The sequence below is a fragment of the Scleropages formosus genome, chromosome 3, assembly GCF_900964775.1.
Source record: "Scleropages formosus chromosome 3, fSclFor1.1, whole genome shotgun sequence".
Lineage (NCBI taxonomy): Eukaryota > Metazoa > Chordata > Actinopteri > Osteoglossiformes > Osteoglossidae > Scleropages > Scleropages formosus.
The window spans coordinates 11,618,433-11,874,535 of record NC_041808.1 but is presented as its reverse complement, the minus strand read 5'-3'; the positions used below and the strand labels follow the sequence as shown (position 1 = coordinate 11,874,535).

The window sequence follows — 256,103 nt, the reverse complement described above, 5'->3', positions numbered from 1 at the left end:
TATGTATTTATGTCCAATTTTTAAAGCTACCCTCATTGCTTCAGTAACACAGGTGTTCCTGGTTTTCCCACTTTTGTGTTTGCATGTTCCTACTATGGTTGAAACATGTTAATGACTGCATATACTTGGAAAAACAAAAATTAAGTGTATTTAATATGAGCTGAGATTAGTACATTAAGATTATAGTTATGTAAACTGTTGTATAAAACAAGCATATTGACCTCAGGAGACATTTATATAGTCCATATACATGAGTACTAAAAAATGATGCACTCACATAGTTAATTCAAGCTGTTTTATTTTACAGCATTGAATTTTTAAAATTTTTTTGCAGTTAAAAATGTAAAATTTATTTTTCATACAGCTCTTCTGAGCAACAATGTGCAGTAAAGTCAAAAAAAAACCTTAGTCAAAAAAAAAAAAACTTACAATCCCAATGTTGAATTACAAAGTAACAAAATGAACAAAGACTTCAAGTATATTTAAAAGTGAGTTTTGTAGTATACAAAAAGTATATACAACTGTTATACAACTTCATTTAAAGGTAGAGTGTCAGTACCTTGTTTTGGAGCAATTAGAGTTAATACCTTCAAAATAATTTGACATAGCCAAGAGTATGAAATGTGTCGCTTACATTGAAAATGTACCTGCGAACGGTACAAGTGAACTGGCAGCACATTGGTTTGTCTCAGTGGTAAATGTACATAAAACACATCAAATCTCATTCTGAGACAGAAATCTTAAAAAGAGAAAAAAAAAAACTGTAGGGGGAAAAGAAAAATTAAAAAAAAAAACTGCCCTTTAAAGTAAAACATGAGCACACAATAGCTAAGGGCCCGGCCCGTCTTCATTTACACGAGCAGATTCTCGTCGTCCCCAACGGCAACGCACGCTTCCCCTTCGAATTCCATAACACAACAACACAGCGGAAGACTACTTAAAAGATGATAGGACTTTTAAATACTGTCTTAATTTAGCGGAGAGGGTAAAAATGCACTGTTTACCTTTTTATTTACAGAGCATATTACGACATGTAATGTATAGTAGACCCCCCCGACGCGCTTCTCTCTACATGTGGCGCTTCATGTGCAGCGCCAGGTGGTCGGAGCGGGAGAAGGCGCGTTCGCACAGGTGGCACTGGAAGGGCCGGTGGCCCGTGTGCTTGCGGTAGTGGCGGGTGAGCTCGTCGGAGCGCGCGAACTTCCAGCCGCAGCCCTCCCAGTTGCAGTGGTACGGCTTCTCACCTGCGCAGATCGGAGCAAATCAAGGGTTAATAACGTGAGTGACGGCTAGCTAAGCGTTCAGGGCCCGGGCCGGGCGACGTTACGAGGAGCGGGACCGGCTTACCTGTGTGAGTGCGCATGTGCGCCTTCAGGTGGGAGCTCTTGGTGTAGGTCTTCCCGCAGCCCGGGTACTCGCAGCTGTGCGTGGCAGTGCGCTTCCTGGCCCAGGAGCGGCGGCCCCGCTTCGGCTTGCATTCTTCGGGTGCAAAGAAATCCAGGAGCGGCGACGAAGGGGGCGTCACCATGCTGGGCATCCCGTTCACGGCAGGGTGGTGGTGGTGGTGGTGCTGCTGCTGGTGGACGCGCATGGGCTCGCGGAACATGCCGTACTGGCCGTGGTAGTGCTGCGCGCCCTGCCCCTGGTGATGCTGGTGGTACTGAGCCGGGTAGGGGGCGCTGCCCACGTAGGCTGGCTGCTGCACCAGCTGAGCGGGAGGATGGGCATGAGGATGCGGGTGCATTTCTGCCAGGGTGCACTCTTTGCGCGGCAGGTTTGGGGGCAGGCCGTGGTGGGCAAAGCCCATCCCCTGGAGCGCAGCCTGCTGCTGCTGCTGCTGAAGGTGCATAGCGCGGAGCACCTTCTGCTCGTACATCGGAGCTGCGAAGTCGGAAGCCATCATGCACGAGCGCTCGCGGTTCTCCGTTTTAATTTTGGGGCCCAACGGGTGCACGTTGCCCAGAGGCGCGTGGACCTGCAGGTTGCCCATGTCCAAGGCTTGCAGTTCAGTGTAATCCCCTTCCATTACTGCTTTCATGTTGTAATCCGGAACGGTACCCTGGTAGGTCGTTCCTGGGGTCAGCAGCTCGGCCACCAAACTGTGCGCCGGACTGCCGCTGCCCTGGATGCTGGCGCTGCTGCTGCTGCTGCCGCGGGTGCTGGAGGGCGACGAGCCATGGGAGCCATCGCTGTCATACACCGGCGTGTTGCAGCTCTCCGGGGAGTCGGGCAGCGGGTACCCGGAGAGCAGAGAGGAGCTCCTGCTGCCTTCCACGCTGTTGGACAAGATGAACTCCAAATCCAGCAACCTGGACAGCTCATCCTCATCTCTGTTCACTGACACTTGTGCGTGTTGTGGCGATTCCACGATGCTGAGCTCCAGTTCAATGAGGGGCTTCATCGCATCGCCCCCCGGTCTGGCTTCCTTCTCATCCAGACTCCAGTACTGAGAACGAGAGTTGCGCACAATTAACGCAAAGTGTCTTACAGCTGCAGAGCCCACGGATTTTCAAGAGCTTGCAAATAGACGCAGCGGTAATTCATGATGCGAAATATGAATACAAATAGGAAATACTTACGTGAACAATTTCAGACTGCGCTTTGTCCAGAACCTGGTTGTTTGTAAATGTCGTTATCGATGGTAACATCGCATCGGCCAGAGCCATTGCAGCATGAGTCTACAAGCTCAGTACTTAGAGCTCTTTCGGTAAAGTCTTTCTGCGGTCTAAAATGTTCTACGTCCTACATTTCACTGCCTCTCAGAAAGTTGCTTCGCGAACTTTGCTGACTGCCTGTTATATGGGCTCCTTTATTTTGATTGGCTGCATAGATGAAGTGGGCGGGGTCGGCGTGCCGCACCTCCTTGTTATGTTCAACATTTGCATTTTGATTGGCTACTTAGGCAAAGTGGGCTGGCTTAACTGCCAAAAAGTTGAAAAGGTAGATAGACAATGTTTTGCTTGCTGTGCCATGGTTCTTTTTTTTTTTTTTTTGGCAATTTGTTAAAAATATGTTCCGCTTTGTTAAAATTGAGAAGGTTCACCAATACACTTAAATCTACATTTACTTTCAAACAAGTTGAAGTGTGCAGAACAACGAGGGCATTTCTTAATCATAACCCATAAAGTTATGCAGCATGAATAACAGAAAATAAATTAAGAAAGGCACCATCATAACATGCGATTACTTCCCAAAACATATATTTTTATTTAAATTGAAATATCGCAATTGCGGTAATTTGTGCAATTTAGTTGTTCTGTGAATAAAAGTATGGTAGGGGGCGCCTCACAGCTTTGTTTTTGCGGATCTTTTTTCGCGTACAGTACGTCCTTTTTTTTTCATTTGTATTACACCGAGATTTTCGCTCGAAACATCGCAACATTTAATTTTCCATTCTCCTACACTGAAATAATATAAAAAAATAAGCAAGTCTTCATTTTGCAGTTATGTTTTAATTTATTGTGTTAAAAAGGCTCGTGAAAATATGTGTGTAATAGAATGTATCACAGATTCAACACGTAGTAACATCAGGCACTGAATGAACGTGTATTGGGTTCTTTTCAACCTGTGCTTCATCCGGATCTTGCGAGTATTTCGGCCAAGAAAAAAGCCTGTTTTTAAGTCGTCTTATTTAAATCACTGCGACATTGACACTGGATTGATATGAGTTAGTCTCATTCATTGAAGGTGTGAAAACAGGGATCCACAGATCGCTTTGTGCCCATGACTCCTTAAAGTAGCACAGCGGCTCTTTTGACTAACAAAGAGTTACATTCTCACGTGCGACATTTGCAGGAGTGAGCTGGAGACGACATGGGGATCACCAGGTATGATGGAAATCACTTAGCACCACCACTGTGGCATCACTTTCCACCCCCCCTTCCCCTCCTCTCACCCCCCCTTGATTAGCCCATTCAAATTAATATTTGAATTGTCATTCATTTAGATTTTTCCCTCCCAAGGCGGTTTACAATACCCCATTTGCAAATATTTAGCCATGTACGCTGCAGGGTATATTTACTGTTTACTGTCAAGGAGTGCGCTGATCAAGAGCTCCACAGCAGGACTGGGGATTCGAACACCCTCCTGGAACTGCTGGTGCCCTGGTTCTTACATTACCTGCTGCAGTCTTGAGGTGCAGGGAACTCCAATATCCTTTTTTTTAAGCAAGAGTGAATATTAACTTTACATCAAGAATAATATCAAAAATTATATTCAAAATCAATAGAAAAATGATCTTACATTTTTCTTTGGTAAATCAAATAATGTGTAATACATTATTTTAGAAAGGTATGCACCATAGAGAACGGAATAAAATGATAAAACACTGAACTGGCTAAATAACGGGCTAAATAACGGGATTGGAATATAAATTCTTTCCTTCTTCTGTAACTGCCCCGTGATATCAAGTCTTGATTATTCTAGTCCTCAGTATATTGTAGCATTACATGTTTTTAAAGAGTGAATGTTTAAGAAATCTGCAGTACGATTTTTTTTTAGTCCATTTGACCTAAACTGGAAAAAAAACATCTGTGAATACATTTACAGTTGCTTTTATATTTATTCATTCAGGAGGCATTTTTCTCCAAAGCGAAGTACATCTCAGGGAACAATACGAAGAGTGCTTTACATCACATTATTGCTGTTGCCTCATTATTGTGATATGATTATTGGTAATTGAGCGTTATTTAGAATATGGACAGTGAGTGCTGTGAAAACGTTTTCCCCTATTCAGCTATGTTTCAGTTTTCAGAACCTCTTGCTGTAATTACTGGCCTTTTGTCATTTTCTCCACTACGTCATATTTCAAGTCCCAGCATTAATTCTCTTTTTAAAATTTAAGTAGAATGACATTAAACAGATTTTTTGCCTTTTAATTTTGCATTCACCTTTTTTTGCAGAGAATGCCAGTGTTAGAAATATCATTAAATTCAAACAGACAATTCTCTGGGTTATAATATGTATAAATTACAACTAAGAATGACACTTTTTCTACCTTTGATGTAAAAACGATCTGCTTGTTAATTAATTATTTAATTGATTTTATTTTCGTTTTATTTTTTTCTTCAGTCGTTTTTCATGCGCTCGAACACGTCCACGCAGCAGTGTGTGTTCCTGGAATGGGATGGATCCCACATCTCTGCCCCTGCATTTATACCCGGTTATTTTTAAACCTCCTACGCAAATCCAGATCCGGAGTGGCCGTGGGGTTTGGAGCCAAGTGGAAATGGACCTGACGCGGGTTTCCTGAGCAAAGCCCACGTACCTTTCTGAACTTTCACTGTCCCGTGTGTGTGCGCGCGTGTGTGTGTGTGTGTGTGTGTGTGTGTGTGTGTGTGTGTGTGTGTGTGTGTGTGTGTGTGTGTGAGAGAGAGAGAGAGCTGCAGATAACACAGAAAAAGTCACCAACAAATGATGCTAAATTTACAACAAACCATAATCCTTTTCTGCGTTTACTCAGTTTTAATACGGTAACAATTACCAGATCAGCACGCCTAGAAAACCTAATGCTGCTGACACCTGCGCATGGAATACGTGCAACTGATTTAACATTTATTGTAGGATCTTTTTTTCAGATAAATGTCATGGTGTGTTTAAGAATCTTAACAAATGCTGCAAAATTTTCACAATTTTAATTAATGAGAAGTGCCAGTGGTAAAGTGGGTATTGCTAAAGTAACTCCAGGTGATTGATGATATATCACTGTTAACTTAAAGCAAAGTAAGAATAATATACTGAACAGACAGAGTATATTTTAGGAAAATATGTTTATTGCTATGTTGAATATCTTTTTAAATCTCATTTTAGCCCCACTTCTAATATGGTAATAATTTAATTACAATTAATCTTAAGAAAACCTGCTTTTCTTGATTTAATTTATTTCTTAATTGCATATGTTAATGTTTTTGCAGTACATAGCTTCTGGACAACTGTTTGGTATCCAACTAGTAATGTCTTTCTTAAAAATAAATGTACAGCCACTGAAAACCTTAGAACAGAAAACCAATGCATATTAGTTTAATGGAACGGGTTACATTGACGTTCGTTCAGTCGCAGACGCGTTTCTCCAAAACTCGGGGAAACAACAAATGGGAGATGATGAGGAGCAACTTAATGTCTATGTGCCAGATTCATACGGATAGATTATGAAAAGGTAAAACACGGTCAGTGTGTATGATGTCGTCACTATGCCTATTCCATCTACAGACTAGAGGAAGTGTTTTCCCAGTCGCTTGCTGAGTTATTTAGCGGTACTCACTTGTATATAAAGCATAAAGTGCGATTTCCAGCTCAGCACTCGAGGTTTGCGGCGCACGCCCTGCCGCGATAGCGCTAGAGCCGCGCGGCGCGCGCAGCCCTCGCGCTCCGGCCGTGGCCGCTTTGCGCTCACGCGACGTGCCGCGTGTTCGGTCTGTCGCGTGCGTGCCTGCGAGCTTGGGGGCTGTTGCGAACGCGGGGAGAAGACAGGAACGGAGTTAGTCACAATAGGGGGGGAAAAAAAGAAAAAACTCAAACTACGGATCTCGTGAAGACACGGAGCAGCTCGGCAGGGACCTGCAGGTTCTCGCGCGTCCTCTGCACGTGTGCGGCCTGTAAGCCTGCGTGCAGCTCACGTTGTTGTCTCAGTCTGAGTCACACGCGGTCCCCTCCACCTTCACCGCATGACTATCTCCTGACTCACCTGGCCTTTTAATAGCAGCACTCGGACCATCCCTGCCAGCTTTTCATTTCAGCAACCAAGGGATTTTTTTGAGGTTTATAAGAGCACCTTAGAAGCGTTGCGATTAAAGAAGTGGAATAAAGGGCGAAGGATGGCGATACGCTCCAACCGCGGACCCACCCGTGGGGCCCAGTCCCGTAACAGTAACTGTAGTTACTATAGCTGCAAGATGACGCCTTAGTCCAGGCAAATTGCAATGGTGCTTTACCTGTTGACCAGTTCAGTTACCGTGCAATGATTGCGACGATATATTTTGTACAACAGAACTTCGAACCGGAGACCTTCCGCCTGCATAGTGTTGTCCCTAACCGCTGTGCGATGTGCTGCAGAAAATATTATTTCTTTCTGAAGAACATCCCTTCTTTCTGCAGCGCCTTGCAGTCTGAAAGTTCCTAGATTTCCACTTCCTGCTGTAGCACCCTTGATTTGAAAATATGTGACTTTGGAGAAAAGTGTCTAACAATAATAATAATAATAATAATAATAATAGTAGTAGGGTAGTTTAATGCAAAATTGTCCTGCTGATATATTAGTCTGATTTATTCAATGTCTTAACTCTGGATGTGGACAGAAGCCTGATGACTTCCACATTTCCTGATGGGAAACATGAGCCGCACAAACACGAATTCTCTGTGCGTCCCGTTTGCGCTCACAGCCTGAGCTGCTTCTTTTGGGTGCCGGCGAAGAGCCCCAGACCCAGGCTGGATTTCTGGAAGCTGTGTATCTCTGTATCTTAACTCACAAACATGGTGTGCTCTCCTTGCCCACCGCTGACTTCGTCTCTAATCTCCGTCGTTTATTGTTCAGACAAGCAGTCACTGTCCTCGCTGAATTATTATTTATTAGCTGACATTGTTGAAAAGTGATTTACAATGTTAGGCGCATACACTATACTATTTACAGCGATTTGCACATCTACACAGCTGGGTGATTCTACTGTACCTGTTTATGGTAAGTACCTTGATGAAGAACACTACAAGAGTGGGGGGTAAACCAGGAACTTTCAAAGTGCAAGGCACTTGTTCATTTAGCTGACACAATTCTCCAAGGTGATTTATAGTGTCAGGTGTGTACATTCAGGTACTTTCAATATTTACCGATTCATACTGAAAGGTAATTTTTACTGTATCGGTGCTGGGTAAGTACCTTGCAGAAGGGTGCTGCTGAAAGGAATGAGATCTGAACGTAGATCTTCTTGCAAGGTGGTGGCAAAAGCCGCTGCCTCGCTAAACTGAATTATGAAATGTTAATGGCATATATATGGAAAACGGATAAAAATGCCGCTGTTTTGCAAAAATGTCATGTGCAAGATGTCATGCACAATGAATCACACATCCCTGCGAGCAGCCAGTCTCTGGTCCTGTGTGAATCTTCAGTCTGTCTGTGGTCTGTGGGAAGACTGATAAATTCTTCTGGCTGGTTAATGGGGTATCGCGCTTTATTTGTGGCGGCAAACTGGAAATAAACCCGCGTATCGATGTGCCTGCCGAGTTATCTCTGCGCTCCTGTTTTGAAATTTCAGGATGTACTCTTTGAATTTGAGCGTGCTGCAGAAATCCACCTTTTCTTCTTCGGTACGGCGGTCGATAATGCCATGTAAACTGCAGGAGGGTTGGATTTCAGGCTGCCAGGCTGCCATCTTCTTTGTGATTCATTACTTTGAATTTCAACCCCGAAACTGAATGAGGCAGGAATACAGGATAAGGGCACTTTGCCAAAAGGGAACGCCCTCAGAATATTCTAGTACCTCAGCTTTAAGACGAATGTATGTCATTCCTTTGCATTTATATGCCATTTTATATTTAAATAGGTACACTATGTATTTAAATTAAGTGCCCTCGTTTAGTTTCTTTTGCTTTTCTTTCCTTCTTTCCCTTGAAAACAAATTTATTCTTTAGAAAAGCAATGCATTTGCAGAGCGTCAGATTTTAAATCGAGAAGGATGGGGATGCTGTTCTCGGTCTCAGTGGAGCCGCAGATGAAGAACTTGTTCTTTAAGTTTAAGACTTTCAAAAACAAAATGGATTATAATGTAATATCCTTTAAATCAAATTAATTCCAGAAGGATAGACTCCACATGCCTTGTAAAAAGATAGCATATGTTTTAATTAATATAATGTGTTTTATTTAGTTGTTTTTAAAAGAATGGCCACCAAAGAATAAGAAAATTGTTTTGCCAAAGGAAAAACTGATGAATTACATTGTAAAGCACTTGACCTCATACAGCTTCACATGTTCCTGTAACTTCCAACCTTCTGAAACTTTTTTGCACTCCTAGTTTCGTCCGAAGCCGCAAGTCTATTGTAAATCTTACAGTTGAGGAGCCTCTTGAGGTGCAAGACGGAGCATGATCCTGCAGCAGGGGGAAAATTAGCCTGAAACTGAAAATCTGCGACACGTGCTTGTCAGAACCAGGCTCACGGTTATGGAAGTGCTCCAGGCGGAGAAGAGCTCACCTCTAGTGGTTCCCAAAGCTGCAGTGAAAATAATATCCTCAATTACTCCTTACACAAATGCAAACAATTGTAGACCTCAGTATTTGAAAAATCCTCTGGTCGTAGAAATAGAAATAAATGTTTCCGGTACGATTTATACTGTATATTTTTAACTTACATTTTCTACTGAGAAGAAGTTGACATGAAACCCCGCATGTGCACCTTCTGTGATGTGGACGTGTTGGGTTTGAAACAATTGCACAGGTCTTTGGCTCAGGGAGAGGAACAAAAATTGTATAAGACTGAAAATGAAAAGTGTGGAAGTCAGACCTCGTATCAGCAGGGTTTCCTGTCCCCGAAGTATCCGGCTCTCGGTGTTCAGTGGATACAGTAGTAGTCCCCCCCCCCGCAGCCCCATGAGTAAGCTCTCGGGAAATTCTAGAGAAATATGCGAAAAACTGACTATGACTATAAATGGGCTATATCTGTCCAGCTATAACTGACTATAAACTGACTATATCCTAGTCTAAAGGTTGTTTCCCTATCAGAATCTGTGGCCCATTCGGCACTGATGACAATTTTGTGCACTCAACAGATCATATAGCTGTTTAAGGAACTGGAATTGCGGCTCAAACACTGAAGGTTCAGTTAATGGTCAAGTATCAAAGTGCGGTGTTTCCTCACAATTTATCCGAATTCATTCAGTAATCATTCACCTGCAGCACTGGAATCACTAGAAGCAGTAAAAGAAACCACAAAACTATAAGGTAATGTAAGAAATGAAAACAAACCACCGAATGCATGAATGAGTCGTTTAATAAGCACGCATCAACAAATTGTGCGGCTTGTTACCATCATGACATTTTATGAGGTTGTGTGTATTATTTATGTAGTTGTTAATTCATTTATATTTACATTTACGTTTATTCATTTAGCTGATGCTTTTCTCCAAAGTGACTTACAATGTTAAGCTGCTTACAATTATTTACCCATTTATACAGCTGGGCACTTTTACTGGAGCTATTTAAGGAAAGTACCTTGCTCAAAAGTACTGCAACTGGAGGTGTGATTCAAACCTACGTCCTTTAACAGGCTTTAGCAGCTACTTAGCTGACTCGTTTCTCCGAGATGACTTACCCACTGAATTACCCAAAATTATTCAGGAAGTATGGCCATTTTTAATTTACCCATTAAATTAGATATGTATGTGATTACTAAGGGGGAGTACTGGACCTCTTGACTGGGTCTCTGTGTGTTGTCTATCAACCCAAGCCTTGTGCCCCCGATTCATCCATCACATCCCCTTTTCCCAGCTCAGCCAAAGAATTGTGAGGTCAGTTTGACTTTCCTGCATGACAGGGGAAAGGGTGGCAAAGGCCCAGATCTCAAACCAGATATCTGTGGCCTGGTAAATATTTGCAGGAGCCTTGCTGCAGGGTCGTCCGGTCCCAACCTGCGCACTCTGCCCTTTCAGCGCCATTGGACCACAGCACAGGGCTCTGGGAAATACCTTGCAGAGACAGGCTCTCAAATGCACTCGGAGACACAGCGGAACCAGGGGTCTGGGGGTAAGGAGAAGGGGGAAGGGCTGAGGGTGGAAAGAGAATGGGGGAGAAGTTGGGGAGGGGGGGGTTACAGGACTTGAAACTGCTGATGAGAGAGTTTCTTTTGGTGAAAGATTTACATCATGATATGGCTTTCTCTTGTTTGTCATACAGCAAAGTCAAAGCCATCAAAGCAAGAAACGTTGATTTGTGCTGCTTCTATAAAAATGTCCATTAACAAATCTGGTCTTTAGTTTATTATTTATACTTAGATGTACTACTGTATTTCTACCTGTTGGGTTCATTCTGAAAAACATCACACAGGTAATGTACATTTACATTACATTTGTTTACTTAGCAGATGCTTTTCTCCAAAGCAACTTACAATGGATACTATGTAGCAATACTAGCCCACACACCTTATTCACCAGAGTAACTTACACTGCTAGATACACTACTTACAATGGGTCACTCACACACACACACACACACACACACACACACACACACACACACACACACACACACACACACACACACACACATTTTCAGAACCACTTGTCCCATACAGGGTTGCAGGGAACCGGAGCCTACGCAGTAACACAGGGTGTAAGGCCAGAGGGGGAGGGGACACACCGAGGACGGGACACCAGCCCATCACAAGGCACCCCAAGCAGGACTTGAACCCCAGACATACCAGAGAGCAGGACCGTGGTCCAACCCACTGCGCTACCGCATCCCCCATGGGTCACTCATCCATACATTATTGGAATACACTCTATCACTCACACACTATGGGTGAACCTGAACAGAATCTCTTTGGACTGTGGGAGGAAACCAGAGCACACACAGGGAGAACATGCAAACTCCACACAGACTGAACAGGGATCAACCCTACACTCTCTCACACCACCCAGGCACTATGAGACAGCAGCACTACTCGCTGTGCTACCATGCCATCCTACTATGTCCTATACAACTTCAGTGCAAAGACACTTTTTCGGTGTTCCACTGTAGCCATGTCAGGATTTCCCGATTTGACAAATTCAGTTTAAATATGTGTGAGTAAACTGAGGCTTTATGATCAAATTTACAAGTAGAATAAAATATTCTTGCTGCCGCTGATGTCCGTTAATAGCCAGATACAATCTTTTGTTCCCCTCGGATAAGTGAATCAGCCAAATATGTGAAATCCGTTGTAAAGCCTGTATTTGTAAATGATTCTAAATTTGTCCACAGTAATCACAACCCCTGACCATCTTCCTTACTTCACAGACGTCCAGCAATTCAACGATGGACTGAGATTGCCCCAGTCTGGATTTACCCCAGCCAAAGACTTCTTCCCCCACTTCTTTCACTGTTTGTCTTCCTGTTCCAGTGTTTTTATTTATTTATTTTTTTGCTCTGGCGTTCTGCAAATCAATTACAGCCCTAATCTAGTGACTCCAGAATAGTAATTATCCTCCATCACACAAGTGGAGGGGAAACCCAGCTCTATCTTGTATAAATAAGCCTGCAGAGCGTGACATTAAACGGCAACGCCGAAGCCATACCTTTCCGATCTATCAAAGGCGAACAAGCGAGCGGCTCAATGCGGAGGAAGTCGGAACAAATGTGACAAATCTAGGGTAATTTGGAAGAGAAACCAAAACACGGCCGTGCTATTGTAATTAGCGAGTCGGTCCTTCCTGGGAACAAACGCCTACGCTGAGGATAGGGCCCGCCGGATAAACGCAGTCAGCACAATTTCAAATTCTTCTCCCGGGTCTTGAAATTGCCGCCGCCGGGCTGCGAGTTTTCTTGACGCGCGGTGTACTGTATTACACCCAAGGTACGCTCAGCAGGAACACGTCACAGGTTAAAAGGCTCCAAAGAAAGTTCAGAAGCGCCTTGTTTTTCGCGTGTTTGGCGTTGAACGCTGAAGGAAAGTCCGAGGGACGCTAACAGATTCTGCTGAAAAAGGTATTAATTGTGGTCCCATTGATAGGCTAATACTAATAGCTACTAATACTAATACCGATGGCTACTGTGGGCCTCCCAGGTTTAGGGCAGTGGAAGATGTATTGGGGGACTAAAGCCTTGGAAAACACTTAACTTCATAGTGATATGGCTTTTTGCGAGCAGAAACAGCAAGGACCCAGAAAGAACAAGCCCTTTCTCAAAGCAAAAGAGGACGTTTCAGAGCTGCTCTAGACCAACATTGCCCATCCACTTCTGCCTAAAAGAACTGTTCCTTCTGTAGATGTTTCTGTGTCGTAAGCCGTCGGTGTCTTAACCTTTTGACACACGGCGTTGTAATTCGTCAGCGTTTAAACGGGCAGCGTATCTAAGCTGCCTTGTCTTCCATACGAGCGACTCTGTTACCTTAGTGCCATTCAGAGCTAATGGAGCCTTAACCGGCACTTAATTACCCGGGACACAGTCAGGCATCACGCAGCAAGTGACGGCAGGAATGGGCTGTCTGCATTACGGCCATGTGTTGGAGGGATACGTAAACATGGGGGGACAGGCGCTGCAGGGCGGCGCTCGCCGGTTGAATTAATGGACGCGCGTATCTGGCCACACACCCGTGCAAACACACATACAAGTGCGGGCATAACTCTCTTCTCCTGCATTGCTCTTTCTCTTCTGCACTTGCTTTTCTACACCCAGCTGCCTAGGGAATGTTCTCTGTTGGCTGCACACCCACACACACACCCACCCACACACACACACACACACACTCCTCTACATGCAGTCAGTTCTCGTGTACCCAGAACCCAAAAATAATTACTTCACACACAACACAATCACATCCATAAACTTGATCGCATGCATATTTTTAACTTTGCTTAGCTGACGCTATCCCAGGTGACGTGAAAATTCTCGCCGGTTCTTCAGTTAGATGGTACAGCCGTGAAGCACATGGACTCCGTGTTAAGCTGAAGGTTACTCGTTCAAGTCATGAAACAAGATAATAATAACAATACAGCTTTTTCCTGGAGCGATACAGGTCAAGTACCATTGTCAAGGGTACAAAAGCAGGGCTTCTCCCATGTGTTGAAATAGACACCTTTAAGCCACAAGTCTCTGTTTTTTTCTCACCGTGTTATGTGTTGTACTGCATTGAGGTACTCAGATTTAAAGGCCTGGGACAAACTTTAGAGGTGCCCCGGTTTTCGACACAAACTCATCACTTGCATGTTGACCTTGCCATTACTGTCAGATGAATTACATTTTGGGACAAAGTGATACATGGCCTGTCGCTGGCTTGGGGTGACCCCTGACCTGGTCCGAGCACACCCACCTGTCACTCTCCCCCCCCCAACTTACGTTTCGCGCTGGATGTGAAAGCTCCGGCTCAGTGTGGAGAAGTCCTTGTCCACTGTACCAGACCACCATTCAGTGTCTCTGTTTGCGGGAAAGAGGAGTCAAAAGGACACCTAGCAGATGCTTTCCAGGGCTCCATGTCCGTACTCTCACTTACAAAAGAGGTACCTGAGAAAGAGCAGTAATTGCCCTTCCTTTTCATGTCCAGGTTCTTCAAGCTGCATTAATCAGGTTCCAACTCTGTGTGCAGTTGAAAATGATGTTTGCGCTCAGCTTTTGTGCAAGGCTACCGAGCCAAGTTTGTCTTTTCACCTATACCGGTGCCTTATTTTTTATGGCTTTTACATGAACACATCTATCCAGAGGTGGTGGGGTGGGTTTCTGTATTCTCCCTGTATTTGTTAGGGTCTTTCTCAAAGTGTTGCATTTCACATGTACCGGGGAATCTAACATGCCTTTAGTCTGAGTGTGGGTGTGTGTTAAATTTTTCTTGCTTGTGTGGATTGGTTGATCGTTGTAAATATCTTGGTACAGTATATCAAGCATCGAAAGTCACCTTGGTCAAAGGCATAAGTTAAATATAGGTTAATAAGAAATATATACTTCTTTGAGGGGACAAGGTGGCACAGCAGGTTTAGCCTCTACTTGCTCTCTCGTGGGTCTGGGATTCAAGTCCTGCTAGGGGTGCTATGAGATGGACTGGCGTCCATCCTGGGTGTGTTGGCTGATAACACTACATAGAGTTCATTGGCAGTCCCTTTGGAAGAAAGTGTCTGCTGAATAAATATTAATGCTTGGCTTCTGTTCTTCAACAATCAGTACATTTAAAAATATCGTATCATCATTTACCACTTTTAAAAGAACCTTTCCATGGAAAGCATTTGTGAGGTTATGTTTGTTTAAGTCCAAGGTTCAGTAGCACCAACACACAAGCTATGAAGAAAATAATTGTCCCATAAAGATTTTCAAGCACTGAAAAGAACAGACGAAAAGCGACGAAGACACTCGGATCTGTTCATGTTTTTCTCTCTTTAGCTGTGAAATTCCAATCTAATGAGGTGCACGGGTTTCATTTGCATGGTCCATAAACATCAAAAACAAAATCAAGCAATTACAGCCAGAAACACGTAAGCTGTTGCCTAATGGTCCTTTGTGAACGAGACCAACTCCTTTGGGCTCCTTCAAGCACCGTGCACCATGACATGGTTGCTGCTCGCTAAGTTGTCCATTTGATAAAAAACACCTGGATCTAAACAAGCTCGGGCTTTCTCGTGCGGCTGAGCGCAGGGTGCTGAAGTTCCTTTTCGAGATTCACTTTTGCATGGAGGAATGTGTAAAAGTGGGGGTGGGTGCTCCTGGGCCATTGTCTCCCTCTAGTTTTGTTGTGTCTTTTCACCTCCGTCGAACCTGCGGTTCATTCATGGACATTGTCATTACTCAGCCCATTCACCTTTCGACAAGGCATAAGATAAAATAGTCACACTGGCAGTAAATCACATTTTCCCTTTCAGCTCCTGAAGGGTCAGGCCAGGTTACTTCAGCTTTTTTAGCAGTGCATGACCAAATGTAAATAAATTATGTATTTCAAAAAAAATGCAGGCTGGAGTTTGAATACTTTAGAAACATTTCCCGGTCACAGCCCTTTGGTTGTCTGAGAAGTTCTTCTGCCACATACGTGATTTTCTAGCTGTGATGGTACACAGTGAGCCCTGCAGGTGCCCTAGCAGCAACTGACTGCGTATGGCGAGCGCGTTAGGAAACACAAGCCAAGCCGAGAGAGCATTTTTGCATAATTTGACAAAAACTGCGGATTTATATTTCAGTTAAAATTGTTCCTTATATTTATAACTCAGACTGCACAATGACTGCACAAAGTCTCAAAAATAGGTGGATCTTTGCTGATTGTACATTTATGGAACCATTTATTTGTGCAAAGTTACAACTGAAAGTACAGAATAGAAATCATCACAATGTTGAGTAAAACAGTGTTACGGATACACTTTTTCACATGGCTGCACTGTCTGATAGTCCATACTGCATTAGTACAGGAGACTGAAGTTGTACTTCTCAGTGCCTGGATAATGGGAAACAACATAGGGACGGGTGACATGGTGGCACAGTGAGTAGAGCTGCTGTCTCACAGCACCTGGGTGATGCAAAAGGACGTGGTTTCGATCCCTGCTCAGTCTGGGTGGAGTTTCTATGTTCTCCTTGTGTCTGTGTGGATTTCTTCTGGGTGCTCTGGTTTCCTCCCACAGTCCAAAGGTATGCTGTTCAGGTTCTCCCATAGTGTGTGAGTGACAGAGAGTGTGTGTTCCAATGATGAACGGATGAGTGACCCACTGTAAGTAGTGTATCTAGCAGTGTAAGTCACCTTGGTGAATAAGGTGTGTGGCCTGATAACACTACATAGAGTTCATTGGAGCTCACTTTGGAGAAAAGTGTTAACTAAATGTAGAAATGTATTTACATTTTTTTATTTAGCTGAAGCATGCGTTATGGGAGATTTTTTAAGATGATGATTTGGATAGATGCTCATGTAATGGTTAGAGATGCTGCCTTTGGACCCAAAGGCTGCGGGTTTGAATCCCACCTGCAACTGTTGTACCCTTGCGAAAGGTATTAACCCTAAAATCGCCCCAGTAAAACCACCCAGTTGTATAAATGGGTAAATAATTGTCAGTATCTTACCATTGTAAGTCAGTTTGGAGAAAAGCATCAGCTCAATGAATAAGTGTAAATGTTCAGTCTGCATGGAGTTTGCATATTCTCCCCCTGCCTGTGTGGGTTTCTTCTGGGTGTTCCATTTTCCCTTCACAATTCGAAGATGTGCTGCTCAGGTGAACTACAAATTGACTGTATTCTAGAATCACGCATCTGCAGCCAAATCCATCTTTCTGTTGACAATAAGCACTCAGTGTATTGTTCTCAGATGTACGTCACTTTAGAGAAGCACGTCTGCTAATCAATTAAGTGTAAGTGTAAACTAGTGATGCTAAACTGCCCTTAGTGTGCGAATGGTTGAGTGACTGTGAATGTGAGTAGCTACTCTGTGATAGACTGGCATCCTGTCCTGGGTGTAGCCCCCCCTGGCCCCAAGTTGTGTGCCCAATGCTTTTGGGATACTTCCCATCCAAACACATTAAATCCTCTTTTAAGGAATCTCTATGACAATGGGGACTTGATGTCCTTTGGTTATACGTGTACCTCCAGAATGTCGGAGAAACACTTGATTTTTAACAGACGGTTGTGGAAGGCATTAAAGTTTCTGCATCAGCTCAAGTTTCTGGTCTGGGGCCCTCAGCGGGTATCAGTGTCTTCTCTTCCGCTGTTAGGATACCTACATGTGATCATCACGGCAATAACCCACTGCTGTCCGTCCCCTGTAAAGTACCTGAAAATGTAGCTAAAATACTCATTATTAACCATCATGTCATTTTGAAGTGGGATTTTTGAGAGTCTGGGTCTGGGCTTCCTGTCCTGCTTAAGGTGCCTTGCGGCGGACTGGGGTCCCGTCCAGGGTGTGTCCCCTCCCCCTCCAGCCCTGCGCCCTGTGTTGCCGGGTTAGGCTCCGACTCGCCGTAGCCCCGCTTGGAGACAAGCGGTTGTAGATATTGTGTGTGTGTGTGTGTGTGTGTGTGTGTGTGTGTGTGTGTGTGTGTGTGTGTGTGTGTGTGGTTTTTAAGAGTGTTTTTTTTTTTTTTAAATTATGATGTAAAAAGTTGGGGGGTGTGGTGGTGCAGTAGGTTTGAGCGGGTCCTGCTCTCTGGTGGGTCTGGGGTTCGAGTCCCACTTAGGGTGCCTTGCGACGGATTGGTGTCCCCGTCCTGGGTGTGTCTCCTCCCCCTCCAGTCCTACGCCCTGTGTTGCCAGGTTAGGCACCGGCTCCCCGCGACCCCGCGTGGGGAAAAGCAATTGTAGACATTGTTTGTGTGTGTATGTGTGAAAAAAGTTGCAGTAAGTATAATTTATCCCTATCTGTCTCCACTCCCCCCCTTTATCTTTACACATGGCCAACATCTGATGTTAGCAGCCATTGCTTTGCAGGTAAAGGACCCAGTTCAAGTCCTACTTGCTGTTGTACCCTTCATCAAGGTATTTACCCAGAACAACTATGTTAAGTAACTTTGTATACAAACCAAACTTTTCTAGCTGTTTGGAGAAACACACACAAATACACTGTCTGAAACCACTTGTCCCCGCTTGGCAAACCGGAGCCTAACCCAGCAACACAGGGCTAAAGGGGTGGGGACATACCCAGGATGGGACGCCAGTCCACCGCAAGGCACCCTGAGCAGGGCTCAAACCCCAGACCCGCCAGAGAGTGGGACCCGGCCAAGCTGACTGCACTGCCACACCCCCAGCTTGGAGAAACACACACACTTTCTAAACCATTCGGAGTCTCCGGGAGACAAAGCCTAAGCTGGCAACACAGGGCATAAGGCCGGAGGGGGAGGGGACACACCCAGGACAGGACGCCAGTCTGTCGCAAGGCACCCCAAGCAGGACTTGAACCCCAGACCCACCAAAGAGCAGGACCCAGCCCAACCCACTGCACCACCGTGCCCCCTTCTTGGAGAAACACGTCAGTGAAAATATTAACAAGATTTCACCAATAAATACTAAAAAGATTTCAGCTCTTCTTTTGCTTCCTAAAGCAACCCGTGTGAAAATGTGAGAGCTCTTCAACAACAGCAGAAAATCTCTGAACGAACAGGCATACAGCCCACTGTTTGCAAACAGGTAAAACTGGTCAATGCCGGATAGCAACGGACATCTTCAAACGCCCTGAGGGATTAGACCAACGATATGCTCAGATCCAAGTCGAGGAGGGAGGAGCCTGAGAACAGAGGGTGGAGTTACGGCTGAGTAGGTCTCTTTTTCAGGTTTTAAAAGAAGAACTCACACCTATGGGATACTATATGACTCATCACTATCTCTTTATCAGCGCAGAATAAATTTAAAAAAGTGCAGTGACTCGAACATTGTTGTTAAAATGAGCAATTTTTTTACGTTTTAACCGGTTTGGGAAAGAACAGCACACACACACACACACACATTTTCAGAACCGCTTGTCCCATACGGGGTCACGGGGAACCGGAGCCTACCCGGGAACACAGGGGCGTAAGGCCAGAGGGGGAGGGAACACACCCAGGACGGGACGCCAGTCCGTCACAAGGCACCCCAAGCGGGACTTGAACCCCAGACCCACCAGACAGCAGGACTGTGGTCCAACCCACTGCGCCACCGCACCCCCACGGAAAGAACAGTACGCTAGATAAAATTATTAGTTAGCAATGTGTTTTCAAAGTATGAATGTTTTTTTGTGCAAACAAATAAAATGATAATGATATGTAGCAGATCATTTAAATCCTGTTATAATAATTACTCTTCCATACAAATAATTTAGCCTTTAGATATAAAAGGAGAGGTATGGCATGGAGCTGGCAGAAGTGGTGCTGGGGGGGGGGGGCTCTTCACTCTAATGAGTTCAGGTGTGAAAGCGTTCACAGGATAGCCCTCGAGAACGCCACATGGTCGCAGTGGACACATCTATATTGAGGTGAGAGGAGTTGGACAATACAGCCCGGTCGCCCACAAGTGCAGTCGCCTGCAGCTCTGATACAGTTTCATCTTTCAGGCCTCATTTGAAATGGCCTTCAATGGCACTCGAGCCAGGTCCTATCCAAAGGGGTCTGGACCCATTCTGTGCAAGGATTAAGGATACAGATGTAAAATAAGAACCAATTTCAATATGTGTACAGGTTAACACCAAGTGGAGAATTGAACCCAAATGTGAAAAGACAGATTGCGAAATCCGAAACAGAGACAACAGTTAAGGCAGAGAATTTAAATGTTTAGTGACATAGATGCAAAAGCAAGAAAAATCTAAATGGGAAAGTTTATTTCAGACTATGGGTTATGCAGAGTTCTCTGAGTTTGTGTGTGTGTGTGTGTGTGATCGTAGGTTTAGCAGGGTGGGGGGTAGTCTTTTCACATATTATACATAGAAGAGAGAGTGGATAAGGAGCTAAAAATGTTTTCTGAGGACCCGCTGCTTTCCTGCTGCAGGTCTTGTAGATATTGGTAGGCAGATCTATTGATTGCTTTGCTGGCCACAACCAAAGTCTTGAATTTGATTCGGGCACCTGTAGGAAGCGGCGTGGTGGCGTGGTGCCATGGTGGGTTTGCCCGGTGCCTGTTGTGTGGCAGGTCTGGGGTTTGAGCCCTGCTTGGGGTGCCTTGCAACGGACTGGCATCCCATCCTGGATGTGTCCCCTCCCCCTTTGGCCTTGTGCCCTGTGTTGCTGGATAGGCTCCGGCTCACTGTGACCCCGCTCGGGATGAGCTGTTGTTGACATTGGTTGATTAGCTATAGGAAGCCAGTGCAAAGAGATGTGGAGGGGAGATATGTGGGAACTCTTTGGCAAGTTAAACCCAGCTCGTACAGCAGCGTTCTCCTGTAGAGGTTTGATTGCAGAGACTGGAATGTCAAACAGGAAAGAGTTGTGGTAGTCCAGGCAGGATATCACCATGGCCTGGAGAAGCAGTTGCTTAGAGTCTGTTGTTAGATAGGGGCGGATCGTGCAGATATTATATAGGATGTATCTGCAGGTCCAGGTTGTGGCTTTGATGTGTTGAGAGAAAGACAGACTTGAGTCAATCATCACTCTTAGACGAGGAGGCAGTCAAAATGAGTGAGCTGTCAAGTTTGATGAAGAGTTCTGAACAATACAACAGGCCAGCTGGGAGGTGAAGGATCTCTGTTTTGGAGAGGTTGAGTTGTATACGAAATAAATGCAAAGTGCTTTATTAGCCTGACGATATCATCCATCAGTCATATAGAATTATTGCTTTATTTTATAAACACTGAGAAAAGCTAATTCAAAAGAGGGAATAACAGAACACTGGCCATCCGTGATGAGAAACCACTTTTTCCTACCATAGATTCATAGAGCATGACACAGAATACACCTTGGATGGACTGCTAGTCCATTGTATGGCAATCACACACACAGCCACTCACACTGGGGGTAAATTAAAGTAACTAATTAACACAGAAACACTGGGGGAGGAAAAAGGGGTACCCGGAAACCTGTGCACAGGAAGAACATTGGAACTTTGTACAGACTGAGTCATATCTGAAGCCACATCCAAAGCTACAGCACAAGAGCCGAGACACACCATCACTATTTGCTGCGATGCTGCGCTGCCTTTACAACAATACCTAACAAGGCAATTATTGTTACATAATAACTGTAATGAGTTGTATCACTCGTAACCTTTACATTACATTTATGCATTTGGCAGACCCTTTTCTCCGGAGCAGCATAATAAGGCAAATAAAAAAGAATTTGACAACAAAGATCTGAAATACAAGCACCTGATGGATGAAGTGCAGTTTTTTAATATCATTTGCAATGAATGAATATTCTCACACACACACACACACACACACACACACACACACACACACACACATTTTCTGAACCGCTTGTCCCATACGGGGTCGCGGGGAACCCTAGCCTACCCGGCAACACAGGGCGTTAGGCTGGAGGGGGAGGGTACACACCCAGGACGGGACGCCAGTCCGTCGCAAAGCACCCCAAGTGGGACTCGAACCCCAGACCCACTGGAGAGCACCACCGCGCCCCCTTATGAATGAATATTCAATTCAATTAAATTCAATTCGATTCAATTGTATAGAGCGCTCTTCTCACGCAGTGACACCTTTGGGGGTCCAAGTACCAGTGGCTGTCCACCCCTCCTCGGCATTCTGGATTAAACAAGACTTCTTAGTCAGTTTACACCTTATAATAGCATTGTTGCTGTAACTTGAGTTCCAAAATCTAATCAAAGTGAAATATAATATTGCAATGCAAAAGACTTGCATGCATTTTATTGCTTCAGGTTTTTGACTTTTCACAAGATTTATGAAAGATGCTTGTTACTAGTAGAATGTGACCATGAGGAAACGGAGAGGGGAGGGAAGGGCTGCTGAGGCTGTGTGATGTTTGATGTCATCAAAGCTTGTATTCTGAAATGAAATTGCTGTTCCTGTAAGGATTGTATTTCCCACAAGTGTGACTTCATAAATCGTTATGTGAGTGGTAAGGTCCAAAGTACAAATTTTGGTAATTTGAGCCTTTGTTATGCTAGAGAAATCTCTATGTCAGTAAACAAGCAGAATCACAGTAATAAAATATTGTGGAAAAGAAAGAGAGGAAGACAATAATTCTCCCTATGTCTGTCTGACTCTTTCGTGATCAGATATGGCAGTGGAGCTTGCTTCAGACCGAACGCTTTTTAGATAGAAATACGGCGCAAGGCGTTTTTGATATGCTTTCTCAGGATGACTGCCAAGATGCTTGACGTCCTTCTCAGCCCACAGGAAGCAACCTGGAAAAATTAATCTTCAAAGGGTCTTTGTCTGGCAGGTCGGCCTGGGAGACCTCTCTAGGGGCCAAGGACATCGTCATGTTTCCAGCTAACCTCTTGGGCGGAGTGCTAGCGCCCCTCTACTTCAAGGCTAAAATGTGAGCCTTGCCGTGTATTGACTTTGGTGGGGACTCTTGGCTTGAGGCACCTCCTGGCTTGTATGAGTCGGCGCAGGATGGATAGCATCAGCTCCTGTCCGCCCACGTTGATCCTTCAGTCGGCGAAAATCAAGAGGGCACGTGAGTGCCCTGCTGCACCCGTCCCATGCATGCGTACAGACATGTAGCCATGTGCGGTAAACCAGTTATTCTTCTGGAATGCAAATGATGATCCTGTCAGAAGGATGAAAATGTGAGCTCTTTTGTATTTTGCTGTCAACAATCCATGTGATTATGAACGTAAAATCTTGAATTGCTATTATTAGGTTATTTTTAGACTTCAGAGAAGAACTCTGCATTGCTTTTGGACAGGCAGTACCTGTTCCTGTTGAATTACAAGGATTCGGAACATCCCTTTTATGGCATGCACTATTAAAGTCCTATTTACTATGCAGGTAAATTCAGTGTATCACTGGTAGTGGTAGGGTGGAAATGAGAAGCATGATCTTGGACTCTTCTTCTACCAACACCTGCCGGCAGTTGGAACCTTGGATGAATGGTTCCAATGTTACAAAACCTTTAACATGTTGCAGGCATGTCTCACTGCTCCCATCCAGCACCATCTAGCCCTTGAAGTTGCACAGGGAGCACTTAGAGATCCCAGCAGTGCTCATCTTTATCTTAACGTTGCCTTACGAAGCGGTAAGCTTGGAGCTAACAAAAGAGAAGTCATTACAGTTGTCCAAACCCAACAGCCAAATACAATTAGAGCAGTACTTCAGCTTAGTGTAACCCATTAGCCTTGCAACTACTTTGCATCCCTGGAGTGTAAAGCAAACATTGCAAAATGGTGTTAGAACAAGAGGGTGATTATAACAAAATCAGCTTGAGTAACAAGAGATGGTGGCCAAATTTGCTTCTTCCAATCTGGGGAGGAACGGCCCGAGCTGTGAGTAATGAGGCCTAGGGGGAGGGCAGGCTGAACAAGTTGGTCCGCACAGACATGGCTGGTACCTGACTGGCGCTGGCAGCGTCAACGAGACGCCAGCGATTCAACATGTTGGTCTACGCCTGAGGCTCTCTGGGTTTCACCACTCACTTCCCTGCTGCTGCGCAACATATAGCTGGACAGCCAGAATCATTTGCTGTTGCTACCAGGCTTCACCCACTTTATTTAAATCTCTTTGGGATTTTCATCAACTGTGGTCTGACATTACCACAGCATGTCAAGAATGTCCATTCCTGGATGTGAAACATCAGCCCTTAAGGCCCATGTACCACAAACTCATCATCTGAGTCCTGGAATCATCTGCCATCACACTGCCACTGCCTCTTTATTCTGTATGAATGCAGCAGACACCTTTAATCCAGCAATAAGGGTAATGGGTCCACCTTAGATAACCATGTTTGTCCTGCTAATAACTGTTCTCGCTTTAGTGGCCTGCAAATAGGATTCCACTTGCTCTAAAAACTTGTCCATGCCAGTTTAGCCAGGAGCCCTTAAGACTTGCTGCCATGGACTGAAAATTGTTAATCATTGACTTCCTGCCGCTACACAGACAGTCGTTTGCTCATCACTGGGGTGATTTCCCGAGAGCAAACATGCAGATTAAATTGTGTTTTAATTTTCTGTCCCGCTACTAGCCTTGTAGTGTGGCCCCAGTGAAAATGCATGTCAGTAGCAAAGTAGAGGAGGAAAATGGTTTCACTGGCCGCTGGTGACATACTAACTCTTCAGATATAACACTGGTTTAATTAAGAACTTTAGCCTATAGACATTAATGAGCTTGAATAAAGGGAAATAAAGGTATGTTACTTTTTGTTGATTTAAATCATATTTCACAGATGTTTTTACGCAAACTGACAAATATGTTCATCACGCATAAACTTGAATGGGTACAGATGTTACAATACTTGCTGAAATCTGAAGTCAGAATTGTGAAGAGTATAGATCACCCAAGCCGATGAGCGCTATATTTTGCTGATAATGTGGAAATTATTCTTGTCTGCCTTGCTGGGGTCAGTTAAAGTTTTTGCCTGTTCACACAGCTGGTCATATTAGTAGAGAAATAACGGTTATATATTCTGCTCACTAGCACTTCAGAAAGGCCCATACTGGGATTTTAAGTAGCAACCTTCAGGCTTGAAGTTCATTCCTTGGGCCTTCTATTAGCACCTGCTATGCTGCAGAACTCCCGAAACCCACTTGTGAAGATTCTGAGAAAAGCCTATATCTATCAACAGAGAGGGTCCAGGACCTTATCACCTGTGGTCCCTTTGCGGTCCGTTGGTGCTGACCCCCTATCTCCCTCAGACTGCTCCCTGCTTAGCTGGGCGGCAGCGATTAGCACTGACACCCAGAGCACCCCAGCGGGTCTAACAACAGATGTTCCTTCAGGGATAGCCTTCCACCACTTGGGCCTGCTAGTGCGTTCGCTGAAGGAGGGGGCTGAGATCTGAGGACAATGGCACATGGTCGTGTGGATAACAGAACTGGACAAAAAATTGGTCGAGCAAAAGCCCACGTCTTTCACAAGGAGCTCTTGTGCTACTTTAAGTGAAAGTTTCATAGCTAGGTTAGGTGATAAAGACAGTCCTGATGGATAGTCAATGAGCCATCAGTTTGGACATGATATAATTTCGACATTACCATTACCTGTTTAATTTCACTGGTCTCTGAATACTCAGCCTTATCATTATATGTATATATTTACTTTTACTGTGAACAGATAGTTATTAACATAGTTTAATGCTTACATGCTACATCCATTGATACTCTTTTCTATAACTGTACCAAACAAGAACTTCGCTATTATTAATTCAGTGTATGCTTTTCTCTGAAGAACTTACAATGTTAAGTTTGTGTACTAAGCTTCTATACTAAATAACTACTCTGTGCTCCATGGTATTATAATGAAAGGGTCCAGTGCTAGGCTGTGTGGTGGTTTGGTGGATTTGGCCTGTGCCTGCTCTCTGGTAGGTCTCGGGTTTGAGTCCTGCTTGGGGTGCCTTGCGATGGACTGGCGTCCCTTCCTGGGTGTGTCCCCTCCCCCTTCGGCCTTACGTCCTGGAGTTGCTGGGTTAGGCTCCGGCTCGCTGCAACCCTGCGTGGGACAAGCGGTTTCAGACTGTGTGCTTTGAGCGCTACACACTGGCGAACTATTTAACACCTTCATGTGCTTAAATGTTGATGTTGTTCCTTTAACATTTAAGCACATGAAGGTGAAATAAAAATGTGAGACTGAGATGTGCATTTGCATGTGACAGGACGGTGTAAAACTCTGCGGGAAGAGCCAGCATCCATTCCAGAGCAGATAGGTGGCGGATATCTGGAATTCCTGTAATCTTTGGATGAAAAACTATGGGTTGATAGCGCTTACAAAGCGTTTATTGGAAGTCACTTTGCAGAAAAGCATCTGTTAAATGAATAAATGCAATGGAAATGTAAGTCAGGCACTGGTGACCTTCACAAAATTAGGTGCATTTGGTTCAATTCCTCAGAGACCACCTGAGGGGTTACATTCATGTCTACATTCAACATGGTTGATCAGCTCAGGAAAGCACTATGACAGAGGCTTCAACAAAGAGCCTCCAGCATTTAGCTTTTCACTCTTGACAAGAGGAAAAGTCATACTCCTCTCTGGTACTGTTATAGAATATGTGCCAAAGGATAATATCACAATAAACAAAGTTAATTTTTGTAGAGAAGCCTGAAGCATTTACTCCCTACACCTAATAGGTTTCACCTTTTTTCATGAAATTACTTTGGGTTCACCTCAGTGAATAGGATACAGAATGTGCTTAATATGGAAGGAAGAAAAAATGTAACTAGCATGGAATTTTCAGTGAAAATGGTATTCTGTTTAATCATTGATATTGTGGGGAGTGTAATCTTGAAATCTCAGAAATCAAGATGTTTGGAGTATTGTTCGATGCTCTTCTGTTTTCCCATGGCAAGTATCTTTGTTCATCAGTGAGGTCCTTTCAAGCAGTCATGTGACCAAGACCATGGTGTTTCATGTGGTCCTGGCAGTGGAAATGGTAATGGTTGGGTGGGCAGCCCTCAGCTTTGATCTGTTCTCCACGGGAGCCCAAAGGACCACAGCTCCTGGGAGGTGGCTACGCAGGATGCGAATTGAGGGGCCGAAAAGACGGCAGAGACCCGCCACCGCCGTTCTCCAGCCAGCCACCCAGTTTGCCAGAGCCAGCGTACCCCTCTCAGTGCACGGACAGATCAGAGACACCATCATTCCCCACCCCCTGCCAGGGTGGAAATGAGATGTGGCCGAATTGCGCGGTCCAGGCCAGATCCGGGCTGGAGCAATGACCCGCTAAGCAAACAGAGACACGGCGACGTTGTGGCACTTCCCATAGCAGACCACACAGTTTGGCCAGTGCTATCGATTCACGTCAGAAAGCACGCTGTCAATTGCCGCAAGTCCTTCAGAAATGGCGCCTGAGATAGCATCTCCTGCAACCACACGAGGAGAACAAACTGCAGACATTTATACAATTAGGTCCGATGGGGGAGTGGATAATAGCCTCAAAAAATCAACACTCACAGTCACTGGCAAAACATGTTTTTGACAGTTTGGCAAAATAAGGGTGGTTCACGAGTGAGACATCCAAGCAGGGCTTATATTGAGGTGCAAAGATGTCAAAGTTATTATTTTGATTTACTCATTTTTCACTTTCCTTCAAAGCAACTTAGGAATACTAAGCTATTGACAGTCATTTATCCATTTATAGAGCTGGACAATTTTTACCGTGTCAGTGCATAGTAAGTACCTCGCTCAGAAGCAAGGGTAGGATTCAAACCCAGGTGCTTTGCTCGCAAAGTGACGGCTCTGAACTAAAACCTAGGCTTAAAAATCATAATGCAGAGATATTGCTGTTTGGACGGACACTGAAAGAAATTACAGTACATTATTTACACTTATTTATTTATCAGACGCTTTTCTCCAAAGCGAATTCCAATGAATTCTATGGAGTGTTATCAGCCCACACACCTTATTCACCAAGGTGACTATTACACAGACATAATAATGAGAAACACAGAAGAATTTTTCTGTCGGTGCTAATGTCTCTAGGTAAGTTTCACATTTCATACACTTTTCTCACAAAGGCAGAGAGCTTTTATCTCATTCACTCACAGGTAAGACAACAATTATCTCTGGCACTGCTGTTGTGGAAGAGGTTGTTGGACTATCTGCAGTTAATGATGCTCTTTGTCATCAAACGTACACATCTCAATAATTAAGCAACACCGAAAACACTCACTTCATCTCATACAAAAAACATATGCATGTTATTGTTCTGAAACCAGTTTGCCCCTATGATGCACTGGGTTCCCTTCCAGTAGCTTAAGGACATGCAGGAGTGTTTCAGCAGAATAATATGTAAAAGGTATCTAATACAGTAGAAAAATGTTGAAATAGCATTTACCAAAAATGAAAATGGATCACTGCCAACCAGTTTTTTCTAGGAATTTATGTCAACAGTACATTCAGGACTACAAAGGAAACTTCCAGAAATTCTCCACGAGATGTCCCAGAATAAATGCCAAGTTGTTCAAGTCTGAACACGTTACCTTAGTCATTTACACACATGAATAATTAAGAACAGGATCAATTAAAGATAAATCAGGCAGTTCTCTTGACCCTGTGCTGCTGATCTAGTGGGCACCACCATTTATACAGTACAGGACTGAGCACTGAAGGATGACTATAAATTTTGTTCTTTTAATTGGCAGGTGTGGTCAGGTGTGAAAAGATTTGACAATGAGAAAAAGGGTGGGGTCCATTGGTTATGAAAACATTATGATGTATTAAATAGAGAGTGATGCCAAATGTCGAGTCTGCTCTTGTGCTAGAGAAAGGGCGTCTGTCATATCGGCAAGAACCCCCCCCAACAAGTAATGTGGTAAATGTTCTCGTTGCTTATTACCATCAGTTGTACTAGGTGTTCAGTACAATAATGTTTTCTTGAATTATATTTTTACATTTCTGCATTTAACTGATGCCTTTATTCAAAGCAGCGAAGTATGAGGTTTCCACACTGAGCTTTTTACAGTGAGTCATACAGCCGGGTAATTTTTACTGGTGCAAAGCACAGTAAGTACCGTGACCACAGGTAGCACAGCAACAATGAGGGATTTCAACCTGGGTCCTTCAATTATAAGGCTGGAACTCTCACCACTGCACTTGTTGATGCTCTACTTCAAGTTAGTTACTGAATTCATTTTGTTTCATTTAGATTTTCAGATTTTCAAATGTTCTTCTAGCATTTTTCATTTGAGGATTACCTTATGTTCCAAAGTTGAGACCTAATCTCAACCGGCATTTCAGATACATGATATGCCTTAGATGGCGTAAATGCAGCGGTTTGGCCTTGAACCCTCCAGGCATCACCAATAGCCATGATCTCTGACCCCTTGACAAAAGAAAAATCCCTGGAGAAGGAGAAGCAATTTGTCTCTGCTCAGCTGATCCGAGCTGCTTTTCCATAACCTCGATTCTCTTTTCCCCTTTCTCCTCCTGACAGTCAGGGTGACATGACTCAGGAGTTGTGGGACATCCTCCCCCTGAAGTCCCACCTCCATTTGATTTTTGGACATATTGAATTCGCTGTAATTGTAGATCCTTCGGAAACTCTTCCTCCTTGTTGCAGTGTCATCGCCTTTGAAGCAATGCTCTCTGGGGGGATCCACACATCAAACACACCGTTCCCGGCGGACATTTCGGTAGGAAGTAGTGGGATTTACAAAGCTTAGCTGTTGCAGAGGAATGATATTGAGGTCACCGGGTCTTCCTTTGGGACTCTGGGTATTCTCAAACTTTGACTCATTGCATACTCATAGCAGCTACCATGTATATCAGATCAGATCAGACACAATAGCAGTCTTCAGTAGAAAAATGTAAACTGCTCATTTACCCCCAAAACGAAAGCGACTATAAAGGGTCATTGAAAACTGGTCTTGTCCTTTTTTTTCCCTCAGTAAAGGTTATTTCATTATTCCCATTCATTCAATTCAACATTTCAGTTATTCCTTCCTAAAGCAAAGTATATCAGTCGAGAAAACTCGTAACTGATCGGTACTGTGAAGCTTTCTTTTATATTTCTTTTATATTTATTTTATGTTCAATTCAACCTATTTTATACAGCACTCTTCTCACAGGAGTGATGCAGAATGCTAAATAAGGTTAGTTACAGCACATGCAAATAAATAATGCTGTAGCGTCTCCGCTGGCAACAGTGTAGAGGAAAACAAAAAACTCCCAATCACAACAAGAGGGAGAAAAATAAACCTGGTGGTCCAAGTAACAGTGGCTGCCCACCCACCCTGAGCATTCTGTTGTGGAGACAGAGGCCATGTATGGATATGTCTAATACTGAAAAAATAGTACAAATAAAAATAAATAAATAAAAAAATAATAAATGTTGTGATTTGTTGTCCAAGCCCAGGGTTGCTGGTCCCATTGGTCATCTTACAATGTTGATGTTCATTCCACTTTGGGTAGGATCTGAAAAACCAGCACCTGAGACATCAACATATTTGGCTAAAAAAAACCATTTCAGGCCTTTTTATTGCCCCTCCCCCCCTTTGAGGAAATGTAACATGAAGCGATATTTGTGGAAACTGGTGAAATAGATGATGGATTAAATACCTTATTTTACAGGGTCATGTCACTGAAGTCATCCTGGGTTTTGTTCAGTCGGTCTTTATCCGAGCCGGTGGTCACAAAGACAGGGACAAGGTTCTGTCACGGAGCCCCACTGTCTCCGCCAAGGACAGACATGGGGTTTGGGGGGCGTGCTTTGATCTGGCGAGGAGTGTCAACCCGTCTGTCGTCTAAATGGAGCACTTTGTGCTCCCCCAACCTTTGAGGTCAAAGAGAAAGGTGCCTAGTGACAGCTTTGAAGCAAACCTGAGTCAAACCCTTTCCTTTCTACCCTGCTCTCGTACTGCGCTGACACTTACAGCGGGAACAGAAAACCCTCATTAACATGTTAACGTTTTCTTTTCCAGTGCTGTCTAGAACACCCAACCCAACTATCCATACAATTACCAAATTAACATATTCAAGGTGTTCAGTACACATTTTTTAAGTGTGTCATCTCACAGTTCCTGCAAGAAGATTCGTAGAACTAATGAAAATTAGAGATTTGGTTGAAGTGCGGAATGAAAAAAACAACACACAGTCAGAATGTTGAATATAATTCCATTAATCCTTTAAACCTTAAGGGCCAAATAATAAGCGCTGCCTCTTCAACAAAAATTGCTCTCTTTGAGGAGTAATAGGATCATTATAATATACGTGAGGATCCACAGAAAGTGTTGGGGAGACAAAGGTCTTTTTGTGTTCAGTGTTGCCGAACGAGACCGGAACAACCGATCATAAACAAGTCTGTCCGCAGCCTGGACCAGAGGTGCAGACACAGCCTCCCCTCCATCTATTTTTGTGCCCCCCCCCCCCCCCCCCCCCCCCCCACTTGTAGACACAAACAGGCACACGAGAGCGGTATTCTCCTACTTCAGCTACAGATGAGCTGTTTTCTTTTTCATACGAGGATCAATGGTGTCATGCCAGGCTGTGAACAAAGCAGTTTGTGGTTGAAGATCGCATGGATTATTCACGCTCTCAATGATACAAGACCCTCTCAGATCCAAAGCAGGACCCTATTAGTCAGTCCTTTCTCTGTACTCCTGTAAGTGTCCTTTGACAATGTTAGTCTTGATACAATTCACACTCATATTGTGGACCATGCTGAATTACAAAGCTACATATTGCTTTTATGTGCAGTAACATAAGCCTGATATCCTTTCTTTTATGGTTATGCTGAATTGCACCACACAGCTCCTGTACTCCAGGTTTGAATCCAGCTCACTTTGTGCAGCGTCAGCTCTGGTTTCCTCCTGCAAACCAAAGATGTGTTTCAGGTGGATTGGGTACTCTTGCCATGAGTACCCTCTTGTATGAGTGTGTGAATGACTGTGTGCGAGTGCCATGCAATGGCTTGCTGCCCCATCCACCTTGCGCTTTCCAGGTTTTGCTCCAGACCACAGGGACTCGGTACTGGGTGAGGAGCTCCTAAAAGTAGATTAAGGGATTTAAGAAATAACTCTAAACTTCCAAAAAAAAAAACAGATTTCATGTAAAAACATGACTTACATATTTTGGAAAACACTTACTGAAATATAGAAGACACACGATGATATTATAATAAGAACTTATAGCAGATATATAAATCTGTATTGCAAAGTACCATTAAGAACTATGACACATTCAGGTTCACTCCGTTTTATGTTTTATTCCTCTTTTGCAAAAAGTGTGCAGGATTTCAGCCTGTTTGCAGTGTGGAGGCCCTTTATGCACCTCTCTGTGTCAGGGGTGATGAGGGAGCTACCCTGGGGGGGCTCAGCCTATCGTTGTGCAGGACAACCTCTCATCTGAGGTTGCCCGAGGAAGCCCCTCCCTTGTTCATTCGTCGAGGGGGTCAGTGCTCTTTCCATCTGGTGGAAGGCCTGCTCCTGCCCTCTCATTACAGCACCTGGCGGAGATCGGCAGCACACACGCAACCACTCCCAGAATAGCCGCTTAAATATAAATTCCTGGTCTGAAAATGATGATGACCCCACCCAACTTCACCACGCAGGCAATAAACAGTATCTAATAGAGACTAATTTTTCCGTGATCAGGATGTACTCAGGTGGCTGTGTGTCAAAAGTCCCCTTTGAAAAACATGCAACGTGATCTGTGAAAAGTTGTTGTGCTGTTTAAAAAATACAGCACTTTGTTTATGTATTTTGTGGTCTCATGAGAATGAGATGGATGTTACATTTTGACCGTGCCCTGGAAAACGACCGGTGAAGACGTACGAAGGAGTCAGCATTGAAAGGCAGTCCCGAGAACGACAGCCATGAATCAGTGGTAAATCAGTGGTAAATCTTCTTCACAATGGCGAGGCTACTGAATGCATGTTTCTGAAGCCCAGAACAGAGCAGTTTATGGCACCCAAATGAACTGCCCTTCCCTTCTTCAATAACCATGCTGGGGTCTGCTTTGGCACCGCTATCCTGGGGCAGGTGTAGTGGCTGACTAAGAGGAGGCAGGTGTGGTGGGAGGTGCTCCCTTTCCTTCACCTCGTTTTTCGGTCAATAAAAAAAAAAAAAAACATGCTGTCGTCCATGCAATAAAGCGGTGCTAAAGAACTACCTGAGTTGGAGCTTACATATGAAGGGTCTTGAACCCCCCAAGAACGCTACAGCAGGTTTTTACAGGGTATGCCAGGGCACTTTGGGCTTAGCCCTTGGCCATTTCGAAGCTACTAGTGATCAAGTGAACCTTTTCGATGCACAGTCAGCTGCTGAGTCCTGGTTGCTGCCTTTCTGCATCGGCAGGCTGTGGGACCGCATAGCCGCAGCACCAAAATCCTAGTCACACCTGAGGTCACAGTGTCCCGTGGGAATGTTATTCACAAATGCAGAATTATATTGTGTAAGATTTAGTCCCAGTAAAAATGCAGTGCCCATACAGCTTCCTAAAAATTAGACGAAACACTGATTGCAAGGAGGTGTCTCTAACAACTGCGTCACCCGCTGTCCCGGATTTACAGTTTTACGGTGCCTTAATTTGTTATACTTAAGAAGCTTTAGCTTCATGAAATTTCCTTTTGGATTAATGAAGGTTTTATCTGTTTATTAGTCATCTACTCATGTTGCTCAGTATATTATGACTTCATGGTGAAGGGAGATCTACAGGAGGTTCAAAAGAGTTGAGCTAAACTTAAAACTGAACTCATTCTGAAGCTGAACTTAATATGATACAGTCAAAACAGTGGTCGTTTATTTCTAATGGTCTTTGTAATAAAGAAGAAATCAGGTAGAAACTCACTTTTATGCAATGGCTGTATGCATTCAGCCCGTAGATGCGTAAATTCAGGAAAATTATTTGTCAGTAATATGGACACTTGTTTCATCAAGTCTGAACACCTGGGAAGAGAGTTGGACCGAGTGATTTGCAGTGACTAAGGCAGCGCAGATATTCTGACAAACTGGTTTTGCATGCCAACAGCATACAGTGCAAAGGAGGTAAGAGATTCACATGATCAGCACAAAAATCATCAAAGCGCATGGTAATTAACTGTCTTCAGCAGGGTGGAGATCTTATACAAAATACCACAGAGGTGACTGTTCCTGCCAGGGTTTCCTGAACAGTTCTCCATGCAACAAGCAGCAAGATTATGAAAAATGTTTAGTTAAAATTAGACAAAGTCCACACTGCAAAGTCATAACTGACTTAGTGGTAATGCCAGGAGGGGCCCTACTGTTAAATATGTCTTAATTTCTCATGAAAACTTCCTGAAAAACGCTGGCTATTCACCATTTTCACCACGCCCATTTACCACAAGTTAATCTGACAGCAAGCAACTGAAAGAATTCGAGAATGACACAATCAAGATGTTACCAAACATAAATTTAAAAAAAAAAAATCTAGACTTGAAAATATATACTTTTATTAAATAAGGGATTGATGCTTCACACGTTTTCAAAAGCATCTCGTTAGTTTAACAGAGACATTATGAAGCGTAATGTTTATCCTCAGCATGTTATATACTGCAAAATGAAAACGCTCTGCATAGCGTGGGTTTCCTCCGGGTGCTCTGGTTGCCTCCCACACTCCAAAGACATGCTGTTCAGGTTCACCCATAGTGCGTGAGTGACACAGAGAGAGTGTGTTCCACTGCTGTATGGATGAGTGACCCAGTGTAAGTAGTGTATCTAGCAGTGTAAGTCACCACAGTGAATAAGGTGTGTGGGCTCATAGCACTACATCGAGTTCATTGGAAGCTGCTTTGGAGAAAAGTGTCTGCTAAGTGAATAAATGTAAATGCAATGTAAATGCATAGTAATTGTTTAGGTAAATACCGCTGTCACATACTTTGCCCCAAATCGTTAAGTGGGCCCAAAACACATTAGCAGCGGAAAGACCAAATCATGGGAAGACAAGCCGACCACCGTGTGAAAAATTAGGAACACAAAAGCAGACGGGCTAAATTACAGGTCGCATCGGTGGCGCGGCTTAGAAAGTACCTGCCCGCAGGTTGACAGGAGGTGAGGCAGGGGTGGTGGGCAAGACCCCCACTGTGCAAACCTAAGGCGGATCTGGGAATGGAGTGGCCTGCTGGGATTCCTCCTCCCCTCTCCACAGGGTCTCTCTCTCTCCCTGCAGCGGCCCCCTGCTGCCTTCATACCTGCCTGGACATCTCCGCAAAGCCACGCAGGTGAGTGGCTATTCCAAAGAGCTCATACACAATTTATGGCTTTGTTTGACGGGCTTATTTCACAGTGTCATTTTGGATCCGATTTCCTTTCGCAAGAAGAAGATCGGTTTAGCGAATGTCATTGCCTTGAGACGTTGTCTATAATCATTTCATTCAGCTACAGTGTCGATAATGTTGGGAGTTTTTTAACGAATACAAATGAAATGAATTTCTGTCATGGTTAGTGTTAAATCTTTAATGTATTAAATGATCAGCATGGAATTATTTTCCCAATTTATTTGTGTCTTAGGGAATTTTTGCTCGTTTGGACTGCCGGTACCCTCTTGAGGGTGCCAGACCTGGGTCTTCTAGTGATGTGATAGGAGAAAGATTTTTGGCTCTCTAAGGAACCCAATACAGTTATTACAAATATCCATTATGTATTGTCAAACTTCACCACATTTTGAATTTTTATGAAATGTTATTATTTTTTTAAAGGTTCCGTTTTATTAGATGTTCTTATTATTTATTATTAAATGTAAAGAAGCCGATTAAGCTTTCTTTACAAAAGCGAAAAACCATTCGAAAAATAGACAGCAGTTCAAGAATGATGTTTGTAGCATTTTACACCAGTAGGAGTTTAAAGACCGTATATTAGTTCCTCGGGATCTAACAACCGCGAGATAGTAAACATTTTTGTTTTAAGCATGCACTCAGTAACATTTATTTTTTAACAGTTGCTAAAACACTGATCCTCAATAAAAAGCAATATTTTGAACACCAAATAATTAAGGTAAATATTTAGTTAGCAGTAGTACATGGAGTTGCTTTGAGATAAGGAGCCAATGCTGTTCCAGTCTTTTAACTCAGCACTAACTGTTGAAATAGTTTGTTTACTTTATCGTCGCAATTACCGAATACTCATTTAAAAACTAAACTATTCCCCCTGGGGATTTCACCGTGTATTCTACTACAAAATTATTTAATAAACTGATGAACAAAAAAGGAAAACAAAGTGTCTTATCTGATACAGTTATGCAGATAACTTTGCACAGGAAACGTTACAAATTGCAGTATAGATTCCAGCCTGTGACAAAATTTTTCCATAATCGACAAAAGTGATGAATAAGAGCGAGGCATTTTGGTTTTTAACTGCACAAAAATAACAAAGAATGTTCCAGAAGCTCAAACATAAAAACTGTTGCCAAAGTCAACAGGGGAAGTACGGCCAAAACACGGCTGAACTCTCATTTGAGTACCACACTGAAGTGGCTTATGGGCAAATATGACAGATGACCTTTTGCGCTCAAGCTCAGCACATAATGTGTACCTTTATAAACAATTGAAATCATCTGTTGTGCCAAATGAAATCTAAAAATTGTTGAGCGTATTATGGGAACGAGACTGCAAAGCGCAGACAATAGGGAAGGAATGAGGTAACATTTATGATCTTAATTTGAGACTAACGCGCTCTCCCTCCCTTAGTCTTCAGGATGGCCTGAGAGACCCAGTCAGAGCTCACAAGGAGTCCTTCAATAGCCCATTAGGGACTGTGCTCAAGGACGAACATTTAATCTAATTAAATAACTAACTGATTAAAAAAAAACACCATTTGCAGGGTATTGGGTCCTAATTTGTTCCTGAAAATGGGCGATGTATGAAAAAACTGGATCATTAAATAATTTCTTAGAGGAAAAATTCCAGATATTTCTAACCCTACCCCAAGTTCATCCCAAAGTTGCCCAAGTTCACCCTAAATGATGCCCGGACCAGACGTCACAGACCGGAGCAACCCAGACCAAATAATAATAAGTGGTCTTAATAATCGCAGTCTGGATGCATGGAAAACCAGGTATCTGGAGAAAGAATAATGGAGCATGAGGGCACTGTGCGGGCACAGTGGTGCAGCAGGCTTGGCCAGGGCCCCACGGGTGGTGGGCCTGGGGCTTGAGCCTTGCCTGGGGTGCCCTGCGGAGGGGCTGGCGTTCCGTCTGGGGCGTGTCCCCTTTCCCTCCAGCCCTGCACCCTGCGCCGTCGGGTCAGGCTCCGGTTTGCCACGGTTGTAGGTCTTGTGTGTGAGACTGCACTGGCATATTCTTAAATTCAACAATGTCAGATACAAAACATACCAATGATGCTGTAGTCGCTCACTTTTGTTAACCATTTGTCCTGGTTAAATTTACCACATTACAGAGCCTATCCAGGTATCCAGGAATCACTGAGCACAAGGTTTGGGAGGTAACCCTGGACTAGATACCAGTCCATCAGAGGGTCAGCCACAAGCAGACATCGTCACAATTTAGAGTTTCAAGTTCACTTCAACCACATGTCTTTGAACTGTGGTAGGAAACCAGAACACCTGGAGAAAACCTACACAGAGACTGACAGAACATGCAAACTCATACAAAATGAGCTGTATTGAAACACAAACCTGAACAGCCCAAGTGCTATGAATTGGCAATGCTATCAGCTGCTCCACCATGCTGCCTACTGCAATTACGCTATGATTAATTACGTGTAAAATACTTCTTTAGTAGGGGTGCGATGGTGCAGTGGGTTGGACTGGGTCCTCCTCTCTGGTGGGTCTGGAGTTCGAGTCCCGCTTGGGGTTCCTTGCGATGGACTGGTGTCCCGTCCTGGGTGTGTCCCCTCCCCCTACAGCCTTATGCCCTGAGTTGCTGGGTTAGGCTCTGTGACCCTGTACGAGACAAGCGGTTCAGAAAGTGTGTGTGTGTATACTTCCTTACTACATTTTTCGAAAATGTAAAAAATGTAATTTGTTAAAAAAGATTTATTATTTTTTGTGATAGACTGATGTCCCATCCTGGTTGTACCCCCAAGCGATGCAAACAGTGATTCCAAGATAACCTCTGGACCTGTGACGCTGACCAGAACAAGTGGTTAGTGAAAACGAATGAATGAATGAATGTGTATCTATCAAATGATTACAGTCCTCATAATGAACGACATATTTTTACGCGGTGCAGTTACCCATTAAAATTATTTAAAAATATTTTCATGCAACTTGATATTACCAGCTTAATTGTTTTTCTGTCATGATGAGCTCTTCCTCAGATTTGTTGCAAAAGTATAAAAATGATCACATAGAATTGTTAATTTTATTCCAGATTTATAGAAAACAGCTTCTTATCAGTCTGTGTGAGCCTTTCTGTTATTTTAAACAAAAATTTCTGCGTGGAGCGTGTAGGAAACAGCTGAATGAAGCATAAGTGGTTTTACCCGTAGAAAGACCACAAACATCTTTTTGTCCTCTCTCACACTGTACTGTCTTTGTAACACTCCTATTTTTAAAATTTTGTTTTATTTCGCTTTGTTTTATTCTGTTATTATGTCTTTTATTCTCTCCATTAGGACCCTTTGACTATACAGCTGTTGGGCGAAGTTTGGGTTTCTGTCAGATCAACTGCGATGTAAACATCCTAAGTGATTGTGCCTCCACATGCTGAGTCTCTCTCCAGAAGTTTCCTGTCAAACTTTTGGCTCCTCGGGCTGCGTGTCATGCCTGTACTGATGTCTGTACCACTTACCACACTCTACATCTCTACGACACCAGCATCATCTTTGTGTGTGGCTTTAGTGACCAGTGGTGTCACTCATCAATCCACAGAATTACTTGTATTACTTTATGTAATTCATTGAACACAGCCTGACATATGCTTAATAAAGTTATATAGTTGCCTAACTTGATTTCTATTGTAGGGTCTTATAGTTACTTTGGGGGACTTATCATATTTAGACCCTTCCGTTCAAAGATTCCTCATGCTACAACTCAGGGACAAATAATTTGGCAGCAAAGGACACTTTTCCGCAATTAAATAATTCATTCTTTGTGTCCAATTTCCTTTCCATTTAAATTTTTCTTCCCAAAATCTGTTCAGTACTATGTAAAATTATAAAGGTCTTCAATGAGCTCATTTTTAGATACAGGAAAGCACCTAAAGAGACCCAGTAAATATTACTCTAGTATAATTTTGAAAGGCATAAACAATTTAGTGCAGCACACTGTTTCATCTCGAGAGTGAAAGGAGAAGGGGATGAAGAAAGACATTCGCATCAGCAAACAGTTAGGTGTGACGATGCCTGCGGATGCCTACCCTGTGTCTCCATTTGCATAAAATAGCCAGGCTATTATTTACTAGAAACTAACATCAGTTTAGTGTTACCTTACATGTAAGCAAGGCATCCTCTTTATCGACAGTAGTCAGACAAAGATGGATTGCCATAATTTTTCATAATTCAGTTGTTCCTATTGATGCATCTGCTCCCCTTCCACAGTGTTGCGGAGATAAAGCAAGAGGGAAGCATGAATCGCACACACCATGCCTCAGAGGCACCAGCACAGCAGCGCTGTGGACAATCAAGTCTGGGAGAGCACTGGTATCGACTAAACTGCATGGACAGTTTCAGTGGAAAAGGTGATGATGGGTGATATCCTAACAATTGCAACAGGTGAATGCATATGTGGGTAAAGCAAGCTTAGTACAGGCGGCACGGTGGCACAGCAAGTAGCATTGGTGTTTCGAGGTGCCTGGGTGACGCGACAGGACGTGGGTTCAGTCTCCGCTCACTCTGTGTGATGGTTGCATGTTGTCTGAGTGGATTTCCCCCAGTTTGAAAACAAGCAATTTAGGTGGACCGGTGACTCTAAAATCCCCCACGGTGTGTATATGTGACAAACTGAAAGTGTGTTTCACTGGCGTATGGATGAGTGACCTAGTGTAAGTCACCGCGGTGAATAAGGTGTGTGGGCTGATAGTAACACTACATAGTGTTTGTTGGAAGTCGCTTTGGAGAAAAGTGTTAACTAAATATGTTGATGTTTTTTATTTAGCTGAAGCATGCGTTATGGGAGATTTTTGAAGACAACGATCACACGCATCATCTGAAACCGCTTGTCCCATACAGGGGCTCAGGGAGCCGGAGCCTAACCCAGCAACACAGGGTGAGAGGCTGGAGGAGGAGGGGACACGCTCAAGATGGGACACCAGGCCGTCACAAGGTACCCCAAGCGGGAATTGAACCCCAGATCCACAGGAGCACAGGACCGGGTCCAACCAACTGCACCATGTGGGTGAAGTTGAGGTGCACTTTGTGACAGCACTGACCCTGTAGCACTTGTGAAAACACTACTACCCTCTACATCAGTCAGTAGTAGTAGTTAGCACTACTGCCTTTGGCCCTGAAGGTCATGGGTTTAATTCCCACCTCTAGCTGTAGTACCCCTGAGTAAGGTACTTACCCTAAAATTGCTTCCGTGAAATTACCCAGCTGTGTACCTGGGTAAATAACTGTAAGTAACGTAACACTATAGGTCACTTTGGAAAAAAAGTGCTACCTGAATATAATGTTGCATAAAAGACATCCGTACACGTGACTGGAGCTGTAAGGGGTTGTGTTCCAAGCTGCTCCATTCCTCTCATGTCAAGGAATGTTGATGTGAAACAACCCTTAAGAGCAAAAGAATGCCAGAGGAATATCAAATTATCACAAAGATGAAAGGCTTTCGAGGAACAGCTGGCAAAATCCGGCACCTACCGAGTTAGCGACCAGATTGGGCCGGATGCCTGAGAGCACTATCACAACAGTGGGCAGATCAACGCGGCGTGTACGTACAGGCCTCAGATTCCCAGCCACTGGCTCTTTATTGCTCTTACTCCTCTCAAGTCGTCCGTCCGTCTTTCCGCGACGAGCCGTCCGAATGAGGTGTGGCTGTAGTATTTATTTGCAAGCTGGGTTCTCATAATTAGTTACTGGGTGAAGAAAATAAAAATAATAAGATCACGAAGCCCAAACAAAAATTCTCTGACATTACATTGGGAAATTGTTCTCATGTCTATTTCCTTTTCTTTCATTGACTGAAATATTGTATTTTATGCTCAACTTTGGAAGTTCCAAGTTTCTCCAGAAATAAAATCCTATCATCTTTTTCTTGAACCCTCCGTCCATCGTTGCTTCAACACACACCAAACACATTACTGTAACAGTAGATGGGTAATGTGTGTTGTAAATATATTATAGGAGCAGCTTTAGGTAAAATCGCCTCTTATGAGCCATTAGTCACTAATGGCGGAAGGATGGGTAGGTGGAGGTAGGTGGAGCGAGCTCCCAACAGGAGCCGTGAGAACCGTCCACATAAACTCCCAGGGAGCAGAATGCCACCACCATTTAAGAGGTCGTTACTACCTGCTGGAACTTTTTCTCCTTGTCCTCTATTGCCTGGAGATTTGATTGGATTGGCGGTGTAAATCCTTGCGCAGCATCGGCCAGGGTATGTAATTGAAGGAGGTTAGGTCCTCTTTGGGCCTTGCAGGAGGTTACAATCACAGGCCTGCCCTAGCCCTTGGGCTGCTCTCAGGGGCTCAGCAGGGGGTTTCCTATCACACACCCTGGTGCCACGGACACCCTGCCAACTCATCCTGTGACGCGGCTGGTTCTCCTGTGATCCCGAGTGTGCAGAGACACTCCGCGAGCTGGTCTGAAGAATCATTCCTGCTGCTCATTCTGGTGAAGCGGGTTTGGTGCCAGATTGTCACTAAAACAATTGACTTATAGCAGTCAATGGACCGTTGCATCCTTTGGAAACAAAACCACACGTTCATGTTGTATAATTCCATTAAACACGTCGAAGTCCGCGAGGAATTACATAAGGAATAACGGGACATTTTTATTTCATAAGGGATATTTTAATCGTTATATCTTCAAAATATATTGAAAAAATATATACAAAAGTAGTATTATGTCATTAATATCATACATGTATAACAAGAGTTTCGCATATATATAAAAAACATATATAAATGTAGAGTCATTTGCATATTTTGCCTTACACAACTAGCTAATGCAAAAATAGTATGTAGGATATATGTAGTTTTACAAAGAGAAACTGGTGTAAGAATCTCATGTTGCATTATAAAAGATTTAAATTATGTGATAGATTAGATTATAGATTCTGTAAACTAGTCAGTCGGAAACAATGTAATTTATCTTTGATGAGGACAACTGAAGTTATGAATTATAACATTATTATTTCTTGGGTTCCTATTTAAACATACTGTACACACAAGGATCATTACTGCGAAGGAGAAGAAACTAATGAGTTACAGGGCACAAACCTCAGCGGACTGCCTCGTGAAATTCTAAGAATTTTTCAAAAAAAATTTAAAGATCAATTTCTGCAGACTCAGTCTAGGTGATACGTACATTGACACACGTGAAGGTTTGCGGGAACTTACAGCGCATCACGTGATTCGCCTATTAGTCCCTGACGGCCTAGAAGCGCTTGCAGATTTATGTGGAAAGCTTATTTCTAAGCCTTTCTGTTTGATAAAGGGCTAAGTCACGGTTTACTCCACCCTTTGGCTGCTAAATACAGTATACCTGAAATAACACAAAGCGTTACGAGAAAAAGCCCAGCGCGGCGGGCCTTGTGCGCCGGAAAGTCGGAAGTGTTGTATTTGCAAATGCGCATTTGTCTCTGACATTCTGTTTGCCCTCTGTTTCACCGCGATCCGCAGAATGGGCCTGCCGTGCCCACCATTCATGCGAGAGTCTGCCGTCTGCGGAGGGCGTTCTCTCGCCGGGTGCCGAGAGCAGACGCGTCCCACCCCTGCAGGTGGATCCGGAGAGACAGGTGGGAGGTGCGCCCTCCTTGACAGCTCCAATCTCCCATTCACAGAAGACCTGTCTCCTGCCAACTTAAACACGACACCGAGGCGGGAGACATGCCACCTGTCCTGTTGTTGGCCGTGCCGCAGCAAAGCTACGCATACCTGCGATAATCCCAGAAAGGAAGAAGCGACAAGGCCTGCCCAAAGGGCTCAGGCGTCTGTGTGGTAACCCTGCTTTGGAGCCGGTATGAGGCAGCACCTGCCAGCTCTACTGTACTCTGCACCCTCGACACTGTACACCTCCATCACGCTGCAGTCCCTCGCGATGACGCCTGCGATGCAGGAACAAACGTTCCCCGTAACGACCGTTATTTGCGGCACAAAAAGTTCCACTTCGACAAAGTTGATTACTCAGAATGTACCGCAACCGGCGCTGGATGTTCCTGTCCAGAAAAACTCGTTTTAATGGAGCCAATTTATCGGACAAATAAAAGCGCTGATTTTCCTCGGCGTTCAGTAAATTCCAGAAGCTGGAAACTTCTGAGGAAATTGCAAGTTGCACAGGCGTCATTATGGGCAATTTCACACTTAATAATTGTTCTACCAATCAGATGATTCACGACTTGCTCATACTGGGACACTGTAATAGCTGCGGTACGTCTTTTGTGTATCCACCCAGCTATTGCCTCTGTAGGTGCACCTTGTCAGGAGGGCGCCGTGTTGGCAACCCCCCAGCGGTGCACGCTCTTCCTCTGTTTTTACAGCTGGTGCTGCGCTCGCACTTTAAAGCGGGAGGTGAGTCTAACAGACTGTTGTAGGGGGGCGGGGTGCACATGGCGATCGCGTCATCGCCAGTCCAGGTCGGGACCACAGGGACGGGAGGGACCGCCCGAGCCCCCGGCCTCGTCAGCGTTCAGCCCAAATTGGCGAGCGCCACGTCCCCACCATGGGGCAACGGTGTCAAAAACGTAAAAAAAAAATTGAAAGAAAGAGCTGATACCTGCTATTGTTCTCTGGCCGAGGCCCCCGTTTTATATCTCACTCCATCATGCAGAGATTTCTAGGAAAACTAAAAAAGATTTGCCTAATGCTTCTCTGACATTCATTAGTTACTGAATAAGCCATTGTGTTCACACGTGAATGTGTGGATGTATTTGAATTTGATAAGCATTTCATAAAATCTTGAACTCTTTCTTGCTTTGGTTGGCCTTCATTCAAGCTGTCCTTTTACACAAAAGGTTGGGGATTAATAGCAACAATAAAAAGGCACCAAGGCCTGTCTGGTCTTTCAGGTTTGCCACAACCCTGTTCATGTCAAGGTCTTTTGGATTCACCGGTTGGAACTGACACCACCAGTTAACATGCGAGAAAGACGCAAAGTGTAGCTTAAAGAAACCAGAATCTGTTATTCGAGAAGATTTCAGCGTCCGCTGAGAATGGATGGAGAACTTTCCACCCCCTGGAGGGACCTTGTGTGCCGTGGCATTCACTAAATATAATGCAACGCACGTCACTTACACATTCAGTGCATTAAAGGCAACGAACGAAAAAAAAAAAAAAACTGCTGATTTCTGTTGCTGCACAAGGGAAGCATCCCAGTGTCCACAGATGTTTGATTTTCCAGAGATATTCTCAACAGGTGACAGCACCAGCTGCACCCTGTTCCATGTTATTTTCCCCACCACCATTCCTGAAATCTTGTTTGCAGGGCCAGAGATGGAACACTAATCCAGAATGCACTGGCTGGTTATTTCCACTTGCTATATTCCACTCTTGTATTTGATTAGCCAGAGTACTATTGTTCAACCTGAAAATAAAACACTCTAAACATGCATTTCCAAAGTACATCTTTATATTCTCATCACACAGGGAATAAGACTACATAAGTAAGTGAGTGGCATAGTGGTTACAGCAATTGCTAAAATCAGATTTATACAATTAAATTAATAGAGTATTTAAAACCCATTATTATTATTATTATTATTACTAATTTAGCTGATGGTTTTCACCAGAACACTATGAAAGTGTGATACTCAGCAATTCATATTTTTTCCCATTTATTCAGCTTACAGGGTAAGCATTTCCTCTAGGGTACAACAGTGGGGAACGGGTATGAACCTGGGCCCTTCAAGTGGGTGGATGAGTGGCCAGAGCTACTGACACCTGTTTGGTAAACAGACATAACAATGGAAACTGCTTTAGAGAAAAGCGTCTGCTAAATGTTTAAAAAACAATGGAGAATGGTTATGATCACATCTATCGAGTAGAACTTTGGGGTCAGTGCTGATGAAAGAGCAACTCATGAAAGAGGCAGGTGATCTTCACTACAGAGCTTCTTGCTTTTCTTCATAGAATTCAGACCTCTTTCCACATTTCCTACAACTGTACTTCAGATTCCCCTCAGATTCCTTTCACCAGGTGAACAAGAACACAGATGCAGCAGCATTGAGCATCAGCAAAAATTCAGTGTGTTCGTTAGAAATTAATTTCCAGAATGTCCGTTAAAGTAGGGTTGAATTATTACGGGCAACTGAATTTAACCCAAAGAAATTTTGACTGTTCCATTTCAATGACTGTGGAGTTCATTTTGCATACACAGTGTTATGATCTACTTTCACCTCTTCAGTTTTGGTTGATACATTTCAAAGACATTGGTGTTCCTCTTATATAATTCATCTGAATCCTGGGTTTATTGGTAAGCTTCATATATCTGAGGAATAATATCTACTACGATAATTCTTTAATCTTGCACTGGGAGGAAGGCAAGTTTTGGGGTCTCCCCAGGGCTGTTTTGGGCCACAAAGTCCTGGAAAGACATTATCAAAAAGGCCAAGCCTCAAGGTATTTGGAGAGAGACTCGCGAGACATAGATAACAATCAGGCCAGGCATAGATGCATCTACGCTGCAGGCTAGATGGCAAGGACAAAGGGCATGCTGGGTAAAATGTGCCCCCAGACAAACTCGTCCCTCCAGTCCAGCCACATTGCGGCCCACGGCATGCAGGGTAATCACAAGAAAGGAAACCATCGTGGAATGCTGTTGTCCGAGGTCTCCGATACTTTCTCACAGCAGGCTGTTGCTTCAGGTGCTCCGCGCATTCAGGTCAAGAGGTTCCCAGCCAGCGAGGTGATAGAACTTCAAGCCACCAGAATGCTGTAGATGCTTTGGAATCCTTTCACAAACCACACGCAAACATCATTCTGTTATAAAACATTGCAACATTTTTCGGCTACATCAATCCCCTCTGGATGTAACAGCGTTTTAAAAAAATCAGCACTTAACTAATGAAACAATTCATTTCTTGTTATTCAAGTGAGAGATGAGTCTTCAATATGCTTAAATATGTTTCCCCTATTTTTTGACTCTCCGGCTAAATCGGGGATTCTCCTCCCATCACTGTACCATACCCTTCCCTTGATACTACCGGCAATGTTTTTTACGACTTTGTTTATGGAATTCAAAGTGCTGCTGCGACCTGGCCCGGCCCCTGCACCGCGTGGTGAGACTCCAGATTCTAATCTGATGCCCGCCTGGGGCCAAAACGGGTGACCCCTCAATAATTACGGCGTTGAGTGAACTGGCCAGTGACGGACCACATCACCTGAGCAGTGCTCTGCTGCGCCTCCAAGCCCCGGGCATGTAGTCCACCGTCTGATCTGGACCCTCATTACGCTCCGCGGGGGTCCGAACAGGTGCAGTGGAGGATGGGTGAGGGCTCCAAAACGTGCTTTAAACTAAATAGAGACAGAAACCAAGCTTTGTTTGCACAGGAATTTATGGCATGTTCCTTTAATTGCTGGCCTAAGCTGGTCTTAAGGAATATGCAACTTGTATTTTGACTCTTGTTTCATGTTAAAGATGGATACTTGAAACAATAATGTTATCTTTCCTGTATCCTAATGGAATAATCCTTTGTTTAAATTTACACATGAGCTTTTTTCTTACCCGTTGCTTGTTCTTCTACTCACCCTACAAGATTTTTTTTTTTTTTTTTCCACGGTATCTGCTTTGACCTGGAGCTTGCAGTAACTGGTGTGCCTTCCACAGTGACATTTAGAGGTAGTTTTTACTGCCCGGTCTGTAATTATATCTAAATAAACTTAACTTTTTTCTTTAACACAGGCTATGCCAAGTGACATTTCATGGAACAAAGTAGCAGGATCGATCAGGTGATTTGAATAAGCAACCCACTAAGTACCTTAACTGCGATGCCGGCTGCTGCCCCGGTGTTGCTGTGGCCCATCAGTGGAGTAAAGAAGGGCCATTAATCAGCTGTCTTCACTTCTGTACTGTCAGTGTGCTTTGTGATCCTATTGCTGGGAAGGGTATGAAGTCCCGTGATTCCATGCACTTCCCATCTCGTATCCTCCATTTGTCTCAAGTGATAACCACTAAGGAGCTCAGTGTTTATGCTGGAGGTCGGCCAAGGCAAACGGCAGCCTTTGAGGTCACTCACTGGGCTGGGCCGATATCGGGGGCCTGAGAGTTCTGACACTTTTCTTGGACTGGCCACACTAAACTTGTCAAGGAGGCACCGCTCGCTTGGCAGGAGCACAAGGTGGGGCAGGTGGAGGACTAGGTGAAGGGTGCAAGCAGGACTGGGAAGGGAGAGGGTTAATTTGAACTGCTACTCATTGCAGGAAGGAGACCGGCCTCCGGTTCCCACTACTCTGTGGAGCTCTGATAGAGGCTGTCACATGTTTTAGTGTACTGACCCCTGTAGTCCAGCAGGACAAGATCTCACAGTGAGCTCTCAGAGATACTATTATGCAACCCTAGTAAAAAAGATTTGTCACGACTCGACTTCACCCAGCATAAAAATGTAAAAGTTTTTATAGCCGTCACCTTTGCCCAAGGAGAATAACAGGGTCAGATTTGTATACTAACCGACTTATTCATTTAACCATTTATAAAGCTGGGTCATTTTTATAACAGCAAGTTAAGGCAAGATTTGAACCCAGGCCCTTTGATTACAAGGCAATGGCTGTAAGAACTACCCTACCCGCCAGCCCTTGCATACTGGAAAGAATACTGAAACTGTATTTGAGGGGAATTTTTGGTTAATTGTCAGTTGTGAAGGACAAGAAGGTAGCATAGTGCTTAAGGTTGCCATCAAATCCTCACTACTGTAGTAGCAGCTTTAATCAAGGCACTTACCCTGAATGGCTACAATAAAAATTTGCAAATAATTTTAAGCAGCTTTTTACACAAACATAAAATTGTAAGAAATTAATAAACAGAAGAACGCTGAAGCCATAACAGCAGATTGCATTCTAAATCTACATTGCAGACACATACTTTTTTGCAGGTATGATGGATCATTCCAAGGCACATCTGCAAGGGATCTTTTGTTTTATTTTCTTTTTAGCTTCCGTCCAGCGGTGTACGGAAAAGTACATTGTTCTTGGGAGCGATGTAACTGCTCCCAGGCAGATGGGCAAACCTCAGTATAATGGCCGCAGTCTGAGAGCTCTGAGCTTTGCCCTGGCTCTAGTCTCACATTATTGTATTACTTAATTTCATCCATCTCTTCTCTCATGTCCAACAGATAGGAAACTGTTAGACCGGATCTTCGTATTATTTGCCCTCGACCCAGAAGGTTAGCCAAGAGAGATCATTCCGGAAGCGCAGGAATAAAAGCGGGGGCAGTAGGTTTGAGTTGCCACCCCTGGACCTGAACTCAATTCCCAGCTCCTTCAGTAGTAGCCTTGAGCAAGATCTCTTCCCAAATTACTCTGGTAGAAATTAACTTGCTGTATAAATGGGCAAATCATTGTAAGTATCTTAGCCTTGTAATTTACCTTGGAGAGCTACAGTAAACCGGTAAATGTAAGTGCATTCTGCAAAACGTAAAATTCCTCAAGACTAATTTTATTGTTTCACCACTGTCTTTCCTGAGGAGAAATATTTTTTCAATTTAGTTCATAAGGAATGCGTCCAGTGATGAATCAGGCTAGGATGAATCAGGAAAAATTTGCGGCCGCTTTCTGATAAAACCATCTCATGACTCTGATGTGTTTATAGTTATATGAAATGCTCGCTGTGACCACAGTTGTGATGACACAGTTGGTCGAGTGCAGAAATCAGGCAGATAACATCCATCGCATCCTCTTCCAAGACGTGCGGAGTAAACACGGAAATGAGTTGTGCCAGCCGTGTTGCAGTTATCGAGGGGCGAGAGAGGATCCAGAGGATGTAGACCTCTTGTAGATGACTGTAGGACAGACAGGCTTCAATGGCCTTGGACTGTCTTGTGTTGTTTGTGGATGCCTGGAGCTCTCATCTCACAAGGTGTGTCTCCAAGCAAACAACAGCAATCATAACATTACCGCCCACGGGGATTTTGAGATTCAAGTCTGGCTTCACCAGAAGCTTTACCACGTTATGTTATATTAAATCCTTGGTCTGAAAGCCAAAATTTCTACGATGAGTCATTCTTACAGGTTGCTGATAAAGAGATGGTTCTCTAGAATGACTAGAGGCCAAATTACAGAGGCAGTCTTGTTTCCTTCATCAAACCCAGTTCATGCATTTCAGCAGAAATGGTGGCTTTAAAGTGCCCTTTGTGTTGTGATACTGTGTAAATTTGCTTACCCTGGGTTATGCTTGGGGCATGGTGGTGCAGCAGGCTTGGCCGGGTCCTGCTCTCTGGCGAGTCTGGAGTCTGAGTCCCACTTGGGGTGATTTGTGATGGACTGGCGTCCCGTCCTGGGTGCGTCGCCTCCCCCTTCAGCCTTACGCCCCGTGTTGCCAGTTTAGGGTCCGTCTTGCCACGACCCCGTTCGGGACAAGCGGCTTCAGCCAGTGTGTGCGTGTGTGGTTTATGCCCTCGTACATATTGCTATAGGCTTGTGGTGCATTTGGTGGGTAAGCCTGCCGTGAGTCAACCGAAACTTGGAAGCTGTGGCTCTTTTTACACGGTTCAATGCAAGCTGGCAGCAATGTGAAGTTATCACTGTAGCTGACAGCAGAGTTCTCATACTGGAAATCACATCTCCATAAAGCCTTCTTTATATGAAGGCTGCCAAAGCACAACCTCTGTCCAGCTTCCTTTGGTCCTCTCAAGTGGGATTGCACAGTATGAGAGTGCACGTGTGGGATTGCCCCCCGAACCTCTTTGGACTGGTCTCTCATCACGGGATGAGGAACCAGCAAGGGGCCTCAAGCATGAACAGGACTGACCGCAAACTGGTCCTCTGCTGCCACCGTTAAAGATCTGAGGTTAACTGATGGAGACGGCGCTAATGGGAGTGGGGGGAGGGGGGGGGGGGGATCTCCTTAGCGACCATAGAGGAAGTGTCTCTCCGAGGCCATTAAGTGTGCCACATGAGGCGAGGCCAGGAACTCCAGAAGCACGGGAACTTGTGCCTCTTCAAAAAAAAAAAATCACCCACAGTCCTGCAACTTCAGCTGGACAAATAAATAAAGGTAATGCGGCAGGCCAGCGATATCACCCATAGAAAGAAAGTCAACGTGATAAGCCCCTTTTGATCGGTCAGCAAGACAAAAGCTAAGGTTCTTGACCAAAACTGACGCTCCTTACATTACCACGTATGCATATTTGCACTCGAGTGCGGGTATCACTTGCAGACATGGCAGGCAGTTAAAGGGCTGAGCTTTGTGCCCAAGAAATAATAATAATTATATAGAGGAATGAGAGGAGTACTGAGCCAAGTCCCTTTCGCCTAGGAAAGCACGCACCCTTTGTTGTGCCGCGGTACGTGGAGTACGCATTAAAAGCTGTTCAAACATGCGAGCACATGAAGAAAGCCGAGCATGGCTGCTCTGAGATAATAATACCCGTCGCAGACAACTTTTAGCATTTAAAGGTAATAAGACTGCAACAGTCTTTAATAAAGATTAAAAATGAAACATCCTATTTGTTATGAAACTGTACTTCTAGTGATGATTTGGGGCCATTCGTGGGTGGAGGAAATCTGGTCCTTACATGGTCATCTCTCTCCCCTGACTTCCTCTCGCTGCCCGAGTCAGGTTCAACACTCTGGTTCCAGTCTGCAACACAGTGAAAGGATCTGCAACTCTACGATTACACGGTATGATTGTCCCCTACACCCCAGCAGCAGTATTGCGCTCCTCCACATTTGCCTTCTTTGTGTCCGCCTCAAAGGGATCAAAAATTTAAGGTCGACAGGTTCTCAGTTTTGGTTCTAATGTGGTGGAATGAGTACCCTCTCTCCTTCAGAACTACTGAATCCCTCCCAGCATTCAAAACATGCTTCAAAATGCATCTCTTTCAGACCCATTTCTCTCCTGATCTGCTAATCGCCACATACATGTGCATCACACCATCTGTCACAATGACCTTTAAATTTCCTATGTGACTCAGTTCCGCATTTCTCGTGCAACATGCGCCAGCAAACACGGTGGTGCCAGACAAACTGACTGCTCTTCCGCAATCATGTGCCACTACCTGTCATTCTTTGTTGTGAAATACAATATACAACAGAAGTGAGTACACCCGTGCAATATCACTTAAATGTAAATTGATTCAAAATTGCATCACCTCTCAATAATTGCATTATTTCTACATTGACAAGTAGAGTATTTCCTCTTCCGAACAATCAGAAATAAATACTTTGGAAATGCTATATTGAAAATACCGGCACCAAAGCAGAAACTCAATGCAACAAAAGTGAATACACCTGCGATCACTGACACACAAGTTAGAAAACCTGTGATCACAGAAACAACACTGAGTATACCTGTGATTTCCAATTAGCCTAATTGCATGAACATGGTTATACAATGACCTGTCAACACCAGAACTTTCTAAATTTTCGATCTATGGGCAGTGTCTATCTGCGTTATTGCTCCGCATGGAAAAGAATTGCCAGAGGAATTGAACGATCTGATTGAGACTTCACAAAGATGGAAAAGGCTACAGGAAGATTGGTGACCAACTAAAAATCAATCGGAAGACAGTTGCAGAAGTAATCAGGAGGTACGGAACGAGCCATAGTACCACTAATCAAAGCCACGGTGGCCGTCCTCCTAAAATGATGCCACGAACAGTGTGCTACTTGTATAATCTAGCTCTGAAGAACCGATAGGCAAATACTTCAGACTTGGCAAAAGGGGTTATCGATGGAAATTGGAGTTTCTGTGACAATTCAGGCAGTGCGAAGGACGTGGCATAACGTCAACCTCTATACAGCGTCCAGGACAGAAATCTTTGCTTGCTCTTCGGCTCAAAACCGCAAAAATAAACTTTGCAAAAGAGCACGAAGAAGCCTGATGAATACTGGGAGGACATCCTTTGGTCAGATGAGACCAAGAGAAATTTGTTTGGCTCAGATGGGGTTCAGCATGTTTGATGTGAACCTGGCCAGGACCACGATACTGAATGCATAGTCCTGACAGTGAAGCGCGGAGGTGGGAGTGTGATGATATGGGGCTGCATGAGTGCAAAAGGTGTTGGGGAGATGACACCTGTAGATGGCACTATGAATGCCTGTGGAGATACGAAAATACTGGCTGACAAGATGACTCTGTCTCCAGAAGCTTGGCAGAAGAGGAATATTCCAGCATGATAATGATACAAAGCGCACTGCCAAAATCACGTGGGAGTTTCTAAAGATGAAAAAAGCGCAAACTATGATCTGGCCAAGTATGTCACCTGACCTGAATCCAATAGAACACCTTTTGGCTATTTCACAGAGAAAAGTAGAGCAGCACAACCCCTCCAGCAAAGCCGCTGGAAAAAAATAGTCCGTGAGGAATGGCAGAACGTCTGTCCAGGAATCTGTACGACACTGATGTCCTCCATGCCGCAAGGGATTGAGTCTGTCTTCAAAAATTAAGGTGGACATACGAAGTATTGAAAAAATAAAATGTGAATCTCAGTAATGAAAGGTATACTGACTTTTGTTGCAATGAGTTCCTACTGTGGGGCCTGTATTTTTAACGTCTAAACTTTTAAAAATTTTATATAAGAGCAAATACCCTACTGTTCAACTGAGAAGTAATGCAATTACTGTAAGGTGATACAATTTTGAATTATTTGACATTTAAGTGATATTGCACAGGGGTGTACTCACTTCTTTTGCATACTGTACACTTTGCTGCTGTTAGGTGCCCTTGAGTCGATGGCGACTCTATGGATAGTTGTCCTAAAAAGCGTCCGGTCTTCCACCAACCTATAACTTGAAAGTGGGTCGTCCATGGCTGCGGTGATACTGTACACTTTACCCTGAGCTTGGAGATGTCTGCTAAATGAACTTATGAAATGCAGATGTCACTATGGGTGGAGGGGAAAGCAGAGTGCAATCACTTGAAGACGAAACCTCGCCCACAGTTCTGCAGAATTAATGGATAGACACAGGCGTTTGCGACGGGGACATGTCGACGCTCCCCTTTAATTACGCATGGCAGCGACATGCACAGCACAAATGAATCCAGTGTTGCTGAAGGGCGGAACACAACCCTCAGCTCGTAATTGCCTCCTTGACTGTTATTACTGTTATAGGTCTGGATGAGTGACTTTCACTCCTGCGCAGGTGGTGAAAGACAGAAGTCTGCTCACAACCGCAACCTGGTTTACAACCCTGAGGGGCTGGAGCGCACACATGTGTGGAGAAGTAATTGTTCGCAAGAAAAATGTCTCCCGATGTCCCCGGAGCGATTGCCGAGAAGTTTGCGAACGCTGGCTTTGCTCCAGGGAGACCCCGTTCACCCTCTAGCGCACGCCGACATGCAGAGGATCAAAACCATGGCCGTGAGGAGACCACACCCACCGATCATCGCTCACGTGCTCTGGAAAACCTGAGGCTCAGACACTGCTCGTTAATTGCTAACAGGAACACGCCGGGGTTTTTAAACGTGTGCTTTCTGACGGAAGCAGAGGAGGCCGCGCTCAAGAGAACATGGGTGATCTGTGGGAGCTGCACGCTGGCAGCAGGTCCACAACACTACTCTGCTTCTCCAAGAATTGATCTTATCAGGAGCCCGGTGACTCACAGAGACAATTCGATCTCCTCGCTCCACCCCCGGTTTTCGTCTAAACTTCGCTCTTTCGCGGCGCTCCAAGTCCGGGACTGTGGGGTAAGGCACGGGTGCAAACAAGGAATGAGTCAAATCTACATGTCTGTTCTTCTCGGCATAACTGGTTCTCCTTGCCGGCACAGCTATCCGCACTGTTTCCTGTAAGTCCGACTAGTCCGCATAAAACCGAACTGCGGGTGACCTCTGACCTCTCCATTGCAAGTATGGACTCATTCATACCAGCCTGTTGATGGTAAAAAGACTTGGATGCACCTACTGTATGCTGTGACTATTGCTTTGTGTCTCACTGTTCTGTTATGTCTGTTTCCTTGAGCTTTTCAGAACTTGTGACTTGCTTGGTCATCGGGGCTCTGGCTCATTCACCTCTTTCCACAGTAGTCTGTTCAAGGTGCATGATTCCGCACAGTAGAATCTGGGGGAATAAACATTTTGATGCCACAGCTCAGACACATCCAGACAGCATTCCCACGGTTTGACCCCCCCCTTCTTAAAATTGTGTCACCGTGCTCCATCCCATGCTAGACAGTCACTCCTTTTACAATAAATAGATATTAACCGTTACAAATACATTTGTTCACTTAGCCACTTTTTCTCCAAAGCAACTTCCAATGAACTCCATGTAGCGGTATCAGCCCACGCACCTTACACTGCCAGATACACTACTTACACTGGGTCACTCATCCAGACGTCATCAGAACACGCTCTCTGTCACTCGCACACTATGGGGGAACCTGAACGGCACCTCTTTGGACTGTGGGAGGAAACCAGAGTACCCAAAGGAAACCCATGCAGGAATAGGGGGAACATGCAAACTCCACATAGACTGAGCGGGGATCAAACCCATGTCCTCTCGCACCACCCAGGTGCCGTGAGACAGCAGCGCTACTTGCTGTGCCACCCTGCCGCCCTGTACAGTAGTTTCCTTATAGAGTTTTCTTGTCTGCAGCCGTTAGAATTAATGCAGCCCCTTTTGCAGGGAGGGAGTGGCTGAACATTGCGGACTGTCGCTTATTTAGAACCCAGCACCCAAGGCACCCAAGCGCTGTGTTAGCTTCGCTCAGAGTGAACGCTCGGGACTGTGCTAAGCTGCTGTCGAGCATTGCCGGGCTGCACAGAGACCTGTCCCAGAGGGATGAGGGAACTCCTCGGGCTTCAGCGCCCGAGGAGCGTCCCGCGTTTCCACGTGTGCCGTGCGCCCTATCTGCTCCGCTGCAGGGCTGCGAAAGGAGACTCCCAGGCTGACACATCGAGCCTCACAGCTGTGTAAACCCGATAAGATCTGGGCCTGAATCACTATTTCATTCCAGCTCAGCAAACTGAACTTTGACTGTAAACAGAAGATTAAGAAATTCAACACTTATTCACACATTTATACATCAATCACCCCCGGCACGATGGCCCGCGTTGACTGCTGTTTGATTGCTGAGGTATTTCTGTTCACACTCTTCTCACGAGCACATGTCAGAAAGCTATTAAGCGCTCTCGATTCGGGTGATTGAATGCGTTTACGGTCTTTATTAAATATTGAATCAAGAAGTCCGCAGGATTTGCTTTGCGATCGAGATTGAGCAGTGACACAGGAGCAGGAAAGATACCGAGTCCCCGCACCATCGGGAACAATCGAACGAAGAATTAAGTCTTGTTCTGTTTTCCACGCTGCAACTAATGCCGTTAAGGGCCGCAACATCTCTGACATCAGACACCCGCACGCGATGCGCCGTTCAATTTACGTCGAGATGACGGAGAAAGGCAAAAGCATGCTTTCAACAAGGAATTACGGCGGAGGTGTCCTCCGCTCGAGCGAACGATCTGCGTTGCTGCGTGAGCTGCTCCTGCTGATGCGGGCATTCGTTGAAAGAAGTCAAGAAAGCGTCAACCATCACTCCCCTCCCCCCGGAGGAGCCAAGAAGCCGATAGGCGGCGCGTGTTGCGCGGAATGCGCAAAGCTATCTTAGAAAACATATGGGAGATACGGAGTGGGCCGCCTGCCAAATGCGTCCATAAGCTGCACGAGAATTTCAACCTGCCGACCGAACGGCTCCCTGACTTCAACTGTCAAGAGGCACGCGGAGCACCGCAGTGGATCGATGTTTGTGCCTTGACAGCGTAATACACAACTTCGCGATAAGGCCGCTTTCCAACAAAGAGGGCACCCGACTTGTCATGTAGCGTCAGCTGGGGATGAAGTTGGAGCAACAATAGAGGAGCGTAAATCTGGAAGAGAAGAGCAAATTATTCAAACGGCACAGTTTTTTTTTTTCTCCCGCATTTTTCGCATGCCCTACGCAAGCGAATCTCAAACTACAAGCGGTCGCGTTTGAGATTGCGTTTTAGAAACCCGTGGTCAGCGTCAACTGGAGGTTATGGCTGAGAACAATTATGTATAGACTGATTTTGCAATGAAGAAGCAAAAATGCTTGTAATAGGACAACAAGATGGTTAGATTTAACTTTGCCATCATTTGACTATGAATCAACAAAAGTAATTTTGAAAACAGAAAGATAATGTAAGACTGAATGATGTCAAACTCTACAGGCCTTGTGTGCTCATTTTTGCTGAAACCAGTACTGCATCATTGCATTACTTGTGTTTTTTTGCTATAAATAGTCACTCAGCCACATCTGCATTTTCAAAAATTTTCCCGCTCTCTTGCGTCTTTATTATATAATTTACACATAATAAGCTGATCCTTCACTTAATTTCAGAGTAATGTGGATGTGTACTTCGTGGACAACTTAGCAGTTTGTACAGGTGGATTTAACTGAATGTTTTCGGATCTGAATCCCAGGTAGATGGATGATAGCTGGTATGGTAAAAAATATAAATAGCCCGGTCTAGAGTATTACCTCTTGTCTGTGCTCTGTAGTCTGTCTGTTTAAACCCTGCAAAAAATTACAGCACAGCACAAGACAGGTTATCTTGAAATATCCTTCTATGAAAAAAATACTGAAACACTAAAGCGCTTAAGAATTTGAAGAGAAAAACCCGATTTCATACACATAACAGCTCATGGGTGGCCATTTATTACGCTGTTTAAAATCCACACATTCTTATAATTCGAAAGTCATAAAGATCCTACACCTCGTTATTACTGAATCACATGAACCACTATATATACTGTTCATTATTGTCATAGTGCCATCAAACCCTTAAACCATGCTGTGAAAGTGCCACATACGCCATCAGAACATACTAATACAGCCTGATACCTTCTAAAAAAACCAAGTCATTTCATGCCACTATACCACACTGTTAAAAAAATGCAATTTATACAAAATAAAATACCATTTGTCCATAGATGCTATAAATTATTTTATATGGCCATGCAGAACTCACAATACGCTATTAAAACAGTACTTACATCCAAATAACTTATTATTACTGGGCCTAAAACACAAGAGCATGAGAAAGCCTGGAAGAGTGATTTTATTAACCGCAAACTACAGTCACTTAAAAGCGATCTCCCCCAATCTCTTAAGTGCATCACAAACATGCAAGTGTTTATGTTTAATAATTTTGCGATGAGATATTTTTCAGTAATGGAACACCCTTTATGCAGCTACTCGTGTGACGTATCCTGGTTCATATGGTGGATTATGCCAAATTGACTGTACTCTAGAATCACGTGTGTGCACCCAAAATTCTCCTTCTGTTGATGTAACGCGCTCTTTCTATTGTTCTCTGGGATGCACGTCGCTTTGGAGAAAAGCATCTGCCAAATGAATGAAGGTAAATGTAAATGTAAATGATACAACCACAGGATGATCCTGGTATTGTTCTGCCCAAAGCACCGAGCTTACTCCGGTAAGGCTAAACCCTGGGCTGCGGCCCCACTCTATGGAGCATTCGCTCTGCTACAACATTCATTTTCCCTGGATGGTGTGTTTGAAAGCACATTACCTGACTCTCTGGGGTCATTAGAACACCGCAGAGCCAGGAGGAATAGGATCATATTCCTCACACACGACTGCCGGCACGGTAGGAGCAGCCAGGTCTGGGGACCGTAGGTGCTCGGCGGCTCATTTACATTTATTCATTTCACAGATGCTTTTCTCCAAAGCGACGTACATCTCATAGAACAATTCAAAGATCGCATTACATCAGCAGAAGGAAGGAGGCTTTTCATTTAGCAAACCTCCCACTCTACCCCCTTCGTGCTGCTTCTCTCAGTCAGCGGAGGAGGTCTGCCGAGAAGGATTTCGATCTCCGCCGATGGAAGGAAACTAAGGATCGCGAGGGGGTTGGAAGATTGCCTTCACCTGCATGTGAATTTGGCTTGGCGCACCAAACTTGGCACATCAAAAACCAGAGGGGGTCCAGCATACCGCGCGCCTACAGCACTGCTCCGGCAAGGTTTCCGCTACTCATCCTGACTATCAAGCGATTACATGGACTGCAGGCAATTCATTGATAAGCTATATGCCTCTATGCTATCTGGTGATTATTGCACTAAAGACCTATTACATCAGTGTTATCATTGCATGTCTGCCTGGCAGAAACCCTTATCCATGGTGTCGTAAGGTGCTCTGTAATTTGCACAATAAGCCATTTCTAGCTCACTTTCACTGCAGAAATTGAGGCGATGTTCCCCGAAAGGCCGGCACATCAGCTGCTGATCCCGTGCAGCCTTTTCCAAATGTGTACCGACCTGTGCGAAAAACAAATAATCGCAGTGAAATAATCACTGTAACTACACGCCGCGCTGCGTGCCGTGCACCTGTGTGTTTTCCATTAGTCATTTTGTTTTGAGAGGGATAAAAAAGTTTGGTTCCTCCTTTTAACATGAAAAATTCCGAGCAGAGGAGAGGCCTTGTTTGCTAACACTGAGACAAATTCTTCACCAAGACGAGCTCATAAAGGAAGGACCTTATGATCGCTACTCATTTCTTGGCTCCAAGCCTTCAGGAGATGCCATTAGAAAGACACAAGTGTGGTGGTGTGGTGGTGTGGACGGCATGGACAGCGTGGTGAGTTCAGCTGGTGCCTGGTGTGTGGCAAGTTTGTGGTTCGAGCTCTGCTTGGGGTGGCATCCCATCCTGGGTGTGTCCCTCCCCATCGGCTGCGCACCCTGTGTTGCCGGTTAAGGCTCCGGCTCGCCTTAACCCACACTTGGGACAAGTGGCTGTTGACGATGGCTGGCTAGCGTGTTCGATCAGCTCCTGGAAATAATTTTAAGGACCTTAACGCTGTATGCCACTTTGGAGAAAAGCGTCAAATAAATTAAAAAAATCTGTTTCCTTCTATTCTCCTGCTGCCAAGCTTGCTGCGTGGCAAAGTCCAGCAAGAGCTTTCTGAGACAGGTTGACCAAGTAGGCATGTGGAGGTTCATACTTTTGACAAGCTGTGGATCAAGTCTCCTCTCCTCTCTCATCCACAGGCAGCAGGAGCCCGGCGGGTCCTCGCAGTACCTGTTCGTTCCATCTGCACTTCGACACCAAGTTCTCCGCAGTGAGGATCCATGGCTCTCTACTAGCCCTTTCGGCACATGCATTCTCTGTCGTCCCCGAGCCCCAAGTCAGCCCGACCACTTCGTTTCTCCCTGCCTTCTTTGGCAGTGCGGACGTTAAAGGATCACGGCAATAAAGCGTGAACGAGGGAGCTGGCGGCCCATGGAGGAGGACTGCAAAGAAAGGGAGAGGGAGAGAAAGGCAGAAGGGGAGTGGGATAGAAAGAGGCACAGCGGGAATGTGAGAGAGAGGGTGCGAGGGAGAGAGAGGGAGAGAGAGAGTGGCAGAAAGGAGAGGGGCTCCCAGAGTGACCCAAGAGGCACAGAGGTATGTGGCGCCGCTCCAGTGCGGTCTTGGCGTGGACCGTGGCACGTACCGGCGGCCCCGGGGGACAGAACAACAAGCATCTCCCAATTTAAAAGAGGAAACTCGGGGGTTTCGCTCCCGCTTGACTTCAAAGGGCCGAGCCGGGACAGTAATTGCCACTGGTTATTTTCCATTTAGCGCCGTTGTATCACTGGCACCAGCATATCATATATCGCAGCCTTTATCCAAAGCAGAGTCTCTCTCGCTCCCTCATTCATGTTCGAGCTGATCTCGCTTTCTCTCTCTCTCTCTCGCTGTCTCTCTCTCTCTTTTCATCCATCTCTAAAACACCAAAAATACAAATTTAATTCCAATAGCTGCCCCCCGAGTCACCGGCACAGTGCCTACAGGATATGAGCAGCAATGCGTGACGTAGTGGCAAATAGCGACAAAGCACTCAGGCTTCCCTAATGGCTTTTCAAATCAAAATAAAAACGACGCACACATCATACGGATGTGGGTTTTTAGATAAGGAGGAGGCTACGTATCCACCCCACCAGCCCTCCAGGAGCCTACATCCCCGAAGATGGAGCCTGCGCTGCTGTTAGTCGCAGACGCCGCGCTCCCATTACCGTCCACAAAGCAGCAGGTCATAAACAAGGGGGCTTATCAAGGTGGCAGACGTGACCCGGCTTCCCGGGGGGCTGGGGGGTGGAGCGGGGGGCTGCCGGGCAATGCCACTGCAGAAGAGTGGTACCACATTCGGAGAACGAACCCGAGGCAGGATGACAGGAGGCCGCGGGGTCGGCCGTTCGGCTGGGTGGCTGACCTCAAGGTCAGCGTCACGGCAGCAAAGTTGGAAAACGCGCATCGGGCACCGAGACCTAATGGGACGCTCATCCTGATAGATATCAGAGTCTCTTACTCTGTCATTGATGACGGCCCCCCAGCGTCAGATTGTTTGTTACTTATTTATTATTGATACAGTACGTCGATATTTTACTGGAGCAATTCAGGGAAGGGACTTTGATCAGGAGGACTACAACAGGAGGTGGTATTCGGCCCTGGATCCTTCAAGTACAAGGCCACACCATTGACCGCTGCGCCACTTGCCGCCCAAAGCAATACAGCACCACAAGAGCACAGCAGTACAGAGACGCAGAGGTGAGCTCTGCGACGCAGGAACACCGGCACATGGGGACGTCTGAGCCAGCTGGGGCGACTTATGCAGCTACTCGTGCGATGAACATTGGTTCATATGGCGGAAGGAAACAAACTAACTGCACTTAAGGCTCTCTTTCTGCTGACGTAATGTACGTCGCTTGTTGCATTGGATCTGAGTATTTATAAGGCTCCCACGTCGTGACGATGTAAAAGTGCATTGCTGTTCATTACAAAGTGTACTGAGATGTATGTCGCTTTGGAGAAAAGCATCTGAAATGAATAAATGTGACTGAGATATTTACATTTATTTATTTAGCAGACACTTTTCTTCAAAGCAACTTCCGATGGATACTATATTGTGACATGAGCCCACAGACCTTCTTCACCAAGGTGATTTACACTGCTAGATACACTACTTACACTGGGTCACTCATCCATACATCAGTAGAACACTCTCTCTCTGTCACTCACAGACTAGGGGTGAACCTTAACAGCATGTCTTCGGAGTGTGGGAGGAAACCAGAGCACCCAAAGGAAACCCACACAGACATGGGGAGAACATGCAAACTCCACACAGACAGAGCAGGTATCGAACCCATGTCCTCTTGCACCACCCAGGTGCTGTGAGACAGCGGTGCCGCTCGCTGTGCCACCATGTCACGCGGTGAGATATGCAGGGCTTCACCCTGGGGCAGTTCAGCCTGGGGCAGTCAGAGGGAAAAATGCTACTCGGTACCAATTTTGGAACAAGCGCTGTACTGTGACACTCGCTTAGGGTTGGGGTTAGAACTCATGCCAAAACAGAAGTATTAATTTTCAAAAAAAGATTTCCTGTGCAACTTCCAAACAAACCAATTTAAAGAGTGATGCATTTCCAGCTCCCCTTATGCGGCTGAAAAGACGACTTTCGGGCCCTCGAACCCCACGGCACCTTGTGCTTCCGCCACAAACATTTGCTAAAATCAGCAAATAAAAGCAGATAATCTGTTTACGACATTAATAGGCGCAAATAATGCGCCCGATTAACAGAGCGATAGTAACAGGGGTTTACGTGTATTTGCACTTCATTCAGGGATTGCAAAGTGCATTAGCACTAATGCCTCACTTAATCCACCGATGGTGTGTGGCACCCTCTCACACTGGGGAGATAATAATTTACACCCTGGAACAAAGTGCCTTTCAGGTGCACATATTATTAAACCACAGTAAAGTGATTTACAGCCAGCCATCTGGAAAGTTGGTCGTGTTCATTTCAACACAGGCAGATTATAAACGAATGAAGGCGCAAAAAAAAAAAATTTCAGGCTGACAAAGAAACGCATGCAACGAAGCAGTTATCCAGGTAGTCCCGTCCTAAATCTTTCGCTAACAAAATGGCACGTGAACTGACCTCTGATTTTTGATTCAAATAAACTGGGGTTTTTTCAGACCTGCTATAATGAAATGCAATGAAACGTAGCCACTTAACTATTGCCATTAAAATGGTTATTGGAAGTCCACCAGAAAATATTTGCATACCATCTCCACTTAGGGCACCTTGTGTGCTTTTTTTACATAGAGCCTGTGCGGAGTGCTGCCCCCTAGTGGTCCCTCTGGGAAAAGGCATGTTGCTGGGTGTAGGATCGCAACCCACTGCTCTGGGATTGCAGAGACAACTTGTAGTGGCTACATTGAAATGGGAAAACAGGGGTTTTAAAAAGCCCTGCATGGTTGTGTTGCCCCAGAAGAAAATTAAAACCTGCAAAATCCACAAATCCAGCCCTGTTATGACGAGTCATACAAGTGGTCGATTGTGGAAAGTTGTGCCCGGAGACTTACTTTTACATTTACATTTATTCATTTAGCAGGTGCTTTTCTCCAAAGCGACGTACATCTCATGGAAAATACAATTTGTGCATTACATTAGGAGACTTACTGAACTGGGCACAAGCGGTTGTACACATTGGTTGGTTGGTTGACTTATTGAACTGAGAGATTGATGGCCTGAACTTGTCACTAAAAGTCGGGGGCTTTAGAGGGAATGGATGCAGAAATTAAGGTACAGGGTACAATTAGTTGGATCAGTTTGTATCCTAATAGAACTGTAAAAAATTGTAGTTTGTATTTGTTGCATTGGATCTGAGTATTTATAAGGCTCCCACGTCATGACAGTGTAAGAGTGCATTGCTGTTCATTGCCAAGTTTACAGAGGCACTTTTGAAAATGCCAGTTTTAAGCAAGCAATGTTTTATGTTGCGAAGCTGCGCTTGTGCGTGTTGAACAACTTAATTAAGGCTGTACATTTGGTCTCCTGCGTTTATTTTATGCTGTGGATGTGCTGTGTACATACGTACCTCCCCGTTTCATCCGAAAGGTTATCCAAAAGTAATCAATAACTGGATTTTAAGGAAATGGCCTTTTACTCAAACGCAGTAGATTCTGGCGTAAAAATAAAGACGGATTTCTAGTTCCTTTTTTTTCTCTTTCCATGAAGATGTAGAGAACCCCCCCCCCCCCACAGAAAAACAGGCAGTTGCGCCCTTTAGCAGAGACGTGAGAACCGCACAGAGTCGGCTGATGGATTCATTCCGACTGATGGGTTTCTGCTCTTTAAAGGAGCAACAGGCAAAAATGTGATGTTTGTCAATGAGATGGATGGATCTCTCACTGACGCTGAAATGCACCGAGGAACGGGAAGACGAGCCCTCAAAATTCCTGACATATTTTCCAGAAAGTGAAAAACAGGCCTGCAAACACGACGCATCACATTTGTATGATGGGTTTACAAAGTTAAGCCACCTAAAGCTGTTCATCCATTTATTGAGCTGGGCCGTTTTTACCAGGGCAATTCGGTGTACCTCACTCAAGGGTACAACAGCAGCGGGCGAGATCCGAACCTTCGGCTCCAAAGGCAGCGGCACTGGCAGCAGCACCGCGACCAGCTGCCCCGTAGACACATTGGAACGAAGTGGCTGTAAGGGGGCAAAATTCCCCTGTCCTTTGAAGGAAGCTCCACAAAAGTCAGTTTTGGGAGAATAACTCACCGTTTCAGCAGTTTTTTTTTTAACGGCAGCGCTCCTGCTGCTTGAGAAGCCTTTCACATTTCCTTAAAAACATTTCCACCGAAATACACGGAGTCTCCAGTCACAACAAGAGCAAGGCATGTAACCTCTCTATGTGGATGGACAGGAAATCTCACCTGACAGATTGCATTCATGAGTGATGTGTGTAAACATCCTCTTAATGAATTGGCACCAGCCTCGCTGTCATTTATCCAAAAAGCTTTAAGTTGCTAAATGAGGCTGCAGCATCACTTGTCCAGCTGCTGCATCCTGCGGAATTTGCATATCACCGCGATCTTTAAGGGTGCAATAGTAGGTTTCTGGTGATCTAAATTTAATGAAAGTTCATGTCAGTGATGAAAAAAGTAAAAAATTGCAATATAAGGAAAGGGAAACGCGTGTACACACGATGATGCATTTTATCCCTAAAAGTCCGTGTGATTTTCTAACTGTGCTCTACCGCAGTAAGGCTCAAATAAAGTACCGGCATTTTTCAAATTTAAATGCGAAAAGACTCACGGGGGAAGTCTGAATCCAAATCGTAACCTTTTGCCATGTAATCCTATTAATAAAAGGCTTGCCAGTGGGTTTTGCTTTGTTTGTTCAAGATGGGTAAATTTAACACAACAGCATTTTTTAAGATCTTTTTGTCCAAACGATGGCGAGTTACATGAAGACACTTGTTCAGACATTCGTTTGCATTCCCTTTTGAAAGGTTTGTATTGTTGCCAGCTGAACCTTCGCCAGCTTCCAAGAGCCAAAAATGATTACGAAAAAGAACTATCACAATGACACTAACATAATAAACTTACATATACGAAAAAATCCAGTTTATTGTGTAACACCTGATGAAGCAAGATTAAAGATATAAAGAGATTTTTTTTCAGAGTACGAAAGTGGTAAAAGACATCATTCCACGTGCTGTACTTCTTGGAAAGTAAGTGCATTATGGCTTCGGAGATCTCTGTTTGCACGGTAACGTCTTAGAGTCCAAAAAACACATTTTCATCGTCGCACCTCTGTATCTAACAGACGCAACATCTATTGCCAAGGCAAGAGGGTTAAAACTCCTGCGTGACCCATTGTCAGTAGTCTATCCAACAGTGTAAGTCACCGCGGTGAATAAGGTGCGTGGGCTCATAACACTACATTGTATCCACTGGAAGTTGCTTTGGAGAAAAGTGTCTGCTGAACAAATGAATGTAAATATATATGTAAATGTGTCTCCAAGAAATTGAACGCGCAACCTGCCTGTGCAGCTGACAACCGCTCTCGTTTCCAAGTGTGTCCTGGCGCTCCTCACGTTTCCCAGGTGTCGTGAGGTCCGCTTACTTTTCCAGGTGTTTCCAGTTTTCGTTCAGTTCCGCTGAACTTGCCGTCAAACTGTAATGCCAGTGAATGAGGCCTAATTGTACCAGAACAGCGACGCGGCCCTGAGTCCGTCGAAGTGCGTAGGACCGAGCGTCGCAGCTGATCTCACCCCCTATTCAGAGACCGCAGACCGTTACAGTGCAAGGGAACAGAACCCCGTCTGCGGATCCTCGGCGCGAGTGACACGAGCGGCCCGCGGATCGAGAGTTTGCTCGCGTATTTCCAGAAAGCTTTAGTCGAGTGCCCGTCCGAAACCTGCGGCCTGCAGCCGCTCGATTGCAAGTCAATTCCCGAACCGCTTCGCCACCAGCTGGCCAAACTGATGTGCGCAACTCGTGTGAGCATGGTGACACCGCAGTAAAAAGTGCCCAAGCTGAAGGATTCCTTTGGATCGTGGAGCAGCGGTTCTCCAGAAGGGCGAGGTTTGGCGAGTTCGCCCGCACCTTCGAGGCGCTCGGCTCGGGTGAGGAGGGGCAGGCGGTCGGCCGGAGCGGCCGGGGAGTCTCTGAGCCGCTCAGCTCTTCCTCGGCAAAGGGCTTCGTTACCTGCCTGACGTAAAGTGCGGGTTCCATGTACCGAAGGGTGATGGAGGGGTGTCGGAAGCGAAGCCAGCTGCGTCTCCCGTGTGTCCCGAGACTCTTCATCCTTAATTACTGTCCGATAACTTTTCCATCAGTCATTGCGACAACATCCAGCCCAGCCACCCCCTCAAGAAACGCATCTCGATATATGTCCTCGCCGCACTTCAAAGTGAAGAAGTGGCCCCCCACGTGCTGTCTAAGGACCGCCAGCAAAGCGGATTTTAAAAATCCACATTTTTGCAGCTGTTGGCAGCTGCTCTCGTGGAAAATTGAGCCATTTCACACAAAATTGACATCAGAAGAAACAGCGGGAAATATGTCACAAATAAGCCACAATGATACTAGAAATAGGTTTGTGCGGTGGGTCGTGCTCCTGCTTCACAGCACCTGGGCTGTTCAGATGTCGGGTTGAATCCAACTCAGCCTGGGTAGTGTTTGCATGTTCACCCCTGTCTGTGGGGGTTTCCACAATGCAAAATTTTCCATTACACATACATACACTTTCTGACCCGCTTGTCCCATACGGGGTCGCGGGGAACCGGAGCCTACCCGGCAACACAGGGCGTAAGGCCAGAGGGGGAGGGGACACACCCAGGATGGGACGCCAGTCTGTCGCAAGGCACCCTAAGCGGGACTTGAACCCCAGACCCACCAAAGAGCAAGACCCAGTCCAACCCACTGCGCCACCGCACCATTTCCCATTACACACACACACACATTTTCAGAACCGCTTGTCCCATACAGGGTTGCGGGGAACCGGAGCCAACCGGGTAACACAGGGCGGAAGGCCGGAGGGGGAGGGGACACACCCAGGACGGGACGCCAGTCCATCATAGGGCACTCCAAGCAGGACTTGAACCCCAGACCCACCGGAGAGCAGGACTGTGGTCCAACCCACTGCGCCACCGCACCCCCCTCATTTCCCATTACATTTACATTTATTCATTTAGCAAACGCTTTTGTCCAAGCGACGTACGTCTCAACAAAAGTACAATTTATGCGTTACATTAAGAGAAGGAGACATGGCTGCAGACTTGTGACTCAAGTAAACCTACTTTGTTACCTTCCACTTGCTGCACTGATGTTAATTGTTCAATAATTTAATAATAACCAATTTTGTGCATGCGTGTGTGTGTGTGTGTGTGTGTGTGTGTGTGTGTGTGTGTGTGTGTGTGTGTATTCCTCCTAGCCGAACACCCAGTGACTCCAGGATAGGCTCTGGATGCTGAGACGAACACAAGTACTCGATAAAAGCCAATGAAATATGTACAAATAACTGATTTAGAACACAAGTCTGCCAGCTCTACACATCTTCAGTGGCTTCACACCTCAATATGACCCTTTAGCATGTTTACATTTATTTATTTAGCAGATGCTTTTCTCCAAAGCAACTTCCAGTGAACTCTATGTAGTGTTACCAGCCCACACACCTTATTCACCGTGGTGACTTACACTGCTGGATACACTACTTACACTGGGTCACTCATCCATACATCAGTGGAACACACTCTCTCTCTGTCATTCACACACTCTGGGGGAACCTGAACAGCATGTCTTTGGACTGTGGGAGGAAACCAGAGCACCCAGAGGAAACCCATGCAAACACCCCACAGACTGAAAGGGGATCAAATCCTTGTCCTCTTGCACCACCCAGGTGCTGTGAGACAGCAGCGCTACTCGCTGTGCCACTATGCTGCTCGCTGTGACATTATTGTGTTTTACTTTTTTGGCACCTGATCTCATGTCAGGCGGCCCGAAGCTACCCTGCGGAGCAGGACGTGCTACAAAAACAGTACACGTTTGCAACAAGGCATGACTGATGAAAGTTGCTCTTATCTCCTACTTTCCCTGATCGCTGTCTCTGTCTCGCAGGAAGGAGCAGGTGCGACTCCCGCGTCCCCGTCACCGGAAGTCATAGCAACAGCGCGAATGCAAGCGACACCCGAGAACGTGGACGTGGTGGACGGGACGCGGACTTAGCGGCGCACATTTTTGCCGCAGCCTTTTTGGGGTGCGTTCGTGGGCGATCTGCGTCGATCCTGCGGCTTTTGTCCGGAGGGGGCAGAGGAGGTGCAAGAAGAGGGGGAGGAGCCAAGGTCACAAGAGGAGGCAGGCCGCGGACGGGGACGAACTCGTACGACTGGTTAGGCACGCTATAGAAATTGCTCAGGAGGACATGATGAACGACTTCAATTAGCGGTTAGATCATGCAGCTCCTTCCCGTTCCTCTGGTATTTTTCAGTTACAAATGTATTTCTTTACTTATTTACTTAACAAATGCTTTTATCCGAAGGGGCCCGCATCGCTAACAATTCCACGCTTGTGCATATTTGTCTAGCTCAGTGTTTGCTGAAGCAATCCAGGCTAGGTGGCCCTCAAAGGTACAACAGCAGTTACCCTGCGAGCGTTCAGTCTTCCCGACGGTTCCTTGCGGTCGATACGAGGTGCATCGCTCGTTCCGGTTGTTTGCGATGACATTAATGGTCGCTGCTGAGTCTTTGCTCCTTTTCGCTCCTTTTTTGCTCTTCGATCATTTCATTTTTGGTCCTAGTGCTTCCGAGAGCCATCGGAGCAGATGGAGAAGAAAAAAAGCGGACCTGAAGCAGCGATCCGGAGTGCCACCGTACCATACCTGAACCTGTCAGATGAGGAACTCCCACTCCAAGGTTGTCACCACCTGCACGAGCAAAAAAAAAAAAACCACATTTTCTTTTGTCCAAAACACATAAAATGAGAGTTCCTTCAAGACCTTTGAAACCCACTTTCTAAGACAAACACTTTCATATATAAATTTTCTTTATTTATACGTTCTAGTACATCCCGGAAAGCAACATGTTCCGCTGTTATACTTATTTTGGATTTACCCCTTCAGGCAGAGCAGACAGCATGGTTCCACAATCAGCGGGGAAGTACTTTTTACTCAGTTTACCCGCCAGTAATATGTTCACAAAGGAGTTTCGACCGAAACATGCAAAGATAGAACCCTTGGGCACCAGCGCTGAGGGAGAGCGAAGAAGGCAGTGTCTCCTGACTCTTCCTCGGCTGCTCTATGCAAACAAGTGGACATGCTCTCCAAAAGCAGGACTCTGCGTGTGTGTGTGTGTGTGTGTGTGTGTGTGTGTGTGTGTGTGTGTGTGTGTGTGTGTGTGTGTGTGTGTGCGCTGTGGCTGCTCATTAACCATGTCCCAGATGGCAGAAAGGGTTAGGATGCTGTAAGCAACAGTCGGCAAACACGGCCCCTAAAGAGGACCTTTACACTGAGATAAAGCACCGCTGCTGACCATCCTGTTGAACACATGGACCGTGTGCGTTAGAGACAGAGGCGCATCCTGTCTGCGAGGACGGATCCCCGCGCGTATCTCCACAAACAAACACGCAGCTCTGATACGAGCTGCCGAACTTCACCTTCTTCCTCGCGTCGCTGCAGTTCTTTAAGTTCGTTTATTTGCGCAGCGCATGGCTTTTCCAAAATATTTTTGCAAAATATTCCACCTCGCACTCATCTAATATGAGCATCAGCGTGTGTGTGAAAAAAATTATGACGCATTAAATCCAGCTTGGATGCATCATGCCGTCGTGTATTTTTGCACCTGGGGAAATAAGGTCTTTCTGGATCTGTGGATGCTGTGTGAGTGGCTGTGTGAGCTCTGGCTCCTTGACTCATCGATAAGGGAACCACCAGGAGCCTGGGGACACTCCACTCCCACCCCCAGCAGCCAACAACACAAGTGGGGGTGGGGGGGGGGGGTCATTCTGTGGACTCCTGCCAAGCTGGAGATATCCGATCCACCCGGATTCGGGGCGTGAAAGCTTGCGGACGCCAAACAAAGCATGGCTGTAGGTGCCGACTGCGAGTTTCAGGCAGCATGGGAACCTGCCGGCTGCACGGAGGCTTGTCTCATGAGTCACTAGTGAGCCGTTTGCCTGTCGCTGCAGAACCAGCGGGCCTGCACCCCCCCCACCCCCCCGAACAGGAATGAGCGTGACTGAAGGGGCTCCGAGTTATAGCAGAAGACCAGCAGTCTCAGCGCAGCAGCTCCCAGGAACCTGTAGCCCTTCAACACTCTTTACCTATTATGCAACCTGATTATACAACTCCTTTAATGCAATAAAATTGTAGGAATAAAATAATATATAGTGCATCAGCGGGTAGCCAGGTAGCCTGTGGTCAGACTGTCACCTCGATTCTAAAAAGACCAAGGTTTAAATTCAGCTACCACTGTACAACCCTTGACTAAGGTATTTACCCTGAATTTATACCTGTCAGGTGGATCCTACCAAGTGGTTTGGCAGGACTCGCAATCACCCCTTCAGTCTCTCTCAACTGGCGTCCCACAGGGCTCGGTACTGGGCTCCCTACTCTTCTTAATCTACACGTCTTCCCTCGGCCCTGTCATCGCCTCCGATGGAATTCTCCTGCCACTGCCGCACCAATTTTACCCAGCTTTTCCTCTGCTTTCCTCCTGGACATTCAGACATTTCCTCGCACATCACTGTCTGCCTCTCAGATATCTCTACCTGGATGTGTGATCACACCTGCAGCTCAACCTCTTCACAACAGAGGTCCTTCATCTCTCAACTGGTCCATCTTCCTGTTGAGAACTCTCTGTCAAACACAACTCACTCATTTTGCCTGCCTCAGCAAAGAGTGTGGGAGTTACAACTGACTGAAAATATATCGATGCCACAACTCGGACCTGCAGATACATCCTGCGTAACATCCGGAGGACCCGCCCCTATCTCACGACAGACCCTATGCAACTCCTTGTTCAAGCCATGATGATATCCCACCTGGATTACTGTTGAACTGTGCTTGCTTGGTGGTCCCACGCACAAGAAGTCCAAAATCAAAGCACATTCTAGTGGAATGCCCCCCCGCCCCCCACTCAGAACTGCTGAATCGCTCTCTAAATTCTAGCAGGGTCTCAAAATTCATCTCGTTCAGATTCACTTCTCCCCTGATCTTGTAAGTACATGATAAACGTGTTTATGTTTAATAACTATTTGTTGAATAATGGATAAACCTTTTTGTAGCCACTCATGTGATGTACACTGCTTCATATGGTACAATGTAACAAATTGACTGTATTCTGGAATCGTGTGTCTGCATCCAACTATCTCCTGCTGATTTAATGCACTCTTTGTATTGTTCTCTGAGACGTTCGTCACCTTGGCGAAAGCCGTCTAAATTAATGAATGTAAATGTTGATGATACAATAAAAATTACCCAGCTGTATCAGCGGTAAATCACTGTAAGGAGCTCGGTGTACAAACCCAGCACTGCCAGTCACTTTGTGGCACAAAGCGGAGAGGAAAAATTTTCTCAAAAGAAGTGGTATTCCTAGTGCTCTGTTTTCCTTCACAATAATATTATTCTCTGGTTCCTTTTAGAGGGATGGGATTTTGGTGCTATTGCACTTAAGAAAGACGCAGCGCTAGACGTTGGAAGGTTTGTTGAGAAAGAGCCGCACTGGCTGCAAGAAACTTGTCAGTACTCTTCCTATTGGACGCAGCTCAGTTTATCAACATGTTTACAAACGTGAGCTGGCAGACAGGTTATCCCACTTGGAGAAAGTGGCTCAGAGCCGCGGGCACTTGCGCGTCCCTGGAGAAAGCGAAGGGCTCTTCATCGCCGTCCTCGGGGCTGGTTCCTGCCCGTGATGAGTGTCGGCCGCTCTTCCTGTCCGTTGACGCTCGCGGCCTCCGCTTCCACGGTCCCGGGATCCGACACTGCGGCTCAAGCCGAGCAGGTCACGCTCAGGCTGTAAAACCCTGCGTTGGATCACACGAGATTGCGTTCGTTCCGTTTTGGGCCACTGCCATCCAACCAATGAGAGATGGAGCCAAGGAGACTTTGGGAAGGGCAATGGACCTCCACAGAGTCACTGAAACACAACCCTCACCAGGTGGCATCTGACCTCCACACCTTGATGTAGGCTCAACTGTGCCACGGCTGTGCTGAGGGTTAGGTTGTGGAAACCAAAAAGACAAGCCCTTGTGGGTTAAATCCCACTGCACCTCGATATTAGAACAGTTTGCAAGGAATTACATGCTGTTGATTCAAGATGATGTGGGAAGTTGCCGATGGACCCTTGTATCCTTAACCTGAATTACTCCAGCTAAATACAGTAAACAAGCAACACTGTTACCTAACAGGGTGGTACAGTGGAGCAGCAGGTGGCACTGGTACCTCACAGCTCCTGGGCTATGGGTTCGACCTTCGACTTGTCTGGGCTTTGCATGTTCCTCCATATGCACCAGGTTCCCCCTACAGCCTGGGGATGCCTCAAGGAAGAGGTCCAAAGCTGCGAAAAGGGCCAGCATCGCTTTTACTTTCTGAGGAGGCTCAGGACATTTGGAGAGCGTAGTAAATGTCAATGTAATGTGGAGAGCAGGGGACACTGCTGATGTGGACGGTGTCTTCTATGCAGCTGTACGCTGGGACAATGGCGCTGCTACAGGTGAGGTCTACAAATGGATGATGGGTCGTCTCACTGCCCGGAAGTAGTGGAGGTATTGTCAGGATATACGACCTTTATTGAGCCCAAAGGGGGGATGCGGTGGTGCAGTGGGTTTGGATGGGTCCTGCTCTCTGGCAGGTCTGGGGTTCGAGTCCCGCTTGGGGTGCCTTGTGACGGACCGGCGTCCCATCCTGAGTGTGTTCCCTCCCCCTCCGGCCCTCTGCCCTGCGTTGCCGGGTTAGGCTCTGGCTGCCCGTGACCCTGTATGGGATAAGCGGTTTCAGCCTGTGTGTTCTCGGTTCTGGCTCCGTTGCGATGGAATGACCTCCCCCTCTCGCTCAGAACTGCAGAAACTCTGTCTACATTCAAGAAGGGTCTGAAAACTCACCTTTTCCAAATTCACTTCGTCCAAGATCTCTCCAGCTCACGTGTGGTGTAAATGTTCATGCACCGTACCCTCATGATCATCCCCAGAAAACCCTTTACACAGCCGCTACTCCGGCACCGTACGTGAATGTTTGTGTATCTTATTAAAAAAAAAAAAAAAAAAAAATTGTAGGAAGGTGATCAGGATTCATCTATCCTGCGTTTTATGCACCTACTCAAGCGATTAACATCGGTGCATCAAGTGGAAAGTAGAATACTAGGTTTACTTGAGTCACACGTCTGAAGCCACGTCTCCTTCTCCTAAAGTAATGCACAAATTGTATTTTCGCTGAGATGTACGTCGCTTTGGAGAAAAGCGTCTGCTAAACGAATGAATGTGAACGTCAGTGTAAGTGTAAATTTCAGCTGCTCGACAGCGGTGGTCATCGTTGCCCGATTCTCCTCTTCGCAATGCGCCATAAACGTTCAACAGGAGACAGATGTGGACTGCTGGCCGGCCAGTCAAGTACGCACACTCGGTGTCTGGGAAGCCACGCTGTTGTAGCACGTGCACAACGACGCCTGGCATTGTCCGGGGAAAAGACGTTGCCTTGATGGCAGCATATGTCTCCCTAAAATCCCAATATACACCTCTGCGTCAAGGGTACCTTCACACATATGCAAGTCACCCGTGCCGTGGGCGCTGACGCTGACGCACCCCCGCACCATCACAGATGCTGGCTTTCGCACCTTTCGCTACCAACAGTCTGGATGGTCCTTTTCGTCTTCGGCACGGAAGACTCGACGTCCGTCTTTCCCGAAAACAAGCTGACAAGCGGACTCGTCCGACCGCAGCACAGGTTTCCGCTGCTTTTCGCTCCATCTGAGATGAGATCGGGCTCAGAGAACTCGGCGGTGTTCCTGCATAGCATTGCGTGACAGTGTTTCAGGTTGCATTTCTGGATGCGGCGGCGGACCGTGTCAAGTGACAATGGTTTTCCGAAGAACTCCCGAGCCCACGTGGCTATATTTATCGCGGTCGTATGACGCTTTCTCGTGCCGTCTGAGGGCTTGAAAGTCAAGCACATTCATCAGTGGTTCCCGGCCTTGCCCTTTACGCGCTGAGAATTCTCCGGATTCCCTCAGTCTTTTCACAATATTATCTACTGTAGAAAGTGAAAGACCTAAATTCTTTGCAATCTCGCGTTGAGAAACATTCTTTTTGAACCGATTGACTATTTTCTCACCAAGTTTGGCTCAAAGCGATGAGCCACGAGCCATCCTTGCTTGCAAAGACTGTGCCTTTGGTGGACGCTCCTTTTGTACCCAACCACGATACCCTCACTTGTTACCGACTAACCTGCCTATTGCGGAATCTTCCAAAACGGTGTCACTTGAATATTCTATAAACTTTTCACTCTTATTTTGCCTCTGCCCCAACTTAGAGTGTGTTGCAGGCATCAAATTCTAAATTTGTTTACAGCCGGAACATTAAAAGTCATTGTTGTAAATCCGTTATCTATCTGTCCGGACTTCCAGGATCAGCCCCGGACCACCGGGACCCTGCACTGGACAAGAGCCTGATGAGGAATGGGTGGATGGAAGCTACCTTCCGCAGTGGCACTGATACGGGCTTATTGTTGCAATTCACACCATGCTCCGTAAGCGTATTTTAAAGGACCCCATGTCATGGGGGGGGGTTGCACTCTGCACCGAGGTAAAGGGCAGACACTGTACCCCCACACAAACATCCCAATTTTCCCGCAGCGCAGGTTCCCGAGACAATAAGGGAGGCACGCAGCGGCAGGCGCTCATGAGAAAGCGAAGAGCGGCTCTCGCTGTGCCGGCGAGGCGGGGCCAGAGAGCCGGAGCACCGGGCACCTGGAACCTGCAGAACAGGTGGGAGGCCGGGGGCGGGTTCCTCTTAGCCATTCCTTACATAATACACAGCGGCCTCCTTTCTCACACGCACTGCGTGAATGTCGTGGCCCCATAGACAAAACATCGTATTTGCGTACGAATTGCAATACAGCGAGACGCAAACTTTCTCAGACCGCCGACGTGATTTGCCTCCCCTTTCGACGGCAGGATGAGCGCATCGCGGATACTTGCTGCCCACATAGGGCACGTTTCTCACGTGGCGTAAAGGCAGCGTTTGCGCCGCGACCCTTCACCAAACAGTCCATGCGCACTGCAGCACGAGCCGTGAACCTGAAAGGGGGCTTTTCGGTTTTAATTCTGGTGGCCCAAGGATACGCGCACGTTCTACTCCTCCCAGTACACCTTCTTTGAACGAGGTGTGTCTAGCGCTGGGCTGGAAGCGAAAATTACAGTCATTTGGATCACCTGGGGGGGTGCGGTGGCACAGCGGGTTTGGCCTGTGCCTGTTGTCTGGCGGGTCTGAGGTTCGAGTCCCGCTTGCGGTGCCTTGTGACAGACTGGCGTCCCGTCCCGGGTGCGTCCCTTCCCCCCTCCGGCCTTATGCCCTGTGTTGCCGGGTTAGGCTCCGGCTTGCCGCGACCTCGCTTGGGATAAGTGATTTCAGACAGCGTGTGCGTGTTGATCTCCTGGGCTGGAACTGAAATGCACTCGTCTATTGTGACACTTTAACCGACACCTTTATCTCCACCAACACACAGTGCTAGTTTCGCATACTAAACATTTTTAAGTTGACTTTCTCATTTATCTCGCATAGTCTCCTTACCGTACAAATCCGGGGTAAGCACCTTGCTCGAGGGTAATAGAGCAGGAGGTGGGATTCGAACCCGGTTCCCCCAAGCAGAAGGGAACAGCGCTATCCGCTGAGCCACCTAACGAGGGTGTAGTTACGAATAAGAGGTGCCCACATGGGTTGCTGTCCCTACGACTGCCTTTCAGAGCAGCGTCGCAGGGAATATCGCACAGTGTAACACTGCAAGGCTGGATCAGTACTGTGTACTGGTAATCGACTGGCACGCGCACACACACACACACACACACACACACACTTTGGCTTGAACATCTCACAGAGAAAAACAAACAGACACGCACTCATACACCCAAATATAGTAATGACACAAAGGCACGCACACAAATATAAAAGCTCCCCCAAGCGTACACACACACACACACACAAGTTAATGGCATGAACATTCTCCGCATGGGAGGTTCAAGTTTGGGCACATTTGCAGGACAGTTTCCACCACTGGCGTTCCCTTCTGCTCACTGCTGGCTGTCATTTCCAGTGTTCAGCTGCGCCGTCCGAGTTGCTCAGGCAGGAGCCCCGACGTGACAGAAGGGAGCAGAAAACCCAAGAGCCGAGCCGCACGCTTCGTGCCTCCGTCCGCAAACCTGTCGCTCCGCGCAGATGTCACTTTGATTAGAAAGAGGACATTACCGCTGCCTTCTCCTTTCTTCTACGTACCCACCTTGCAGCTACGCCCGGCTTCGGAGCACAGCCGTTCGGCGAAGTCCCCGTAACGGGTCCGAAACAGAGAATCGGCCCTCAGCTGGCCCACGTTTCTTTATGAACAGCCCGCCGTTGTTGGTGTTACTGTAAAAAAAGGGGCAAATGAACGTTTGAAGTCGTGACCAGTTATGCGGCCGTACAAAAGTCATTGTTCTTCCCGGCGAACACTCTTTTCGGGGAGGAGTCCGCGTGCCGAGGCGATGCCTGTATCGGGTTTGGTGGGAGCCGTGTGCTCGTGAGCTAAGGTTTCCCAGCACGGCGCGGCACACGCACATCAGAGGACGTCGCCCTCGCGGCCCTCGCATTCAGCGGGTGACACCGAGATCCCCGAGGAGGTGTCGTTTCCGCACTCCCGAAGTTCTTCTTAACCAGCATCGCCCCGGGGATAAATCGCGTGTTTCGCTCCGAGAGGAAGCTCCGCAAACGCTCTTTGTGTCGAGTGTCAAGATCCTTTGCACGAATGGGTGGTGGGGCTCACTGAGGGACAAGGACAGGAAGCACCAGTATATTAAAAACAATGGCAACATCTGACTTTCACACACAAGCTGCTGCATTTAGGTCAGGTCATGTTTTATAACGTCCCTTCAACTGACTTACGAGGCTGCCGGGAGACTGGGAGAGAAGCGGGACCAAAACAAATGGGCTTTGAGACCCTCGTCGAACACTGAGAGGGATTCAGCAGGTCTGAGGGGCAGAGGGAGCGAAGGCTGAAACTAAGAACGTACAGATTTTCAGTGCTGGACCTCATGCGCGGAATCGCCAAGCGCCCAGAGGTGGAGGAGAAGGAGCAGCACCCCTCCCAGGGTCTACAGGAGGGTCGCGTCCTCTAAGTACCGCGGTGCAGATCCTTTGACCATCCCGTAGGCTGCAACTAGAGTTCCGAACTTGCTACAGGCAGCTGCGAGGAGCCAGCGGACAGAAGAGATGCTGATCACAGAGGGAGGCTTTGGAAGGTCAAACAACTGGCTCTGCGGCATTTTTTTCTAATCTTTGAACGATCTCTTTTCCATTCGTCGAACCACAAACTGCTGCTTTCCGCAACGCTCGCCGTATCTGCGATTTCACACCCGCCTTATTATAGCGCAACGCTCCCTCCGACGTGCGTCCATGTGTACGGTGGGGTTAACGCCAAGGGGCCCACAGGAGGGAGAACTCGAGAAGGCAGAGCTGCTCCCGCCTCCGCTCACCTTTCACGTTGAACTTACACAAATAGCAGGAAAACACCAATCGCCGACTCAGATACCGAAACGGGTTTGGAAACCACGCGCGGCAGGAACACGTCTTTGCCGACTCCTCCGACTTATTTGCACGTCCTGCTCAAACACGGAGTTATCGAGGACTTTCGGCTCGCGACCGCAGCGCCTGTCATCTGTTTGTACACAGATGGGCTTCGGAGTGTAAATACCGAGCTGCCACATTAATACCGAGGAGAGGCATTCCTCCCTTGAGAGTTTCCGAAAGGCCTCGGGGGAACGAGCGATGATGTTTCGGTGTGCGTGGGACTCCATCCCTGCGGCAGCCTGAGGCTCCAGAGTCCAGAACCTTCACAGAAGAAGCGTGATCCGCGCCGGGGGTCTCCACGTGCCCTCGTCGCACTCGAGCGCATCACTGTAAACCGGTCCAACTTTTCCACCCGGAATTTATAAGACACGGGCATCGTGATGAAAAAGAAACACGCAGTTTGAACTTTCCTCCGTTTCATTTAAATTGCTCCATTTTTTGAAAATTTACCCACCGCTCAAAAACAATTAACGTGTGGTTTGAAGCGCTGAAACTCCAGTTTTGTCACATTTGACATCATTCTCTCACGTTATAGTTAAATACCTCAGTGGCTCACTTATTCACATCCTGTTGGCACCAGAAAGTCCAGGCAATATTCTCTTCCAATATTTGTACATCCAACAAAAACATTGACTGAGCGATTAGTCTCAACCTGAGAACGTTCATGCATTTCATTTGCATTGAGGAAACCACTCCAGGTTTCAATCAGAGAAGTTTTTGCCCTTACAGGGTCGTGTAGATATTTACAATATTAACAGGTGTTCAGATGCATCTCCGCAGAAACAATTGGAATTGAGTATGTTGTAAAAATAACTGGATTTGGACATTTGATCCTCATAAAGGTGGGACGGCGGCACAGCGAGTAGTGCTGCTGTCTCACAGCACCTGGGTGGTGCGAGAGGATGTGGATTTGATCCCCGCTCAGTCTGTGTGGAGTTTGCATGTTCTCCCCGCGTCTGTGTGGGTTTCCTCCGGGTGCTCTGGTTTCCTCCCACAGTCCAAAGACATGCTATTCAGGTTCACCCATAGTGTGTGAGTGACAGAGAGAGTGTGTTCCACTGATGTATGGATGAGTGACCCATTGTAAGCAGTGTATCTAGCAGTGTAAGTCACCATGGTAAATAAGGTGTGTGGCCTGATAACACTACATAGGGTTCACTGGAAGTCACTTTCGAGAAAAGCATCCTGCTAAATTTGTAAAGTTTACATACCTGTCTAAAAGATTAAAATATTATTTGCACTAATAATAACACACATATTATGTAATAGTATACCATCTGATTCATATCCCCCACTGGTCAGGAGAAGTGCAGACGGTGCAGTGTCAGTAGCGGAAGTTCTGTGAGAAGGACCAGTGTGTGCAAACGGATGATGGGTCTGAACCTCAGTTGTGGACCTCGCTGAATATTGATAAAATCATAAGGATTCCAGGGAAACGGAGGAGCTCACTTTCCAGAAAAGCTCTGTTTCAGTGGAAAGTGCGACGGTCTGACCGCGAGCGCAGCCATGGCGGATATATAACCGGTCCCGCACCCGCTTCCGTTTGCACAGGTGAGTTCAGGCTGGATGGATGCAGGTGCTTCTCTCGCGGACATCGAGGACAAGCCCTCCACCCAACCTCCGTGTCCCAACGCTGCAGCCGGCCACGGGCTGAGAGAGCTCCAGCTGTTTGGGTGCGCAGTCTGGGGGATGTCCTGTCACCTGGGGACACATGTCCAAGCACTTAAGGACAAGTGGTAGCAAAAACTGACAGAACATGGGACCATCAGGACATCCTCCTAAAGCAACTTGCTGTATTTGACCTCTTCATACAGTCGCCCATTTATAATGAATATTTTATGATAACTGCCTTGTATATTTTTATTGTAACAGACTTCCCACCTCTGAGTAACCGAGCACCCAAACGGGACTCCCTAAAAGCATTAAAGGCATGTGGAGTGTGTTCTGATCAACTTGTTATAAGTGTTCATTTTTTTAAAAAAAAAAAAAAGAAAGAGGGACAGAGAAAAATGTGTAAAAATATAATAATGAGTTACTTCGGAAAACAATACAGATTTTGCCCAATGTATTTATTTACATGTGTATTTATAACTATAGCTAAGAGGAGCTCCTGTTTCATGTACCTCTGGCGCCCTCTGCTGGAATTTGGTCAGACGTGCAGGACGTTTAAAAGATAATGGTAAAAAAAGTATTCATAAAGTAGGGGTGCGGTGGCGCAGTGGGTTGGACCGCAGTCCTGCTCTCCCGTGGGTCTGGGGTTCGAGTCCCGCTTGGGGTGCCTGGGGTGCCTTGTGACGGACTGGCGTCCCGTCCTGGGTGTGTCCCCTCCCCCTCTGGCCTTACGCCCTGTGTTACCAGGTAGGCTCCGGTTCCCCGTGACCCCGTATGGGACAAGCGGTTCTGAAAATGTGCGTGTGTGTGTGTGTGTGTGTGTATTCATAAAGAAAATTTCATTCTGGAGACAAAACTTTTTTTTTTGTTTTTATTAAATGTTCCTACTTGAGGACTGCAGAGGCAGTCAGTGTTGTTTTGAAGCAAGGAAGCGCTAGTGTCGTGCCAGGAGTAAATAAGTGTGGGTGAGGTTACTTCCCGTGGGACACCAAGGGGACGAATACGTCCACACACCTCTCTGGCTCTAGGGGCCAAAGCAGAAGATTAAAGCAGGAGCGGAGAGAAGCCACTGGGAAGATGCATGAACTACTGAGCTGTGGCAAAGGGACCCTTAAGACTTGAATTCAACGTTGATGTTTGCGAGACGTTGGGAGCCCCCGGCCCCTGTTGTGAGACCTCCCGCCTCTCCTCCATCGCCAAGTCAAATCAAGTTGAGAGACTTGTGGGACAAATCCACATTACAGGTCTAATTTCCAGACTTGTGCTGTGTTTTAAAATCACTTCTATAAATGAGCAAAGTTTAATGTAACAGAAAAGTTACTTTGAAATTCCGGCATTTGCGTATTCTGGTGAAATAACGAAAAACTGCTCTTATTTTATGCCCTTCCTAAAATTGTATTTTATGAATTACCACCGTGAACCTTATGAATTACCATCGTGAACCTGACAGCACAATGGCTTTTGTGTGAGAATTATAACCTAAATGCTATGTCGGAGCAATGGCAGCTGAAGCTCTTTTTATTTGCCAATGTGTCCGTGTCCATGTCCATGTCCACGTCCATGTCCATGTCCATCCCAGCCACACAAGCAATTTATGAAAGAAGGCACCGGTCCCTCTGACCTGCGCTCAAGGCCCTTTTCGCTGTATTTACAAAGTCCAGGCGGGGCGGGTGGGCCGTGAGCGCCCGTTGTGGGACGGCCTGCCGGGTGGCTGATAAGTCCACTCGTTTGACTACACTGCGACGCAGACGAACGTTTACCACCCCCAGAGAGTGTAAAATCCACAGGAAGGCGGTGCGGCTTAGCCACGGCTTAGTCAGCTAGACAAAACTCATTAAGTCGCCCCGGAGCACATTTGCATTCAATCAATGTCACTCAATACGGCTCCCTTCCCTTCTCCCCGAATCACTATCTCATGGAATGATCCATTAAAGGACACCTAAGGTTGTTCTTTAAATAAATATCAATACTTACACACCCACCTTAGTGTTATCATTTAACTTATCTAAATGGGCTTCAAATTGATTTAAAGTTCCTTTTAAAAAGTCAATGTACATTTGAAAATTAAACCACGGCAATATTTTTCATGGACCATGGTAAGGATATAATAAGCAGATGAGCCGCACACAGCCCCCTGCTCAGTTTCTTTTTGTCCAGGAGTTCACATGTTTCTGCACGGGGGTCTATGCCCATCGTCTGCCATGAGCACAGAGCTGAGGGACCCTATGGATGCGGGGAGGCACGGAGAATTTCACTACATTGCCCCGCCGCATTTAGATCAAAGTGATTGATTGATTGATTGATTGATTGATTGATTGATAACAGAATCATTCTGAAAAAACAACGAAATGTAATTTCCACAAAGACAAGTGCAGGCCACCAGGTGGCGCAGTGCTTAGAGCACTCGCTTTGCAATGAAACACTGCATGTTTGAATCCCCACTCCTGCTCCAGCACCCCTCAGCAAGTCATTTACTCTGGACTGCGCCAATACATAAAGCCGTGTTGCAGAAAAGGGTAAGGCGTGGTATGCGGCTATTACAAATGTAATACTGTACTCACCTTGGACACAGGTTTCGGCTAAAAAATAACAGTACTCCTAAAAAAGACTAATAAGTGACTTGATATTCTAAAACTGTAAGAATCTGCAGGATTTTGGAAAGGTCCCAGCTGTGGGGGGTCCAGGTGGAGCTCTGCCATCAGCAGACAGTAATCACACTAAAGACAAGTCACACCCAGACCCCCAAATAAAGGCAAATGAATTGTAAAAACAACAAAAGTATAATAATAATAATAATAATAATAATAATAATAATAATAATAAAGGTATGGGGAAGTATTCGCCAGTCACTTAAATAGTTTGAACCAATAAATGAAAATAAACTCTTAAACACTTGTCCACTAGGTGGCGCTCTGACCTTTAGCAGAACAGAAAGTGTACGTGTTTCGTTTCAATATTACCGCGCACTTCGCACTTCTTTTCTAACCCCAGAGGGCGCTTACCTTACCTTACCTTACCTTACATCACATTACCTGACTTGACCATGTGTACCTGTTCTGCATCAGAGCGCAGTCCCTGCACTTACTGCGTCCTCTTTCGGCGAAATGGACAATGGGGGGGGGATGTCCGTCCAGCGCTCCGCTGCCTGGCCTGCAACACGTGTTTCTGCAGGTTGCGCGCACACACTCTCCCCCTTGAGCGAAGGACTGTATAAGAGGCAAAAATGAGTGTTTCCCGAGGGGGGTGTCCGCAGACTGGTTCGGCTCCATCTAAGCTTCTCTCGTTCATCTCCACCGCATCACGTGACTTTACATTATTTCGGATTACCCACACCTCTTACTTAAAGCACTTCTTCCCTTCTATCCTACTAGAAACGTGAGCGAAGCGCTCGAGAACATGAGAGCGGGCGCCATCAGGACTTTGTTCGCCGCTCTTCGCGGTCACGCTGAGCGCTCGGCTCTCTCAAGCACAGCTCTGCAGCGAGGGGTCCGGCCTCCTCCCGGCGATGCCGGCGTCGGTACCCGACCCCCTCTCGTACCGCGGCTCCGGAAAGCCGCCGGATCCCTGCAGCAAAGAGGAAACAAAAGAGGCGCCGCGTTGAGTGCAGATGGAGGAAAACAAGACATGGGCTCACGGTCATCAAAGCGCCGTCGACGTCCACGAGGCCTCGGTGAAAGGCTTCTCTTGAGAGGAGGTGTCAGCGGCCAGACCCTGGTGGAGAGCGGTGGTTAGAGCAGCTACTTTTAGACCCGAAGGTTGCAGGTTTGAATCCCACCTTCAGCTGTTGTATTCTTGAGCAAGGTACTTACCCTGAGTTACTCCAGTAAAATTACCCAGCTGTATAAATGATTGTAATTTTGCTTTGGAGAAAAGTGAAACGGATGAATAAATAAATGGCTGGTGGAGGGTCATTGGAGGAATTGGATTTGAAAATCTGAGTGCAACAGGAAACTGGCCATGAGGACCCTTGAAATGATAGTGATTAATATCCGTAAAGGAGTATGTTTATAGCGTGCCAATAATAGGCACCCTGTTATGCTGATGTTCACTGCCCCCCCTCCCCCACCCCCATAGGGCTTCCTCTGTTTTTTTGTTGGTCGCTGGATGATGGACACTGAGTCTCCCGTCCCTACTGTCTCTACCACACACTTACATTAAACAGTGAACAAACAAGCTGTTAAATGTTAGTCTTGGGCTGCTGTTTCAGTGCAACTGTGAAAACTGACCATGTTTCACTGTCCTCCAAGTGACGTTACCGCGGAATGTCCCGAGCACACCACTTCAGCCCCATCTGAAAACCGCAACGGTAGCTGTTAACTCGTGATAGCTTTTCTATTTCTGAGAAAAATATTGCGTTAAAATAAAAGTATAAGGCTTCCCCATATGTTGAAGCCCAAACCATCATCATGTGTTCATCTAATATACTCATGTTTGCTCATTTCATGATGGGCGCCATTCATTTGGGCGCTCAATGTAGAACAGTGTAAACTGTCCAAAGTCACCACGTTCACCACAAACTCACTGAGCACACGGGTATGACTTACATGCAGTCAAACAGAAAATTCTTAATATATACTTTCTGTTGACACTGATAATAAGAAGGCCGCAGTCTGCTGGTCTAACTTGTTTTCTGAATCTCTTTGGCCAGACAAAATGAATAATCAAAAAAATGATTAACAACCTCACCTACAATCCCAGCTGCTGTACACTAATATGATAATACATATCATACCAAACAAGGGGGGTGTGGTGGTACAGCGGGTTGGACTGGGTCCTGCTCTCTAGTGGGTCTGGGGTTCGAGTCCCGCTTGGGGTGCCTTGCGATGAATGAGCATCCTGTCCTGGTTGTGTCCCCTCCCTCTCCAGCATTATGCCCTGTGTTACCAGGTTAGGCTCTGGCTCCGTGTGACCCTGTATGGGACAAGCAGTTTCAGATGGTGTGTGTGTGTGTGTGTGTGTGTGTGTGTGTGTGTGTGTGTGTGTGTCATACCAACCTTCTCCTAATTCAGCAGCGGTTCCCAGAGAAGGACAGGTCTGGGGGGTGCAGTTTAAGGCTTGTGGGACCTTCAGTATAGCAGTTAAGATGTGATATCAGACAGTCTGAAGACACAAGATCCAAGTGCCAAATGAGGTGTGTGAGCAGCGCAGCAAGGTCAGAAAGGTTGCAGGTCAGTCATGCTTCATTAGTGACGGAAACTGCCCTTAGAAAAAAAACAAAGCAAACTCAACCCATCAGAGGTGAGATTCTAACAGCAATTGTTCAAAAATGATGTATAATGGTCTAAAATCCTTAATGAGATGTAATAAGAGGTTGCAACATGAGGTAGGTTCAGCTACATGGAGGCATGATTATCCTTACTCCTTCCAGTGATTCCACTCTATGTGAAAGTTGCCAACTTGAAGATGGTGAAGAATGTGAAAATTCCTAGAATGCTGCTTAAGACCACTCCACTTGCAGCTCCTAAGCGTTGCTCTTCACTCCCAGCCCCAGAGGAGTCGGGTCAAAGTTGCAGCCACTTGGTCTTGTGGCCAAGTGGCCAGTGTGGCGTGTGTGTGTGTGTGTGTAGCACTGGCTGCATGGACAGACTCCATCGGAAACGATGTGTCTGTTTCATGCTTCCTCTACAGCTTCTCTTTGGATTTGGCCCAGTGCTCCTGGATGGAGACTTGATCCAATGTTCAGACTTTCCTCTTCTACCACGTCTCACCTAAAGAAGCTTGGATATGTCTTTTGGATAGTCCTGTCGTTTCTCAACGTGTATTCATCTCCAAACTAAATTCAGTTATTTAATATTGTCCTGTAGCTCCAAGGAGAAACATATTACACGTATTACATTTACATCTATTCATTTAGCAGAAGCTTTTCTCCAAAGCGACACACATCTCATAGAAGATACAATGTGCGCATTACATTAGGAGAAAGAGAGAATTAGATGCAGATGCATGATTCTGAAGTAGTTAGTTTGTTTCTTTCCAACATATGAACCAATGCACATCACACGAGTGGCTGTATAAAACTTTATTCGAATATCAACGATACCTAATCACATTCCTAACATATATATTTTTAAATATAAACATTTACGTTACATTACGGGAGTAAGTGAATGAAGGTTCATCCATTGTTTAACAGGTATGATCTCAAAGTTATGGTGCATGAACATTTACACGTTACGTGTACTTAGGAGATCATGGGTGAAGCGAATCCGGAAGAGGTGAATTTTAAGACGCTTTTTAAATGCGGACAGAGATTCAGCAGTTCTGAGTGACAGGGGGAGGTCGTTCCACCACATCGGAGCCAGAACCGAGAACCTTTGTGCTTTTGCTTTTGAAGCTTTTGTGCGTGGGACCACCAGGCGGGCAGATGTGGAGGAGCGCAGCAGTCTGGTTGGGGAGTAGCGATGATCAGGTCTTGTAGATATCCAAGATCCATTGATGCTTCAGCAGACTGTAACCAGAGTGTTGAATTCGATCCGCTATAGGAAGCCAGCGCAGAGAGACGAGGAGGGGAGATAGGTTGGGCAGGTCAAACACCACTCGTGCAGCAGTTGTGCCCGTTCTGTATCAGCTGTTACGTTATTAAGCTCAGGCCTTGGCTCTCTCACACATGGACTCACAAAGCAACATTTATTATATCTATAAATATTTCAAGGATATGAAAGATTGCCGAAGCCGACTCTTGCTTGTTTAAACGTGAGCATCGTCAAAATGTCTGGCCATGCTTTGTATTAGCGCTGTGATTGACGAAAGGTTAAACATCCTGCCGGCTCATTGGATTTATTATTATCTCCCACAATTGGACGGAGACGGCTAGCAGGCCGATCACTCATACCTTTAAGAGATTAACTCAAAACTGCGGTGTCGGGTTGCTTAAACAAATCCATGGCTTCGCACCAATGTCTCAGCGCTTACAAGGAGAATGGCAGTAATCCTGTCCATGAATACACACTGAGGCTTTCATCTTGCCTTGTTTTTTTTTTTTTTTTTTTTAAGACATTGTTACAAATCCACAAATGACATTCCCTGTGCCTTATGCAGCCGCAGATATGAAAGAAATGCAGTAACATTGTAATTATGGGATTACCAAGGAGGAGTGGCTCTTGTTGCACTGCCACTTGGGAGAGATTGCAAACCAGATATCGTTTATTCCTCTTCTTTTTTTTTTTTCCTTTTTTCCTTTTTTCAAAATAACAGCTCATTCTGAATGTTAACTGTACTTTTTTTTTACTCCTGAAAAGAACAAAACCCGTGACATAGCTGTTCTGACAGTAAAGACCCACCTCTAAATTCACCTGGGATTATCGCCTTGTATAAAAATTGGGATACCGGTCCTGCATGTGTGATTCATAACCTCTTACAGTATTTAAACAATGTTCAGAAGACACACCTTGAATACCTAACTTGAACCATTCCGGCAATTTTACGAGTAAGCTCTTAGCCCCTTTGCATGAAAGCATTATGCAAGTAACAGAACAGTAACAATTGATGGGGTTTAAGATTCGGGTGGCCGTTTGCTGTGTCGTATTCCTTCCTGGAGACATAGTAATGGAGGGATCATTTTACCTGGCTGTGACCATGACATTGTGCACTTTTGGCAGGCAGTAACCTGGCTGCAGTACTGTTTTTACGTGACTGGCCCCCTTGGCCACTCTAATAACACGGGACAGCCAGGACACCCGATGAACTCACTGACCACACCCTTCGATCCCCTTTGGAAACCCTCTGACATACTCACGCACTCCTCCAGCTCTGTCATCGAAGCTCTTGCCAAGCACACACCCATTCAGAGAGCCTCAGGTTTCTCCTTGCAGCTGCACTGTCTCCAAAGGAGACCCGTGATGCCTCCCGCTTGCATATACATAGATGAGAGGGCAGCAGGACATTTGCATATTCTGCGTGCTGGTTAGGGGCAGAGATGATTAAAAGATTTACCTTGGTGCCTTGTCTCCAACAAAGAGGCCATTCGTTGACCTTCCCACCCTCCCTCATTTGGGGCCCTTAATTGGATATGGATTTGTAAATGACAACATTTCCTTTGATAAATGGGCCCCTTGACAAAGTCTATTATGTATTAGCATTTTCTCAATAACCTCAACAATGTTCTCCGTGTCTCCTGGCCCCTCCTCAGAGAGAGCACGTGTGTGCGAGTGTGTGTGTGTGTGTGTGTGTGCGCGCGCGCGTGAGTGTGCTGGGGAGGGCTAGATGCTGATGATGTGACTGAGGCGATCACTTAGTGTTGCTTTCGCAAGACTCAAAGCCCTTTTTTACTTGGATGCAGTTGGCTCCTTCGAAGAATGCGGTACAGCCCAGTTCTGTTCTGACTTCCTCGCTTCTCATCTCCCTTTTCTCCAATGACGTCAATCGCAAAGCCCTAAATCCAAGCCCTTGCTTGGTCTGGTGGAAGGGTATACATATTCTAAGGCTCAACAGGAGATGACTAAACAAGCCCCAACATCACTTGGCAAGTGCTTGACTTTCTCCATCAATTGTCACAAGACCTCCCTCCCAGTCCCATGGGCCCCAACCCTTCTCCACTAACCACCCTGGTTGGATCGATCTTGTAAAAAGCCATGGAGGGAAGCAGCTCCTAATTGAATGAGTTGTACATGGGCAATGTGCTGAGTGCCAGGGAAGGAGATGCAAGCTAGGTGAGGAGGGGGGTGGCGGGTTGAGTAGGGGGGTCCAAGTCAAACTCCCACATGATGGTGTAAATTACCATTGGAACAGACAGGCAATGCAATAGAGGAATTACTGAACACGGCAGGAAAGGCCTGTCCTATTGATCGGTCTGTGGAGATGTTTGTAAACTGGCAATAATGGCCCCCACACTCTATACTCCCCCACCAGGTGCAGCTTTGACCTCCAAAAGCAATTTTTATAGATCTGCCTTGACTGGGAACAGCACTTCCTGGTTCCAAAGCCACTCAGGCTCCAAGCCTAGGCGTAACCCGACTCCCAGCCAGAGTCCTCCTAATGTACAATTTATAGATTAGTTGGGGTCTGGCTGAAACCCCCTGTCAGGAAGCATGGGGGAGAGCCGTACCACCTCTGCAAGTTGGATGTGACCAAACAAAAACACCTGTCATCTCATCTCAGCCATGTACCAGATCTTCACCCCACACCTTCCTCCCGTGACCTTCACTCTCCCATTTGTAGAAGTACATGTCCACGTTCGACCAAATTGAGCTGACGGCCTTGTTGATTTTGTAAGCTGGAGCAATGGCGGTAGGCTCCATGTTCTCTGCATCCACCTTCCTTGGGTCCCACTCCAAATAATTCTGCCAAATGCCACATTTGTTGTAGCACTCAAAATTTTAATTGTTTGAACGGAATTTCCGTTGCGTTGGGTAAGGAACTCGGCGATTCCGGAGACCCTCAAAGTAGAGTCGCAGCTCCTCAAGATTGAGAGGAGTCAATTGAGGTGGTGTGGACATCCTGTAGAAATGCCCCCTGGTCAGCTACCCCTGCACTTATATGGGGCACATCCCACTGTCGGGAGACCTCGGGGAAGACATCAGATGGCCTGGCAGCACCTGGCGATCCCCTGAGAGGAGCTCAGACAGTTGACTGACCCAGAATGATGGGATGGGATCCTGCCACCCTTGTACTGTACATTACTGGTATGTTGTTTCTTTCTGGTTCAGTTTACTTGGACACACACACACACACACACACACACACACACACACACACACACACACACACACACACACACACACACACATTTTCAGAACCGCTTGTCCCTTACGGGGTCACGGGGAACCGGAGCCTACCCGGCAACACAGGGCATAAGGCCAGAGGGGGAAGGGGACACACCCAGGACGGGACACCAGTCCACCGCAAGGCACCCCAAGCAGGACTTGAACCCCAGACCCACCGGAGAGCAGGACTGCGGTCCAACCCACTGCGCCACCACACCCCTCTCAGTTTACTTGGACATGAACCAAAAATATGTAAGCAGCAATTCAACTTCGTTAATAACAGTTTTCATTCATCAAGCTTCTCAGCTATGAGTCAAGAAGCTCAGAACTGTTACCAAAGGCTGGTCATTGAGGTTTACTTTGTGTATCATGTCCACTCTGTACATTGCAAGCGTTTAATTTTTAAATTGGTTTCTACCATTTGAATAAAGGTGTGATTTTCAAGGGATCCCGTCCAGTTTTTAAGTCCCGATACCTGGCTCAGCTCGACTGAAACACAGGCCTCGGGCAGCAAATGTGGCCACGTGCACAGGGAAGTACAGAAGGCACGGCAGCATCGCTCTGGGTTTTACGAGAACTCACGGCGATTTTTCGAAGCGTTTATCGCCGATTTATCACCATCTGGCAGCACTCAGTGCCAGACAAGACTTGTTTGTGTGCTCCATCAGGTTTTTCTTTTTTTTTTTTTGCGACCTGTGAAAAGTCATTATTAGTCGAAAGAGGCTTGGCCCTGGATCTGAGCAACAGCAACGCGAGAAAAGCTTGCAGGGCTCATCTTGTTGTAATTCTCAGCCATTATTATTTCGGGCTTCTGCTGCGGAGACTGATCCAGGTTTATTACACCATCGCACCATAACACGTTACAAGCGCAGTTGCTGCAATCTGTTTAGCAGGCAGACACCGCAAAATCAAACCAAGTTAAGAAGAAGGAGCTACACATTGTGTCCTACTTTAGCAGATGCCGTTCGCCTCTTAATGGCTTTAAGCAGCTCACTCACCCAACAGCCGTAGACCTTTTTTATTGAACTTTAAATGTTTACGCCCTGCGGTGGCATCCCAGCGTGTCGTCCACCTTACACCTTGTGCCTCTAGGATCGACTCCAGACCACTTAACGGGATAAGCAGTCAGATGTTCAGCGAACACCAAGACGGAACATCCGTACATCTTCCTGAGAGTATTTCTCAACGTTTCAAATGCAAGATGTTCTGGAAAAGTGCTGAACCAAAGAAGCAGGACCTCTTTCTATGCCCTTAGTCGGCCCGTGAAGGTATCCTACGTCACATGCATTGTGCAAATTCTTCAAGTTCAGCTCATAGACTAATAAATTAATATGATGAGCAGAGTGCTTCCCAAAGGCCACTCAATCTAATTGTATTATACAACAAAAAAACGAAAATAAAGTCAACACAGGGCGGTGGCTTAAGATTTATGAGCCTTTAATTAATGTCAAATGTAGTTTACAAACCAGAAAAGACACGTACCATTTTTGAGAATATACATGACACACATCATCTGACACGACCATCTTGTGCAATTTGTGTTCTTTGGGCCACGTTAATTTATTCTCCGCATAGTGGTAATTACAACGCGCACAGGGATGGGACGGACCCTCGTTTCCGACAGGGGCCAGAAGTGAGGAAGTCTGTAGATTTCAGAAGCCGCCGCAGTGACAGCTGACGACGCTTTCGGCCACCTAGACTGGAAAGCCATCTCTGTTACCTAAAGCAAGGGAGCGAACGGCTGTGTTTTTCAGCTGTGTGTACATATAAGCAGTGCACAAAAAATGGAATCACCAGGGACCAAGTGAGAAATATTCAAATAATGAGGCTGCTGCAATATATGATCGGCAAGTGCAACATGCTGTCCTCCCACCGTGCAAAACCCAAACGCACGGGTTTGAGAGCGGAACCACAAAACCAGCACAGAAACAGAAGGCAACGGGATGATGCAATTTTTGCTGTAGATTTATGCACCAGCTGTGAGCAACTCACTCAGGTGCTTTTAGATCGAGGGAAAGAATAACTATGATCCAAGAGTGACCACAAGGTCAAGAGCAAAGTTCAATCCTGACACACGGGGACTGGTTCAGGGCACAACGCAAAACAGGAGGTTGAAGTCTTCAAAACTGCAGTATTTTTTTCAGTTGTGGTCATTTGAGAACATTTTGCATCAATGGAAACGGCTCTGCTGACCGAAATACCATTATGTAAGTTCTGTGGAAATGCCTTTCTGCCAAGTTCAGGGTTGCATGGCACCTGGGCAAGAGTTTTGTGATGGGTTGAAAGGACAAGTACAGCCCCAAAGAACCAAAAGGTGGATCAAAAGGCTAAGAAACTGCACAGGCCTCAGTGCCCAGTCTAATCACCAAAATTATTCTTCAGTTCATAAGGTATTCCACGACATTTTGGACTGCTAATTCAATCATAAGGCATCAATACCAAGTGCTGCAGCGACTGATCTCCTGCTTCTCGTGACACGGCACTGCCGGACCGTGTCTCCCACTACAACGGAGGTTGAACGTGACGCCAATGGCTGGTTTAAGAGAAAGCCAGAGACAAACCATCACCAGACCTTCACGGTACCCCAATCCGTGGACTTCGCTTCCTGCCTCTGTCGAACTGATGTCGACTGCTTAAATTCCGCATGAACGATGGCGCTAGAAGTTCCAGGTTCGTTGTTGATACCATGACACATCCCTTCCAGGCTGCATCGCCCCCAAACGGCATTCCACTTTTGGTACACTGCCTGTATATAGAGACGCAGGTGCATTTTGGGATACCCCGGCTCCTGTGTGTGTGTGTGTTTGATGTATGGCACAGCTCTTCTGAGGAGGCACAGCTGTCAATTCCTATTGTCTGCTTGTTAATCTGTACCTGACATGACAACAGTGGTCATGAGTTACATATTCCCAGGGAGTGTTTATTACAGTCAACATGTTAGAAATTTCACACACTGCTTTTCGGCAATCCTTGCTCTCAAGTGGCAGGAGTTAAAAACCTGTTTCGTGAGTTAATTGGAGGGAAGTGATCACAGCACTGCGACGTATCCACAGGATCCCGGCTCGTCCGCAACGGACCAGGGCCAAACTCAATGGACACTAGTTCAGTCTAGCGGGCAAGTTCTTTTTTTTGGGCAATACCTTCACATAGAAATTATTTTCTTATATGTACATTTTCTATAGAAATACAGATGGGGTGTCAAAAATCTGACCTCTCGATTTCAACATTTATGCTTAGAGCCATAGCTACTTATACTCCATATATGGATATTTTCATACTGCAGGGGTGGACGCGAGCCTTTTTTTTTTTTTTAATTTTTTTTTTCCTTTTCGTTTTCGCTTACATTGAACGAAACATCACAAGAATACATAGTTTTACAAATACAACACATGCCGTCTTGTCCAGGGAAATGCTTTTTTTTTGACAGGACGGCCTGAGTTTAGGCTGCTACAGACCGGAACCCCCCTCCACCACCATCAGAGCACATCACCTGCTGGACTGACAACAGCCTGCTATCTCCTACTTCGAACCCAGGACTTAGAGCAGTTGGTGTTTTTTTATACAACAGGTCATGGCCTTCACTTTTCGGGTTTTCATACCTGACAGAATGAACTACAGTAATAATTTTTTAAAAAATAATAATAGAAAAACAGGTTGGAAGATATATACATTCTTATAAGTTATGCTAAAATGCAGTTTATTGTTCTTTCGGAAAAAGTTTAATGTAACAACAGCGAATGAAGTTTTAAAACAATAAGCAAACCTATTGTTATTAGTACATTATTATATAACTTAATGCATGAAAACAACGTTCAGAGTAGTTCATTCTACCAGGACCGAAATTCATAGTAAGCCATTGTGTCTGATACATTGCCTTAGAAGCTTGTACAAAACAGCATTCAAAAACTTTCACTTAGAATGTGGGAAGAAAGAAAGGAAGGAAAAAAAAAACTGTTGCTTTTTGTTTTAACTACAGTTACTGTATAATCAAACAGAAATGTACACAACCTAACACATTATTTTGAGTATTTTTTTAAATTTCTCGAATATCTTCCTGTACAATAGAAAATAACAAATCATTGCGTTTTTCTCCAGCCAGTTTTAAATATCTTGCCTTACTACAGCTCCTCACTTTATCCCAAACAGACTGAATTATTGTGTGTGCATGTGTTTCCAGATTTTGTCATTTATACACAACACTGTAAACATACATAGACTATATTACATGTGCTTGCACTTGCTCTGTATGTTGATTTCTCTCTTCTGGATTCAGTTGAGTAACTGTTTCACTAAAACACCACAACAAAAAAAACTGAGAAAAATTAACACCGCCAAGGAGAGGGCTTCAAAGGTTGTTACAGGGACACTGGTTTGGTAGAGAGCTTGAAAGTGGAGATTTTTTTCCTGCAGGTATGGTCCACATGAGATGTCATGATCTCATAAGACCAGTTCAGATGTCTAGTCTCACCAGGCGAGGGCTTCACAAAGACAGCAGCAGCAACAAGTGGGGGACAAGAGGTACAAAAACATCTTACAAGCCGGCGCAGTCCATCAGCACAAAAGGTTAAGCAAGCCTGGGGAGTAGGTTTACCAACGTCTATTAGGGACCTCCGCTGCTACTGATGACAAGGTCAGTCAGGCAGAGCTGAGCGGGAGACCAAAAATACAGTAGTACCTGATACCAAAATTTACACTGCCACTAGGTGGCAGCAACAGGAATGCTGAGGGAGGAGAGCAGGACAAGGGGCACTTGGTACTCGTGAACGTGCTCAGAGGACTACGTGTTGAGTCTTTGGGTTCTGTTCCCAAGTCTGGTTTGTCTCTTTCACCCCTTTGAGAGTCCTTCTGAAAGACCACAGTCTTGTCTTTTCAAAACACAGCCCCACCCCCCCCTTGCAAAAATAAAAAACAAAAAAATTCTTGAATACAATGACAACAACAGTGAGAAAAAGAGGAGACTGGGCGGCGAGGACGGACACGTGTTGTGGACTGGCCGACAGCAGGGATCTTCACAAGTACACGCGCCTCAGGTCACCCGGTGACGTAATGGTGTTGCACTGTGGACACAGCTTCTTGTTGCCCTGCGTGAAGAAAAAGGAACAAAACTCACACACATGTTCACACTCACCTTCACATGTGCACAGAGGGAAAATCTGAACCTCCTGAATACTCAAACCTTTTATACACTAGCATCTGCTAGCGAGTGAATTGCCATGCAAATTGAAATGTTGAAAGAATCACTGTAACAGTAAGCAACGGCAGCAATGTGGTTTAACAAATCATTACCATACAAACGGTGATAATAGTTTTTAACAGCTATGGTCAGAAGTAACAAGGGAGCTTACAGGCGCCTAAGCAGAAGTTTGGAACTGATCGGACTGAATCTTAATCCTTAAAAGGAGAATGAAAATGTGAAGCTATGGCAATGGCACCTTACAGATGGAGATTTTATGATACTTGTGACATTTTCAACATTTATCTAATTGCCACTATTATTTTAACCAGTAAATTAGCTCCTCTTTGCATTAATGATCCCCCTCTATTGACTGTGGCGTTGCTGAGAAGACCAGTGAATTCTGTAAACGATGGAAAAGAGAGTTTACTCCATTTTACTGTTCACCTTTAATTACCTCATGTTTCTGTCCAAGACACATTATTATGTTGTTTAAATTTCAGGTAAAGTTTGATTCAAGTTTCATTTTGTAAAAGCGTATCCTGCATTATTCTTGCCAAGGCAGTATGGGCAGGCTGTGAGACACCTGCTGGGGCTTGGAGTTCGAACCAGCTATGCGAAGGCCTTGCTGTGAAGCTTCAAAGGCCCTGTGTTGCGAACCCCTGCCATCTGCTGGAAAACAGATCTGAGAATGGCGGCGGGGCTGCAAAGAAGGAGTGGAAGGAGTGACTTGTGTGGTCCGAGTACCTACCACACGCAGCCGGCGCAGACAGCGTCGGAGGTGTGGTGCAGCGCTGCCGAAACAGCAGGAGTGTCATGCGGTATCTACCCAATTATGGGGAGCGCAGGGCTCCGGGGGACAGAGCTCGAACCCTCAGCCTCTGGGAGGCCTCCACCTAGACAGCTGCAGTAACAGTATCCCTCCCTTTAAATGACTTGCTGAGCTTGCAGGCCGTGCTGTACTCGTGCCGTGCTCGGCAAACAGAAAATGGAGTCTCTCTGCTCTTCCTGTGTACGGCTGAACTTGAAGGTGTCCAAACAGTTGACCTCAGCACAGGCTCACTCTCACTGATACAGTGGACACTAGGAACCCTTAACATTCTCAGGGACACAAGACAACTGGAATTCCTCTCCTGAAGGCAAAAGATTCTTCCTTTTAAAGCCATGGGCTTGGAGGCTACGCAGCATGCTGGTTGGAAGACGATCATAAATCTCCACTCATCACCAGAAAAAGGGCAAACATGTGTCAGCAAACATGGGTGGCTCCAGTCTGGCCTGGTACCAGACCCACGGGCAAATGGCAACTCTCACACCTGGGCGCAAAGAGGATCTGTGGCTCTGACTGCTGTCTGAGTGGACACCGGGCAACGATATCAGCGACGTGTTGAGAGATACTGACAATCAACCAGCATAACAAACATGCGTGATTGGCACGACTCAGGCTTCTGTGCTTAGAACAAGGCAAGACATGGATATAAATACCAGTAAATTCAGTACAAAGCAGCAGCAAAAGGTAGCAGGTTGGAGTCTTGTGCCTGACTCTCAAATGGTACTTTGTCTTCAGTGCTCATATTAAACATTCACATGTATGAAAAGCAGGAAGTCGCCTTAGACGAAGGAGTCTGCTAAATAAGGACTGAAGATCAACAACATAACGAGACAGTAAGCGGCACTGGGTAAAAGCCACAGGCGATGAGGAAAAATTTTCAAAACATGTACACTGGTGTGAGGTGCAACTTCATATCTCACATCTGACATTAAAACCGTTAAGTTTATCTTGGCACAGCAGGAGGCATAGCGGTTAAAGCTCTGTCTTGCACTCGAAAGACCAGGTTGGAATCCCACCTCCTGCTGTAGTACTCTGTGAGCAAGGTACTCACCCTAAACAACATTAATAAAAATGATGCAGCTACAAAAATGGGTAAAATCTTGTAAGTCACTTTGGACAAAAGCACCAGCTAAATAAATGTACGGTAAATAAAAGCATCACTCTATTTTTAAACCAAGTGCACATCTACGGGTGAGGGATGCGCTGGGTGTCCAGCTAGTCCTCTGTCCCCAGAAAGCAACATGCACAGAAGTCCACAAGTAGAGAGCGTACTCCCAGTCTCCTCAGGGAGCCCTGGTTCTCCACCTTCCGATGCTAGAAAGCACCCCCTCCCATTGTCAGCTTCAGAAATAACGGCCTCTTATGTGTATAAAACAAAGGAATTACCTGGTTTTAATGAGAACAATGTACGGTGTGGCCTTCTCACATCGCGTGCCAGCTGCTTCGCTGTATTAAATTCATAGAAAAAGGCCGACGGTAACGAGATTACACGCATTTACTTTGATCAAGACGCAAGGAGCCCCACCGCGCGCCTTTTATTGCTGTCTTCAGGCAACATTTTAATGGCCACATTAGTAATGAGCTGCTGTAGCAGGCAGAAATTTCTTATCCCCCCACACCCACCCCTTGCCTCACAGCTTGCCTTTAAACAGTGCACTCTGCGATTAAAAAAAAAAAAAAAAAAAAAAGGAAAAGGAAAAAAGCCTGCTTCATGTATTGTACGTCGGGAAAGGGCTGGCGAACAGATGAGCGTTTGGTTATTAATTGCTTCCGTGTGTGGTAGAGCGGCGTGTTAGCGGCTAATCCGCACCGGCTCCCTCGGGCGCTCAGACTGGAAGGTAAGAAGAAACAGGGGTGGGTGGCGTATTTGTGTGGGTCTCGGGGGATAAGGCACGAGTCAGAGACATCATACTCCCTTGGAAATCTATAAAATGTTGGGTGTTTCTTTTAAGAGCTGGAAGGGCTGCGAGAGGGAGGTCTGTGGTAGCTGCTCTGTACGTCAGCAAGAGATGGCACCCGCTGTGGGCAACGGGCACAATTTCACTTCCTCATGTCACTGTCCTCCGGCTGGCGCTACCAAACCACAGTAGCTATCTGCACCCGTATTAGGAACAAGCTGGAGACCAGACCCAGTGCTGTAAAACTAATTTTGGTAAGGACAGGTCTTGCGGCCTTTGGTGCGGTATAAGCGTAGTGTGCTTCAAAGGGCCACGTTCCACATGTTTGTGAAGCTACCATCCTCTCCGGTCCCTGTTCAATTACACCCCCCCCAACCCCCACCCAGTGGCCCCAGTCCATCGCTGTAAAGGGTCCCGGTGGCAGGACTTACCAGAGTTCGAAGCCAGCATTCCTCACAGTGGACATGCCAGCACTGGATAGAGGCGAGAGGCATCGTGTAGGAATCCTACAGGGATTGGGGGGTATGCAGAGAGAAGAAGAGAGAAGGAAAGGAGTGGCGTTGAGGACTGGGGAAATGCAGACACAAACACAAGGGCACGACACTAAACAGACACCCCCTACCCCTCCCTGCCGCCACCACCACCCCAGCGACGGCACCAAAAGCACCAGTACGGCAAGCAGCACAGGCAGCAGCCACCACGAGAGAGCAGGCAACCACAGTGGGTTGGAGGGTAGGATCAGGGTTGGGATTGGGAGCAAGACTTGTTGGGGGAGGGGGGGAGGGTGGTCACAGGAAGCCTTACCCTCCGGGGGGGGAGCAGACGCTTAATCCCGCCGCAGCCCACTATGTAGCCTCTATACAAACAGTAAATGCTGAGCGGGGGGGCCTTTGCACTCTCCCGTCTCTCACATGTGAGCGCTGCGGCGGGGCCCAGATTCTTGTCTTCAGCCCCTGTTTGGAATCGCTTCCTCTGGAAGGAATTCGAGAGCGGCACTGAGCACAAGAATGTGGCGGCTAAAAGCAGACACACACAAGTACACGTACACACACTGCAGACGGCTGTTCCGAGTTTCTGTTGCAGTTTTGGCGCATTCGACTTTCCAAATCGCAATTCCGAACATCTGTCTTTAACATTTCAGAACGCGTACCAGCAAAGCTCCCCCCCTTCAATTCGTAAGTGATGACTGGTATATAGCGCTGTTTCCTTACCCATTTTGCAGCTGAGGCCGTATTTATACATTATTCCGAATTACAACCAGACAACCTTTGTGTGACGTGAGGCCAATGGCCACAATACCACAAAGGAACACCAGGTGGCGGTATAGATCTACCACTGTCGTAACTGGCTAGGAACACTTCGTCACCTTAACATTTCTACAAAAAACACCCCAGGCCACTTCTGCTGTCTTCTTTGACATACAGAAGTTTGTTCAAAAAAGAAATTGGTTGGACACCTACTTGACGGTAAGGTGAGACAGGAAATGCACCTTCACATAGCTGTGTCATTCAGGGAAAACACCATGTCACTCTCAGGTACACCCTAAGGTGCAGAAAGGTCTCGTTGCAATGGTGAGAGGCAGCAAAATTGGTGATTGGTGACAACGGCCGCAATTTACATTCATTTACTGTCGCCAGTCAGAGGGCTCCTTGGAGACAAGTGCGAGGGGCCTGGGTGATCAATATGGATTCCTTCCCTCTGCTGTCACCTCAGGGCTATGCTGACCTTCTGGGAAGTGGATGTGTCAGTAATTGCTGGTGTTTCAGAAAGTCAAAGGTCGCGGTCTGGGGGGCAAGCCAGCGAACTTCTCCGAGGCCTGCGGGGGGCACAGGGGGTGGCGGTCAGCTCGTGGGGAAAACCGGCACTTGCTTGCGGATCCTGCTGCTAAACATCCTCCCAACGGGCTGAGAGGGGTCAGCCATCTGGGGGCTCGTGAGAAACTGTGATCAGCTGCTAGAGCAAAGGCCACCATGAACAGAGCGCATTTCTACAGGTCTGAAAAGCTCCAACGCCAATGCTACCGCTGCCATTACAGATGATGATGACAACCATACGAGCAATAAAGAAGGGACACGCGTGGGGATACGTATACTGCTGGTCTCTCTCAAGCCATCTCTAAAGCACTGACAATACTGAGATACACAGGGACTCATCTTGGCTGATAAGGACAATTTCTCAATAAATGGTGAAGATTTCAATGTGGAGGAACGTGCAACAGAATCTCTTTGGCACAAACGCAGTCAGTTTGTGTGACCAAGCTCAACACATCCACCGAACCTACGACCATGTCAGGTCATGCTCAAATGGCCACTGCCAACTTCACTTCTACTGTGCTGCAAGTGCTGCTTCCCAGGCCAAAGTACTGCGGACGCACAGTAATGGACAAACGGATGGATTCTCCGATGGACCGACGCCCCGAAAGACGCGCACGGATGGGACGTCTGCTGTCCTTACCATGCAGATGAGACACTTGTAGCGGTCTCCTCGCAGGATCTGCTTTTCCAGTTCCCGGATGCGGGCCTTGAGCGCCTCGAGCGTGGTCATGGTTGAGTCCTCTGTGACCCTGTGGGAAGTGAAGGCCTCAGTTACGGAAAAAGCTCATCTGTGGTGGGAACATGGCTGCTTTCAGGACACTGGAGAACCAACTCAGAACATAGCAATGGTGGAACCATACAGCTAATTATGAGCACCACCTCAGTGCACAGCTCCTGTTTTCTTCGTACGTGACTTAATATTTATACTCGACATTAATGGGCATTCGTGGTCCAGCTCCTTTCTTCAAGGTACTACAGCAGTGCCCTGCAGGTACCTTCAAGTTACAAGTCCTTGACAGCAGTGCCACCTGATGCCCTGTTCTTTGTTTAACAGATTTAACCAGCTGCCAGGAGCCGCACACCTCCACACACCCTTACCCCCTTCTGCTGGCTTAAAAAAGTGATTCCAACTTTCCAACCAACAAAAAGCAGAATGATGGTTTGTAAACCCACAGCCTGGCTTTATAGGTTTTCAGAAATCGCCATGGCAACGAAAAAAAACACACCAGCAAACGAGGGCTGTGAAGCACTGGCTCTTCAGTAGCGTTACAACTTTCAGAAGTCATTTCCTCTGCGGTTCATCTAGTCCTCAGTTCCGCCAGGTGTGCTAATGAGTGTGTCTCCAGGCGGCGCTATGTAGCATCAGCACCTCCCTTTTCAGAGAAATGTTCTGGATTCCCCCTCATTAACACATGCCTGCGAGTGCTGTAGCCTTGAGGTGACCCTGGATAAACAGCCTCCTCTCTCTCAATGTCCCTACCCTTGCTAAATTATTACCTCATCTGGTAAATGTGTATTTAACACTGTCTGCAGCATATGAAGTCGCAATAACTAAATCAATACCTGCCGCCATTGATTGTGCGACGTGATGCAGGCCAGATGCTTATCGAGATGTGGTCATTTTCCAGCCAGATGGAGAGCTGATTGATTTCACACTGCGCTGGCGCTCTCTTTCTGATTAGCCGGCAAGCGCCTGTTCCAGAGCCCTGCCTACCCTGGTGGCCTGGCCGGCCAGGGATGCAGCCATCGCAGGTAGAAATGATGGCGCCGAGACCAGGAGTTGGACCTTAGAAGCGGCAAATCTAGACACACGACACCCTCTTTGGGTTACTTGGCCCAAACCCATAGGCTCCTCGCCTGTGGAAGGGACCCTGTTGGACACGAGGAAGGCACACGTGACACTGGCTGCACACTCCAATCTGCAGAGATAAATGTCAAGTCAGTGGCCCTCGAGGGTAAAATCTGAAGAGGTGTTTCCAGGGTGAAAAGTGAATATCAAACGGTTCTTACAGTTCACCACAAATATGACAAGGCTCTCAAATTAAGTATAAATTTTTCACTACAGCGTAAGCATTCCCATATTCTACCAGCACATTACCCATAATTCCCAGCAAGAAAACATTCATCTCCCTTTTATCCTCCTGCTGCCTCATCTATTAATTCTACATTACCATGTACTATGGCTACCTTCCTCAAATCTGTAGGAAATGGTGATGAAATTTCAATATCCTACGGAAGACCATTCATTAGGGGCATTATAATTAGAAAAAATAATTACAGCAGAGGGTGGGGGAAAAACCTAAGGAAAGCTGGGGAGTGTGTGTCTGCTGTGACTGTGGCGTCCTATCCATTAGCATGGCGAGGCACTAATTATTGTGTGCCATCTCCCTCAGCCAATCGGGGAGGGTCATTTTTCAATAGCCTGCTCAAGTCCTTGCCTACGGTGTCCTCCTGCCTCTGGGAATTAGCGATGAACCCTGTGGGTGCCAAGACACCACTGACATCAAGTGGCTCATCAAGCACCTGATGCCTGACAGCCAAAGGCAAAGAAAATTATGATCATTAGTACTATTATTATTCCCAATTTTCACAGTTGATACCTCCCGTTTTGAAGGCAACACCTCCTAAGCACCACCACGAGACCTTAATGTGGGCTCCTTCGTTATTTGCTTTCTTTAAACCCCACAGGTGTGTCACTGCACTCAGACTGCCATTAATGCAGAGTCCACTCAATGTCCACACGTGCGCTCCTGGCAGCTCGATGGTGCGTGAGGCTAAGCTAAGGACCTTGATCAATGATAAGGAGATGGGCCATTGCCCAGACTACAACCTACCCCATATCCATAAACCTTTAATATCTTCCCTTATTAGCGAGGAGCTTGTAAAAGAAACATTTAGCCTTGATTAGTGAGCCTGCTAATAAAGCTTAGTGAGTGTGCCCTGCTCCAAGTCAAGAGGCAGAAAGTTTGTTTTCTTTACAGGTCCATAAATCACAGCGAAGCGTGGACCTGCCAGAGTCAGTGGGCCCCGCCGGGTACAAGTTTCCCCCACAAAACTAAGGCCCAGCTCTGACTCATGCCTGCTGATTAACAATCATCTATCTGGGATTTATTGCAAACCTCATCTTGAAAGTAATTCAATTCCTTCCACAGTAAAAATGGGCCATGCTGCCCACTTTTGTTGAGTATTTAGCAAAGTGCTGGGGTGGAGCCTCCGGGTCCGATCCCTCGTGCATTTCAGGGGTCTGTGGAGCCTCTGTTAGGCACTGGGTCAACCTTAGCCCACAGTGAGAAAGGCCAGTAGTGTGGGAGAAGCCTAGTCATAACAGTACCTTCCCCATCATCTCTGCCAATTCTCAACCCGTTAACTGCTTTTTTTTTCAGTATAATTATTGTAGTTTCTTTCCCAAAGCATTAATAGGAAACAACTCGCAGTTTTACTCGTTTATTCAGCTGACTATTTTGCCGGAGCAATTCGGGATAAGTACCATACTCAGTGAAACTACAGCAGAGGTCCTACTGAAACGTGAACCACTGCTACAAGTCCAAATGAGGAGTCCATGGCCTCACCCACAACACTCACTTCTGCCTTGCAACGCGGGGGAAAAAAAACACACAAATCGCGCACTTGCTGAGTACAATGCAAAAATCAACCCAGACACATCGCTCACGGCGTTGCCTGGATGTTTGCCCAGCTGCTTCTGAACGGGGGCGAGTCTGTTTAATTTACATCTATTAGCTCATCTCTGTAAACACTCTGCATTAAAGCAATTGCAGATTCCCAATCTCAATGGGGAGGGATATTGCCCTGTGCCAGTAGTCCACAGCGGAGCACTTGCCTCTCTTCCCCTCCACTTGGAAAAGATACTTCCTTGTTACCGCTCTGCACTGCGCCGATACCTAGTGTTATTAGCTGTTGTGGTCTGTTGCTCTCCACTGCAAGCCTCTTCCCATCCATCTCCATCTGTTTGCTATCAATATACGGACAGCGAGCGTTCACCTCAGTAGCAGGGCTCAGTCCACCTCCTCACATGAGGCCCAAGGGTCTCCTGCAGAGGAAGCCTCAGAACTGCAGGAGACAAGGAAGCGGGTTCTCTAAAACGCGCAAACGTCTAATGAAGAGATCACCCTGAAGCCAAAATAATATTAAACATTACAGACTTAACTGACCCCTTTAAAGATATTCCAATCTAGATATTCCAAGTAATTCCATTTTCAGGTCTTTTTATTTCTTGATGGTCAGTACCATACTGTAAATTTTTATATCCAGACTGCCATGCACCATGTGATGTCAAATCAGGGATGTTAAATCCCACCAGAGGAGCAAACAGTATTAAGCGCTGGCAGCCCTGTGCTTGGGGTCGAAAGAACATTCACAGTACTACGATGCTGTCTGAATATACTGCGGGAATCTTCATGCAAAGCTGCAAATGTCAGCCATATGGAGGCATATCCACAGAGCAGCCCCTTTATTACTTTTAGGCTGTGCTGCTTAACAAACATTTCAAATGACAGCAGATAATGAATATGGACTCATAGAGAACCATATGTGTACAGCAATTTGAAATAAAAATATTTTGAGTTGGGAGGGGGGCACTATCCTTCATCTAGGTCTGAAGGAGATGGGAAGTCGGTGTGGGGGGGTGGATTGTGAGTCGTCATTTATAAATTGAGGACAGATTCAATTATTTGCCAGCTACATGGAAATCTCTACAATTGTTTCAAGCTGAGCATGAAATTTAGCGGCAATAACGTTGCCAACATTGGAAGTCTCATTTATCTTGTGTGGAAAGAGTGGAGTTAGAGACGACCCCGGGACAAGAACATCATTACCCGCGCAGCACTGGGGGTTGGGTGGGCTCACTCTGGGGATTCATCAGAGAGGTTAAACTGTACCATTGCCCCCCACTGCCATCCCCTACTTCTGAATCACCCTGCAGTGCAAACTACAGCTTTAGGGCGGTATCATTTCAGTGAAAGTTTTTTTTATGTATTTTTCTTTTTTTTTTTTTAAATTATTATCTTTTCATACTGAGAGAGAACAACAAGCAACAGACCAAGTCTGAGGAGTGAGTCGTAGCCAGTGGCTTAGTTCCTGATGTGCTTCCAGCATCTGTTGAGCTGACCAAAGGGTCATCTCAGTCATCTCTAACACTATCAAGCTGTTTTTTCACAGTATTCTACTTATGCATCGTTTGAGCAAACACTGAATTCTGGAACATTACACATACTCTGGAAACTTGCTCAGGCTGTTTACTTTGACTCCTTGCTGATAGCTATCACTTAGACACCAACGCTAATAAACGACAGGTCCGAATGTGCCACCTTTGTCAATGGTGGAGAGGGTTGGGGTCTAAACTATTAAAACATAACTTTTGTAACATTAGTCTGAATAGAAAACACCATTTCTGCTCTTTCAAAATAAATAAATAAAATTAAGCAATAGTTACCCGTTGTACCTGTGGCCAGTACAACAGTGCTTCCAGCACCCATATGAATAGGATAAAGGTACTAAGCTTGACAGTGGGGTGAGTGAGCCTACCAACAAACCCATGGTCCTGTCAGGGTCCGTATGAAATAAATAGCAGCGTACTGCGTCTGCTGCGGTGCTAAGCTAATAAAGCGGAATCGTGGCTCTTCCTTATGTTTACTCTCCCACTGACATCAAACAGCTGGAGTGATTCATGTCCCGCCAGGCTAAAACATTTAATGCTCCGCATCATGCTAGAAGTATTCTCTGCGGCCGGCGGGGGGGGGGGGGGGGCAGGGAAGCGGGGGGCAACCTCGGCAGAAACAGATGAATCAATCTAAGCTGTCAGCTTTCCGCTGTAGCACTTAGAAACATAGCTCTAACCATCTTCACCCAGCTTCTCACACCAACACACACACAGATTTATCCACACCCACATGTAGAAGCATACACACACACACACACGCATATATTAATTTCTTTTGCACTTGTTCCATGAATCTGAAACACATTCCTGCTCCAATTCCAAAACAAAAAACAAACGAGCATGCACGTGCTTGCAAAGACACCGAGGGTGTGCGCTGACCAATTTATTCCTCTCTTGACTTACTTATTCATTCTGGATGTATCCGGGGGTTGGAGGGAACGTGCTCACAATGCACTGATGGCGAATCAATAAATCCCGAGCCGTTCTGCTTGTTCACCAGTTATCCAGGCCGATATTTAATATGTGGCGCGTCAATTGTAGGGACGGTCCGATTGATCGCTTCATTAAAATGATACGTTTAAGCAGGGTGGCTCCCCTGGGTAGGAGCTGAGCATCTGGCCTCTCATAAAAGCTGCAGTATCCACTTAGAAAAATACCCAACGCTCAAGCTGTAAGCAGTAAAGGAAGGGTAATTCTTTACTACCAAAACAGCAGCCAATTCTTTACTGTGAACCATGTAAGAAAAAGCCAAGAACGTACATTCAACATGTGTGGTGACCATTGCCCTGCGGATGTTCTGAGACATGCCACGTCAGTGGTGTTTACTGATCCCTGGCCAGGTAAAAGTCGGAGGGGGAAACGGAACCGTAATAGGGGCCAGGTGTGACCAGGGAATGGTAACTACGACAGCCGTGCAGTAGCAAACCAATCAGCTGCTCCGTGCCAGAGCCCCTCCTCTCTCTGCTGCTGTGCTCTGACCCCAATTACCCATTCAGCAAGCGGTCCAGTGGACTGGGGGGGGGCAGAGACGGGGCCAGGGACTGCTTTTCTGTGTGTCCCTGAAAATTGTTTTCCGGCTGCCCTTGTCGCAGAATATGGATGAGGACAGGAGATGAGGGAATGAGACTGCTGCCCTTTAACTTCCACAGGTTATTCAAATCTATCTACTGCTGACGGGTGCATGTGGTGGGGTGGGGGTGGTGGTCTTTTTCTGCCACAGTGTGTGCGCGTGTGGTGACGGTGAAGAGGGACGGGACTTTACAAAGCAAGCTCTTTTACAACAATCTTGCAATGATGATGAGTGTAACATCAGATTTCTATCAAGAGAGCAAAAATCTGGGGGGGGGGGGGGGGGACAAGCTGGCCAAAAAGAACATGGATATGTGAAACCTCCCAGGATCAGTACAAAGAGAATAATGTGCGGCTCTTATGGATCCAAAAAAATATTTAAACATGAAGGCAAATGTGAAATTCAACAGCTTCTGAACTACTGGACGGGAGATGTGCGCAACACAGGAAGAATTATTGTTCAAGGATTCTTCCCCTTTCCTTTACTTAAGTTTCAATGCTGTCTAATTTCCGGGCTCTTGACAGCATTCAAAGGCATATTTCCCTCAAGTGAGAGATTTCAGTGCCTTGTTACTAGCTGCGTGCACATGAGACTGTGTGTTATTTGTTCCTATAGTTACGCATGTGTGTTATTAACGGCAGAACAGCACTCTTACTTCTCGATGTCGCTGTTTTTACAGGTCCGAGGGGCAGCGGCTGAAGCTCCACAAGCATCCTGCTTGTTGCCCTCGCCGTTACTCGTGGAGGGCATTTCTACAGAGAGAGCATTGTGGTCAGTGTCCCGTGTTTCATTCAAACACACTATATGCCATGGGGCCCAGATTGGACGTGTCAGATTGCCATCGACCTGGCTACAATCACAGTGCTGCTTTCAGCATAGAAGTCAGTCCCGCAATCCTTAAAGGTTTAATCATGATTCCTGCCAAAATATCAAGACGGGCAACAATATGCTCTACTCACCATCACTGGCCCATTTAGAGAATTCTGGAGTTATTCTGTTAGAGGGCGTCCCGCCACTGTGAGGGAAACAGGAGAAGAGGGTGAACTACAGAGGATCACGGGGAATCCCTGTGAGGGACTATGGAGGCGGGGGGAGAGAAACGTTAGTTGCTTACTTCAACACAGCACCCCGCAGGGCCTCTCGCTCCTTGGCCTCCCCCTGGTCCTCCCCAGAGCATGGAATGATGTCTGCCTCTGTGTACCTGGAGCGCCACTGTTAAAGAAATGCAGCGCACAGTGGAAGGCTAAAGTGTTATCCTCCAAGCTGATGCCAGTGTGAGGTGGTGTGTTGAGCTGTCAATGCATAAAAAGCCCACTGCCACTCCATTTACACTTACATTGCAGAGAACATGACAGTGACCCAATGCAGCCTTCAACACTAAAAAAGCAATCTTAAATTTAAAAAAAAAAATAATAATAAAAAAAAAAAAAATTTAACAGAACTAGGAATTTGGATGTTAAGCAAATATTTCATGGACATGGAGAGCACGAAATAGCTAAAATTTGTATACAAACCCAGGACACAGATGTACAATGACCAAGGCGCTTCAAACAGCAACACTGACCAAAGGATACTGTGCTTTCCCATACTCCAGTGTGTCATCGCCGTCCACGTCCAAGTCGGCATCACTGTCGTGGCTGTCCTTTGTGCTGCACGTGGCAAAGCCTGTTCCTGGATAAGAGAGAAGAATGTGGCTTCGGCATATGCTTAAACAAAGGGTTTTTAACCTGTGGTTTATGGATGGGGGTCAGAGAGCCCATGAAGCATAGGTTTAAACAAAAAGTAAAAAAAAAAAAAAAACACTACCACACTGTTGCTATCTACATTTATTCATTTAACTGATGCTCTTCTCCAATGCAACTTACAACATTAAAGTATTTACAACTATACACCCAGTTATACAGCTGGGTTAATTTTACTGGAGCAATTTAGGGCAAGGACGTTACTCAAGGGTACTACAGCCAGAGGTGAGATTTGAACCTGCAAATTTTGTGTCCAAAAGCACACAATAACCAGCATGCTACCAGCAGTCCCTATGCTGTTATCTATGACATAACTGTATACGAAGGTAGTCAACTGTTACTGCAATAAAATGAGTGCAATATTTTCTGTTTCTGTACGAGGGATCCTTAGCTTTCATCAGATTCTTAAAAGGGTCCATGGCCTAGAAAAGGTTAAGAACCCCTGACTTAAATGATTTTGACTAGGGGTCTGACAGATTTTAGGATACAATTATGGTCTGACTGACACATGAAACAACAGGTGAGGTGACTTACTATCCAGATAATTACTCTGACAAAGCAACTGAGAGCTAAGGCTGAGCAAACAGGAGCTCATCCTTTGGCCCTTGAAGAATAGACTGGGGCACCTCATGTCCACATTACCCAGTATGGCAATTCCCGCACGAATTGCACCGCTGACACATTTTTCACTGCAGCAACCAGCAGCGCCCACCTGGCTGCTGAACAGCAGCCAATCAACAGCAGAATGCATTTAACACATCAGGGGAGGTAGACGCCACTAATTGAGTCAGTGAATCCAGGGGATAATGAGACGGTCTGATGGGGGGTTTGTCTTGTCAGGAGCCCTGGGGAACCAGTTGGACTGAAGGCAGGAGAAGAGGTCGCAGCACCGGGGCTGCTGACAGGCCACGTCAGCCGCCCGTCAGACACCATGACAAGTCATTGTGGGCTGGCTAGCTTGAGTGGCACCTCTATAAACCTGGTGATGAGGCGGGAGACAAACTCCCCTCCGGTCTGAGTGCACCTTTCAGGTTTGCTTAGAGGCCCCGGCACTGTGAAGACGCTGTCCCCCATCTTCCCCCAAGGCTGTTTGGGTGGGGCCGGCTCATCTCAGATTGCCAAGCTAGTGAGATGTGAAGCTGCCAGGTTGAAAAGCCGAAGCTAGGATCACATGCAAACATACAATTACATACAAACACACACACACACACACAAAAAACACTAGAGACATGGAATTATTTTCTCCTGCTGCCTTATGGTGGAGGCAATGCTGTCAACTGCCAAACACAAACTCAAACACTCGCTGATGCCGTGTTGAGGTGGCCCGTGTGATGTAAAAACGGAACTAGAGAGGTGCTATGAGATTGGCAATGTGAGATATTGGCGTATGATATATTTCAGCTGTGTGCCTCTGTTGCTCCTGCAGCGAAAAGGTAGGAGTAGCAGCTAAGACAGTGGGGAACCCTCTGAGCATGAATATGTGAAAAGTCACATGCAGAGGCACTTCAGCATACTCTCCATGCTGACAGAAGCCCCGGCGTTGTGGGAGCACCAGCCGCCTGCCAGAGAGGGAATAAAACGCACCACAAACGCTAACCCTCTTTTTACAATGCGCCGATGGCTTTTAGCGACCAAATAAAAGGGACCTTTTAAGTTTTATTTGGTCCCCGTGGTTACAAGAAGCATGTGCAAACCGAACCCTGGAGGCGCTGCAGGGACTGGAGCCCCTGTGCAAGGGTTTGTGTCCCATCTGCCAGTAACAGCCCAGTCTGGGAGCAACATGGCAAGAGTAGGTGTGGCGTGCCTCATGTGGCTGGAGCCTTTCGTTTTGTTTGGTTAATTAAAACTTCTGGTACTGCAGCCCAAAGCAGCCTTAGTTAGCGCCAATGCAAGACAAACCGCACCAAAAAAGTACAATGTCCGTGCTGTTACAGTAACTAATTTTTTTATAAAATGCTCTTCTCAACAAAGACATGCTGAGCACTTAAAAACTGAGCATGGACAGTGACAAAATGATACACTGATAGCAGAGCTTCTCATTGAAAAAAGGCTTGATCCCAAAATGACTAATCTGTACAACAGTGAGTACAAGAAACATAAGGAATATTTTATGAATCAGGATTTCACTGCTGAAGGTCATCATCTTCCACCACCTAAATGGAGAAAATATACAGCCAGAGCTGAAATGCAAGAACAGGCTGCTTGCCGAAAAAAACAGGCCTATTCCTCCCAGTGCTCTGTGAGCCAAAAGGCAGCATCCAGAAGGGGCTGAGCAGGAGGGGAAATCGGCTGAGCGGCTATCAGTCACACCAGCAGGGTGGGTCACGCTGCCGATAAACTGCTAACAAGCCCTGAATCTCATTCATTTGAAGAAAAGACGTAGAAACGTGGATGAGAAGAGCAGGAATAGACAAATAAACCCGTATGGCTCCTGACCGCTAACGACTGAGAGGAAAATCGCTGTTAATTTAATCAATTGATCAGGGTATGGATCGCGGGGGCTGGTCAGCAATGCACAGCCAAGCCTGCAGAGCACAGGCATGGCAGAAACAGTGAGCGCAGCCACAACACACAGAATAGAAATCTGGTGGGCGGAATGCACGCACGTGCAGGAGTGTGTGCATATCACAGAAATGTGGCTGAAACTGCACTGGCTCCAGAGAGGCTCAGAGAGGGCACACGGCAGCAATCCCGCTCCACAGCAGTAAACTATTGATTAGACTGAGGCTGTCAGGTAAAGGGCCAGCAAGACAGCCGGCCGGTCAATCAGCCAATGGGACATCACCTGCCGCTTCACTGCACTGCCGGCGACGCAATTATCCGGTGTGGAGACAGGGAGTCAGCGTGTGTCAGGCCCAGTTAGGAGCCACCAGTGAACTTAGACCAAATGGAGACTGGTAACAGACAGCAAACAGACAGAGAGCACACCCCCGAGCACCTAGTGGGGGGGGTCTGATCCCGGAGTGCGTGCTATAGCTACAAAAACCAGGTCTGAGAATAAAACACACAACTTACTGAAATCAGGAGGAAAAAAGGCCACCCACAACAACTTTATGGCGGCAGCGACACACACCCACTGGTTGATTGCCAACAACTCAAAAAAAGAAGTTAAAAAATTCCTGATCTTAATTGAAAACCAGACTGCGATCTTTTGAGCTGTAATTAAATGATTTAATTTACAAGAGTGGCAGGGGGAATTAACTGCGTGCCCATCGGACAGAAGGCTGATGAGGAAAACGGAGACAACGGGCCGGGTGTCCGCCCGGGTGCCCTTTCACCTCCGCCTTCCTCACCCCCCAAGCGGAAAGGGGCTCTCTGTCGGCCCCCGGCGCGTGCTCGCTGGATCAGCGGCCATCGCTCCTTCTAACCAGCCCTGGCAGGCAATCTAACCTCTCCTGAAAAGGTCACTGCCACTTTAACTGCCTTTCAGTCACATTATGCATGCGGCTGCTCACACTCCTCCAGCAACTACACCCCCCAACCCCTTCCACCTGCCTTGTATACAAGCGTACATAAAACATGCTGACTGAAGGACTGCAGTATAACCTCACATTTCAGATACCTGTGCAACAAATATACATTACATATAAGCCACTCACAGTTGTGTCAATTTTTTCACCTACACTTTAACAGAAAACAATTTTACCCATTAATACAACTTGTGATTCTGAACTGCCCTTAGTGTGTACATGTGTGAGTGAATGAGTGTCCGGGTATGCGTGCTCTGCGATGGATTGACGCTCTGTCAAGAAGAGTGTACCCTGCCTCATGCCCTATGCCTGTGGGATATGTTCTGGACCACCTTGACCCTGAAATGGACAAGCAGACAGGGACACTGAAAAATGTACAATTTGGGTTAAAGACCTTTCTCAAATCACAAGAACTTGGCTTCTCATGGCACTTCAGCAGGAAAAGTTCAGGTTGCAAATCTGTATCCTTAACCACTGTGCTACACCCTGCCCTTTGTCATGACAACCAAGCAGCAAATGAGACACAATGGTGTTACCACTCACAAGTGCTCCGATACATACAAGTAAAACAAGTTACAAACAGATGTGGGAACATCAATATAGTGCACTTTAATCATCATAAAACCATGATGTCTTGGGGTACTGTTAAGGACAAAAAGGAGAAAGGGGTGCCAGACATGAAACACCCGGCATTGCGCCACACCAACACGTTAATCCAGCCACCTGCCATCTGCAGAGGTCAGAGTGGACGCTATCACGATGGCATTTACACGCCTGGAGAGGGTAAAACAGGGACGCCATCTTTAAAGTGATTTTACAAAAGAACAAGCCTTCAGCTGTGGAGCGAGCCCCTTCCTCATACCTCCCCCCACCCCACCTCCAGTGGGTGGTCTACAGCCCACGGGAGCCATTACGACATGAGAGAGCAATGCATCTGAGGCTACAGAACACCCTGTTCGATCCGCTCCTTCCTTCTCCAAGGTTTTTTCTGGGGTGATGCAAAGAATGTCTCTTTGGTCTTCTTTTCTGTCTCGCCCTCAAAGGAAAAGAAGCAGCAGAGCTGACGGAGGGCGGGGGGGGGGGGGGGGGGGGGGGGCCTTATCCTGTAAAAAGCCTCCACCTGCACCTCTCACCCGTCCCTGACGAAGTCTCCCCAGCCTGCTTGAACTTGGGCATACACTGTCACTCACCGCTTTCAAGGTAAATGTGCCTTTCCAGTAGGCCTGGACCCTTTCATGTCCTCCCCCCCATGTAGGTGTCGCGCCACACACTCTGTCCGGCTTTATCTGTATCCTATCAAAAGGCTCCCATCGGATCTGAGAAGAAGGCTTCTTTTACTCATTAGATGAATGGATGGATCGTTTCAGCCTACAGTTCAATCTAGATGAAAAATTGATCTGTGACACCTTCTGTCTGGCCCAGTTTCAGAAACACCAGAAAGGCCTACAGATTTTGGCTTTGTGATTCGGTTTCTTGCAGAATTGAACTTGGGGGACTTCAGTGAGGAAAAATCAATACTTTGTAAGCGCACCTTGGGCTGTTTCAGGAAGGGGGAAAAAGGCACTTTGAACTCCTAGGCCTATATCCAATTGGAGCTTGAAATTCACTTTCAGAGCTGTGCCATAGGTCAATGAGAGCTTCTCAGATGCTGATTAGCCCTGATCTCGGACTACATCACACATTTGGAAGGTTAACTAATCACGTTGCAGGATACAGTTCAAGGTCCGAGATAATCGGAATGTAAAAAAAATAAACATGAACCTAGTAAGATCTCAGCTAGGAAACTGTATATTCACAGTAGAGCTGATTCAACTTATTATTATTATTATTATTGATTCAGTTAACTGATGATTTCTTTAAAAACAACGCTGTGCCCTAAGCTGCTTAGAATTTTCCTCCCATTTACAAAGCTGGGTAAAATTTACAGGAGCAATTTATTAAGTACCTTGATGAAGGATACAACAGTGGAAAGTCAGGTTGAAACATTACAAGGTGACAGCTCCAACAACTATACAATTGGTTTTGACCACAGTGTTTTTGAAAGTATCCATACACCTATACATGTGTGCCTAGGTTAGTAATGAAAGGCCCGTGTAAGAAATGCAGCCCTAGAGCACTATTAGTCCAAGGTCTGTGTGCAAGCGCAGCCGTATCTCCATTAGACACCTAACTAAAAAGACCAGAGGACCTTATGGCTGGCTGTCAGCGAATAGTCTGATCCCATCTCCCAACATCATAGAACACATAGTTATTCTTTTGGTGGATGCTTTTTCCCAAAGCAACTTACAGTATTATGTTACTAACGACGCCTCATCCATTTATACAGCTGAGTAAATTTTACTGGATCAATTAAGCGCAAGAACCTTACTGGGATTCGAACCTGTGACGTGCAAGTCCAGAGACAGCGGCTTTAAGAACTATGTTACCTGCTGCCCCAAGAACAAAGCTGTAAAGTTTATACTTCATGCCACCAATAAGCACTTCCACACTTTCATGTAAACACCAGTTTCAAATAACTCTCTGTATCAGTCACTTACTGCTATATGATGACAATGGGAACCCAATGTTTGTCACAAAACGTGGGTTCTAAGAAGAAAAGACGTTGAGGTCAACCAGAAGGCACCAAATATACGTTTTAAGACAAGGACGAAGTGAAGTAGAGTGGATGAGTAAGTGCGCAGGCTCTCCTGTGGACGAGAGCGTACCTCGGAAGCCACCCTCCAGCAGCGAGGTGGCACGCACCCTCTTCTGGCCGCACCACTCATACTCCTCGAAGCGTGTGCCATTCTCGCCATCCAGGTCCGCCCCATCGTCTTCAGGACCACAGGCACCCTCTCTCTGTGAGATTAACGGAGTCATTAGCGGAGGGAGAGAGGACGGCTACACAATGTACAAACTTCACATCAGGGCTTTTCAACCCTCAATGGGGCACCCACACTGTGTTGGACTTTTTCTAGTTGAGCTACTAATTAAATACCCTTAACAATGAATTTAAACCATGCTTTGATAGAACTGTGTGTTGAAAGGCTTTCTCTGGAAGAGTACAGTAGAATAGCATTTTTTGCTTGACTGTTTTGTAAACGTTCTTAAAAACAATTAGGCACCTGTAACACTGATGGAATTAATTAAATATATTTGTAGGGTTTCTGTTGGTTAATGCCAGCACATAAACTCTTTTAAAAAGTTAAAAAATCATGTTATGATTTATTACGGCGCAAATGCATGTTCACATTTTTGAAAGACCTTGCACATCAGGAGCAGAACAGATGAGTTTTAGATCTGTCCTGTCAAACAGCTAAATCACGCTGAATTAATGAAGAGATGAGCTGCAGAAAAAGCCAGGGTATAAGGGAAACGCACAGGCTGACAACGCCAACAACCTGAAAATCTCCACATTTTCACAAACTTGATACAACTCCACTCAATTTACAACGGAACACAAACAACAAATTAACTCAAAACACTTATATGCAGCATGTTTCTTAGTTTTATCCTGCAAAATGAAATTACTGAAATTAACAGACTGCAAACTAGAAATGTTTTAGAGGGATACGAGAGAGAAATTGTGGAACTGGTCTAAGAATGGGTACAGGGAACAATGAGGGCATGGCTAAGACGCGTGTTCTTCTGGACTGAGAGACTAAAGGCACTGAATGGGTATATGCGTGCGTGAGGTAGCAAATGGAGCACTAAAGAGGCACCTTGTACCAAGTGATGACAACATAATCAATCCACTCACTGCTTAGGTCTCCATAGTAACAGCTGTTCAAACAGCACCACCCTTTCAGTTATGCGTGAAGACTGACTCCTGCACATTCTAGGTCAACAAGAAATGGCATAAGACCTACTGCTTTGGTGGAAGAATGTTGTAATACTGGAAAGAGCTGCTTTCCATTCTTTAACATGGGAACTGAACACAGCTCTATAACTACACTGCACATGGTCACTGACCAACCCCTTCTTCTGCACTTCAGAGGACACTATAAGCACTATAGGCAATGCCACAGTTGGGTGGGTCCAGAAAAGAACAAAAATGAAAACCCAGGCTTTCCAGCCAGGTGCTCCAGACGGAGGGAAAGGAGCGGACAAGGAAAGTGAATGTCAGAGTGTGTGAGAGACAGAAAAAGAAGCAGAGGGGCCCGGGCCGTCTGAGGCTACCTTGAACAGACATTGTTCCACATGCCTACTCATCTCCTCCTCCGTCCCTGCCAGCGGGGCGCTGCACAGTGGACATACCTGCCCATCCTCCGGCTTCCGACGTTTCATCTTCCCGATCCGTGCTGCGGGGCAGACAGGAGGAAATCGGTGGGTTAGCCAAGATAAACCACATCCGGACTGCGGGGTCAAGTTTGAGAACAATGTTATGGAAAGGTGACAGACACATGAATCTTAACTCTAGCTGACCCAAAACACAACCTTGGAAGTTTTCTTGATGGACACAGGAAGAAAACTAATCAAAAAGCTCTACATGACACAGGGATGACACTACTAAGATTGGCTGAACTCATTAACTATTATCAATCACAAGAAAACTCATGTTATGACACTGCTTGGATTAAGAGCAAAAACAGCATAAGAGATGCACACCAATATGACGAGATGCAGTACAAGAAAGAACAATCTGCTCTTGGGCCAGGCTCTCCTTTTTTATAACTGACACTCGGGATCAACTGGCTACAATATTGCCAGGTGAGAAAAGTCACGTGTTCCAGGCCCAGCAGAAGGACAGGGAGTGAAGCCATAGCAAGGACTCCATGCTGGAAGACCCAGTCTACCTTTTCAGCTTTGCACGACGGTGGCAGCAGCATCACAGCCTCTCCCAAACCACAGGAAAAATCCCTCCCGTCTCTTTTACAGCTCCCAGCGCGGACATAATTAGGAATTTAACGGAGCGGGACGGAACCTATCGGGCTGTAAGTCTCCGTCCCTTTTCCTTAACTGCAAATGGCGCATGGGGACATTAAGTTTTAGATGGCTGCCATGGTGATGCAGACAGTAGCAGGAGGGATGTGCTGGAACTCTGCAGGGAGGAGGACGGTGGCTCATAACCTCTCTTAAGCTATAGCGATGGCAATTGAGGAAGGCCCCATTAAATTGGAAAAGAAAAGGCAGATTAATTAGGCACAGCAAATTTTTTTTCCCCTCCCCTCCCTCCTTTTTAAATCACCATGATTTCTGATGCTGGGTAATAAACCTCAACAGTGGTGTGACTACTATCGGGTCCTAAATAGCTCTTTTCAAAACACAACTTAAAGAAATTCCACAAACCAGAGACACTAAGTTATGCCCATACATACATTTTCGAAAGAACAACTAAGGGTCTTTTGGTTGGCATTTCACTGAACAACTAATGCATGTAAAACTGAACATCACCTCTTGGCTGTGTGGAAATCCTTCGTTTAAAATTTTATGAATGAATACATTCGCTATTATACCGCTATTACCAGCATTTATAGCGCAGAACTTCACCTAATGTGAAGAAAAGGGAACTCTGAAGAGGGCCAAAGGTCAATGTTAAAGGTTTTTCAAATTTCTGCTTTTAAGAAACACTAAGAGAAATTACATTTGACTGCACAGCAGTCTGAATAGCTTCTCTGAATTAATATCTGCAGATTCACTGTAATGCGAGGACCTGAAATATGACCTGTGGATTTCCCTGGGGTACAATACCAGTGCGGGTGAGGGACGGGGAGCTTTGGGCAGCTATGCCTGTTACGCTCTTGCTGTGGTGAAGGCAGCAGTAGCAAGGGGGAGCTCTGATGTGCAGTTGGGAAGGGGGGGTAGTTTTGACACTTTCCTTGGCGTAGAGCCTGCACCAGTAGAGGTCAACTGTTAACATATCAAGAAGTCAAGGGTTAATGGATCCGGTGCTTGTGAAGGCGCTAGGCCAGCGAAAAAGCAGCAAAACACACACGCTTCCCTCTTTGCGCGCCGACTATTATCTGTGACACATCTATAAAGCACAAATCCATTTCTCCTCCAGCAACGGCACGTCCACCGGTACACAGTCTGAAAATCAGGAGAACTAGCTGAGCATGACTACCCATCTTTAGGGGTAATCAACACAATTTTTCAGGCAGTATGATATTCTTCCATCGCCCAACACACAGTGAGGGCCAAATAAACTACTGAGAGTGCTTCTGGAAATAACGGTGCGCTGGCAGAAGGTAGAACCACGGCACAAGGCAGGGAGCAGGTTGATGAACAGCTCCATAATGCTTGTCCCATGAATGTCCTCACAATTTCCTGTTATTAACTAGTATTTGGCCGACACCGCTCTCCAAGGTGACTTACAATGCTCAATACACTAAGCCTGTAAAAGCCACATAGCTTGTGTGACAGAAAGAGGGGACTGAGAGGAAAAAGTCAGGAGCCCTCAGCTCCCTGGACACATCCCTTTGATTTTATTTGGCGTTCTGCGAGAGCTGTAGAGACCATGTCCATTTTCTGATACCACTTCAGTACAATAAAAACCTATCTTTGTTCAAAGACCTGCCGTCCTGTACTCATCCTGCCCATGTTGTCACGGCCGCAGCTCCACCGTGCAACATAATCAGCTGGTCAGCAGGTGAAATGAGTGCAACTGGCTATCATGTCTATTCTTATTCATAAAACCGTTCTACCTTCTCAGGCTGTGGAAGAAAACTGGCTCTGAGCACCTTCACGGTGGCTGAGAGACAGGTGGGGGTGTATGGACAGAGTGGCCGAAGCGCAAGATGTTGCCAGGGCATGAGGAGGGTGCTGGCTATGGAAAGCTTTGTTCTGAGCAAAGAGGGCACCGCCAAAAGAGCACAACCCTCCAAGCCCAGCAGCAGGGGTTGGCATGTTCTATACTCACCCTACTGATCAGATCCTCAGTTGCACCGCACAGCAGCGGGTAAAGGTTTGGTTCTCACAATCGGAAGACCCTTAGTTGCTCTAAATAATGACTAATATGTCCTCAGAGATCTGGTCGTTATGGTCTGACCCACCACGGTGCCCTGAGCACGTTTCATTCTCAAAACTCACAGCTGCATGTGTCCAGTTTGTGGAAGCAGAAGGCTACAGGAGGGTTGGCTGTGTTTGGAGGTTGGGGGAGGGTCGAAAGAAAGTGTAATGAAAGTTGAGTGATTTTAATCCCATGTTAATTTCCAACTAAAGACTCAATACTAAATAATTTTTACCAAAAATACCTATTCATTTTGGAATGTCAATATTCCACAATTTATGGTCTGCATTGCAAAGGCTATTTCCGGAAACAGGCGATCAATGTTATTGAATGAATTAGGAGAACATGATTTTAAAGTATGATGCACTGCTAGTATCTGCAGACAAGGAGGAAGCCTTGACTAAATATATGACCGGTGCACATAATATAAATGTAATATATCATGTAATGTATAATGTAAGCACGTGATAACGCAAAATAAATAGGAGGACAAGGTGAGTGCGAAAAGCATCGCATGGGCGCATGTTACAGGTATCTGATGACGTTATGTAACTTTTTGAGAAGTAGGAGAAGTACGTACCATTCAGTCGAGTTTGCCTGTTCGCTCTCACTCGTAAAAAAGTCTGAGGGAAGAGGGGGAAAGAAAAGGCACATGAACGACACGATTAATCACCAAGTCTCGCATTCCTTCGGTCGCTCCGCGTTATTTTCCCTGCGAAGACGCGGATTGTCCCGGATTGCGCTGCACCGGCGACGCGTAAACAAACACACACGTACTTCTCTCCTGCCGCTGGGCTCACTGCCCTCCTCCATAGCGACAGGCTGCCCCACTTCCGGCAGCGCTCCTGCAAACGTCCTACGCCTCGCAGTCCGCTCGCGTCGCTGTGTGTACGCGCTATTTTGGAAAAGGATGCGAAGAGATTGAAAGGCTCGAGGCTCCTCGGCATCTCCTCTCAGTTCGCGGCCGCCGCCATGTTTCTTCCGGTCACGTGGCCGCCGAGCGGAAAAGTTCGCGCCGGGGCGCGGAGGCCCGCGCGAGCTGTTTCCCGGGAGTTCCGCGAGGGGGCGGCAACGCGCCGGGCGTGTTCGCGCGCGCGGCAGTACAGCGCGTGCCCCGAAGTTGGGAAAAGTGGACCGGGCTTTTTGAGAGTGTAAAATCTTTAGAAAATATGTTAACGGAATATGTGCTCATAGGAAACTAATATAATTGTAAAGGTTATAATGCAGGTCTGTTTTTTTTTTTTTTTAAAAAAAGAAAATCTTTAGTACTCGAGTAACAAAATAGTATATGGAGCTTGAGTGCTGACGTGGAAGTGTCCAGTTATGTTAGAAACCATCACAAAAAAAAAAGTGTTCCTAGACACGATACTACTGTGTATTGAAAAGGTCAAGTGGGAATCTGGAGTCCTATGGGGCTACATGTGAAAAAGTGAAATAAAACTGACCAGGGTTTTAAGAAGGCTGCATTTTTTGTTCTTTTGCCTCCAATGCACTTGAAGTATTAAGCAGTAGTTGTAATTCCCGCCTCGACTCCGGCGCAGTCCACACGACGTTACCGGCGGTACCTGCGCTCTGCCATGAACCGAACACCGCCCAGCACCACCTCGTCGTTCCTTATTCGCCACCGTGCACCGTGGCCGAGGGTAAAAGGAGCTCCCCATTAGCATTCCCCGATGCTCCACTACTGCCGAGTGCTGACTGCAGCCCGGCCGCTCAAAGCGACGGAGGCCCGCCGGCTGACACGACGCTAGGGCCGCGTGCCGTAGAGCCGGTCACACGTCATTAGTGCCCATAGCCTCGTTGCAGGAAGCTTGACGGTCATTTCCAGCGGCACTTGGTCGAACAAGGGCTGACAATACTTTAAAGTAAAGTTAAAAACCTTGTGCAGAACGGTCCCCGCTCCTTTTCTTGTATAATGTTTTCTCCTATAGCCTTCACCTCTGTCGCTTATATTGTTAGCTCCACGCTGAAAGAGGGGGTCAATTTTATTCGAGAAAATATGATCAAATAAAGCTCATAGTAATGTATCATTTCCCGTTGCTAATTGAAACGACCGGCGCTACTAGCCCGGTACAAGGTGGTTCCTGTAAAATGGGAAGGAGTGAAGGATGTTTTTGGTCTGTCTGTCTACATTGATAACATAAGCAGTTCATTACAGATTGAATTTGAAACCAAACACATCCCATCTCGGCGGAGCTGGAGATAACCTGAGCAGAGCAGCTGGACCTGTAGCGGGTCATGGGGAAAAAAAATAATAAAAATCTCTCAAGTCAAGGACACTGTGAGCGAGCGGCGCCGCTGATAACATGGGCTTCGTAACATTACAAATTAGCCCCGGGGCAGGCTTGATGATTCCATTTGTGAACTGGAAATGCATTGCCACAGGTAGTGAAAGTGGAGCTCTATGACCGAGAGAGCAGAATTAACCAAAGGCCTATTTAAAGATACGATCTACAGCAGATTCCACCCAAAGGAGAAACAGAACACACACCAATCTAGTAGGTGATATAATTTATATGTATGATCAGTTGTGAGCCTTATCTGCTGCAGAATTTTTCTATGTATTAGGAATAATGTATTCGTTAGTGTATCTGTTATTCTGAAGTATATGTGTCGAGATAACATTAAGCCAGAATTTTCTCCTCAGTGTTTTACAGTGCTACTGTATTCATTTTTATTTCATTTTTTCATTGAGCTGACCCATTTCTTCAGCAACAGGAGCAGGGATTTGAACCTAGGACCTTCCCACAGGAAGGCACCAACCTCAAAGCACAGGTACAGAGGTACCTATGCTGATACCCCTTACCCTCTGTCCTGCTCACCTGGTATCTGTCCGAGTGGTGGAGGTCTTCAGATGACAGCGGTGAGACCACAGGCGACTCTCCTTCACGCTTGATGTGCACCGACAGCAGGAGGGACTGTGGGAGGTGGGGATGGGGTGGTAGGAGGAGAAGAGTAGCAGTCAGGTGATCCTGAAGCCTAACACCTTACACCGACACTCCTCGCAGGGGCATTCCTAGCAAACAGTAGAGCCTCGTTGGCACCCGGCGTGTCGAGGTTCCACAGCATCTCCCTTCAGGATATCACCACTTTCCATTCTCGTTTTAACCTCAACAATGGGTGGGAGGGCCAACACCAGTTACTCCACAGACGTGTTTCTGTGCAGAAACTTCCTGGTCTAACCTCACACGAGGAGCCGACAGCATGACAGTAGAGCATTTGGGATACCCCGCACATAAATTTCCGTTTAGAGACTTGCGCTTTCAAGGGCTCTGAGTAAGTCGGGGGGTGGGGGGTTGCCGAGGATAACATAGCGATTGTTATTCATGGACCTGCCCATTTGCCCTAAATTACATTACAGGCCTGCCCGGCTGAAAACTTCAATGACTTAATTCCTCAAATGATTTTTATTGTGGGCAGAGGCAGAGCGGAGAAATATCGCTTACTCCATGAGAAGCCCTGATCTATGGACAGCTTTTTTATGATTCTGGTATAAAATATTTGTATTTACAATACGGCTCGATTAATCAAAGGGAGAGGGGAGTGGAACGTTTTAGTGGCAAACAACCGTAATCTAATATTAATACATGAAAAATGGTAGGGCCCTTTTGTGGGGACAGTAAATTAAGCGTTATACATGGCTATTTATGCTTTTGTATCGCAAGGTCATGGGCTTATTTATCTGTGGGTGCTGGAGCTGTGGTACTCTGAGAATACTGGAGTGTGCGTGCGTGTGTTGAAAAAACTGTCCCCACAAGGATAGTAAAACCCAAAAAATAGATGTTGTTGCACATTCCTGCAAAACGGAAGACCTTTTTATAAGTGTCAGCTTTTTATGAAAAATTAAAAAAAGCAAAAACTTTTTGTCAGCGCTATATACTTTTTTAAATGTTTTCACTACTGTGGAGATAGGAATCATTTACTGCATTAAATTGGGAGCCAACAAAAAAAGAAGTGTGTGTATGTGTGTGTGTGTGTATGTGTATGTGTGTATATGTGTGTGTGTGTGTGTGTGTGTGTGTGTGTGTGTGTGTGCGCATCTTTTGACCTTTGAGTAGCAGGAAGGGAAAGGCGCTGTATTGTTTGCACTGTGGAAGATGTGTCACTTGTACATGAAGACAACTGAACAGGTATCATCCTGGTGACACTGATCACTCTTGTGTCTCCAACTCAACATTCAGGTACTTCTAAAGCAGGGTACTGTTAATAGTACAATGCACAAATAGGTCAAAGTATTCAGGAAAGCAGGTAAATATGAACTTGGACAAAGATACTGTTCTTTGAAAGAGGTCGCACATGAAGCGTGTAACTTCCATATATCGTTAAAAGTCGAACACATATCACACTAAAATATGAAGCACTTGTGGATTCCAGAGGTAGGGAAGGTCAACTTGCAGATACACAAATGCCTTTCATGAAGGCCTAGCACGCACAGCTGCTTCCCGCACGCCCCCCAGGTTAAGCAGTACACAGACGAGCATGGGATCACCATGACGATGGGAAGAAGGGAGGGAGGATGTTCTCGAAAAAGAGCGGGCAGGGTTAATAACCTTCCCAAGTGTTTCACCTGCGAGTGTGCTCCCACTACCGCCTTCCCCAGCTTCTCCACTTTGGCAGGCTCGGGCGGAATACGAAGCGCCAGCCAAGGGTATGCTCACTCACGCCTCCGCCAACCCGGCCCGCTCCCATCCTGGCTCCGGCCGGCTCCCTGAGCACTTCCTGTTTTTCCACACGTTCTCAGACCTGCGCTGCCAGCAGCCGCCAGCCGCCAGGTTCACATCCATCTGCTGCTCTACTCTGCCTCTGTCCAGTTCCTCTCTACACCATACACTTGGGAGACTGTCTTCAGAAAGAGCAGCCGCTGATCCTTTCTCTTGCCTGGAGAAGAACATCCTGAAATGCATGACCCCTTTGAACAGTTAAATGCAACATGGTGGAGCCAGTAATTGTAATATTTAAGGGTGACTTTTGAGTGGTTTAGCTCATAAAAAATGGCCTTTACAAGGTGCAATAATAATCAGGGGAGACGGATCTTTAAGAAAATAATTCATGGCTTCTTTGCCCTCCGAGAGGAGAGTGGCCACGGGCAGTATGGCTGTTAATGGTGATGCGGCCATCAATCGTCCCTCCGGTGCCAACAGGAGTCCAGCCCCCCTGCACCCCCCACCCCAATACACACCCCCAACACCCTCCATTCCCAGAGAAAACATTAGCTCTGCCCTCTTGAGGTGAGCTATCCTCCAGCGAGCACATAACATCCCAGCAACACCGATCTGCGGGATCCTCTTTCACCAAGTCTCCTCCTGGCCTCCTGGCTATCCTGGCCGGGTGGTCCGAGGCTCTCATCCAGCAGTTGCTGAGGGGCTTACGGACCGAGTCACAGTGGGCATCAGGGCCACGGACATCCTGGTAACCCGATTCATGAAGGAAAGCAAGTATGCTGTGTTCTAATGTTAGGAACATTTGAGGTGCTCATTTTTGAAGTTACAAACATTTTTCAGTTTATTTGTTTTTAGTTGAATTTTCTTCAGTTCTCCGCTTTCAAAAATTTGTTTTTTGCTCAAAGGACACTTTTTGCATTTCCGCACCCAGCCATTATTTAGCAGGAAAACTCCTGAAACAGAGTGGGAATGTGGGACTGGATTAATTCAACTACCTCCCATAGTATTTGCAGCTTGTCTGTGGTGTTCTTGAATCTGGGTGATCAGTAACAAAAAGATAAATGCTGTACACGGCTATAGAACTAATCAGTGAACAGCTGGAACTGAATGGGAGATTGCAGACAACCTTTTTCTGTTCAGTGTTTCCAGTTTCTTTTAGATTTAATTTAGACCAAAGTTCACAAAAATGTTAAAATTAAAGTCTTACAGCCAGCTCGTTATAGCTTTATCTGAGGATTTTTTTTTTTTTTTGCAGAACTAACCTATTAAAAAATCGAGGGATGTCTGTATTATAAGCTTTTATCGAGTGTGCCATAGGGGGTGCGGTGGCACAGTGGGTTGGACCGCAGTCCTGCTCTCCAGTGGGTTTGGGGTTCGAGTCCCGCTGGAGGTGCCTTGCGATGGCCTGGCGTCCCGTCCTGGGTGTGTCCCCTCCCCCTCCGGCCCTGCGCTCTGTGTTACCGGGTAGGCTCCGCGACCCCGTATGGGACAAGCGGTTCTGAAGTGTGTGTGCCATAGTTGTTGATTTATGAACAAACTGAGTTATGAACACTCCCAACTGAGCTCAAAGGCAGAGGACCGAATGTATTCCCAGGAACCCACAATGAACATGATGGTTTGCCAAAGGTGCAAAGCCTCTGTACTTTTGGGTTTTGCTGCCCAGAAGCCCCCATACTGCTGAGACCAGCCATGGCCATTCTGTGTTCTTCTCACTGGAATCAGCGGCTAACGGCAAAACAGCCACCTGCCACTGCTGTGAGCCTCAATGACATCTTCCTGTAACATTGCAGCGATATTTTCGTAAAAAAATGTTCTTTTCTGTTTAAAATGAGGTGGCCATGGTGGCGCAGCGGGTTTGGTCGGTGCCCCCTGTGTGTCGGGTCTGGGGTTCAAGCCCTCCTTGGGGTGCATTGCGATGGACTGGCATCCCGTCCTGGGTGTGTCCCCTCCCCTTTTTTTGTCTTGCACCCTGTGTTGCCGGGTTAGGCTCCGGATCACCGCGACCCCGCTCGGGACAAGTGGTTGTTGATGCTGGTTGGCGGTTGGTTGTTGAAAATGATTCCCGCTCATATCATATCCCCTTAATACCCACAATTTTGTCTGCAGGTTTCTGTCAATTACTTGGGGTTCATCTGTAATTTTACCAAATGCTGATTATGTTATTGCGTTTGCTGTTTGCTCAGCAGAAATGAATACCCGAGAGAAAATTCCTAGGTTACAAGGCTAACAGTCCACACAGCTAGTTGCTTATTCTTACGGGTGAGGTGCTTACCTTGGGTGTGCCAGGCGCTACGTTCATGTCCTTGTGTGTTGGGTTCTTACTGTAAGGGAAAAGAACAGGAGGAGGCCAGTGAAAGAGTGCTTTCAGAAGTTCACAGAAGAACCTGCTGTTCGAAGGAACAGCGTCAGCACGCAATGGCTTTTAAATACTCAAAGCAAAAAAGCGTAAATAACGTGACGACACTGCTTGTGTCCATTCGAGGTGTGTAGGGAGAGCACCGTTCCCCGTCCAGAATATGTACAGTCAGGTTATCCTTTATTGCAGACATTTCACTGTAACTTCTGCTCAGATTACGGTAGACGCTGTATTACTGTTTTAACAGAGGACGGCACGGCAAGTGCTGCTTGTTAAAGGATCGAAATGAAAAAAGAAAAGAAAATCCTTCAAATATTAAAGCGAAAAAGAAAAACCCGTAAATGATGACAACGTGAACCTTGTAATTTAGACATTGTTTTTACTCCCGAGCTCATTACAGAACAACGTAAATGCAGTTTTTTTTCCCCTTTATCTCACAAAAACACAGCTGGACGCCACCTTGGAATGCTGCCATGGCAATCGGCCAAATTATCTAACAGAAATTGAGGATTTGTTTGTTAGCGTAATGAAAGGAGGCGCTCTCAGAGCGACCTGCGGCGTGGCAGAGGGGCTGCACGTGTGTGCGGACGTGGGGGCGGGGCATTTGCCGACCCATCTCGGACCGTCGTCCGAGCTCTCCGTCCGGCGAAGCTGTTCGGCCTCTCTCGCCCCGCTTCGGTGGCGAAAGCTGGCGACCTGGATCAAGACTCTGCTCAGATGCGCCATCACGGAACCAATCACAGATTTAATCACACTCAAATTTAACACGCCCCCCCCCCCCAACCCCCGCCCACCTAAACCGCCCCTCCCTCCCTCTGTGCCACTCAAACCACCCACCCCTGGGCCACGTTGAATTTGAAACAATTACTGTCCAAAGTACGACAACTAAGCGGATTTAGGATATAATTTTTTTATTGAAGTAATCATTCTCGTGGACCCCCCCCCCCCATTCCGCTAAGAGCAAGAGGCTGAGGGAAATAAATGATTTAGCTGTTATTTGATTTGTCAGTGATACGCCCTGGGCATTTAGGACTTTGAAATATGTTAAGAACAATGCGGCGGCTTGTAAACATTGTATCAAAGAGGCGGAGGAGAGGGGTGAGGCAGGCGGGAGAGCGAGATTGGGCCTCCATCCCTGGGGCCAGGCCGGCAGGGCTAACGACATCACATCACGAGCAGCGCGACGTCGCCCGCTGAAGATGACTGATTAGGAGCCAGAAAGTATTAAACAGGCCGGATAAAGCGTGCGCCGACAATGGGGAGAGACATATCATATCAGATCTCTTTTCCAAGATGCTACTATCCCCGTCGCTCGCCCTCCCCCCAAAACCCCCATCACCACCCCACCGATCCTTCCACGTATATAGAGAAGCGCTTGCTCTTTCTGTCCAAATGTCTCCGCTCTCATGCTGTCATTCTTTGTTCATCGCCCTCTCCCCTCTTCTCGTCTTCCTCGCTTTCTTTCGCTTTCCTTTTCCTTGGGTCTAATAACAGAACTTGGCATGAAATCATCATCTACACAACAGTAGGAATATAGTGTATTTGCCTCTCATTTAAGGGCTTATGAGAGTCCTGTTTTAGGAACCTATAAAATGTGTACTTAAATTTATACGCTGCCAGAGTCATTACGCTGGTGCGGCGCTCTTGGAGTTGAGCTGGCAGTTTAGCTGTCGCTGTTGCGCGGTCACAGGGCAGTTTGGTGTTTGAGGGTGTTAGACTCATGCTAGGCTACATGAGGGGACATTTGTCGGTGCCCAGTGCTCGGATTGGCAGCGATCTCTTCTGCCTGGGGTGGTGTTGGGGACACAATTTTTTTCATCAACCACCTTTACAGTTAGAACATTAGCTTCCCGAATCGACCTCGTGTGCAACTCTCTATTTTTCTCTGAAATCTTCACAACATCTTTGAGTCCGAAGTCAAGATCCCCACTCCCTCCCTTTCCCTCTCCCTCCCTCTCTCTCTTTTCACCCCCACCCTCCATCCCTCTCTCTTTCTCTCCGTGTCTCTCCCTCGCTATACCAGGGACATCAATACATTTTTATGAGGCCGAGCGAAGATGAGCTGGGTGGAAGTGACAGAAACAACACGGGCCCTGTCATGTTCACTTTGTGGCCCGCACAAGGGCCCGGCCCACGAGTGGCGGCGGCGGGGCGCAGAAATTGAATTTGCCCAGGTCCTAATCCGCCAACGTGATTTGGCTGACGAGCGGGTTGGTGGGGGGTGGGGTTGGCGGCACGGACGTGGAGATGAGGGCAGGAAAGGTGTCAGATGGGGGGGGGGAGGGGTAACAGGGGACATGGGTGGGGGGGAAGGTGACAGCAGAAACTGAGGTGGAATGAGGGGAAAGGAAGTGGAGGACAGTATTTGACATATGAGATAACAAGATAGTACAATACAGGAGCGGGAAAGGACATGCGGGAGACATGCTAGAAGGGACCAAAACTGGAGGTCGGAATGTCCATGCTTACTGAAAGAAACTGATTTTACCACATCGCCCACACCACAAAGAGTTAAGAAGATGTTTATTTTGTAATATTAATTTCTCCCCATTGCACCGTTAAGGCCATAGCTCAGTTTCAAACATAATTTGGAAACACTGTTCTGCTGTGTTTAAAAGGGTTCAAATTAAACCTTTTAAAGCGGCAGTTTTAATACTTTTCTCAGGTCTAGAAAACAGGGTTTCAGCACAAACAGTGTGTTATGATGAAATTCTAAGAAAAAGGGCCAGATGAGCTGATGCGTCTAATTTTTAATTAACACAATAAAAGTCAGTGTACTTGTGTTAATCCAAATGTATGACAGCATTTTTCAAATCAGAGGCCCACACCGGCTAGTTCGTGTAGCCACTAGAAGCCCAGGTGAGGAGAAAGTGGTGGGGGGTTGAGGGCAGTTAAACCTTACCCTCCAGGATGAGCCTCCTCAGCGACAGTAAGTCACCCCAGCCCCCTGTCACCCCCACGCTGGGGTCGCCGTGATTGATCTGATGTGTCGGACAGGGGTGAAACAAATCAGAGCCAGGCCCCCGAGAAGGGGATAAATCCACAGCATGGGCGGCGGGCTGTTTGTGAGATAATAAACGCACTCCCCTCGGCCGTAAATCGAAGATCTGCTCTGCGTCTGCGCTCTGCGTTCTGCGTCGTGTCCCACCAGCCGCTCTCTCCCATTCCCCCATCTTCACCGCAGGAGTTCCTGCTTTCAAAGCACGGTGACTAATGCGCCGTTTCGGTAATCCAGACCGACGGGATCCCGCGCTGGCGGTGGGGCGGCAGGGCGCAGTTACGGTGGCGGCGCTGGATTTGACGCGAGTTGCCCGGTTCAGCCAGGCAATACGTGGCTCGCAGAGCGCAGGCCTCCCTCTGCGCAGCACACATCGGACCCTGCGTTGGGTTAATGGGCTAAGGGATGCTTCTGTTCTTTTCAGGCACCAGCGGCTCTTTGTTAATAATTACACCCCCCCATGTCTAACTCCACAGCAGGCTCTTTCAGAAGAACAGGCTTTTCGTTCCCGAGACGCAAAATTACCAGGCAGCCGAAGAAAATAGTTTGCTTGCACTAATTTACTGCGAAAACATGTCTGGGAGTCCTGACAGTCGCAGCAGCAGCGAAGAGGTAGAGCCGTGTGAAGGAGATGGGAGAACATCACATCTTATTAGCTCTTTGAGGTTCTACCACTGCTCCGATGTCTCTCACAGCAGGAGGAATGGGACGGAACTGATGAAGGACTGGTCAGGCCTGACGCACGCCGGAATTACAGAGCGATGCCTTCGCTTCTGGACGCTTGTCAAGCATCCTGTCTGTTCAAATACACCTGTACAGATTCAGCGAAACTGCGGAGAAACAAACAAGGAGAAATAAAGAAGGACACTGACTAGACTGTGTAGTAAATTTGACGGGCTGAGGTGGGGGGGAGAGGTGACAAGGATGCAGAGCGACAGAGAGGGAGATGAAAGGCGACAGAGAGGGGCGGGGAGCGTCAGATGGGAGAGGAGTAGTGTCGTCTCCGCGGCTACGCGGGCGCACCCGTTCCAATGAATTTTGATACGCGCGACCCAGCAAACGATGCCTGCCTGTCTCGTCAAGCCAACGAAACGGGTTTAAAATGAGCGACGGAGCCAGAGAATGGAAGCAGAGACAGACAGCAGAGGGGTAAAAGGCAAAGTGCTGCAGGGATGGTAGAAAGTTGAATTTGTTTATAAGGAATGAATGTGTTGGGGGAAGATTCTGGTCGCACTTTCTTATCCAGCTGTTTCTTTTCCGGCATGAAGGCCTCAGTCGGAGCGCTGAAAGGAAGAGAAATGAATCCTCTGCCAAAGATCCTGTGGCCCAACAAATAACGTGTCTTAATAAAAAGATTTTCAGGTGCGCTTTTTGATTCTTTCCATGCATACGTTTGGTGCGTGTGCCAGGTTAGCAAACCCTTGTGCATAGAATTCCACGCTCTACCAGAATCCAGTGGTCATATTCTCCAACCACTCCACATTCAAAGCATCCTTTCGTCATTTTAAATTTTATGTCTCGTTATCTTGTTTTGGAAATTGACTTTAAACCAGATGTTTATTCGAAATCACCACTGATTCGGTTTCACTTAATTGTACTTGTCAAATGATGTTCGGCTATTGAATAACACTTGTTTGGCATGGTGTGAAGGGTAAACAGTCTTACTACTGTATTTCTTCTTGTTTCTCTTCTGAGGCACATGCACATGCATAAACCTGCGATCAACCACATCAGCACCCTGGACAGCTCCCACCCCTCCCCACCTCCCCACCTCCTCCCATCGTTCGCATCCATGGATCCGCGGTGGCGAGGGAGCGACCTGTCTCCCGGAGGCCGCAGATAAAGATTGCTTTCCGTGTTGTTTGGCGCCCGGCTTCCCCTCGCTCCAGAGGAGGCAGATTGATTACGCGGCTGTATGCGGATTGCTGTGCTCTGCGTGGCCCCCTCCCACAGATTGATGTGTAAAGGGCATGATAGATTTCAATTTACATAGATGAGGAGTGAAGGCTGGGGAGCGAGAGTGGGGCAGGTGCCACGCAGAGTGCTGGGGGGGGGGGCACGAGGACACTCCAAATCACGCCAACTTATCCCCCGACCCCTCCCGCTGCAACCCCCAAAGCCCCCCGAGCGTAATTCTACATCTTAAATATCCTCTGTTTTACATGCGTTCAAGTCTCATTTGGACAAAATGAAACGGGATTATTAAAGGGAGATTTACCACAAATTGCCCCGAATTCGGCATGTCACTTCCAATGAGCTTCATGCATAAGTAATGCAGGCAGAGTGGCGTCTGCCTTATTGGACCAACAGGCAACCGCTTGTGTGGGTGGGACAGAGAGGAGAAAGAGTGGGGGTTCGAGGGATCCAAGGACAAGCTAAGACCCCCCCCCCCCCCCCCCCCTCTGTTTCACACAAGCTTAAGTTGATGTTCTGTGCAAATCAACTTTCAGGGTCACTTTCCAATAATGCTTTCAGTCCAGAGAGCATTAGTGTCAATACACATAATCTGAAACAAAAGATAAAACATGCATGAGTGTTACATTTTTAACACACTCTAAATAATGAATTTATACAGAAGACACTAATTGTATTCTGAAAAGAGGTGACCAACTTGATAGCAAACAGTAGCTCCCATATGTGTCCAAATGACAGAGCTGGTATTTTTCTCCAGTGACAGATTTCTGCACAGCCAGGCTTTCCATTTAGACCTACAGTAAGTGAGGGACTGGTTGTGTTCACGCACAGCTTGTGAACCTACCTCTCACCCTTTGCTCTGAGACCACCAGCACCCCCCTGCCAGCCCTTGGCCACCGTGCAGAGGCTGACTTCCCTAAATCAAGACTTAACAGCTCACCCCTGCCATAGAATAACTCACACACCGACGGCAAAGGGGTTAATGGGAACGACGCGGGCGGAGCTAAATCACCCAGCGTCAAAGCCACGCGGAGTTTGCCGCTGACAAACGAGGAAGGATGACGCTATCTCTTTAAATAACCGCTGCCATCAAGCGGAGCCCGACAACCTCCTCACGCCCAAGGCTCCTGCCTTCAAGGAGGCGGGTCACCGAGTGGCCTTTATTAATTATTAAATGATGAGTTCTCACCGAGGCGTGATGGATACCCCTCCATCTGGGCCGAAGCGGCAGGTAGGCAGGAAAAGCAATGGATAGGGCACGACCGACAAGTGTCCTTTACAAAGCGCCAGCCTCAGAGCACCAGTCGCAATGGCTTGGCTCGAATTCTGGGGTAAGAGACATTTGGGGACTGGCCTTTTGAGTGCAGCTGTGGCACAAGCAATGCTGAAGGCTGAAAGAGGTGTGGGGACCAGCAAAACTGAGGAGGCCCAAGAAGGTGCCCGAGAAGGCAGGAGGAGCAGAAGAAAGGGGCAGAGGTTTGCAGGGCAGGGTAGCCGCACTTTCAACGTCTCTGTCAAAAAGAGAAGCAAGATGCCTCTTCCCCTTCACTGTGGCAGTTCACCCATTTTATTGCGATTTATCTGCCCCAGACTGGGAGTGTAGCTGGCTATCTTCCTTCAGCTGACCCGCTCCTCTCCAGAGAGTCAGTGATCAAGTGCAGCCAACTGGCCACTGCATCTGTCTTACTGTCACCCCACCTGCGGATCTTGTCTCTGATCTATGGTACTTACGCATCTCCTGGGCTGTAAAAGAAGCCCTTACTTGTCAGCAGTCATGTAGTGTGGGGTGATATATAAACAACAACCTGCAAAGCGGTGGTGCTGTTGTTTCCCGTCCACACCAAGCCCTGTAATACATCAATGCTCTGGGTCGTGTTATGCATGGACCAGGGGTTGGATGAAGGTATCCTTAAGGATGTGGATGTTAAGCTCTACCACAATCCCCTTCCTGGTAGAAGCAGACGAGTTTGTCTCCCACGTCAGTAGTACTAGAGGAATTTGGCTGTACTGCCTCTGGGGTAAAGAGCAAGTGTGGCGGTCTTTCTGCGTTTCTTTCCGTTGTCTGCTGGAAGATTTTGGAGAGCATTTTATCAGCGTCAGTATGATTAGGTTTATGTGGTGCAAGTAGCAGTCAGGGGTGTGTAAGAATTGCGTGTGGGACCAAGGGAAATGGAGTCATTTCATTGGAGGCTGATTTTGACCAGATGGCTACCTGAGGTGCATGTGGGTCAGCCGGTCCATCTCCTGCTCCATGTGGTCCTGCAGCTCGCCAGGCCGCAGCAGTACCTGGCAGATGGGGCAGATAGGTGCCTGGTTGTCGTAGAGGGAAACCTTCTTCTTGCCTGAGAGGGAAGAGGAGAGACGAGAGAGAGAGAGAGAGAGAGAGGTTGAGAGAGTCTGGGGCAGGATGACATCAGACCGCAAGGCAGTCCCCATGGACCTTTGGACCGAGCACCTCAGGTTTCAGCAGACCAGAACCGCTGGTGCTGCTTTCTGTGGCTCAGGTTACCTCGTTGACACAGTTAACGCTGGACCGATTGAGCCCGGTGCCAAGTACTGTATCAGATTCTGAATTTGGATCATTTTAGCCAGAACTACAGAAAGGAAAACAGACACACAAATATGTCAGCGGACAAAGACCTACAGCACAATGGCACTCCCGGTGTACAACCTTCTCAACGAGCTGGCTAAAGGTCACAACATCGGGCCACAACAACGGGGCACAATAAAAGACACCTGGTTTATTCCACGAGAACCGCCTTGCCTCTTGGATGGCCCTGTGGCCACTCATTGTAACAATGACCTGGAGAGCAACACTGCGACTGCCAGCTGCCTTCTGTCTTCCTTGGTCCTAAAATAGAGCCAGCTGACATCACCGAGCAGGTCAAAGAAGAGGAGGGGGTGGTAAAGCGGGTGGTCCGAAAGGTTTTCCCGGGCTAAAAACATTCCTCCGTAAAAATAAACGCTAAGAGGAGACTTCCTGGACAACCGCGGTGTGTCTCCTGTGTTTCGATCCCCATCGGTCTAGCTGGGAGCTCCATTTATAGCGCCGAGAACAATGGGGTGGCGAGCCAACAGGATGTCCGGGATGGACAGGCCATCGCCACAGTGACTGGACCGACACATGCGTGCAGCAACACCTCGCCCCCAAAGTTTGGCGAGGCGATCGCCCGAGACGCTAGCGGTAGCCGTCCCAGGGCGCAGCCGTGTCCTTGACTCAAGAGGGCGAGCGCCATGTTTGGCTAGCGGCGGGGCCTATAATTCCACCAAGTGATGGATCAGGGGCAACAAACAGACATAAACACACAAGCGCGCATGCCGAGGGGCCCCTCTGGGGGCACATATCCTTGCACAGATATTGGCCTGCCAGAACCGCTTCCTGCAGGAGTACTGATTCATCAGTAAGGAGCTGCAGGGTCAATGTTACCATGTCACCCAGCCCCCACCTCCAATCTCTATCTCTGCGCTCCTCTAACACCACCAAACCCCCCAGTTCTCGCCCCTCCCGACTAAGCACCCCAGTCGAGCGTGCCGACGCATACCCAACTCCTATTCCCAGCGCTGCCACTTAACAGTCCCGCGCTCTGGACACTTTAAGTGACTTTGAGAAATGGGTAATCGATTACAATTCTACGTGTCTTCTTTCTCTTTCACTCCCTCTCCCCCCTCCGCGCTCTCACCCACTTTTTCTCTTTTTTACATCTCACCATTGCTCTACCTTTTTGTCCATCCCTATCATTTATTTAGTTTCTGTCTTCTCCTCTCATCTCTGTTTCACTCTCCACATACACCCCCCCCCCATTCCGCCTCCCGCACCCCGCAGTCCTCGTCCTCCTCCCCATCATCCCCTTTGTTTTCTTCACCCTGTGTCATGCCGCCCAGCAGCGGTCAGCTTTATTGCCCTGACAAGATAATTTGAGCCGTGCCAAAGCAATCACCATCCGCAAGAGTAAACAAAGAGCGATCCAATCGCCCTCCATCGGCTACGGCCATCTCTGTGCTTCGACACCGAGGGCTCTGAAAGGCAGGGCTCTGACAAGCAGTGGCGTACCGGTTCATTTTTGAAAAGGTGTTAGATGTGTTCATCTCCGCGCACAAAACAACACCCCCCCGACCTGGCATATATTGCGTTCCACACTTGTCTGTGGGACATATGAGACTTGTCCTGGAGCTAACAATAGCTTACAGTGCGAACATTATATACCAATTCTATTAAGCGCTTTAATTAAACAAGTGCTGAATTGTGTTGTGGTCCTGCATTAGTCTGTGCTCGCCTCTGGCGGTGCGTATCGCCATGCACTTCACTGGAAGGGGAGCCCCAGAGAGCAGGGAAGAGGTAGGAGGCCTGACAACCAACTGAACAAGTTTAATTCACTCGTACACAATCAATAGGTCCGGTAATCAAGTCCTGATCGCTCTGCCGCCCGCCTGTCTCCCCAGACCCACACGCTGTCACCTCCTGCAGCATGTGCTCAGTCCACGATCACGGACATGCACGCACGCGCACACACACACACACACACACACACACACACACACACAGAGGCGGAAAATGAGACAGATGCACTCAAACACACACACTTGTTCTCCCTCACGCCCGCAAACAGGCACACACACACGCTTGCAGATGTACACCAGGGCAGGGAGCTGGGCCCGCTGCTCAAACACCAGTACCAGCGGTACAAAGGTAATTAATAATGAATTCACCGCTAAGTGCGCTGATTATCTCTAAGTAATTGGCAGACTGTGCAGCTGTGACCGCTAATGCAGTGTCGAGGGTGGGGGGACATTAGAGGTGTGGAACGAGTGTGAGGGAAGGTGGGGGAGGGGTTTAGGGGTCACGATCCACCTCCGGCTTTGGTGACGTACCTAAAGTACAGCTCCGTTTCAAAGGGTCTGCTCTGAGATGCCACAGACACAATTAACTTTTGTGATACAAACTGGGAGCAAGTGTTGGCCAAACATAATACAATAGATAACTCTCTACATGATAGCAGCTTGAACCACAAAGTAACGCTGTGTATAGTAATAACTCTTTTTCTTTTTTAAATGCAATGCAACATTTTATTGGTACCCAGCTGTCACCTTAAGACTGGCTTCTAAACCTGACTCCTGACTCCCAACAAACCTTAAAATGCTATTATGTGTTTATTTTATTTTTCCATTGCATGAAGGTGCCGCATGCCCCATGGCATGCTGGGACAGTTTGCAGTGTGTAAATACCCCAGTCTTAGCAGCCATCCTCCTTGCATTCCATCCCCAGTTTCACCCCTATTTTTATGCAGATGGTGGCTTTGAGTGGAAGCAAATCAATCAGCTCATTAAAAAAAAAAAAAAAATTACAGATGGGTAACCGGGATGTGGAACATCGGTTGCAAGTCGTCAGGTGGCGCAGAGTACAGGTACACGAGGTTTACAGGTGTTTACAGCATGCAGGTACACAGCCACATAACCAGACTTTACAAGTGCAAAATCACAAGGCAGGACTCACAAGTACGCAATTAGGAGGCAAGGCTGCCGATCGATGTGGCCGTGGGCATCATCGCAGTTGGTGGGCATGCCAGTACTCATTCCAAACATCATCTGACCCCCCTCTGCCAAATGAGAGCCCGCTCGCCTCCTAACTCCCAGGATGTCATTTTTATCTGCCTCCCAGGGCTGATGGCAGAGCCGGGCTGACAAGGGAGAGCCACTGGCCGACTCCTAATCACCTTCCCTCACTTCTTGTCAAGGAGCACGGCGCTCACCTCCAGCCGCCCGACGGCCCGGCGCCGTCCCCACTCCCATTTAGCCACCTGTTAGCTGGAGAAGGACAATCTCAGCTACAGGTAATTGGAGTTAACCACCTATTCCAGCCAATACACAAGAACATACAGCAGGGTCTGCACCAAAGTGCTGTAAGTGAAATGTACTTATTCCATTATTTTTTTCTCTAAATTTATACATTCTAAATTAAGAATCTGTATATTACGCATCTCATACGTGCGACTGTCTCTTTTTAATTTTACCGTAAAATGTGCTGCTTGCTGAGTCTGTCACTTTTGCTCTCCCGCCCCTCCCCGCACCTTTCCGAGATAACCAGAAGATGCTATAGAAACGGATAATGGTGTCTTATTTATTTCCCACTCTTTAGCTGCCAGAAAGCACCCCTTTGATCCGGAACAGACAGGTAAGGACAGGTGCGACCAGGAGAGGCGTTGGGGGGCTGACATCCGAGCACGCGGCTTGCCTAATGAAGGGCAACTCGATGGGGCCGAGCTGTCAGCCCGGTGACAGGCCCCATGCCGCACCAGAGGGGTCCCGGGGCCTGGTAGGATGTAGCACATGAGCAACTCCTCAATGCATGCACACACACTCACGTGCATACACGACTTTAGCGTGATGGCTGAAGCTGCGTCTCTGTCAAACACAAGTCAGGAAACAGATCTCCAGATCTCAGAAACACCAGTTGGTCGCTATGTCGCATATCGCTGAGCGGCGTGTGTCCGCGTATCCCCTCTCGCCCCAGCATGCTCACTTGCTCCCGCACGCCCCTTCCGCGCACACTTCCGCCTGCCTGACAAGGTCGGGTTTCGTAACCCACACCCACCCGGTGCTGAGCTTGGTTCTTTCGGAGCACGGTTAATGACCTGTCCTGCTCCTTATACAAGCTTGGCATCTGTCCTGCAGCGGCGCGCTGACAGGCGCCGTCGGGGTCCGGAATGCCTCCATGCGAGACTGCGGACGAGGCCCATCTCCACACGCAACTCCAGCTAACTCGGCAGCAACCTTAAGGACCGTCGGTTCTGCTGAGCTTTAACATCTCCGATGTTCTCACCTTCCCGTCTTTCACGTGTTCTTGCCCCAGTGTTTTGCCTTGGAATGTCCTCGATGTTGCGACCAGGCCGCCTGCCCAACCCCACGGCTGTTTCCAAGTTCCCTGCTCAGCCAGCGGTCCATCAATCAGCTACGACGAGCCACCTAGGGCGGGACTGATGCTCTTCCTATACAGTCCCCATTAGGTGTGGCCTGCGAAGCCACGTGCTCAGCAACCTGGGCTGTCTCCTGCGAACGAAGCAACCGGCTCGAGACAACCAGCAATTAATCACCTCCCTCGTCTCAACGTGGTGGGACGGAGCGACCACTTCCAGCTTCTCTTCCGCTGTACCTGTGTGCTTACCTTCTGCCTCCTCATTTGTCTCTGCACTGTTTCCTCTCACCTTTGACCACTTATCTCCCTCTCTCTCTCTCTCTCACACTGTCCTTCGGTCCATCGTTCCTTCACATCCAGCTGATACTCTCTGACCCCCACTCCACCCGGCTGCGTATCCCTCTCTCCTCCTCTCCCTTTATCTCTGCAGACTGTGAGTGATGAGGATTCAGAGACAAGGAGATAAATTCAAGGGACGGTGTGGGTGGGGGCGGTAGCGGTGCTGGTTGTGGGGCTGGTATTGCATGGTGCTTGTCAGCGCGTTAAAGATGATTAATGTGGGGAGCCCCCCTCAGCCTGGACCCCTCGCAGCAAAGACGGTGGGGGAATGGGAGGGGGTGGGAGCCCTGTTTAATCTGCGGGAGCACGGGGCGATAACGAGGAAACAGCACTGACAAAACTTTTTAGTGCTGCGATTCTTCACCAAAATGCCAAGCACCTGGAGGGGGGGGGCACCTCATCCCTGACAGTCCTGATTGAGTGCAGGCCTCATCTCTCCTAATGCGCCATGATGGATCATTTCATCTCTCCGACAGCCCGTGCGCCGTCTTTCCCTTTAATCTCTGCCATAGTTTGCCTTCATGCACGGGCCTTTAATTATCAACCTACCATCTGTTACTCGAACTAACAATGAGGAACAACACCTTCACACCCGCACCCCGTTTCACTCATTCTTTGTACTTACTGTAATTATTGTAAACAAAACCAATATTTTCACTCCCGCAATTTTTTTTCCCTTGCCAAGATCAGAGGTGTAATGAGAGATACAGCCTCTCAATCAGAGAGATTCATCGCACGCTTAAAGAATGAACACCCATAGCACTTGAGCTGGTTGAGGAAAGAGGGTGAAAAAAGTAAGACGGGAAGAACGACAGGCAAAGTTGCGAGAGTGGTGGCCTGTGCTGCGATGTGCCCTGATAGGAACAACAGGTGGCACAGTAGTTAAGATCACGGACTTGTAACCCGAACAATTTCCAGTTCAGCTCTCAGGTGGGACCTGCTACGAATAGCACACCTCAGCAAGGTGCTTAATGTCAACTACTTTATTAAAATGCATAGTTGTACAATGTGTAAAGTGATGAAAAATGCAATACAACTCAGTTAAAACAAGGGAGAGCAACAGAAAGTGTTTAAGTAAGTAAATTAGGAATTAATTTCAGATTGGAAAGCAGCCCCAGTCAGGTCAAGCCGAGTGTCTCAATGTCATTTAGCGTTGCTGCACGGAAGAGGCATCAATTAAATAAATAAAAATGATAATAATACGGTGCAGAAAACTTGCAAAAAGAATCTCTTCAGCTAATTGCACTTTCTGGAGGGTGAGCAAAGGGGGCTGTAAGAGGTCTGTAGTCAACCTTTATTTCCCTCCGAAAAAAGCATTTAAAACAGAATGTGTGCCTTTACATTTATTCATTTAGCTGATGCTTTTCTCCAAAGCGACTTACAATGTTAAGGTTACAATTACTTACCCATTTATACAGCTGGGTAATTTTTACTGGAGCAATTCAGTGTAAGTACCTTGCTCAAGGGTCCTACAGCCAGAGGTGCGACTCAAACTCGCCACCTTTGGGTCCAAAGGCAGTTGTTCAAACCACTACGCTACCAGCTGTCCCACTAACGTTTGTGCATTCATTCATTTGTCTTCACTTGGGAAAAGTGCACAAGCGCTCAGCAAACTACACCAGTAATGGAGCATTGCAATACATAAATGTTCAATATTCAAGGCCAACTCATACACCAGTACTCAAAGGTTTAACAATCGTCTGCTGTCATAGCCTTTACGCTTCTTTCATACTGTCCTCTCCTAGCCAGCCATTGTGTGGATACCGCGTGCGATCTAAGGGAGGCCAGTGAATATGGCCGTGCTGTTTTCTACGGAATTGGGGGGAACAGCGGGTCTGCTGGAGCGGGAGTTCTAAGGGCTTTCGTTGAGTGCTTTGGCGGGAGAACAAAGGCAGGGCTAATAGGCTGGCGGGACGGCCTTGGGCGTCTTTTTTGGAAGGGAAAAAAAAAAAAACCCTAGCGTCGTAACTTTGTGCAGAGAGGAGGACTTGTGGCTACACTTTACCCCCTGCCGGGCTTCCCGGAGGAGCGGGGGAGGGGGGGGGTTGTGCACAGCTGCCGTCCATAAACCCCGATTTGGGCAGCCCCCACCTTCGCGAGTGCTCACTGTACCTGACTGCTGGCAGAGTCTCGCCTTTCAATGCGCTTTACACACAGCTTGAGGGTGTGTGGGTTTTGCGCTTGGTGTGTGTTTGTACAGTCTGGGGAGGGAATGGGGTGCAGAAAGTGCTGCAGCCTAGGGAGTTAAACACCCCCTTCTAACAAGCTCCAGGATACCTGTAGCCGCTGTCCAACGCGCTCAGCGATGCGGGGAACTAACTGGTCCTCACATATGCGCATGATTATTAACTAACCCGCAGACATCTGCCAGAAGCCTGTTCGCCGAGAGCTGGTTTGCTAGGAAAACTGCCGCTGCTCAAAAACATAAGCCGATTGGGAATTAAGCACTGGGCGATTTAAGCACGCCGAGATCCACCGCTCCAGCGCCGCACTCGCACAAAACAGCTGCGGGGCCATTTTAAGCGAAAAGAAGTTAATGGCCGACCTTGTTGGGAAAATGGGCCTAGCCGGGCTGCGGATTGGAGCTTCACGCCGAGTCTGGGAACAGCCGAGCGGCCGCAGCTCGGAAAAGCTACGAAATCGCGTTTTCGGTTTTTTCCCCTTGTCCCGAGTCTTTTTCTCTGCCTCGTCATTGGTGAAAGAGCTACAAAGTCATCCGCCAAATTAATTAACATAAATAACAAGGTGACTTCATTTAATTGCGCTGTAGATGAAACTGTCACTTTTAGTTTTGAATTAATGGAGGCCCTTGAACTTCTCGTCGGAAAAGAGACTTTCCCATTTTCATTTTCAAAACCCGCCTCGGAGGCTCCGGAGACCGAGTTCCCCACGGCGGCCGTTCGCCCAGGGTCGGCGTCGGCCCGCGTAGGGAGTCAGGCGACGGGATGGGGGCGCTCCTGAGGCCAGGGCTGCACGGCGTTGACGGAACGAGCGCGCTGGAAAAGCAGCCGAACCCCTAGAGGAACTGCATCCATCTTCCTCAGAGATGCTCATTTTTAACAGGCCTCAAGAAAATTTGCCCTCACGGATGACTTTACGGAGAAACAAATTGTCACGCCACGCCGCGTCATAACTACAAGCCCCAGTATCTGCTGGGGGCGTGAGCGTCCCTCTCTGAAGTTCGAATTAAAGACAATGTGTTTTTCGACAACGACGACGACCGCTGCGTACGGCTTGCACATTTCAAAATACGCACGGCCAGCAAGCCGGCAATCACTGCCAGACGCGACAACATGCGAAAAGGCCCCTCTGAATACAAACTGCATTTACCATCCAAAACACCTTCCCATGCCCTTGGCAAAGCGATGGCGCACGTCTGGTCCACCTTTTTGCATCCCTTCTGTTTTTTTTATCCTGCTCAGAATCTTAAATGGATTTTACAACATACATCAAGTGTTTACGCCCCCTCCCGCCTCACGTTCCCCTCCGTTCCGTCAGCGCACCGGCGTTGGTAAACAATGAAACCTTTTCAGCTGAAACTGAATTTACAGCTGCTTTACCGCGCCCGATAACGTCCGCAAATACGGCCACGATAAGAGAGGGGTTTTGATTTGATTCCGGCTGCGTTCGGCCGCCTCGCGAATCTCGCCCCTTCTCTCCGTGGACAGGACTGCATCTTCCCCACACACACGCCGCTCAGCATAGGTCAGCAAGGGCAACATTTTTGGAAGCATTTGTTGTTTCAGTTTCTCGTCACTCTACTACAGAGATGTGATTTACAGTTTAAACAAAAATCTCAAAAATTTAATTTTTTTTTTCTTTTAGAAATTTGTTAGAGAACCTTCAGGAAAAGTGAGCATGGTGCCTACCATGGGCCTGCTCTGTAGCACAGGTAGCAGTATTTGGGAACACAGCGCGTATAGTATTTTGAGCTTTGCCTGCTCTGCACCCACTCGTAAACTGTGTCGTTTCACACACTGCCTTTCTGTCACAAGGCCCAAAACCGGAGGCGAGAACCAGAGGCGAGTCCCAGATCGTCTTGAGAAGGATGCCAGGTCAAGATCATTCTGCTCCTCCCTCACAGTGCATGTTTCAGCTGTGTTTTCCAGCCCTTTCCGGAACAGAGACCTGGAGGGGATTGTATGAGCTTGCGCAAACGTGTGTGTATCTGTTGTGGGAGGCTGGGGGGGGTAGTGCAGGAATAGTGGTGATGGTGGCGATGGCGGCTCTGAGTTGGGGGGGGGGATACTTCCCGTACTGACAGCTGTTTGTTCAATCAATCACCTTGTCGACAGTTTTGCTGTGAGCTGGGACTGGAAATTGAGTTTGCCTCACAAGGGAGAATGGAGCAAATTAATAGACCATTACCCAGGCGCTGACCCGGGAAATGAGGGTGAGGCTACTGGGTTAGATCTGCCAGCCAGGCTGCCTGTCTGCCTGCCACTCCCCAGCTGCTAGTGCTATGAGATGGGATTAATCGCCTCCATATCCCCCCACATCCATAACTGCGAGGTGGGGGGGAATGTGAATAGACAGGAAAGCCTAGCTTGGAAATTCATGTATTCATCATGCATACCTAAGGACAGTTGGGACCTGTGCGCTGGGCAGGTTATTAGGTGTCTTCCAAGGGAGGTGAACAGGTGCAGCTCCTGATGCGGGATGGAAGGGTCTACTGCTATCATAGCTGGCCTCTTTGTCTTGGGTGCAGGGCTGTGTGACACGCAGGTGACACAACTGCTCGGTTGAGTCCCTTTGAAAGGGAGGAAACACAAGAACATTATAGAAGCCTTCAACCTGGAGGGACCTGTGGTCAGGGCTTGTTAACACCACAGCTGGGTTACCACTGAGCTGCAGTGATGCAGCTGGCTCAGGTCAGTGGCTCGGGAGGAATGTCACTGCTACTTCTACAAGGATTTTCAACCCAGATGTGTCCTTTTCACCCGAAACCACAATTAAAACTTTCCTTCAAGTCTGGACAATGAGCAAGTGGATTTTTTTTTTTCTCATCATCAATTGCGAAAGATCCCTACGAGGGGACCACGGGACGTCGCACCATCACCCGGCTCCACGGCTGAACCATTTTTGCGCACGGCTGGTATTTAAGTACATCGCAAGAGAGGAGGAAGCTGTCTGACACTCTGCTTAACGCTTATCGTCTCACCAGGGGAGGAAACAGGCAGCAAAACCTCAGCTTAAACAATGCTAAGCAGTAATTGGTAGCACTCTGCAACAGATAACCCCCACAGGTTCCTTTATCAACACTCCCCTCTCTCTCCTGCTCTCCTATGCCCGAGTGGGGGAATTAATTACCAGAGCCAATTTGCTGTTTATACTCTGATGTTTTAACTAATTACCGCTAATGGTGACACAACAGCGGCTAATGGAGTTAATTGAATTCTGACGAAGCGGCTGCAGATTGGGCTCAGCAGGGAAGCAGAACTGGAGCTGTCGTCGCATACGCTCCCCCCCCCACACACACCTCACGTCCCTGTTCATTAGTGCCACCGCAGATGATACGGCAGGCACGCAGAAACATGCGAACACAACTGGCACTCCACATAGGCCAAAGTCTCTACAAGGCTAACAAGCCAAAGGGCTTCCTAGGGAGACAACCTGATGGTACATCCTACTTCGACACTCATGAAATATTATTACTGTGGCTGTTTGTTTGGCAGGGGCAAGGCAAGGCAAACTGCAGTTGGAAAGACTTATTCAGATCTTTCATACCTCTAAAAATCAAACTCATAAACTGCTCTGTTTAAACTGATATTTTAATCAAGTCATTTTTGTCACAGTTGGGCAGTTGTGTTAAATTGTGTCATAGACTCAGGTGGTCTTTCCAGCAGCGTCCAACAAAGAGGTTAGAACCATACAGCCTCAAGTAATTGTGATATTATGCTTTTTTTGAGGAAGAAGCTTTCCCATAACATGGCTTAATGATTTTTGAAGTTACAAGAGAAAGCACTGAGGGCTCTGCAATGAATCATATCTAATGCCATGAGATATGCCAAATGGTCTGCCACCTGACCTGCAGAGTTGCATACTGGGAAAAAGCCTCCAGAGGTCCTGCTGCAAGTATAGCATTCAAATTTTTTTCCAAGGCACAATGAATACCTGCACACAAGTTGTTTTTTTTACAATTACAAGCACAGCCTCTTCAGTGAGTTGCTCGGTAATGTTCCTTCATTCCATGTGAACCTTGCAGAGAGAGGACAGGGCTGCAGCTTGGCTTATTTAGAACTTCAACCACTTCTATATGAACACAGTCCTGTTTATAAAATGTAATTCCTGCACTTGATAGCCAGCTTTACTTGGAGATATTCACGTGTTACTTCATGATAGAGTGGCCAATGAAATATGCATGACTGTGGATCTCTAGGACAAAGAGTTGCACCAGAGGTATTGCTCTTATTGGGCATTAACTAAGTGCACAGATTTATGGGGTGCTCTTAATTAGCTCCATTTCTAGTTGTAATGACATAGCCATACTGCCATGTATGAAGGATTCCAATGACAAATGGAATTGAGGTGACAGAAGTTGAATGTATTCAGCTTCTATCTAATCTGACCTGGCCTGATGGCAATGAGTTTGCAACATTCATTCCTTTTGTTCAGAGGTTAAAAATACACAGTAAGATCCAAATTTTTCTCTGATACCTGGCAAATGTCCTTTGTTCAAGCTGTTTGATCCCCCCCACACATCCACACCTCTACCCTTGCAGCCCATGTGGTCATACTTCCCCTCTGGTAGTGGGGGGTGGGATTTCCTGTTCCAAGACTTCCCTCATCTGTCAGCTCCTGGCTGTGTTGACACCAGCTAACACCTCAATCGCACAAACCACTTAAAGCCTAAGCCCCCCCTGACTGGGCCTAGATGACTCTGGCTCACCAGGCTGTTAACACGGCACCTGTCAGGAATCAAAGGGAAGGGGGGGGTAGATGGATAAATCTCATGCTTCCCTGGGCAGGCAAACCCTGCAGCCCACACCCACCCGCTCTCCTTCTCGACCAGAGGATCTGCCAGAAGGACTGTGTCAGGACCATTGAGCCTCAGAAATATAGCCTGGGGGTGGGGCAATAAACTAGGGAAATAATAACTGCTCTTCTAGTTAGCCATCTCTCAATACAATAGGAAGTGATTTATCCTCTTACTCTGTTCAGCTATCCCCCCCCCCACCATTCCCCCACCCTGTTCCCTCAATGGGCTGTCAGGCTTCAATGTTTGGTCAGGTGGCTTTGCAGTAACTTCTTACCTCCATTATTGAAAAGATAATTACTCAAGTCCATGGCAGCGTGCTGGCATCATCCTGAAGACTAAAGATGAATCAGCTCATGACACCATTTTTGATCATAGACAAGGAATTTTCATAAAACATTAAATAAGCATAACACTAAATGAAATTGCTAGCAGTTAACGTTTCTGGTTTGGGGAAAATTTGTTATTTAGCACATACAGTTTGCCCAAATAGCATTCCATTAAGTTGCTATTCAGAGGGATGGTCCAGTAACCCAGAAATTCATCCATTCTGGTTGCTGACAATACCAGAGTGATTGGACGGTGTGTACGAGAGGCCGCAAGGAGACTCTAACCCCTTCTGCCTGTTCTTAGCGCAGCAACACACACACACACATACACACACCAGGAACAATTCCCTCTATGCACGGTAATATCCCGTGTTCTTCGGTTAAATGCCTTGGCAAAAGCAGATAAATATAGGCTACACTGAGAAGGGATGATTGCTGCCATAAGCACTGGATATTATAGGAGGCAGACCTGAAGAAGGTTATGAAAGCGAACTAGGGCCTGGAGGAGTGGTGAAAGGCCAGGGACGGTCCAAATTAGGGCCAATCAGACACCTTCCGCAAGCACCACGGGGGCGCCATTGGACATCCTGTAATCTTCGCTCCGACACCCTCCCTTAGCTACGCATCTCAGCTGTGTTGGAGCAGTGTGCTACGAGTTCCGACAGCAGAGGGGGATCTAGCACCTCCGCTGCTGTTCGCCCTGGTGCGCGGAGCTCACTCGCTAACATCTGCTGATTATTAACGCTGAATTCTCAAGGCGGCCGGCTACCTGCCACGAAAGCTGCACCGAGCAACTTTACAACCTACGGAGGGACCTTGGGTGTGTCAGACAGAACCCGCTCCCTCACTACGCGTGCTCAGTATCATAGGGGATCTGCGTTCCAAACGAGTGCACAGCAATCAATAGGGGATTAAAAGAGTCTGAAGTGATTTCACTGGGCTGGTGCTCGTGTGTAATGTTCGCTCTTAATTCCTCCTCCTGAGCCCAAAAGTCTTCCTTAGCCACCAGCAAAAGCAGTCACAGGCCATGACTACCATTTTCTTTTTTAACCAACAGTGGATAGAGGAAGTAGAAAAAGTCGTCTGATTGACAGGCGATCGAGGCGTTTAGGAGTTTTCACGTTAGGAAAAAAAGAAAAAATAAAGAAATATACGGGTGTAATGGCAGCAAGAGGGAGCTTTGCCTGTCTGGTGACTGTCTGGAGACTCAAATCTCAGAGCAATTTCCAGGGCGGGTGATTGGCAGATTGCTGCGTTTTCCTCACCCCCCTCAAAACCACCACCACCCCCGGCAGGACTTGGCGATAACTCCAACCCGTCCCCCCCCACCGCATCCCCGTCCCTGCCTGTTGTGGGCCATTACAATGACAACGCCGATAAGGGACATTTATCACTCCTGCCTCAGGTTGACGGAGGGAGCCCATCAACAGGTCCAGGGGGAGAGGGGATCCGGCGGAGAGTGAAGGGGTGGGATGGGGTGCGCCAGGCTTGAATTACGACGTGCTCTCGGCCGGAAAAACGGCATGCGCTGTGCCCGCTTGCCTGCTACACCTCACCTCTGTGTACATGCAATATGTTACTCTTTGTCAGTGGCTTTTACAAGTCAACCCCAGCATTTCCACTTGGAGTGTGTCTTTCTGGTCCACGAGATGTCAACGAGCCATTTATATTCCATTTTGGCGAAGGAATCAAAAATTTCTCAAGTTTGCAAAACTTGACCAAAATCACATTTTAAGAAGGAAATATTTTTTTAAAAAAAAATTGTTTAATTTATGCTTCAGACCAAAGACATCTCTCCCCCCTGCCACTGCCGTGCATCTGTACTGTAAATAAATCCTGAGCTCCTTCACTGACTGACAATGCTGGGCAGAGAGGCCTTTGTGCCCAAGGCGGTGAATGCGTTCATTGTGATAATCTGACACCGCCAGGGGCCGTGGTACAGAGAGAACCAGCAGCTGTGGGCTACCGGCACTGGGTGAGGGGGTGGGGATTAACAAAAGTGAGAAACAAGGCAACTCCAGGCATTGTTCTGAGAGCCAGAGACTCACTGGTACTGCCAAACACGCTGGTCCTGTCTCCACCATCCTCAGAACAGACAACAGAGTTCTCTGGATCACATCTGTCCCTGTGCCTGCTGCCATGAGCTTGTCCCACTGCCGTGTGCTCGTCCTCTTGCTCCATGGCCAAGTTCCACGCCATGCTTAATAACCACTGAGTATGTACGAAGCCCATTTGGGATGACAGCAAGCATCATGTTGGTCCATCTTTTTGCCAGTTTGTGATAGCCATGAGTCACTGCTGTGCCCAAAGGTCTAGGTTTCATTTTAACATCTGGACATGACCCCATTTCTGCAGCCCCATAAACTGTAAGCGTGTTGAAATTTTTTAAGAAAGACACGTTAACACACTCTATTCTTCAGGCTGGGGGTGTGGGTGGGATGGTAGGCATGCCTATGACGGTGTTTCGTCACACCTGCGGTGCGGTGCACGAAATCCGACGGCAGCCCCAAGCTGCCGGCAGCAGTGGCCGCAATGTTAGCAGCTGCTTGGCTATCTCAATTTATAGAGGTGACCTTGAGCCATAAACACTACAAACCTCCAGACAGGGCAGCTAATTTACAGCCCCCGACTCTCCTGCCCAACTCTACCTCTATGCCGGAAGGAACTAAGGGGAGAGAACGGCCTGCCCCCCATCTTCCAGGACATAAATGCCAATCCCTGACCAGGTCTCTCATGAAAAACAGATTTCTTGCTCTCAGTGGGACTAACAGCAAAAATAGGAGATAAAATAGATACGATGCAAATAAATAATACACAAGACAAAAAGAATAGAAAAAATAATCAGATAATGTTATCATCCTTGACTAAAGCAAAAGATCAGTTTAGAGAATAGAACCCTGGAGTTCAGGGCACAGTGCCAAAGAAATTACAAAACTGTAAAATATTTAATTATACATCCTTGAACTGTAGGTCCCTGTGTTCCTAACTTTACAGAAGATCAAAGACAACTGTGAGAGAAGTATCTGTCAGTATATTTTGGAACTGAAACAAGAGCAAATATATAAAGAGTGCTGTACTGTTAAGGAAAGGCATTGCCTTTGACATGTGTTATAGGAAACCTGTAAGAGGGTAATATTAGAGCTCTAGCTTTGAAATCTATTTCAAAGACAAAAAAAACAGCTACGCGCACAGGTTGCCTGCTATGCTTATAAATAATCCTATTGATAGCATTTTCATTGATGTAAAAGAAATGATTGATGGAGCTGTTCTGCAAACTGAGGTTGGACAAAAGAGGCTTCTCGTGTGCGTGTGTCTGAGAAGCGTTTCACCCATACGCACCTTATTATAATCTCCACTGATCAATGACACCAAAGCCTGCTAGGCCACCATGGCAAACAAGCCCAGCTAGTCCACCACAGCAAACAAACCATCCATAATGTATGAGAGTCTTTCAAGCAATAAAGTTATTAACTTTTAACAGCCAGCTACTGCTTGGCATGGAAGTCGTGGGCATAGAATTAACCCCGGCAGCACCGGGAAAAGTAACTTGCACTTGAATTTCCCTCTAAATCGACCATCTGTCTTTATCCCTCCACTGGGGCCACAATTCCATATCTGTAATCTATTTGCCTTTTTCCTCTGTGTGGCAGCACACGGCTCCGAGGAAGATTTCACTTATGAGAAAAGGAGGAACTGCAATTTGAGGACTAACCAGCTGGTGGGAGTAAACATATGTGCATTCTTAGTACTGAGAGAAAGGCCGTATTGTGTTCAGTCGCTCTCGTCTTTCGTCTCCTAACATAACTTTGAAAATTCTCAGGATGCGAAATGCATTAATGTCCTTCCGATTATGGCTTATTTCATCTGCCATTTGACAGCAAATGATAGCTTATTTCAAAAGAGTGGCCTTACAATTCGGTCATGTTGTCCTCCCACAGCTTAATTTCCATGTTTGAGGTGGTAACTTAAAGAAATTCCTTATAAAGTTTGTTCTTCCTCATCCCATGTTTTCAGATGGGGTCAGGGCAGTGATCGCCACCGTGGAGGATGTGGGCGGAATACGGCGCCGCGGCAACAGCGTTGATAAGATGGGAGTCTCCGGTACACACGGCACACTGCAGTGTGACCCACGCCCTGTTTATTGACAGACTCCAGTCAGTCTGGAGTTCATTGGGGAGTCTCCATTATCTCTCCAGAGATTATTAAAAATTAATTGATCCCCGCAATATCATCCATACCCTAAACAGCTCCACCGCAGATGACAGGACAGCTAATAAATGTAAATTTGTTTTTTTCCCTCCTCCTACCTTTTTTATGACCCTTGTCAATTCATGGCCCTGGTATCAGGTCATAAATTCATTAGTGGCTAACACACCTAACAGCAGCAGGTCATTTGGATCCAACAAACAAGATTAGAATGAGGCCGAGGGTTGATCTTCCTCCTGCTCCTGGAAAAGAGGCCAAAGAACTCCGGCGAATATACACGATATTGCCTGTTGCCCCACACTCTCTGCCGAAACCCTTATCCTTCTTCGTTCCCACCCCATTCCTGGCCTTCACTGACACTGCTACACTATGACAGAGTGGGGGCAGTAGGTGACGTAGTTGTTAGAGGTGCCACCTTGCACTTAAAGGAGCTGGGTTTGAGTCCCACCTCCAGCTGTAGTACCTCGGAACAAGGTACTACGTTACATCTCACGTGTATACATGAGTAAATCGGTGGAAGTATTTTAAGAGTGTAAGAAAAAAGAGAAAGGTGTCGGTCCAATAAATAATTGTACGTAAATGTGGCACAGCGGGCAGTTAGGGCTTTGGGCGAATGACACTTCATCCCTGGACAGTGTGGCTTCCCTAAGGACCCCGTGTCTGTCGCCGTAAACATTAACGTTGTAAGGAGGAGACTTCGAAAAATACACAACCTGCAGCGAATATGTTTGTCTGTGTTCGGAAAGTATTAAAGTTCTCAGCAAGACATCCTAAACACAGCCGTTAGTGCTCATTTGGCAGTTTAATTTAATCTGAGTGCTTTGTCATGGGAATGTAAAACCGGTTATGGCCCAGAGAACTATGTAAAAGACACAAATAAACGCTTCGGGAGCAGAGCCTGGGAGACAGACAAGGCAGGCAAAGGGAGGCTGGGAGTGGGTGGTGGTGGTGGTGGGGCGAGGGCATTAATTTAATTAAAAGTATAACAGGCTTTGTTTTAATCCCTGTAATGCCGCACGCAACCATACTGTTCTGTCGTGACCGTTAAAAAGCGCGGGAAAGTGCACGCACGAGCTCTGAGAGGGCCGCCGACAGCACCGCGTCCGAAACGCGCCAGGGAAGAAGGAAAAAAAAAAAAAAAAAAAAAAAAAAAAAAACAAGCGAAAACGAAGAAAGTCAGTCATATTAAATTGGAAAATAACACGGGGCAGGTCCCTGCCTCGCGACAGCAAACAACAGACAGCAACGCCTCTTTATCTTAGATTAAAAAAGACGAAAAAGACGACGGAGAGGGTGCCGAATGTCAGCGCAAAATCAAAAAATCAATCTGAGGCGTCCTTATCAGCGTGACAGCGACCGAAAGCGGAATCCTGCCTAAAAAGAGGGGAAGAAAAGAAAAGTAAAGAAAAGAACACTTTGTACAGGCTACATGCATCTGTATGTAGTCTACGTGTATCAGACTGTACACACGGTGCAACATTTCCTGTGGGTTTTAATAATGTTTTTTTTTTTTTTTTCCCAAGAGACGGGTCCTGTTAAAAGTGGAAACAAAACAAGAGCATTTTGATGTGTTTTTACAGTGAGAACACGAGAAATCCCCGTCGCTGCTCCCGCGAAAGCCTTAGGAGGCACCGGGGGTTCGTCACCACTGTCCGCATTCCGCCACGTGCGTTTAAAATCAGAAACTTTCAGCTCTTATCCAGCTTAAGTCCACTTTTCAACCACTACCTGCAGCATTAGGTGCCCAAATACCCGTGGTGTCTGATTACACGCCGTTAAAAAAGAAGGTGGCAGCTCATTTCCAAATGGCTTTTGAAAGCGCCAGGTGTTTGATTAAAAAGGCTGAGATAATAAAAATATATGGGCTTTAATGCAGTCTTTGAAAACACTTTTGCAGTCCGTACTAAAAAAATTTTCAACATGTATTACATATTTAACAGTGTTCGTGCGCGGTGTTTCGTGCTAGAAACTGAGTGTTGATGTGCGTTATGTGTTGCTGAGAGCAGACATGCAGCCATCAGCATCGTCTCAAGGGCTGCAAATAATGTCTTTGCATTTTTTATTAACCTGCCCCCCCCCCACCGCCAAAAGGTTGTTTGATTGGAATCATTTCCGACCGTGGCCGTTACTTTGAACGGGCTCTGCACACTAACGATTTGCTGAGTGACAGACAGCCAGTTCGCATCAAGCTGTGGTTGTCTGCCGTCTGCGTGGGTCCGTGGTGGTTTTCGCGACACATGGATCCGATTATTGCTTCTTAACACTGAAAGGTCTGCGCAATGAGCGTCTCCATGAACAGCGGACCCCTGAACGGGTGACGTCAAGTATGAAATCCAAAGTGCAAGACCCCTGTTAACAAACATTAATAATAAACATCTTCCCGCCTGATATCCTTGTACAGTTTGGATTTTGTCCAATCAGTTGAATACTAAAAATGTTTTGATGTATGGGGTACTGAAAAATATATTCATTGCTTTGAGATGTTTTTTTTTTTTTTTCCTTTTTTTAAATATATATCTATTTTTGATAAGGGTATCTGCCAATTCCCTGGAATGTTTTGTTTTGACATTTCTGTAAAAAGCTGCTTGAAATCTGCGTTTCAAGTGGCACATGGCAGTACATAAGGTCACTTGTGATAGAAGAGAGGGCAGGAGAAGACTTGAGTGCATAAAAGTAGGAAAAACAAAGGCATACTGATTTCATGTGACTTGACTTGAGAGCATTTGAAAGACGGCTGGATCCATATGACTAAGTGAGGGGCTGTTTTGTCTCCCAGTTCCTCCGGCAGCATATTCTTACCTGCGGAATCCAGGTTCCCCTTACAGCAACATGGGGGAGAGGTCCGGTGGTAAAATCTTACTCTAAAGGGCTGGCAAGCGAGTAGAGAGCATGGAGGCAGCAGGGGAGGTGTGGTGGGGTATGTTACTTTGTTCGCATGCGGTCTCCTACGCAGTGTTGGCGGTGATGGCATTGTGTAAGAGGAAGAAGAGCTGTACCTGCGGTGAGGTCTGTCCGTTAGCATCTCAGTAACCACAGCCGCAGGCCACCCCCACCCCCTTTTCCTCACTGTAACGGCTAGACAGGTGTCTAGCAAAGAGAGCCATGCGGGGCAGTGTTAGAGGAAGGAGGGATTATTCATTATCATGCTTTGAAACTGCCACCAGAAACACTGGTTTTGACGGTTATTAATGGCAGCAAGTCGTTAAGAATAATAAATAATGGCAGCATAGAAAGAAGTACAAAAAAAAAAGCAAAACAGGGAACTGGCGGGCCTGCAGCAGTAGACCAAACCAAATATCTCGGGAGCAAATCTCAGACATTCTGTAAAGTGGTTGGCACAACGTCAAATATTGAGCCCAAACACAGCATGGAAGCAGGATTATGTAAAGCGTCAAAAAGGATTGTGCACTCGTTTTTGAAATGTGTAGTCACCCAGTCCTCTCTACCATCCCTCCCTGTGAATTACCTTAACTTGTGATCATTATTATGATCAGGACTCATTAGTCAGCTGCTCTTTCTAATTAGCTGGAGCTCATTTGGAACATTCTTGAAGCAAGACCATCCTTCTGCGGGCTCCTAGTGTCCTTGTTATCGCAGCTGTCATAGGCGATCCCTGTAAAGCACCTCTTTTACTTTCTGCGCACTCTCTATAATACGGCCATCACCATTAAAGCTGTCAGGGTGTAAGTACTGAGTGTTACAGCTCATACGTTACCGGCTGCTCCCTGCCACTCTGACGCCACCGCCCCCCCGCCGCAGGGATGTGACAGGCACGCTCTACTCCGGCCCATCTCCTCCCGGTCCTGCACAAGCTAATTCTTGCCCATTGTCCAGTTTCATCTCAACTGGAGTTGCATCGAAGCATTGTGGGATAGCCACAGAAAGCATGGGAGGACCAGTTAAGATATTACAGCTGTAAGGTATGAATAGCGATCGTGGCTCTCTGTTCAAACCGGAACTGCCTAAGCTTCATGTCAGAAATTTTAAGAAAGGGGAAAACCCCAAGGCAAACCATCAAAGCTACAAAATAAAACATCTAATCTCATTAACATGCTAATCATTTGAATAATACAAGTGATTTTCACATTAAAGGTTTTTTATATCTTATGCATGTGCATATAGCCTGTGTCCTCGTAACAGGTATTTATTCTACTTGCATGAGGTTAACGTGATGCTCACTAGAACAAAGGCTAAGGATGAAATCATCTGATCTGATCAAAATGGTAACACAAAGAAATTATTCAATAAGCAAAATGAAAACACAAAAATTAAACCATGCATATGTTTTTCACCATTATATATTATTCCAAATATATTTCAGTGAAAGTATCATCATATACAAAGGATGCCGACAGACCACCTCCTACCACCACAGTTCCCATTTCTGTCACCAGATTGAGCATCCTTGCACCAAACCTTGACTGCCAGCCCTCATTCCCTCCTGGTCATTTCCAGCATATTTATCATATTAGTACTGGCGCTTTTCCCTATTGTGGCCTGGTCTCCGATTGGGCAACCAAAATAATGCTCCCGTCCCCTCTGAGCAGCCCAGGAACGTAGAGCACGCGTCTGGGTTACCTTCCCTGCAGGAACAATTTTCTCCCACCCCTTCCACGTGAAAAAGGAAAAAACAACAACAACCCTGATGCAACTCTGGGAAAGAGCGGAAAAGGGACGGATCTGTAGTGCGGCACACAGATTCCCCGTGCCAGGTTCAATATGACAAGTGCCAGCGTTATGAAGACAGACGTGAGGCGAGATGGGCCGACTGACCTTTTCCAAATGTCACATGTCACCAGGGCTTTATGTCACCCTCTGACAATATGTCAGGGGCATAAAAAATCATTATACCATAGAATTATGTTGTACGGAACAAAAATAATAATTAAGATGTTATTATTCAGGGCCAAATGGAGGGGGCAAATTTACGATTGTCAGAGGTGCAATTGGGAGGCCCGTGGCACTCCACCCAGCTCGATCCAGTCTCGGGACATTGCAGTCCCACGGTAATACGCATCTGTCTGTCAAAAGAAGGATCCCAGGGCTTACCAGCCTGCATCAGTCACTGTCTGCACATATCCATCTCCCGTCAGATAAAACATCGAGATAGTCCATGCTAACAACTTTGAACTGCAAAATACTGTCTCTTCACAATATAGATATCTTGGTTTAGACCCAAGAAGGTTGTTCCTCTGAGGAACTTTCCACTTCCCCTTTTGCTGTTTCCATTTATCTCCATTTGTTCCAAGGCTAATGCAGTTCAATGATGGTGCGGGTCTGTAAATCTCATTATAGCAAGATATCATTTCATATTACTTATATCTAAAAGAAAGAATGGTCCTTTAAATGATTTTTCCTAGCAGGCATCTAGAAATGTACACACAACACGTTTCTTAATAGAACTATAACTTCTGCATAGCTGAGTGACGATACGATACTTCAACCTACATTTATAACTATGCTATGCAAAATGCTGCATTTTATCAATGTATCCCAAATACTAATGAAGAAAGATCAAATCCGATGTCACACTGACACATTGTTTTCTCTGGACAGTTAACAAAGGTACACACAGCACAGTGGCAGGACACAGTACCATGTTATGTCACCACAATTAGCTTCTTGCCAACACTACCTGATCGTGCCTTATATGCATCATGTCCGAGTATAGCTCAGAATTCTATGGTGGTGTAATTATGTTAGTCTTGGCATAGAACCCAACAAGGTCTACCTCCCATAAAGCTGGCAGCAGTGATAAACCATTTGATGAAATCTTTATTGCTTTAATAAACAAGAAAGGGTGATTAATGCTGCTCTCCTTTTTTAGTATTTCATATAAATGCTGAAAGATTTATTTTGCAGGCAAACTAGCCAAATCCCTGTTAAACCCGTTGGAATGGACAGCTAGCTGACACTTTTAAATAATTAACGAAACAATGCCCAGAAATCCCCTCCTCTCTATCCAGCAGGACGTTTGTGTTTGAGTTTTTTACTCAAATGATTAATTTTGCTAGTATTTATTATTAACTTTCCTTTAGTTTTTGTTCAAAGCCACAAATGTGGAAACAAAACCCTCGTAAGACCAGAACTTTTAAATACTGCATTTTATGTAAGAAAAAAAAATTAATAGGCTAAAGATTCTGGACTAAAATGTATCAGAATAGCTCTGTTGAACCAGGGAGACCCTTGTCTTTCAGGCTGTTAGGATTCCAGTCGACTGCCTCTCTGGAGAACCCGAGAAATAGCTCTGCCTTTAATGTCTGTATTTGTAACAGGGCTGTTATAGAGCTTTTTAATTGGTACTCATTGAAAACAGACAACAGTGCGGCTGCATATTTTTGGGTGTCTATAAAGCCTGCAGACGGAGCTACCAGGGCAGGGCGGTAGAGTCTTGGTGGAGGGGGGTGGGGCAGCAAGATAAGCTTCACACTTTGAGCTCATGAAGCATTGAATGTTGAACTTCCAAATGTGACAGAAATAAGCATTCCCTGGGAACCCTGGAACTTTGCGAACAAGCCTGTCTGCTGAGACAGGTAATGTTGAAAGGCCTATTGCATTCTCATTCCCGTTAATCGTTTTCACATGTTTGTCCTTACGGAATTTCTTTTTAAAATAGAAGTACATCTACTCTTCACAAGTGAGTGTTCTTGCGCTCTCTACCCAGTGGCAGATAGACCTGGTATCTGCTCGTCTTGAAGGAGGGCAGCACATTTCTGCACCTTTAAGGATTTTCAGTGGCCATCTCACTGGCAAGTCTTCTTTTTTGGGTGAAATGAGCAGAGACTGGAGCCAAGGCAACCCAACGGAACAGCTGCTGGGGGGGCGAGCTTCAAGCTGTGCCTATCCCATCCTGCTCCTACCGACCCTGTTTGTTTGTAGGACTTCTTGGTGCACAAAGATCCCAATCGAAGCAAGTCAAGCCCCATGAGGTGAGTGTGAGTTCCTCCACTGACCCAACCCAGCCCTCCCAGGGTTTTAATGGCATGTGTGTTCCAAATGCATTCTCTAAAAGTAGGAATTTAGTAATTTATTCAAAATCAAACCAGATACGCGGGTGGGGCATGGGCGCACTGCTGCAGGCCCATTGAAGTGGGCTTTTATAAGCCCAGAGTCTGGCATCCTACAGTGTGGCGAGTGCAAGGCAGCCCTGAAGGAAAAAAGTGTGGAATCTATCAAGGATTAGGTTTGAGGGGGTTCAAAATAATGGACGTGGTCATTGAAATTCAATTGGAGTTACATCATGCTGTCGTTCTTTTGAGAGGAAAGCTAAAGGATTAGCTGTCTTCGTCTGCATCAGAAATTGGAAAGTCACAGATGTAAGTGTCGACACATGGTAGTTTGTTTGTTGTGGGGTGCTGTCCTATTAGTTGGGGGAACCATGTGCCTTTATTTTGTGTGGTTCCTGGCAGATGCAGGACAAGGACAAATTAATGAAACCCTCCCAACCCTCTATCGGGTACCATCAAGTTTCTTTTACGTAAACTAAGTGGAATCAAGAAACTGGTTGTGAGAAGCAATCATAATGGAACCCTTCAGATTTGCAAAACACCTTATATATAAAAAGGTCATTGAATGTTTTGAAAAAACGTAAATAACGTAAACGGTCAGTAATCATCCTGGGGCGTGTGGCAAGGGGTTGGTGCAAAATGAACCTGTACACGATGGGCTTACCACCATCATTTGTTTTTCTTATTTTCACACATCAGAGCACTGATGCACAGCCCAGTTGCCAGGCATCCCAGCAGTCAGCAGGAGTGCAGGCACAATGGCTGCCTGACATCACCAGACTTTCACCAGTTTTCCAAAAGGATATCAGCAAAAGCAGCAACTAGTTCCTGCTTGTGGCAGAGATCGATCTGGCTCTTCCTTGAATGTTGTTTCTGACCCAATGGCACGCTGCTGTTTCATTAGCAGCCTTATCTCTGAATACTGTGTCCAAACTGGGAATTTGTTGGATGGCCTCCCATGATGCTAAAAATGGCTCTTGAGTTCCTCAGTCCAGAATGAGCTGCTCCCAAGGCAGGTGTAAAGGCTGCGGATTTCCAGTGCCAAGGAGGCCACATGCCACAAGATCCAGTCCTTTATCAGGAAGATTAAGGCCAAGCCCAAACATGGAATTCTGGATGGGGACCACAAGGCCACAGTTCCAATCAGGGCTAAGCAAGAACTTTCAGTCAGAAGCCATATGATCCTTCCTGGATCACAGAAAAACCAGGGAAGAGGCTCAAGGGGTTTATGGGGAAGATCAAGTGCTTGGGTCAACAGTCGGTTCTTCATCTTGCCTCGTCCAAGAGTCAGATGAATCTGGTAGCACCTTAACTGAGTAAGGCTCCAGTATTCAACTTACCATGCCCAGATATGGTTGTCTAATATCTGTTGAATATTACAATAGAGTGGGGTGTGGTGGCGGAGTAGGTTGGACCACAGTCCTGCTCTCCGGTGGGTCTGGGGTTCGAGTCCCGCTTGGGGTGCCTTGTGACGGACTGGCGTCCCGTCCTGGGTGTGTCCCCTCCCCCTTCGGCCTTATGCCCTCTGTTACCGGGTAGGCTCTGGTTCCCTGCGACCCTGTATAGGACAAGCGGTTCTGAAAATGTGTGTGTGTATTATGATAGATTGAGATGGACTGGAAGACTGATTTATGCATCATTCTGAAGAAGTTAAAAGGTTTGGAGACAATCCCTAGACACAGTCTCCTTTTCCACACTAGAGAATTAACAGTATATATCCCTTTCCACCTATGAATCCCCCCACACCTCCTCCTGACACCTCCACCTTTTCTTCCTTTCCCAGAACTCCAAAGCCTTTCTCACACCAAGGGCCCAATTAACCAGACAAATACATTACACGGGGCTGATAGATTAGAATATCATATCCATATAATAATTTCATAAAAAAGTCAGGAGGCATCATCTCTCTTATTAACTCTGTGAGAAATTGGGGCTAGAGACGTTCAAATAGAAATGTTAATGCCACGTTACATGTTTCCCAGCAGATAGATCTCTTTATTAATAGTAATTGAGGGTGTAAATTATAAATGGAATGATTTTCCCCTTCTGTGAGAGACTGAGGCCTAATGGCAATAATTCTTAATCACCCTATTTCCCCCTCCCTCCTTCCTCTTTTTGTCGTTGTGAGCAGATAGTGGCAGGGAGGGGACTGGGCCATCGCTGGAGTCTTCAAAGCAGTTGCCGTTCTCCCTCATTGCCAAAATCTAGGTTCTCAGCTGGTTATCCTGCTTGCCTGTGGAGATAAACCACCTTACCTGCTACCCTAATTTAATGGGGTATAGTAATACACATGGGTTTTGCCAGCTCCACTGGGGTGCTGTAAACCTTCTCCTTTCAATAAAATAATAGGCAACATCTTCCATTTTCTTTTCTTCCCTCAAAACGATTTTTGGCAGAGTTTCTGAGGAAAACCAGTTTTTTAAGAGTCCTTCTACACCTATGATCCACCGCATTCCACTGTGCCTTGTGCCCAAACTCAGTCTGTTTTTTATTTAAAACATCAAACGTTTAATTTCATTAGGGCTTTTTTTTTCTTCGTTGTATTTGAAACGTGTTTTCCGAAACAAAATGGCAAAAAAAAAAAAAATAAAATTGCAGTCCCGTGGTTGTTTTATTGGAGGAAATAATGGGCAATTGAGAAAGGTACTTAATAAGCAATGCGACACAGTAAGAATCTGCAGTGGAAAGACTTTTACTTGATTTTGGAAGTAAGGGTTTTTCTTTTTTGCCCCGAGGATCTCTCAACTGAACAATGGCAGGCTGTCATGTTGAGAGATGTATTAGTGATTCCTGCTTCCTTTCGTTAGGTAAGTCCTTGTTGCCACTGATGGACGGCGTCATGTTCCAGAATCGGCAGCTTGTTTGGCAACGGCTTCAAAGGAGAACATACAAAAGCGGTACGCGCATCGCTGCGATGCCGTTTGCTTCAGTGGGGCCCTGGCACAGCACGCCAAAGTGCAGCAGCGGTGTGTCTCCTCCAGACTGCCCTTGTGCTTTCTGGGAAGTCGATTACAAACATTTTTAAAGTCAATAACTCCACACTATGAACAGTAACGAGGACAACACATCTGGGCCCAGTTGAAAAAGCTGCAAAATATCTGGTGCAAAATGAATTCATTTGTCTGACAGGGGGCGGGGAGGGGCTGAGGGCGTGCAGGAAATCCATAGGCACTAGATCTCAATCTTGTTCACATTAAACCTGCCAATATAAACCATTCTTCGCAAGTGGCGGAATCATTTCAAAAGTTGTTAAGTGGCTCCCATTTAGGCAAGAACTCACATTTGCCAATAAGCAAAAGAGCAGAGGGGAATGACCTTGCACTAATTAGGTCATTGCAGCACAGAGTGGACTTGAGGCACGGAGGACTGACCCTAGGGCATGCACTGACCACAGGGGTCAATACTGCCCCCCCAGCGCCAACCTCCACCACCACACTTGCCTCCTAATCAATGTCGAATTATGGGTTATTTATTGAATAATCAAAAAGGTATTATCGGAGGAGTCCCATAGTGCGTGACAGCACATGCTGCTATTTATCAGCAGAGCCTTAAAATTAGGGTAATCAGTTATCATATAAACAAGGGAGCAAGCAGCTGCCGGTGACAGCGATGGCTATTAGTCACTTCTGCTTATCGGTGGGGATGGGTCTTTGTGCACAACTCCCTGAGATCACATGAGTGAGCGCAAGTGTGTGTGTGTGCGCGCGCAATCATGTATGAACGGACCTCTGAGTGCATGGCAGATGCCAAAGCTCTACATCTGCCTTCTTTTGGCAACCCCTCCCCTTGGAACAACTGTACAACCAGTAAACCGCACAGCCGCAGGGAAAGAGGTGCATAATGTTTTACACAGGGCATCAAGGATGATGGAGCCACTAAGTGTTTTTGGCGATCCGGTCATGTGTGCCTCTCGGAGCTATAGATCTATATACAACACTGAGGTGTAAGGGCATGACGAAGGGCCTGGGACGGTTTTCTCGTGCTTAGCTTTGGAGAGGGAAGAGACGAGAAGTGTGATCTCTCTCCCAACCTGTGGCTGTACGCTATCAACTTTGTTAAGGCTTTGAGCAGAGACTGAGCACAACCTCCAAACAGCACAAGCCTGAGAACTTGGGTTCTGGCCTGTTCTGGCACTATGCAGGCTCTCTGGAACACCTTAACTCAAGGCCCAGCGAGTTAACCAGCTTTCAATTTAGAGGTTAGTGTGGACAACTGAAGAGGGTGAGAAGAAAGACAGGAACATTAAACAATTATGGTTTATTTTCTGTTCAGCGAGGTGGAGGGGGTGTGGGGCTGAGGAAGAGGTATGAGTTTCCTGCTGCAAGCAGGCAGGCAGGCTGTCAGTTCACGGAGGTACTGTAAGAGAGATCCCCCCTTCGGCCGTTCTTTAAGCAGGAAATAAATCGCCAGGCTGTCTGCTCTTAAACAGTCATATTAATCAAATACACTTACGTTGGCCATAAATTCTGAGCCAATCACAGTCCTTTCTAATGTACCAGTCGGAGCCGCGGCTGATGGGGTGGGGGTACGGGGGCGGGGGAGGGGAGTCTAGTGTTACAGCTTCCCGTCTCCCGCAGGCGCTACGTTTAAATGTCTCCCTGTTTTCGTTGTCGTGTGCCATCAGTTTCTTTCCTGCCTCAAAAAGCATTAGGAGGGTCGGTGCGGCCTCCCTAACCAAATTACGATTGGTTTTTGCCCCAGCCACAAGGGAGCTAGAGTTTCCGACAATAAGATAAAAATGAACCAATTGCAGTTTTATTATTATCCAAAACAAACAGGAATGGGCAAGCTAATGGCCCGAGCCTCTGTAACACGCACGAGGCTCAGGCAAAGCGCTGTCAGATCAATAGACGCAAGAATAAATGCAAGTTGCTAACGGCTTGTTACCGTGGCTGCCAAAGGGGTTTTGGCGAGGCGGACGTGGCCGGCGTTCCTCGTGGTGACCCATCATCTTTGGTGGGTTTCCAGTGAACTAAATAATGGCTATTGACTTTAAAGAATGTCCAGAGACGCCTGTGGCAATATTGGTTTGCAAAGTGAGTGATTGCATGAAAATAAATAACTGTTAAAAATAATGAGGCAGAAACCCCAGACAGAGCAATAGCGTTTACCATCAATTTACCCCTTAACAGCAGCAACAATAAGTGTAAACAACAGGAATGACAATAAATATTGTACCTTTGATAACGTAGTGTTAATAGAAGGTGGCAGCTTAGTTGCAAATGGTTTTTTGGAAAAAATAATGAAAAGTGAGGAGTTTTTAAATACGGATTCACTTTTCCCGCTTTAGTGTGTTGTGGAACATTGTCCCAAGTCTATTTGATGTAATTTTTTAATGCATTGTTCATACAGTTGCTGGTAGAATCAGGGTTTTAAGACACTTCCTTTGAACGAACTTAATCCTGAGGGTCGAATGAAGTCCAGGTGGAAGTATCAATTAGAATAGCTGCTGAGAGAAGAAAGAAGACATATAACCATGTCATTTACTCATCTAGGATCAGTGCTTAACCAGGAAGAAAAACATGTCCTTACTGGCCTTTGTCTTTGAAAATATACTGAGTGGAATGCGTGGCACCTGAAGACTGTGGCCATCTTGACCTGCATAAGCCCACCTGCTTCTCCAACCAAGAGGTTGCCACCACATCACCTCAGATAGGGCTTGTCGTCCCTCTACCATGATTCAATCAGAGTCCCATCTTGGCTGCTTGCTTCCAGCCCTAGAGTATGTCTGCCCCCCCCCAGCAACCTTACTTTCACCCCACACTTGCCACCATTAATTGCGTTAGGCCCGGCGGGCAGACCCTTCAAGCGGGTCACCTCTCAGGCAGGGCCCAGCAGAGTCACCGGTCCGGGATGATGGGGCCTGGGCGTAGGCTATCGGTGTTCGTTAGGTGCCACTAATCGGGTTAGCTTGGCACTCTACGGCTTGGCTCCTGCAGGTGCGACAGGCCCTAACTCTGTTAGCTCACTTGTTAGAGGGTCGGGCCCTAGCTATCGATCCTAGTGTGATCTGACCCTCACAAGCCCTTTGTCCTTCTGACCTTTGCTGCACCCACTTGCCTGAGCATAGACACACCGGTGATAACACTGCAGAACATCAATTCGATAAGGTGCAATGGTCCTTTAGGAGAAGGCAGGCCATGATGGAAACAAAACTTTGCACTTTTGTGCCACTGGTACTCTTGTTCTTCCAAGTGGCGGACAGTGTAGTCCACTCCCAGTCTGAAGCCAAACCTTAGCTGTGGCTCACTCTTATCTTGGGATGGGCACGCCCGCTGTCTGATAAGGGCCTCACTGTGATCTTTAGCACCCACAGTAGTGGTGGAGCTGCCTCTTATTCCACTGATTGCTGAAACCAGGCGTCACTGTTCCTAGTTTGTTAACAGCCCCTTCCTCTCCATGATACATTGTTTGCTGGTTCAAGTCTGCAGCTAAATTACATTCAAGCAAAGGCACTTGACCTGAATTGCTCTGCTAAAAATACCCAACTCCACAAAGGAGTGAAATCGTAAGCCACTGAGGATAAAAGCGCCCGCTAAGCAGCAGCAGCAAAAGAATAACATACATATGAGTGTGGAGCAGTTGAGACTAGAGCTTATTGTTCCCCATCTCTGGCTGGGGAAGGAAGAGGTAGTCTCCTTGAGAGGTTTGCTGGACCTCTAAGACTCACCTGGAGTCTTTCAGGGACTGTTGCACAATTGCACAGAGTCCAGAGCCCTGGCCCAGGGGTGTGCTGTCATCCCAGGCCATAAATTCCCTCGTAAAAATGACAGCAAGATGCACGCTTGGATCCCTGTTAAACTTTTACTACTAATCACCTGGCTGGCTTGACTGCCGCTTTTAACAGGGAGCTGGTCCGCCGGCACTCTGACGCAATGCCGTGAGCAGCACGAGATGAAGACATCGAGCTCTTCCTCGATCTAGTAAAAGCCAGTCAGCAGCTCACGAGTGCCACTCGCCCATAGCCTTTTTATTTCATTTAGTCTCTGGGCATTCAGACGGAAGGCCAGTTTAGTGTTGGGAACAGACCAGTCAAGGTCAAAGGGAAAGAGTTGCCATTGGTCACTGTTGTACTGTTGACAGAGCCAAGGAGGAGCTGCTTGTATCATTTAAGCACAGACAGTTGCAAGATCTTCACGATGGGGATGCACGAGGTTTAGACTATGTCCTGCAGCTCTGTTGAACTCAGAAGCAAACCAGAAAGCAATGGTTATGACTTGTCACTTGTCCATAAGCAGCTTTCCCTAAGATGGAATAGAAAGAGGAGCCATAACTGCGCACAACAAAGCAAGGGACTGTCACTGCAGCCTGATCTACTGCCAGCTGCTTCTAGGGTGGACCTTCTTCAACAGGCAGTGATGAACTCATTAGGTCAACCACTGAACAAACTATAAAAAGGTAAGGGAAAGGTCAGAGGTCACAGCTTGATTGTCCTTCCACTTGGTTGGTCAAAAGGAGGATGTCAGTAATCAGAGTGATCAAAATTCAAAACATGGATACCCAACCTGTATGCCCCACCAGCTGTCTGAGACAAAAACAAATCCACACATTGAATCTATTCCCACAACTAAGAAACGAGCAACTGTTGCTTGATTGTGTAGTAAGGTCTCTAAAGGAACTTTAAAAGACATCAATAAGGGATGGTGTTTTAATCAAAGTACACATTATTAATAGAGCCTTTCCGGAAAACTGTGATCATGACTGATGCCATTGATTTTCAGCACTACAGCCTTACACTAGCGAACAGTCAACAGGTAACCTGACAGGTTTCTCCCATCATCTGAGGGAAGCATTATGTGCCTGGTCAATTCCAATAGGAAGTGTAAGATTCTATAGTATCATTCAAACTAGACATGTATGAGTGATTGAAGACATTTCCAAACATTCTGTAAAGACTCCAAACAGCAGTTGCTCCAGAGAGGCTTGAATATGGGTTTTTCTTTCTGCTGTTTAAACAAACACCATGGACCGAAAACCCTCTAAATAGCAACCATTTTTATTATGCACAAACCAGTTAGCCTAATTTAAGGGCAATGGGGAATGCTGGCGATACATAGATACGATATGACCCCCTTGAGGAAGATTATGTGTGGCCTTGTTCAGCTGCTGCACGAACATGAACTGAAGAGTGTGGAGGAGAGGAGGGGATGAATGGTGGGAGGGGATCTAAGTCAGTGTGAAAATCTTTTCTTTATTGGTTACTCTTATCCACCGGTAAACAAATGAAACCCAGAAAACAGAAGATCGCATTCGAAGTATGCCGTCAATCACCATTAAAAGGCAAGTTTTTCAGCTTGTCTGAGATACGTGGGAAGACATGGGATGGTATGTATAGATACCCAACCTACAGCCCCCCATTTAACTCTCCTCCCACCCCCTGCTCTCATAACACTTCTCCCCCTGCTATTACCTCTGTGCCAGTTTCATTATCTGGTCTGAACTCCGGATGACCCCCCCTTGGCAATTTTTTAGATGTCAGATGGGGTGGAGGTTCTGTGATTTAAACGCGCAGTCTCTGTTATAATTTGATTTCTTCGTGGGGATTGAGAAGGTGGGGGTTCGCCTTGGTGAGTGTTAGCGGAATGACTTCAACAGGCTAATAGAGTAATCAAGCCCTTCGTTACATAGTAATAAGATTGCCCCTAAAACACTGATAACTATTACTTGGCCCAATGATTACTGAACATTAATAGCTTTTCTCTTCCACTACCCCCTCTTCCTTGCGCTCTAGCCGGCCTGGTGCCAATTAGCAGTTTGTGAGGGTGGGGGAATAAAAGCTCCCGTCACCTTTGCCGCCGTGTTTCAGCTCCCAGGCTGGAAGGTAACAAACGAAGACAGCCAACCAGCGTTAAGCACACAGGCCGCGAAGACTGAATGATGTACTTCCTGCGATACAGCGATCAAGTCTTCTCTTTGACCCTTCTCCTTGGCCGCTATTTATGCTAGGCCAGCATTTTTTGTTTTACCAAGATAGAGTTGCTCAGAGTAATATAGCCTTTGAAAGCACTATACAATCGAATGTGAATTAAAGGGATAGTCAAGCACAGACTGATCCAAAGTGGCCCAGCTGGACATGAGAATGTACTCTTTCAATGCTCAAGTAATGAATCCTTTGCTGTGTCAAATCCTAAATCACCCCTTTTTCACAAACATCTCTTCTCCAAATTAATTTGTAAAGAGACCTTTTTGGTTTGCAATCTGTCTGTCATACATGGAGCCGCAATTCCAGTGGATTTTCTTTCTGTCACACAGTGGGAGGAACCGGAGTCAATCCATTTGTCCTGTTCTCCTAGGAACAAACAAGGACGGGTTTGGCTGTGCACAGACAAGGATTTTGCTTGGATTTTGCTGTACAAAGTGTACCTCACCCTCACTCATAAACCAACCCCTATAAACCCCGTGTTGCTAATGGGTACCATCATTAATCTGAGTAAAAAACAGGGGAACACGGCAGATGCAAGATGAGGTATTTAAACGGAATGTCTGAATTTTCAAACAAGCTCTCAAATTACGGTTTTGAGTTATGGATTACCAGTCGCCACCTATAAATCGGCGCCATCCAGGAAATATAACTTTGCTGGCTGAAAGACCACTGAGATACCCGATGGGGAAGAGGACATTACACAATTAAAGGACAACAAGCCAATATCTACAGGCATTAAAAGGCAGAGATTGGGAAAATGCAATTACCCAGCTGGAAAACGAATAGCCATTTTCAATCTTACCCCAACCCCTCCTGGCTGCAAAGCCCTTTCCAGAATGGTGGTTATTGACCCGTCTCGCTACCCGATACCCCTGGATCTTTCAAGTGCCTTCCATGTGACCCAGCTTGTTTACACCCGGAGACAACGTGGTTGTGCTGTGGAGATCGATGGGAATCACCTGTGCGACACCTCGTCCCCAACATGGCGAGGGGGTGTTAACGCAAGGGAGCTGCTGTAGAGAGGGACAGCCCCTTCAAGCAAGTGAACTCTAGAAGGTGGAGAGCAGGGTTAAATATCTTCTCCAGCTCTCCTGTGCCCCCTGACAACTTCTGAAAGTGGACACATCAGGGCTTTTGTGACCCTGGATGCCGTCAAGCTCCCATCATTTCCTGACTCCTCTTGAAGCATGGGTCACAGGGAGGAGAAACCGAGGTGTCCACCTCTGTACACAAGCCACCTTCAGTGTGTGTGTTTTGGAGGGAAGGGGCCTTACCACCCTCTGTGTGCTAAAGTGCTGAGGTAGCAACATTTGGTGTAGGTTCCACATTGACAGGCAAACAATATAATGTGTGGAGGCCTCCAGGGAACTGGGCTGCCAGTGTTAGTAATGAGGAGAATCAGAAAATAAACTTACCTACCATCGAGACCCAGGATTAACAGAGGGGTGAACATGGAAAAAAGAAAAAAAATTACAGGTTAGCTTTGCGATTTTGGATACACAAATTAATTTATTCACATCATGTCCTTTTACTATTTGTAATTAAAGTTATAACACCACGTGTGACTAAAACAGAGGTCACTCAGTCCAGGTCATAAACCCAATTCAGAGTATACACTGTAAAGTAAATTAATTGCATCACAATTGTTTGTATATCTGCCCGTAGAACACAGAGGAAAAAAGGCTGTCATTTTAAAGGTCAGTCCACCCAGGTCATGATGGGAAAAGCCTCACGTGTGGCTGGTGTGACCCATCTGCAAGACTGCTCTGACTATTACCTGTCCACAGTTCATATCTGATCTGCGCAGCCACCCCCCAGTCCCCCAACAAAACCTTCGCCCTTGTGCTGTGGTGTAAACACAGATTGTAAGGTTAGGGGTTAAAAGTGTTGTGCTTTGGTTCTTTGACAGTAATCTAATTTCCCTGCTCCTGCGCATCTATATTTATTTGGTTTTGTCAACACTCAGGGCTCTTCTTCCTCCCTTTCGCCTGCTGCGTATTGATCCCTCTAATGGATTGGATCTGATTCCACAGAATCTAACACGCTTTTGTGTCCTCTTATTTTCGCCCACGAAAATCAATGAGGCAGGCCTGAAAATCAGACAGGATCGGGTTTTGAGGGATCTGCCGCGGCAGGAACGAATGGGATGTGATCTGAAGAGAGCAGAAAGGACCTTCTTAAACAATCCTATCAGACTTTCTTAAACAGGTGTTTCTACAAAGCTGAGAACAGATCTTGTTCTGCTGTCTGTGTATTAATATCATGTATTTGTAGGAATGCTGAAAAATTATTCTCACAATGCTCCAACTCCCACCTGCTTTAGATTTTTAAAAATTCAACACGTATGCTGCTATCAGCATTACATGTAAACATAATTTCTGCGAAATTTCCATATTTCTGCATTTTAAAATCCCAAAAAGCCTCTAGCTGAGTCAAATGAGAAAACCACTGATGTATATCGTGGCAATAAAACATGTGTCTCCAGGTGTCCTGATCTTCTGCCTGCTAGGGGAGAGTATTGATTGATATTATAATTATTTTGCTTTTAGTGTATTGGCAATGTATTGGGTGTTATCTGGGTGGTCGGAGGGTGTGTCAATGTCATCCTTTCAACCTTGAAAGAGACATGGGGGAGATGCCTGTAACGGGGTTCCTCAGTAATGACAGCCTTTAATTGGACTTCCTGTCGCCCCCCACCCTCCACAAACGGATGGCCTGGTAGCGAATATGAGCCGAGAACAGATCAATGGAGCTGCTGACTTAAGCGACGGTTCCTTGGGATGGTCGTCACGCTGGCGGGAGGAAGTGTGAAAGGTAGCATGGGGGCTGTGGGGGGTGACGGCACTGGCTGGAACCAGTGGTTCTGAAACCCAAGCCCAAGGCTCAATAACGACAAGGCAATAAGCTATCGGTTGCCTCTCAGGTCTTCACACAGCTTAGCAAATTGGGGGATTTGCTGGGAGTCACAACATGGAGGAGCACGGAGCAGACGGGTCAGGGCTGAAAGAGGAGGAGGAGCTGGACAGTTGCTGGGGAGTGGTCGGGGAACAAGGAGCGAGCAGGCAAGACCGGAGCTGTCAAGAGGCCCACTGGGACTGGGACTCAGACGCGAGGAGAAAACATTCCTTTTTCTGCGACAGGCGAAACAATTACTTCAAAGGCAAGGGGACAGGCAGGAACTGCTGCTTTAAACGGTCCTTATCGCAGCCTCTGGCCTTGCAGGACCTGGAAACGGCCCAGGCCTCGCGTGCAGCGAGCACGAACCCCATCTTCAGCGATACATCACGAAAGACCTGTGGAGACTCTCCCGGCAAGACGGAGCGCTGGGTTACGGGACGCAGAACCACTAAGTGATCTCATTTTTAAGAAACATTAGCTAAACAAAAGTGAACGGCAAAACCTCAGCCGGAATAAAAGGCTATGAATTAGAGGCCACTATTGTGCCACGACATACAGCTCGACATTAAAGTGGCTGTAAAACGCAGTTAGTGGCATTTATCAAAAGGCCTAGAATTGAAGCCCAGCGATCAGGTCTCCCTCTTTCGGTCTCGTCCAGACTGGCGGGCTTTATGATAATATTTTTATGGCCATTTCATTTTTAAATGGCAACAAATTTTCCGGGTAATACCATAGGCTACGGGACACTCTAATGGATCAGAGATCACATTGTCATAGGGAAGCAGCAGCCATATGGAAGAACAGGAAAGAGGATATTTTAATGTGTGATGTTTGGACCATGCTGAGTTTCCCATTCAATTAGTTGATGTGCAGGGGCAGGAAGTACTATATAAAAGTAGATTTCTGAAGGTTGAAAGTTCAGCTCTGAAGGAAACTTTTCTAGCACCCTTGAACAAAAACTATCCAAGTTAAAGCTTTAAAACAGCGGGATTCTTTCTCACTGGCCGTCCCTGACTGAAACTTCCCGGGTGTGGTCACCTGGCTCCAGCTTGGGCAACTCTCAGACAGTGGTAGAAGGGGTTCGTAGCACAGTGAGCGAGAGAAACGGCGTCTGTTACTCAATAAACTCTAGGCTGCCGCTATATCAGACCAGGGCATGAAGTGTTGACCTGGTGGAGATATCTATCCCTGGTTAGAGAGAGAAAACATAGAAAAGGAAGGGGTGATTTCACATGAACATAAAACGAGATTAAAGTGGCAAAGTATTATGTAAAAGAGAGCCAGGTTTATCCACAAACATGTGGACCACTAATAATAATAATAATATTATTGTTGTTATAATCATATTATTATTATTATTATTATTATTATTATTATTATTATTATCCTAAGATTGTCCTTTACAACAACTTTCAAATATTCCACATCCAAACAGACAATTCCTAAAATAAATTCTACTTTCTTCTTTTTTTTTGTAGCCTGTCAGACCTATTTTTTTCAGTAAAAATGTGTTTAACAGAGATGAGGGTGCTAATACTAAGCTGTCAAGGTTTCATCTGTGAACAAACCCTGAAATAACTTCTGAATGAGGCTGCATTGATACACACACACACACACACACCTATTCCTGACACCGGCATCCTGTCACCAGTAGGGGCGGAAGAAGAGCTGACGCACCAGCAGACCGGAGCAGGCCCTTCTACAGCTTATCTCTCAGGGTAAGGGGAGATGAAACACCCTCTAGAACCCGACCCCTATTGAGCCAAGATTAGATCCGACACTGTTACATTTAACAGCTGCCGCCATGAAGGGTGCGGACGCAGCTGCCAAAGCGCTCTTTTGCTCCTCCGGCGTGCCACCCCTTAGGCACTGTTACCTGTATGTGCCCTCCTCTGATGCACTAAGGAAAAGATGCAGGAAGTGCACAGTGGTGCAACACAGTGGGGTCCAAATGATGCCCTGTCTGTGCAAAATCTCAGCCCATGTAAAATCTCAGCTTTTCTTAACAATCACCTCACCTCAGAAGATTTGAAACTAAACACCACATTTAAGGTGCTGCCTGTGAAATGCTGCTAATCTATTTTGGAAACTCAGTGAATGTGATTTAAAGACCACCTTAAAAGGATTTTATTTCACGGGGGAAAAAAAAAAAAATTAAATGCATGTCACTGAAGCTGAAGAATTAACACAAACACATTTTTAATTTGTTAATTTAATGAAGTGACAGTGACGGATTTTTTGGAATAGATTTTTGGTGCCGTGAAATCAAATCCAGGAATCTTGTCACCGCATTCACGGACATACACACATGCTCAGACGACTGCATGCGTGCGCACACACACATACACCCGTGCACATTTAAACACACCAGTCATACACGCACACTCACGTACAAAAAAAAAAAAAAAAAAAAAATCCCAGATTTATCGCCCAAGCCCCGCTCCTGTTGGCATCACAGTGGCTGATTTTCTCATTTCATAGGCCACCGGGGTAGAACAGACATGTGCTTGTTCAGATCCACACAGCAAGACGGACCGGTCTGAGCACACAACTTTCTCTTTAGCGGCTTAGCAGATGCCAAGCAGAGAGGTGGGGAAGGCGGGGGGAGGGGGGAGATATGAAGGGGGGGCTACAAGAGAAAGACCCCAGACATATGCATCACCCCTCACGCCCAGAGATACAGACAAGGTGTGGGGAAGGGGGATGGGGGGGATTAGGCTCTTACGGTCACAGAGCTAACATCCACGAAGGCGAGCCAAAGTGCTAACAGTTTTATTTATTATTCCATGTCAGTGGTTTTAAAAGATACAATGGGGCGCTTTTCGGCCTCTCTCCCCGTGCGGCCGGCAGTGCGCGGCTCCTTTCCAAATATAGAGATCATATTTGTATTGTCTGACACGGTGGGGCAGACGGAGTAGATATTCGGCTCACTCTCCGCCCTGCGCCCTTGTGCTAGTGCACCGAAAACGCACTGCCGTCAGGCCAGCAGACACGGCGCTCTATTAGCGGGACGAACTGGAACCGTGTCAGTTGCAGGGGTGCGCCCACTCCCACTCGTACAAGCCCAGGACGCTAAATTAAAATTAAATTCTTGATTTTTTTGTTGGTGTTTTTAAGGTAACGGCGAGTTCGTTGGTGGATCCTAGAGGGCGGCGACATGCCAGCGGCACCCTTGTTTGATCTCGCGAAGGCCCGATAGAGCCGACCACAGAGTGTGACAGGTGATCCAGCCGGAGAGGTGGCCTGCAGGTCAGCTCTCTGAATGCCAGGAGGTACGGATCCACCTGGTACGACATCCGCTACTTTAGAGAGGCGTGAAACCATCTATGCAAGAGCGCTCTCATTAGGGCAGCTCTCAGATAGAGCTTGGGTGACACCTGCTCTCCCTCCAGACAAAACAGGCTTTAGAGAAGATTCCAGAGTTCCGTAGGTGACGGAGTGTTATCGCCGGGGAGGTTTTCGCATGGTGGTCGGAAAACAACAACCCACCATGGGCCAAAATACCGCTCCAGCTGGAACAGCTGCTCAGAGTGGGCTCGCGGGGCTGGATGTGCAGCCGAGCAGGCCGTTATCCCACAAACGCCTCCTTTAGAACCCGGTTGCGTCCCTTGCCCCCTCCTGTGCGAGTGTGCTTCAGCGAGCAATGCCCCCCCTTCCTCGCCGAGTCCGGCTCAGCGTGCACACGTCCGTCATGCAAATGAGCTGGGAGAAAGGACAACACGGGAAAACCTCCACAAACGTGACCCTCGCAGCGCAGCCCCCGCCGCCCCACCAAATACCCACCGAGGCCAAAGGCAGGCCTGAGATCGCTTCTAGGAACAAAGTCAGAGCCGGGTGTTAAAGTGAGTCCGCGAAAATATGGCCCGAAGAAGTCACGGCGCTGTCCGCCCCATTCTGCCGCTTCTACCTCAGGCGGTTTGGGAAAGAAGGGAGGGAAAAAAAACAGCCCCCTTCCCCTCTGCCCTGAAAAGCTGCTCTGTCCAGATGGCGTAGCAGTGGATAAACAGAGCGAGGACAGGAAAATATACAGGGCCCAGTGAGGGGCCTGGGCCTAGCTTGGGGAACTGGCCCATTGTGAGCGCTCTCCATCAGGCTTCAGTTTACCTGCCCTGGGCTTTCTGTGCTGCAACTCTAGGGTCTGATGGGAAATGAAACGGCGCGCTGTTATTGTAACATGGCGCACATCTGGGACGACTCCTCCGCCATTTATTTAACAGGGGGACTCCGACTGCGTACCACATGCTACCAGACAGCAGAGGGTCCAGCCTCCCTCTTGTTAAAGCTTATTTTTGAAAAATGCATGATTTTTTTGTTTCAGTTTTGTTTTTCTTTTTTTTTCTAATGACGCATCCTAAAGAAAAATTAAGCTTTTATTCACAGTTACTTCACATATTGTACCGGCATGCATTAAAACTGTAACCGCAGCTGAGTTCTGTCCATTCCGCTAGTTCAGGGCAGAGCAGGGCAGACGAGGGCAGACCAGGGCAGACCCACTCAACTCACAGACCTAAGAGAGCACATTTAACTTCCTTACTTGAAGTGGTGTAAGAAGAAGGGGAAATCCTGGTGCACATGACCCTAAAGGGTAATATTGAAAGATCCCGAACTAGGAAAATGGCTATGATTCTACTTAATTTACTGAGTTTCTAAATTTATTTATTCGATGAATTTTTTTTTCTACTTCCATTCACCTCGCTGGAAACACTTTGTGAACTTTACAGGCCTCTGAGTCTTCATCTCCCATGACCAGGGTCACTGGCAGTTCCCTTAGGCCATGTTACACTCTCTGAGATCAGCTGCGCCACAAATGCATGCTCCGCAAAAAGCTTAACATCCTCTGCACGTAAACCCCACCCTGTTTTAACTATGCCATTTTTGAAACAACCAGTCCTGTACAATACCCAGGGTGTGGGAGATCATGTGTGAAGGAGGTAAATACTGCCAGAAACCCCACACAGTCCCTTAACCCCAAAACCATCTGACTCTTCTTCGGTTAATATATTAACTGATGTTGCCTTGGCGACCAGCGAAGACCCCACACACAACGGACGTGCATACCCCCCCCCGCACTAGCCCTTTCTCCTGCTTCTGCTACCCGGCTGCCTGCTCCAGTCCTAAAGAGGAGCTCATCGCTCAGCTAGCAGTCCATTGTTCAGCTCCTCAAGTGACTGCTGGCCAATTAGCAAGTTAACAAGTTAAGAGGTAGACTCTGTCAAATGCAAGGCTTTTTCACCCTGGGGTCGCCTAGAGGGGTGGGGTGTGGGGGGGGTCCAAATCCAGTCAGACCCAAGAAAAAAAACTTTTAAAGGGGATTTGAACAGCTGTCGGCCCACAGGACTTCAGCAATCTGGTGCCATCGTGTGAGCAAACGCCATTACCCCTCTTACCCAGTTCACTCCGGACCGCAAAACAGCTTTACAGTTCAAATTCTGGCACTTTTTACAGCTTCTCTGAATCCAGCTAATAATTATTCTGGGTTTATTTTGACTATCCTGGCTTTTTTATGAAGTGTGCAGAGCATGACTGGAAACCAGATCTGCTTTAGGAGTTGTACGGTTTTCCTCCTGTGCTGAGTATTACAACATATATGTATATCAGTGTGGAGACTCACCTGTGGTCCTTACAGGGATGCAGTGGGCGGGAACAGAGAGAAAAAAGCACAACTTCACTTTTGTCCCAATGAAGTTGAGTATTTTACATTTCTTTAAATGGGACAATTTGAATTGTGTGTGTGTGAGGGGGTACACAATACATTCTATAGCTCTGCATCTTTTCAGTGGTGGTCTCTCGTGCCCCACCTCCTTCTCACCCGGCCACCACCTCTGCGGAAAAGACAAAGCCTCCAATTTGTCACGTCATGTCCAGCTGCTGACTGGGAGACCCCGACACCAGCGGCAGAGAGAGGCGAGGGGGCAGCAAAAGGTTTTTTCCTTTCTGTGGGAATGTTTGCCCAAGAAGACAATGTGTCCTCCCCCGGGAGGTGGGGACCACTGTGGGATGAAGGGGGTTGGGGGAGGCAGTGGTATGCACCTCTCTCAGGGCGTTAACCCCCCTGGGAGCTTCCCACCTTGAAAGGAGCATTATTGGACCTGATAAAGGATGACAGAATAGAAATCATTAAGCTCCAATAACCACACTATGACTGCAAGGCCAGCGATATGAGGAACTCCTGAAATGCACTCCCAACCTTCTCCCGTGAGTTGCATTTACAGATGTCCCAGAGGTCTGGAACCCGAAGTGGACACAAAGGTCCAAGGCTGTTCTGTCACGGTGCATCGGCAGGCTGCCAGAACATATACATCCACTAAAAACTCGCAGTTTCATGTCTCCGTTGTGAGCTGCGACTATTTCTTAACCCTTTCAGAGCAAGGCACCTGCTGCACATTTATTAGGACGTTTGTTATTATTCATGTGACATTCAGTTTGACCCCCCAGCATCCATTCACTGACTACATCCCAGTATTTACTGCGCAGCCTCTCTCTCCCACTCCACATACCACAGACATGGACATCACCCTCTATAATCATGACATCAAAATTCTACATTACAAAGAAGACACCTTTCAAACAGCTAGGTTTTGATGTACACGAACGGCTAATTTCTGACACACTGTCCTTTCACTGATGTTGCTGGTAGTGTTGAGGTGGGGGGGTACAGTTCCGTGCTTTTATTTTAATTTCCCTCCTAATTACTACTGTCAAAGCATAAGCTATTGCGCAGCCTGTCTCATTATCCATGTCTTCCAAGAACGTAGTATGAGCCAGCCAAAGAAAAAAAAAATGTTCTGCATTGTATGCCTTGATTCTCTGTTAGGGTATGTGGACAAGTGAGGACATTATTTTGAGCAACGGTTTACTCTAATTCATTGTAATTTTTGTAATTCATTTCTCTTAATTACCTGATTAACACAAGTTATAAGATATTTCACATTGTTTTCTAGTTATTTCTTTTGCAGATCTAATAAGTAATGTAACTGTGGAGAAAAGCATAGCTATATATAAAGCACGTGACTCTAATTGTACCAGTTAGGTTATGAATCACACATTGGGGGACTCTGGGTCTCTCCATCATGAATAGATCCCTTCCTGATGGGAAGCACCATGAAAATGAGTGTAAGTACTTTCTCCAACTCCCAAAAGAGTCATTGAGCAGTAAAAGAGGTGACACTCTACCCCACTCGCTGGGACTGAGTAGGTGCCTGCACTTCCTTCTGGGGACAATCTAGTGGTAGCGTCAAACCCAGCCACCCTGGAGGAAGCAGAGTAACAGAAAGCCAGTAGTGTAGGTTTCTGGGATGCCAGTAGGGTCACATTACTGAAAACGTCCAGCACAATCAGTAGCAACACGCAGAGATGTAGGAGGTCATAGGCTCCATCATCTCAACTGGATGCTGTAAGAAAAGGTGGAGGCTTAACTACGAGTCCTGTCAGTACACAAACCCAAACAGCAGTATGCTGTGAAGTGTCATGGTTCTCATTTGGATTGTGAGGTACAACCAGTGAAGCATTGTGAAAATGTCATGGTAGGTTGGGCAAGAGCAATAACCCTGGGAGTTCCAAGCGCTGTCATGGTGGGATGCTAAAATGCATGAATGCAGACTTACCCACCTGCGTGGGCACTGGGTGCCTTCCAGAGGACTGACATTTCCAGCGGGCCTGCAGTGGACTGGGGGGTGGTGAGGCAGGGCGAAAGGGAATTGACCTCATAGTTGAAGGCAGCCAGGGTATGCTGTGGCTTCACAGCACGGCAGGCAAACACAACAGGCCCATGCCGCCCCTGGCGCCGGGTGCAGAGCCAAACGCCAAGCAGGGCTCCGGGTGCCATGGGTAGTCCTGGAGAGAGCATCGCCTTGGGAGGCTAATCGCAGCCTATCAATATGCCTGTAATCCCTGCAGCCAATACACCCTGCCTGCCTATGTAGGAGAACAAAGCCCAGTGCCAGCCGGGGTGTTATAGATCCTGGGCTCCTCTGTTCTTGTTAAATCAGGTCACAAAGCAAATCAGGCACAGGGTTACTTGGCAGAAAATTCAATTGCCCCCCACTCTCAAGACAAGGAGCTGGGGGATGCACCTGGCATGAAGATGTGCTTGGCGACAGAAAAGGGATGGATCTTCCCTATTTGCATATGTAGCTCTGGCCAGGCCAGACATTGCATTCTGAAAGCTGAACTAATGCTCACTCTCTCCAGTTGAAGCCTCTTAGTCATTTATTTCGTGTCACAGGCACTATCTTTTATTCTGATGATTTTGTCCAACTCACCCAACAGATATTCATTTTTCACACTTTTTCCATGCATAAGGCTTTGCATTTTATGTGAATTAACTAAGACTAAATAGTTTAAAGTATGACAGCAAAACCCTCAGCTGACAAGCTTTCAGGTGATGTCCAGGCCCTTAGCCCTCTTACTGCTTACAAGCAAATAGAATGATGCCCCGCTGTGAAAAATCCAGCCAAACGTTTTGTCTGCCATTGCAACTTGTAACTTACTCCGTGCAATCAGGTGATAAAACCAAGCCAAGCCCGTCGAGTGCGTTAACTAATCTTTCACAACAAGCTCCCACAATAACCTTGTCATTCTTTCATTAATCTATACATCTATAAGAAGAAAAGGGCATGAGCTCAAACAAGGGCTCCAGCCTCATCTGTGAGATCGCCCATCTTTCAGACTCCAAACCAAAGCAGGAACTTTGCAACTGAATGAGCGCTGTAACATAACCCAGACCTGGCCCAGAAAGCAAAAATCCTAAATGAAAATAATCTACTGTCCTGCTTCCACCATTTCTCGTTTGCATGCTTCTCCACAAGAAGCTTGCTAACGAGGGCCGGAGAGACCGGGTGCAATGAAAAGGCAAACAAGAAGGACAAAGGCACATAACACACGCTGTAGCCTTACGAGGACAACTTGATTATAATACTTAAAACCTTTGCGGCAGACTAATTAAGACCCATGTACAATACATTGCCCAGCACTCATTTGTGAATACAGAGAGGAGCTGGACAAATCTTGGAGGCAAAAACAGCAGAAGCCGTGTCAAAAAGGAAAAGACCCTGGCTTTGTACGTAACACGGTGGCCCTTGGTAGCAGCAAGAGAAACTACCCGGAGCTTGCCTACTGTCTCTGGGGCCCTGAGGAGTCATAATCAGACCCTTGTAATACACTAGTACTTGTGTGGTCCCCTGGGCTAATTTGCATACTAATTACTGATTGCAAATGAGCGAGTCCTGATTGTGCGGTGGCTGAAACGGGCCCTGGGATGGCCGAGACCCTGCTAAGAAGCTTATCCGGAGCTCTGGGTTTCCCTTGATATACAGTTCCTCATTAGTATTATAATAAAGGACATGAAAGACACATAAAACATTATATACTGCGCAAGTGTTGTTTTCGTACCAATTAACAGGGGGCTGATTTATCACCAAGGTGGATTGGAACTCTCATAGGGACTGGGGAGGGGATAAGTTTTCATTTCTTCAAACAGGGAGGTGTGGAAGGTTTGCAAAGGGGCATGGTACTAGGCCATCCCATCAAGAGGGAGGGCATGGGGGTTTTGACTTGGGGTTGAATAACAGCCCAAACATCACATCATTTAACACAATTATCCAAGCTCACAGAGCATCCAGGACGCGCTGTACCAAACCTCTGCTCGTCTGCAGTGCCCTCCCAGTGGGTTGGTGGGATTTTGTCCACCAGGTATGGAGGCAATGGCACCACATGTGTGATCCATGCTCAACCCCCCTCCTCAAGCTTGCTGCTATGGGCTACCTTTATAGATCTCTTTCACAGCTGCCCTGATTTGCCTGCAAAGCAGCAGGGGAGCTCTGTGTCTAACTCTGTAATGAGGGGTGTGATATCGGAGGGGGCCACTGACAGGGAGGCACACTTATACACACACACACACACACACACACACACACACACACACACACACACACACACACACACACACACACACAAGCATCCGCACCAGCTGGCAAGCTCACCCATCCACATATGCTAGATGGCACGATGGCACAAAAACGTTGAGTGAATTAATCAATCGGACAAGGCTGCTTGACAAAAAGTATCCCATTCTTTAATCTCCTACATTACACAACATGCTAAAAACACAAAACAGAATTTTGAGTGAAAGACTCAGTTGCAAATTGGTCAGAATTATCATAATCATAATCGGAATTGCAATAACTATTACAATAGCTGTGGTTTGTGTAACGCACTTCACATCAGAAACACTGTTTAGCAGCTGGTAGTGTAGTGGTTAGAGCTACTACCCTTGGAACCAAGGGTTGTAAGTTCAAAGTCTACCTGTAGTATCCTTGAGCAAGGTACTTACCCTGAATTGCTCTGGTAAAATCAACCAGCTCTCTAAATGGGCAAATAATTGTAGGTAACTTAATGTTGTAAGCTGTTTTGGACAAAAGCATCAGCTAAATGAATAAATGTGAATATAGTCATGTTAACACTCTGAAGTAACGCCAGTGTACCTCTCTACTGTTGCCTCTGACACAGAAGCCTTCTAGCTAGACAATTCAGACCAAAGCATCCCCCTCCCCATCCACTGTGGGGAAGCTGAAACATCGTCTCTACTCTTCACTACCGCATTGGACATGGGGTTGGACTAAACCCAAGACTTATCTCCCCACTCACCTGCCTTCACACTGTGATGAATTCATCTCCAATTGTTTGAAAACGCATTTAAGAGAAACCTTAATTGCAGGCCATTCGAAACCATTATAGGAGGGCAATAAGTTGGCATATACACAAGGAGGGTTGAGGGTCAGGAGGCCCTGATTCCTGCTTGTTGTGCCCTTATGACTCAGAAATGGCCCTTATTTCAACTACAGACATTCTTTTTTTCCCCAGCTCTGAGTCCCTGTCCCTTCAAGGCTCCCTTCACATCAATGCTGGTGCAAACTGCTCTGGGTTTGACAACCCTCTTGTCTGAGAATGTCAAATCAGGCCCAATTTTCCCCACTATCCCACCCATCCCACGATGTGAAGTTAACATGACTCTCTATCAGCCTCCATGCTCCCTCTCTTTCCCTGACATGCACAACATTTGTCTTAAGTGCGAAAAACCAATTGAAGGGGATGCGACAGGACTGTTTTTTACAAATCTGGCAAAGCTTCCGTCTCCCAGAACTCTCCACCCCACCTCACATCCCACATCCTGCCTGGAGAGCCACAACAAGCTACACATTACAGCCCACTAATAATTTGGCAAATTTGCACTCATGATATGGTATCTGTAAAATGTCAAGCGGGGTAATTCGATTAGCACCTTCGCGTGAAATATTGAGCATCTCCACTGCTCCAGGAGTAAGTGGGCATTGCATATGGACATACAGCTACACAGAGACTGAGACACAAAGGAACAGAATGAAAGAGAAAGAGGGGATGGAAGAAGAGATACAGTGTTTTGGGGAGGGGGAGACAGGGGGGTCACAAACAGACATGGGACGCCCAGGAGCAAGAAGCGTGGTGATCTTGGGTTGGATAAGTGAAGGAGCCTGATTACTTCACAGGTCAGGCAATGAGGAAATAGGAAGTTTTTCGGATCAGATGGACACAGCTGTAAAAAAGCTGTTTGTAGAGTCACGGCAATGTGAGGGGTACACACAGGAAGCAGGACACTTCATTGTTCAGCATCCATAACCTTACGAGCCAGATGTTCAAACCACTGTATTAGGTGTTCTTGACATATAGAAGACATACAAATATGGATCAAATACCAGTTTACTGATATGTAGATACTTCAATGCTATAACCACATAAAGACCAGCAAGCAATTTTAATAATTTGATGACTGCATGGACTTTGACAACACATTGAACAAGTTGCCCTTTGATCATATATGTTTCCAAACAGAGTTTTAGAAAATATTTATTTACACCAGGAGCACCAGATACAGGTCCCTGGAAATTTGCAAAAGCACAGTCTGTTTAATCAAAGTGCTGAGCAAATTTGGTAAGGGCAGATATCTTAACTCCAAACTGTTGACATTCTCAAGGGCTTAAGGAAACAGGGTATCTCTTTTTCAGCACACCTTCATCTTCCATCATCTCATCCGTCCACCTCTCTGCTCTTCATAAATGCTTAGGGTTCTGGGTGTTAGCCACAGTTTACTGCTCACTGGGGCCCCACTTCTTTCTTGGAATCTGATTAAATAATAGTTGCAGACACGTGTCTGTCAGGGCTCACCCCCTCTGTTGGATCTGCGCTGCTGTAAACATCAAGTGCTTCCTCTGAGGAGTTCAGCAAGCAATGCAGAGGAGGATTTCAGAGGTGTCATCAGAATCAGCCTGATGCCCTTTGACCCTGTCTGGTCTCCCATAGGTGAAACTTCTCCATAAAACCATTAGAGTTCAAGGCAGTCAATTGACTTCTGAGACCATAAATGAATCAGTCCTACCATGACTGCTTGTCTGCAATGGCAGTAGGGGGCAATGAAAAGCCCTGCTGGAAGGGCAGATGGCTAGGTGAGGGAATGGAAAACCTTGTCAAAATGAGAACAAAATGTATCTCGGCCTGCTGCCTTCATTGAGCCCTCTGACATCCCTTAAAAAGCTTCATGTACAGTATTAATGTGCAAGGGGATCCTGTCCAAAGGCAAAAGACCTAGATCCAAAGGTGTATTCTCAGCAACAGGACTTCTGGTGACATTGTCATTAATCTTGTTTGCCTTGTGTTCCCAATGGACAATTTTTTGCATTAACTCTCATTCCAGGAAGTTAACTCACCAGCTCTCTCAACCTCACCCATACCATCCCACCCTGGAATTCACCCATGAAGCGAATAAGCAGTAGGAAGCACCTGTGTGTATATGTGTGCATGTGTAAATATGTGCATGTCCATATGTGTTTGCATGTGTGCGTGGTTGGGTAGGTGGTGGAGGGCAGCTTTTTTTCTCCATCGTCAAGCTCCCTGTTTATTTCCTCCTGTCTATGTGAGTCAGATGGCTGCAACCCCACAAAATGTGAAGTCTGCTTTAACAGCTGCAAGGTTGTGAATAGGCCCAGCCTGAGGTGGTCAGCAGGAGAGGGGGCAGCTTGCAGTGGCCGTGACTTGCGGTAGCTTTTGAACAAATCCTGGGGAGGGGAGGGGTGGATTCTTATTTTATAGGAGCTCACTTGCTCACTGGGAAACGCACAAATGTTCACATATTCCGGGGGCACATCGGCTGGGCTGCTTCAGACAGGCAGGCGGAAACCTCTGCCACCCAAGTCGTGAAATTCCTGAGGCAGACATCATTACCAAAGGGAGGCTGTCTCATGCCTCAGGACGTCTGGCACCAAGCGGACAGTGACGTGCGTCTAAACAGTCGGCACTTTTTGAGAACTCAGTCCGCTCGAGTCAATCCGTGTAACTTAAAACTTTTTGAAGAGAAACGACAAAAGCCAAACCATACACCATAATGTCTTTAAACCAGGCCATTTTTTGGACCTGTCTAGAAAGACAGCCCAGTGGAGGGAAGGCCCATGGGTCCACAGCCATAGCCCACCTGGGTTGAGGAAGGGGCAAACAGGGAAAGTTGTACCTGAGGGCTCCAGCAGTGTATCCCATTGGCAGCTAATAGTCCCATTAGGACCTGTAAATCCTACCCTTCAAAAACAACGACCAGGAAACTGGGAGGAGCAGATTCTCTGTGGTGGACTCTGCCTGGCCGGAGGATGGAATGACCATTAGGACTGTGCTTCTCGCAGCGCTACGAGTCATTGGAGTGGCAAACATCAGTGGGACCCTCGGAGAAATGACTTGCCCAGATGTGGCCATATCCAGAAGGAAGCAGAGGGACAGACACATTGTCACTTATCTAACCTAATAACACCGAACGGAAAAACACATCCGTCACTTTACTCATAATTTCACAAAGCCTGGAGTACAGAAGCAAGAACCCAAAACAACTACAGCCTCGGATGAAGAGATAGCCTGTCAGTCAAAGACCGAGTCTTTGTCGGCACCATGCAGACAGCCCGGGGGTTTTATATGTTCAGAAACGGCGGGTAAGAACGCAGTTCCAACTGATTGTTTCCTAAAGTGTATTAATAACCGCATAGCCCAGGATGTCAGAAAGTACAGCAGGTTCAGTACAGCACTGGAAAGGAGCACATTCAAACTCGACACACATGAAGCTGTGTTCAGAAAAAGTCAGCTGTCCAAAGGTAAAGCCCTAGAACTGCTGCTCTTAGAAGAACAACTACTTCAGTGGTTCTACACACGGAGAGCCATAATCCATGGGATTGAATCGAAATCGATCTTTTAATTTGTATGCAAATATTTATCTAGGGACGCACCTTCTTTGATTTTAGAACATTAAAGACAAAGTGCCGAATTATTAGTGTTATGAGAAAGTTTCCATACAATTCATCGCACATCTACATCTATAATCTGTGCCTATACTGTATCTTTTTATATTTTCATTTCCTCCCACTGCTGCATCTTTTTAAACATCCATATATTCATCATATGTCACTCTAAAGCAACCTGGTGTAATAACCACACCACTGTAATGGCATTGCATCTCACAGAAAGCTTTATGAGAACACCCCCCATTCAGTAGACATTGTCATCCTGGCAATGCATCTTCAAAGCTAAGAGCTTGATATGAGGCATCTTCAGATGAGAGAAGGACTTAAATACATAATAAATCATATTTCCACTAGAGGCACATTCCAAAACCACTGAAGTTATATTGCTCACAAAGATGTGAACTTCCCTAGTTATTTGTGGCGGGAAAGTAAGCCATTCTGTTTTCCCACTTGCGTTTTCACTGAGCCCCGCTGCCTCTGTGATTTCAGGCATGTTGTATTTACAACAAGAGGTTACAAGAGGTTGAGCAAAGGGCCTGTTCCACTATTAGTTTTACTGTTAAGGCAATCAGACCCCAAAGGCTTTGTTTGCCAGCCCTCTGAATGGATCTTAAGTAGACCACACAGCCTAAGGACGACCTACCCCACACGCATACACGCACATGACGACACAGTCACGCACGTATCTTTACTGAGAGACGGTGGCTGCCTGGCACTGGGGTGGGAGAGGGATAGTCCTGCAGACTCGGCTCAATGCTCAGCGTATCCTTCACAGAGCAGTCTTAGCATCCCCTGTCCCTGTTCTGTATTTGCTTGAATGATTTGTAGGCTCTGGGGACCAGGGATGTGCCGTTTTGTAGTAAGCCAACAATCCAACCTCCCCATCCCCCAAGCCACACTCCTTCCCCCAAACCTCCGCCTCCCAAAATGCTTTGAGTCTCTTCCCTGCTGTCTTTGAATTGAGATCAAGGGAAGCATTTTGGCACACATGATGCTGGTCGATCAGGTGCAGGAAAGGTCTCCTTTGAGCATTCTGTTGTTTTAATAACGTAACCCCCCCACTACACCCCACCCTAGTCTGTCCGCTCTCTCCATCGCCTCCTTTTAAAATCATCATAGCGGTTTGGCTGTCATTGACCCGGTGCTGTGCAGTGACTTGCCGTACAAGGAGAACAAAGCAAGTCACTTCTGGAACATTGGCACCGAAGGTGGGTCAGCACTGGGCCTCGGGCTCGATGGCCGGATATTCGCTGGCGATGACCCGAGATGTACCCTGGGAAACAGGAAGGAAATCCTCTTCCGTGGGATTACTTCCAGATTTACTGTGATCTGCTTTTTTTTTTTCTCTCATTCAAAGAAATGGCCAGCTTGGTTATCAGGAAACGACCAAATAAAAATCGATGGATTGAGAAAAGACCCAATAAAGAAAAGCAGAATTACAGAGTCCTGGATTCCATAAATACTCAGCGATCTAAAATGGCAAAGACCACATTTTGCAGATGTGAGTCGGAATATCATTTCTCAGGGCTCTGTGCGACAGTCTTTGCTATAACTCACCAGGAGAATTCCTCTAAAATAAATACCGCAAGTAGCCATCCCGAGGTTTGATTTTATGGGATCGCAGGGTTGCAGTTTGGTTTTAATCTGAGAGCGTGATATGGCCCTTGTGTCCCAAAGACCTTCAGGTCCACGGGAAATATAAACAGGAGGCATAAAATGAGCAGGAGCAAAAGGAAATGGGTGTCTGGTAAACGGCCCCCTTCACACCTGTCAGACAGCCAAGCCATGTGTCTGCACAGTTTATCCGTAATATATAAAAAAAGATTTGATTGAGTAAATCAAAGAGCAGACATGAGCTGGCAAACCGGAGGCAGAAACAGACGGTTTCAAAAGCCTCGGTGTAATTTTGTGTAAATTTGGTTTTAAAAACACAGGGTGTTTATTGTGCGCTATCATACAGGCCCTGTCAAAGCTGCCGCCAATTATTTCCATTAGGGATCCATCATGTCACTGCCATCCCCCGCAGAACGCCACGCCCCCTCTTTGGGCCCTATAATCTCGCCTCACTTTTGCTCCATCAGGCCAAGAGAAGCAGGCAAATTGTTAAATTCGCTCCCTTTTTGCCCGTCAAGTGCAGAGAATGGGTGCAAAGTCACCGCCTGAGGGCTTTTTTTTCTTAACACCCCCCGAACCCATCACCACCCCATACACTCCAGGCCCTTCAAGTCAATGACAGCTGCTGCTAGATGGGAGTGATGTTTGTGTTGTGCGTGGTGAATAGACAGGGAAATGGCCGTTTAAGGATGTGTGTGAGGATTGCCGTCTCAGCTTCGGTGACAGTCTGCTACATTTCGGACTTGTATTAGGACTTGTGGAAGTTCCTGGGCAGAGAAGCGTCAGCCGCTCACTCTAGGCCTCGGGCTTCACGTCTACAGCGCGTGGGGAACAGTAGGCCTTGGGCAGTTTCAACAGTGATACTACAGTGGGCGTCGGCGGTAAAGAAAGGGCTAACCGTGTCATCGTGTCACGGCTGTGAAGACCGGACAGAAACATAGGAAGAAGACAACGACGCCGGGTCGTAGGGTATGCATGTGCACGGAGCGTGTAAAAGGCAGGTCTTGTATAAAAGAACCATGTTCGTCTGCTTCCTTGCAGCGATTCTGTATTTTTCGGACGGTTATTGGCAGGTGACGCGTTGTGTTTATGCGTGTTTGGATCCTGATACAAACACTGCGTGCGAGTGTTGCTCTACGTGTGTATGGATGATAACAGGGACACTGCATTTATATGTATGGGTGGAGACAGAGACGCTGCATGAGTATGTGTTTGAGTATGGGTGTTGACAGGCACCCTTTATTTATAGCTATGTGACAGCACTGACAGGATCTGTGTGTGTGCGTGTGTGTGTGTGCGTGTGTGTGGCTGTTGACAGGCACCCTCTGTTTATAAGCGTGTGACGCGCTAACGGGGACTCCTCGTTTTACGGCCGAGGGGCCTGGCTCTGTGCACGCTGGTGTTGTTGAGACACAATCGGACCTACCGCAATGCTCTACGGGATGGGGCCACGGGAACGCCCCCCCCCCCCATGAGTGATGTCACCCCTCCTACCCCCTCCAACCAGCACCACTGGACCGGCATAAAGCCTGCCATTCTCTCCAGGCTCTTGTACCTTCCCCCATCCCACAACAAAGAGCTTAGGCCTAACATCGCTTACACACACTCTCACACACAACAAAGCCCTGTCATATGCTTCTTAAACCACACACCTCGGTGTGTGTGTGTCTATATACTGTATTACTGTATATGTATATATATGTCAAAATACATGTAATAATTGCACGGGGAGTCTTCGGCAGAAACTCGTTTCATGTGTAGAATGTTTATCTAGACAATATAAAACAACAGCAGACGTTCAGTTTTTATTGACTGATTCGGATATATTTCACTCCATGTCTTTGAAGGCGGATTTGCCATTTTTCTCAATGAGGTAGAATTCTGGGTCCTGTTTATTTGTGCCCATGGGCCTGATTAATAGTGTTAGGAATTAGAGGCCAGATAAGGGTATGAGAGGAAACCCCTTTCTCAAGCACCATGTCCACTGTCACTATCACCCTTCGTTGGGACAAACTCCAGTAACCCCATCAGCAGCGGTCCAGCCACCTAGACAAAAGCAGGAGTCCCCTGGTAATGTGAGGTCTTCCAGGAATTTCCGTATGTCATGTAGGCCATCGGGCCTCACTGCGATCCCACAGCCACCACGCAGAGAAGGCCCGACTCGGGAGTCGCACCATACCGCTGACCAAACGCTCCACCCCACGGCGGCAGGCTGCAGTCCCATCCCCACGGGTCATTAGGATGTTCACAGCAATTAGAGAGGGATTAGGAAGACTTAACACACAGGGCTCCGGGCCCAAGTCCGGGCGGCAGTTCCGGCTGGTAGAAGAGCGGTTTGATGCCTGATGGGGATGGGGGGAGCATCACTTGAGGCTAAATATAACTGTATGCTTTCTGCCTGCAGTGTCATAGGGAGGTTCAAAAATCGTTCTGCAACACCAGTCCCTGGTGTCAGCATCTGGGTCCTGCAGGCACCAAGTGAGGCACAAGTCTGATCGGGTGCTGGGGTGCTTTGGGTCCAAGCCTGGCACTTAATCCACCAAGCAGAGCAGTCAGTCTGAGAGGGAGGGAGCGGGGAAGAGAAAGAGGAATAGAAGGAGACACAGTCGTTCGGCCAGGACGCCGCAAGGAAAGCACACGTGCGCTTCGTCTCCTCTGCATCCCCGCAGTCACATTTCGCAGGAAGCGACGATAATTGCCATTTTTGTTGCTCAAAAATAATGAGCCGTGTACATCGGCGTCACCGATCATGCCCTGTGTTTTTGGAGTGATCAAGAACTCTATTTACTAACCACAGAAGGTTGCACTTTTCTTCCACAGCTATTAGATTTAACGACAGCCAACTTATTTATGCACGTATACTGTTACGGCTTCTCTTCGGCAACCTGGAAAAGTATACTTTTAAACGCATTACCATAAAAATAATTTCAAATACTATACATCACAGTTTAGTATCTGATTTGTCACAGAGTAAAAGGGGAAAACAAAAAACATTCATTCATTTTTGTTTTGTCATCTAGCTAAGGACTATAGAATATTTATGACTGCAATAAAATGTAACATTAGAATACTAATAACCAATATTTAAGATTGTAATCTAATATTAAAGACCATAATCCAAATTCCAATTTAAATTCCGACATACTTCTTACCAGTTATGCATTCTTATCAGTGGTAGAAATTTCTTAAGGTCTTAAAGGAGGATAAAATTAGGTAGCAAGATTAAACTCTTCTTTTTCTCTACATTGTTTGTTCCTGTTGATGCGTGCTGTGTGCTGCTTCTAAATTGATTGGCTATTTTAAAACAAACAAATAAATAAATATAATGTTAAATATGTGTGCATTAGCTGGTAACAGTAATAAACATGCTAAATCAGTTCAGTTTATAAACTCTTAAAAGTGTCCAGAATCCTGAACATGGTGGCAAATGAGCTGTGCTTGCGCCAGCTGGTGTTTAGAAAAAGATGTAGAAAAATATATAAAATGTATATTTTTAATATGTTTTTCCAATCTATTCAGTATCAAAGAATGAAATAGGATGTAAAATTCGAGTTATTCCAGGCTCACAATTTGTCTCTCTAAATGCCATTCGCAGCTGAACCGTCACTTCATTTTACAGCGTAGGAAAGAAAAATTAGTAACCGTTTCTCAGAAATTCAGCAGCGTTCATCTTCCTTCAGTTCCTCCTGCTCCGTCAAGTGCTAACTTTGCCACGGATGCTTCTTAAACGTGGCCCGCCGGACACCGCTCTCCGTGTTACCTCCCGCTCACGCTTCCTCCCCTCTTTCTCTCTCCCTCTGGGGTCTCGAACGGATCCGAGGGGTGAAAAACAGACGCGGTCAATGGCTTGGAGAAGGAATTAACACAAAAGGCTCATTTCTGCGTGGTCCTTTTCAAGGCGCCTGGATAATGTCGGCCCCTTGTTTTGTGTGCGCGTTTTTAGGGTCACAGAAGAAGGCCACATTAAGCCGGCAGCGGCAAGCTGGTCATTTTGCCGCAAACTCTGGTGGCAATTTCCACCTCTTTCTTTTCTTTTCTCTCGCCTTTCTTTCCCTTTTAATACGCCACCAGGGTCTAACAGGCCTCCATGAGAAGCTTTAAGGCATCCCAGCCATTATTGAGAGCCCTGAGTACTTAACTACAAAATGAGAAAGGAAAAGTGGGGGTCGGCAGGGTGGGTGGGGGGGTGGACCTGGGAGACTACTACTTTTACTCACTCTCCCTGCAAGAGTGAAATGAAGGGAAGGGGGGGGACGGCAGCCAATGCCACTAACCCCCCCCCCGCCAAGATGAAAGCAGCATCCACTTTAAAGTGGATTAGAGGAGCAAAACATTGAAACAATGGGAGGTGAAAAATCAAATTAGGCTCCTAAACATCAAAAAGAAGCCTCCAAAAGCTCAGCTTCCTCCCTCCTAATCTGTTTACTTTTTGTAAACGATACGTTCGCAACCGCAACCTGTTCCCCGCATGGCAGACGTTTAAAAAACAAAAAAAAGAAAAAAAAAAAAAAAAATCAAAAATACAGTAGCATGAAAAACCCAGTCTCCTTCTTTTATAAGGAAATGAACTTGCGGTTTTGTGTCGTTCGAAGAGAATTAGCCGCTTTGCCTCCAGCAAACACAACTCTGCTCGCAAGTTCGACAAAATGAAACAGGACAGGCAGTTTATAAATATTTCGCCGGAATGAAGAGTCTATTTAAAAAGAGACACATCTCATTTGTGCTGTTTTTCCGCTCTGATGTTTTCGCGAACATTCAGCTGGTTGTTGTGTAGAACTTTAAGTAATATCCCCATGGTTGCCAGGAAACTTAAGTCAGGCTGAGATGTTTTACAGCTACGCAGCGTTTATTTCCGAAGATGTATCAAAGCCACGGCTTATTTTTATTTTGTTTTTTTAATACGCAACAGAGTCTGCTCCCGTTCTCCCGTCGGAGTTGCGCTCTCTTCCCTCTTTTACCCACTCTGTTCCGAAGCGGCGACTCTCACTAAAGAATCCCCCCACCCCGCCAAAGCGTCCCATGTTGCATTGTTCACGCTTGGCCTCCAATTTGCTCTTCACATTCTGCGACCGCGTCCAGAACGTTACGCCGGCTTAAGGGACAAATCACGCACACAAAAAAAGAGAGAGGAGAGAGAGGGAGAGAGAGAGAGAGAGAGAGAGAGGGAGGGGAAAAAAAAAAAAAAAATCAAGAGAAGAGAAAAGGCTAACCCTTCGACAGCAAAGCAATTATCACAAGCATTTGATGCCAGCCGTCGTGGCTGCTGGCTTTTGAAGGGACGGCTTCTGTGCTCTGACGGGGCCCTGTGCTTTAGCACCGCACCTAATAGCCATAGCGCCAGCAATTTTTACGGTACAAGACATTAACATGGCTACACTCCCCGGCAATCCCCCGCATTCAAAGAGAGTTAAAGAAAGAGCGGCGGATTGGTAAAGACGACCCAGAACCTGCCACCAGGAAGGACAGCTAGTGTGTTTATTAGACCTTGGGACACTTAAACACAAAGTGCGCCCGCTGTGCGATTTAACCGGGCCCACGGCCTCATGACTAAATTATCCTGCGGCAGCACCTAACGCGCTCCCCAGCATGCACCTCACACAAACTCGCACGCCACGGACCGGGCCGGAGGGCCACAGTCAGGCACGCGCTGCAAGAGTAAAAATCATTCACAAAGAGGACAATTAAACAAAGCTGAAAGAGCTGGAAGCGGCTTTAAAAACGACCGTCAGGAAATTTGCTCGTCTGCCCCAAAAACCCCAAAAATGTAAAGAGTACTTTTATTAACTGTGTTAACAAATATCGCCAACACTATGACACTTATTCTTTGCTCAGTACAGGCAACGGGATGCAGAATTGAGAACCGGATCCATTTTCCGTACAATATTCTCTCTGCATTTCATATTGTATAAACAAATAGAAAAATCACAATACATTTGGAACGGTTAAGGTGTTTTTAGAGTTTTATTTGCGCAGACTTTCAGCACACAAAATAACCGTTCGTAAGTCCTTTTCCACAGAAGTAATGTCTGCTCCCAAACAAAATTAAGAAGCCACTGCAGAGCAGGAAAATCACTGCTAATATAACAAAAAAAAATGCCACCCAATGAAAAGCCTGATTTCGGCTGGTGTACAATCTTTGTACACAGGCAATAGCTGCACAAGTTCCAAGGAAACTTAAAATGATCTGGATCTGAAACCTGCGAGTGAAAGTAATTTCTATTTTACCAAGCATCAGGGTGACATCGCACTACAAAGCAGATAAGCTAAACTTTTGTCTTTGAGAAGGACAGAGGGCTCCGCACCCATCTGGTGTTGACCCATATGTCCACTGCCCGCTCTGCATTTTAATAGCTTCAGTGCAATCTTTACCCCTGAATACGGGTGAAATACATTATTTTGATTGATGTTTCTTTTGCGCCTTCATTTTGCAGCCATTCTGGGAAAATTCAATTCTTTGTCCCGCAATTCCGTGCTGTACCCTGCTTCTGAGATCCTGTAAATAATGTGTATGATAACACTTTAATTGTATCCTATCCTTTCTCCAAATAACCTTTTATTTTTTATATCCTAATTAAGTAGCTTTCTGTAATAATCAATGGTTTTTCATCAAATAGCAGCAGCAGCAATGGACAGTCCCGCTTACTGCAGTAGTAATAATAATGTAATATTAAAAATATAAAACTTTAATAGCCATGTTGTTATACTCGTAAAAGTACATATTGTTAACCCGTTATACATGTCACTGAGGTCTTCATTTCTGTCCCTGTGTCAGTTGCTCACTTCTCCAGCTATAAGAAAATGAAAAAAGAAAGGAAAAAAGGGCAGTAGGAGGTGAAAAGCAGGGCAAGTTAAGAGGAAAGGGGGGAAATGGTGAGCGAGCCACTGTAAGAATACGTAAAAAGAAAAGTTGGTGACAAAAGAAAGAAACACTGCGGGCAGAATGAGAGGAGACCCCCACTCGTCATTGAGGAGGCCATCTGTGTCTTTAATGGATGAGCGTTTTGTTCAATGGGTATAAACCTAACAGTAATTTATAAAGGCCATAAACAAATAAACGTGAAAAGATCCCCAACTTTCTCAATCGGCCTCACATAAGACGAATTACACGGGGCAAACTGGCACGACACAGAAATTTAAGTAACAAAACGTCAAAAAAAATTGGAATTAACCGCTGGGACCGTTTGAATGCGATCGTTGCGCCGCCAATTGTATTCCATTGAAGCCCAACAAGCACAAAAGTGAGCGCTGCTACCATCATACATGCATGTATTTTTCCCCATCTAAAGCACCGCGTTAAGTGGAAACAAAAGCCCGCACGTTAGTTATAAGAACCACGTTATTGAAATGTGTGAAACAAACAAGGCGGGAAATCGAATAAATAATGCGGAAGAGCTGGTTAAAAAAAAATAAAAAAGTAATCGCTACAATTAAAAAAAAAATAATGAGTTAAGTCAATAATACCTGTGTAGGTATTCTAACATTATGACGGTTATTAATACTGCTAGTAATTACAGTGAGGACACCCGAAGAAGAATAACGCACACGGCTGCAATCATCCTCTGTGTGACAAGAATTGAAAAATGCCCCAAGAAATCGTTGAGAATCGGAAAAAGGCGTGTATTAAATTTCACTTGTGTTTTCAAAGTGAAATATGTCCCAATTCGGGCGGCTGATACATTATCCAGAACATGGAAAACAAGTGTGTTGTGCTGATGTGAAACAATGCGAGCGTGCGCCCACTTCCACGCTGGCATTTACCGAGGGTCAACGTGTCCCGGGTAGCAAATTCCCTACATATTGATCGCCTCAAGAATTTCTTCTCGCAACACTCCCCACGCCCACTTCAGCACTGCAGAAAGCTATTAAAAATGCATTATTTTCCCAGTGACATCCATTTACACTGCAGGAGACATGATCATTTGAATGCGCGCGCCCCCCCCCCCGCGCCGCTCCCTTCCCTTCCCTTCCCGAGTACAAATCAAGCATTTGTTTGAAGTGCTGCTACATCGGGAAAATTTCGCTATAATTTTCAGAAGGACGCGCTTCCAGAAGAAAGCGCGCATAAACGCACGCGGGCGACGGCCGCGCGATTTATGAAGAAGCGACGGCGCGTTAAAGTCCCTTTCCGTTAAATAGCCTCGCGAGTCGCCCGCCTCCCCCCGCTGCGCGCGGTCCTCCCTTAATTACATGTACGGGTAAAAATGCGTCGGCACTCGCCTCCGTCCTCCCTTGTTGAAATTAATTAAACATTTCCCCTGTTTTAACTATTTACAACAACTTATTGCTTTCTTTATCCCATCATCATGGACCCTTTTTTTTCCCCTCTCTCGCTCTCTCCCCCAAGTCGTCTTTGGCTGCGCCTCAGTTCACACGTAACGCGCCGCTCTCCCACTTCACGTGGAGTGCAGCGTTTCATTTATATCCGATGCTGTCAATTAATTAAACTTCTCCCTTTTATTCGTACAAAGCAATTAGCATGAGATAAATATGCATTAGTCGTCTTGTTTCACAATTCGCCATATTCCTTTCAGCGTGCTTCGCTGTTAACGGCGTTCATTTGCATCCGGTGTAATTTAATTGAGTGTTAATGAGCTACCTTTATGACACTTTCAGGTTTCGCATGTTCAAAAGGCATGTTCTCCATCTCAAGCGCTGCAAGCGAGGGTCATGCTTCTCATTACGGTTCCTTCTTCATTAGCACACCTGCACGAATCGGAAGAGGAGAAGGTCGGCGTTTTACCGACTCGGGAATATCTCGGGAAAACATCTCCTTTTTGTAAATGCGTTTTTGGTCGCACAGTAAATTACTGCCCTGTCGATATGCCTATTGTAAGCTCCAGACAATGTGACTTCTGTTTTTTTTAAACTCCACTTTTCGATGGAGATACCAACCTGTTTTATTTATCATCAGACCATCACTGCTTAGGAGCAGTCCCCGCAAAAAAAAAAAAAAAAAAAAAAAAAAAAGACATAGTAACAATTCAAAACTCTTTTTACACTGAATATCTTACCACTTATACGATAACCCTGTTTATTTGAATATTATTAGCTGTTTAATTTTCATGCTTATTTTAATCAATTATTTTCGTTAATATCATTTCATAATGCTTACTCTAACATAAAATAAAGTTTGTGTTTTGCCAATTAATGTAACACTCTACATTAAAAGCATCTGTACATTTTAGTTTTATATTTCCGAAAATATATTTCCCTGCGCGTTGTAAAAAAACGCAGTCTGTGAATATTATTTAACTTAGTGTATTATTAATCCTTTTACACATCCGTTAAACCATTTAAGATATTTACATATAACGACATGCGTGCACAACTGTGACTCAGTCGCAGACGATAATGTTAAATAATGTGCAATTTAGCATATTTTTTATCAACTTACGAAAGTATTAGCAAATTTTGGACCGATGCCGAAAACATTTGTATTGGTTTAATTTAATTAAATCGAGGGACAGGTTCGATTTTCGCCCATTAAAAACTCTTGCTTTATGGTTTAATTCTAAAAAATATCACCAAGGTCGCAGACTAAAAGAGAGGCCAATGGCTTTTAATTAAGGAGCGACAGTGTTTTATTGTGTACAGTCAAACTGGTGCGTCCAGGTCATCCTTTAACTCGGGGATTCACTCTGCTTCTTGGAGATCTTTTCCTCTACATATTGAAGATGATTTATTGTGAAATCGGCAAATGAAAAAGTATGAACCCTCGTGTTTTACGACTTCATCGTCTACACTTTCCAAATGATTTATTTTTCTTTAATGTATAGTTCACCGCAATAATGCGCGACAGTGATTTAATTTACTTTCCTAAACATATTTGACTTTTAAAACTTTCAAATTTCCTTCACTGTTCCATTGTTGTGCAAGAACAGAATACATAGAAGCAATGCTATGAAATAAAAAAAAGAAACAAAAAACATATATCTCACCTCTTTTTAAAATACGTGATAGTTGGATGTATGAATTCACAGTTTTCTTTCTAACCTCGGATTATATAATAATAATGTATCAACTTTCATTAGTCATATGAGAAATGTGCTTATATTGTGATTTTGAAAGTGACCTGTTTTCTTATTTGAAACTGAGTATCTGTTAGTAACGCACGTCAGAAAAAGGCGTTCCTTATGAAACTTTTTGATTTTCAAATTTACACTCATTTATTGTGTTAATATACTGGAACAATTTCCCCTGTAACATTTTAATACATTTACATTTCTGTGACCTTATACATCTGTAAAATTTTCTTGAGATGAAATGTTTCGAATAGTTTACTGATATTTAGATTTTGTTCAAATGTCAAAGGTATGGGATGACACAGTCCACTTGTAATTATACAGTAATAATTATACAGTAATAAACTGAGACCGAAATACTTTCACTGAGCCTGATGCCTGAAGACTTCCCAAAATAAGTTTCAAAGCTGCTCACATCTGCAGCAAATTTTAGAGTCCAAACCCTTGGTTGAGAATGCGGGAATGAGCTGGCTTATTATGAAGTGAGTTAAGCAGGAACCTAAGGAGGTTTATTGACCGAATCAGTTTGCTGAACACTGAATTCTTTGGAGGAACAATACAGCGAATAGATGAAAAAGGAAGTAGCGCTAGTAGCAGGCTGCCGTTCCGGGCCCTGTTACTGAGCTACTGGTGCTGTGTGACCCAGGCAGGGGGGTAAGTTACTTGACCTCCCCAGGCCTTGGTCCCACCCTGTTTTAATAGAAACTGACAGGACCCCCCACCTCTTCCACACACACACACACACACACACACACACACACACACACACACAAAACTCAGCCCCTCTCCATATTTCCTACAAGTGCCAAGGGATGAGAATAGAAGTGCAACAACAAGCCATTTTTTTAAGTAAAGAAAAAAAAAAATCCAGTTCTCAGATATGTGGTTGACCACATTAAATTCTACATATGTATCAGCTGGTAAGGCTTAGGAAGGACTAAGCAAACATTACAAGCAGCAGCTGCCCATGACACAAATTTACGGAAGGAGACGTAGGCATTAAAACACCCTTCTTTCCCATTAGTACAATTACTACTACAAATGTCACACTACTATAAACAGTGGAAAACCCTGTAATGGCCACTGATTCTATTCTTATGGTAGCAAGGAGGCAACAAGGCCCACAGGAAGAGCAAAACAAACCTGAAGAAAGCAGATGAGTTGGGCATTACCCAGCTTAACGGGGAACCCTGTGGAGTACACATCTTTGGTTGGGGTAACAGGTAAAAAAAAAAAGAAAGCATATGTGGGGAAGTGGGGGGTCTTCTGGCCCAGTTGCTGGCATGGAATTTCTGATTTCACGGCAGACTGGGTGGTGCTATTGAGTAGTCCTCCCATTCGGCCTCCCAGACGCCCCCACCTCACCCTGCCCCCACATCTAGGCAACCACGTAACATTCTTTTTCTTTAGACCCAGTCCACCACACACTGACACATACATGCCACTCTCCTTGCCCCACAAACCCACCCCTCACTTTAGGGAGGACTACAGTCTCCTTCAGACAGTTACCTCACCACTCTGTGAGCCCTTTCTTTCTTGAGCTAATGCCTCTGTTTCACTCCTTCTAAGTTCGTGTCGATTAAGACAAAGGTTCTCGGATCCATCTATCAGCCATAACCGGCCGTCTTGCATCAGCCCTGAATGATGACAGACTTTAGTCATAGTGAATTTCCTAACATTTATGTTGCTGCCCAGAGGCTTTGTCACTGCGGAAAAAAAAGATTAAAAACATTTGTTAGATATAGATACAGGCTGCTGACAACTCTGTTTGCTACCTGGTGTGGTGATACAGCAAGAAAGATGGCAATCACCGCATTTCATGCAAACAGCAGGCAGCATTTTTCAATAAATGTCTGTGACCCTAACATTTTATTCTGTAAAGTATCACAAGTGTTTTGTATTGGATGGAGCACGCATGGTCGTTAAACAGACTCAGATTACACAATTTCACATCTCCGTTCAGGAAACAGTGTGGGGAGCGGGAGGCCGTTGATGGGCCAGGCAAGAGATGTGAGCCTTACACTGGCGGTCGGGGGGTTGGCTGACTTATTCTTCCTTTCATAAATCTCAGCATAACATCCTACGCAACCTACGTTTTCATACCAATCTATTTTCTCTGCGGTAAAAATTTACATGAGCTTCAAACCTGCAACATTCCTGTCACGAGTGAAAAAAGGTGAAGCCCACTTATCATCTGCTCCACCCTGTTGTCCATCGTGGAAGTCCACTGAATGAGGCAAACTGCTCGCAGCACATTGCATTTGTCAGCGGAAGCGGTGCAGAGACAGACACAGAGAAGAAGCAGGTGTGCTCAGTATAGGAGCATTTTAGACACAGTGGGCTTCAGGTTAGGCTGGGAACCATAAAGAAGGTACACCAACAATGGAGCGAAAAGTCGCTGATAGCTGTACGGCAGCCATACCGTAATGCAGCCTTGCGAAAAAAATTACCGCAGTATGAACAGAACGTCGCTGTATAATTCGCGTGGGACGAGTTCGTTTCAGCAGGTGATGAAGACGAGGCCGAATCACGAGAAATACATGCCTCCTGGTTCCAGTTCAGCCACCAAATCACGCTGCTAATTAAAACTATGCTTAGAACGTGTCATTTTCCTTCAGCATTTTTATATTAAATACGATCTCTGTTATAGCCATTTTGGAATTGTTGATTTCCAGAGGGGCGAAAGGGAGTAATGGTACTCGGGTGTTGAAAAGCATAACTTGGGGCCAAGTTTGGACGAGCAAACGAGTTAGCGGAGAGAACAGCGAAGGCAGTCCACATCGCTCCCTGCCTTGGCATTTCCAGAACCGCTGGTTTTTATTTGTACGTCAAGTCTGCTCGGCCTAAAAAAACGGTAGGAGAAACTCTCTCTCCTCCTCCAACAAACACCTCCCTCGTCACTGTGCCTCCCTTCAGGCTAGTTAATATGCAGCACAGTGACTTTTCCCCTCTTGTGTTTCCCTCTCTCTCTAAAGAGTACTTAATAAAATGTGAGTCTGCGGGCTCCCACAAAAGGGGCCTACGCGTCACTGCCGCCTCATTACCATCTGAGAGGCCGGGGCTTTCACAGGAACTGCTGGCCAGGGACATTACCATCTGAGAAGCAGGGGGCTTTCACAGGAACTGCTGGTCAGGGACTTGTGCACCACATTGCCCAAGCCCAGACCTATGCATCTGTGTGTGTGTGTGGGGGGGGGACACAATGGGTGGAGGACACACAATTACAAATGTTGCATATGAGCTGTTCTTACAGCTGTTTCCATAAACTCTGGACACCACAATCAGCTTTTCAGATGACGGAGGAAGTTTACCGGAGATTAAGAGGACTTCCAGTTGGCGGTGCACGGAGTGGAAATGCAGTGCCCTTCCTCGTCAACAATACTCTCAGTTTTATCATTGCCTTTTGTTCTAACGTCTACTTAATTTGACTTTTGGAATACTGCGACTGCTAATCAGAAAAATAGTCTGAGTTTTTGGTGGTCTGAGAAAATATTGTGCAGGTCGAGTGTTTGTGTGCACAATATGAAACAAAACTTGAGAGTAATGTCTTTTTTCTCACAATTCTGCTACCAAACCCATAAAAATCCCAGGTTTATAAAATTAATTCAGTTTCTTATATCTTTTTTAAATATATGAAACACGTGCAGAAAAAGTATTAATATGCATGTAATTGGTGCATATGGTGAAGGAAACTAACTGTACTTAAGAATCACACATCTGCAACTATGTCTCTTTCTAATGCAATGCACAAATTGTATTTCTCTGAGATGCGTGTCGCTTTCTTTGGAGAAAAGCGTCTGCTAAATGAATAAATGTAATGTAATGCGATATTAAATGTTGAGAAATCCAAATAAAAGCGTTCAATTAAATAGCAGAAAAGTTGGCTGTACAGCACAGAAGAAAATGTAGAGAAACATATTCCACACGCTAGGATATTTGGAAGCGCCGGGAAAGGACGGCGACAGCAGTAGACAGGTAGTAGAGTGTTTAAGAACATTGACTTACTGGTTCAGTTTCCACTGCAGCTGTATTGCACTTGAATCAGATGCTTTAGCCGAACTGCTCCAGTCAAATTTTCAGCTGCTTAAATATGTAAAATTTGTAAGTTGCTTTAGAAAAAGGTTAGATAAGCATCCTCCAGTAACCGTAATTTCCTTTTCAGCCTGGGTTTGATCTCTCCCCACTCTCTCAGCACTCCCACCTTCCAATGCGTCCTCCGCCACACTACTCACTGGCAGTCCTGCGGAATGCTTGATTAAGTTTTAATTTCGGCGAATTTGCAATCTTCAGGATGACACACTGGTAAATCATTCAGACTGTGAGTTATTTAGCTGAACAAGAGACTTCTGCTCAGCGACCTCCTGCTGATCAGGAGCCGTGATGCTGATCGGACCAGGGGCAGGACCGAAGATGCTCCCTGGGCTGGGGCCCAGCAGCAAACGTGAACCCCTACCTGCAGCCTTCTTGGGTGGGGTGCCTTTGTGCTGACAGTGAAGCCTCAAATGTTGCAGCAGGATCTTTCAATGCTATCATCAAGGGATCCTTGTGACACCTTGGGGGTGGGGCACAGAGCAGGTACTGGGTAATATTTATGGAGGAAAAGTGTCTGTTCACAGTGCATGCACAGGGATGGGGGGTTTGGGACAGGAGGGTAGGGGTCTGGGTAGGAATTTTGGTGGTAAAAGACTGTGTTAATCTTATCATTATTACTGTTATTTTTCTGCATAGCCAACACTTCTATTCAAAGTGACTCTGCCTATATATACACAACTGGGTGTTTTACTTCAACTATTCAAGTCAAGTCCTTTGCTCAAGGGTATTACAGCAGGACCGCTTCTGGGATTTGAGGTTACATGTCTGTGCCCTCTGCCGCTCTATGTTCAGCAGGGACAGAGAGAGCTGACTATTTATAGAAGAGGGGGTCGAAATTCTCCATGGCATCCAAAGAAGTAAGGCTCTTCGTGTGGGCAAAATCCGAAGCATAAATAGCCTAATCACACAATCTAACATCTATTACAATCTATGACAAAGCAGTAAACTGGACGATAACGAAGATTTCAGGAAAAGTATTTCTTACTACATGCGTGTAAAACAGGAGGAAATTTACCGCTCAGAAAAATGACCACTAAAGGTTTAAGGGGAAATAAAGTGGAGGCGTGCGGCTCCCCCGGTGAGAATCTTCTACCGCCGTCTTTGTAGTGTCCAGGCAGTGTGGAGAGAAGTAGTCATGGTTCAGCCCTGCTGATTCTGGATCAGATTTATAGAGGCTCCCCTGGTGATTGTCCAACATAGCCTGCCTGTTGCGCTGACAATGGGCAGAGATTAACAGACCCTGTCAGTTTCCCTACACTACAGATCTCTTTTTTGTTCTTGTTAAAAGCTCCCCTAATTATCGCAGAGGGGCTTGCTGCTATCTGCTATCGCTCAGGCACACTGGGATGGGCGAGTGAGGTGGGAAGGTTGGGGGGGGCGGGGGGTCACCATGGAGAAAAAGGAGACATTATTTTTCTCCAGCTTACAAAAGGGCCCTAACAAGTCCTCACAATATCTGCTCCTTGCCTCTGCCCATAGCACAGGAGCCATAGATCTTGTTCATGGCTTGTGTAGCCTTATCTCGCTCCTTGCTTTAATGAGGTATAATAAGGGGAACATTTTGTAGCAACACGGCGCTCCTATTTTATCTGCCAAACGAGAGTGCCACGGCTGTCTTGCTATCTCTCTCGCTCCCCCTTCCCGGCTCCCACTCGGCGAATGAATCATATCTTGCTCCCTACATATGCTAACACCCACGTAATTACCGGACGCCTTAAATAATACAAGTCCTAAAACTGTCGCTCAGATTACAAGCAAACAAGGCGGGCGGCCTCGTAACGAGGCCGTCATCGTTACGATTAATTTATCACGGGAGCGGGACCGAGGGGAGCGGCCTGAATTAATGTGCTGTGGAGGAGGGCCAGCGCACTCGCACGTCGCTGCAGGGAGAGGCGATGGCAGCGGGGGAAAGGCCGCATGTGGCCCCAGGGGGCCTCGGAGGGGCTCTGTCCCTTTGCTCCTAGGGGGTCGTACATCCTGTTCTGCCTCAAAGCGCCCTACATCTTCCCTAGGGCCGTAGCCCCACGTGAATGTCACGGCAGGCTCCGCGTTTATGTCCGCTCCGTTTTCGACCGCGCTCCGGAAAGGGCGGCGCGTACGACGGCGGGCGACGCAGGATTGGCGTCCCGAAGGTTGCTTGCAACCAAAAGGCACAAGTGTTCGTGGAGGACCTACTATTATACCCTTGAGAAGGAGCACAGACGTACCGTCTTAAAATGTGTATGGCCACTTTAAATGTTTCCTAAGTGATGAAAAATATTTCTGCACCTCGTTTTGTTACACCTGTGAACGTAATTCCAAACAACACTGTGTACACCCGGCCCTGCGCTTGCACATCTGTAGCGTAAACATCAGAAACCTCTGGGCCCTCAGCTGCACAGTGATTACAGACACCAGCCTGCTTAGTACTGCATCCCCCAGCGCGCAACTGTGATTATTGGAAAACAGGAGGTGTCTGTTACTGTGGCTATCTGCGTGCGTGTGTGTGTGTGCGTGTGCGTGTGTGTGCGTGCGTGTGTGTCAGAGCAAAGGGGGGGAACACAAGTACAGCTACCCTGGCCTCCGGCAGCCGGCCCACCGTGGCCCCCGTGCCGGCTCAATTTAGCATCCTCCCTTCTGCTGATGTCTCTAATTTATCACCCGGCTCCTTGATTGATCTTTTTCTTATAGGCCGCGGCGCCGCTGCTGATTTTGCACTAACGGGCCACAGGCTCAGCGGAATGAAGCATAGCAGTCGCGTAGCTGGCTGCAAAAGTGGAGGGGACATTTTTTAAAATGTATTAATCGCAGGGCCGGGTGCCACCGTCAGTTTTGCTGGCAGGCCATTTGCCTCCAGCGCTTCCTCCGGCGGAGCACCCGGGGGCCGTCTGCAGTCCTCCGACGCTCCGTGTGAGGCGACTCCCACGAGCCAGTTCCAGCGTCCCAACCCCTGCTCGATGTTCGTCATACCTGGTTCAGTGCTCAGGGTCAGTGGTGTAGATTTAATGACAATGATGCGGTTCACACATAATTTGGGGCTCTTTTCCTTAGAAAAGTGGTATTTTATGAGAATTCTACACAAAAACACCAGCTTTTTAATACTGGAATTTTAAACAATCTTTGGCGTTGGGCAAGCTTGAACACTTTTAAATGGATTGTCGATATACTATACCCTGTACGTATTACCATTGTTGTGTCTCCGGAGTGAATCTGCTCTCTGTACCTTCTTCCTCGGGATATTTCACTTGTTAAGCACCATGCTCGTGTGCGGAAAATGAGGACCCTTCTCAGAGCCTGCTGCCACCAAAGGTGTGTTTGGGAAGAGAAGGTCCAGGGTCTGTTGGTCTAGCCTCCAGCACCGGGGCCAGTTTCTTCAGGTCAGCCTGGGAGTCAGACTCTATGCGGGACTCGCAGAAGGCCGCACAGCGACGACCACGGGGCCCACTAGAGGCCAATAACAATTAGTTTGCCTTCATTTGTTTAATGGATCGCATTCTCAATGTAGCATCAAATAAACTTTACTATGCATAAGAAGCCGCGGGACAAAATATCCAAGACGGCGGCGCAGGAAAAAAATACGGTCGAATTAGAGCGGCTCTCTGGAGCTGATCTATAAACATGTCACCGCACAATTGAACGCGATTTTATGCGACGGTGGACGTAATACATAAGGACACAACAGCCCCACAGAAAAGCAAACTACATGTAACAGGCCATGAAAATGATCATGAATCAACGTGAACAACAGCTTAAAAGTAAAAAGCTATCAATTACCGTTGAGGTCTTAACATTCCAAACAAGGCAGACAGTAGGAAGCCCCCTTCCGAGTGAGGGTCCACTGGACCTAGGTGGGAGGAGGGCAGTCGGGATGGGGGGTTATGGGGGTGTGTGTGGTCCGGGCAAAAGAGGACCCCTGGGGTGTTCCGCAACAGTGAGGACAGAGGAGGGGAAGCGACAGGAAGGAGACTAGGTGGCGAATGAGAGGGCAAGGTGACAAGGCATCAGGGAAAGTGCAATGAATTATTTATGAGTGTCCTGATGGACAGGTTGAATGAAAGAGAGAGAGAGAGAGAGAGAGACAGAGAGAGAGACAGAGAGAGCAGAGCACCCAACCCATGGACAGGAGAGAGGTGGAAAGTACAGTCTTTCATGTGGTTGCGGATGGGGGATGTGGGCCACCCGCTTGGCCACCCCCTCCTCGGTGGACGGTCCAGCGTGGGGGACTTTGATCAGAACACGCCCTCGGATACAGGAGAAGGAACACTTGCATCTGCGGTAGGGGCGGCCGTAAGATCTGCTCCTCTCGCAGGCAGACTGCAGGGCCCCCAGATCCAGACACAAAAAAAAAAAAAGAGCAAGAAAATACAAAGCCCCCAGCCAACAAAGCCCCCGCCACGCCACAGCCGACATGCCCGGTTGTGATTGGTGCTCATCTGTTCTCAAAGATATAAAGCTGAGTTTTAGATTCTGACTGTGTTTGATTCAGCCCTCCCCGCACCCCCTACGGGAAACCCCCCGGGAAGGAAGGGATATGTGTTTAACTAAAGCCGCTCCACGTCTCCCACCCCCCATCGACCACCGCACACACACACGCGCGCACACTTTAAAAAGAGTGGTTGAAAATCAATGTCTCTCTGAATGGAGGTCATAAGGGTGCCTGCTTGGGGAGAAGTGACAGATTTTCTCTCTAAGCTGCACCCCCACACCCACTTCCCCCACTGAGGCAGATTCCGTGCATTTTGCCACCGGGATGCGATATTAGACAACCCGCGTTGAACTGGAACCTACAGACACTGGGCAGAGTTTGCCGTGAAGGCCTGAGGCGGAGGCGTGGCACTGCCCACCCACCCTGTGCGGTGAAATTTGTGGCTCTCAAGTGAACCCTGTGAGCAAAACTATGATGCCACTAAGTGCTAGTGAGCAACAAACAATTAATAGTCGCATCCATCCAAATAGGCTCTGGCTGGTGTTTGCTATCCAGAGGATAAATTACTCCAATTGCAGAAGATGGGGAGTTTTGATCTTGGTTGGGGGTTGGTGTCTCTGGTCAGGATGATTGTTGACTTCCCAGTAGGATGGGTGGTTTGTCCAGAATGCTCTTTCATGCGTCACAAGAATAAACAATATTTGGTTTTAGATCGGGGGGTGCGGTGGTGCAGCGGGTTTGGCTGGGTCCCGCTCTTCGGTGGGTCTGGGGTTCAAGTCCCGCTTGGAGTGCCTTGTGATGGACTGGTGTCCTGTGTGGGGTGTGTCTCCTCCCCCTCCAGCCTTGTGCCCTGTGTTGCCAGGTTAGGCTCTGGCTCACTGTGACCTCCCCCCCAGCTTGGGGCAAGTGGTTTTAGATTGTATTCAGTAAGTTTATTTTTCATGGCATGTTAGTGATCGTTCTTCCGAAAACTGTCCAACAATTTTATACTTGGATTCAGGAAAATAATGATAATTTTATAAACAGACACCAACCCAATGCGCCTACTTTACACAAGATAATTACCCATGTTGTCAGAGTGTTTAACCTTGTTTGTATTAAAAAAAAAAAACCTTAATGTTAAAGGTAGAAAGATCTCACTAAGCGCACAGAGATTGTCCACCTCGGTTAAACTGCCTGATAGGTGACATTCGCTCCACTGTAAATAACATATTCATTCGCTGGCATAATAGGAATTAGAATCGATACAACTCAAGTGGAGCGATAGGTAAAAAATGTGTCCTCTGTGAGCGTATGTAGAGGGGGCTGGGTGCGCCCATTGGTAATGAACACTGCCGTGAAGGTTGATGATTGTAATTATCAAATTGCTGTTTTAAGAGGCCATTGATTGATGTCATTAACTGGGTGAGTGTTTACTGATTGCAGCCCACCCGTCCCCCCGCACGCTGCGCCCGGAGAACTCCCCGCACATCTGTTCTGCTGCGCGGAGGAGACTTTGGTCTGCTCTATCCTTCCACGAGCAGGCCTGGACTCACGCAGACATGATGCACGAGCACACACACACACACACACACACACACACACACACACACACACTCTGTGTTTACGGACACAGGAGTCTTCGCACCTCAAGCACGTACACGCCGATGCATTCGTGGAGATGGCGCACGATTAAAGATAAAAACACACGGCACCACCCCAGGCGGACTCGCTCGCGGACACAAATCTCACGCGCGTTATAACACTTGTATATACTCGCTCCCATTTGTTTATCTTTGTGGGCATTTCACTCTGACTCCAAATTTATCTTTGGAAGATTCCTCACTCCACTTCCTCCTTATAAGTCAAACTTACGAAATTTGTTATAGCGATACATTTTTAGACCTTTTTTGCAGGAATAAAAGGAAAAGAGGAACGTGCACGGACACCGTGCACAGATGTATATGCAGTATCAGAATGACTCGGGCTCACCAAAATAACTAACTTGCAGGCACGCACACCACGCACAAACGCGTATATGCTCAGATTTAAAAATGAGATATGACAACTCATACACGGAAATGCAGAAACACACATGGACACAAACGCGCGGGACTCAGTGTTCGTGAAACTAGATGCTTCAGAGTAACTCATCAAGATCAGAGAGGCTGGCAGGGGGCTGTTTAAGTGTCTACTTTTACGGTTTCCTCCCTGGCGGCTTGGCTGAACCCCCTAAACCCCGACGCTCGGGGCAGTGCAAAAGCGGCTGAAGAAGTCTGTCTGTTTCTGAGGGGTGTGACTGGGAGGAATCCTGGCCCTTCCGTGCCTTTCGGTGCGACTGCGGCTCCAGCTCACCTCGGGGTCGGACACTTGATCGGACGCCACTACCCCCCATTAACACCCCGAAAGCGGCGCGGTCAGACTGCCCGACTCAGCCTCTCTGTGCACAGGAAGGACTTCGGTAAGCATCTTCTGCATCTTATGATGTATCCCTACGGTTTAGTTTCATTACTGCTTCAGTGGACTTCATCTCAATGTTACGCACAGATACGGAGAGAGAGCTATACACAGGTAAAAAAATCAGATGACAGTGAGAAGAATTGATAGAAAAGTAGAACAGGGGAGTGAAATGGAGGAATTAAGAGAAGGACAAGCAAAAGGGGAAGAAGAGAAGATAGAAGAGTTATTTAGGTCAAAAGAGAGATGCCCTGTTCGCAGTCGCTGAGAGTCGATTCGTATCGCCAATATTCTAGTTTCCGTCTGTGCTATACATCAGTCAAATTTGACAAAACTTTTCTTACGCGAGTTGCAGCTGTAACAAATCATCATAAATAAAAGGAAAAAAAAAAAAAGAGCAACGAGATGATTAACAAAAACGGTAATGTGCAAAAGGGGGGAGTGACAGATATTGAATTTAAATATGAGATCTCTGCAGCGGGAAGGTGGCCGATTAGAATGCAGGGACCGAATCAATAGACGAGCCGACAGATAGATTACAAAGGTAAACAGATGATACATGCGGCTAAATAATTAATTGGGCTGGGAGGATTTAGGCCGTCGGTGCCACAGAGGGAGAGGAAGTGGCAACACTTCAGAATGCATGTCGGCAATGCGGGGCCATTGTGATTACGCACGGGAGGATGCCAGGCCTACTGAGCATGTCCGGAACTGTCCTTACCTCTTCATCCAAAACACCCCCCTCCATTCAACCTCCGCCCTCTTGTTTAGGCATGCAGGCCCTTAGCGAGCCATAAGGCTTGTGATTACATTGTAATTAAGCACTTGAGATCAGAATACACCATGCATATTCTTCCATCCTAGCCAGTGGGTTGGACTTGGTCTTTTTGTCAGCATTTTAATTTTGTTCCATTATTCACATAACGAGGTCCTTATTGCCACGTTACCGCAATGTGCTCCAGCTTGATTTGTTTTTGATTGTTTACGTCAGCAGCCCAACCATGGATGTGTAATACAAAGCCCCACGCCACTGGGGCCTGTAATCAGAGTTCTAATAATGCCGCAGACAACCGGCACAATGTTTGAAGAGTTGATCCGGAGGAGAAGACGTGGAGTTTGCGGTGGAGGCGGCAAGCGATCTTTTCCAAATGGTACCGGTGACAGACCTGGAGCCATCCTATAGTACCTGCAAGATTACAAGCTACGGTAGCCCTATCACTACACCCCCCCAGAAACCAACTCACTCCACGCCCTCAACCACCAGCTCCGTTCCCTTTCGCAAGCTGCGGGAACGAGGCCCACCAAACGGAACGCGCCCTGGCAAACGAGCAGGCGCTCAGGAGCAGTCCCGTCACGGGCTGCTGCACCCGCGAGCGGTGGTGAGATTGGATTACGGGGGTAGGAGAAGGAGGAGGACTGGGGTGGTGCTCCTGCTGGGCGTGGGATGGCAAGCCTGTTAGTGGTGCTCAGGTTCATAGCCTGGCTCTCAGCTGGAAAAGGGCCCTTCTGCATGCCAGTATGAGTATGCAACTGCACGCTACAGAAGTAGGAACTGTTTTCCGTCAAAAAGCAGGTGTGGCTACAAGCTAAATGGCATACCACTCTGCAGGCAGTCAACCCAGGGGATGCTGGTAGGGTGGGCCAAATGCTACTGAGCTCCATTGCCTCATTTCTGAACTGTTTTGTTCCCAGGAGTGATGTCACACATGGACCATGGGAACTACACTGACCCAGGGCTCACGGGGGATGACGGACCGCAGGCCAAGCCCCGGCACACAGCTGCATGACTTGGGGGTTGGGCATTGTGTTCTGAACCATCTCCCAGGCCCGCAAGAACACATTGCAGCTCCTTTAACTAAATCTTTGTTTCATTTGTACTTTAATGCTCCCTTGGCTTCTGTTCAACTTACACTCGCCTCTCCAGCAAAATGGTACAAATGTGCTAGAGCGCTGAAAAGGCTAACAGTTTGTTTAGCCTCTTTTTATGCTACAGTACCCTTAAGAAGTACCTGGAATGCCTTCAATAGATCAGACTCCACAAAACATTTCACAGAGGCTGATGGAGGGGGTATCCATAGCTATAACTTCAGTAGTAGATTATAGGAGTCTCTAGCCTCTCCTCCTGTCAAAGCCACAAACGATACCATATCGTGCTCCAAGCTACCACAACACATTTTCACATTGTGCCCAAATGTTGCTGAAGACCTAAGATCGAGAAATGGGAAAACCCTTTTTCTAAATTTTGCAGGTTAAACTCTCAAATCCGACTTCAAAACAAGTTCTGGAAATGATGATTTTAACGGTGCAGAGATATCCAGAAACGGTTTTATAAAAAGTCTCATAATTGTACAAAAAAAAAGAAAACAATAAAACCTTTTTCACAGCTTTCAAAGATGTAATTTGACTAACTGGCAATGCGACTTGGCTGGTTGGCTTGTGGGTGTTCCCCTCTGGGGAAGATGCTTCTGCTTGTCGTGCAGTTTTACTTGGCTCTTTTGCCCAAGAGCAGATCCCATGGCACATTTCAGTTGTCACCAATCTGTACCCCATTGAAGTAGGACTCAGGCCAACAAAGGCCAGACAGGAAGCGTTAATCCGCCACAAAGGCTACCCATTTAACTGTTTAGTGGCCAGCTGACACCTGCCATCCACTGCTTCGGGGAGCCTGCACCCCCCTCACCCAGCCAGAAATGAACAAGCTCACAGAAGACATTGCTTCAGATGCTATATGCATTTTACACAAGAAGCCAAATTATCGTATGAAGGAATGGCGGAACCGAAGCCAAAGACCAGCAACTTCTTAAAAAAAATATCATTTCCGTATTCCAGTGAAATAGTTATTTTGGGAGAGAGAAACAATTTTTGGTTTTAACCAAATTTGTATCTTTTACTGGTGTCCCTGTGCACTACCGCACATCCTAACAAAGGATGCTGCGTCTGGATGTTTAAAGGAAACAGAAGCCAGCAAGGCCTACAAGGACACGGATGAGGATGAATGACAAACAGAGCGGTAAACAAAGCCAGGGATGCTGGTGTAAACCGACAGCAGGTGGGGGGGTGGTGGTAGGGCAGGCGGGGAGACGAAAGGGAGGCAACATAAGAGGACAAGCCTTTTAACATCTGGGTAAGCACGGCCGAGCGCCAGAGCGGCAGGCTAATTATTAGAACACTCTTACTTAACTTAACCTCGTCACCAGACCGTAACAGAGAGAGAGGAGCTGGGGGAGGGGGGGAGGGGGTGAGCGGGGGACCGGATTTGGTAGGGATGACGATGTTTGTCTCCTTGGAGGTGGTGGCCACATTTAACTCCTTGACTGCCAGGACAGTACAACTTTGAGCTCTGCCCAGCTGCTGGGAGGATGGAGGCCTCAGCAACCAAAATCTATTATTTCCCATTGTCATTTGAGCTGAATTTTATTCAAGCCAGTACTGGCTATGGATACTGTTGAACTAGTACACTATTGCCATGGTTTGTGTGTTTTATCAAATATGTTTTTTCATTGCCTCCTTTAATAAGTATACAGAATCTTTGCATTTTAAAATGATAGGTAAGATGCTTTTGAATTGGCCTTCCTCCATCTGTCCACCCCCTCCTGTGGTCTGGCCTGGAGACCCGCATGATCAGGGTTCATCTCCCAGCTTTGCTATTGTTTCCCTTCTGCGGAACTGCTCCCCAAAGTTTCCAGTGTCTTCCCGAAGAAAAAACAAGCGCGGCGAGGCCCCAGCCGAAGACATCTGCTCTTTGAAAAAGACGACATGTTTAAACAGCTGTTGAAGCGCACGGCTCTTTTGAGCGCCGGGAAACGAAAGACACCAAAATAACTCGACCTGCTGGCAATGGATCCGCAAGAAGGCAAGGCTGACGAAAACAACGACAAGCTGAGTCAGTTACACCGATGAGCAGGGAGATGCCAGTGGATGGGAGCAGAGGTACATGGATGGATAGTCATATAGAAAGACAGATGGGTGGATTGGCAGAGGTGTAAAAAGCACTACACTCCCTTGTAACACAGCTTTCGGAAACGTAATTTAGAAAGCCATGATGTACGGCAAGGAAAACATCTTGTCGACTTCCGCAGCATAGAAAACTTGATCAGAAGTTTGTCCACTCAGGCAGCTGGGCATGATACTTTTATTCCCCAAAGGCCTTTATAGCATGATTTCTCCAGTTAACTCAAAGATACTGAATTTAGGGGACGAAGAGAGCACTATGATGTAAGTGAACTCTACCAATCGGCACAGCTATAGCATGAGAGGCCGGGACCTCCACGCGAGCTGACTTCCTCCCGGGGCCGCTGGGGTTAATGTGCAGGCCTGCCAGGCACCGGGTGCCCCATAAATCAGCGGGAATTTATGGGAGCAGGACGAAGCAGCTTGCCGGCCGTTCGCATGAGGAAGGAAGCACGCGTGGTGGCGTTCTGTTGTCTTAAGGATTCTTCTGTTTTATTTCTGCCGCTTCAGGAAGGTGGCTGGGAGGGATCTGCATTTCAACTCAAATGCTGCCAGTTGCTCGTCTCCTCGTTTTTTATTAGTTCTTTTATCTCCCCTTTTATCCTCTCTACCTTCACCTCCACGCACTGCTCTGAAGGCCTCCCTTCTCCTTCGGACAGTTAGATGAGTGTTTGGGAGAGGCACCAATGTCAGGCATAGGGTTCACCAAAGAGATCGGGGCCTGCTAATGCATGATGGAACCAAACAAGACACAGCTGTCAAACGCGTGCAGAGGACCCTGCAAACACACTCCACAGCACATGTGCATACGAGTGCGCAAACACTCAATAGCTTGTGCACACGCACACACGCACAGTGTTAAAGGACTCTTGATGAAGTGAGACACACCACTTTAAAAATGGCACACATTTACAGACCACTTTCAAAGGTTTGTGTTACGTCACTTTATTCATTTCGAGTTACAGATACTGTGTGATGTATTACTCTTGAACGGGATGGCTGTGTTCATGACTAATGGAAACACCATTGATGCCAACATTATAATTATGCTGCATGCAATGGCTTTTTGGGATGAAACAGTACCGTTCTGTCAGGATGATGGGGCCTTTCCAAAGCAGTTTAAGTTGACAGAATGAAGACAAAAAAACACATCTGACACTCGAGTTGGGTGATTTTGAGGCTTAGTCTGGAGAGGACACAGTTCCTAGAGTGACAGTATGCCGCCTGAGATCCAGTCAAGGGGAACCCAATTTAAGTCTCTTATATAAAAGTGCTGGAAATTCAATTGCATTAAGGCCCTTGGTGGGCCTGGGCTTTAATCTAATTAGATACAGCTCTGAAAGAGAGAGAAAAAACACAGCTCTTGGCCCTTAAAATCCGTTTTTTCCCAGCAGATTCCAGCCAGCAAGTCCACAAGCCACGCTGGGAAACCGCTTGCCCGGCCTCCTCCGGTCCCCTCACCTTAATCCCACCCCCCTCCCTCCAGGGTCCACCAGGCAGCCTGAGGAGACGAGAGCATGTATTAATCCAGCAGTATGAATGTCAGCTTAAAGCGGAGCGGAGGGGGAGTGCGAGGCGTGATCGCGTGAAGGAACTTGGTAATCGGAAGCCGATCCCCCGTGAACCGGTTGGAGTGCAGCCTGTTGGTTGGACTGAAGTGTCTAGATGACCTGCTCTGCAGTGTGTCTGTCCCTACCACTTCTCATGCCCAAGATACTGTCCTCGTCTTGGGGGAGGGGGGGTGTCTGCTCTTATTTTACAAATTCCTACGCATTTAAAAGCAGATCACTTTGAAGCTTTCAGTGCCCAAAGTTTAGGGCCCTGAGCCCTTTGAAAGACTCATCCCCTCGGAGCGATACGCACAATCTGAATCCACAGCCTGTCTTCCTTTCACTGGTTGGTCCCAAGTGATCGCCAGTCTTGTCTACAAATTACTGACTGCATTTGTGAGTCCCTTCATGGTGGCAGTTCACATTAAACATTATGTATTCAAAGCAAAATAATAATTCCTTTAGAATCCCTATATTTCCAGGTGAGCAAGGGAGTAATCACATAAATAAAAAGAATATCTGCACTCAGAATGCTGTGGATATAGGGTTCCCTTGAAAACATTCAGTGATGAGCATATTTATAATGACTATACAGATCCCTCCTTAAGAGCTAGATATACAAGATCTGATCGAACAAATTCACCCTGGAAATGACTGGCATGGCTGGCAGTGGCAAAACCAAAGCCAGACAAGTAGTGCCCATTTGTTGTCTGCCTAAAATAATATACATGTACCTCTCTGTTTGGTGATGCCTAAGAGTTGGGGAGGCAGATGGGCCACAAAACAGAAAGCTGAGAAACACTGAAGTAAGCACTTTCATAAGTCAGAAAGTAGAATGAGCCGAATAGCCTCTGCCGCTTGGACCCTAGGGGGTTGATCGCAGAAGCAGATGACTTGAGGAGAGGACCACAAAGAGAGCAGGGAAACAGGAAAGTCAATGAAGAGGGTCCGCCAGCAAAGAGAAGGGAGCTGGGGGGCAGCAGAAGGAGACAAGGAGGAGCGGTCTCGGGAGAGTGCAAAGTGGGCCTCGGAGAGGCGAGAAAGTGGGGAGGCGGGAGAGTGAGGGAAGGAGTAATGTGAGAGGGATCGAGGGATGTTGGGAGAGTCACCGTGGGCTGGTGGGGCTAAGCCTGAGTGGCCTCATGGAAACAACAGAGGATTTCACACAGGCTGCTACTGTATTTGTAGTTAAGGTTCGCAGGGCGGATTACCGGCACTAAAACCATCACCCCCCACAGCTGTCTACTTATGTTTCTGAGGACGACTTGCCGGCCAAAACGAAATGCTACTATTGTAACACCCCTCTAACCATAACCATAGATTTCTTTTTACGTCTTACCGTATGTCTTCTGTTAATGAGTAAACATTTTTCCTCTTTTGTCTATCAGCACACTGGATGAGGAGACATCGGTATCTGATAGACAGCACTCGAACGGAGAAACAGAGGTTTCAGGAACATGGTAACTGATAAACCGTGATGGGAACAGAGGTGTGTGATGTTGAACTTGAAGGTGTGTTTTTCTAGTGTAAATGTTCATTTTTAAACAGAGGCTAAGAGAAGCATAAGGAACACAAAAAGTTATCTACAGCTCTTTCTCTGCGTTGTTCTCCGGCATCCGTCCCACCTGAACTGTTTCAAATAAAAATTTATGCAGCAAGAATGAATACTGTGGCCAACTGCAAGATCTCCGCGATATTTATGTGTCTCTGAAGAACGAATTGCACATTGTTCGAAGACGTTAGATGGTACCTTTAATGCAGGTACATTGAGAAGGGGTACTTACAGCGCTCAATGCGGTCCTCTGGGCTGGAAGAGGTCTCACGGTCAGACAGCAGGCCAGAGACGGCGAAGATCTTTTTTCCAGCATCCTCCACGACTTTGAGGGCACCTGGAGAGCTGGATGGGATCTGGGCTCCCCCGTAGTCATACTCCTTGCCCTCGGCGTCCGAGTAGCGCAGGTGGGGCGAAGCCTCGGCCTCCAGGCAGCCCTTAAGTCTCTTGGCGGGGGTGAAGGCTGACTGATAGCCCGCGGCACTGTCACGCTCCTCAGGTGGCGAGGCGAATGGACGAAAGGCACCCACACCGCTATGGTTAAGCATGCCGATGGGGGAGCAGTCCAGGTTAGGTGGAGCAAATTGGTGGTGCAGGTGAAGGAGGGAGGGTGGGAATTCCCGGTTGGGGAAGCCTCCTGGCACAGCACCCTGCCGGTGGTACATGGAGGCAAAGGTGTAAGAACCATTGGTGAAGGGCAGGTGCACATCCTTCTCCACAGAGACTGGAACCCCAAAGGGTCGGGGCTGCTGGCAGGGTATCGAAGCATCGCGGCTGGCCTCAGCCGTTGAGGCCAACACCATGAGCGCCGGCGAGGCCAGCGGGTTGGGAAGGTAGGAGGAGCTCTCCATCTTAAAGGCGGCACGGTGTAGGTCCATCTGGACTCCGGGGCTGGTTTTCTGGGGCAAAGAGAAAGAGGAGGCCCTGGGGAGGGTTCTGAAAAGAGGCAGACCAGGTAACTGGGTTGCCGCTTCGGATGCAGCGATCCGGGGACAGGTCCACGCGCACGAGGGGTCCGCTTCACTGCTGGGTCATTCTCAGGCGGTCACTTCCTGCCAAGAGAGACGGAGCACAACTCAGCAAGCAAACTTTCCTAAAGTACCTCAAAGCCTCACCAACTCAAACTTGTAAGCGCCGGCATTTGGATCCCACAAAAGCGGTTTATTAATCCATCCCCTGCATCTGGACCAGAACTGCGTCTGTCACAGATAAGAGCATCCCTCGCGCATCAGATAAGAGCCCGGGCCAACTCGTGCGTGCATTTCTTCCCATCTAATAGGATTCGTCATTGGATCTAACTCAGATAGCATATCTAACTGCCATCTGCCCAGGAAATTTGACTGCATGAATAAATTAGCTCCACTTCACCTTTGACCTCTGTTGTAGTTGCACAGACTTGAATACTCATGGGGACGAGATGGCAAGATTAGAAAAAGGGTAAGAACGGTTAAACATAAAGCTAAAACATTTCCTGAATTTTTACGCACCAAAGAGCCCAGCGCTGCTCAATAATTTGGTCCATGATGCTTAGAATCCCGAGACAGTGATCAATGCAATATAATTATACAAAATCTTCGGAAGAAACTTGTATAAAATGGTTCTATTTGCTCCGTACTTTCCCTTCACCACAAGAAGAACTAAACTGTTCTGTACAACAGCAAGCCATATAAAAAAAAAAAAAATCAGTTTAATGCAAAAAAAGATACAAAAGGTTCCGTTTCATCATACCTAATTTTGCAGCAATGCCAGTAAACATTCTGGCATCCTCTTTAGGCCTGTGTGTGCTTGAGCAAACTTCCAAAACACACAGAGTGACCTTGCCTTCCGGCCAATTCTCAAAGCTGGGTGGAACGTCCCGAAAGCTTCGCGAAAATGCCCGAGAAACAGCTTTGATATTTTTTTATAAGAGATTCGCTATCCAGAGCATTGACACAAATCAATTTCAGACCCAATGCACTTTGCAAATATGCAACAAGCTCCGAAGAGAAGACAAACCCTGGTGAGATTATGTATATGGGCGTGAAACGGACTGCCTTTTCCTATCTGCTCCAAACCAGAGAGTCACACCACACTGCTCTGTGCTGACTGGGCCATGCACATTGCGTTACACCTCATCTTGCCTCCAATTTATCCCTGAAAATAGAATCTCAAAAAATTACCCCTAATAATAAAAGCCCTCTGTATCTTCTTACGCACCGTGCTCTCCCTCTATATCGAATCCCAGCCTCAGATAACCTTTAAAAAAAGTGAGTTGGGCAGGTGCTGATAGCAAGGTAATACAGTGATAAGTGCCCGGATATTTCAATTTTATTATCATTACCATCAGCGCGTCGAGTCAATGTGAAACTGACAATCCAATAAAAGGACACAGGATATCCCCTTATGGCGGCTGAAAAAGCATAAGTAGTCCGGGTGCCGGACAGATGTGCTAATCATCGCTCCCCTTTCTCTGAGGCAGCTGCGTGCCGCTGGGTCCAGAGGAGCAAATCTTACGCTCCCTGGGCCAGGCGATCGAAGGGAGACTGGGGGAGGCGTTGCATCAGTGGGATGGGGGTAGGATGGGGGGGTCTGACAACTGCTGACATCTAGAGGGCAAGGCGCATGACAGACAGACGTGCCCGCGACGAACACGGAAGGAACAAATCCTTAGACTTGTCATTCACACACACTGTGTTGTGATCTTACCTGCGTCCACATAGTGCAGCGTAGCTCACAGCCGCAGCAATAGCAAACATGTTTGTGCGTCTTCGTGATGCTATAATCAGCACAATTTACAGTACGTTTTAACATAAATTTGCACAAAACGACAGCAAAAGTTTCCTTTACGGTATGAGTTTCCCTAACAAAACCTTATAACTTATTACGAAATCATCAGTGAAAACCCCAGCCTACTCTTTCCCACTTCACACTTGATAGGTCAGCTGTATTCACGCACCCCCATCCATCCCTCTTCTCTCAGTAACCTTTAATCCGTTGAAGCTGATAGTGATGCAAAGCCAACAACAATGGGTAATTGTAGGGTGTCTCGAAAAATGTACACAGATTTTAATGTACAGAAAAGTCTTATTGCGTAATTTAATCGGAGATAAATATTTTGTGGCAAATGTTTCGTTAGGGTTTAGGGGGCGCGGTGGCGCAGCGGGTTGGACCGGGTCCTGCTCTCCGGTGGGTCTGGGGTTCGAGTCCCGCTTGGGGTGCCTTCCGACGGACTGGCGTCCCGTCCTGGGTGTGTCCCCTCCCCCTCTGGCCTTACGCCCTGAATTGCAAGGTTAGGCTCTGGCTCCCTGTGACCCTGTATGGGACAAGCAGTTCAGAAAGTGTGTGTGTGTGTGTGTGTGTGTGTGTGTGTGTGTGTGTGTTTTGTTAGGGCAGGCGTTCCACATGTCCACCGTTAACGTCTAGGCGCTTCCAGTTTCTGTGGAAGCCTAAGTGGTCAAAGTCAAATTTACATATTCTGGGAAAACTACGTTATCTATACACACTTCATATGTACAATTGCAAGCACAGCATTCCTAAGAAATGCCACATGCAAGGAGGAAATGTGTTTCATTGTCTTCAGTCTATATTTTTCTTCCAAGCAGACAGTTTAATACATTTCCGTGATGTCACCGCCTGATTCACTGCTTACAGCTGTCTCTGAAATACCGCATAAATCGAGACATGGATGATTACATTCCAGATTCTTCCCAAATATGATTATTATGACATCTGTAATTTGTCCTGCATTTGCAACATTATGTACACTACTGTATAATGCGAGACGGATTTTTCCATTTTGAAGGACCGATGCCGAAGTGGGAGATTAAGGTAAAGAAGGAAGGAACACTGTCAAAGCCTGTCAACAGCTTGTTTCAAGGGAGAGAGACAAATGAATTCGGCTTGATAAGAACAGACAGGCAAATTTAACAGCGGGACAGCTCCTGATGTCAAGGGGAAAAAGTTTGCATGGTAAGCGTCAGTCAAGCCCTGCGCCGCTGTACTTTCCGCCGCCTGTCTGAAGATTTACTGATTCCTGACAACCGTGAAGGTGGCTTAAGTGCCACTGGTACATTTTATTAGAGTGCGGGCCAGACGGTGTCATTCGATCGCCCCTGCAAAACTGACAAAACGCGAGGGCCCGGTTCACAGCAAAAGGGCTGTCTGCACAGATGCGCCTCCGGAGCGAAACATCCTCCCGGCAAGCGTGCCGGCATCGGACCCGCAGTGAATTCACAGCGTCACGGAGGGGTCAGTTTTGTCTAGCTGCGCAAATATCTCATCGTCCCCCGCCCCAGAAAAGCACTTGGAGCTCACGGCACCCATCAGTCAGTGCTTCCTATAATCGAACGGTCATCTGACTTCGACGACACCAGTGTTTCGGAAAGTCACTTCAAACAGTCATTACCTGCTCATGACACGCTTGTCTACGTAAACACGTACGGCTTTAGACACGTCCTCTGCGCTGTCCCCTCGGAGCGGTCGGGCACAAACGCTACACGTTTACAGATGCGACGCAAGCATTTACAAAAGAAAGCGCGTGCATATTTGGGGCAGTGGGAAGTATTCCAGGTGGAACACGTTGGGTGGAAGCCACATGGTCACTTCGCTTAAAAATAAGTCATTCACTGTCAGTGTGCGTGACAAAATTCACGTATCCTTCTGAATTACGTTGGGACCTTCTCGGCGAGTAGAATTCTCCAGCCGACAGGGCTTTAAATGAGCAGCAGACAGGAGTGGCACCTTTGAAAGGCGTGCTAGTGTATGAAAAGCAGAGATGGATTCAGTACTACCGACATCACATAGCATAGGGCCAAGAATCTTTGGAAAATAAACACAGAATCGATAATAGCAAATGGTCTTCCATATGAATTCTACAGTAGCGTATTGTGCAAGCTTACTGAACAATAATAGAATTTTTCTGCAGTGCTGAATTCAGGAAATGTGAGAATTTGAGTAAATGAAAATATGCCTGAGCGTGTTTCATCTGACAATAAATACTAGCAATGAATGTTATTTTATCTTTCCTATTTGTATCCCTTCTATTCTAGCTTGCACGCATGTTGATTCGGTCAGCTCCAACAGCCAGACTGAATGACAGGGAAGCTTCCAGAAATAAGCAGGGCCGGGCAAATTGATTCATCGCAGGCTAAACCATTATCAAAGTTTGCTAACGTGCCGCAGCTATTCATTCCACTCGCTGACGGACGGTTGGTCTCATCCAGCCCACCTGAGCCAACCTAATTCCAGGCTAAGCTCAGATTATTTGTAAGGTGTCTGGATCCTTGAGCTCAAAGGCAGCAAAGGACTACAGACCCCCCTCCCAACACACACATACACACTCCCACCACCCCCCCAGGTCCTCTCCATTGCAGATCATCACTCTGTGAAATGGGGGGAAAGCGAGATACCCGCCCACCTCCCTTCTCTTTACTCCTCTTAGCTGCCTCTCAGACAGAAAGCCGTTCCCCCAGCATGCCAGCTGCACGGTCGAAGGCTTTGCTGGCAAACCGCTGGATATTTAGCTACAGATAATGCATATGCGTGGCTCTGCCATCAGACATGAAGACAACAATTTGCGGGCCAACTGGACCTATTAATAAAAAGAACGGCAGAGTGCAACGCAGTGACTGCTGCTGTCCGTCTGTTCTTTATGGTAACATGGCTGTTTGTATATTCAACTGCCACTCCGCCTCTGTGCTTGGGAGGAAAAAAGTTAGGAAGAAATCCTCTCTCTCTCTCTCTCTCTCTCTCTCTCTCTCTCGCTCTCTCGCTCCCTTTCTGTTTGCGTATGCAAATGAGAGACGGCCAGCAGTCCAACTCACTGAGGCTATGCTCCTTTTATTCTAATTGACTCGTGAAATCCAAGATATTCAACGCAAACAGCTTGGAGCAATAAAAGAAAACATATACAGTATGTATAGGTGCAGAAACAGATATTGTGACAGGCAAAAACAAATCCTTCGGAGCTGCCCTTCCTCAGGCGGATTCAGTTGAATTCAAGCGAATTCTCATTAAGGTGTATTAAAACATGTTGCATTTTGTATTCCGGAGGCAAAAGTGTTCCCCTCCCCACAGCGATGCCTCTGTGGAAAGATTACAGGCGACATTAAAACAAGCCAATGTTTTCACCAGAGCTACTGACTTGAGGCCACCACACTGTTTATGCTTTTTGGAAAGGCACTAAAAATGAACTGAACTTCTGAGTTTCGTTCACTTCACTTCACTTGAAATGTGTTAGGAAAACTTAAATATGGGTAAGGCAGAAAAAAAACTGGAATAATGTGTATTCTCTTCCTCACTGTGTGCAGTTTTATTATTAGCAAAAATGGGTCTCTTAGGGAAACATTTTAAAACCAAATAAAATAACCCACACAACATATTTAGTGAATTATATTATATAATATGATAAAAACACAAAAAAAGGACTTGGTGTAAGCATGCAATTCTGTCTACCATTAAATCACCATTTAAAATTGGTGAAAGGTGAAATTCAATTCCCTTTTAAACAGTGAAGAATTAATATGGAATAGCTTAAATTAGTCACATTTCCCAATGAAAATTTTTGTTAAATGAAAGAACTACCAAAAAGACATGGGGAGGGGAGGGGTGTAAAAATGTGTCCCAGTGCACCGAAGACTTACCAGGTGCAGAGAGAGGGAGCACATCTTCAGGCCTTAGGGGCCAACACTGCAGTAGTCACAATCTCAACGGAGCAATACGCATATATTGAAAAATAATATATTTAAAATAGAGCAACGCATGTATGCATTTTATGAAAAAAAAAATTTATATTATATATATAAACAGATTTATCGGCATAATATATATCAATAAAGGCATATTATAAAACTTCAGTTTAAAAATCTAGATCATTATCTAGATTTTATCTATATACATCAATAAAGACATATTATAAAACTTTAGTTTAAAAATCTATATCATCATTCCAGAGGCTGCATGATTCTGCCGTTTGCGTTAAATCGGGTTTAGAGTCAATACATGTTTAAGCTAAAGCACCTTCACCTTGCATGGCATAATGAATTAAAAATACAGGTATCTGTGACTTAAACTCAACCTGTAAGAGTTTACACGAAATCCAAATGAACATTCGTCTTCGTAAAAAATAGCATCAACATGGATGGAATACAATAAAAAGATTGACTAAAATTCTACAAAAAAAAAGTTAACATTTTTGTAATTTTAAATAGAATATTTAGCGTGTGTATGCAACACACGACCCTGGCAGCCCTGGCATGTCTCCACAAAAATTTAACGTAGCCCGTTCTAAATTAACATATTTTGTCACGCTACCACGCGCGAGGACAGAAAATAATCAACAATAAGGTATTATGTCCACGAAACGCTATGTGTTTTAGCTTTCGACTAAAATAGTGTGGCAGAGATATTCCTATGTCAGGAGCGTTTAAAACGTTGAGGTGATGTATTTAGTCGCGAGGCTCCGTGTTCAAGTGCTACTTACACCTGTCAGCCGCGCGCACACGTCCTGAAACACCGCGCGCCTCATCAGCATCCATCACGAGACGCACTAAACACAAAACACACACACACACACACTATTAACCTCGCGCAAGTTCCAAGCCTCTTTTTCACAAATTTTAAATATGCAAGCCCGCTTGCTTACTACATTCGTCGTGACTGTCCTTATTTATTTTTCCCCGAATTGTTATTCCTTTCCACGCGCGTGACAAATGCGCTTTCAGTGAAGTGTTTATTAGCGCGCGCGCGCGCGCGCGGGGGGAAGAAGGCGCGGGACGCGCGCTCGCGACGACGACGACGGCGGCGGCGGCGAAGTGCACAGCTCGCCGACCGCGCCGCTGAGGTAATTATGAAAACGTGTAATTTACTAGCAGTGTCAAAATGTCGTTGGGGTTTACGCGTCGGAACCCCGAACTCGACGACGCCGCTCGACGGCGGAGTAAAGGAGACCGTTTATAGGCGCTTATTACTCTGAGTTTAACATTCATTTCTCCCGGCTTCTTTCTCTCTTTCTTTGCTCAAACTTCAGCCGCCACCCAGAGCGAAGGGGAGAAGAAGAGTCACTTTTAATTGTTCTGCTGAAAGAAAACGTGTGTTCTCCGACCAGCCAGCCAGGTCCTCCTCGGTCTCGGGTTTTTAATTCAAATCCAGATTAAAATAACTCCGGCGATTGATCCGGGCAACTGGAATCGACATTAATTTTAGTTCAGATCTCACTTGGCCAGGAGATCAATGTGGAGCAATAACAGCTGACATGGCTGCTGAAATTGATAGAAAAGAAGGAGCGAGCATGAAAATCGAAACACCGCCAAATAAATCATCTGTTACTTTTCTTCCATCATCCACTTTGTTGCTGGCTGTCTGCTTTTATGATCCAGGAAGCCGAAACCAGAAGGGCGGCTGTTCCTGGCCCGATATGGGGACCCCACACGAGGAGGGAGATCCACCAGCATGACAGAGCCGCGCGAACGAGAGAAAGTGCGAGACCAGGTGCTGGACAGTGTGTGTGTGTGCGCGTGTGCGCGCGCGTGTGTGTGTGTGTGTGTGTGTGTGTGTGTGTGTGTGTGAGCGTGTGAGCGCGCGCTCGCGCGCAAAACAGACCTCGACAGAGAGCACCTGAACTTGCTGAAGGTGAAGGTGTGCGAGACCCTGCAACGCACACGCACGCACAAAGAAAGCCTACGCGATCCATCTACAGTACAGGGGATGGGAAAACGCTCATAGTTTGGTTCGAATCCCACTTCTGCTGTAGTACCCTTTTTTCAAAATACTTGCCCTGAACAGTACAAAAAGTTGCCCAACTTCAGCTGTATAAACGGCTAAATCATTGGACAGTTTTATTATTGCACAGATTATTTAATATTCTAAGGCGCCTGGGACAAATGCCTCGGCTAAAATAATAATAATATTAATAATAATAATAATATTAATAATAATAATAATAATAATAATTAACTGTTTATTGTTAAGGAAATAAAATAAATTTCACATAGCAGTAAGAAACACTTAAAAAGCACTGCGACGTGTGCGGCAGTTAAATGTTTGATAATTGCCGTTTATTCCCAAAAAGCTCCCCGCAATTTCGTAATACTTGTCTGCCTGTTATTGTCATTCACCTTACCTCAGAATTATGGTCTAATTTACACGTGTGGCCTGATTGTTTCCATCGTGTAATTCTGCACTAACTCGTGTGTGTTCTCATCATTACAGCTTTTATAGGCAACAACTCAAAAAGCAAGACGAGCGTTATGCAGATCACTGTCAAAGAAACGTATCTTTAATACATAACTAACTAAAAAGCTAGCGCCGCAAAAAAATGCCGTTACTTAACAGTATATGTAATATAAAGCATTTTGCAAAATATATTAAAGTCCGAAAAGTACTCAAATGATCTTTGTAATTGGTAGCAATCGAATGACTTTGTTGTATCAAAAAACAAAATAATTCATTCTGAAGCAGTTGTGCAATAACATAATACTTCTCAATGTCTTGTCAAATAACTCGAATAGATTGTCAAACATATGTATATACAATGACTGTATATATAATATTGTATAAAACTGGGCTAAAATTTTACTTAATCCACATTTCACTTAATTTCTAAATTACCTTACAGATAATTAATTTTACACAACATCATATTTAACATAAATACCCAAGATATTATGATATAATTCCTATTTATCAAGTTATGTTTTAAAGTGGTATTGGAACAATTTATCCGTTCAGGTTACAAGTCTGGACCATGATGATTACAACAGGTTTATTTTTTTAAAAAGAGATGGTCCTAAATACAGTAAGGTTGTATAATGAGCTCTCTGCAACTGCCTTTTATGTGCAGCAAAAGAACTCAGTGTATTAACTCTGCGGATACAACGCAGAAAACTTCGACAAAATATAGAATCTATTTCTATAACAAAGTGAGCTCAGTCAAACAGGCTTTCAACGCCCCACCAAAAGTTCAACATGGCTTATATATTATTAGTAAGAGAAAATGTTTAAACTTTGAAAAGGGACTCGATTCTAAAAACAGAACAGACACTACACATCATCGCTACTAATGGGGTACTAATATAATCTGAGATTTATTACTATGCTGATAACCCGAAAGATCTGAATATGAAAAGAAATATTAATATCCCACAACATACAGAATAACTTCCGTTTCTGACCACACTAAAGCGCTCCAGTTTGCTTTCTGCTCTGTTCCACTTTGCTCGCATTGTTTCCAGTTTAATTGCACTTGTTTATTCCACTGCGCACATCACACTGGGCCCGACACACACCATGATTAATACTTAATTTCAGTTGTTTCAGGTCAGCTCAGCGGAAAGCGTCCACATTCCCCCTGTTCTTCCAGGCAGGATGTAAACTGCAGTGTCCCAAACCAAACAGGTGTTTCCCTTCGGCTCTCCGACCCTTTCAGACATTATTGTTCTTAGGAAATCACAACTGAACATTGACACCTGCGCTTCTCAAATGCCAAGGAGATACGAAGGGAAGGCTCAAAATGTAAGACATCCTTCCACCGCATGCAGCACCCACGTAAAAGTACAGTACAGCAATTCACACGAGGGGATCCACATTCATACGAGCTGCAGCATTAATATAACGAAAATCATTCGCATCAGTCGCTGTGGAATTTTTGTTGTAAATATTTTACTTAAGAAAGCAGATGCTCTTGATAAGGAGAACAGCAGCAACGGACAGAAGTTCACGAGAGTCATTTTTCACAGCAACAGCAGTGCGCTGGAAAGTACACACATGTCTGTTTAACAGAGCCTCATGATTATTAGGTAATCATCACTAATATGTATCCATGACGGTCGTGTGTTTATGCCTCAGTCAGTGGAGTGACGCAAAAAAACTATCGACTGACAGGCGCTATATATATATATATATATATATGTACACACACACACACACACACCTCCTTCATGTGACGTGTGTATTTATGTGTCTAGATTTTAAACACACTGTGTTTGCAGTCGCACTGTTCAGTACCCAGTTACTAGTGTAAGTGGCCAGAATAAACCAGAATACACCAGACTAAAACACACTGTATCTGAATTATTGTATCATTGCGACCTTCAAAGAATGTTCTGTCACTGCTGAAGTACACTTGGGGTAAAGTCACAGTGTTTTGTGGTGCGGTTACTTTACGTGTTATTTTGTGTTCCATTGCTTCTTCAGCTCAGGAGGGAAAGATGGTGAAAATACGGTGAAATGTGGTATCGGTACTACGCCGGGAAGTCTGTCGAGTACTGTGGTAGGAGTGTCATTAAAGTTTAGGAAACTGGAAAGGAGTCGTTGAGTTCCCAAACTCAGCCGCAAAGTTCCCAAACAGCACAACCATAGCAACCGAAAAACTCGGCACAAAAGCAAGACCAAAGTGGGCGAAACTTTTTTTTTTTTAAAAGAAAAAAAAAAAGGAAAGAAAAGAAAACATGAAAATACTCCAGACACATGTGGCTGGATTGAAACACGCAGGACCAGTGTGTACATGTCAGGAAGCAGTGTGTTACACGTGAAGGATACCAAATAAGATCAATTACCAAAAAGTTAAGTCACACGCGCCAGGCAAGTGTCGCAGAGAGGAACACGTTTTGGAACAACTGCAGAACTGAAAGAACATTCCACGATGAGCAGTACTGTTCGTGTCCACGGCACGGCCGTGGAATAAAAAGCGGTGCTTTCACTGCGCAATCGCTCTTGAACGCGCTCGGCTCTCACTGGGCTACTTACTGTGGTAAGAGGGAGTCGGAGCGCGCGTCCAGCCAGGTGGCCCGTCTCTGAACGCAGCGCTGAGTTCACGGGGAGAGCCGGCCGAGCAGCTCCGAGTGGCGGGCGGCCGAAGACGAAGTGACAGGAGCCGCTCCGTGGGAGCGGAGGGAGCAGCGCGAGCAGCGGGAGCGCGTCGCCGTGGGAGAGCTCGTGTCCCGCGTGGGTGCCGGCTCTGCGATCAGCTGCATGTACCGATGAGATGGAATTCGTGCCGAGAAGCGCAGAAAAGGAGAAGAAGGGAAGAAAAAAAAGGCGAGCTGGCTGGGGATGCGAGGCTGAAAAAGTGGCGCTTTGGGCTGCAGAAGGAGGTGCAGTGCTGCCGCTCAGCGCCCGGTGCGCTCATTGACTGACAACACGGTGCACACACTCCTGCACACACTCCTCCGCACGCTGACACACACTACACACACTCCCTCCGCTGTCCTCCTCCTCCTCCTCCTCCTCCTCCTCCTCCTGTGTCCTCCGCTCCGGGGGGATCTCCGTGTCGCTTTGTCAAAACCGCATGAATAATCTCATTCCTTCCTTGCTGATGAGGCCACGGGAAGTGATGCTGTCCGCAAAACAAAAGACGCGCAAACACACTCTCACTCACACACCGCACGCACCTAATAAACGGATACATCAGCCGCCCTCGAACACATGTGTCAATTCACGTTTAAAACCTTTGCACGGAGACGCGTGCTTCCCCAGAGGTGGTATTCACACCAATGGGCAATAAGGGTTATTCAATATTATAATGCATTACATACATTACACACGTGTAATGAGGACGATGTGCGTCTTCTTGGGTAATATAATATAATAACCCTTTCCCTAAGGGCTAAGACGCGATTTTTAACATATACGCCGGGTTTCTTAGGAAAAGAAGAAGTTGCAGCGTTCACTAAGTTTGCCTGATTTTTTTTTTTTTTCAGTTTTATCAAAAACGTTGTTTGTCCGTTTTGAGCTCAAAACAGCCACGTTATAGATGAAAATGAAAGTAGAAACAATTTCACGCCATAAAGTAAGGTTTTTTCCTTAGCAGTGGCGTTGCGTCGTGCCGCGCTTGTGTATTTATTGGAAATCACAATTAATAACAGTGATTTAAACCTGCTGGTTATTACTCATAGACTCCAAAATTCTCTCAAAGTTACAGCAGCTGAGAGCCCTTTTCTCAGACGGTCACTTGAGCCGGGCTGGAACGCCGTTGCGCCCCCTACTGGACGGAGACAGAATTGCACCTGTTGGACATCCAATTTAGTCTATTGCTGAAGTGAAGAAAAAGACTGGTTATTATTTTCAGAGATTTTTTTCTCTGTTTTGGGACACTGAGTTTCTGAACCTGACCCATTCACAGCTGTTGTAAACAGTAGAATGACAGTGATACAATACCCCACATATCTCTTTATTGCGTTGTTCCGCGTTAAGAAGATGGAACAAATGGGATTTAGCCCCTTTGATGATAACATCCCTTCAGCTCGGCGGAGTCCATAGGGGTTGACAGCAATTAATGTTTACCAAAGAGCAACGAGGACTGTTTGAGGGCCAGTCAAATTATAGACAGGCCTGCAGCTTCTCTACTGCCATCTTTATTTAGAGCTGATGGCTGCCTTGAAGATAGAATGCCCACACTAGTTTGAAGCATGTCACTTTTAAATAGCAATCTTCCACTGTCTTAAAATAATGCACTTTCCTGGCTTTTATCTTTCATAATAACAGTTTAGATCATTAAGACGCAAAAAATCCCAGTAATACTTATTTTTTTTCCAGTGTATTACAATGCAAATCATAGTAATGTAATTTGAAGCAACACTAAAGGCGTTTTGTCATAGCCCATTGTGAAGAAAGAGTATATGAGGAAAGACAGAGAATTGGTCACTCAAAGATAATCAGTTTAAATGAAAATAAAATAACCTGTTTAGAACAATGCAGCAATGTGATTATTAGCTTGATTTCCACTAAGCCTAGCTCAGCTGTGTTTGTAATGCCCAAACAGAGGCCTCAAAACTTGCATTCGCCCAGTTAAACGGCAGTGGTCCAGCCTTGGGCTACTGAGCTCTGGGCAGAAATCAATAGTTATTTTCCTGCCACAGAAAGCTGTACAAACGGGGTCCTGGGGTTAGAAATCTTACATGCAGTAGTTTGTTACATTGCATGCAAAAAATAGTGGGAAAATAGCGACACATCACAACAATCACAAGACCAACTGGTACTAGATGACCTAAGTACTATATATCTATGTTTCTTTAATGTTCTGGGCAGCCTTAGGATACACTGGGTGAGTGAAAGAGTACAGAAAGTGCACCACATGTAGCAGCTCTCTATTATTTATATTCTGTACTATACCATATACATATAGTATATAGTATATATAGATATCAAGCGACATATATAATATTGGAATTTATTGAACCTGCATGCAGTTAATCATGCAAAGATTAATTTATGATGGAGAATTTTTAAGATGCAATGGTTGACACTTTCAGTTCATTTGTAAGTGTCTGAAATAGCAGATGATGGTCAAGTTGTTGATCATCATGCAGACCGACCAGTGGTGGCCTGAAGTGATCACTCCAGTCTTTCCCAAAGGGACACAGCAGTGAGAAGGCTATCCATTCATGGTAAAGACATAAGGAATTTCTGTTAAAACAGCCATTGTCCTTGCTTATTATTTATTTATAACTAAAATTTTGAAAATATGTTAAAACAAAGCACTCAACAGTATGTTTTGCATTGTGAAAGGTGGTCAAACGTTGTCTGTTTTGGAAGAATCACATTTGTCCTATACAACTTGATTACTTTGGACACTTGATTGTCATTATTAAATTATTTTTTCACGTTTTATGTGTTTGTCCAAAGGATTTTGATCATTGTAAATGAATTGAAGCTCTTCCTAGCGGTTCTCATGAGCAAAGCGCACTGTTGCAGGAGACAAGTTCACCCAGGCAGGAAGTGAGAATCCATCTGCCGTCAACAAATCATCCGCGTGATAATACACGTCATTACCATGTGGATTTGTGGCATCGGACAGCGCTGTGTTCAGGGGACGCCTTCTCGTCTTGTGAAATTTGTCTGAGGCTGTTACTGCAAATGTCTTTGGATGCACAGCAGTGGTGCAAAATCAAAAGATGGGATCACGTAAATAGATTCTTGCTGCATATTTTGTCCCAGTTAGACAGGAATAGGCTAAGAGTACAAGAGGAGAGATGTGTTTTCACACCCACAATATAGGCTTAAGCAAAAAAAGAAGGAACATTTCTTAACTGAATGCAAACCTTAATCTTAAAGCAACATAGTTTTACCCATTCATACATTTGGCTATATCACTCGAGTACTCAAGAAGTGGCAGTATTCAAATGGGAAGTCCTTGTTCACTATGCTACCTGCAACCTGAAATAAAATGTACACTCAATTTTTGATTTATCTCAGCCTGCAAGCCCATAGTACAAACCAAATTTCCTTCTTGAACTGTATATGTCTTTGAGCCCACTGCCACATGTGACCCAAAGCACTGAAATGGTTAAAAGGGGCAAGGAGACATTAGGATGGCTGCATACATGATGTTTCCCTGTTTCCTTGTGTTTGAGTGGAGAAGACCTGCTCCATCTCTCTCACCAATTTAAAACCAACTTTCAAGGCCCCAGTGTTTCGGCAAGCTGCAAACTGACACAATGTCTGGTAGGGTTGAACTTTTACAGTATATACAGCTTTCTATTAAGTTTTCTACCTTAAATCATTGGCATTAATAAGAGGTGACTAAATTTGAAATGTACCTTAAATTCCGTGACTGGAAGCATTCTGATGGATAAAAGAAGATTGTCCATCTGTTGATTTACTTTGCTCTGAAGTACCAAAAGTATATCATTATCTTCCCAGCAGGAACTCCAAGACACAGGACCAGTGTCAAGTGCTTTAATTCAGTCATACTTAATGTATCTTAATTATGTAAAGTATTCTTTAAATGGCACACTCGGAAAGAAAATTCAATAATGTACAATTTTGTTTTGATGTTATTGAAATTACCAGAAAGAAGTTAACATGATATATAGACAAGCACACTTTTCTTACAGATAAGATACTTAATTTGAGCATAGATTTCGGAAGCTTTTGCTGTTGTTTTACTGCAAAATTGTACTTAAGCTACCAGCCAATGTTATTTGAAGAAGAGCAAAACATTTGTTTTGCTAAGCAAATTTTCTGTCATGTTGCACGAATCGAATGATTCAGATATATGGATCAAATAATTTATTTTTATTAAAGTTCTTTGTAAAACTTCCAATTTTTCATTAATGTAATTTCTCTTTCCCCCAAGCAACTCTAACGGCTTTTCAACAATAATCTAATGTGACATGCAATTTCCATTCCCCAGATGACGACTGCTCTACTGGCCTTCATCTGTACCGCAAGCCTGTTAAAGAACAAAGAAACATATGTTCCAAGCCAATTAATACCAGTTAAGGGTTATTTAAACATTGTCCATGCTAGAAAGAAATACAGTAAATACAATTTTCCGTTTAATACCGAAATTAGTGTCTTCACTTTGGCAGTGGCATTCAGCATGGATCACCAAGGCTAGAGAGAGCTCGTTTTTAAAACGATAAGCGTAGAAAAAGAGGTGGCCACACGATACCACCATACATGTACTCGAAGCAAAGGAAAGGACAGAGTTGTGCTTTTCTTGCACATGAATGGTCCAAGATTTATTCTCAGCGGTGCACTAAGCACTAATGAACTACAAGTCTTCCTGCCCCCTTCGCATGAAACTCACTGCATCAAAGGACAAGTTAAATGGCACCTGGGATTCTCAACCATGCCACCAAGTTCAGCGTACAATGGACGTAGGAGGAACGCAGCGCCTATAAATGTGTCCTATGATTCACAGGATCGATTTGATATCTAAACAGTAAGAGAAGCACAAAAGAAAACACGGAGGCAATAAAGCAAGGGTCATCTGTTATCAGGCTGCCTTGTAGGCCTCCTTCACCGCTGATAAGATGTCGAGGACACGTCACCGTGGAGAGGAGCACTGTTGTGTTCCACTAGCTACGGGGAGGCGACGGCGCCAGGCTGCTGCGGTTGCCACGGCAGTCCATCAGCGTTTATGATGTACGGTCTGAAGCCATTGGGCGTAGTGACTGACTAACTGACCGAATTACTGAAAGATAACGAGGAAGTTCTTTGATGCCAGCTACTAATTACTCTGTACAGAAGTTCCCAGCCTGATATGCCAGGAATGTTAACAGTGCCTACATGAGTGGGAAAAGGTCACTGAAGGTAATGTTGCAATGCACTGAAGATAATAAATGATGACAGAAAGTATTATTATGACCACCACCAACAACAACAATAATAACAATAATCACTATGTAATGAATAAGAGTAAAATGTGTGAGATGCCTTTACGTGGCAACAGAATATGTGGAAAGAGATATTATGTTCACAGCATATTCATACATATTCACAATATAACCAGGAAAGCAGTTCAAACAAGTAGTACCTTTACGTTTGTTGTGAGACGCACTTCGTTTACTCTGATTTGTGCATCCCTTTGTAGAAAAACGTACATGAATAAACTTGAACACATATGACATATATTGATATGCTGATTAAGCAGTGAAGGCTAAGACAAAAAAAAAAAAAGTTTTATGGAATATTTTTTAAAACCTTTATTGGAAACCGGGCGACTGATACAGGCAAAAGCGAAGACGAAGTGCTGATTCGCAGGAGGTGTTGACAGCAGGTGCGCACGAGCGCTGCCCACGAAGGAGGCGCGCGCGAGGCGGGCTGCCCGCTGTCAGCACGCGCTCGGCTCTGGCGCGAGGCGCCGACCTGTCGTCTCTCGGCGCGGAGGCTCGTCGCGTGCCGTCTTCCACTGACGCGGCGTAAAAAAAAAAACGTTTTACTGACTCGACTCTTCCAAGAACTGTGGAGAAATAAAACCACTTTACGAGACTCGGTGTCCGGCATGTGTTTCACGCTATCGCAAAATCCCGACTGATTTACAAACGCGTGGAGGAGGAACACCCGCCTCCCACGTCGCTGCTTGCGATTCCAAACACTCGTGGAAGTCACTGCATGTTTTATGCTACGCGAGGCATAACAAACAAATTTGTCTTGCGTTAAACACACAAAATGGTACCTTCTGACACCTAATTCACCTTGCTGTTTTTTCCCCATTTCCTGCAATCCCCATAGCAACATCCCCAGCACTTTTTCCGATTCTATAAATACAGCTAGAGGAATTTTATAAAGTTTATCTGCTGCTTCATAATTTTTGCTATGACCGCGGACTTAACTATCATGACATGTGCGGAATAAATAAATGTTCATATTTTGTGTTTGTTCATCTACTCGCTTGTGAAAAGTTCATAAAAATCGCCGGACTTTGCTTTAGATTTGTCATCATGAAGACATGTTAACAGCCCAGGCAAGAGTGTGATGATGGTAAGCCGTTTTCCTCCGTGCCATGCTTTTAAAACAACATTTAATATTAATCTCCTAAATCAGGTATTCGTGCTGTGACTGCAGAATTAAAAATAATTTAAGGTCCTTACATGATAGTCTGAAAGATTTTTAGCAACTTTTCCTGTAGAAGCCTGATGCTCTTCGCACATAATTAACTATCAGTCATCAACAGCAAAACAACTGACAGAAACGTCAACAATTTAAAAAGTAATATTTTTAAAACATTTATAGGAATAATATTCACGTCGTGTTTGCGTTTTCTTCCAACATCTATATGACCAAGCGGTACTCCGCTTTGACCACATACATACAATTATCTGTAATAAGCGAGAGGACTATGATGTGCGCTGTCTCTATTCAACCGGAATGTCGAATCTCTTCATTTTAATGTTCTTACTTCCTGTCAAACAGACCAGCTAACTAATGCAACAATGCGGGAGTAATTCACAAATGTCACTCCGGCCTCAACAATTACCTTTCCAGGGCGTTCTGGTCGCTGACGCGCGCGCCAACTTGCACGCGAGCGCAGGACGCGCGCGACAACCTGTTTGTTCGCAAACGGCGCGAAAAGCTGACTGTACGTATCATATTCATACTTGCGCGTTAATGCTTGTGTGCGACACAGACAGGCTTATTTTAAAGGCGGCGATTCCTTTTTGCCATTCGTCTTCGCAAGCGTTCACACCGAGAACGGCTCGATCATAGAGGGCACTTGGAACATTTGAAAAGAGTAATAATTCTTTTTTTTTTTCCAACAAAAACATCAATTTTCGTCAGTGGGAAAATATCACGAATATTTCTTTTACTTTGCATATGTTAGGGGCTCATCAACAAAATATTCTACTTCGCGCAACAGCGGTACGTCCACATGCGTTGACGTCGATTGCATTTTTGCATTCACGACGTGTGACGCGAATTCATAAATTACAAGCGTAAACGTCAGCTAAAGGGGAAAAAAAAGGACGAGGAAAACAGCAGTGTGAAAAACGAGCAAAAGAGCTGAAGTGGCGACAAGTGGGGGCCCGAGTGAAATGAGTGTTGTGTGAGCCAGCGGCGGGTCTTCTCGAAGGAGACACATTTAATGAGTATGTCGGCTCGGCTCCGTGTGGACAGTCACTCATTTACTCTCCGCCGTTCTGTCACCTGCTCTTAGTGACAGTCCACTTCACAGGACGCGCCACATTAAAGCAGTTCGGACCCAGCATGTTACCGGGAATAAGGCCCGCCGCCTCACACAAAAGAAATCGCATTAACGGCCCGTTTTCATCTTAATGTCGGCGCTGAGGCCTCCGCACCGGTGTGTCGCGGAGCACCGCGGACGAAGGGGAGGGAAGACGACGCTGGGAAGCTGCGCCGGATGATCAAAGGCCCCGGAGAAACTAGAGGAGCCTTCCGCCTTAAAGAGCGGCTCGCGCGGCGGCGCCCGACAAGCTCGCCCGCTCCCACGCGCGCACATTTTCAAACGGAAGCGACTCAACGCTCACGGCGGGATTAAGTTCCTGCGCGCTCATTTACGTAGACACGCGCGGCGAGGCACGCGCTGGGGGAACCCGGGGCAGCGGGGGAGTCCCATCAAAAGGTGTTTCATTACATACCTGGTGCAGTTAAAAAAGAAAAAATGCGAATGCAGTAATAATTTATAAGGGGCAGCATGAGTTGGCCTAGGAGAACGTTAAAGTGGAACAACACCACATGTGCTGGAGATGAAAAGGCTCCCTCCTCCAGTGGCTTGTGTGAACCACATTAACAAAAGAAGTGGAAAGTTGGGAATGAAAACCCTACAAGAATGTCCTACCTGTTCACCCATTGTTAGAGAGCCCAGGGCCTCCTTGGCACCGATTCACTTGTCACTGGGTCCAAGGAATGAGAAACCTGTATAGGAGTTCTGGCAGCACTCCATGGGAAATTAAGACCCCTAAAACCCTGGGTAGTGCAGACACTGGCAATTTTCCTTTCCAAAAGCGCTTGTCACAAAACGAGCAAATTACTGTAACAGCATTTTCTGTGTGTAATAAAATGGGACTGGAGGGACTGTTTAGAAAAGAATACTAAAATCACATTAGGCTTCTGCGAAAATTCCTAATTTAGTTATTTTGTCAAAACAAAAATGAACAATTTGAATTGTACTTAGGCCATGGTCTCCCCCAAGAGTTTTATTTAAATCAACATTAGAAGCAAGTTTTTCAATATTTTAAACTGCTTTTCTGTTAATCGCATCGACACTGCAATTTAAATTTTGTTAGAGTTCAACAGTTTGACCGAACAGGCATGACCTTTTGTTGTCAGAGTTGTATTCAAAGAAATTTACACCAGAACCCATTCACATGTGTAAAATCTAAGATACAGTGCTTCATCCTGCTGTTACTAGTAAAATGTTCATTTAAGTTAACAAAGCCCATTCATATTGATAGTGGAAGTTGCTTCCTTTACTACACAGCAAATTAACTATACAGCTCAGAGAAATTTACATAAATTACAATATATAATTAATTGTAAAAGGTCAAAGAGAAAGTCTCTCATTTACCTTCACAAGGATATAGAAGCACCATACAGAGTCCCAGACAAGCGTTGAAGGCTTTTTAACGTGTCTCCAAATCCCTAGAGTGCAGTGGTGGTTAAAGGAAACAACTGTCTGGCAGTTCATAGAAAAATTTCCAAAAAATAACTAGAGATCTGAGAGTACCTTCTGGAGTATCCAAACACCTATCTCTATATCAAAACAACTACTGTATTTTGTATCAAAAATCTGAAATACTATTTTAACATCTTTGAGTATTTGAGGGCACTGAGCTTTGTTACAAGTAAGTATATTAAATTTATTAAATACAGAATGAATATTTCTCAAAAAATTACTAAGGTTAACTTTTGATGTTTTTTTTGTGAAGGTAACAGTATAAAAAGAAAAAAAAAGAATCGATAATTTTGGCTGTGCAAGGAATTGTTCTCATTTCGCAAGACAGTACAGTTTTCCCCAAAGTTTCTTTGTTGTTTTATGTCATTATGTTGTTGACTGTGATTGAGAAAACCTTCCTTTTTCAGGTTCTGCCACATCCCCATGTCTCCAGGCACCTGCTGTCGCCAAATGCACTTACCTACCCTTCAGCTTGCTGCACACAGACAAGCCTGCGTCACCGAAAGCAGATGATCGACCCAGACCCGTCCACTTCCCTTGTTGCACATGTACATACAAGGGGACCACCATGTCTCTGTGGTTGAGGGGGAAGAAGTTATGGCCTGTAACAGAATCCCTTACACGCACATCTCATCTGCGACTGTCTGTAGACGTCCAGACAGCTATACCACATGTCCAGGCAATGTGTCCTTTCTGTAAGTGTCTTCAAAGGAGTAGAGCTCCAGGCAACTCACATCACCGTGTATTTAACTTGACAGAATAGCATCATACTCGAAGGCAAGTGAAGGGACCATACAGAGGCTAAGGGTTTGAATAATGCTTTATGTAAAAGGAGGTACACTCTTCCAATTCCCACTGCATGTTTTAGGTAGTACTGGACAACAGAAGCTATTTATCAGCATATTTAGTCTTGTATTGTGGATATATATGCCCTATTTTTGCATGGTTACCTACAGGAAAAATCATAAACAGGAATTCCCATAATATATATTGCTCTAGGAAACCAAGGCATTAATTTAAAGAGCAGTTTTTTTAGCAGGCATTGTTCCATAATTAAGGATTATTAAAATGTGAACACTTTATTTTAATAGAACCTTGTGCATAACTGTCATCTGATCCTCTGACTGCCACCAAGCGGTCCGTCACCAACCTGGAATGCAAATACAAGGACTCCTCCCCTCTCTAACCTAAACACCAGGCTTCAAAACCCATCTGTCTAAGCACAGCTCAACAATTAAAAGGCAAGCGGAGAATGCCAGCAATGACCTGAAGCACAAGCCAACTGACAAACAGTCCTAGACAAAGCAGAAGATAATTCATAAGCTCGGCACTAAAATCTAATTATTTGGCAATTCAGATCTCACTGCCAGCCAAGGCATGACCATAAATTCATCCACCTATAAATTATACAATGACCCCCGGTTTAAATCAAAATCAACGCTGTTTGTTTGAGGAATGAACTTGAATCACATACCATTCTCCAATATTTCTCCCTATTTATTCCCCTTACCCACAGCTGTGGTAAACTGTCAAGTCACCGCATGGTAGTTTATGGTAGTCAATGAACTGAGGATTCCCCCATCTTGGTGAGAGACTATGAGTTTATTCAAGAAGACACCCAATCCTGTTGCGTCACATTATATCGGAATGATCACCTGCCGTTTTAGGGATGGGTATTTCAGGGGTGCAGGACCACATATTTCTCTACTAAACTCTTTCATTCAAAGACCATCCAACAGTTCATCAAGTGATTCTGAAATCTTGCATAGCTTTAACAAGTGTCACTTTAATATTTCAAAAAGAACTGTTGTTGACATTATCTAATTTACAGATTTTACAGTGTTAATTTGTCATTTCAATCATAATTAAGGCAAGCGCCATGACAGGTAGCATCACTGTTAAGGGCACAGTCTTGCAATCAGAAGATAGCAGTTGAAAGCAGGAGAAGCTTTTGTGCTTTTGAGAATGGTATTGCTTAACTCCAACGTTCACCTCGATAAATGGGTGACGCTGGACATCTGTGCGCAAAACTATTGGGCCGGACACATTAGGGATTCCCTTTAGAACTCATTACATGTATGTGGGTACTGACCCTCAGGTTAAAACGTGTTATCCATTCACGTAAGTCATACTGAACTTGGTAATGCATTGCACTGAGGTGGTGGGACCTCCACACTAAGTCAACCCGAGAGGGAGTTCTATGCCAGAATATAGGGAATTAGTCCCCCCAGTCAGGGAATTATTAGGTTTCTCAAACCAAACACATTAATCCAGCCAACTTAACCACTGCGCTTTTCAAGGACCAGCAGGTTGTGGTTATGTGCAGGGCTTTGCAATGTGGATTTTATCTCTTCAAGTCCAAGGAGGGATTTTGCTGCCCTATCTATTAGTAAACTACTTAAAAATAAATGCTCCTGTAAAAGATAGGTTTCTTTGAATAAAAGTGTCAAGTAAACAACATAAGAATAATAATGATAATTTTCTCATCCTGGGCTCAGTGCTGGCATTCCACCAACGTTCCACTCGAGTGCCCTTGCTTGGCAGCACAGCGAGCGAAGTGTTAATAACGCCTGCGTTATTGCCAGGTTATGGCGCTGGGGCTTTTTTCCTGCTGTGGCTGCTGGTCTCTGGAATAAATGACCACCCCAAGCTACAAAGATTGGTCAACAACGCAATTACAGGGCCGCCCATGAGCATGAGAATGATTCGATTCGATGTGATGCCCACGGTATGTCTTCTCGCGTCTCCCTGAAAGTGACACATCGCACGCTGCCTGCGCGCCTCGCCCTCTGTACGCGGCAGGGCAAATAATACGTCCGTTTGACATTTCAAAGCGTGCCTTTGTTTTCGAATGTGACACAATTCCCGCACGCATGTACATTACAAAGCATCCCACAACTGATCGCCTTCATGAAGAGGAAAGTGGAATTGCCTGGTCAGTAATATTACTGCAGGATTGTCACATTAGCCCGACAGAGGCCTAACAGAATTGTTTCACTTAACTGAATTTCTCCCCAAGATGAGGAACACATAATCAAGATGAGACAAGCCTATATTCTATTGTCCTTTCCAGGGTAATATGGACAATTCGAGGCTTAAACCAAGTCGAACTTGCATGTTATTTCACCGGGCTTGTTGGCGAGTGATTTTGTCCATGGTAATAACAGCAGTAATTACTATTGACAAGTGCAAATCACACACACAAACATTATAACGATGTTGCATTATGCTGCATCTTCATAGAGACAAATGTTTCTGCCTGTAAAACCTAAATGCACAATAATTCTTTGCTCTGGTATTCAACAGGAATTTGAAATATTGATGAAGATCAGTTTTGCTTTCTTTAAAAATTAACTACAATTTATCATAGTCATTAAGATGGTGGAAATGTACTTTGTTTTGCAGAATGCATTAATAGACTTATAGGCATACGAGATGAAAAATTTCCGTAAATATACAAGACGTTACCTGTCTTTAAAACTTTAACACGTGGGAATAAAAATGCATTCAGAGAGTCTAATGGATTATTTTTAATTTGATTGCCATCAGTTTTGATTAGCATTTTAGTAAGTCTTTAACAGGCATCAGGTTTCAGAAAAATTATAATTAATGATGAAAGAATGTCTTTAGATTAACCTCCCATAACCATAATTCCTGTTTCCACAAGGCCTTCTGTGGAAAATTGATCTGGCAAGATTGATGTCCTAGTACAAACTTTGTCCTTGCAAACTGATGTCTTTTTTTTGTCAAATATTTTTTTTTTTTTATCTGAAATTCCTTGAGAGGTCATTTGTTTAATGATGCAGTTTAATCTTTTTATTATTTTTTTAAATGTAATGTGACACAGTTCAAAAGACGGGAACAAACGCTTAAAATTAATCGTGGAATTATATCCCGTTCTTAAAGTTTCACCGCTGCATTCATCCTTCATTTCCAAGCTCATGACGTGCATACGTCTCCAGATATCCGAGCAACCAGACATGCTTAAATATACTAAAGCACTCTGAAACAGAACAAGTCCATCTGTTTGTTTTCTACCTTAACCAGCCAGAAGAGCAGGTAGTTTTAGTTGGATGAGGGGGCTGTCGGTCTTTGGTTCGAGGAGACTGGCAGTGAACCTGACAGTGTCCTGGGCTCAGGTGACTCGCAGTAACTCAGGGTAAATCTCCCTGATTTCCTCTCCGCGTCAGATGGGAATTAGCAGCATTTCCACTGCCTTGTCTCTGTCCCGTATATGTTTTAAGACGATAAAACTGAGATAGAGAATTTTCACAGGCCATATTTGGATCATCTTAGCATATACTGTATCACATACTGAGATATCAGGATAGTAAAACAAATTTGTTAATGCTAGATGGCAAGCCTATAAACCAACCAGATGAATAATTAAAGGTTTTTTCCACTTCATTAAAACAAAATGTACTGTTATGATTTTACTAAAGGCAACGGTTGTGCCAGGTGCTGTGAACTAAGGACAGCGTGTGGAGACAGCGCACCTTTCAGGTCAGAGAGTATATTTCAGGCAACAGAGGTTATGAACCCAGGTTTCAACTGTCCCTCCCTGTCTGCTTTGAAAGGTAATACGTGCTTGAGACTGGCATAATAACATGGTGTATTGAACCTCTAGGAATTTGCCTGTCCTGAAAGCAGCCTACTACACCAATTTCATAATATGTAAAGTGCATAAGGACTTGTATTTGTATACAGTACATGCAAATGCAAACAAGTGATGGTGCAGCTAACAATCATGGAAATAATTTTTTCATATGAAAAAAGTCTTTAAGATAGGACTGTATGAAATTACATCATAGTGGCACAGTGAGTAGCACTGCTGTTTCGCAGTGCCTGGGTGGTGCGAGAGGACGTGTTTGATTCCCTGTGTCTGTGTGGGTGTCCTCTGGGTGCTCTTGTTTCCTCCCACAGTCCAAAGACATGCTGTTCAGGTTCACCCATAGTGTGTGAGTGACACAGAGAGAGCGTGTTCCACTGGTGTATGGGTGAGTGACCTATTGTAAGTAGTGTATCTAGTAGTGTAAATCACCTTGGTGAATAAGGTGTGTGGACTAGTAACATTACATAGAATCCTTTGCAAGTTGCTTTGGAGAAAAGCGTCTGCTAAATAAATAAATGCAAATTATGACCATGGCAGGGTGGCATCAGACAATCAAATAGTTAAGGTGTGTTATTATGCTTTATTCCTTGTGATAAACAGAAAAATTACGGTACAATCTAATATACAGCACTAGCTCTTATAGACCAACTTTAAAGACAGAGGGAAACCTGCGGGGTCATCTGGAAACGCAGATTGGCAATCGTGGAGACGACCGTAAGCCAGGTCGGGGGGGGGGGGGGGTCAAAGAAACAGGAGTGCAAGCCAATGAGGGGACCAGCCTGGCCATTTGTAGGATGCCCTCCTGGTTTAGCCAGGCGGGGCTATCGGCCCCCATTACGGAGAGCTGAGCCCGGGCCGTGATTATCTGCCCGTCCAATGTCACGGCACGGCCCTTATCAGGCCCGGCACCATTGTGCCGGCGGGAGATGGAGTCAAGATAAGGCCCTCTCGGAGCAAGCCTTGATGTTGACATACGGGATATTAGTCACCCGTCCAGGCTTGGGTGGGGGGTGGTGGCAAGGCTGCGTCTGCGTTTTTCAATTTCCCTGTTTGGAGCGGTTCTCCAAACAAGGGCAGCTAGAGGAAGGCTGAGCAGACAAGGGTCCCTGCAGCGGGCAAGAGCAAAGGGGGGTTGCTTGTTCTCTTCATGTATTTTTAACAGGAGCAGCAGTTGTGTCAAATGTGTAAACACTATTAGTGCTCAGGAGAGGATGGGGTTGCTGGTCTAGGGAGAAGGAGGGGAGGCAGGTTGTGAAACCTCTCTCTCGCACAGGGAACCACAGCCGACGTCTTCCGCTGCCCTGCAGTCACTGGACTCTGGGCTGCGGGGAAACCCATTGAAGAGGATGATTGTTCCAGCTTTGATGCCATTATCACAGTCGATGCCATCATCGCTGTGGTCAACATCATTGCTATTTTTGATCTTTGCAGATGTCAGCGTGAAAAAGAAACCCTAGTGCTCACTGAGGATTCTCATTCGCTGCCATGAGTCATCCTCTTTAGACAAAAGCCTGAGAACCCTCTACTGAAACCACATTAATTTGATTGCTTGTGTCACAATTTTGGGAGGTGAGATACCGGAACCTTTGGTCTTCCTGCACAGTCATGTATGTACACACACACACACACATTTTCAGAACCGCTTGTCCCATACCGGGTTGTGGGGAACCGGAGCCAACCCGGTAACACAGGGCGTAAGGCCGGAGGGGGAGGGGACACACCCAGGACGGGACGCCAGTCCATCGCAAGGCACCCCAAGCGGGACTCAAACCCCAGACCCACCGAAGAGCAGGACTGTGGTCCAACCCGCTGCACCACCGCGCCCCCCTCATGTATGTATTTTTTTAAAATTTTCTGATCCGTATTTCCTGTTCAATTCCAGATTTAGGAATTTCTAATTTTTCTGAGCTGTGTCTTTTGGCATTGTGGGTACCACAGCATTTTCAGTTACCGAGACAAACATATTGTGACATTTGACAAACACAAGTGCAATTATTCGCTGCGCAGTGTTCCAAGATGCATCGGCCCGCTTTGATACCCTGATGAGCATCGCTGGATACGACAAATTGGCTATCATTATCAACATCTGGCAACACAAGAAGAGGTCAGAAAGCCCATCTGATGTTGTATAATGCCATTAAAATTCTGCTTATAATACAAAGTACAGGACTGCAAACAGGACAGTTACAGAGGAAGGAACAGTTACACCCCCCACCACACACACACACAAACACACACAAACACTAAGGCAAACATTCAGTTAAACATGGGAAAGTCAACAAATCAGTGCCCACAGTAGCTAGCTGGGCCTCATTACAGGTCTTTTGTTGAAGCTATGATAATAATCTTCCCGCAGAGCTCAGGGTTTATACTGCTTTCCACAACCTCTGGTTTAGAAAGACAAACCAGAGCTCTGACAGCTGTAGCATAGTGGTTACAGTTACTGCCTTCAGATTGAAAGGTTGCATGTTCAATCCCCCCTTCTGGCTGTGATACCCTTGAGCAAGGGACTTACGTTAAACTGCTCCACTAAAATTACCCTGCTGTATAAAAGGGCAAGTAACTATAACAAGTGTTACCTTAACATTATAAGCTGCTTTGAAGAGACATGTTGAATAAATGTAGATGAACAAGAGATGTTCAGGTTATTGCTCTTACTCAGTCCTCACATAAAAAGAATAGCCAGAAAAGCAATGACAGGTAGTCTTCAGGTTGCAATAATACAGACTTACATCAGCTAATGCATTGACTCTACGAAATTATTTTCAAGTCCTGATGTTTGGCTATAAGATGTAATGACAACAACCCTGTCTGCTGTGTGCTAGGGTTAGCCTGCCATGCTGCCACAAGGGGCTGTATTTGTTATTCTTTGGGCTTCAGTGGGTGTTTCGGTGTCCAGCGGCTTTTTGTTTACAAAACGATTTGTGATTCCTGGTTGATTCCCTTCAAGTTACTTTTTTATTTCAAATGATTAGAAAACAAAGGCATCTTTCTATGAGATGTACGTCGCTTTGGAGAAAAGCGTCTGCTAAATAAATAAATGTAAATATAAATGGTGCACAAAGGAAAAAAGCAAAGGTAATAGATTTACAAATGGAAGTGAAATTTATAGTGCAGCATGAAATATAAATAAAATCCTGTAATTTATTCATATTATTATTATTCTATATTAATATTACTACTGTGGGGGGCGTGGTGGCGCAGTGGGTTGGACCGCAGTCCTGCTCTCCGGTGGGTCTGGGGTTCGAGTCCCGCTTGGGGTGCCTTGCGGCGGACTGGCGTCCCGTCCTGGGTGTGTCCCCTCCCCCTCCGGCCTTACGCCCTCTGTTGCCGGGTTAGGCTCCGGTTCCCCGTGACCCTGTATGGGATGAGCGGTTCTGAAAATGTGAAATATTACTACTTATTACAAATGCAAGTAAAAAACAAGACTTTTTGTATAACATAGCATTCGTGTACGTGAATTGTTCATATATCCTTATGGTTCATATAATGCAATATAAGGAAATTTATGACTTACGACGTTGACTTATGACTGGGCTGTCGGAACAGAAGTCAAGGACTGCCTGTAAGCACTTAAGTACAACCTACAGCCTGGCATCACAGTCTTCCAGGAATATTGAAAGAAGCAGTTTAAGGGGGAAAAAATGGGCTGTGACCTTAGGAGGACACAGGACTGGCAGCACTGACAATCCAGCCACAGCAGAGAACTCCAGTCTGTCGATCGCTTCCCAGTTAGTCTCTGGATCCCATCTCCCTGTGGTGTCTATATAAGCTTGCCGTAGCCCGTGGCAGCAGGAGACATAAGGCTTAAGAGCATAGACTTGTAACTAAAAGTACGCCTTGCCCCAGTGAACCAGACCTGCTCCGGGAACTAGGCTTGTTAATGGTGGAAATTACGAGCTGATGTGGACCAAAGCTTTGGTAAGCAATAAGGGAAAAATAGAGTAATTCAAAGGTGACACAAGCGACACAAGAGTGAGCCTCATGCAGACAGTCATGTGGAGGGATTACGTTCATTATATGTTCAGGTATTTTCCCACCTGTGACAATTTGTTTGGAACTTCATCTCGTTTTGAGTTTGTGTGTGAGCCCCAGACATTTAACTTGCTAAGCGCTTGCGGTTCACCCCTAGCTATAACACAGTGGTTTAATATTAGCTTTCAAAAATTATTCATGCAGTCCTTTAACATTCTCTTCCGCTAATTACAGTAGATAAATTAAAAAATAAAAAAGTAAATACTACCCTCACTGTACAATATATTAACTCTCTGAAATGTTAATTTCTGCCCAACAGGTACATCAACTTATTTCAAGGGGAGGCTGACTCATTTTCAGCGCAAACAGAAAACTTAATTAGTGCATGAAGTTCTAGATAGTCATTACACATAATTGGAGTTTAATTGCTGATTTTAATCTCTTTGAGAGTAGGCCTTTGTATTGTGCCCGCCATTTGAGCTCACTAGGTAAGCAGAAAGAAGAAAGATACTGGGGCGGGAGTGAAAATCTTTCAATGGAATTTTTGTTTAAAGAATTATTGATTTCAACTTAGATCCTGGAAGGTGGGTCATAATGAAGGGATAGTGGCACTCATGTCTTGTGGCAGCTTCATGACCTTTCACCAGAGACTGAGGAAGTCCCTCACCTGACAGGATGGAAATCTTATTTGACTGGATACTGTATTTGTGTAGTCCTTAAATTACTTGGCTGTTATGCATTTCTGTATGTCCACATTCTAACGATTATTATTAAAAACAACTATAAATCACTGCTTGGGTTGCAGTAGCCTAGGCCACACCCCCATCTCGTGGACTGATGACCGCACTCAGGGAAAGGCTCAAGGGGAAACAAGCACCAGATGTGGCTATTCATCCTTGTTTTAGACTCATATTAAGCAGAGACTTGGGGTGGTTTTCAGGCAATATTCGGCGGTCTTTGGTTGGGTTGGGGGTTTGCAGTTTTGAATTCTACTTCCCGAGTTTGTTACCTGATAGGGCCCTTTTTGTCATCTCTTTGTAGTTTCAAAATTTGAAGTAAATGTTCACTTTTTAGCTTTCAGGCAGTGTCAGTATGAGTTTGTTTTGCTATCATGGGTTGTACAAAAACTAAAAGCTGTAAGTCTGCCCATCACTACCTTCCATCTCATCACTCACAAGGATTGAACAGGGTTTATCTGTAATATACTGAATGTGTAACAATCAAAATAATAAATGTAAACACTTCATAATAAATATTAATTACATAAGCTTTATATTTTTGGTGTGACCAGCATGTGGATATTGTCTGACAACTTATAATACTGGTTAACAAGTATTTTCTCCAATTTACAATTTGCAATGTTGACAGTGACAACGTGGAAAATACAAAATAGTGAAATAAAATGAAAAAAAATCTGAATAATTTACATTGATGTTCAGTGTGACAGCATTATTGTGGTTTTGCTCCTTTGATTTTAAATGTCTTACAATATTTGACCCTTTTATATACCGCTGGGTATTTCACCAGGTTAGCTTAAATTAAGAACCTCTCCCTTCGGCATAACACAAGACCCTCTTTTGGTGATTAGACTGGCGGTCTTCACGATGCTTGCTAGTGCTGTTATCCACAATGCTGCTTCTCTCATAGGACAGAACTGCAGTGCACTTAAATGCTTTGGAGGTCAGTGATGCAAAGCTCATGGCCACTGACAAGCCTTTGTTTGCATCTCTTCCATATCCCTGAATTCTCCAAATAGATGGTGCAGGACTTCCCCAAATATGTGATGGCGAGGAGCCTAGTACCTCTGACCTGGAGTCCACAACAGTTTAGTCTAACAAGCTCTGACCCCTGTTAGATCCTTGCGGCAGGGAGGAGACATCAGTAAGGAGCAGTAAGCCCTGCAGGTGCACCTGACCTCTGACCTCTGAACCCCTCACCTCTGCCGATCCTGAACTGTGACAGATGTCCACTGATTCCCATGTGGCTGCCTTTTAACTGTCGCCTGCTTCTTGATGGCAGAGTCAAGAAGGCTTAGTAGACCTCTGAACTTTACTCGTGGCTCAGGCGGAATCTCAGCTTGTCACCAGAGCTTCACCAGGAGCATCTCCGATGCGCAATTGAAATCCAGCCACACGAACACAGCCTCCTCTATCGAGTTCCTGTCTAGTCCCAGTAAACAGAACGTGAAAGATTGAATGTGCCTGCCACATTTGCTCGACTTCAGCTGACATTCTGGTGCAGGTGCCTCATTCCACCTGGACGGAAGGGGACAAGGCCACAGTGTGTTGCTTCAAGGGAGGTGGGCAGAGTTATGTGTGTGCCATGTTCTCTACGCTCACATATAGAAGTAGTTGCACCACCCTCCCCATTCCGGAACACTCGGTCTGTGTGTTTTCGCAGAGAGGATCTCCTCCGTGAAGGGCACTCTTTCTGAAAATGACTGTAGACAAATCGGATTTGTATGGTGTGCCAACCTGTGGAATGGAGCTATGGTAGGTGGTCTTGGGAGATTAAATAATGAGGCCTGCTGTCGCAGGAGAGAACCCTCGAGTAGAGTGCTTGTGATCCGAGTGGATATTAGGTGGAACCGGCTGAGACTGGGAATGGACCTGTCTTTGGCTCTGTTTTTACAGCTGTACTGCATGGTGCCAAAGCACCCCCCCCCCCCCCCCCCCCCCCCGACATCTATCACTCCTGTCGAGCTGCTGAAGACTCACCCTATCCTTATACCCATCCTCTCTGATCTCTGTGATTTACCACACCAGTCTCCAAGTACTCCCATGTCCTGCACTTGAGCACATGCACCAGTTAACCCAGTTAATATCCCTGTTGCCCTTCACGAGAGCAGGCACATTATAATCTAAGTGCAGAAAACTTCAAGTCTGTGCAAGCTGCTCAGTGTGAGAAGGACAAACCATTAATCCCTGGTGTGCGGGTCTAACCTCATCTGGGGGGGGAAGGAAGCAGGAAAAGGAGGTGTCATAAGAGACAGAGTAAAAACAGACCCCGCCCCACTCTGCTGACAGTTACAAGATGGAGTAGCGCCGTGCACGGCAAACGGTGGGTGACAGTTCCCGCAACGGCAGCAGGCCAGAGTGTGACAGGGAATACAGAGAGCCGCATTATTGTTTAAATCATTGATTGCTTCCCTGCCCCCCGCCTCCCCCCAGTCCAGATGCCTCTGCCTCTAGCACGAGTGGCAGAGAATAAAAACAGGGGAGAAATCCACGTTCCAGCCCTTTTGGTCATCTTCGATATCTCAGCATTCGAAGAGGCAACAGCAGGCCAACACGGTGGTGCCTGTTTAACTTTCAGCACGATGCATGGCAGCCCCCACCCCTTTGCGTATTCAGGACCCCCACCTCTGGTGTCCAGAAGATTTATAATGGGTCTGGACAAGTGTGAAACATTAACCGTTTCAGGGGGCAATTAACTTTTAGGTGGGGGAATACGAGAAGCTGATCTTGAGCCATCGGAATGTGGAGACTTCGCTTTTGAATTTAGCAGATAACAGTCTCTGCATCGCCTTCGGTAGGGATTCTTTAACCAGAGGGATAGAAACTCTCCTTCCATTAGAATGACGGTCAGAGATTGGAAGCACCGTATTATGTCCTCCAGCAGTGTGCATGCTCCTGCTCGAGACGGCTCACTTCAAGTCACGGTACTGCATACGCTTCAGTTTAATTAAAAACGGGTTGATTTTCTCATTGCATTGATTGCCTCTTTTATGTTCAGTTGACTTCACCTAAGCTGAGCATATAAAGCAATTCTTCTGAGATTCAGAAGAAGTTATGCATCAGAAAAAATTTTATAGGTAGTTTACATTGGGAGTATTTATGCACCGTATTTGTAACTAATTGTTTAACTCCATGAAAATAGAATGTCATTTTGTTTTTATGTAGAGTGGTAGTTTCAGTGTTATGCGTCTGCAAAACAATGGTACATTACAAAAGCATCCTGCAAATTTTAAAGCAGATGGGATGGGTTGTTGTATTTTTAAGCTGAGCAAAAATGTGCCATCAGATACACACACACACACACACACACGTTAAATATTTAAATTAAATGCAGTTAAGACTATATTGGTGGCTGCAGTGTTTACTACACTTCATGGATTCTAAATGCATAAAGGTGGTTCTGAAGACAAAGAAACTGAGCATTTGATCAAATGTGGAGGTGTGAATTTAATCCTTACCTTCAATTTGATAAAATAAAATACTTTAGCAGCTGTTGATCATTAATGACTGTACCAAATGAAATATAATCAGCATTTTGTTTAATATTAGCACAATTTCTAAAATTCTCTCGATCCTCTCTAATTTCTGTATCTAGGTCATATCCAGAATCAAAATTATCTGAAAGCAAGATTTAGTACCTATGAGTCATTGTAAGTGAAATCACATTTATTTTATTACTCCAGTAAATAAAATCCTTGTGTCTGAATGAGTAAAAGAGCACCAGTAGATAAGTGTCAGAGAACCAATACCTCAGTTCCTATTTCACATTCACACTGCTTCCTTTGGCCTAAATTATGATTTTTGAGACAATTTATGAAATTAAAAATATACATTTTACTTTGCATTTTGTCTGGTGCTTGTTATTCGGTGCTCCCAGGTTCTTGGATTTGCCCCTCATGTGGACCTGTGGGTGTAGGCTGTGGGTGTCTGTTCGTGCAGATGTGAATTTTGCATGTACTTCTGCCTCCTTTTTCCTCGAGTCAGTGGCAGAAAGGTAAATTCCTTTCTCACAGTAACTGAAGGAGCTGATCATTTAGACCTCTGCTAAATGTTCATCCCAATGTGGATGTGTGTGTTCTTCTTTGTGTCTGTGCGGGCTACCTTATGCCCCTCCAAATATTACTAAATTTCACAGTGTGTCAAATTTCTCATTATACGCAGCTACATTACTGACTTACGAATGTAATGCACCTTTTTTTTTCCATTTCTTCATCATTTCAGCCTTTCTGTTTGTTTCTCTTGGTTTCTAGATGTTTCCCATGCTGGGAAATGACTAAAATCTTGCTGGGATATTGGCTGTTTTTTTCTGTTGATTATAAATAACAGTGGGTGCTGGGTGCTGGGTGCTGAGATACAGGCGATGGACTGTTGGTTCACATTTTAATATCAAAAGGGCACAGTCCTTATTATGTGTTCTTTTGCTATGCAGTCTGTCAGGCGGAGGTGTGACTGGCATAGGGCCAGTCTGTGGTGGAAAAAGTCACCTGTGTTTTGAGACGGGGGTGAAGGCCCTTGTAAACCCCCCCCTGCCCCCCCTTTGCCACTGAGGAAGAGCAGGGAAGCAAAGTGGCTAACGCTGAGGCCTAGTGACAGGCTGAGCATCCCCCCCGCCCCACAGGCAGCCTGTCTCTTTGTTAGCCGCGAGGTTGACACTGACGTGACACTCTTAAAATAATTATGAACCAAAAACACTGCTGACTGCAAACAGCCCGCTCCCCTCAATGATCTGTCAGCCCTGATTAGCATGGGTCCTGCCACCGCCCCACCGCCCCGGCAGAGAGCGTGGAGGAGAGGGGGCGAGCGAGCGAGAGAGCGAGGGAAGGAGCAGAGAGACAAAGATGGAGCGCCGGAGAGGTTGACAGAGGAAGATAGGGTTAGGGAGAGCGGTGAGGACGGAGAGTGGGGGTACAGGCTCACGGCGGAGGTTTTGGCGGAGGGGCAATGCAAGCAAAGCGGCTCCCGTCTGTGGCCTGCTGAAAAGTGGTTTCCCGCATTGGACATGAGAAAACAGAGCTTTAGGCTTCGCCCGCGACTGGGTCGCTCCGTCCGCCCCTCGCTAAATATCAAAGGTCACACAGGCAGCAGCCATCCGCATAGCCTCACACTGAGGCTTGTCCTTGGGCGCGGTTGCGTGCGCCTGTATAAATGTTCAGCGTCTTACTGTATGTTTGTGGGCGGTGTTGGGGTGTGTTTATGACTTGAGGGAACTACTGTAAAAGTGTGCATTTATTTCTTAAGCTCTTTGTGAGTGGCAGTGGGTTTGTGTTTGTCGGTGTGTGGCTCTTGGCGTTAGCCTACAGGGGCCTTGTGTGTGAGTGTGTGTGTGTGTGGGTCCGTGTGTCTGTGTGTAAGGGTTTAGAAGAGAAACAAGTTGTGAAGAGCAGTTACTAAAAGAGAAATGTAGTAGTCCATGGTCAAGGAGAGCAAAACGAGACCACTAGCACTGCCAGAGTAATATTTGTGGCTTGGAGCTGAGAGAGATTTTGAAACCCCTCTATAAAAATCTCCAATGTGTCTGCAAAGAAAAATGCTTTGTTTCCAAGATGCAGGGTATAAAATCCCGGTGGTACATAACTCTTCTTAACAGAGTGTAAATCCCAGCAAAACAACTAGGCATCGGAATGGACAGTACATTTCACTGCAGTTTATTTGGAAATAAATCAACAATGATCAACCGTGAAACACTCACCGAAAGAAGAAAAAAAAGGAAATTTCTGCAGACAGGATTCTCCTGCTTTGAAAACGCACAAATTGCCATAAAATGGAATAAAAACCAAAAGCACAAATAAAAACATATTTATGGCACGACAAACAGGCAGCATGCACAAAATATTTCATTTGGCTTTTTTCAAGTGTTGTTCCACACATCAAAAGTAGCAAGTATTGTACGCTGTCTCGGTACCTCGGTGAGTTAGAGTCCATCGATGCGTATGTGTGCGTGCATGTGCGTTTGTGTGTGGGGGCTACCCTTCTAGATGTACTGGATGGAGGTGGGGCGACTGGTACTGGGTGACAGGGTTATAGTACTGCTTTGATGGGCTCATACAATATTTATGCAGGAGCAGGAGAATCACTCGCTAGACCCCAGGGGTCAGCCAATTAACTGGAACACACTTACATTTTCAGAGGGACTGGCGCAGGGGCTCCGTCGGGGCCACCGCTGTGGGGAGATGAGGCCCCTCACACTGACCGGAGCTCCTCCACATGCCTGAACGACAGCCATTGTCATCTCACTGCCACCCCCACTTCAAGTGCCCACACAGGTCTCTACTGGGAGCTTGTGATGGCTGTGATGTACTGTGGTAGGCACCTAAGTGCATCATGTGCAGTTTATGCTGGAATATCATGCAGACCAGTCAACTTGGCCTTAGATGTTCTTGGTAGAGAACAAACTAGAAAATTGCATTCCTTTGTTTATTTGGAACTGGTGATTTAAACTCAACGGTGGTGTGAACACTTTGGTGCTTGAAGTTGTTTTCAGCCCTCACTCAGTATTTTTCACCTCACAAATAGGTTTGCATGGAATGATCTTATGGAAATGGTTCATAGGTATGGTGCTTTGCAAAAGTATTCAGACTCGAATTTTTCTCTGAATTTTTCACTGAATCACAAATTGCTGAAATTTCCTTCGCTGTGGCTTTTTTTTATTTCAGAACAATGAAATTAAAATTAATTATTTTTAATCTAACGTTATCATGTTGTACGGCAAATTTTAAAAAACTATGGTGTTTGCTTAAGTATTCAATCCCTGTGCTGTGGAAGCTCCAAATTCAAACAGATGAAAAACAATTGCCCTAATGAGGACACAACTGCCTTGCAACTTTCCTGGACCTATGAACCATTAAAGTAACTGTCACCTTTTCTGCACAAAACCCCACTGTTAAAGGATTATAAGTCAGGCTGGGAATCTGAAGGAAAGGTTTGAAAATGAAGAATAAAGAGCATTCTACTATAAAATAATACATGTACCCTCTAAATTAGGGAAAAAGGGTACAAGGTAATATCAAACTCTTTGGTCAGCATAGTGGGAACTGCTGATTTGATTACTGTGAAGTGGAAGCTACATCGCACCACCCAACTACTGCCTAGAGAGACTATCCCCCAAATCTCAGTTTATAAACAAGAAGGAGACTTGTGAGAAAAGCTGCAGATGTCACACGGAACTGAGGCCACGGGAAAGGCTAGACCCAAGTGCAGGATTGTTTATTTGGAACCAAGGGGTCAGGTGAGTTCTCGTGGTTGGGGACTGGCAAAGAGTTAGTCGATCGGCAGTCAGAGCGGGAGCGAAGATCAGTAGACAAGTCAGTGGGCGAGGCAAATGGTCAGAAGCCAGGGAACGAAGACCATAAAACAGGGCAGAAGGAGACGGGACCATAGGCGCAAAGGGGGACGGTTGTCTTGATGAGATTCTGCAAGTGCGAAGGAGCTGAAGAGGATCTTTTAAAGCGGAGTGCTCTGACTGTCATCAGATGCTTAATCGGCATCAGGTGCTGTTGGTTGTAGTGCAGGTGTGGACGTGACAGTGGAGAGGACAGCAGTGACAGTGAAGGAGTTACAGAGTTCAGTAGCTGAGAGGTGAGTAAAGGTGCACCAGTGAACCATTACCACAAGCTTTGCATAACACTGACATGTATGGGAGGTTGGCATAAAACAAGCCATTAAGAAGTCATTACTCACTGATCTTAGCAATGCGATAAAAGAGTGATCTTAAAGCATGTCCGGAGTTTTCTAGAAAGTATGAGAGTGACCCAGTTGGGACAGGAGAAAAATTTATGTATTTTTCAGCCAAAAATTCAAAGTGTTCTAAGTGAGGCAACTGGTAGCATATTGGTTAAAACTGTTTGTTTGAATCTCACCTCTGGCTGTAGTACCCTTGAGTAAGACACTTAGCCTAAATTGATTCAGTAAAATTACCCAGCTGTATAAATTCGTAATTACTGTAGGTATATTAACATTGTAAGTCGCTTTGGAGAAAAACATCAGCTAAATAAATGGATAAATCTAAGTGGCAAAACCTAATACTGGCTATACATTAAGAAACACCTTCCACGTAGTGAAGTATGGTTTTGGCAGCATCATACTGCTAAAACAGAGGCAAGAATAGATGGAGCCCAGCTGCAGTGAGGTAAAGAAATGAAACCTATGAGAAACTTTAGCTTTCAGTAGGACAATGAGCCCAAGAATAAAGTCGAAGTAACACTAGAATGGCTCAGGAACAAAGAGGTAAAAGTCCCACAATGGCCTTCTCTAAGTCCTGACTTCAACTCCATTGAGACTCTGTGGTACTACATGAAATCTGTGGTTCACAAGCATCATCCAACAAACCTGAACAATATGGAGTCAAAATGGTTAAGAAAGAACAGGCCAAAATCATTCCTGAACAACGTTGAGCTGCTGATACTTACCTCACAAAATCGAAAGCTGTCATTGTAAGAAAAAGGTGGCTCTACCAACTATTAGTGTTAGAATTCAACAGTTATGCAAAGAACACATTTCACTTTTTTACTTTTATTAAAAACATAAAAAACTTAAATATAATGTAACAAAGTAAGTAGGGGGTGCGGTGGCGCAGTGGGTTGGACCGCAGTCCTGCTCTCCGGTGGGTCTGGGGTTCAAGTCCCGCTTGGGGTGCCTTGCGGCGGACTGGCGTCCCGTCCTGGGTGTGTCCCCTTCCCCCTCCGGCCTTACGCCCTGTGTTGCCGGGTGGGCTCCGGTTCCCCGTGACCCCGTAAGGGACAAGCAGTTCTGAAAGTGTGTGTGTAACAAAGTAATGAAATTATAGAATTTTTAATTGTTTTGAAATATCACAGAGAACAAAATTTGACAAAATTTACTATTTGTGATTCAGTAAAATGGGAAAGTCAGTTAAGGGTCTGAATATCTGAGTGTTCCTGTGTACAGTATGTGTAAAAATCATCAAAATACAGAGCAGAAACAAATAGATGGTTGTATTTTATACCCAAAGGGTGTGGATATAGATCCAAAGAAGACAACTTCTACTGTAACCTTAGGATGTTTTATAAGCTGAAATGTTTTCCATGAATTTCTCAGTGTTAAAAAGTAGGGTTTAGCTAAATTTTTTACAAATTTAGCCCATCAGTGATTTGTGGAGCTTAAGTAAGAATAAAAACTCTATGGATGTTAGTTATTTAGAACTGTGCTCCCCCTAGATTATTCTCAACAGTGCTCACGTCTGCAGTGACGTGTTGTCATCACCTTGGTGTCAAACACTGAAAGACATTATTACATTCCAACTTTAAATTACATGTAAAAGCCCCCTGACCCTCTCCACTTTTTTATCTCATAACATTGATAAATGATGACAAATCTTCTCCTTAATGGCTAAAAATGTAGAAATCTGATGAATGATACCAAAGTCAAATACATTTACGCAAGTCAATTTTAATGAGTTAAAGGCTTCCGAGTGCACATTGAACCCAATAAATGATACAGGTACAATTGATAAAATTACAGATTTAATTTCCTGCAATTTGTCTTTATATATGTGCATGCTCAACTTTGGTATCAATTTTCTTGTCTATCCACTACAAGATATTATAGGAACATAATATTTGTATTACGTGTACATTTTTAAGACTATATTTGTACAGTAGTAATTTGTATCAAATTTCTGAGAACAGTACATGGTAGTTATGATGCCAAACAGTGATGTACAGCCAGTGGTGGCTAATGCAGAGGTGACAATGTCTTTGGAAGATATATTATTGTCCTTGAAATCACAGGAATTTTAATACCCAAGCTAGGCTGAATCATGGAAGTAAAGAAGTAACAAAAGAAATGATTTCTTTACCACTGAAAAAAAAACACTGAAAAGTCAAAGCTAGCCAAATAATTTTAATAACCAAACCCTAAAGATTTTCTGTTTGATTAAAATGTGACATCAAAGGCACTCATTTCCAGTCCCTTCTAATGATGAAATAGCCATCAAGCCACAAAGTGAGACCAATGGAAAATACAGAATAAAAAGTGTCCAAGAAATGACCATGTAACCCCACACACACACACACATTTTCTGAACCGCTTGTCCCATACAGGGTCGCGGGGAACCGGAGCCTACCCGGCAACACAGGGCGTAAGGCCAGAGGGGGAGGGGACACACCCAGGACGGGACGCCAGTCCGTCACAAGGCACCCCAAGCGGGACTCGAACCCCAGGCCCACCAAAGAGCAGGACCTGGTCCAACCCACTGCGCCACCGCGCCCCCGCACCCCCCACCATGTAACCAACATGTGCAAATTACAACATGCATGAATCTGCCTTCTGCTGTAGTATCCTTGATCAGCGGACTCTTGCAGAATTAACTGATTAAAAATTACCCAGCCGTATAAATGTGCAAACCACTTTAAGTTCCTTCAAAAAATGCATAAGGTAAATAAATACATGTAAACGGTTCCAATGCCTTATTTGCACCTATTTTCCAACCAATAGTTAGGTCATGTAATGAAATGTGTTTTCATTGACACCACACAGGAACAAACTTACCGGAGCAATTTCCCAAGTCCAAATGTTATAGGTTACATTACAGTGCAATATAGACTTTGTGAAGTCTCTCCCTTTACTTATTTTACTTTAGCAGGGCAAATCAGGTAACGAACTATTCTATTCAAATCAGGTAACGAACCATACTATCAAGAGCTGCGGTGGGAATTCTTCACTAGCCCTTGTTCTTAGGCGCTACAACACCTTGTGCCCAGTTTGAGCCATGCAGCTGGTGTTTGTAAGTGTGTGAGGGAAGCCTTTTCCTTGCAGCTCCAGCCATTCGGGCCCAGATACGACTGCCTTCGCGAGGAAGCTTGCGTGTTACAAATGGCGCCTTTTATCAGGCCCTTTAAACAGTGATCAGGTGGCTAATCTGAGGCTGTATGCTTCGAACGGCGGTTATCAGTGTGTGCCGTAATGGATTGATCAGCTCCATCTCACGCCGCGGCTCCTCGTCCATCATTGTGTCCAAGCTCTCTCCCCCGCAGTCCCTATGGCGACGCGCGATGCCTCTCTTCCTCCCGCTGCCACCGAGACTGTGCGCAGCTGCTGGAGACGGGAAGCCACCCGGTACTTTGTCGCCCCGCAGGCCGCTCACGGCTGGTAAACAACTGTTCAGCATCTGTTTACAGTGTTAAAAGGTCTTCAGATGGACTGCATTATTAGCTTCATTACTCAGAGCTGCTTTTCCAGCCAGCTGCTCTGGTAGGGTTTCATACAATCTATCGAAGTGAAGCAGGTGGTTTTTCAGTTTGTGCTACTCAAGAAATACATAGTGTTAAAGGTTATAACCCCTTGAAATTCAAACTCTCCAAAGCATTACTGCCACCCATTAATTTCGTTATGAAAATGATTAAAGCTCCTCTTTGTACTCAATACTGTAAAACACAAAAAGGGTTTACAAACACAGTAATGTACAGCATCTGTCATTGCTGCCAAAGAATGTGTGGTTTCCCATCTCTGTCCTCAGAGCATTTCACAACTACTGGGCCACCGCACACACGCACACATTCCACCTATTTATTTAACTGATGTTTTTCTCCAAAGCGACTTACACTGTTAAAGTACTTACAGCTATTTACCCATTTACACAGCTGCGCAGTTTTACTGGAGCAATTTAGGGTAAGTACGTTGCTCAAGGGTACTGCAGCAGGTTGGAAGGCTCAAAGCTGCAATCTTGGGGTCCAAAGACAGCAGCCCTAACCACTACACTACCAGCTGCCTCTTTACATCTATCCTCATTCACGTAGAAATGGAAGACAACTAGGAGGGAATAAAAAATGAAAATGAGCTTGACTTTAACATTAACTTCGTAGGACCCTAAAGGCCTTGCGTTGTAGCCTCAGCGAAAAGGTTACTGCCCCGCGGAAGAAGCAAAGGACATGGAAGAAGTTTGGAAAAAGATCCATGGTGTAGAAGTCAACTGTGGAGATGAGATGTTTTGATTTCAGATTTGAAAAGCGTGCGAGATGACTGTGGGACGAGCTCCTTAAATATTCAGTGATAAATAGACAGCATGGAACAGGGGCGTGGTGGAACACTTCCGCCTTCCACCAGAAAAGGCTGCCTCATAAAATGAAGGGTTTGTGCCCAGTCGATGTAAGGATCAACCCATTTCATTTCTCTGCTGTTGCCGGGCGTGAGCACAATGGTTCTGTCTGGTTACGTCAAGCTCCGGATTCATCTCGGAAAGGTGCGACAACAAAAGAACACGCTTACCCTTTCTCCTTGTCCCACACGTTAACAGCTCAGATCTATTTGCATTGAAATTAGTTTTTCTTATTCTGCCCCTGCCTCTGACCAATCAGGCCCGGTCAGTAATCTTCCATTTTATTTCCTCTTTCTCTGCGAGTTCCTATTGTGTCCTGGTGCAGATAGCATACGGCAGGCTGAGCGATAGGACAGCAGGGAGCAGGGAGCAGGGAGCAGTGGGCGGGGGGTGGATTGGGGGGGGCACGGCCACGCAACAGGCTGCTAGCCGTCCATCAGTGGTCAGCGAGGAAGCGGATAGCGCATCTTTCCGGCATGTCAGCACACCTGCGAAACCGCCTAAAGCGACATCTGCAGCCCTCCATCCCGCTGCCTGTCACCACAATCCGTTCTCATTAAGCAAACGGGCTAAGTAATTCCCCCCATATTAAGGTTATACATGGCAGTGGCATACATTGCATTTCCAAAACTGGAGGGGTGCAAATCACATCGGGCTGGGGGAGAGTTTATAGCAACGTTCTGTCACTTTAATGCCATTAAAATGTATATAGATTTAAAACAAATTGGCACTTTTTGCTTTATTTTCGTTAAATTAAAATAAAAAAAATCCTCACTTCTAAATATGGGAACTAAAAATAAAAAAGTCCAAGGGAATAAGCCATTCAGACCCGTGAAGCCAATATTTGCTGGCAACACTTCTGGCACCAATTACAGTTGCAGGCCTTTTTCGGTAAGTCTCTGCTTGGCGTAATTTTTGTTCTTTCCTCTTGACAGATCCGCTCAAGCTCTCTGAAACCAGGAGATCACTTAGGGACAGCAGCACTCAAGTCCTTCCCTGGGTTCTCAATAGGGGAAAAGTCCAGACTGACTGGGTCACCTCCACTTTCTTATTCTTAATCTACACCGGTGTGGCTCTAGGCCAGTGCTCGGGATCGCAGTCCTGCTGAAAGTCGAACCTTCGCTTCACATTGAAACCTTTAGCAGAATGAACTTGTTCTTCCTTTCGTGTTGGGCTGTACTTTGCATTTTTTAAGTCCTAACAAGATTTCCAGTGCGCGTTAAGTGGGAGTGTCCAGACAGTATGAACCTATCATTCAGCACAATGTTTGGATGATGGGTGCATTTGGTCTGTGTACAGTATACCTGGTATTGGTACTTGGTACTTGGTACTTGGTGTTTAGACTAAACCTTCCAAACCCATCAGCTGAACCGTGCCATTGAAAGATTTTATCCCAACTTTGAAAGCTCTGGGGTGTTATGAAAGCTTGCTTACAGCTGCCACCCTTGAATGTGGCCATTGCAGGTTCAAATCTCACCTACTACCACAGCGCCGCAGTGCAAAATACCAACCCTGAATTGCTCCAGTAAAAATCACTAACCTTAATAAATGAGTGAATCATTTTAAGTAACTCACTTGGAGAGAAAAGTCACTTTGCAGAAAATTGTCAGCTAAATGAATAAATGTAAAAATTACTTAGCAAGGCAGAGAGCGGTGTTTTTATTCTGAAATCACGAGAAGCGCTATTAATTCGCGCAGACGGCTAATTGACTTTTTAGGCTAATTTTGTGCACCCACAAAAATTTAGGGCATTTTGGTTAAACCGTTGATTTGAATGTGCCAGTTAGCTAGTTAAGATAGATAGATAGATAGATAGATAGATAGATAGATAGATAGATAGATAGATGTACATTCTACACTCCAACTCTAAACGAAACGTTTAAAATGTAGGCCATAAGAACACATTTCACTGAGACTTGGGCCCTTCAAAGTAGAGACCTTTTGAAACAGCATGAGCCGCTCACTGCAAAGGAGTCCCACCACGAAGGCTCAAAGGAGCGCTCTCGCCATGGTAGCCGAGTTCTGTCCTTGCAGACAGCCTTTGTTGTGCAATGACCGCCGCCGCCGCCGCCGCCGCTGCCGCCGCCGCCACCGCCATCCCCCACTTCCCTCCTGCGGTGTCCTCTTCCAGCAGGCACCCTCATCTCCACTGGCACCATCTCCTGGGGCTTCCCAACACTTAACGAGGCCCCGCGTGCCCCCTCCTTTTGCCAGATTGCTTTCACTTTGGCACAGCCATCCTGTGTCCTCCCTCTCTAGATCGGGATGGATGCTCTTGGAAAGCTGGTGATATTGCACTGGTACATGCTGTCCACCTCTGAACACTGCATGGAAAGATTGTCTCTTTAGTCACGTTTTATCTCTTCTGCTGAGCTTCCATAGAATGGTAGCTTTAGTTTGTATTACAGAGCAAACTAGAACTGAAACTCCTGTTCAGAAATGCCCATTGTGGAAATTTATAATTATCCACGACTACTTGACCATCTGTTTAGTGACAGTTGAGGTGTAGCCTAATTCAAGTCAGTAATTACCACATACATTTATATTACATTTATTCATTGAGCAGACACTTTTCTCCAGAAGAAATTTACAATGAATACTTCAACTGATACCTTTTCATCTGAGGTACCTTAGAGTGCTAGATACACCACCTACGGTGAAACATCTATAGACCAGAGGAACACATACGCACTATGGGCAATTTAAAGTCATCCATTCATTTCAAACATGTCTTTGGACTGTGAGAGGAAACCAGAGTACCCGGAGGAAACCCACTAAAGCTTTACACAGATTAAATAGGGATTGGACCCACATCTTCTCCCAGTTTTCAAGAGCTGTGAGACAACAGCACTACTTGTTTCCCCACCAGGAACACTTTCTCAGAGACAGAGGTATGTTTCTTGATCAACCTTGTGTGACTGTTGAGACCACAGCTTTGATCTAAGAAATGACCACAGTGTAATATTTACACTGATTCAACTGTGTTTCCACTGTGTTAACTTAGCCCATCTTCAGTTTATAGAAATTGAAAATGATACATACATTTAACTTTCGCTATAGCATGTTACACCCCTGAGAGTGTGCTAGCACAGCGGGGTTGGCCAGGTCCTACTCTCTGGCTCCCTGGGGGTTCGAGTCCTGCTGGGAGTGCCTTGTGCCGGATTGGCCCCTTCTCCTGGGTGTGTCCCCTTCCCCTCCAGCTTTATGCCCTGTGTTGCCTTGTTAGGCTCTGGTTTGCTGCAACCCCACTTGGGATGAGTGGCTTCAGCCAATGTGTGTGTGTGCTCTAGCCCCAGTGAAAACAGCTCATAGTGAAGCGTTTAGAGGTGGAGCCTTTGGACCCAAAGGCTGCAGGTTTGAATCCCACCACCAGGTGTAGTACTGCCTCGCCACTTAATAAAGTCATACAAATGAGTAAATAATGTAAATAGCTTAACATTGTAAGTTGCTTTAGAAATAACTAGCACTGAAATTAATGTAAAAAAAGTAATAAACCTGTTCTCCTAACCTCTATCCAAACCCTGTGTCACTCCTACCTTTGCCCTGTCATAAGTGACTTTAACTACCCCAGTGGTGTCACTTGGGGGGTGCGGACCGCGCCAGGCGACAC

The 256,103-nt window shown here is 46.0% G+C and overlaps 2 protein-coding genes across 3 annotated transcripts; both read right to left on the bottom strand.

Moving 5' to 3' along the window:
- Positions 1-531: 531 nt before the first annotated feature.
- On the bottom strand, positions 532-2,748 carry klf17 (Kruppel like factor 17). The gene is made up of 3 exons (XM_029250536.1): positions 2,580-2,748; positions 1,348-2,446; positions 532-1,244 (listed from the first exon to the last, which is right to left on the bottom strand). The coding sequence occupies exons 1-3, from the start codon at positions 2,664-2,666 to the stop codon at positions 1,069-1,071; spliced, it is 1,362 nt and encodes a 453-aa protein (XP_029106369.1). The 5' UTR covers positions 2,667-2,748; the 3' UTR covers positions 532-1,068.
- An 86,930-nt stretch (positions 2,749-89,678) lies between these two features.
- On the bottom strand, positions 89,679-222,424 carry rnf220a (ring finger protein 220a). 2 transcript variants are annotated; one of them, XM_018753594.2, is made up of 15 exons: positions 222,006-222,424; positions 210,517-211,336; positions 130,981-131,110; positions 123,773-123,821; positions 119,662-119,757; positions 117,420-117,462; positions 114,148-114,191; positions 112,617-112,749; positions 106,274-106,370; positions 105,814-105,900; positions 105,659-105,714; positions 105,355-105,451; positions 98,594-98,702; positions 96,571-96,645; positions 89,679-93,320 (listed from the first exon to the last, which is right to left on the bottom strand). In XM_018753594.2, exons 2-15 carry the CDS (start codon positions 211,160-211,162, stop codon positions 93,249-93,251), a joined length of 1,734 nt encoding a protein of 577 aa, XP_018609110.1. In that variant the 5' UTR covers positions 211,163-211,336; positions 222,006-222,424; the 3' UTR covers positions 89,679-93,248. The 2 variants fall into 2 exon arrangements, with proteins under 2 accessions (XP_018609110.1, XP_018609109.1); XM_018753593.2 differs by lacking the exons at positions 119,662-119,757; positions 123,773-123,821; positions 130,981-131,110; positions 210,517-211,336; positions 222,006-222,424 and adding an exon at positions 117,617-117,822 and having other exon boundaries at positions 114,070-114,191.
- Positions 222,425-256,103: the final 33,679 nt, after the last annotated feature.

What these genes read in the sequence shown, in the direction of transcription:
- rnf220a (XM_018753594.2), bottom strand. Translation starts at nt 211,162, where the DNA reads ATGGACCTACACCGTGCCGCCTTTAAGATGGAGAGCTCCTCCTACCTT. An exon ending in CTGCGGGGTGCTGTGTTGAA is followed by an intron (nt 105,715 to 105,813) that starts GTAAGCAACTAA and finishes TTTCCCTCACAG; the next exon opens with TGGCGGGACGCCCTCTAACA. An exon ending in ACAAGTGTCTCATCTGCATG is followed by an intron (nt 96,646 to 98,593) that starts GTAAGGACAGCA and finishes CAATCCCTGTAG; the next exon opens with GATTCCTACACGATGCCTCT.
- klf17 (XM_029250536.1), bottom strand. Translation starts at nt 2,666, where the DNA reads ATGGCTCTGGCCGATGCGATGTTACCATCGATAACGACATTTACAAAC. An exon ending in CGCAGTCTGAAATTGTTCAC is followed by an intron (nt 2,447 to 2,579) that starts GTAAGTATTTCC and finishes TCTCGTTCTCAG; the next exon opens with TACTGGAGTCTGGATGAGAA. An exon ending in GCACATGCGCACTCACACAG is followed by an intron (nt 1,245 to 1,347) that starts GTAAGCCGGTCC and finishes CGATCTGCGCAG; the next exon opens with GTGAGAAGCCGTACCACTGC.